The sequence below is a fragment of the Tursiops truncatus genome, chromosome 9, assembly GCF_011762595.2.
Source record: "Tursiops truncatus isolate mTurTru1 chromosome 9, mTurTru1.mat.Y, whole genome shotgun sequence".
Taxonomy (NCBI): domain Eukaryota; kingdom Metazoa; phylum Chordata; class Mammalia; order Artiodactyla; family Delphinidae; genus Tursiops; species Tursiops truncatus.
The window spans coordinates 93,385,010-93,670,291 of record NC_047042.1 but is presented as its reverse complement, the minus strand read 5'-3'; the positions used below and the strand labels follow the sequence as shown (position 1 = coordinate 93,670,291).

The 285,282-nt window shown below is 47.0% G+C and overlaps 6 protein-coding genes, 2 long non-coding RNA genes, 1 pseudogene and 2 gene segments (V, D, J or C); 3 read left to right on the top strand and 8 right to left on the bottom strand.

Annotated features, from left to right (window-relative positions):
* The first annotated feature begins 47,692 nt into the window (after positions 1-47,692).
* Positions 47,693-68,214, top strand: KEL (Kell metallo-endopeptidase (Kell blood group)). Of its 2 annotated transcripts, none has more exons than XR_004528023.2 (18): positions 47,693-47,942; positions 48,162-48,306; positions 48,600-48,776; positions 50,597-50,721; positions 51,022-51,168; positions 54,024-54,083; positions 54,177-54,365; positions 54,598-54,746; positions 56,369-56,498; positions 63,664-63,774; positions 64,889-64,987; positions 65,231-65,308; positions 65,749-65,849; positions 66,011-66,121; positions 66,255-66,322; positions 66,548-66,717; positions 66,848-67,166; positions 67,890-67,940. XR_004528023.2 is itself a non-coding variant. In XM_033862733.2 (18 exons), the coding sequence occupies exons 1-18, from the start codon at positions 47,895-47,897 to the stop codon at positions 68,049-68,051; spliced, it is 2,166 nt and encodes a 721-aa protein (XP_033718624.1). In that variant the 5' UTR covers positions 47,693-47,894; the 3' UTR covers positions 68,052-68,214. The 2 variants fall into 2 exon arrangements, 1 of the variants encoding a protein (XP_033718624.1); XM_033862733.2 differs by having other exon boundaries at positions 67,071-67,166; positions 67,890-68,214.
* On the bottom strand, positions 64,328-69,646 carry LLCFC1 (LLLL and CFNLAS motif containing 1). 2 transcript variants are annotated; one of them, XR_012334130.1, is made up of 3 exons: positions 69,445-69,646; positions 68,658-68,904; positions 64,328-64,470 (listed from the first exon to the last, which is right to left on the bottom strand). XR_012334130.1 is itself a non-coding variant. In XM_004320966.3 (2 exons), exons 1-2 carry the CDS (start codon positions 69,584-69,586, stop codon positions 68,726-68,728), a joined length of 321 nt encoding a protein of 106 aa, XP_004321014.1. In that variant the 5' UTR covers positions 69,587-69,646; the 3' UTR covers positions 68,356-68,725. The 2 variants fall into 2 exon arrangements, 1 of the variants encoding a protein (XP_004321014.1); XM_004320966.3 differs by lacking the exon at positions 64,328-64,470 and having other exon boundaries at positions 68,356-68,904.
* A 3,976-nt stretch (positions 69,647-73,622) lies between these two features.
* Positions 73,623-104,353, top strand: LOC101321095 (transient receptor potential cation channel subfamily V member 5-like). The gene is made up of 18 exons (XM_033862703.2): positions 73,623-73,879; positions 75,869-75,966; positions 76,107-76,229; positions 76,700-76,837; positions 77,126-77,224; positions 77,375-77,550; positions 77,934-78,080; positions 79,971-80,183; positions 91,657-91,743; positions 91,855-91,931; positions 92,180-92,345; positions 92,549-92,615; positions 94,346-94,614; positions 99,057-99,163; positions 99,937-100,270; positions 101,994-102,095; positions 102,657-102,790; positions 104,160-104,353. Exons 1-15 carry the CDS (start codon positions 73,752-73,754, stop codon positions 100,235-100,237), a joined length of 2,196 nt encoding a protein of 731 aa, XP_033718594.1. The 5' UTR covers positions 73,623-73,751; the 3' UTR covers positions 100,238-100,270; positions 101,994-102,095; positions 102,657-102,790; positions 104,160-104,353.
* An 8,022-nt stretch (positions 104,354-112,375) lies between these two features.
* LOC117313632 (uncharacterized) lies at positions 112,376-114,455 on the bottom strand. Its single transcript, XR_004528203.2, has 2 exons — positions 113,129-114,455; positions 112,376-112,557 (listed from the first exon to the last, which is right to left on the bottom strand). It is a non-coding gene; the product is annotated as an uncharacterized lncRNA (long non-coding RNA).
* A 167-nt stretch (positions 114,456-114,622) lies between these two features.
* On the top strand, positions 114,623-128,925 carry LOC117313631 (transient receptor potential cation channel subfamily V member 6-like). 3 transcript variants are annotated; one of them, XM_033863390.2, is made up of 15 exons: positions 114,623-114,751; positions 122,277-122,374; positions 122,536-122,658; positions 123,013-123,150; positions 123,445-123,543; positions 123,698-123,873; positions 124,357-124,503; positions 124,615-124,827; positions 125,125-125,211; positions 125,313-125,389; positions 125,636-125,801; positions 126,159-126,225; positions 126,578-126,846; positions 127,894-128,000; positions 128,307-128,925. In XM_033863390.2, the coding sequence occupies exons 1-15, from the start codon at positions 114,624-114,626 to the stop codon at positions 128,563-128,565; spliced, it is 2,154 nt and encodes a 717-aa protein (XP_033719281.1). In that variant the 5' UTR covers position 114,623; the 3' UTR covers positions 128,566-128,925. The 3 variants fall into 3 exon arrangements, with proteins under 3 accessions (XP_033719281.1, XP_073666126.1, XP_073666127.1); XM_073810025.1 differs by lacking the exon at positions 123,445-123,543; XM_073810026.1 differs by lacking the exons at positions 114,623-114,751; positions 122,277-122,374 and having other exon boundaries at positions 123,018-123,150.
* EPHB6 (EPH receptor B6) lies at positions 124,981-144,468 on the bottom strand. Of its 4 annotated transcripts, none has more exons than XM_033863387.2 (18): positions 144,319-144,468; positions 136,387-136,459; positions 135,911-136,108; positions 135,562-135,626; positions 134,600-135,353; positions 133,796-133,951; positions 133,008-133,346; positions 132,789-132,913; positions 132,444-132,606; positions 132,120-132,234; positions 131,829-131,881; positions 131,528-131,647; positions 131,173-131,420; positions 130,752-130,925; positions 130,123-130,272; positions 129,709-129,914; positions 129,430-129,585; positions 127,325-129,324 (listed from the first exon to the last, which is right to left on the bottom strand). In XM_033863387.2, the coding sequence occupies exons 3-18, from the start codon at positions 136,008-136,010 to the stop codon at positions 129,216-129,218; spliced, it is 3,033 nt and encodes a 1,010-aa protein (XP_033719278.1). In that variant the 5' UTR covers positions 136,011-136,108; positions 136,387-136,459; positions 144,319-144,468; the 3' UTR covers positions 127,325-129,215. The 4 variants fall into 4 exon arrangements, with proteins under 4 accessions (XP_033719280.1, XP_033719278.1, XP_033719279.1 ...); XM_033863388.2 differs by lacking the exon at positions 144,319-144,468 and adding an exon at positions 143,346-143,485 and having other exon boundaries at positions 136,322-136,459; XM_033863386.2 differs by lacking the exon at positions 144,319-144,468 and adding an exon at positions 143,346-143,485.
* An 8,756-nt stretch (positions 144,469-153,224) lies between these two features.
* LOC141279588 (uncharacterized) lies at positions 153,225-164,948 on the bottom strand. The gene is made up of 4 exons (XR_012334129.1): positions 164,515-164,948; positions 163,672-164,219; positions 163,421-163,572; positions 153,225-156,421 (listed from the first exon to the last, which is right to left on the bottom strand). It is a non-coding gene; the product is annotated as an uncharacterized lncRNA (long non-coding RNA).
* A 27,716-nt stretch (positions 164,949-192,664) lies between these two features.
* On the bottom strand, positions 192,665-197,909 carry LOC101339728 (T cell receptor beta constant 1-like; the record flags this gene model as incomplete). The annotated part of the segment is given in 6 exon segments: positions 192,665-192,912; positions 193,192-193,298; positions 193,470-193,487; positions 194,188-194,574; positions 197,558-197,613; positions 197,776-197,909. Coding segments are annotated over 6 exon segments (723 nt in total), but the record flags the coding sequence as incomplete, so codon positions are not given.
* Positions 197,910-200,911: 3,002 nt separating this feature from the next.
* LOC117313628 (T cell receptor beta constant 1-like) lies at positions 200,912-263,016 on the bottom strand. The segment is given in 6 exon segments: positions 200,912-201,164; positions 201,484-201,590; positions 201,762-201,779; positions 202,481-202,867; positions 262,591-262,800; positions 262,929-263,016. Coding segments are annotated over 6 exon segments (792 nt in total).
* Positions 211,712-221,840, bottom strand: PRSS2 (serine protease 2). Its single transcript, XM_033863385.2, is given in 11 exon segments — positions 211,712-213,230; positions 216,183-216,307; positions 216,604-216,742; positions 217,866-218,159; positions 218,439-218,575; positions 218,949-219,044; positions 219,047-219,205; positions 219,555-219,588; positions 220,182-220,280; positions 220,282-220,346; positions 221,315-221,840. Coding segments are annotated over 8 exon segments (783 nt in total). The 5' UTR covers positions 221,355-221,840; the 3' UTR covers positions 211,712-213,230; positions 216,183-216,307; positions 216,604-216,742; positions 217,866-218,006.
* Positions 225,358-229,605, bottom strand: LOC141279611 (uncharacterized; annotated as a pseudogene).
* Positions 263,017-285,282: the final 22,266 nt, after the last annotated feature.

Sequence of the window (285,282 nt, the reverse complement as noted above, 5' to 3'; positions counted from 1 at the left end):
GATCAAGGAAGACCTGATAGTGACTAGATATCAACGTCACTTAAGACCATGAAATGTGTAGAGGGAAAGAGACAGAAGGGGACTTGATGACCCAGTAAAGAGGGAAGTACTTAATATTAGAAAGGATGATTCCATTTAGAACAGAATGAGACTAGACTCGAGGGAGCAAAAGCGGGGCTTGGAGTGAGAAGCCGAGGCTGGGGCTGGTGCAGCTGGGAAGAATTTATGCAGACAATATTCAGCTCAGACAACTAGCTCAGTCGGCTGACAAAAGAAGAGAAAATCCAGGGATCCCATAGGAAAGGTTGAAGAATGTCTCTAAATACCACAGATAGAGCAAAACTGCTTAAGAGTGAAAGTTTTAACAATAAATACCACCGTTACTGAGAACTACCTCCAGACCCCATGCTGGTGATACTGCGTACGTTATTTCTTTTTTTTTTTTTTGTGGTACGCAGGCCCCTCACTGTTGTGGCCTCTCCCGTTGCGGAGCACAGGCTCCGGACGCGCAGGCTCAGCGGCCATGGCTCAGGGGCCCAGCCGCTCCGCGGCACGTGGGATCTTCCCGGACCGGGGCACGAACCCGTGTCCCCTGCATAGGCAGGCGGACTCTCAACCACTGCGCCACCAGGGAAGCCCGCATACGTTATTTCTAATCCTCACAACAACCTTGCTAAAAAAAAAAGTTATTATTACCATTTTACAAATAAAGAGTATGAAACCCACAGAGGTTAAGAAACACAGCTTGTGACAGAAGTTGTGTTTGAACTCAGGTCCAATGCCAAGGCACCGCCACAGTGCTTCCCACCCATCATTATTGCGAGGTGCTCGCAAATGTGTGTGTGCACCAAGCATTGCCAACACGCCGAACAAATAATATGGCTGTTTAATAACTGGAGTGGATGCTCTGATAAATGCCCACCCGCTGAAAAACATTGCTGATTTTGCCTTTTTGTATTGTACGACTTTTCTCAACTAGGGACATTAAAATGATTCACTTTATAACTTTTAGTGTCAAGTAGGGGATTTTCATGATTTTTTTTTTTTTTTTTTTACCATTTCAAAGGGAGTCCTTTTGCATAAGGACTGCATCTGCCTTTCCCAAGCCTGTCATGTCCTGCTTCACGTTAACCCAGGTTGTATGTAATTTGCATGCCAATAACATACACAGAGCAAGCACCCTTGTCAGTGTGCAAAAAGGCGTTGTATTCTTAATACAGATGTGTGACTATGAGGTACATGAGAAACACATTATGGAATGAATGAGAAAGAAAGGCAAATGAGCTCAGTCTGGGATTCTTAACTAGAATCTGATAGTGACCGGAGGTGATATGAGATGTCTTTGGCTTGAGATAGTGTCTGCTTGACTCTAGGTATCTTCATTACATTTATCTCATTTTTCCCAAGTTAATTAACGTTAACAACTTACTGTTGTTACTTCCTACCCTCCAAAGAACGAACCAGAAACTTCAGAGATCAAGATACTAAGAATCGCAGGTGTGTACCTTCTCAGAAATGTGTATACACCCCCACCTAGTGGCATCTCTGAATAATGCATCGGCGGTACTGATCTCTCAGATCTCCCAGGCGATGATCTGCAAAGTGGGTTGGTTCCAGGGATGATATCATAGGGAAAAGCGAGAACCCGTTTCTGGAGTGGGGAAGGGAGGAAAAAAAAAAAAAAAGGAAAATTTTAGGAACAATGTTTTGAAAACTTGAAAATAAAATACTAGATATTTCTGACATAAATTGGATTTTCAGAAATTGAGGGAGACTCATGAGCAGAGAGACTCACTACCTGAGAAGAACGGTTTATTTCCATGAACAGGAAAACACAATGTAACGAGTGTTCTTTCTTTCTTTTTTTTTTTTTTGCGGTACGCGGGCCTCTCACTGTTGTGGCCTCTCCCATTGCGGAGCACAGGCTCCGGACGCGCAGGCTCAGCGGCCATGGCTCACGGGCCCAGCCGCTTCGCGGCACGCGGGATCCTCCCGGACCGGGGCACGAACCCGCGCCCCCCTGCATCGGCAGGCGGACCCCCAACCACCGCGCCAACAGGGAGGCCCCTGTAATGAGTTTTTAAGAGCTGAATTGAACTATGGTCTTAACAAAGTAGAATAACTGAAGGAGGTCCAATACTGTATTGATTCCCTCCAGATGAGCCGAGGAACTGGGGACACATGTTGGTGAAATGGTTACAACTGTAAAACCCAGGGGGCTGTGTCTGGGAAAACCAGATTCTCATATACATATTTAACTGGGTCGATTGGAAACATGTGGGGATTGTGGGGAGTAGACATTAGACGGTTTTTACTGAATATGTTGCCCCATGCTAAGGATGAGGAAAACGGAGTTACAGGGATTCTGAATTACTTGCCCACCCTCTCCTAAGTACTCAAAGGCCAAGGTGGAATTCAAATCCAGGTCTATAATTCCAGATCCTGTTCTCTCCACCACATCGTCTTGCGTTTCTTTGAACCATATGCGTTTAAAATATAATTTTAATGTTTACTTTAAATTGTACTTCTTTGTTGAATTATTGATAAGCTCAAATGGTACAAAGTTCAAAAAGTCTAGAAGTGTAAGAGCAAGTGAAAATCAAATGAAAACAAAAAGGGCAAGTGAAAGCAATCTCTCTCCTACCCCAGCCTTCATTTCTCCCTCCTAAGGCATTCCTCTCTTGCCAGAATCTTGTATATCTTTCCAGAGTATTTTATCCATATGTATAATTAAGAAATGGTAACATCAAAATGACGGAGTCTTCAACATTATAACAAATTTTATGATTAATGCAGAAAGTCACAAGAGGTTAATTAACTTAAGCCTCAAAATTAAAATTCCCTTGCCTGCTCCAATAGACTTTAAAATTCAATCAAAATTAAGTATAGAGAATTTTAAAAAGAAAATGTTAATTCACCATTCATTCGCTTGAATAGTTTTGAGTGACGACTAACGTAAGTCCTTAAAATGATGGTTTAATTTCTCTCTAAAGCTTATATGCATTCCCAAAACGCTCTTGCAGATCTTCCAAATACCCAGAGTCTGTCTCCCTTCCCTTTCTTTTATTAAAAATATTCTTCTTATTCCCAAATCCTTTTCTTGGTTATTAGATTGACCCTTAGCCAATCAAGTTGATTTTGGCGAGTGACACTCTCATCAAAGAGTCTGAAAATGCCAGTTTGGACTTTATTTCTGGATATGTTATGAGTAAGCTAGTTGGTCATTTCTCTAACCAGATGTCTTAATGTTTTCAAAATGCTTTAAAACTCTTTTCCCACATGTTGTTTTGTCAGGATGGGTCCAGTTTTCACATGCAGAGTGAATCAGATCAACTGCACTCCGTTTTACAGTACATTTTTGCAGGCTCTCCCATTTTTAGCCAAGTCACAGCTGAGCTTCCCTTGCAGCTAATTAGTACTTGTTCTCAAATTGGGCAGTTCTAACCCAAGCTAGGAGATGAGATGCAATTTACTTCCCCTCTCCTCTCCTAAAATTAACTAAATGTGAGCATTGCTTTGCTTTTCCCTTTGCACCAGAGTTTGGTTCCATCATAAAGAATCTGACAGAACTCACAGTGTTCCAACCAATCTTGCTGTTCTGATTTGAACAAGAGTGGAATACTTCCTTTCTAAATCTCAGCTCTTTGGTTGCCAAGCAACCATTAATTTATGGTAACCAGCTAATATTTAAAATGATACATGATGATTAAATAGAACAGTATGCTTTTTCATATTCCTGAACGGAGGCAGCACTGGCCGGATGGGAATGAGTATGGTTGGTCTTGCAGAATCAAAACCAAACCATAAGGAATGCTGCTTGAGATTAAAAGGTAATCCTCCTGTCGCTTGCCTCAGCCCTGTAGGTGCGGTCCTAGAGAACACAGCGTATGTGGGGATTATGCAATCCGATGTAACAAAATTGGAGGAGCCCCTGGTACTGGAAGACCCTTGTCCCTCAAGAGGAATGACATGAACTGTGACTAAAATATAGGGCTCCTCCATATATATAGGTGAATAAAATAACACCTCACAGGATCAGAAGTCCAAGACATCTCTTAGGGTAAATGCCTATGGGAGAGAAAGAGGAGGAATCCTGGGATTGGAAAGGCCCTGCCAGCACTTCCACTAACTTGGTTAGGCTGAGTCTTTTAATCCATGCTTTTTAATGTAAGGACGTTTCACAGTGTGTGTAGCTGATGTATTAAATAAGCTAAATTTAATGGAATAGGAAAAGGGAATGGCTTTCTTTTTTTCCAACCTTTGCTTCCAGCAAGTTCCGTCAGATTTCCCCTCCCTTCTTCCGTGTGACATTTAGCGTAGGTCCTGCAATTTTCCAGTCACTTCACTTCTAAAAAGAGCTTCATATTGTTCATAAAGACCCATTATCCAGTGTTAAACCGTGCATCCCAGTCTATGTTAGAACCTCAGTGTTTCATCTGATGTAAACAGTTTCTTCTCCCCTGGTTGTGTCTGACCTGTGCCTTGGAGCCCTGCAGGTGGAAAGCAGGAATGGTTTGCTCTTTCTCTCCTCCTTGCTGGTCTACTTCAATTCTCCATCTCTGCTCTGAGCCTTCTGGTGTCGAGACAGGAAAGAGGAAGTTAGGGGGAAAGGAACTGAAGTCTTTTTACTTGTCTGGAGCTGTTTATTCTTTGCTGAGTTACTATTGCCCTTTGTGGGGCAGGGGTCCAAATGGTATCTTTCTCACTGGGCACGTGTGTGGATTCTTTAGGTATCCTGAAAGGACATCTGCATTTCACATTACTTAATGATCCTCTCTGCTTCCTGCACTGCTTGTTCAACTTACAGCTTCTCTGTGCCAGAGTCTCCTCATGCAAGGAGGTAGCCCTCTTAGACCAGGCACCTTGAAGATATCTCCCACCTTCCATAGGATCTACTTGGCCCCTTTTGCCATATCGATGATAGGAGTGAAGGCTTGTTATCATTGTCATATTTGATGAGGCAAGAGTTCTCCCTGATCTCTCAGACTCTGAGGATAGTTGTTCATTTCTTTTGAAAAACTGTCACCATGCTGCTCTTTGGTGGCACCAGGGCGGGCCCATGGGGTTTTGCATCCAACCAGGCAGTGGGATACATAACAGATCATGCCTGCATCTCTAATCTCTGTGGGGTTTTGTCCTGGAGACTGCCTTTACTTGCCTAGGGCATGTGGGACAGGGTGACTATAGAACTCTACCCTTATGAATTTCTTCCCTCTAGTAACTTCAGTCTTGTCTTTATAGCTTGGATGGATGGTGAAATGAAAGTCAATGGACTGTCATTCCATTTTTCTTTTTGGTCATTCCATTTTTAATAAGTCTTGCCGAATGATATTTGGCATTTCTCCTTTAGATTTTGTGATACTTAACATCTATTTCCAGAGCTTTGGCCTTTGAAACTCTGTGATAATGAAATGTCCATTCAATATGTTATTATGAGGACGATCAGAAAATGAGCAACCTTTCCACAAAAGAAACAAAACTGCAGGACAGTATGATAGCTGCCCACCTTGGAGTCCACTGATTTCGCTCAGATGCCTTTGGTTTACATAGGTTGAAAGGCAGATGGGAAGTTTAGAGTTGGGACAAGGTCTGGGATCAGGAGAATGAAGATATTGAGAGGAAAGCTATGGTAAGGCAGCAGGACGTGTGGCTGGTAGACAGACAGAGGCTACAAAGTTTGGGAAATACTTTATTCCCCATCTCCTGTATTCCCCAGATGCAGGAGAGAAGATGGGGAATAAAGTATTCTTCTACCCTTGCTCTTATCCTTCAAACATGCTCAAGGCTATACACTCTGTGTTAGACTGGGTCCTCCAAGAAGTAGACACCTCACAGGATCAGAAGTCCAAGACATCTCTTAGGGTAAATGCCTATGGGAGAGAAAGAGGAGGAATCCTGGGATTGGAAAGCCAAGAAGAGCCATGAGATTGTCATGCAGGTATGAGTATGTAAAGGAGAGAGAGGGCGGGTGAGAAGATCGGGTGAAAGAGTCTAACACTGCAGCACATTCCCAGCAAAGTTCACCAAGGACTTGAGTTGTTCTAGAGCCTAAGTGGCCATCTGAGCTGTCCTGAATATCCCAGGAACAGACCTGCCTTGGTGTCCCTATCATCCACAGTCATCAGCTGGGAGCAGCAGCCCATGGGAAGCGTGGCCCCAGTGAAGACAAGGGAAGGGTTTCAGAGCACGGTGGCCCATCAGTTACACTTTCGCACTTTGAGACGTGAGAGGTGCATTTGCACGGTCACCTCACACCCTGAACAAAGAATGAATGAGCACCCCAATATTCATTGCAGCACTATTTACAATAACCAGGACATGAAAACAACCTAAATGTTCATCAACGGAGGAATGGATAAAGAAGATGTGGTGCATATATACAATGGAATATTACTCAGCCATAAAAGGAATGAAATTGGGTCAGTTGTAGAGACATGGATGGACCTAGAGACTCATTCAGAATGAAGTAAGTCAGAAAGAGAATAATATCGTATATTAACGCGTATATGTGGAATCTGAAAAAATTGGTGTAGACGACCTTATTTACAAAGCAGAAATAGAGACACAGATGTAGGGAACAAACGTATGGATACATGGGGGAAGGGGGGGGTGACGGTGGGATGAATTGGGAGATTGGGATTGACATACATACACTATTGATACTACGTATAAAATAGATAACTAATGAGAACTTACTGTATAGCACAGGGAACTCTACTCAGTGCTCTGTGGTGACCTAAATGGGAAGGAAATCCAAAAAAGAGGGGATATATGTATACATATAGCTGATTCACTTCGCTGTACAGTAGAAACTAATACAACATTGTAAAGCAACTATACTCCAATAAAGGTTAAAAAAAAAAAGAATGAATGAGTAAATGAGTATACTTTCCTTTTTCTGGCTTAACCAGTAAGTTACTATTCAATCTATTCTTTCCTTCTTGGCCAAGTTTCCTGAAATAGAAGTACACACCCACTGTTATTCCTCTCATACTTTTCATTCATTTCTTCACCCACAGCAAGATGGATCCTGCACTCCACTGCACTGAAACTGCTCCAGCCAAGGCAGTCATTGACTTCCAAACTGCCCTATTTCAAGAGTTGTGTGAGTTTGGAGCTCAGAAATAAATTCAGTCAGGGATGATAGCTGTGGATACAGGAATGTGGGAACAACCAAAAATCTAAGGGAGGAAAGGAGGAGATAAAAATATGAAAGTTTTACAAAAGCAAGGGAAGAAAAGAAGGAGGCAGAGAAGTTAAGGAAAAGGGAATTTTAAAATAACTTTCAGGATATTGAAAAATCTTTTCAGATAGGCAGCCCAGGAAAATGTAGGAACTTCTTGGGGAAAACATTCAAATCTGCCATCTTCTGACTGATTTCAGATTTGTCAGAAGAGGTCAACAAAGACGGTAATATCAGTCTTCACCCTCCTTAGAGGCAAAGTGGTTGGCTAGGAAAGGATGTTTGCCTCTTCACTTAGAGCTTATACAGGTCTTGCATTTAACAGACTACTGTCTTTCTCTGGCCCTCTTCCCAGAGTTTCACAGACGCCTGTGCTCCTGGTGAAAGGATGGATCAGAGGTTACATGTCTCATGAAATGACAGGCCTTCAATTTAAATGTATATACTTCCCCTGTAAGTCAGAGTAAATTAATTAAAGCTTCTGGCATGTTAGCCAATGCAATTAGACAAGAGAAAAAATGCAGGTATAAAATATTAAGGAGAAGACAGAGTTAACCTTAATTTCAAATAATTTGATTGGCTATCTGGAAAACTCAAGAAACTAAAAAACAGTAAGATGACTCAGTGATGTGGCTGGGTACACAATTGATATTCAGAAACAAAATCCTTCACATCCACCAAAAAAAAAAAAAATCCAATTAGAAGACAAGATAAAGGAAAAGGAACTCATTTACAAAAGCAACAATAACAAAGAAATATAACTATTATATAAATTTTATAATTTTTCAAGGTCTACATAAAGAAACTTCAAAATGCTCCTGAGAGACATAAGAAGACTTGAACAAATGGAAAGGTGAACTTAACAATGCAAAAATATCAATTCTCCCCTAAGTTCATCTGTAAGAATTATAAAATTCCAATTAAAAATGACAGCAGTTTTTTAGGGCATCCCTCATGGCACAGTGGTTAAGAATCCGCCTGCCAATACAGGGGACACGGGTTTGAGCCCTGGTCTGGGAAGATCCCACATGCCATGGAGCAGCTAAGCCTGTGCGCCACAACTACTGAGCCTGCGCTCTAGAGCCCACGTGCCGCAACTGCTGAAGTCTGCGCACCTAGAGCCCATGCTCTGCAACGAGAGAAGCCACCGCAACGAGAAGCCCGCACACTGCAATGAAGAGTAGCCCCCGCTCGCCATAACTAGAGAGAGCCTGCATGCAGCAATGAAGACCCAACGCAGCCAAAAATAAATTTTTAAAAAATGACAGCAGTTTTTAAGCTGGACAGCTGATTAAAATTTTTATGCGGTTATATAAGCAAGGAAAAAATAGCCAAAAATATTCAGAAAGAGGAGAATAATGAGGAGGAACTCCACCTGTAGAGCAGAGTATGTAATTATAATTAAAACACTCAACTACCATCATTTGAAAAAGGTGGATTATTCAATATATGGTGACACAACTAGGTGGCCATCTAGGAAAAAAAATTAGTGAAATCCATTCCTGCATATGTTACACCAGGTTGAATTTCAAATGGGTCAAAGGTTTAAATGCAAAAAATAAACCATAAACTGAGCATAAGAAATAAAAGAATGTTTATAGGAATGGACAAGACTTTTCTAAGTGTGACATAAAATGAAGTAAAAAAACAAAAGATTGACAAATCTGACTTATTAAGAATTTTAAAAAATATGGTTAGTACCACTCAAAACAAAGTAAATAGACAATGACAAACCAAGAAGTATATCTACAACTCATATCATAGAAGGTTAATTTGCCTAATATATAAAGAACTCCTACGAATCAATAAGAAAAAAAACAGTAATCTAGTAGAAAAAATAGGCACAAGATAAGAACATGCAAGAAAAACCTCATCTTTACTCATAAAGGTGCAATGCAAATTAAAACTACATTGAGGTACCGTTTCCACGTATTAAATGGGCAAATATCAAAGTTTTATAACACACTGTGGGAATATAGGTAATGTAGAATGAAATAACCTGCATACAGGACAATTTTGTAATATCTGTCAAAGTTAAAAATCTACGCTTGACCTAGCAATTCCTCTTCTAGGAATCGTCATTCACATATTCTGGCATGAGGACATGACGTCTGTATTTGATTATTAAATGCCTCATTGGTTGTAAAAGCAATGATTGAAAACAAATATTGACCAGTAGGGAAACAGTAAAATAAACAACGGCACATCCATATGGTGGAATAATCCGGAGCCACTGAAAAAGGAAAAGAGGGATTCCTCATGTATGGATATGTAATAATCTGCAAGATATGTAGCCAGGCACAGGGCATGTGTTTAATATACTGCCATTTGCACAAAAAAGAAAAATGTGTTTGTATGTATTTGCATATATGTGCTTAAAATACTTCTATACATGTGCACTAGAACATTGATAACATTGGCTGCCTGTGAGGGAGAGGGAGTCAAGGGGTTGGGGACAGATGGGGAGGAAAATGTTTCAAAATATTTTTTGAATTTTGAACCATGTGAATATATTCTACTTCGATGCTTTAATATTTGAATATGGTTATATCTTCCTTTGATATTCTGGCACTTAAAAAATGCTGTGTTTGGGATATTCTAGAGTCCTAGTTCTCTATATGCTAATTTATATGTATAGTAAGATCTTATTCATCCAAAATTTAACTGTAGCATCACTTCTGGCTGCGATCAGGAAATAGCAAAAATAAGCCATCGAGCAGGCAAAATAGTTGTCCAAGTCCACGTACAAAATAAAGTTTAGGCACGTCCCTCACCAGAAATCTGTTAGGATTCCTTCATTCTATTTATTTAACTTATTTCTTGGAGACAGTTCTATCAAGCTTGATCACATGATTTACTCATGCAAAGTAGATAGGAAGGGGCAGGGTCTACTGAACGCACCAAGAGTGTGTCAGCTCACATTCTGAGACGGATGTTGGGAGGAAAAAACTCTACAAAGCCAATCCCAGGATTTAAGACAGCAACATATGGGTTCATTCTGTACAGGAGCAAACCTCAGAGATCCTATCTGTATGACTGTGACCTTCTAATGGTGGTCATGAGGGACCGAATCACATTCAGGTATGCTCAGTAGGATGTGTTGAGACTGGTTTTCATACCTGATGTTTAAATGAAATAGAAAAGCTTTCAATGATAAAGAGTTTAAAACTTAGGCTCTCTGGAAAATAAAATGATAATTTTCAGACCGGTGGTGTTTTGGAGTATATTGTTTAAAATGCCTAACTGAAGATGTCATCAGAATGGCAGAATAACCGGTCAGAGATTCCTTTTTCTAATGAACACAAGAGAATTCCAACACAAAGTCTCAACAAATGAAAACATGGATATCTAAAATTCACAGTGGATAGGCAAAAATGAGTCAAGAACAGTATTCCAGCACAATAAAACAGTTGCATAATGCATGAGAGCCCAGAAGAAATTCTAACTTCTCTGTAATGGAATGACTTCAAAAATCATGAACAAAATGTAAAGAATGGAAATTTGTTAGCAAAGAAATGAGAGGAGTTGTAGCAGTTGTGAAACCAGGGCAGGTTAGAATAAAAGAAGCAGTAACATAATGATTAACTATCATAGGATAATTAAGAATGTTACTTTGACCCAGCTATCCATTTTTAGGAATTGTTCTTCTAGATATACTTAGACATGGGTGCAGAGATATATACACAAGGATTTGTGTACCCTTGTTGGAAACATATGTTTCCTTTGCTTTGAACTAATGAAACTAGAAGGAACTTAACCACTAACTGAAAAGGGACAGGTTAAATAAATTATGTTTTATCTACACAATAAAATTCTGTGTAGTCATTAAACAGGGAATACTGTATGTACTGATGTATAAAATTGAGCACTTTAAAATGAAAAGGCAAGTTGCAGAATATTATGTAAAGCATTATTATGTTAAAAATATTTTCTCTGTGTGTGTGTGTATCCTTGTACTTGTGTGTTAGGATATGAATGGGAAAAAGGCTTAGAAAGATACGTACCACACTGTTATAGCAGTTGATTGGAGATTTGGGAGGGATGGGAACAGGCCAGAAACTTACATTTTATGTTGCACATGGCAATCTTATTTGATTTTTTAAAATTATTTTTTAAGTGTTTAGAAAGAAGAATGTTGTTAACTCTTAAAAGTCCGACTGATGGCATAGATGAAGAAATTAAACCCAAACTGTAATTGGATTAAGATGAAGTAACACACAGTGACTGAGCTTGAGAATGGTATATAATGATTTCTCTTGCGTTTAAAAGGAATTCCTGAATAGGTGGTTTTAAATCAGTAAAAGTTGTTATCATGAATAGGGATTGTTTTGTCTGCCTACAACTCCTCCCTCGTTTTTCTGAGGCAGCACCTCTTTCTCGTGGGAAATACTCCTTTCCCCTTTGCAAACATTTGGCTTAAAGAATATTCAATTTTCTTTCCAACTCCATGCTCCCCACCACAAAATATAGGCCAGAAGGCAGATATCAAACCCCAACTGAACCAATCATATAACCACCACCTCACCCCAATTATAATTGATCATGCAGGTATCTACCTGACTCAGGAAAACCAATCACAGCTCTTTCTCATCATTTTTCAAACTGGACTTGGAGGAGAAGAGTCATTCCTGCTTTGACGGTGGGAATTAAGGGACATGCATCCTTGGAACAGTAACTACCCCTGTGGAGGAGGCCAGGCTGCAGTAGATCATGGAGCCAATATTAGAAAGAAGCTATGAAGAGAGATGGAGAGGAAAGTAATCCAGCTATGACAACTGCCCTGCATTCCTTCTTGCCGTCATGTGGGGAAAAAATTTTCCTTTTTGACTAAGTTGGTTCAAGTTGGGTTTCTGTCTTTCACAACCAAAAACATACTGGCTAATAGAAAAAAAAAAAGATGAACAAACTAATACATTTATTTGCTTCCACCTTCATTTCAATGACAGTGTAAACATACGTGAATCTAAAAAGGAGCTGATTGGGCTTCCCTGGTGGCGCAGTGGTTGAGAGTCCGCCTGCCGATGCGGGGGACACGGGTTCGTGCCCTGGTCCGGGAAGATCCCACATGCCGCGGAGCGGCTGGGGCCGTGAGCATGGCCGCTGAGCCTGCGCGTCTGGAGCCTGTGCTCTGCAACGGGAGAGGCCACAACAGTGCGAGGCCCGCGTACAGCAAAAAAATAAATAAATAAAAAAATAAAATAAATAAAAAGGAGCTGATTAATATTCAAAAGATTACAGATTAGGATAAGTATAACTTTTAGAATCTAAATCATAAAATCCTGGCATAGGGCAGTATTTATAAATTCTTAAAGAATATCTATTACTCCAAGGCCATTTTTCTAGTTGAGTGATCAATCATTTGAGGAAAAAAAGGTAGAATGAATATTCACAGGTTCAAAGACTAGAGAGAGATTTTCTGTCCACGTCTCATCTCTAAATAAATTTAGAAGTTATTTTCAGCAGCTTACTGTGTGAGAAAACCATGTTGAAAGATTTAATTGAAAACTCTGACAACTGCTAGGTGAATATTATGATCAGGATAATGCTGGACTCAAAAGAATATATGAGATCAAAAAACGGAATGAACGAAACACACGTTTAGACACGGCGAAATTAGTGCAAAGCTTCATGTCAGAGAACAGAGTCCAAAGTTCCTGTTTCCGGTGTTTAATATGAATAGAGATAAGAATGTTTTTGTTACTTAACCTTGTAGAATTGAGTTAAATAAAACTATCTTCAACCCATTTTAGAAAATAGTACATATAAATGCTGTCTATGTATAAAAAGGCATAATTGTTAAAGCAAAACAGAATAACAAGTAGGGAATGGAGAAGAACAATTCAGTAGAGTGGATTTCAAACTTAACTACTATTTCTCGAAAAGATAAAATTCACTTCTCAAGAAAAATCTCATTCTATATTTAAAAACAAAGCCAATTTATAAAGTTTAAAAATAGAAGATGAACTAAGACATCACTACTAAATTATGGGGAAAGTATAAATGGCATTTCGATATACTAGAAGACAATGGATACATTATTAATCATAATAGTCACTGTATAACATAATGAAAATGCACAATAAAAAAAGAACACTTAATATTACATTCAGTCGAGGTAGCATTAAAACATATGAATGAAAACTTGTTTATTTTTTAATTTAATTGATTAATTTTTGGCTTCATTGGGTCTTTATTGCTGCACACGGGCTTTCTTTAGTTGTGGCGAGCGGAGTCTACTGTTCGTTGTGGTGCGCGGGCTTCTAGTTGTGGTGAGCGGGGTCTACTGTTCGTTGTGGTGTGCGGGCTTCTCATTGCGGTGGCTTCTCTTGTTGCGGAGCACGGGCTCTAGGCATGCAGGCTTCAGTAGTTGTGGCATGTGGGCTCAGTAGTTGTGGCGCACGGGCTTAGTTACTCCGCGGCATATGGGATCTTCTGGGACCAGGAGATCCTGGACCAGGGATCAAACCTGTGCCCCTGCCTTGGCAGGCAGATTCTTAACCACTGCGCCACCAGGAAAGTCCCTGAAAACTTGTTTAAAATGGAGGAAAGTATGGCAGCTGTCAGAACTCTCCTTGCAGCCCTACAAGTCCATGGACTAATTGAGGAGAGCTCCAGCTGCTGGGCTGTGAAATCCATCCCTGTGGGAGGCTATGCCACCCACAGGCTGCTCCCATGGGATCTAAGGCACACCCATCCCTGGAGACAAGGGATTTCTCTGACTGACACTTCAGCTTGAGGACTCCCCAGTGATTTCCCAAGCCTCCTTAGTCTCTGTGGCACCCACCCTATCTCCTTCTTCCCTTCACTCCAGGTCAGACTTGCATTGTGCTCGATGACTCTCCCAGCCTTCTCTGGCTCCCTCCCCATATTCTCTCCCAGGCATTTCCCTAATAAACATTTGCCTAGTTAATCTGCTTCTCTGCTAACCCAGACTAACCCAGAGAGAGTGACAAAATAATGCATTTGTGGTAAGAGTGTACAGTATCAGGACGAGAGTGACCTCAGCAAGTTCAGGTAGCAGGCATGCTAGAACCTTCACATGTTAGTTGTGGCAAGAGAAGGAAGCGAGGATTAGATTTAACAGTCTAGTGACTTTCCAAGGTGGGTAGATCCCAGGGGCAAACATGGATTTTGGGGAGGCAGAGTTCAGTACTTTGAGAAGGTCCCAAATAGGGCCTCAAATGCAGGACGTGTCAGCACCAGGCAGTAACCAGGGACACATAAGTGTGGTTGGCTCGTCTGTTCATGGAGAGCTGAGGGTTCAGGGAACAGAATCAAGCTTCCCAGGGAACAGCAATGGTTGAGGTGGAGCTGAGATCCAGTCCTAGTGGAGATTACAACCAGAAGTGGATACAGAAGTTCTTTGGCACCAGTCATTGTAGAGGTCACAGTAGGAAAGTGTTGACCCAGGAGGCTCCTCCAGCCACCACAGATCAGCTGTTAAGGAGCACTCATCACACTCATCAAACTCTCGTACTCATAGTACAAAGACCTGTATGTAGTTCTTGTTGGTTAGTATCACCTCAAAGAGTGGTGATTCTTAGGGGTGGGAAAGGCAGGGATGGACAACACCAACATGATAAAATAATAAATGAAAATATTGAAGACTTGGATGATCCAATTATTCAGGCAACTTAAATGCTTATGAAATTAGGTGAGAAAAATGCAAACTATACTTGTATATACTGTCACCCCCCAAAATCATAAACAAGTCATAGAGGTGTTTTTATTTTTTATTATTTATTTATTTATTTTTAAACATCTTTATCGGAGTATAATTGCTTTACAATGTTGTGTTAGTTTCTGCTTTATAACAAAGTGAATCAGCTATACATACATATATGTTCCCATATCTCTTCCCTCTTACGTCTCCCTCCCACCCTCCCGATGCCACCCCTCTAGGTGGTCACAAAGCACTGAGCTGATCTCCCTGTGCTATGCGGCTGCTTCCCACTAGCTATCTATTTTACATTTGGTAGTGTATATATGTCCATGCCACTCTCTCACTTCGTCCCAGCCCACCCCTCCCCTTCCCACTGTCCTCAAGTCCATTCTCTACGTCTGCATCTTTATTCCTGTCCTGCCCCTAGGTTCTTCAGAACTTTTTTTTTTTTAGGTTCCATATATACGTGTTAGCATACGGTATTTGTTTTTCTCTTTCTGACTTACTTCACTCTGTATGACAGACTCTATATAGAGGTGTTTTTAAAATACCAGCCACCAACCTTCTAACAGCAGGAATTCTGCTAACACATTCTGTAACTATAACCCATTTGAAGAAGAAATGAATAATAAAAATATTAACAAGTTGTTTAACTTCTTGGTATATGAAAAATACTTTTTAAAAAATTGGCTTAGGAAAGAAATTAAGAATGCGATAAAAAACTATTTTAAAGTAATAATAAACATAGTTCTGCATATCAAAATGTTTTGGGATGTGGCCAGAACAGTGTTTAGAAGAAAATGTACTCATTTAAATGTCTTTAATAAGAAATTAAAAAAAAAAAGATATTAATGAAAAAACTGCTACATTGCAAAATTCTAGAATAGAACAAAGTATTCATTTAAAGCAAAATAGGAAAATAATGTAAAAGTATAAATGAATAATATGAAAAATAACTGGTATAAATCATTCATAAAATTAAGAGCTGGTTGTTTGAAGAGGAGAAGAAAATTAATAGACCTCCGATAAATGTAATTAAAAAGACATAGAATAATTCTGGTGCATAAACGGATCTGGATAGATATCCATACATCTCCCGTTGCATCTCTTGGATTATCCGCAACATCTGCCAATTAAAAACATCAAAGTACACACACATACACACGCACACACAGATGCAAAATCCCGACGTTCCCCCAGTTGATCTTCTTTGCTGGCTTCTTCTCTTTCTGGCCATCAAATATTAGAGAGGCCCGTGCTCTGACCTCTTAGATTGATGCCTAGGTGATGTCCTCTGGTCTCTTGGCTTTAAAGATAGCCTTTTTTTTTTAGAGTCTACAATGAACATTTTACTTGTTTTATAACATATCCAACTATCCATCCTTCTACCTATGCAACAATCCATTTTCTTTTTGGATGCGTTTCAGAGCAAATTGTAGACATTTGCATAGTTACCCCCTATATTCTTCAGCAAACTTATCATTATAAAGATAGTCTTTTTAAATTCAAACTTCCAGTTTGTTATCTCTATCCTTGAACTTTCCGTTGATCTCTAGATGTTTATATTTAGTTTCCTACTCAACATCTCGACTTCAATGCCTAATAAGATTTCTACATGCACCCACTCACAGCTTGTTTCTCCCTCAGTGTTCTTTCCCTTAGGAAATGACACCATGATTCATCAAGCTATTCAGGTATCAAACTTAGGCATTATGCTTGATACGTCTCTCTCTCTCATCTCATCACACATGGAATCCGTCAACTCGTCTTGTTGGCACTATCTTAGAATACATCTCGATTTCAGCTGCTTCTTACCACCTTCATTGCTATCACTTTAACCCGTATCTTCATCATCTCTTAATCTGGATTTTGCAATGATTCTAACAGCCTCCTGCTTCTTCTGTTCAACACCACCTCCCCCAGGAGACTGGGTGATTCTTTAAAAACTTTCTAGCGTCTTCCCATCACACATAAAGGAAAGTTCAAAGTCTTCCCTCCAGTCGTACAGCTGACTCCTTGACTCCTCTGCTCGAATGCCAGATCACATTATCAAAAATGGAACTTCATCACCACCACCCTCCATCTCTCTCCGCCCCCGTTCCTGTTTTATTTTTCCTCACAGTTACAGCTACCTAAAACAGCTATAGCAGTTATAACTACCTAACACTGCAGCATTTATTTGTGTATCGTTCATGGTCTGCCAGTCTCTCCCTCTGGGTACCAGAACACTGCACATACCCTTGCCCTGCCCCACCTTTATTACTTTTTTTTTTTTAATCTAGAAACAGCAATTTCCCAAAACAGGCAGAAAGGTGGAGTGGAAATCCAGAAGGCAGTGCATGTTCTGAGGCTGTGAGAAGCCCATGTGTCATGGTCAGAGGCAGGTGCAATGAGCACAGTAGTTTCATCGTGCGCTAATGATTAGCGTTTTAATGCAAAATTGAGAAGCTATGACCTCAGTTGAAAACAGGCGTCCTAATGAATACCTGCTAGAAATATAGACAAGGCCTGGAAGTGCTACATGCGATCCATAAATATGAGAATTGGAGTTGAAGGTCCCTGGACTTGGATTTTCTTTCTAGTTGCTGGGTGGTGCTGAGAATGGATACTTTATTTCTCCAAGTGCATCTTAAGGTATCAGCAAAGCATGCTAGCTTTAATCCACCTTTCAGGGAAGAAGCTTATATCAGAGAAAGAATTAAAGAGTTATGACATCAAACTACTCCAGGGACAGTGTATGGAAGTGCTGGGAGAGAAGTTCGGGGATCATCTTGACAGTCTGTGAGCCCTCAAGGAGATTGGCTGCACTTTTAAGTGGATGTCAGGAAGCACGGGAGCAGTAGCCTGGACAGAGGTCACCCACAGACATCCACAGTCAAGTAGGCTCTGGATCATCTCTTTTCAGGAGAACCACAAAGTGTGGTTCTGACCTTATCAAGAATGGTTGGCCATTCCAGGCTCAGTTAACTCACTAGTCTTTTAAATATAGATTGTAAAAATCCAGTAACACTCTTACATTTCAAACATAGCATTGGCACCAAAAGCTAAACTGCTGTACTAAAATCAAGTTACATCCGCCAGTTCTATATTTATGGACCACAGGCTTTAGAAAATGTAGAGGACAATCTGGAAAGCAAAGTAAGAAAATTTCATTTCAGAATAGCATTTGGTTGGGAGACTCCGGTCCCCAAGAAAGAATTGTCCTGGAGACCCCTTACCAAGATAGTCACGCAAGTAGATCTAGAGCATGGTTGGAGGCAAAATACACATTTTATTATTGTCATATGATAAATCTGAAAACCTTTTTTGGTCAGTTAAGAAGGAAAAACCACCTGGGACTAGACTTACAAGAATCTGGTGTTAGGAATGCAAATGATGGGATGAAGATATTTTTCTCTCTCCACTTTTAACTCCATCTCCTGAATATAAGCTCTATTTCCACATAGGCTTCCTGCAGCTCTACAGCTAAATACCTTCTCCTTTACACTAGGCGGACCTGGATGGTAGTAGAAGGAAGAGAACTTCTAACAAACATGAGTCTTGGGTTTCTTAAAACTGGACCAAAATAGGTCCTATGCCCACTCTTGGACCAATCTGTGGCCAGAAGGATGCCTGGCACTGTTTGATTATGACTGAACTAATTACCTTGATGGGGCATTGGAGAGAGAGAGAGAGAGAGAGAGAGAGAGAGAGTGAGTTAGAGTGTGTGTGTGTGTGTGTGTGTGTGTGTGTGTGTGTGTGTGTGTGTGAAATCATTCTGATTGCCTTAGGTCAAACAGTATGGTGGTGGAGTCAATTTCACCTAAACTGCATTTACCCTGGGATACGAGTAGAATAGGTATTGGGGAATTCATTGGGGTTATTACTGGATCCTAGATTTCAAAAGAGTTTTGTCTTTTTTGTGCTTTTTTGGTTTTCAAATTGGCTGTAATGAACATGTATTTTGTAATAAAAAAGAAATAAAAAATAAAATTAGAAATAAAGAGAATCTATAGCAATGGAGAAAATGTTGAAAGTTTAGTCACAGTGAATACAATTGAAAAGGTCAGTGAAATGAATGACTTGTTAATAAAAATACAATATATCAATATTGAATCAAGAAATAAGGAATAAGAAGAACTGAAGGGGACAATGAGAAAGTTATCAAAGAGGCACCCTTCCTTCCTTTACCTCCCCTGTTCACCAGAATTTGAAAATTTTCAAAAAGTAAATAATCCCTTTTGGCAAAACATGGTATTAAAACTGTGGTGGACATTTGCCATGTATGTGCCTGACAAGTATGTTTTGAACACCTTCCTATCTTGGGGGAGTTTCCCATAGTATAAATCCCTCTTTTCCAGGGTAGAACTTGGACCATGCTCTCTCAGACTCTCCTGCAGTCAGGCACAGGCTATGATCTTGACTTTGCCAATCAGAGACACCTGCACCAGATATCGGTTGTAAAGTGAATAATAGGAGAAAGTACGGAGTGAGGATCAACTTTGGGCAAATGTAGTGTCAGAGCTTCTGCTGTCTGTTCCCCAGAATCACTCATGGGGGCCACAGGGTCTGGGCAGCAGGAGGGGTACTTTGGCCAGAGCATGATGTGATTCTAGTGTTTTTGCTGCATAGACTCTGATTCTATCTCTCTGCCTATCTCAGATATCCAAATATCTTTGAATCGATTCCCTTTCTGACTACACTGTCTAAAACAGATTCTGTTGCTTGTAATAAAGAAGCAAACTGTTTATTCTATGGGACAATTTTGGACCTATCTTACAACTTAACAATCATTTTAATGTTAAATTTTATATTTTAAGATACCCGAAGATTCACAATCAGTTGTGTGAAATAATATTGAGAAATCCATGTACCCTTTACTCAGTTTCCCCCAGTGGTAATGTCTTGCAAAACTATAGTACAATTTCACAGTCAAGATATTGACATTGGTGTGACATTGATACAGTCAACATACAGAACACATCCATCACCGCAAGCATCCTTCATGTTCCCCTTTTATAGCTATGCCCACTTCCATTCTACCCCTACCCTCCTTAACCCCTGGCAACCACTAATTTTTTCTTTTCTATAATTTTGGCATGTAAAGTATGTTACATAACTGGAATAATATAGTATATAATCTTTTGGGATTGACTCTTTTTCACTCAGCATAATCCTTTGGAGATCTATCCAGAATGCTGTATGTATTGATAGTTTGTTACTTTTTATTGCTGAGTAGCATTCCATGGTACAGATTAGTTTGTTTCATTATCCACCAATTGAAGGACATCGGAGTTGTTTCCAGTTTGTCTGTTATGAATAAAGCAGCTACAAATATTTGTGTACAGGTTTTGTGTGAGCGTAAGCTTTTATTTCTTTGGGATACATGCCCAGGAGTGCAAGTGGTGTGTCATATAGTAGTTGCATATTTAGTTTTTTAAGAAATTGCCAATTGTTATCTAGAATAGCTATACTATTTTACATTCCCACGAGCAATGTATGAATGATTCAATTTCTCTGCATACTCGCTAGATTTAGGTTGTCACTATATGTTTTAGCCATTCTGATATGTAGTAGTGATAGCTCATTTAAGTTTTAATTTGCATTTCTCAAATGACTGATGATGTTGAACATTTTTCAGTGTGTTTATTTGTCATCTTTGGATCCTCTTTGGAGAAATACCCCTCCATGTCTACTGCCCATTTTCTAATTGGCTTGTTTATTTTTATAATGTTGAGTTTTGAGAGGTTTTTAAATACGTATGTGTATATATATATACACACACACATATGTATTTTTTTAGATGCTAGTCTTTTGCTAGATATGTGGTTTGCAAATATTTTTTCCCAGTCTGTAGGCTGTCTTTTTTTAAATGTTTTTTTAATATAAATTTATTTATTTATGGCTGCATTGGGTCTTCGTTGCTTTGCGTGGGCTTTCTCTAGTTGTGGCGAGCGGGAGCTACTCTTTGTTGAGGTGCCTGGGCTTCTCACTGCAATGGCTTCTCTTGTTTTGGAGCACGGGCTCTAGGCGTGCGGGCTTCAGTAGTTGCAGCGCGTGGGCTCAGTAGTTGTGGCTCGTGGGCTCTAGAGCGCAGGCTCAGTAGTTGTGGCGCACGGGCTTAGTTGCTCTGCGGCATGTGGAATCTTCCCGGGCCAGGGCTCGAACCCATGTCCTCTGAATTGGCAGGCGGATTCTTAACCACTGCACCACCAGGGAAGTCCCTGTAAGCTGTCTTTCCATCGACTTAACAAGGTTTGTTGAACAGCAAAAATTTTAAATTTTGATGAAGTCAAATTCATTAATTCTTCCTTTTATGGACTGTGCTTTTGATCCGAAGGGCTGAGAACCAGGAGTGCCAGTGTCTAAGGGCAGGAGAAGATCGATGTCCCAGCTCGAGCAAAGACAGCAAATTGGCCCTTCCTCCACCTTTGTGTTCTATTTGGGCGCACAGCAGATTAGATGATACCCGCACACTTTGGTGAGGGTAATCTTTATTTCCCTCCAGCTTCATTAAAATATAATTAACATATAACATTGTGTAAGTTTAAAGTGTACAATGTGATGATTTGATATACATATAAAAAAGTGAAATGAGTACCACATAAGGTTAATTAACACAACCCTCACCTCATGTAACTATTTTGTTTTGTAGTAAGAATGTTTAAATCTACTCTCAGCAACTTTCAAGTATATAAATATCGCATTGGTAGCTATAGTCACCGTGCTGTATATTAGATGCCCCACATTTATTCCTATTACAACTGGAAATTTTTACCCTTTGACCAGCATCTCCCCATTTCTCCCACCCCTCGTCACTGGCAACCACCATTCTGATCTCTGTTTCTATTAGTTCAGCTTTTTGTTTAGAATCCACATATAAGTGAAATCATACAGTATTTGTATTTCTTTGACTTACTGCACTTAGCATAATACCATCAAGGTCTGTCCATATTCTCACGAATGGCAGGATTTCCCTATTTTTCATAGCAGTATAGTATTCCATATACATTATACCACATTAATATATATTATATATATAACATATAATTTTATATGTGTGTATATACATATACGTGTGTGTGTATGTACATATATATATATATATCACAGTTTCTTTATCCATTCATCCATTGATGGACATTTATGTTGTTTCCATATCTCGGCTATTGTGAATAGCGCTGCAAAAGGACATTGGGGTGCAGGTATCTCTTTGAGATCCTGATTAACATTTCCTTTGGGTATACACCCAGAAATGGGATTGATAGTTCTATTTTTAATTTTTTGAGGAACCTCCATACTGTTTTCCATAGTGGCTGTACCAATTTGCATTCCCACTAACAGTGTACAAGGGGTCCCTTTTCTTTACATCCTTGCCTCTTGTCCTTTTGGTAACAGCCATTCTAATGGGTGTGAGGTGATATCTCACTGTGGTTTTCATTTTCATTTCCCCAATGCTTACTGATGTAGAGCATCTTCTCATGTACCTGTTGTCCTTTTGTATGAATTCTTTGGGAAAATGTCTATTCCATTCCTCTGCCCATTTTTTAATCAAATTATATATTTCCTTGGTATTAAGCCATATGAGTTCCTTATATATTTGGCATATTAACCCCTATCTGATATATGGCTTGAAAACATTTCACCCATTCTGTAGGTTGTCTTTCCTTTTTTTAAAATAATTAATTAATTAATTAATTTGTTTTTGGCTGCATTGGGTTTTCATTACTGTGCGTGGGCTTTCTCTAGTTGCGACGAGTGGGGACTACTCTTCGTTGTGGTGCACGAGCTTCTCATTGCAGTGGCTTCTTTTGTTGCAGAGCACGGGCTCTAGGCGCCTGGGCTTCAGTAGCTATAGCACGCGGGCTCAGTAGTTGTGGCTCGTGGGCTCTAGAGCACAGGCTCAGTAGCTGTGGCGCATGGGCTTAGTTGCTCCGGGGCATGTGGGATCTTCCCGGACCAGGGCTCGAACCTGTGTCCCCTCATTGGCAGGTGGATTCTTAACCACTGCGCTACCAGGGAAGTCCCTGTTTTTCCATTTTATTGTTTCTGTTGCTGTGCAGAAGCATTTTTGGTCGATACAGTCCCACTTGTTTATTTTTTATTTTGTTGCCTGTGTTTTTGGTGAAATACCCGCAAAATCATTGCCGAGACCAATGTTAAGAAGCTTCTAACCTATATTTTCTTCTGGGAGTTTCACTGTTTCAGGTCATACATTTAAATTTTTAATCCATTTTGAGTTGATTTTTGTGTGTGGTGTGAGATAAGGGTCTAAGTTCATTCTTTTGCATGTGGATATCCCATTTGTTGAAGAGACTATCCTTTCTCCATTATGAATTCTAGGCTCCGTTGTCAACGACCAGTTGACTATATATGTGTGGGTTTATTTCTGTGTTCTCTGTTCTGGCCCATTGGTCTTTATGTCTATCTCTATGCCAGTATCATACTGTTTTTTTTTTTTTTAAGATTTTATTTTGTGAGAGCAGTTTTAGGTTTAGGTTCACAGCAAAATGGAAAGGAAAGTACAGAGATTTCCCATATGTTCCCTGCCCACCACTAGCATAGCCTCCTCCATCCTCAACATCCCCCAGCAGAGGGATATGTTACCACTGATGAGTCTACATGGACACATAATCACCCGAAGTCTGTAGTTTCCAAGGGTTCACTCGTTGTACATTATATGTGTTTGGACAAATGTATAATGACATATATTCGCCAGGGTAGTTTCCCTGTCCCCAAATTCCTCTTTGCTCCACCTCTTAATCCCACCCTCCTCTCCTGAAATCCCTGGCGACCACTGATCTTTTTACCATCTCCATAGTTTTGCCTTTTCCAGAATGTCATATACCTGGAATCATACAGAATGTAGCCTTTTCAGATAGACTTCTCTCACTTAGTAGTATGCATTTAAGGTTTCTCTGTCTTTTTGTGACTTGATAGCTCATTTCTTTTCAGCAGCGAATAATGGTCCATTGACTGGATGTGCCACAGTTTATCTGTTCTCCTGCTGAAGAACATCTTGGTTGCTTCAATGCTTTGGCAATTATGAATAAAGCTGTTATAAATATATGTGTGCAGGTTTTTGTGTGGACATAAGTTTTCAACTCCTTTGAGTAAATACCAAAGAGCACAGTTGCTGGATCATGTAGTAAGAGTACGTTTAGTTTTATAAGAAACTGACAAACTGTCTCCCAGAGGGGCTGCACCATTTTGCATTCCCACCAGCAATGAGTGAGAGTTCCTGCTGCTTCACATCCTCACGAGCATTTGGTGTGGTCAGTGTTCTGGGTTTTGGCAATTCTAATAGGTGTGTATTGGTATCTCAGTGTTGTTTTAATTTGCATTTCCCTAATGACATATGATGTGAAGTATCTTTTCAAATGCTTCTTTCCCATTTGTCTATCTTCTATGGGGAAGTATCTTTTAAGATCTTTGAAACATATTTTAATCAGGTTGTTTGTTTTCTTACTGTTGAGTTGTAAGAGTTCCTTGTGTATTTTGGATAACAGTTCTTTGTTGGATGTGTCTTGCAAATATTTGCTCTCAGTGTTTAGCCTGTCTTTTCATCCCATTGACATCATCTTGTACAGAAAAGAAGTTTTAAATTTTAATGAAGTCAAGTTTATCAATTGTTTCTCTCATGTATCATGCCTTTGATGTTTTACCTAAAAAGTCATTGTAAGGTCATAGCCTAGGTCATCTAGGTTTTCTCCTATGTTATCTTCTAGGAGTTTGCTAGTTTTTATTTGATTTTATTTCATTTTAATTTATTTTATTTTATATTATTATTTTTTAATAGATCTTTATTGGAGTATAATTGCTTCACAATACTGTGTTAGTTTCTGTTGCACAACAAAGCGAATCAGCCATATGCATACACACGTCCCCATATCCCCTCCCTCTTGAGCCTCGCTCCCACCCTCCCCATCGCACCCCTCTAGGTCATCGCAAAGCACCAAACCGATCTCCCTGTGCTATGCTGCTGCTTCCCACCAGCCAACTATTTTACATTCGGTGGTGTATATATGTTGATGCTACTCTCACTTCGCCCTAGCTTTGCCCTCCCACCCCATATTGTCAAGTCCATTCTCTATGCCTACCTCTTTATTCCTGCCCAGCAACTAGGTTCATCAGTACCATTTTTTTTTTTTTTTTAGATTCCATATATATGTGTTAGCATACGGTATTTGTTTTTCTCTTTCTGACTTACTTCACTCTGTATGACAGACTCTAGGTCCATCCACCTCACTACAAATAATTCAATTTCATTTCTTTCTATGGCTGAGTAATATTCCATTGTATATATGTGCCACATCTTTATTCATTCATCTGTCGATGGACATTTAGGTTGCTTCCATGTCCTGGCTATTGTAAATAGAGCTGCAATGAACATTGTGGTACATGCCTCTTTTTGAATTATGGTTTACTCAGGGTACGTGCCCAGTAGTGGGATTGCTCGGTCATAAGGTAGTTCTATTTTTATTTTTTTAAGGAACCTCCATACTGTTTTCCATAGTGGTTGTATCAATTTACATTCCCACCAACAGTGTAGGAGGATTCCCTTTTCACCACACCCTTTCCAGAAATTATTGTTTCTAGCTTTTTTGATAATGGCCATTCTGACTGGTGTGAGGTGATACCTCATTGCAGTTTTGATTTGCATTTCTCTAATAATTAGTGATGTTGAGCATCTTTTCATGTGCCTCTTGGCCATCTGTATGTCTTCCTTGGTGAAATGTCTATTTAGGTCTTTCACCCATGTTTTACCTGGATTGTTTGTTTTTTTGATATTGAGCTCCATGAGCCGTTTGTAAATTTTGGAGATTAATCCTTTGTCAGTTGCTTCATTTGCAAATATGTTCTCCCATTCTGAGGGTTGTCTTTTCATCTTGTTTATGGTTTCCTTTGCTATGCAAGAGCTTTTAAGTTTCATTAGGTCCCATTTGTTTATTTTTGTTTTTATTTCCATTTCTCTGGGAGCTGGGTCAGAAAGGATCTTGCTGTGATTTATGTCGAAGAGTGTTCTTCCTATGTTTTCCTCTAAGAGTTTGATAGTGTCTGGCCTTACATTTAGGTCTCTAATCCATTTTGAGTTTATTTTTGTGTATGGTGATAGGGAGTGTTCTAATTTCATTCTTTTACATGTAGCTGTCCAGTTTTTCCAGCATCACTTATTGAAGAGGCTGTCTTTTCTCTATTGTATGTTCTTGCCTCCTTTGTTGTAAATTAGGTGCCCATATGTATGTGGGTTTATCTCTGGGCATTCTATCCTGTACCATTGATCTATATTTCTTGTTTTGTGCCAGTACTATACTGTCTTGATTACTGTAGCTTTGTGGTATAGTTTGAAGTCAGGGAGCCCGATTCCTCCAACTCCATTTTTCTTTCTCAAGATTGCTTTGGCTATTTGGGGTCGTTTGTGTTTTCATACGAATTGTAAGATTTTTTGTTCTAATTCTGTGAAGAATGCCATTGGTAGTTTGATAGGGATTGCATTGAATTTGTAGATTGCTTTGGGTAGTAGAGTCATTTTCACAATATTCATTCTTCCAATCCAAGAACATGGTATATTTCTCCTTTTTATGTCATCTTTGATTTCTTTCATCAGTGTTTTATAGTTTTCTGAGTACAAGTCTTTCACCTCCTTAGGCAGGTTTATTCCTAGGTATTTTATTCTTTTTGTTGCAATGGTAAATGTGAGTGTTTCCTTAATCTCTCTTTCTGATTTTTCATTGTTGGTGTTTAGGAATGCCAGAGATTTCTGTGCATTAATGTTGTATCCTGCAGCCTTACCAAATTCATTGATTAGTTCTAGTAGTTTACTGGTGGCATCTTTAGGATTTTCTATGTATAGTATTATGTTATTGGAAAACAGTGACAGTTTTACTTCTTCTTTTCCAATTTGTATTCCTTTTTATTTCTTTTTCTTCTCTGCTGTGGCTAGGACTTCCAAAACTTTGTTGAATAAGAGTGGCAAGAGTGGACATCCTTGTCTTGTTCCTGATTCTAGTGGAAATGCTTTCAGTTTTTCACCACTGAGTATGATGCTTGCTGTGTGTTTGTCATATGTGGCCTTTATTATGTTCAGGTAGGTTCCCTGTATTCCTGTTTTCTGGAGAGTTTTTATCATAAGTCGGTGTTGAATTTTGTCAAAAACTTTTTCTGCATCTATTGAGATGATCATATGGTTTTTATTCCCTAATTTGTTAATGTGGTATATCACATTGATTGATTTGCATATATTGAAGAATTCTTGCATCTCTGGGATAAATCCCACTTGATCATGGTGTATGATCCTTTTAATGTGCTGTTGGATTCTGTTTGCTAGTATTTTGTTGAGGATTTTTGCATCTATGTTCATCAGTGATATTGGTCTATAATTTTCTTTTTTTGTGATATCTTTTTCTGGTTTTGATATCAGGGTCATGGTGGCTTTGTAGAATGAATTTGGGAGTTTTTCTCCCTCTGCAATTTTTTGGAAGAGTTTGAGAAGTATCGGTGTTAGCTCTTCTCTAAATGTTTGGTAGAATTCACCTGTGAAGCCATCTGGTCCTGGACTTTTGTTTGTTGGAAGATTTTTCATTACGGTTTCAATTTCATTACTTGTGATAGATCTGTTTATCTTTTCTAATTCTTCCTGGTTCAGTCTTGGAAAATTGTACCTTTCCAAGAATTTGTCAATTTCTTCGTGGTTGTTAATTTTATTGGCATATAGTTGTTTGTAGTAGTCTCTTATAATCCTTGTAATTCTGCAGTGTCCATTGTGATTTCTCCTCTTTCATTTCTAATTTTATTGATTTGCATCCTCTCCCTTTTTTCTTGATGAGTCTGGCTATGGGTTTGTCAATTTTGTTTATCTTCTCAAAGAACCAGCTTTTAGTTTTATTGATCTTTGCTATTGTTTTCTTTGTTTCTATTTCATTTATTTCTGCTCTGATCTTTATGATTTCTTTCTTTCTACTGACTTTAGGTTTTCTTTGTTCTTTTTTCTCTAGTTGTTTTAAGTGTAGGGTTAGATTGTTTATTTGAAATTGTTCTTGTTTCTTGAGGTGAGACTGAATTGCTATAAACTTCCCTCTTAGAACTGATTTTGCTGCATCCCATAGGTTTTGGGTCATTGTGTTTTCGTTGTCATTTGTTTCTATGTATTTTTTAATTTCTTCTTTGATTTCTTCAGTGATCTCTTGGTTATTTAGTAGCACAATGTTTAGCCTCCATGTATTTGTGTTGTTTACAGTTTTTTTCCTGTAATTGATTTCCAGTCTCATAGCATTGTGGTCAGAAAAGATGCTTGATACGATTTCAATTTTCTTAAATTTTCTGAGGCTTGATTTGTCACCCAAGATGTGATCTATCCAGGAGAATGTTCCATGTGCACTTGAGAAGAAAGTGTATTCTTCCACTTTTGGGTGGAATGTTCTATAAATATCAATTAGATCTATCTGGTCTATTGTGTCATTTAAAGCTTGTGTTTCCTTATTTATTTTCTGTTTGGATGATCTGTCCATTGGTGTAAGTGGGGTGCTAAAGTACCCTACTATTATTGTGTTACTGTTGATTTCTCCTTTCATGGTTGTTAGCGTTTGCCTTATGTATTGAGGTATTCCTATGTTGGGTGCGTGAACATTTATAATTGTTATATCTTCTTCTTGGATCGATCCCTTGATAATTATGTAGTGTCCTTCTTTGTCTCTTGTAATTGTCTTTATTTTACAGTCTATTTTGTCTGGTAATAGAATGCTACTCCAGTTTTCTTTTGGCTTCCACTGTCATGGAATATCTTTTTCCATCCCCTCACTTTCAGTCTGTATGTGTCCCTAGGTCTGAAGTTGGTCTCTTGACAGCATATATATGGGTCTTGTTTTTGTATCCATTCAGCCAGTCTATGTCTTTTGTTTGGGGCATTTAATCCATTTACATTCAAGGTTATTATTGATCTGTATGTTCCTGTTACCATTTTCTTAATTGTTTTGGGTTTGTGTTTGTGTGTCTTTTTCTTCTCTTGTGTTTCCCCCTTAGAGAAGTTTCTTTAGCCTTTGTTGTAAAGCTGGTTTGGTGCTGCTGAATTCTCTTAGCTTTTGTTTGTCTGAAAAGCTGTTGACTTCTCCATCAAATCTGAATGAGATCCTTGCTGGGTAGAGTAATCTTGGTTGTAGGTTTTTCTCTTTCATCACTTTAAGCATATCCTGACACTCCCTTCTGGCCTGCAGAGTTTCCACTGAAAAATCAGCTGATAACCTTATGGGGATTCCTTTGTATGTTATTTTTTGTTTTTCCCTTGCTGCTCTTAATATTTTTTCTTTGAATTTAATTTTTGTTAGTTTGATTAATATGTGTCTTGGTGTGTTTTTCCTAGGGTTTATCCTGTATGGGACTCTCTGTGCTTCCTGGACTTGAGTGACTATTTGCTTTCCCACATTAGGGAAGTTTTCCACTATAATCTCTTCAGATATTTTCTCAGACCCTTTCTTTTTCTCTTCTTCTTCTGGGACCCCTATAATTCAAATATTGGTGTGTATACTGTTGCCCCAGAGGTCTCTGAGATTGTCTTCAATTCTTTTCATTCTTTTTTCTTTATTCTGTTTCTCGGCAGTTATTTCCACCATTTTGTCTTCCAGCTCACTTATTCGTTCTTCTGCCTCAGTTATTCTGTTATTGATTCCTTCTAGTGTATTTTTCATTTCAGTTATTGTGTTGTTCATCTCTGTTTGTTTGTTCTTCTAGATCTTTGTTAAACATTTCTTGTATTTTCTCAGTCCATGTTTTTCCATTCTATTTCTGAGATTCTGGATCATCTTTACTATCATTACTCTGAATTTTTTTTCAGGTAGATTGCCTATTTCCTCTTCATATATTTAGTCTTGTAGGTTTTACCTTGCTCCTTCATCTGTAACATATTTTTTTGCAGTCTCATTTTTTTTTTTTTTTTTTTTTACGAGTGGTATTGTTTTCCTGTTTTACTGGTTGTTTGGCATGACGCTTCCAACACTGGAGTTTATAGGCTATTGGGTAGAGCTGGGTCTTGGTGCTGAGATGAGGAATTCTGTGAGACCTCACTCCGATGAATATTCCCTGGGGTCTGAGGTTCTCTGTTAGTCCAGTAGTTCAGATTTGGAGCTCCCACCTCAGGAGTGAACCCTAGGCTCACAACTCAAGATCCCGCAAGCCGCGTGGGGTGGCAGAAAAAGAAAAAGGTAAAAAATAAAATTAGACTACGAAACTAACAGATATGTTAGAAAGAATGTAAAAATAAAAATATAGATGAATCAACAACTGGAAGGTACATCAGTACCACAGTAGTAAAAAAGAGGAGGGAAAAGGAAAAAAAATAAAAATGGTGGCAGGGGGAAGGCCTTGGCTGTGGAGAGTTGGGCCTAAGCAAGGGCGAGGTTTGGGTGGTGGGCGGGGCCAATGCTCAGGACCCAGTAGGATGGAAAAGGCCCTGGGGGCTGTGGAGGGTGGGGCTTAGGCTCAAGGAACAGAAGGGGCCCAGGCATGCCCCCCACCCCGGGTCTCAGAGGGCAGGGGCCCTCACCTCGGAGCCTAGCAGGCTTCCTGGGCTCAAAGGGGTGGGGCAAAGCCCTCTCCTCCTCTCCTGCTCCTCCAGTCTTGGGTCTGAGAGGCCCCCTCTCTGCCTCTCCTGATCTCCCCGGCCTCCCTACTATGCCTCCAAGACCAGTGCAGCCAGAGCCGGGTGGGGAAGGGGAGGCATTGGAGGGCAGGGAACTGGCGTGGGAGTTCAGCAGGCTCCCATGCCCGAGTGGGAGGGGCAATCACCCTCTCTGTTCCTCTCCCACTCCTCCCAGAGGGCCCCTCCCGCCTGCCTCTCCTGATCTCCCCGGCCTCAGGGGCCCCGATCTTGTCTGGCCTCCACTTCTCCTCCCCCCTCGGTCCCCCTGCATCCTACTGGTTCACTCTGGGGTTCCTCCCATTTCCTTGGGGGTCAGAGTCTCCCACCAGCGGCCGGCAGGCGCCCTAGTTGTGGGGAGATACTAACTCCACATCTTCCCACACTGCCATCTTAGTTTTATAGTTTTAAGTTCTATATTTGGGTCTGTGATCAATTTGGGGTTAGCTTTTGTGAAGAGTATAAGGTCTACATCTAGATTTTTTTTTTTTTTGCCTCTGGATATACACTAGTTCCAACACGATTTGTTGAAAAGACTCTCTACTATACAGCACAGGGAACTCTGCTTAATATTCTATAATAACCTAAATGGGAAAAGAATTTGAAAAAGAACAGATACTTGTATACGTATAACTGAATCACTTTGCTGTACACCTGAAACTAACACAACACTGTTAATCAACTATATTCCAATATAAAATAAAAATTAAAAAAAAGAAAAGAGTCTCTTGCTACATTCTGTTGCCTTTGCTCCTTTGTCAAACATCAATTGACTATATTTATGTGAGTCTATTTCTGGGCTGTTTTCTATTCCATTGATTTGTCTATTCTTTCCCCAATATCACATAGTCTTAATTATTGTATCAGTATAGTAAATCTTGAAATTGAATTGTGTCAATCCTCTAACTTTGTTCTTTTCCTTCAATATCGTGTTGGTGAGTCTTTTGCTTCTCCATATAAATTTAAAATCAGTTTGTCAATCCACAAAATAACTTGCTGGAATTTCAATTGAAATTGCACTGAATCTATGGATCAGTTGGAAAGAAATGACATCTTGACAATATTGAGATTTCCTATCCATGAACAATAAATATTTTTCCATTTATTTAGTTTGATTTTGTTCACAAATTTTTGTAGTTTCCCTCATATAGATCTTATATATATTTTGTTCTATTTATACCTAGGTATTTATTGGGGGGGTACTGATGTAAGTGTTATTGTGTTTTTAATTCCAAATTCCACTTGTCCATTGATAGAGTTCGATGCTGGTTTGATTACTGTAGCTTTGTAATATATTTTGAAATCAGGAAGTATGATGCCTCTAGCTTAGTTGTTCTTTCTCAAGATTACTATGGTATTCTGGGTCTTTTGTAGTTCCATATGAAATTTAGGATTGTTTGTTCTATTTCTGTAAAAAATGTCATTGGAATTTTGATAGAGATTGTATCTAATCTGTAGATTGCAGACTATCATGAGAATAGCCATGTTCATTCCAGGGATGCTGTTTCTAGATGAAGAAAAACATCTAATTCTCAAGGTGCTCTTGAGATTTGTATAAGAGAAGATAGAGTTTTCTTCCCAGCTTTGAGTCACCATTGATTATCTGGACCTTGAAGCAGCAGTGCATGTGCCCAGAGTCTTACAAAGACAAATACTCTTAAAATCACTTGTTTGTTTGCAGATCAGTTACCTGACCTCTTCTGCCATGCTCTGTATCATAAGAATCTAAGTTTCCCAAGGCCCCCTCCTCTGTGAATTCTAGGAAAATTCAGCCAAGAGGAAGAGGGTGGAAGTGGAGATAAAGCCAGGGTATTTATCCTTCTCTGTCTGCTTCAGCTGGCCCTGGACAGCTCTGTCTCCTATGGTCCAAGCTTGCTGAGCAGATCCAATATGGCTCCATCTTTGCTGGGTGGCCCCAACTCCAGGTCTCTGGTAACATTCTATCCTTTGTTCCCCCAGCCTTAAGGATTGTAGTAGCTTCTTGATGGTAATTTTGGGGTGGTCTCATTGTCCCCCCACCCGTTCTTCCATCATCTGTGTATCCAATTACATGTATCATATTTCCTCTGTCTGAAATATCTACAGTGGTTTCTGTTTTCCTGGGAGGACTCCAACTCTTAAAGGCTCTCATAAAAATAATGCCACGTTGAACAGTTTGAACAAGGACACCTAGGTCTCTGGGTGAAACAGAAAGCAGTATAGAAATAACATAAGAGATATAAAATCTACTTCCTCTTTTCACATTATGTTAGTGGTTAAGTATAGGGTTGCCCTGTGACACAACCATATGGAAAACCATTCACATTCTAGTCCATGTAATTGGCAGTCCTTAGAGTTGTGCAGTTCACAACATGGTCATCTGTACCTAACAAACTTCGGTGGGTAGATATTGCCCAAAGCTCATTTTTATTGGTTAGTGACATCTAGTTATTTGTAGGACTGGAGTCAACTCTAAGACATAGAAAGAAAGAAAAACAACAACCCACAGTAGCCTAAATAAAACAGTAATTTTCTCACATATAAAAGTCTGTAGGGATGTAGTTCAGGGCTGGTATAGATGCTCATCTCCACAAAGTCCCTAGCCACCTAGACACTGGATTCCTTCTAGCTCACCAATCTGCCATCTCTCAAGTGTGAACCTCATTCTTATTATCCGTGAGACATATGCCTTCCAGACAGCAGAATGGAAGAAAGGGCCAAAAAAAGTAGGGGGAGGGGGCACAGGTAGGCAATGGGAAAATGCCAGATATCCCCTAAGGGAGATTTCAAATAGGTACCACATGGCACTCCTACTTAGATACCTTTGGCCAGAACTTTCAGAAGTGAGGGTTGGGTGGACCTAGGTTTTTCCTTCTCTGGTCTCTGCTTATCTTTATGGGGGAAACAGAGAAACAGTTCCCATAAGTTGATGCTGATGCTCTGGCCTTAAGTCTAGAGCGACTTCTAAGGCCCCCAGAGAAGGAAGAAATAGAGGCTAAATCAGAAACCTAGACTCACAGGCTTTGAGTACTAGATTTTACAGATATGGGACATTAGGTAAAAATCACATAACTAGTTAATGAGAAATGTTGGACTGAAAGCTGGGTCTTCTGATTCCTAGTTCAGTGATCTTTTCATGATATGTCATCTCTTGGGGAAGACTGTTCTTTCTTTTCCCTGTGGCATATTACATAGCTGCAAATTCTTGGCAGTTCCTCTCCTCAGGTGGTGGAGTTTATTTTTCTATTCCTTGAGTCTGGTCTGGCTTTGAGACTTGCATTGATCAAGAGAATATGGCAGAAGTGATGTTGTATGAATTTCAAGCCTAGGCCTCCAGAGATTTTCAGCTTCCACTCTTGCTTTCTTGGAATCCAGTTGCCATTGGAATGAGCCTGAGCTAGCCTCTGGAGGGGCCCCATGAATGAGATGCCCTGGCTAACAATCCCAGCCAACCACCAAACAGGGAGGGAGGCCATCCTGGACTAGGCAGCCCTGAGCTGCCATTTGAAACCAAACATATATAAACGAGTGCAGCTGACTCTCCAACTACCTAATTTGCCAAGCCATAGAATGGAGAGCCAATCCGTTTTTTTTTAAGGCACCAGATTTGGGGGTGGTTTATTATAGAGCAATACTGGTATACTTCCTAACAGGTCAGTCATATTTTTTGTGTTTTTTAAGGGTTTCACAAAGGGAGACCACACAATGTGTTCCATTCTCTTTTTTTCTGTTCTTCCAAATGGGGAAATTACTGTTCACCAATCCTTTATGCAAAACAGAATACTTACTGAACGTTAAACAGGACCAATCCATGCTAAATGTTTTATAACATTAGTATTTTTAAGATAGACTTACTTGAAATAATGCAAAGTATAATTCTCTCAATTTTCACATGATGAGAAAAGTCAAGTTCCTTATCCTTGGTCATGCAGTTAATGCAGTTGGTTTAATAACGGAACTAGACTCAGCAAGGCACGAGCAAAATTGTCTTTATTCTTTCTTACAACTATTCCCACAAAACCTGCTCCAGCAGCTTATTCATCACCACTGGGTGAAATCTTGGGGAAGTCCAGTAGCTTTCCAGTTACTTTAGGTAATAACAGAATCTCCAATCATTTCTAGGTAATAACGAGGGCGGTCTGATCTACCACCAAAACTCTGAATTTTTGTTGCTTTCAAAATTTTTTCCCTTCCCCAGTTTGCACTTGTCTCAGGCTTGACGGCTGCAATAGGAAATGCAGGTCATGGTCAGCATCTCTCCTTCTCCACCGATCTCCTTTCTAACTTGCAACTGCAGTTTTGGTTCCTTCCAGGTTGATGCTTGGGAACGGAGGAGAAGTAAGAGATGGAAAAGGATTCACTTTTAATCTGATTCGGAGCCCTCTAGATGAGGCTGATATCCAAAGTTGTCTGTCTTATGGATTCTGTTATGGGCTCTTCAGAGTTATTCTCACTAGAAACATCTGCCTCAGGACCTCCAAATGGAATTACGCTTCTCCTGGCTTGCCCTTCATAAATTTGCCTTCATTTTTTCTTCCATAGGCATGTGTCCAGCCCCTTCCTTCTGGGTGGCCTCTCTTCCGGTAGGAAGCCCTGCAGCATGAACATTTCACGTCAGCTCCTGGCCAGCTCCTTTCCATGGGATCCACAGAGCACAGATGGTGTACTGAACGCGCGCATCTGTAGCGGTGCATCTTGTGTCTACGGCAGCGTGCTTTGCTGTGCAGGTACCCAGCCACACTCTCTTATCTTTATAATTTTCAGGCATAAGTCATTTGCTACTTCCTGGTATCTCAAGTTCGCCAAATCATTCTCTTGAACCTCCTTATTAGGCTCAAAGTGAGTGGTAAACACGATTCATGGTTAGGTGAGGGAAAGGAAAACCCACACTCTCCCCAAACTCTTTTTAAAGAAGACATTCTCCAGTGTCCTCAACCTCTCAGCAAATTCTTAGCCTTGTCTGATATTCCATCGAGATCTGAGACAAACTAAAAGTAGAAAAACCAGGTTCAGAATCATTTATTCTTTACTGCACAGATGAACTGATACTATTGTATTGCTTTTGGAAACTCTGAAACAATATAAACAAACACATGCAAGTGATGATAGCTATCATTTGTTCTTGGCCTACAATTTGCAAGGCAGTGTACAAAACACGGCTTCCTTTACTAAGTCCTTACGCTAGTCTGTCATAGAAGGTATAATGATTTTGTTTTATAGAAATTAGCGGTACGGGTTCATTAAGAGATTTTCCCCAACATCACATGACTGTATTTGGTAGAACCCAGATTCAAATTAACTCCAGCCTGTCTAGAGCTAAAATGTCTGCTTTATGCTAGATCACATCATTTCTATTGGAAAATATACTGAATATATTTACTGAGGCTATCAGATGAAGAATGGTAGAACCAAGACTGAAAAAGGTGGGTGGAGGAGGTTGGACCACAGGAAAGATGTGGCCCATTGAGATGTCAACCCCACTGATTGCCCTGCTGCTGGGAAGGAAAAAGGGAGAGAAGACCAAAACACTCTGTCTTAATAGTTCCAGGAAAAGGTAGACCTTTGAAAATAAAGGATACAGAAAATTACAATCCAGGAAACGATATTTCTGAGATGATGCTCTATGTGTGTGTATGTGCATGTGTTTAAATAGAAGTAAGCGAATGAATTGAATTTTAGGGGGAAAAAAGGAAAAGAAAGAGTAAATGGAATAGCATCCCAGGTGGAGATATGACTGTGATTCTCAATTCCAAAGCAGAGTAAACTTCCCCTGTTGGGTAACAATACAATTAATCAACAGCTAATGAATGATATGGGTAGCAGATGCTCGAACTTAAGAATCAGGGCATCAGGAAAAAAGGTGTGGTATATATGTACACAATTGGGTATTGCTCAGCCATAAAAAAAGAATGAAATCTTGCCATTTGTGACAATATGGATGGACCTACAGCGTATTATGCTGAGTGAAATAAATTCGATAGAGAAAGACAAATACTGTATGATGTCACCTATATGTGGGATCTAAAAAAAAACAAATGAACAAACATTATGAAACTGAAACAGAGTTATAGATACAGAGAATAAACAGGTGGTTGCCTGAGGGGAGGGGGATGGGAGGAGGAAAAAGATAGGTGAGGGAGATTAAAACGTACAAACTTCCAGTTGCAAAATAAATGAGTCATGCATATGAAATGTACAGTGTGGGGATATAGTCAATAACTATGTAATGTCTTTGCACAGTGACAGATGGGAACTACACTTATCGTGGTGATCATTTTGAAATGTATAGAAATATTGAATCACTATGTTGTAGAACAGGAACTAACATAGTGTTGTAGGTCAATTATGCTTCAAAAAGAAAGTCATTTAAAAAGAGATTGCAGGAGGAGCTTCAAGATGGCAGAAGAGTAAGACACGGAGATCACCTTCCTCCCCACAGATACATCAGAAATACATCTACATGTGGAACAGCTCCTACAGAACACTTACTGAACGCTGGCAGAAGACCTCAGACCTCCCAAAGGGCAAGAAACTCCCCACATACCTGGGTAGGGCAAAAGAAAAAAGAATAAACAGAGACAAAAGAATAGAGACGGGACCTGCACCAGTGGGAGGGAGCTGTGAAGGAGGAAAGGTTTCCACACACTAGAAGCCCCTTCGCGGGCAGAGATGGGGGGTGGCGGAGGGGGAAGCTTTGGAGCCACGGAGGAGAGCACAGCCACAGGGGTGTGGAAGGCAAAGTGGAGACATTCCCGCACAGAGGATCGGTGCTGACCAGCACTCACCAGCCTGAGAGGCTTGTCTGCTCACCCGCCGGGGCAGGCAGTTGCTGGGAGCTGAGACTCGGGCTTCGGTCTTAATCTTAAATGTAAATGGATTAAATGCTCCAACCAAAAGACATAGACTGGCTGAATAGATACAAAAACAAGACCCATATATATGCTATCTACAAGAGATCTACTTCAGACCTAGGGACACATACAGACTGAAAGTGAGGGGAAGGAAAAAGAAATTGCATGCAAATGGAAACCAAAAGAAAGCTGGAGTAGCAATTCTCATCAGACAAAAAAGACTTCAAAATAAAAACTATTACAAGAGACAAAGAAGGACACTACATAATGATCAAGGGATCAATACAAGAAGAATGTATAACAATTTAGATAATTATGCACCCAACATAGGAGCACCTCAGTATAAAAGGCAAATGCTAACAACCATAAAACGGGAGATTAACAGGAACATGATAACAGTGGGGGACTTTAACACCCCACTTTCACAAATGGATAGATTATCCAAAATGAAAATAAATAAGGAAACACAAGCTTTAAATGATACATTAAACAAGATGGACTTAATTGATATTTATAGGACATTCCATCCACAAACAACAGAATACACTTTCTTCTCAAGTGCTCATGGAACATATCTTGGGTAACAAATCAAGCCTTGGTAAATTTGAGAAAATTGAAATCATATCAAGTATCTTTTCTGACCACAACGCTATGACACTAGATATCAATTACAGGAAAATATCTGTAAAAAATACAAACACATGGAAGCTAAACAATACATTACTTAATAACCACGAGATCACTGAAGAAATCCAAGAAGGAATTAAAAAATACATAGAAACAAATGACAGTGAAAACACGACAACCGAAAACCTATGGGATGTGGCAAAAGCAGTTCTAAGCAGGAAGTTTAAAGCAATACAATCCTACCTTAAGAAGCAAGAAACATCTCAAATAAACAAGCTAACCTTACAGCTAAAACAATTAAGAGAAGGAAGAACAAAAAACCCCCAAAGTTAGCAGAAGGAAAGAAATCATAAAGATCAGATCAGAAGTAAATGAAAATGAAATGAAGGAAACAATAGCAAAGATCAATAAAACTAAAAGCTTGTTCTTTGAGATGATAAACAAAATTGATAAACCATTAGCCAGACTCATCAAGAAAAAAAGGGAGAAAACTCAAATCAATAGAATTAGAAATGAAAAAAGGAGAAGTAACAACTGGCACTGCAGAAATACAGAGAATCATGAGAGATTACTACAAGCAACTCTGTGCCAATAAAATGGACAACCTGGAAGAAATGGACAAATTCTTAGGAAAGCACAACCTTCCAAGACTAAACCAGGAAGAAATAGAAAATATGAACAGACCAATCACAAGCACTGAACTTAAAACTGTGATTAAAAATCTTCCAACAAACAAAATCCCAGGACCAGCTGGCTTCACAGGTGAATTCTACCAAACATTTAGAGAAGAGATAACACCTATCCTTCTCAAACTCTTCCAGAATATAGCAGAGGGAGGAACACTCCCAAACTCATTCTACAAGGCCACCATCTCCCTCATACCAAAACCAGACAAAGATGTCACAAAAAAACAAAACTACAGACCAATATCTGTGATGAATTTAGATGCAAAAATCCTCAACATAATACTAGCAAACAAAATCCAACAGCAAATTAAAAGAATCATACACCATGATCAAGTGGGGTTTATCCCAGGAATGCAAGGTTTCTTCAGTATATGCAAATCAATCAATGTGATGCACCATATTAACAAATTGAAGGAGAAAAACCATATGATCATCTCAATAGATGCAGAGAAAGCTTTTGACAAAATTCAGCACCAATTTATGATTAAAAACCCTCCAGAAAGTAGGCATAGAGGGAACTTACCTCAACATAATAAAGGCCATATATGACAAACCCACAGCCAACATCATCCTCAATGGTGAAAAACTGAAACCATTTCCACTAAGATCAGGAAGAAGACAAGGTTGCCCGCTCTCACCACTCTTATTCAACATAGTTTTGGAAGTTTTAGCCATAGCAATCAGAGAAGAAAAAGAAATAAAAGGAATCCAAATCGGAAAAGCAGAAGTAAAGCTGTCACTGTTTGCAGATGACATGATACTATACATAGAGAATCCTAAAGATGCTACCAGAAAACTACTAGAGCTAATCAATGAATTTGGTAAAGTAGCAGGATACAAAATTAATGCACAGAAATCTCTTGCATTCCTATACACAAATAATGAAAAATCTCGAAGTGAAATTAAGAAAACACTCCCATTTACCATTGCAGCAAAAAGAATAAAATACCTAGGAATAAACCTACCTAAGGAGACAAAAGACCTGTATGCAGAAAATTATAAGACACTGATGAAAGAAATCAAAGATGATACAAATAGATGGAGAGATATACCATGTTCTTGGATTGGAAGAATCAACATTGTGAAAATGACTCTACTACCCAAAGCAATCTACAGATTCAATGCAATCCCTATCAAACTACCAATGGCATTTTTCACAGAACTAGAACAAAAAATTTCACAATTTGTATGAAAACACAAAAGACCCCTAATAGCCAAAGCAATCTTGAGAAAGAAAAACAGAGCTGGAGGAATCAGGCTCCTGTACTTCAGACTATACTACAAAGCTACGGTAATGAAGACAGTATGGTACTGGCACGAAACCAGAAATATAAATCAATGGAACAGGATAGAAAGCCCAGAGATAAACCCATGCACATATGGTCACCTTATCTTTGATAAAGGAGGCAAGAATATACAGTGGAGAAAACACAGCCTCTTCAATAAGTGGTGCTGGGAATACTGGACAGCTACATGTAAAAGAAAGAAATTAGAACACTCCCTAACACCATACACAAAAATAAACTCAAAATGGATTAAAGACCTAAATGTAAGGCCAGACACTATCAAACTCTTAGAGAAAGACATAGGCAAAATACTGTATGACATAAATCACAGCAAGATCCTTTTTGACCCACTTCCTAGAGAAATGGAAATAAAAAAAAAAAAACAAATGGGACCTAATGAAACTTAAAAGCTTTTGCACAGCAAAGGAAACCATAAACAAGACCAAAAGACAACCCTCAGAATGGGAGAAAATATTTGCAAATAAAGCAACTGACAAGGGATTAATCTTCAAAATGTACAAGCAGCTCAGGCAGCTCAATATCAAAAAAACAAACAACCCAATCCAAAAATGGGCAGAAGACCTAAATAGACACTTCTCCAAAGGAGAGATACAGATTGCCAACAAGCACATGAAAGAATGCTCAACATCACTAATCATTAGAGAAATGCAAATGAAAACTACACGATATCATCTCACAGCGGTCAGAATGGCCATCATCAAAAAATCTACAAACAGTAAATGCTGGAGAGGGTGTGGAGAAAAGGGAACCCTCGTACACTGTTGGTGGGAATGTAAATTGATACAGCCACTATGGAGAACAGTATGGAGGTTCCTTAAAAAACTAAAAATAGAACTACCATACGACCCAGCAATCCCACTACTGGGCATATACCCTGAGAAAACCATAATTGAAAAAAGTCATGTACCACAATGTTCATTGCAGCTCTACTTACAATAGCCAGGATATGGAAGCAAGCTAATTGTCTATCGACAGATGAATGGATAAGGAAGATGTGGCACATATGTACAATGGAATATTACTCAGCCATAAAAAGAAACGAAATTGAGTTGTTTGCAGTGAGGTGGATAGACCTAGAGTCTGTCATACAGTGTGAAGTAAGTCAGAGGAAAACAAATACCGTATGCTAACACATATATATGGAATCTAAAAAAAAAAAGGTCATGAAGAACCTATGGGCAAGACGGGAATAAAGACGCAGACCTACTAGACAATGGACTTGAGGACATGGGGAGGGGGAAGGGTAAGCTGGGACAAAGTGAGAGAGTGGCATAGACATATATTCACTACCAAATGTAAAATAGATAGCTAGTAGGAGGCAGTCGCTTAGCACAGGGAGATGAGCTTTGTGCTTTGTGACCACCTAGAGGGGTGGGATAGGGAGGGTGGGAGGGAGACGCAAGAGGGAAGAGATATGAGAATATATGTATATGTATAGCTAATTCACTTTGTTATAAAGCAGAAACTAACACACCATTGTAAAGCAATTATACTCCAATAAAGATGTTAAGAAAAAAAAAAAGAGATTGGGTTTGTGGTTACCGGAGGCGGGGGTGGGGGCGTGGGGGAGGGAAAATTGGAGGAAGGCAGTCAAAAGGTGCAAACTTCCAGTTATAAGATAACTAGGGATGTGATGTACAACACGATAAATATGATTAACACGGTTGTATATTACATAAAATGCAGTATTTGAAAGTTGTTGGGAGAATCAATCCTAACAGTTCTCATCACGAGGAAAAATTTTGTTTCCTTATTTCTTTAATTTTGTATCTATATGAGATACAAAATTAAAGAAATAAGATACTGAACTTACTGTGATAATCGTTTCATGATGTATTTCAGTCAAATCATTAGGCCACACACCCTAAACTTGTATAGTGTTGTATGTCAGTTATATCTCAATAAAACTGGAAGAAAAACGAAAACAAAACTGAATCCGGGCATCAGGCCAGGCAAAGGTGATTCTTTGGACATCAAAGAGAACACACACAGCTAGCTGATCGCTATCTATGCAGATTTCCCCAGGCTCTGAAGTTAGATATTCTTTTGTGTTGTCCCAGCCTATCAATAAGTAATGTTGTGGTTGGACCAGCTCTTGTGGTTCTTATTATGATGTAATAATGTTTAGCATCTTTATTGCTAAAGATGGCCTTTAACACTAGCCATCAGGAAGCTCTGAAAAACATAACGTTTTATTACTTACAAGACCTGGAAATTGCACGCACACCCAGGGCCACACAGCAAGGTCGAGGCTAGAGAGAGAGAACGCAAGGCCCTGGGGTTCTGCTTTTATTGGGGTTGAGGGTGAGGACCTAGGGTTTTGTGGCTCGCTCTTTGTTGGTGAATTTAAAACATAAGAGCAGGAATTTAAAGCACGGGAAGAGGAAAAAAACAAGTAGCCCAAATGGTGGGTTACTGAAATCAACCAGGATCTCTAATACAAAGCAGCCTCAGTGGGGGAGGCAGCCTGGCCCTTTATCTATGGCTGGCGATATTTGGCTTTGAAGTGGACGCCTCTTTGAAATGGACACCTAGGCAATCTAAGCTTAAGTCAGGCACCTGCATTACAAAAAAAGAAAAAAAAACGAAAAACCACCTGTCAGGGCTTACCTACGGATACTCTTTTCTGGAGCCTAGTTTCCTTGCCAACCCCTGGCGGCTTCATTCTATCTCTGGTTCTTGAACTCAACACATCTTACCAACGACTTAGCCTTGATTTTGGAGTTTTTCTATTCATGGTTTCCAAAAGACTTCCACCACCTGTAATCCCCATGTATGGTCCACCTGGGGTATTATCCAGCCAGTGTTGGAGATTGAGAATAAACTCTGTGGGGTGGAGCTGGATTATAGGACCTTTCCTGATTCTGCAGGGAATTGAAGTTCCAAGGCATGAGTGTAAGCCAGAATCCTCACAGTGTGTACAAACTTAAATCTGCGTAAAGAAGCTCAGGCGTCAGCTGTGAAGGATGTGTGCTAGGCCTAAAAGAGGGGACAGAGCCGAGAGTCAGCAGGAGAACCAGGAAGAAATTAAGTGGTCAAGTTCAATATTAAATTGGTAAGAGTTTTGGAAAAAATTTTTTCTGCAAAACTAGGGTGGTGTTATGACATTTGCATGAGTGGACAGGCTGGTGTAAAGGTTCATAGATGAGGGGATGCCACATCGCCACATGTCCTGAGATGCCCTGCGGCGCCTGAGGGCAGATGAAACAAAGGCCACCATTTGTGTGACGTAAAGATCTGTGGGATTTCCTCACATAGAAGGCTGAACCATTGGGGTTCCTGCCATTTCTTTTCTGTATAGATTTTTGCTGATCTCACCTAGGGTGCTAATATTTCTGCTACTACACAGGTGAAACAAACCCCTCACACTAGCTGGAGAGCATGTAAGGTTTTCAGTGACGTAGGTGCGATGGTTTGGATTCATTATTTAGCAAATAATCACTACTCTTCCCCTCCTATGAGGAAAGTATTCTTCTCCTGGTCCATTGATGTTGGCTTCGGCCGTGTGATTACCTTTGACCGATGGAACACTGGTAAACATGGTTAAAAACTGAGTCTTAATTACTTGCATGGTTTGGCTTCAGTCTTGCGCTCTGGTGATTCTTTATGGGAAAACATGACTTGCTTAGCTTCTGCCCCTTCAGCCTGGGCCCTGGAAGAAACACACATGCGACAGACCTGCAGGAACCTAATGCCTAGATCCGGGCCCACCCAGATGCAGCCCAAAGCACAAACGAACACAGCTTACATCAGTGGAACAGCTGGCGACACACAGATCTTTGATCGTGAGAATAAATGCTTGTTTTTGCAACCACTGAGTTTTGAGTGATACGTTACGAGGCGTTATTATGGCATTATTTGACGAAGACAGTAGACTTGGCAAGAGTTTATGCAAATTCTTTCTGAGGACACATACATTGAATTGATACCTGTGTCCATTAGAGTCTCTTGCTTCCAGAGTATTGCCCTGGACACCTGTTGGATTGGGAAGAAGAGAGCGGTGGCTTGAAAAAAAATACTAAGAAAAGTAAAGGACAAGTATCCTCCTTTGGAGACGTGTTGATGTACACATTTGAAACTTCAGTCTTTGGGGCATTACTTTCAAGTTTTTGCTGTATTCAATACCAACCGAACTATTGCTGTTAAATATATTTTTGGTTGATTTACTAATTTATTTGAACAGGGATTGTGTATTTTAGTCTTATATCTATAAAAGAAAAAGTATATATGCACATTAAAATATTAAGAGCATTCCATCACTTGCAGCTGAAACTGTTTCCAAAGTCATAAATTATTCTTTCTCAAGCGTGATCCCCACCTGTCAATAGGGCTTCTTTTGAAAGAGCAGTTAGAATGCCCCCAGACTGACCCAGGAATCTCTTTCTTCCTCATCTTGTCAATCCCCAGCATTGCCTGTGACACCAAGGCCTCCTCTGGCTCATTCCGAACCAGGTTTATTGCCCTTAGGAGGTAGCTTCTTAGTTGTTCCCACCAAAATCAAGTGATCTTAGATGTATACACCTGAGAGTACCACCATATGTAGATAAATGGCCCGTTCTTGAGTTTGATACCTTAACCAGCTGTAGATGGTAGCTGATTGTGGACAGACAACAAAGGCCACATCTTCAAAAGGGGAAATTAGATGTTTGAGTGTTTGGAGAATAACAGCCCCCAAGGCAGTCACAGAACAAGGTCAAGCCATGAAAGATAGTTTAAAGAGTTTAGACAAAGGAAGACTAACTAGGAAGAGACTTCCAGAAACTGAATCTTAATGACCAAGAGGTCCAATCGGTAAGGCTGCGGTTCCATTCCAGCTCTGATCGATACTGACTTTATAACTTTGGGTAGGTTTACTGCACTTCCATGTAGCTCAGTTTTCTCCTCTGTAAACTGGGGAAAATAGATCTTATCTCCTTCATAGAATTACCGTGAAGACTGAATGGAAAAATATAGGTAAACGAAGCGTTTATTGTAGTCCCTGCACCACAGGAAGTAGTCAGTAAACATGTTGTTGTAAATATTGCTCTTATTATTTGGACATCATTATGGTATCAGACAGAAGGTCCTGGGATTAGAATGGACTGGACAGAACAGTGAGAGCAACCAGGAGGCAGTGTCTGCGAAGATAAGTATGTGTCTGCTCCCTGAGCCTGGGGTTGATTGTGAGCTGAGGCTGCCTCGGGGCTGCGTGGAGGTGCTTGGTGGGACTGGGAATGGCTGCGGTGGTGGAGATGACGCTGCAGACCAGGACGGGGGAGATAAGGGGCCTCCTACTCCAGAGGCAGCAGCCGGAACAGAGGTTACTCTGCCTTTAGGTGGCAGCAGGGTAGGGAGGCGTGGCCTGGCGGCTGTACCTCCACGGTTGGCTCAGAGCCTAAGCCCAGGCCGGGGGGCTGTTTACAGCTAATGTCCCACAGTGCACTTGTGCCTCAACCTGCCCGTATCCAATCTGAATTGGCCCTGTTATCATTTTCCTAGAGAAACTTCAGCCCAGAGGACTTAGTTGGTGGAAAAGGAGTGGGGAAGGGGAGTGGGTGTGAAGGAAGCTAGAAGTCCATGGGGAGAGGGCTGGACTTTTGGAGAAGGGAATAGAGAAGGTACGATGGATTTGTATCCAAACAGACCGGAAACCTCTAAAATCCTGAATCATCATTTTGCTCTCAGCCCTTAACCAACTGGCATCACTCTTCTCCTGGACATCCAGAAATAAACTCGGAAGCTCATTTGTGGCGGATATACACTGTTATACACCACCCCCCTTCAATCGGTTTCCATGATTTTATTTTCCTCTATAAGTGTTTTCTTTCCATATATTCCCCTCCCTCTGCCCTCACCCTGGGCCAGGCAGCACTTCACCACTCCTGTACCACCGAACCAGCACCGTTTCTCTTGTCTTTTATCTAATCAATCCAGAACCCCAGGACCACACCAGCCTTTTGCAGATATTATTTTCATTATGTCACACTCTTCCTCACATCCTTCAGTCCCTTTTTATTCTAACGTGTGAAGTTGCGCCGTTTCTTCACCGACTGTCATGATGCTTTACTGTATGCCGCCCGTCAGCATAGGAACTTTATTCCTCTTCTCCAGCCGCAGAGCCGTCCTTACCCCATCCTGGCAAGTGCACCATAGCACAGTGCTGATGGGGAAATACTGTCAAGGTATCATTAGTGTGACTATCCTAGTAAGCTCCATTTTGCCTGAGATGGGGAAACAAGGGACAGAGGTGAAATACTTTCTTTCAGAAATGTGCTAAGACCCCAGGTGAGGACTCAGTATGATGTGGGAAAGAGAATTTCTGGCTTAGAATGCAATTCATTCCTACAAGTGTTTATGAAACATCTTAGGTAGGTGTGAAGGAAAAAGGGACATTGTCCCTGCTACCAGAGAGTTTGCAGTCAACAGGGAGATGAAGATACAAGCCATCTGAGTAATAGAACTAGAGGATCAGTCATGCCTCTGTCGACTGAAAAAAAATGCATAACCTACAAGTTGAGAATTATGTTTTATTTAATGGACTTAGTGAGGACTTAAGCCCGGGTTACAGCCTCTCAGCTCTCAGGGACTGTTCCAAAGAGGTAAGGGAGGAGCCAGGATATATAGGAGTTTTACTGCTAATTAAAGAAAACCCAGACATCTCAAGTTAATGAGTTTAGTGCCTTTCCATGTACGGAAGATGCAAGAGTCTGGACTTATAGAAATTATTCCTTTCATATGCACTTTACTATCTAGGGCCAGGATCCTGGTTTTCCCCATCCTGAGTCCTCTCAGCTGCACCATTGGGGCGGCTACAGTAGCTAATGGCTTTATGGCTGTAACATCCTTTGTTTACTAAGATGACAGGCAACATTCTTTGTCCACACTTTATTCTTTGTAGAAGGTATGAGACCGTGTGAGATATTCAAAGGCAAATTCCATCCTCATTTTCCAAACGACAAAACTTACCTGCCTGAGAGTTTAAGTGGCTTGTTCATTGTCACAGGGCTAGTCATTAGCAGATCTCCTGGTTTGTTGGGCTTTTTCATGGACTGCTCTGCCTGCAACCAGCAGGGCCCTGACACACCAGGGAAGACATCAGGCATGCCTGGGAGCAGGGGGAATGGGCGTGGAGCAGGGAGACCTCCCAGGGAAGGTGGCATTTGACCTGAGAATTGAAGGACTCAAGAGGGTTCAATCATAGAAGAAAGGAGAGAAGAAAGAATATTTCAGAAATAAAGCAGCTCTGTGAGCAGAGGCACAGAGCAGGGCCAGAAGACTGCCTGGGGAGTGAAGTCTCCCTCCCTCCGTCTCCTCTGAGAGGCTGAGATAAAGGAGGAGGAGAGGCTGAGGTGTCTCCTGACTGATAAACAGGCTCCACCCAGAGGCCAATAGCTTGTGAGTGGGCACAGGGGCGCCAGGTGGCAGAAGCGCCCTTTCTCCAGGAAAAAGGAACTGGGGTGGGGTAGGAGGGAGGCCGTTTCCTGAATCCCCGTCCTCAGACTCAGCACCTAGAGCAGGACCAGGAAGGATTCTGGGAGCCAGAGAAAAGGCCAGACAGACGGCAAGTCCCCTGGAGAAAGCCATTCCCTTTTGCAGTCAGATGCCTCGGGTGGGAGGTGCGGCTGGATGGTGTGTGAGTGCCCGGCCTGCCCCTGGAGAGGAGGGATGTGTGGCTTGGAGGACAGGACCGGTGAAGGAGAGGGAGGTGACGGGCAAGGGAGGGAGGGAGGTTAGGGATACCTTTAGGGGAGAGGTTCCTTCTGAAGCACTTCTGGGAGCACTGCCCTGGCATGCAGATACACAAGTGTGTGTGTGTGTGTGTGTGTGTGTGTGTGTGTGTGTGTGTGTGTGTGCGTGCGTGCACGTGCGTGTATGGGGGAGTAGGTGGGCAGGGGGAGGTGTCCAAATGGCCTGATATAACTCTCTTTAATGTCCTCCCTTCCTGAACCAGCTTCTCTGTCCTCCCTCCTCCTCATTCAGTTCAGGAGGGTGGAGACGAGTGGGGGAGAGCCATGGGGTCTGAGCCAGCGAGCGGAGCGGGGACCCGCAGGAGACGGGAGGTAAGTGACCTCTGTGACCTGTGCGGGGCAGATTTATGACAACCCTGCCGGCTCCCAGGGGTCCAAAGAGGGCTGGGTTTGGGATAATGAGGGGTGTTATCTCCATACAAAGGGGCCCAACACTAACTGTCCCTTCTTTCTCCTCTCCCCTCCCTTTCCCCACCCCTCCCAATATCCTCTCTCCATCTTGTGGTTTTCACCTCCTGGCTCTCTGCGCAGAGATCTCCAGAAGAGGGGCTGCCCGCTGTACACGGCAGACAGTGGGCGATGGCCAGGCGAGCGCTAATGACAGTCCTGCTTTTCAGTCTAATCCTCGCTGGTTCTCTGCTGCTTTGGGGCTACGTTTTCCAGGGCTGCGGTCCTGGTAAGCGAGATCCTAGGTCTCCCACGACCCACTCAGCCCTCCCTCATTCTTGGACCCCATCCATCCATCCATCATCCTGAGGCTCTGTGTCCATTAACTGACACTCATCCCGACCCTCTGGGGCCCCGGGTTCCCGACCTCTTCCCCCTTGAATCACGCTCCTGGCCGCCAGTCAGACCATTTCCTCCTCACCAGGGCCTCTGTCCCTTTCCCTCACCAGACATTCCTTTGCTTAGCCCCTTGGGGGAGCCCTCATCGCTTTCTCTTTCCCAGCTCTGAGCTTTTCCCCACAGCCCACTGTGAGACGCCTGTGTGTCGGGACCTCCTGAGTCTTTACCTGGCCTCTGGAAACACCAGTGTGGCCCCCTGCACTGATTTCTTTAGCTTTGCCTGTGGAAACACCAACAGGACCACTAGTTCTTTTCAGGCTCTTGCAAAGGAGAACAAGCGCCGACTTCAGAGAATACTGGGTAAGGAAATCAGGGTGGAAGATTCTCTTGCCATGGGTGCCACTGAGCCTAGAATGATCACAACTGTTCCAAGCCTGTGTGCCTGTGGAACACCTGGCTTGCACCATCCTCCATTGGCTCTCAGGGAACTGCTAGGTTTGCTTCTCCATCACCGTACATTTCACCGCAGGTACCACCTCTCTTCCATCTCTTCTTGTCCCTCCTTTCATCTTTTCTTTACCTAATCCCTATCCTCTCTCCTTTCCCATTTATCCACGATTGCTCCATTCTCTCCAAGTTCTCCCTTTCACCAAGTTCCATCTTCTGTGTTACCTCCCTTAAATTTTCAATTTCTACCCGATGCTAGGTGTCTTCCCGCACTGGCATCTCCTCAACGCCTGTTGCACTTTAATCTTTCTCTCCATCACTCTCATTGTCCAGCCCTCAGACCCTTCTTGTCTCCTAACGCGCCCTTGTCAGTGTTATCCTCTCCCTCCCATCGCTTCCCAGACCCCCCTCTTTTCACCATTATCTCCTGTTCTCCCTGAAACCTTGGACCATGGTGTGCAAGTTGAACTGGAAGAAGCTGAACTGGGATGATGGAGATGACTGATTGGAGATGATGGTGGGAGGAAAGAAGTGGCGTAGTGGGTGAGAAGTGATGGAGGGGTCCTTATTGGGTTGTGTGTAAGGGAATGAATATAGATGGGCACAAAAGAGATGCTGGAGGGAGAGGAGGACCAAGTTAAAAAGGCTGGAGGTAAGAAGATTCCTGTAGATGGTGGCTGTGTTGAAAAGAACTGAGAGGAAAACTGTGAGGGAGGAACCAAGGCCACATAGGAAGTAGGAAGTTGGTCCCAGGAAGTTGGTGGATGGTGGCGAGGATTTGGGAGTAAGCATGTAACAAAAGGAATGCATTTCCTGCATATGGGAACCCAGAGAACCTGTTGACGGTATCAATTGGAATCTGGAAGAAATAAATGTATCCCTTTGCCCTCCTTCTTTTGATGGGAAAAAAAGTGGAGGTGGGTATTCCCTGCATGGTAGAGGGGCACGCTTTCACTTACGGTATGGAGATGAAAAGAAAAAATACACTTCGGACAAATTCTGCTGCCCATAATAGAATGAAAGGATGCCAGGGGGACTGAGGGAGAGGTGTTAGATGTTAGAAGGTGGAGGATTCAAATGGGTTTGTGTTTGGGTTATTGTCCTGTGTGTGTTTGTTTGTTTCCTGGGATCAAAGAGAGGGGAGAGTCCAGACTAGGGGAGCCTGCCCCTATTTTTTCTCTTTGCTAAACATTTCCTCATGCACTTTCCTCTCTCCGATCCCTTAGAAGTCCTCTGATTTCCCCAATATTTCTAATTCGTTCATTCATCTCCCTCCTGCCTCTCATTTCTACTTTCTCCTTTTTCCATACTCTACTTATTCCATTTCTTTTTTTCCTCCCGTCTTTTTGTCTTTATTTCCTTTCTCACCTTTCTCCCTTTTTTTTTTTTTTGGCCGCGCTGCTCAGCTTGTGGGAGGTGGGATCTTAGTTCCCCAACCAGGGATGGAACCCGGGCCCTCGGCAGTGAGAGTGTGGAATCCTAACCACTGGCCCGCCAGGGAATTCCCTCACCTCTCCTTTATCCTCCTCGTTGTCTTGTCCGTGCTCCCGTTCCCAGCTCTTTTTCTTCCATCAAGTTGATCCAGCTCATCCCATCTTCCCAGTTTTCCTCATCCCTCTCTTTCTCCCCTTCCCTCCTTATCCCTGGAAGTCTTCCCTTTCCTATAACCTTTCTGTCTCCCACCTTCCTGGCTGGTGCCCCACTCCTTTAATTCTCCCACACTTCCTTTCTAGAAGCCCCAGGTTCCTGGCGCCTGGACTCTGGGGAGGAGAAAGCCTTCCAGTTCTACAGCTCCTGCATGGACACAGGTGCCATTGAGGGTGCAGGGGCTGGTCCCCTCAGACAAGTTATTGAGGAGGTGAGACCCGGGGCATCAACGTTTCTGGATGCATAACACGCAAGACCAACATATGCTCAAGGCTGCCGTTTTTTCCCCCCTAGAGGATGGGTCTCTTTCCTAGGGATTTGGGAGGGAGATGGAAATGGCAATGGCCTGTGGATGTATTAGGACCTTGGGTGAGGGTAGGGAAAGAGGGATAGAGGTGGAGCCCTAAAGGGGTTAAGGGACTCAGAGTAGAGGTCAGGAAGCAGCAATGGTGGTGGTGGGGTTGGTCTCGGAGACTGTCCCTGTGCTGAGCCCTCTCTCTCTCCTTCCCAGCTTGGAGGCTGGCCAATCTCCGGTGATTGGACTCCCTTAGACTTTAACCGAACTCTGAGCCTTCTGATGAGTCAGTATGGTCACTTCCCATTCTTCAGAGCCTATTTGCGACCTCTTCCCACCCCTCCGTACACGCCGGTCATCCAGGTGAGGGAGGCACTGGCAAAAAATGTAGTAAAACCTGGGCCTGACTCACGTTTCCTCGGAGAGGAAAGATGTGCGATCCAGGGAAGAGACTTATCTTTAGGGAAATTATTGATGTGAGAACCAGGGACTTCAGGTGAGATTAGGGAAAGGAGCAGCAGGGCAGTTCTGGGAAGACAGTAGTCTTGGTCTTCCTTGTAGCGTCTGGGATGGTTCCCCTGTCTCTCGTATTGCCCTCCTACGATTTAGCTTTCATTTTCCCCAGAGGGACCTTTCTAAACCAAGAGCTAATTATGCTGTTGTGTCTGTTTAAATGCCTTAAATGGCTCACTAGGTCAGCAGGATCTGGTTCTTAATCCTTAGCCAAGCCTTGCAAGTATGACCCTTACAAACTCCTGCAGCCTTATCTCCTCCTTATACCCCAGGCCATGCTCCCTCGCTTACAGCTCCAAGGACATTCTTCGGTTCCTTGCATACATGGCTTCCTTTGCCTGCAACGCTACGCCTCAGTTCGCACACTCAGCCTGGAAAACTCATACCTATCTTTCAACTTTTGGTCTTGATTACTATCCCTTCCGGGAGATCTTCACTGAAACCCTGGCTGAGATGTAGGTGAACCCCTCTGTTCTCCCATTTCCTGTCATCTCAGCATTTAGCGCTGTGTTGAAGACTGAGCCTCTCGAGAACAGGCCCACGGTTTATTCAGCTCAGGTCTCTGGGACCTAGCACAGGGCCAGGCATCTAGAGGCCCACACCAGGTGTTTGCTGAGCGGGTAAAAAAAATTAAAGCCTTGAACGCATCGGTATTGTGGTAGGCCACGTGACCCTATATATTGGCCCCTACTCTGCAAAATGCCACGAAATTATATGAGGATGAATATACAAGAACTGACAGTGCACATGAGGCATTCTCAAGTTCAGTTCTAAAGGGTGTGCTGAGGGGTTTAACTGGTGTGGCCTTTGGAAATTGGTTAAGACCTGAAATGGTTAAGGAGAAGCTCAAAGGAGGGAGAGTGTGGGCTGAGTCCTGAAGCCTGGTTGATTCGTACAGCTGACGGTGAAGCTAAAGGGCCTTATAAGGGCTGCGGGGAAGTCCTGAGCTAAGGGAGGAGCCTGGAATGGTGTGACACCTCTGTGGGGTCAGCAAGGAGGCTGGTCTGTTGAACAGAGGATTTGCGGGTAGGGGTGGGGTGCAGTGGAAGGTAAAAGTAACGCTGAAGACATGAAGTTGAGACTGATTATTCCTGGCCTACGACACTGGACTGAGGTGATAACTTTTGACATAATAGAAAAAAATGAGTTACAGAGGCCTTTCAAATATGATGGTTGTACATAGAACCCAAGTACAGTCAGCGGTTTTCAAGGTCAACCTAGAGGTGCTAGGCAGCTAGATGAGCCACGTTGATTCTGAACTAAGATGATTGTGGCAGAAATGGAAAGTGAGGCCAGGCATGAGGATGTAGGCAGCTACCTACATCCTCATCCTAGTGGTGATGGATGGTCCATGGTGATTCGACTGGTGACTGACTGAATATCAATAAGAGAAATGGAGAAACTAGACAATGACCCCACAGTGTTGGTTTGGTGTGGATGGGAGGAGGGTGGTTCCCATCACCTTGAGACTGAATGGTCTCTGAGGGGAAATACAGGTAGAGAGAGTGAACTACAGAGGGAGAGCCCCGATGAGGTGGTGCTGGAGAAGAGTAAGAACGGTCAGGAGGTGGGGGTCACACCAGCTCAGCTGAGCCGCAAAGGACAGGGGAGAGACCAGTTCAGGAGGGAGGGGTTATCTTTGATTCCAGAGACTTCTGGGCTTAGAAAATAAGGAATGAAAAGACACCATTGGAACCTTCTAGACATAGCATCAAAATGGTCATGGAGATGGACTCCGATTTTATGGAGTTAGGAGGAAGGTAAGGAGGTTGAAGCAAAGGCATAGATGACTTTTAGTTCTTTAAAGTTTGGACAGAAAATGTGACAAAGGAGTCAAGTGAAAGCTTTATTCAAGAGAGCAGAAAAGTATATAGCTCCAGGTGGGAGTAGGATATTGAAGTCGGAGAAGTAAAACAAAAAACGTGGGAGCAAAGATCTTCGGGATAGAAACAAGGACACACCGATGTCAGAAGTAGGGTGAAGTACGTGAGGGTAGTGGGCTACTTGCCTGGGGTGCAGAATTTAAGAGGGTACCCAAACTCACTAATCAAGATAAATAGTATTTCAATAAATATTTTTTAAAATGTCAAAATCAATGCAAAAATCCATGATGAACAAAATATCAAATCTTTGTTCATCGTGGATTTTCTTTCTTGAAAAAACAATGGATCAAAACTCTATTGCGGACTTTTGGGGAAACGTCTACAATTCAAAAAAAATGATCAGAAATACATTGTGGATTTTTGGGAAAAATACATGATGAACAAAGTTTTGCTATTTTATTCTGTGGGGATTTTTAGCATTCATTTAGATTTTTAAAATTTCAATTAAGATATTATCGATCTTGATTACTGAGTTTTCAGTACCTCTCAAATTTTGCACTTGAGACGGGTATCTCACTCCCTTTACCCTAGACCTGGCCCTGGTACAGACAATGATTCCCTACAGGACATGGGTTATTATGCTTCTCTCTTGCTGAGCTCCCCCAAACTGGTTGAAGTACCTTCTTTGCACATTTGCACGTCTGTACTCTTCCCCCATGTCCCTCGCCCCCCAGTCCCTGGCTTTCTTTGCTCTCTGGCTCCTCCTCTGTGCCCCCTTTAGTCCATCTCCTGGGGCCATCTTCCTGGTAAATGCCCATCTCCCCACACCTGTCCTCTCCTTCCTCCACATTCCCCACTTCTCTCAGTCTCTCTTGTGTCCAGATAGACCAGCCAGAGTTTGATGTTCCCCTCAAGCAAAAGCAGGAGATGAACTATGCCCAGGTAAGATGGCACTGGGGACCAAGGTCCTGACCTCTTGTGCTAGAGAAAGGCAGGGGCCGACGGTGGCTGTGACTGAGGTTGCCTCTCCCCCAGATCCTGCGGGAATACCTGACTTACCTGAATCGCCTGGGAACCTTGCTGGGAGGAGACCCAAACAAGGTGGGAGAACACGCCTCCTTTTCCATCTCCATTAACTCACAGCTGTACCAGTTTCTGAGGCCCCCGGAGCAGCAGCAGGCACAGGGAAAGCTCTTCCAGATGGTCACGATTGACCAACTGCAGGTACCTTGAACCAGGGACTGGATGAAGATGGGCCTGAGGGTCTCGCTCCCAAACTTTCTTGACCTTCTTGTCTTCTTTCTCCTTATTTCCTTAATTCCATTCCATCCCTAACTTTCCTGGCTCCATCCTTTCCCTCAACCCCCCGCCTCCCCACTCCCTTTCCTACCTGAGGGAGGGGATGCCCCCTCTCCTCCTTTCCTGTCCCCCCAAGCCTCCGTATCCCTCCTTTAAGGAAATGGCCCCTGCCATCGATTGGTTGTCCTGCTTGCAAGCGACATTCGCACCAATGTCCCTGAGCCCCTCTCATCCCGTCGCAGTCCATGACCTGGAGTATTTGAAAAACATGTCGCAACTGGTTGAAAAGCAGCTGTCGAAGCACAGGTTTGCCCCACGTGGGAGGGTGATGGAAAGAGGGTCCGAGGACCGGAGGTCTCAGGGACAAAGAAGACTGGAGAATGCAGGCTAGTAAGGGCCTCGCAGAAAGATGGGAGGGATCTGGGGCCATATGGGGGCAGAGAGGGGGTGGGATGGACGGCCCAGGAGGACATGGTGGAAACAGGAAGAGGGGCTCGGGGGGCATGGGGTAGGGAAACACACACGAAATGAGGGATCCAGGTATCTGACAAGACATGGGGTTTGCTGGGAGTAGCACCCAGCCTGTGAAGTAACTCTGAGCTGTGGGAGATGCTCGAAGGCCAGTTGCTGGGGACAGCTGGGCATTTATGTCTTGTCAGCAGCTGAGGGGTGTGGGTGGGAGGAGAAGGTACGTGGGATGAGTAGATGGAGGAGGTGAAGGCTGGGAAGAACCTGGGGGAGAGGCTGTTTCTCATCTGTAGTGAGAGGATTCTGGGGCCCTTGTGGGAACGATCAGGGCGTCGAGGAAGGTGGGAGGAGGGAGGATGAGGCTCTGCGTTGGGCTCACTGCTGTCCCTGATACTGTGTGGCCACCACTTGGAGGCAGTGGCTTCCTTCCAGGGCCTTGGGCTCAAAGCCCATCTTCATAGTAACTCAGTGGCAGCAACGACTAGAAATTCTTTCAGGGAGAAGCAAACAGCCGTTCACGCAGGTGCGATTTGTATCCTATGTAAGGATACAAATCAAACCCGGTGAGAGAGTTGCCAGCCGGGCAGAGAAAGGTCCTGCATCCCAGCTTTGTTGCTCTTAGAAGATGCATCTTAAGATGAGCTGAGGTTTCTTGGTTGTGGAAGTAGCTGAATCTGTTTGGTTGAATCTAAGTCCAGCCTTCATCTAGCCCAGATCCTCCCCCACCCTCGCCCCCGCCGCTGTGACTTGAGAGGTCCTCCTCTTCATCTGGTCCTTTCTTCTATCATTCTCCACCCCAGCCCAACCCACATCAAGAAAAGCTCTTCTTAAAACAGACAAAAGTTTTGAACAGTGGTTGCCAGGGGCTGAAGGGTGGGGAAATAGGGAGAGGTTGGTGAAAGGGTACCAACCTTCAGTTGTAAGGTGAAGAAAGTCTCAGGATCTAATGTACAACATGGTGACTATAGTTGATAACATTTAATTTTGCGTCGCTGTATTCTACTTTGTAGAGATTGTGGTTTTTTACAAGTGAAAGGTTTGGGGCAACCCCGTGTCAAGCAAGTCTGTGGGCACCATTTTTCCAATAGCATTTGCTCACTTCATGTCTCTGGGTCATATCTGGGTGATTCTCGCAACATTTCACCCTTTTTCAGTATTATTTTAATTGTTAAAGTGATCTGTGATCAGTGAACTTTGATGATACTTTAATCGTTTTGGAATTTTTTAGCAATAAAATATTTTTAAACTAGGGTTAAAAAAAAAAGATAGAAAGAAAAGCCCTTCTTTTTTTTATTTTTTGAAAAGTCCTTCTTGACGTGTTCACATGTGAAGCAGTTATTCTCTATTAATACAGAGAAGGGCTTCCCCGAGAGTATCAAGGTGACCTATCCAAGGGGAAGCTTTTCTGGTGTTTTCCCCAGAGCCCGGGGGTATACTGTGGGTCTCTTTTCTCTCCGCAGGGACTTTCTGCAGAGCCACATGATCTTGGGCCTGGTGGGGACCCTTTCTCCAGCCCTGGACAGTAAATTCCAAGAGGCACGTAGATTGCTGAGCCAGAAACTGGGGGAGCTGACAGGGCGACCACCCACGGTGAGGAGGGGCAGGGAGGAATCCTCCCGGATGGGGGGCTAAAGGAGCATCTGTCCTTTGGGGGGATGAACGTGGGCATAGCCCCCTCAGGGAGGGGCATGAAGATAGATGCCCCAGGGTCTGGGCTCTCGTGGAGGCACTCAAGGCTGACACTGAGAGCTGAGGCACCAGGGACCAGACCCTTAGGCACACATCTGGCTACCTCGAGGGCCTTTTGCTGATTGTTAAAGTCTAGATATAAAGCTCTAAAGTGATCAAGGCCTGCTTTTCTTTTGTCATGACCCCTAGACTATTTGCCTGGTTATCCTGAGTGCTGTGATTTGAGGGGCCGGACATACAGCCTAGGGTTCACTGGAGTAAGAGGCAGGGACCTTCCCTTTGTCTCGGTGACTCCAGCGTTCCATGTCCAAAGGTGCTTCACGAGGAGCTCATCTCTGACATCCCGAGGGTTCTGTCGGCCACACCGTGGGCTTCGTGGTGCAGATCCCAACATATCAGAGGAGGGAGCTGTACCAAACGTGCTCTACTAACCAAAGTCTACTCTGTCCATACTCAGTTACTGAGAACTTTGAAATCCTAGGTCGACACATCCAATCCCAAGAGGAGGCGTCTAGAACATAAGATGTCCTCCATCCTCAGGCAAGGCCTCAGGGTAGTCTTGAAAATCACTGGGTTTCTTTTCTTAGTAATTTGTGGACCATTTCTCTGCCTTGGAGAAACTCATGGCTTTGGCAACCTGAAATATCTGTGGAATTCAGAGAAGGGAATTGTAAATGCAGGGACTGGAATGTAGTTATTGCCTATTGAGACTTTCAAACGTGCTGGATAGTTTTCTAAGCCCTTTAGATACATGAGCTGATTTGATCCTCACGACAATTCCATGAGATGGGCAGACCGTCCTGTCCCTGTTTTATTGATGGGTAAATTGAGACCCAAAGGTTAAGGGGCTTGCTCGGGGTAATATACCTAGTAAGTTGTGAGAGCTGGAATTCGAACTCTGGAAGTCTGGCTCCAGAGTCTGTGTGCTTAATCATTGTTAAAAAAAAAAGAAAGAAAGAAAACCCAAAAAACTTTCTAGAATTTTCACTCAGGTAGGCTAGTCCCCAAGAACCTGTGGCTCAGCCTTTCCCTTGACTCAGATGAGACAGAGCCCCAACCCCTCTTAGTTAGGGTTGCTACAAAATCCCTGGCACCAGACAGCCTCCTGGAAATCCCAGAACCATGGCCTGGTGGTGCTTTTTGAAAGGTGTAAGGATGCCAACGTTGAAATTCACACTTAAAAAACTTAGAAGGCTTATGAATTGCTAAAGTCACCACCCTTTATACACATATATATCCTTTATATACATATTATAAACAGCCTTATATATCTAATAGGATATATAATTGTCCTTGGGCTTAAAAGCTGAATCAAACCCTACCAACAAATAGTTCTGTGACTTGGTGAAGCCCTTTCACCTGTCTGGAACAGTACCAGGTATGACACATATTAATAATAAAAGCTGACATACATGGAGTAGTTACTCTGTGTCAGGCATTGCTTATTTTATTTACTATTCCCGGAACCACTCTGAGGTCCTCAGAAAGGACATGTAAGGTTCCCAAGACCACACAGCTCCTAAGTGGAGGAACACACTCCAAAACAGGTCTGTCTGACCCGGGAGGCCATATTTTTAACCACAAACTGTGCAGGATTGAGAAATAGTGGGTGGTAACAAAAAATGCCTTGGCAAATTCTTTCTATAAAGGTCAAGATAGTAAATATTTTTGGCTTTGTGGTCTATGTGATCTGTGTTGCAACCACTCAACTCTGTCCTTGTAACACAAAAGCAGTCATATGCTAAGTAAATGAATGGGCGTCACTGGGTTCTGAGAAAACTCTGGTTTAGATACTCTTGGAATTCCTAAGAGGGAGAGATGAGGGTGGGTTTAAATGATCAGTGGGATATCTGAACGGGAGGTAGGACGGAAGCAGTGTCTAGGGAGAAGAACGGGTTTTCCGGCGGAGAGAGGGATATCGTTTCATTGCAACAAGGCACGGGGCAGGCTGGCTAAGGCTTGGTACAGTGTGACAGATCCTCCTAGTGGCTTTGGCTGAGCAAAGGTGATGGGACTTGCAGGCAAGGCTGTCCTGCTGCTGCTGGAGCCTGGCCTGGGGGGTTTGAGAATCAGCCTGGGAGCCAGCACACCTGGAACAGAGAAAGCAAATAGGATAAGAGTAGGGAGGAAATCAGAGAGGGGAGGAGGGGATTATCCGGAACCTGGTAGGTCACCGTAAGGACCTGGGTTTCTCTCTGCATGTAACAGGGGCCTATAGAGGGATTTATCTGTTTTATGTTTTAAAAGATCATATTCTGAAGGTAAGCAGCAGTGTTTCCTGACGGATGTGTGGTGTGAGAGTGAAAGTGGAGTCAAAGATACCACCAAGGTTTTGGCCTTGATTTGATCAAAATTTGTATTTCTATCCGATGGTTGTTAATTACAGATGTCTAACCATATTCTTCTGAACGAATTCTAATGCCCTTATTCAGAAGGACTGTTAGGTCTCATTATCTGACCATATTTTGTTTGTGACTTTTGAATATATCGTCAATGAACCTGGCTGTTAAGCCAGGTCTTCCTCTTATTAAACGAGAAGCTGAGTTTGGGGAATTAAAAGCAGAACCTCACATTGTTGCCCATTAAATGTGAACTGTTTACACTCAGCCCAACCTCCCAATTTATTCAGGTAATTTTAGCCTTTGTTTCAATGATCTGTTATTTCTGCCTTAGGTCATTCATAGTTTTATTTATTGCATCTTCATCTAGATTACTGGTAAAATTCTGCAGAGGGAAGAGTATTGGGTCAGGTTATTGAAGACCTAGCGTAGAGTCGTCAGTTCCTTTATGCACCAAATGTTAATTGAGCCCCTATTATATGCCAGACACTTCTCTAGGCCCTTGGGAATCTTCATGACCAAAATAGACAAAAATCCCTCAAACACTTATATTCTAATGGAGGCAGAATGACAGTAAGCTGAATAAAACATATTGGATGGTATTAAGTGTCATGAAAAAATAAAACAGGAAAGGGAGAGAGGCATACTAGGTGAGGACGTGCTACAATGTCCAGTGGGGTGGTCGGGGAAGCTCGTACTAACTTGGAGTCAGTAATCACTGATGTTCCCTTGTGGACCAGTCAGTCAGAATCCACTCAAGTCACACTGTCATTTAACGTGGATTTCTCCATCGATTTCACAAAGATGTAAGTTTTGGTTTTACCAACTGCTATCTTGAAATCAAAATCATGCCAACAGAGTGGGGTAGAACTTTAGAATTTACAGAGCACGTTCCACGTAGTGTTTCCCCTGCTCTCCCAAGTAGCTTTGTGAGGAAAGCGGAACAGGAAGGCAGAACAGGCATTAGGCTCATTTTTATAGCTGGCGTAACTGAAGTATGAGGGTTTAAGTTAATAATCCACAGTTAGTAAATACTGAATTCTCTGTACAGAGGGAGCACTGCGGTGGTCCTTGAGGCTGAATCTGGCCCATAGGTGTGTGTTGTTGGCCTTTGAAGCTTTTTATAAACTGTTAGGTGATGGCACAGCAAGACTCAGAGTTCCAGCCTTTTTTGTTGTTGTCAGTGTGAAGCTCTGGCAACACGGAGCTAGCCGTCTCCAGGGGCGACAAATGACTGGGACCGAGTGATGCAGCCAGCAGGGCTGCGTCCCTCTCTCCGGTTTGCCGTACCCCTTCTTGTCCCGGGGTTCTGACGTTGGACTGCTGCTCTCACTTAGGTTACCTCATGGCCCCTGTTTGAGTTTGTGACTCCAGATCTGCTGTTTATCCTAATTTAATGATCCTTTAAAAGTGATGACATTTCAAAAGGATTTTGATATGATTCGTCCTCAGTGGTGCTATGCTGGCCCTCAGGAGTTACACATTATTTTCCAAGTGTCCAAAAATAGTCGGTTTAATGATTCATTCTAGAATTTTGTTTAGAAATTAACATTAAGGATTCCTGACTCACCTGTAATCTCTAAAATCTACCTTCCCCTTACTGAAAATTGTGCAAAAATTTGCTTCTCTCCAGACTCTTGGAATTTTTCCTGATTTTTATCAAGTCTATCATTACTCATCGTTCTAAGCTTGTATCTGCAACTTTTTTTCTTTCTTTTTTAAAAGATTTTTTTCTTCAAGTATAGTTGATTTAGAGTGTTGTGTTAACTTCTGCTGTGCAGCAAAGCGATTCAGTTATACATATATACCCATTCTTTTTCATATCCTTTTCCATTATGGTTTATCACAGGGTTTGTTGTGTTTTTTTTTAATTTATTTATTTATTTATTTATTTTTGGCTGTGTTGGGTCTTCGTTTCTGTGCGAGGGCTTTCTCTAGTTGCGGCGAGCGGGGACCACTCTTCATCGTGGTGTGCGGGCCTCTCACTATCGCGGCCTCTCCCGTTGCGGAGCACAGCCTCCAGAAGCGCAGGCTCAGTGGTTGTGGCTCACGGGCCCAGTTGCTCCGCGGCATGTGGGATCCTCCCAGACCAGGGCTCGAACCCGTGTCCCCTGCATTGGCAGGCAGATTCTCAACCACTGCGCCACCAGGGAAGCCCCTATCACAGGGTTTTGAATATAGTTCCCTGCGCTCTACAGTAGGACCTTGTTGTTTATCCATCCTGTATATAATAGTTTGCATCTGCTAATCCCACACTCCCACTCCATCCCTCCCACATTCCCACTCCCGCAACATTTTTCTGTTCCTTAAAATTAATCTTTTGAGCCTCATTATCCTGGGTTTGAAGTATCTCTTCTATCCTTTATATTTTAGCAATGATTTTTTTTCTTTTTCTCTGTTTTCAATCAATGTGGTATACTCCATCACTCCACGTCTTGAGAGACAGCTCAGATACTCATAACCCCCAGCAGATGAATATACAACCTGCCAACCTCCACCCCCGAGACTTACGTTCATTTATAGATTCTGGAAGTTGTTTTCCCGCACATAGAACATATGACTCAGCACAAGTGTGACCAAAAGGATCCCAGAGTGGCATAGGGTGAGCAGTGGGTGGTCCGAGGTGGTGTCCACACTCTCCAGGAACCAGGTCAGGGCCTGCCGTGGCCTGGGCTATGGGCAACAGCATGGAACAGGCAAAGGATTTGGAGAGAAGGGCAGGCACCAGCCAAAGGGATCAGGAAACAACTCGAGAACCAGGAGGTATAGAAAGGGCAGGCAGGTCCACACTACCAAGCTCCAGGCTGATGTGTTTGCTCCTGTCCTGGGTGCAGCCCTCCACCCCCGGCAGCAGTCTGATGAAAGGCAGCCTCAGAGCCGAGCTTGTCATCGGGGGCCTGCAGCACCTGCACTGGACCCAGGCGTTGCTATCAGACCGAGGTTGCCTTTCTATTTGTATTTCACATTTGTGAGTTTCAGAGCTCCAAGTAATACACTCTGCAAAGTGTCTGAGTCCCTTCTCCTCAACAGGAGAAGGTTCTTAAAAGGTCTCATGGTGAGGGGACAGACAAGAACGCACAGATGTGGGCAACCGGGTCTGGAGCAACCTCCAAAATGATGAACATTCTAATAGGCCCAGGAGTGTCTTCGATGACAGAAGTGCTGGCCTTCCTTTCTCTTTCCTCATTTGTCGGAAGCCCCATAAACTCTCTCCAGCCTTAGGACCGGAATGCGGGGTGGCAGCCTAACTGCCTGACCTGCCAGGACGTCTGGGGGAATAAATAAGTTACAGGAATGAAGTCTTATGACTTCAGCCCACTCAGCCCAAATTAGCATGTTAGCCGGTTTTTCCTAAGTCGCAGCTCAGCTTTCCCTTAGGCCAGCTTCCTGAATTTGTTTCTCACCTGCCCTGCGTCATCTCTGGGCCTACGCTTGGTCGTCTCTTCAAAGCCATCCACCCCAACATCTCTCTTTTATGTTTCTTAGTCTTCCCATCCTGCTGTTAACACATTATTTGACCAGGGGATTTTTGCAGAAACTAACGCTTGTGGCAGTCATATGTCTCTGGTCAAACGTGTTAAAAAACACCCCAGTTGCCAAGGCCCTCTTTGAGTTTTTATTTTTTAATAAATTTATTTATTTATTTTTGGCCACGTGGGGTCTTCGTTGCTGCATGCGGGCTTTCTCTAGTTGCGGTGAGCGGGGGCTACTCTTCGTTGTGGTGTGCGGGCTTCTCGTCGCTGGGGCTTCTCTTGTTGCGGAGCACGGGCTCTAGGTGCGCGGGCTTCAGTAGTTGCGGCACGTGGACTCGGTAGTTGTGGCTCGCGGGCTCTAGAGCACAGGCTCAGTAGTTGTGGTGCACAGGCTTAGTTGCTCCGTGGCATGTGGGATCTTCCCGGACCAGGGCTCGAACCTGTGTCCCCTGCATTGGCAGGCGGATTCTTAACCACTGCGCCACCAGGGAAGTCCCCTCTTTTGATTTTTTGTCTAACCGTTTCTCTGCCTTTGAAGTTGAAGACGTCCATCCTCTCATCCTATATCCTTTTCCCTGATTTGGCAGAAAGTGTCTTAGTGCTCTGAATTCGTATATTTAGTCTTTTCTTTTTTCCTCTTCTCCCACCAAACAATATGGTATCTAAAACCCAATTTTACTCTGATAACTTCCTTCTTTATAAGACAAGGTCTTACCGTATGATCCTCAATAACCATTTGGAGAGTGGGGTAGGAAGGCAGGAGGCAGGGAGACTCTTCCTTCTTCAATTTCTCTTTTAAGTAAAGAAGCTTGGGAGGATGGGAGTCTCCGCCGGGCTCTGTGCGTGGTGGGTGGGGACAGGGTGGCAGGCGTGGTGGGTGGGGACAGGGTGGCAGGCAGACCTGCTAAAGTGAGAGGGTTGGCTCTAGTCCTGTCCTTCCCAGGAGCCTTTCAATCATCCAGAAGGATGCCTCCCAGTGGCCTGGCTTTCAAATTCAATAGGCAATAAACAAGGATAGTTTGCCCAACCCAGGCTCATGAGACTAATCCTGGAGGAGATGTGAGCCCCTCTTTGCTAAGCAGCATGACCCCATGTGTGTCACCAAAAGGGGTTATAGAGTAAAGGGAGACAAACCCAGAAAGTCCAGCAAAGAGAGCATGCTCTGGGGGTGAAGGTCTAGGTGAGACTGGCCTGGGAAAGTGGATGAGGAAGACGCCTTGGCGGGAGCCATTCATTCCAGCTTTGTCTCTGTAGCCCGCCCACCCTCGCTGGATGACGTGTGTGGAGAAGACGGCAGCCTTCTTCAAGCCTACGCTGGCAGCCTTGTTTGTCCGTGAGGCCTTCGGCCCCAGCACCCGAAGTGCTGTACGTGAGGGCCCTTCCCCAGCCCACGTCCTTCCGCCCCTTCCCCGCCAACCCATCCTCTCCTAGTTCTAGCGACTTTGCTCTTCTCGATGGTCTCTGTGGTCAGAGAACCAGCCAGTTAGAGAGAGAACCCAGAGAGGGACACGCTGCATCCCTAGGGTCTGCACAGTTTAGCTCTGAGACACAAAGTCCGCACAACACACACTGACCTGGACAGGTCACCCAGCTTTCCTGCTCATGTGTTTCTTCAACCATAAAATGAGAAAATTGAACTGCATGACCTCTAAGCCTACCCCTTGTTTACCTGTGATTTTTTTTTAACAACACGTGAAATGACATCAGAATGGAATGCTATCATCTTCAGAAGCGCTAATAAATAACTACTGAACACTTTTCAGTGCCTACCATGTGCCTGATACTCTTATAAGCACTTTGCACCAACTACTTTAATTCCTACTATTATTATAATTTTAAAGCAGAGAGAACTGAAGCACAGAGGGGTTAAGAAACTTGCCCAAGATCACACAGCTACCAAATAGCAGAGTTAGGATTTGAACTCAGGCTCCCAGTGTCGTCATCCATTTTCCTCCATCAAGAAAGGAAATGCACACGGTGGTAGATGGCCGAGAAGGCAGTCAGTACACAGTCGGGGTGTGAAGCTGGGCAGGCTTCAGCTCGTTGCGAAGCTGAGGAGCCCTGGAAGTTGGAGAGAGGAAATGCAGGCTGTAAGAAACAGGGTGTGAGGACGAGGGCCCTCGAGAGCAGAGAAGGGGATGGTGGTCCACCTCCTCCCGCCACTTTCTGAGAGGATTGCCCGGCCGAGAGAAAGGACAGTGTCACGGAAAGGAGCTGTCTACCCCGTCAAGGGTCAGGAGTGACCAGTTCCCACCTTCCCCTTCTGTGCTTGGTACCTCCTCCACATCCCCACAGCTCTCCGTAGCCTGAGTTTTTGGTCACCTAGTAGGTAGCACTTCGCACTTTCTCTGTCTGAGACCGTCCTCCTTCTGGCAGCCCCTCAGGGTCGAGGCCCCTTCCTAGAGGCCCAGTGGGCAGGGCCCAGCACTGAGGCTGAGTTTGATCCTGTTTCTTTCTCCCTGCCCCGTCCTGCCCACAGGCCATGGAATTATTCACTGCGATCAAGGATGCCCTCATCGCTCGCTTCCAGATGCTTCCTTGGATGGATGAAGAGACCCGGGCAAAGGTCCAGGACAAGGTAAGGCCAGGAGAAGGAGACAGTGTGGGAACGTGTAGTAGGTGTGAACTGAGTGTTGGATCAAGAGATCACAGGGCCTGGAGGAGCGTGCTCAAGGCCAAGGGCACAAGTATAAACACCAATATGCCGCACACACATCCTGGGGGCAGTACCAGAGGAAGGGACAGGGCAGTGAGCAGGAGAGATTCCTTCTGATAAGACTTGGGACAGCTAGGTTCCTTCCACCTTTGTGTCTCTTCCCAGGTCACCCAGCTGCAGGTGAAGATGGGGGCCCCGGAATGGGCCTTGAAGCCAGACCCAGCCAGACAAGAATACAACGATGTGGGTTCCTGCCCTCGCCATTTACTCTTTAACCCTCAACTTCTTCACCCACCCCGATCCACCAGAGTGGCAGACAGTCATTTCCCCTAGTTGATCCTGAGAAACCCTTCCCTGCCCTGGTGCTGCTGGGGCCTGATGGGCGGATAGCCACACTCTGGATCTTGCCAACAGAAGAGTAGAACCTTTGCAGGTCACGTTGAGCGTGTGTGCACACTCGCACCCATGCATTCGTGTGACTTGCCTGAGTATTTGTGTGCTGGTACGTGTGAAGCCCGTTTGTACCACGCAGGCACTGGTGTCATGGCGCTGGTTTTCCACGATTCCGGGGAGGTCCGCGCATCGGGGCTTAGCTGTCTGGGTTCAGATGTCCGCGTCAGGGTATGTCAGTGTACATCTACATTTGTCTCCGTGTATTCGAGTTGCCTCCTGCCTCCTCCCAGATACGACTTGGACCCAGCTTCCTGCAGTCCTTCCTGAGCTGTGTCCGATCCCGCCGAGCTAGAATCATCCGGAGTTTCCTGCAGCCTTTCCCCAACCACAGGTACGAGGGCGAGGGAGACACAGACACCGCATCCCAAAGATAGCCGTCCAAAATGAGCAGGAAAGAAAGCCAGAGGCTCAGGGGAACAGGAACAGTGACAGTATGCGGGAACGACGGCACGTAAATGATAGAGCTGGTATTCATATGTACTCTTTCCACAGGTGGCAGGTGCTCCCCTGGGGCGTAAATGCCTACTATTCAATACCTGACCATGTGGTGGTCTTCCCAGCCGGACTCCTCCAACCCCCGTTTTTCCACCCTGGCTACCCCAGGTATGGGCCATTCTAAGTTTCCCAAGAGCAATGGACCCATGTTATGATGAATGATGGATGCGACTTATGGTTGGAGAATTGGGGCCAAAAACTTGGAAGGATTCTGAGGGTAAGACAAGCCCTTGCCCCCTAGAGCTGTGAACTTTGGCGCCGCCGGCAGCGTTATGGCCCATGAGCTGCTGCACATCTTCTACCAGCTCCGTGAGTAACAGCGGGCCATTGGGAGATGGGGCCATCGGGAACCCAGGTTGAAGGCCCCAAAGGCATCCTAGAGGGGGAGAAGGGAAGCTGTGCGAGGGCTCCGGGGTGGGGTCAGTTCTGAAGCCTTTGCAGTGCTCCTGGGAGCCAGCCCAGTTTGTGGTACCCCCGTGTCTTCACCCCTGCATCATGCCTCACCGTTTCATTCCCTTGCCCCATTTTCAACAGTATTCCCTGGGGGCTGCCCAGCCTGTGACACCCATGCCCTACAGGGGGCGCTAGTGTGCCTGGAGCGCCACTATGCTGCCTTTCCATTACCCAACGGGACCTTCTTCAATGGCTCCCGCACATTCCTGGAGGATGCTGCAGACACGGGGGGACTGGCCATTGCACTGCAGGTAACTCACATCCCAAGGGCTGCGATCTATTTTTACCAGCAGAATAGAGAGCCTGTCCCCAGTTTTTCCTTCCACCATCCCTCAGGCAAACATAGCAAAACGTTCTGCCCTTCACATCCCCACTGAACAGGTGGCAACTTGAGGACCCCCTCCGACTCCATAGAGCCCTCTTTTCTAGATCCATAGCTCTCACGGCAAGTACCTTTTCTCCTGGCTCAGAGCAGTGTGTCGGTGCAGAACTTGGAAAGAAGGACCGTGAACTGGGTTTGGATATTGCGTGTAGGGCATCAGATTTCCAGATGGCCACGGGTCTAGAGCCTGAGGGCGACTCTCCATCCCACTCCCATATCCAGGCATACAACAAGAGGCTATTACGGTACCGTGGGGAGACCACCCTGCCCAACCTGAACCTCAGCCCCTGGCAGCTCTTCTTCCGAAGCTATGCCCAGGTAGGCAGCCGACACCTCCCACCAGGGCTTAGTCCATGTCAGATAAATGCCCTATCGTTAACACTCAGATATTGTTAAGCATCTTCCCCCCAATGCCACCAAGCCTCTGCTGCACAAATCCCCAATGTCATCCTTTCACACGTGTCCCCTTGGGACCATCCCTTCATCCTGCTATAAATTCTTCTACCGAATTCAGCAGTGCCTTCAGAAAACGGAAAACGACTGTATTCCCAAATCCCTCCTTGAGATGAGCCCAACTTTTATCTTCTCTCATTTCTTCTGGAGACACAGATCCCTTCAAAAGGAGCCTTAACAGACTACCTATAGACCACGTTCCTCCTCGGAGACCTCGCCACGCAGTGGGGTCCCCCCGTGACATAACCCCCGCACAGTGTTCTTACAGCAGATCCCTCAGCAGATAGTGCCCCCAATTCCTCAGGATACTTAGAGATCCGCACAGTGTTCTTACAGCAGACCCACCTCTAGGGCACTTGCAAATGGTATGATTGCACAGACCAGCCCTCCCCAGATACCCACTGCCCGATTAAATGACCCACAAATGGCAAATACCTTCCTTCCTCCATGTGGCCCTCAGAGCATTGCTATCCCTGCTTTTATCTTTGCTGTCCCTAGTTACCACCTGGTCACCAGGTCTGCCGTGTCCTGCTGACCCTGATACCCTGCTTTTCTCCTTACCCTGTATGGACCTCTCTTTCTCCCCAGGTGATGTGTAGGGACCCCAGCACCCAGGATCCTCAGGACACTCACAGCCCTCCTACCCTTCGAATCCACGGGCCCCTAAGCAACAGCCCAGCCTTCGCCAGACACTTCCACTGTCCCCACGGCACCCTCATGCACCCCTCCAGCCGCTGCCAGCTCTGGTAACCCAGCTGGCTCCCAAAGAGACCTCAGTACAGGTGTATCAGCATCTCCCTGCCCCATCCCTGGAATCAGGACAATACCTCCTCTCCCCTTCTGTTCCAAAAATAAAAGCCGGCCCTTGGCTTCTGCCTGTCTCTTAAGAACACTTTCCTGCTATGTCCGATGCCTAGAAGTCAGAAAAAATCAGAGGAGAAACCGCCAAGCAGAGTTCCAAGGACGTGAGACAAGGAAAGAACCAGTGAATGAGCTAAAGGTCGGTGGAAACCGGTTAGAGACAAGATTAAGCTGCCCCCACTTGTTTCCAGGATTTGATTGTTATTACTCTCATTGTTGCTGCCTCCCTACCCCTAATCTGTTGTCCTGAGCAAAGCCAGGAGAGGCTGGGGGAGAGAGAAGGGCAGGGGTCCGGTGTGTCCGCTCTTGGAGATGGCCCTCAGAGGGTGGGGGGGAGGGTGGGCAGGGGCCGTGGGCCGCTGAGAGGTCAGCACGGGGTCTCTCTGATGCTGCGTCCCGAGGGGGAGGGTCATGGGCAAGAGCCAGGAAGCCGCATGTACGTCACCCTCGGGAGGAGCGCTCCGGACCCCCACGGGGAGGCGGTCAGTAAGCTACCGTGAAGCGGAGGCAGATGTCCAGGTCCTCATCCAGGAATCAGGCCACCGCCTCCGCCTCCAGGTCCCTCATAGGAAAACCACGGTGCCGGCCAGGTTCAAGCAGAAGGCGAGGTGGAACAGGTGGCCACGGCTTGCCACCGCCTCTGACATCTGCTCGTCCTCTTGCTGGGTCATGTCGACTGCCTGCCACAGCTCGCCCACCGAGGAGGCCACAAAGTGCTCTGCAAACTGCTCTCCATCTTGGTCTGAAACAGGGGACGGGGGACAGCGTGAAAGGACTGTTTCTGATGCCCCCCCTGCCCCCCGCCCCTGGCCCGCCTTGGAAAGAGGAAGGCATTGGGGAACCTGGGAGCCCAACCGCCCACACCCTTGTTCTTGACCACAGAGGCGATGCTCCATCTGGGGGGTCTCTTCTGGTCTGTGTGTGGCCATAGCCCCAGCTCAAGGGCACGCACTCCCCTCTGCCAATTCACACTGCCTCCTCCAAGGTGTTACCTCGTCTGGGGAGTGAGGGACCAACGTGGAGGAGGGTGAACTTCCAAGACCCTCTTCCCGTATTCACAGGGTCCCACGCACATCCGCTGGCCCCGGCACACCCTGAGTACGGCCCTGGTGAGGAACTGCGGCTCTAGGCCCTTTACAGGACACTCACACTGCAGTAGTAGGGCCTGGGGTGACCGCCCGTAACCCAAACCTATCTCAGCTTTCCCTCTGGCCTGACCAGTGATCTGACTCCAAAGAGATCTGGTCCCCGGCTTCAGGCATCGTCCCCCTACTTCACCTACCTGTAGAGGGTGTTTTCTCTTTCTGACTCCTCTCGTCCAGGCCTGGGCTCCCTTTCTGAGGCGTCACCCCCTTGACCCACAGCAGCAGGAGGATGGATGCCAGGAATGCTGCCCTGCAGAGCTGGGAGCCCAGGGAAGTCATGGGCCTTCCCTAGTCCCCAGTGCCCGGCAGGACCCTCTCCTCCCTCCCCTGTCCGTTGTCCCGGCGCTTACCCCTTCCCAGCACCGTTTTCTCCCCTTCCCTTCCATAGGACCTCTGATGTCATGAGCTCTGTGACATCACAGTCGTGGGCCTGACCCTCATCCCGTCCTCTTGGAGAGTTCCGTTGGCAGGCAAGAGCGTGGAGAGTGGCTAGCAGGGGGCAACTGAGGCTTCCAGGATGACCACGGTGGGCCATTCTGTGCAGAGCCACAGCAATGACTTAAGAGTTTGTGGAGTCCTTTCATGTCCATTATATCATTAGATCCACATAGTAACCAGGACTCAAAGTCACGGTATTGCCAAACCCATTATATAGATGAGGAAACTGAGGTTCACAAAAGAAATGATTCGCCCACTGACTGAAGATCACACAGATAATAAGGTGCAGAGCAGGGCTCTTGGCCGATTCTTTAGATTCTAAATATCACACCTTCCCACTCCTCTGTACAGCCTTTCTCAAAGGAAAGCGACTTGCATAAACTGAGACCCAGACCGGATGTCGAAATGGGGATCTTCAAGTCCTGGGCTGTGCATGAAACTCAGCTCCGTCAGAAATGAAGGAGGGGGAGGGCGTGGGTGGAGGAGGGGATGGGTACCTGCTCTGGGTGTGAGAGAGACAGAGAGCAGAGTGCCTTGGACCCAAGTGGAAACCTTTCTCTCACTCATCGTCCTCTCCCGGACTTCCCTCTATCCTAGCCATTGCCCTCTTGTACTGGTAGACTGAACACCATCTTCCCTCATTCCACATCCTCCTGTACTCAGACACAGAGGAAAAGTTGTTAGAGACCCAGTGTCTAAACTCCATCTCTAAAGGGTGGGAGGAGTTACAGTCTTCAGAGAAAAATCAGTGTGGCAGACAGAGGCAAGGATCCCAAGTAACGGATCTCAAGAGACCTGCTTTCACGTCCCAGTGCCTGCCCCTGCCCATGACCCTGGTGAGCACAGACCTGTTGGTAATGGACTGTGGCTTACATCTGCTTCCTGGAGCAGAGAGATGGGGAGGCAGGATGAAGCCCCACCCTGAAAAACCAGAGACAGATACTGGCCATGAGCGACAGGAGGGGGTGCCAGGACAGGTGGGAGGGGGGTCTTAGACACGCTGGAACTATCACCACCAGCTCACACCGCTCCTGGCGTCCACGTACCCTGCACCTGAAGGAACCGCCACGTGCAGGGGTGAGGATGTGCGCAGAAACACGTACCCTTCCTGAAAGAGGGGATCGCAGAAATGGAAGGGCCCGTGGAGCTTCCCTCCCACGGATGCTGCCCACACCGTCAGACGGGCTTATCGGGAGACTGTCCCAGACAGCCGACACGGCCTGCTGTTTACTTCCTGGCGATCCAAGCCAGGTGACAGGGTGATTGGGGAGCGGTACAGGAGGTCACTTGATGATGGGAGAGGCAGGATTCAAGTAAGCAGGTGACCCTGTTCACCTGTCCCTTGCACTCATTGACCTGCAGGTTCAGGAAATGATGCTTGAATGGAAAAAAATCACTAACAACCTCCTGGCTATTTGGGGGAGGAGCCTCTTGGTTCAAGGCTAAATGAGAAGCCATCTCCGGCTCTGTGAGTTTGCCTGGGGAGGGTAGTTGGGCGTCGGGGTGTCTTACGAGGGCGGCTGGAGAGGAAAGAACCGGGTGGCACCACTACCACTGCCCCCATTCCCTCACCACCCGCCTGCCTGATGCCCTGTGCTGAGGAGATAAATCCTTGTAGGAAACCAGGGACCCCCTTCCCATTTTTTTCTTATTACAAAAGTATGTTAAAAAATTCTGAAAAACGAAAAAAGGCAAATAATTCCACCATCCAATGACAATTCCTCTTCATGTTTTAAAGGATGGTATTCAAATTCTTCCCCTACGTGGCTGTGGGCAGGTGGGGTGGGAGGGTATGACCTAAACATTGAATTCTGGGTTTATATGTTTTCCTCCTTCTCATCCCATCAGAAAAAGAGATCTGGCTCCCTTGGCACGAAGGGTCTCTGGGATAAGACAGGGAAGTCGGGGCGCTGGACCAGCTCTTACACACTCGTGCTAGACCCCGAGGCATCATCTCTACCTGAGGGAGAGAGCTTGTAGGACTCCTTGCCTGCAGAAAGCTGCCGGAGAATGAGGACGGATGAGAGGAGAGAAGGGAGAAGAGGGTGGCGATGCAGGACGTGACAAAGGGTATGGGGGGACGGGGAGGGAAGCCAGAGGACAGAAGAGGAGAGAACTCCTTAAAGATGAGGAAGGCCATTTCTGAATCTCAATCCTACCAGGTAGGACAGGAGGAACGGCTTGGTCCCCTTCAGGCAGCTTGTTCCTGCCCCTCTCGTTGGAGAGGACAGTGCAGGCAAAGGAGCGCAAGTGGGAGGGGGAGACCCAGAGGTGGAGGCCCACGCATGGAGGGGGCCCCCCTTTCCTCCTCCGGGACCCGAGGACCATGCCCTTGGTGGCCAGCCCTGCACACCTGCTCTGTGCGGCTCTGACCAGGCCCTCCCGCCTCCACTCCCTCCAGGACTAGCATTAGGGCTTGAGTGTTTCCCGGGCAGGTGTTCCTTTCCTCTGCCGGCCTCTTATCAGCACATCTACACCCCCAGCTCACCCTTATCGCTCCCTCCATCTCCTTAGACTGCAAGTCCCAAGGCTTCAGAGGTCATTGCAATCCCACACTACTCCAACCCCCAGCAAAGCAGAAAATGTCCCACAAGGTGACCCCTCCCCCTTCCCAGCCGGCATCTCCCCCCTTCCTGAGGGAGAGCGTGCTTCCTCGTCTCGGGCACCTCATTTCTTATTTTCCTTTCAATTTTCATCCCTCTCCAAAGGTAATTTTGTCCATCCTTCAGTCTCTAGAGACGCGCTCTCTTTCTTACAGCAAAAGAAAGGAGAGGTCCCTGTTCCTGAAGACCTCCGAGGTGGAGGGTCCCCAGCCTGTCTCCACCCAAGCCTCTCATCTTGATAGGCAGAAGGCTCCCAAGAGGCCACGAGGTCTGACGGGTGATTTGGACCTAAGGTTCCACCTTGCACGCCAGCTCCAGCTTTGCCACCAGCCGTGGGTATCACACGCACATCTCCCTGCTCTGTCTTCTCACTTAGGAAACAGAGAACCTTCAGCCTGTTCCCAGGTACCTCGCAGATCTACTGAATGACTGCAATTCAATAACGTGGATATACCTCTTGGGAAACAACAGGAAGAAAAGTGGAAACTGTCGTACCATAAAATAATTGAACACTGTCTTGTCTTTATACGCATACTCCTCCTGTTGACTTACTCCCGGAGAGAGTCCCAAGATTTCCTCCAAGTTCCTGCTGTTCCGCCTCTGCGGGGATGCAGGGCTCTCTGGGGTCTCCTCTGACTGGAAGGGAGGAGCTGGGAGGGAAGAGGGGTCACTGGGCTGAGCCAGGAAACCTCCTTTGAGGCAGGGCTGCAGGGCTGCAGGGTAGAGGGCAGAGGTGACCACAGCTCAGACAAGCAGGTCTGGGGGCTTTTGAGCTCATCTATGGAAGAAGAATCAACTGTCCTTGAGCTGTTATGATTGTGCTTTACAGACACTTCCATGAGAGCACGTAAGTGTTACCCGATTTTCCAGATTAGAAGGTTAGAAGACTGAGGCTCACCTAACTGCTTTGCAAGGACTCAGAGCCAGCATCCAAACCTGGACCTGCCTGATTGTGGGGCTGGAGGGCTTTGCTTCTGTACTCTCTTGCGCCCAAGGTAATTGCTCACCTGGCTCGTGGGACCCACCTTTAGGCTCCCAGTCCAGATTCCTGGGCCACACCCCTCTCCTGTCCCGGTCTCAGCCGCCCTAGCCCACTGATAGGAACAAAGTCCTTCCCCCTCCCCTCCCAGCTCTGGGGCAGGCTCTGTGCCCCAGGGCTCTCTCTCTAGAAAGAGCTCCTCCCCTCCAGGTAAAGCCTCTCTCTCTCCCGGCAGGGCCCCCAGTCCCCTCAGTGCACGTGCACACGTCCCCACAGCCCACAGCGCACACAGGGCACCCTGGAGATACCCCCACTCTCCATCCCAGCCCCTGCCTGCTCGCCCCCACTCCAGCTGCTGCTGAGTCCTAGACCCGCTCCCTTGAACCACATCCCCGTAACTTGCCGGTGCCCGAAAGGAGAAAACATGGGGCCCCCTCCACCCAAGGCCAGGGGACTCTGGATCCAACTCCAGAAACTTCTGACCTCCTGGCTGGCGGGACAGCAAGACTGGGACCAGTATCTGGACGAGGCCTACATGCTGCAACAGAAGAGGTAGGCTGCCCCTCCTCTCCCTGAGCCTCAAACCCTCTGCCCACTTGGGTCTGTCTCCCCGCCAGGGCACTCCAGAGTTCAGTGCCAGGCACCGGGATGGGCCCAGCGCACCTGTCACCAAAGCCCGGCTCCTCTGTCAGTGCCAGCGGGGTGTGTGGCACTGGGCCACAGGCAAGAGGGGGCGGAATGATGCCAGGGCTCTCGCCTGGTGGAGAAGGGGAGCGGGGGACCTAGAGGGACCAGGCAGGAGAAACCAGGAGGTAGGCAGGTGGGTGCGGACTGGTGGGGAGCAGGCTGCTGGGGAAGCGCCGAGATCCTGTGGGTTTTCGGACACTTGTTGGTTGAAGAGAGAGTGCGGAATTACTGCTAACGGGAAGGAGAGGTGATGACATGCGAACAGGGGAGGAGAGCTCTGGTCTGTGTAACACCTGGAGCTGGCCAGCTACCGGGGAAACCCAGGTGACACTGGGGAGGCCCAGAGGGGACTCATAGAGTCCATCCATCTTTTACTGAGTCTCCTGGGTGCAGGGCTGTGCTAGGTCCCGTGGAGACAGATCGAATAAGGCCTGGGCCTGTTCCTAGAGCAGTTCAGGCAGGACTGGTGCCCCGAGGGCCAGAGCATTTCATGGCCAGCCCTGAGGTCCAGATTCTGGACGACCGGCCGGGGCAGGGACCCATCCTGAAGGCAGGCCTCTGCCACGGGGTGTTCGGGGGACTCGTCTCTCGTCGGAGAGTCACTGTTAGCAGATCTGGGGGCAGCCAGGGCTGGACTCACGGGCAGTGGCTTCTCCAGGCCAGAGGCCTGAGCACCAAGGCTGTGAGCAGAGCTCTCAGCACAGGGGTGGACTCTGCAGTCCTGGCCCTGGTCGCTCTGAGCTGGACGCGCTCACACAGAGGGTCTAGGTGAGATGGTGGAGGGAGCTGGCCCTCACTCTGCCGGATCCCCCTGGAGAGCGCTTCCCCGAGGGGCAGAGCTGAGCTCTACCTTGAAATCAAAACTTCTCCTTCCAATAAAAACCTTCTTTCCCCTGGCTCCTGGGACCATTGGAAGAGAGGAACTGGGGGCTGGGGGACATCACAGGAACCACCGGTCAGTCTGTTTTCCTGCCCTTCACCTCTCCCCGCCCGACCCTCTACCTACCATCCTGTGTTCACCTTCAGAGCCAACACGTACTGGCCCAGCAGGAATCACCTTCAGCTTTATCTCTTGTTTGGCTCACCCAGGTGGGGGAGAAACAGAGATTAACCGACAGAGGTACCGCAGGATGGATATCTCCACAGGCTCCTCCCACCCACCCCGAGATGCACATGCTCAGAGAAGCTCACAGCTGCGCCCTTCCTCGGTTACAAGCAGCGTGTTTAGATGCTTGAGTCTAAGGGTAACCGTAGGAGGGATAGATCCTTCACAGCCCACCTCAAAATTTTCTCTCCCTCCCGCAGCAGGAGTGTGCATCCAAACAGCCCCCAGGAGAGTCAGAGCTTCGGCAGCTCCCAAGCCTCCTAGCTCTAAGAGCTGGCCTGTCTCTCAGCCCCCTTCTGGTCTCTCAAGCTCCCCTTGGCTAAAGAGAGCTGCTCCAGCAGGCCTGGGAGCAGGGATGAAATCGGGCAGAAATTCCCTTTCCCCCACCTGCTCTAGATCCCCAAGTTCCCAAAACGTTTACTCAGCTTAGACGGACTTGGCCAGGCCCACCAGGACCACTCCTTCCGTGGCCCGAGCCCTCCTCCCTCAGGCATGCCACCCCTCTTTCAGCTGAGCCACGAGGCCCCCCACGTGGGAAGAAGTGGCACGATGTGACCACACGGGGACCCGGAGACAGGCTCTTGCCCCAGGCTGACCCTCAGCTAGAGTCCAGGAAGCAACGCTGCAATGGGTCACTGCACACGTTGTGGGACCCGTGTCTGTCCTAGGCACACACTGTCTCTGTTCCTCTCTGCCCTTGACCTCTCTGCCATTCTGTCTCTTCCTGACTCTTGTTCTTCCTCTCCCAGGATTCGAGAGTCTCCTCTGCTTCGGGCAGCCAAGGACAACGACCTGTGTGTCCTGAGGGAACTTCTGCTGGACCGAACCTGTGACTTTCGGCAACGAGGTGGGATGAGAGTTTGATGTGATGGCGATGGGGCAGAAGCCCCTGCCCCACCCCTACCCAGGGCTCTGAGGGCTCCTGCAAAGGGGCCTTGGAGCGTGTCTCTGGGAAGTGTTTGATGCTCGTGTTTCCCTCCACTCTAGGAGCCCTGGGGGAGACGGCGCTGCACGTGGCGGCCCTCTATGACAACCTAGAGGCCGCCATGGTGCTGATGGAGGCCGTCCCGGAGCTGGTCAAGGAGCCCACCATCTGTGAGCCGTTTGTAGGTGAGGAGCCCGAATGGGTTTTCAAGGTGGACACAGGTAGGAGAAAGTCTGAAGTCATCTCTTAAAATGAGCCTCAGAGAGTAGGCCGGGGAAGGAGTGATGGAGGTTCAGGAAGGTCTCCCTTGAGTTGGAAGGAAGGCAAAGGTCCTGGTCTTGGCTTTGGGTATCCGTGACCTTCTTGAGCCATTTATTATTTCCCTTCCTCTCCTTTCATGTTCCCTGAAGGACAGAACTCTCTTTCTTTCATAGCAGCACAGTGATTACCTTTATTTGCCACCCCCAGTAGTCGAGGGGGGGACAGCTAAGTGAACTGCTGGAGGGATGACTTGCTCTCAGTCTCACACCACTCTGCTGAGTCGCGGGCAGAAATCCATGCAAGGATCTGTCAGGGATCTCCTGTAAGCCAGGTGGATGCTGTGTCTCTGAGAGAACCGGGAACAGACCCCGTGACTGAGGGCTCTCTTGTCCAGGTCAGACGGCACTGCACATAGCCGTCATGAACCAGAACGTGAACTTGGTGAAAGCCCTGCTCGCCCACGGGGCCAGCGTCTCTGCAAGGGCGGTAGGCTCAGCCTTCTGCCTCAGTCCCCACAACCTCCTCTACTTTGGTGAGAGCCAGGGCCAGGGCTGGGAGGGTGGGGAGGGGGCCAAGAGCAAAGGGAGGGCAGGCTGTGGGGGCTCCATGCCGGGGGAAGCTGGGAGGGGTCCGCCCTCCTCAGGCTGAAGGTCAGAGCCAGCCCCCCGACGCAGGGCCCCCTGCACCGTCCCCGCCTCTGGTTCTGCTGACAAGCGTCCCCAGGCCCAGAGCTGAGACTTGGGGAGGGAGAGGCAGTCCCCTGGAGAGACTGCCCATCCCAGCCTGCACCCTCAAGCCACGGGGCCCTCTGCACCCCCAGGGGAGCACCCTTTGTCCTTTGCGGCCTGCATGGGCAGCGAGGAGACCGTGAGGCTGCTCATTGAGCACGGCGCTGACATCCGGGCCCAGGACTCCCTGGGTGAGAGCCGGGCTGGAGGGGGAGCTGGGTTGCAGAGGAGGGGCCGGGACAGCCCTCAGGTCCACCGGGCGCGGGTTGGGGGTGGGGGTCATGGGGAGCATCAGGGACTCTAGTCCCGGTGGCCATGTGACAGCCCGTGTCCTCCCCCAGGAAACACAGTGTTGCACATCCTCGTCCTCCAGCCCAGCAAAACCTTTGCCTGCCAGATGTACAGCCTGCTGCTGTCCTACGACGGGCGCGGGGACCACCTGCAGTCCCTGGACCTCGTGCCCAATCACCAGGGCCTCACCCCCTTCAAGCTGGCTGGAGTGGAGGGCAACACCACGGTGAGGGACCCGCCCCCAATCCCCCCTTGTCCTTCTCATGACCCGTTTTCCAAAACTCTCCAGAGGGTGGTGGTCCCTCACCTCCCAACACCGTCATAAAATCCTCGGCCTCAGAAGTTCCTGACTCAGGAGGATTCGAGAATCTTACTTGAGAGGATCTGCTGCGGGAACCCAGAGTTCTCCTCCCCTCGCCTGTTCTCTTCTTTCAGATCTTCCTAGGGTTTGTGGGAAGGAAAGGGAGCCAAAAAATTAAAAGGTTCATGTCAACAGAGCCTTGTCAGTTCTCACCTGTCCATCAGTCCCACGGAGTAAGCGACCATGCTGTTGCCCTCGACGTGCTCCTTATACGCTGACCCCCCCACCTCACCCCTCTGTCCACACAGATGTTCCAGCACCTGATGCAGAAGCGGAAGCACATCCAGTGGATGTGCGGGCCGCTGACCTCCACCCTCTACGACCTCACGGAGATCGACTCCTGGGGAGAGGACGTGTCATTTCTAGAGCTTGTGGTCTCCTCCAAGAAGCGAGAGGTATGGAGCTGTCGGGTGTCGGTGCAGAGCCTGTCCGTTTGCTGAGATCCTGGGCTCCAGACACTTCCCTGCCCTGTAATAGATGGAGATGAGGACGGACTCCTGGGACCTTTGGGGGGAAATGCCAATCGACACCCCTTTCCTAACTCCACTCTCCCTCTGCTTAGCTCTGGTTCCTTCCACTTACCTTTCTCATACTAACGTCGCATATGAGGAACTCTCCAAATGGAAATTGCTTCCTATCATTCATTCATTCATTCATCCTTTCGGCATATTGAGCTTCTTGCTGTGTCCCAGCCACTGTACCAGGAATTAAGAATACAGAAATAAATAAAACACAGTTCCTTTCAATCACCTTTGTCAGTTGCCCATCCCCGTCCTCAGTCATTGTAATAGGGTACCACATAGAGCATCATAAGGGTCTGTACTATGCACAGTGGCAGCAGAACGGAGGTTGGTTTATCTTGGCTTGGACAGACCAGAGAAGATGTCACAGAGGATGTGCTTGAGCTGGGGCTTCATGGAGGAGTTGGGAATCACCAGGAAGATGAAGAAAAAGAGAGCTTTCCAGAGAGGGAAAATGGGTCATGCAGACAGTACTGGATTGAGTGATATGAGGGAAAGGAAAGTTTGTTGAAGACTTATGGGGGGGAGAAAATCGTTTGTGTTTTCTGGAACCTCCACGATGGTGGCAAAATGTAGTTCCCCTTGTGTATCTGCCGCCTGACAACTTCCTAGGAACCCTTCTAGAGCCCAACTCAGGTGATCACTGGTACTACTGAGCAGAGGAAAAGGTGAGTGGCTGGTTGGTATGAACTTCCTCAGGGCAGGATTTCTTAGGAATTGGAACCCCAGTCCGTCTGGTGGGTTGTGTCACCACAAATCCTCGGTCTCTGATTCCAGCTGGTTCTCAATGTTCTGCTACAGGTTTTATTCTTGTCTTGGTCAGCTATTCTATTCCCTCAAAATTCCTTTCTAGCCCCTTCTGTATCCCTCAGTGCCTTCACCTTCAGTTCTATGAGGAGACCCAGATTCGTTCATTATGATGCAAATAGAGGCTCTCTGGCTGGAGCTTCTTCAGCTTCCTGCCTTGTCCTGCCCAACAGATCTGGAAACGGCCCACTGTCTCTCTCCTTCCCTCTAGGCTCCATGGAAAAGGTATTCTTCCTGCTAGTGAATACTCCCGCCAGCTACGCTCTGACTTTGCCTTCTCCTACTTTCTCAGATGTGTCGCGCTGTCCATCATCCTCTCTCAGAGCATCTGTAACATCTCACTGCCTACTTACGTCCGAGCACTAGCCCACCTGGCTGAGATTATGGCCACTCCCCACTCTTTGTGTCCTCTCTTGCTCCTCTCGGGTCCACAATACTTGTAGAGCAAATCTGACTGCCTCCTTGCTTGAACCTTGCAATTGCTTTCCGTTGCATTCAGAAAACAAAGTCCAGCTCCTTACTTTGGCATTCACGAGGTACCGTGATCTGGCCCTTAGCTGCTTCACCCGTGATAACCCCTGCCCACCCCTCCAACAGGTTCTGCCTTGTCCCCAGCCACACCTCATCTGTCAATGTCTTCTCGCACCTTCCTGCCTTGGCACCTGCCGCTCCTTTACGGAATGGCCTTGCCTGACTGTCCCTTCACTCAACCATTTACGGCTCATCCTTCAGAGCCTCTGTGGTGCTCTAGGTCCTGGTGTTTACTTCTGTCATGGTTTATCTCCAGCGCTACCATGAGGCCTAGCATACAGTAGAAGCTGACTGGTTGTCCGTAAAAGAAATGACAGACGAACTGAATGCGTGGTCATGACCCTGCCCATCTGGGACCCAGTGGGAAACCCAGCGCTGCGTCTCGCTACGGTGGTCACCCCCAACTGCACTCTTCTTCCATGGCAGGCTCGCCAGATCCTGGAACAGACCCCAGTGAAACAGCTGGTGAGCTTCAAGTGGAGGAAGTATGGGCGGCCATACTTCTGCATCGTGGGGGCCCTGTACGTGCTCTATATGATCTGTTTCACCATGTGCTGCATCCATCGCCCTCTCAAGCCCTGTAGTGGCAACCGCACAAACTCCCGAGACATCACCATCCTCCAGCAGAGGCTGCTCCAGGTGACTCTTCTCAAGAGGGGATGAAGGGAGCTGGTAGCGTGGGGTGATGGCGCTGGAAACCAGGAAAGATACCACTCACCTGGCTGTGACGGGGGCAGGTTCCTGATCACCCAGGCAGAAATGAGGAGGGAGAGAAGGGGACCAGAGTGGGGGCTCGATGAGTCAGAGTGGGCTTGTCCAGGGAGCGATGGCTTTCTTGTGAACTTTGAAAGAATGCTTGGGACTAAAAGCGTCATACTTTTGTAAAATGCCTTGTCCTTTACAAAGAGGACCAGACGTTTGTAAATGTGACCTTCAGCAGAAACCGTGCTGTTGTAAAGGGAAGAAAACTGTGCTCCAGGTCCATGTCTAAGTCTGTTTCTGGTCTGTTAGGGCAACACAGGCATCTTTCTGGCCTGCATTCTCTTCTGACCACCGTCAGTAGGAGCACACTGGCAACGATGTTATCAGCTGTCTGGCCACCTGTCAGGTGTGCTGCAGAAGGATGCCTGGACTGGGTAGCAGGTGGAAGTACATAGTCTCTAAGGTCCCCTCTGCTCTTGTGGGCTTGCCATTCTGTGGGTCACCCTCAGAGACCTGGGGTGAGGATGACTGAGTAGAGGTGTGGAGTAGATGTCAGGCTCTGCTGTTGGAGAGCAAACCCCTTGGCATGACAGAAAGAGCGGACTCTTGTGCATACTTCTGGGCATATACATTCAGCACTGGGTTCGTTTAACAGGTAACCGAAATTCTTGTCCTAGTGACTGAAAATAGCTGAAAGAGAGTGAAGGCATGTGGGCAGAAAGCAAAAGACAGAGGAGGAAGAATTTTGCCAGGCGAGTAAGAGCTTGATGAGTGGAGACTTAGGCCCAATGCAGGATGGGCCAGCCACCGGTATAGCTCAACCTGGACTTGGAAGAGGGGTAGTGTGGGATAGTTAAGGAGCAAAGAACCTGAGTCAAGTTAGACCAAAGAGAGTGGATGCACAGAGAGAGAACAGGGCGAAGAGCCTCACTGAATCCTCCAGTAGGTCGAGACACTCCATGCTTCTGCAATTTCCTCTCGGTAGGTATACAGGGTGCTGTCGTATCCAGAGCCTCTGTCTCTCACAAAGCAGGGTTCGCTGCCTGGAGAAGACAGGCCTGAGTCGGGTGGGGCTGCCTTGTTAGAGGCGGGCAGAGGCGTGCTCGGGGGAGGTTGTGTTCCATGCATCTCAAACTAGACGTGAAGGTTGTCCCTGGTGTGGAGACCACACAACAGGAAATAAGGACATTTAGGAGGTGGCCAGCTGAGACAGGCGAGTGACTAGCAACGGAGGGGATGGGTAAACATGGGGGTGGCTGGACTTTTCCAGCCTTCTTGGTTCTATTTCCTCAGATGCATTCTTTTCCACCCTTCCTTTGTTTCAAACTTACTTGGGGGATTTTCTGGATCTAGAATGTAGATAGCCTTCTAGCCTAAGGGCTGGGTGACGCTGAGCAACTGATTACCACTGAGTCTTCTTCCTGTGTGTCTCTTTCTCTTTGGGGCAGGACTAATTATGTACAGACCTGTTCCTTTGACCCAGATAGTCTAAATTATTATTAGGACATCCCTCCCCTTGCCTCAGGACTAGGTGAAGCATAATTACAGCTAAGTGCACGAACTTTCCTTCTGTTTGCTCTCCTGTTCCTTCCTTGTCCCCTTTGGCATTTTTACCCTTTTGCCTTCCACTTCGATTAAAGCCACTTTGGCCCAAAGAGAAGACTCCTGACTTTCAAATATTCTTTTCTTGCTGGGGGAGTGGACTTAAGAATGCTGCCCTAAGAGGTTTGAATAGCAAAGAACATCAGTGAAGGTCTGTGTCTTTTGACGTTACCCCTTGAGCCTTGGTCCTGAGTTGATGGAACCCCTGAGCTTCTCTTATTCAGTCGGAAGTCAGTCGGGATGAGATCGGGGGCTCCCAAACACATCACCGCGACTTGAAAGATTCTGCTTTCGTGACGTACCACGTTTGTTAAATAATGGGAAATTCTTTTTTTCTACATTTTTATTACTTGAAAGTCTTAGAAAAATGAAAATGTACCAGTCCAGGGTCTTGGCTTGATGAATGCAATTGTCGCCACATTAATTAGCCCATGAAGCTTTTTCTTAGTTAAATGAATACTTTTATATCCCATTATATTAATAAATCTGGACATATGGAACTCTCGGTCACTGTAGGATTTCCTCTTTGGGTCTCGTGAGATCTAGAAAAGTCGCCGGGCTCCATGAGAGTAGCCCAGAACACCATCTCAAGACAGTTGAAATGAAAGAAAATACTCCTTTATTTATATGAGGTGGCACGAGGTACACGAAAGCAGACATACATGAGGGTAAAGTCAGCTTGTCTCTGTGCAGTTTGGAGATAATCTCAGCGTCTTCATTCTAAGATGCCTCATTGTTCAGCCATAAGAGTGGTGCTTTTCAGGGTTTCCCAAGAACTGTATAATTACTTAGAGTTCATTTTCTGTCTCCATTCAGTGTCTGCTCGGTTTAGGCAAGACACCGTGCACTGTGGTCCTGGCTCTCTTAGGTTTCCAGGTGAGCAGAAAGTTCAAAGTCTGGGATTAAGCAGCGTAGGTTTGAGTCCTAACTCTGAAACCAAATAGCTGTGTGACCTTGGGCAGATCCTATCTCTTGCTAGATCAGTAGTTTTTAACCAAGGCTACACATTAGAAACATGGGAGGCTGGTAAAAGTACGGGTTGCTAAGCTGCCCCACACCTGACAGATTAGAAAGACTGAAGCTGAGGTCCAGGCAATGGTACTTTGAAGAAATTCTTTGAGTGATTCTCATTCTTAGCTCGGACTGAGAGCTTCTACTCAGCTTTCCAGTGTGAAGTCGATCCCTCTGAGCATTTAGAGCCCTGATTTGCTGTTCAGCAAGAGGGCGTTGATCTCCCATCATCAGATTTCCTTTTGTGTCTTGAAGATTTCCTTTATCTCTCCGCTGCCCTTTTCCCAAAATCGCTTTGCTAATTCATTCACTACACAAGTAATCACCAAGAGCCTAGTGGGGCCTGAACATGCTGTAGGTGTTGGAAATTCAACCTGGTCTGAGCAAAACGCAAGTAACCTCTGCCCTTTTGGAGCTTACAGACTGGTTGACATTAATTAAATGAATAGATAATTGCAACCTGTGATGGTTACAATGCACATGCTTTTTTCCTATGATGAGAAAACAGACAGGGTGCTGAGAGAGCTTATAACAGGGGCCTGGGCACTCTGGGAGGTCAGAGAAGGCTCCCCTGAGGAAGGTAACTGAGCTGAGATGTGGGTATGAATTAAAGGTGGAAAGTGAGTTCTAGGCAGAGAGGATGCATATACAAAGGCCCTGAGGCAGGAAGACCCTTGCCAGTGTCTAGGAACTGACGGAAGATTGGCTAGGGTAGAGGGAGCTGGGGCAGGGGCCTCCAGATGAGACGGTCCTGGCAGATCTTTCCCCAAACTTTCCCAAATCATACAGGACCTTGCAGGCCCTACTGAGGATTTTACTCTTTACCCTAAAGGTAGTGAAAGGCTCAGAAAGATTTTAAACAGGGGAGATGCTTGATAACACTTTTGTTTCAGAAGAATGTCTCTGTAGGGTGGAAGACAGGTTTGAGGGGGCCAGGGAAGATGTGGGGAGACCAGTTAAGAGACTATTACAGTTCAGCAAGCAAAGATAATGGTAGATTGGGCTCAGGATGTGATGGGGGGACGGAGAGAAGGGGTTGGCATCAGGGGACTTAACAAAGGTAAGATCATCACTACTGCACAGTGGATGGGATGTAGCTAGGGAGAGGACGTGGCAGGAGTGACTCACGGGTTCCATTTATTTTAAATCCTCCTCTACCTGTCACGGTCAGTGGGTTTGCTTTTTCTACACATCACAATTCCTCATACGCTCTCGACAGTCCAAGGCACTACAGCTATTTGAAAACCCAGTTGATCTCCAACTCTCTACTGCTTTACTCAGGGGTCCTAAGCAACTCACTCTGGAACAAGCACGGCAAAGTAAAGACAAGACAGAGGTGAGGAGAAGCAGGGAGCCTGGTAGATAAAAATAACATCTACTGGGTGTTCGTTTTGCACACTTGATGTGCACTTCCCAGTGCCTCTGAGATCTTATTAAAATGCAGATTCTAAGAATAAGGCTGGCGTGGGCCCTGAGATTCTGCATTTCTGACTCACGGCTGGGTGATGCTGACATTGTGATTCTGTGGACCACATTTCAGATGACAAAGCATTACACCATTTGATCCTCATAGATACCTTAGTAAGTAAATACAATTATTATTACCATTTTAAAGATGGGGACTCTGAGGTCAAGAGAGGTTTAGTACTTCGGTAAAGACACTCAGCTAGTAAGGGCAGCGCTGAGGTAGGGGTTCTGGTCTGCGTAACCTCAGAACCTTTAATACGAAGCCAGGCATTTCTCCCTCCAGAGCGATGTGCTCAGTTCCAGGCTTCTTCTTTGGAGGATTCACTGCGTGAGGAACTCATGTCTCCAGGCTTTGAGAGCTAGCCAGGGCCTGGCACACTCACCTGTACCTGGGCACACCTGATAGTTCCCTGCCAAGATAAGGAATGCTGACGAGCAGGGGTGGGGATCCGGATCTGGGATTGTCTCCAACCTCTAGCTCCTGAGCTACTGTCTGGGCTCTAGTTCTGACACTAGGCCACGGTTTTGATGTGATTAACTTTTTGGTGGTTAGGGTGCGTCCTTCTTCTGTGGGAATGGGTAAAGACTCCTCAGGAACGAGCAGACCTTTCCCAAGTTCATCTTCCTGAGACAACACAGGGGCTAGGACATGGAATAAGCCCTTGGAAAGTAGACTTAGATGGAAACCAGGAGGTCTTGCTCTCTTTTGGGCCCAGTGGTTCTCAAGTGGGGGTATGTAGCCAGAAGCATTTACATCTAAAAAAGGAGATGCTGGGTCCCTGCTCCAAACGAATTGAATTAGAGTCCTCAGGGTTGGCATGGACACCTGTGTTGTAACAAAGCTTCCAGCTGATTCTGATGGGTGGCCTGGTTAGGAGCCCCTGCACGGTTTAGAGGATGAGAGTAACTCTTCATGAGGAACCAGCAGGTCTCTTTCTGGGAGCTTAATTCCTCTGTAAGAATCTTGGGGAAAAAAGAGGGTCCAGGATGGGGTTTGACAATTGTTTCCGGTGCGTTCCCCCTTCCTCGTGGTTACACTTGCTTCCCACCCTTCCCCACAGTGGTACCCAGGCTCAGCTAGGCCCACCCCTCTCTGGACATTTCCTTCAAGACAGTTGGTAAGTGAAAACACTCTCTTTTGGCCAATTCTCAGCAAAGTAGGACCTGTCATCCTCCGCAGGGGATCTGGCTGTGGACAGCTCTTAAAATCCTGAGCCATGTAAAGAGGTAAAGGATTCCAGTCATTGTTGAATGACATTTATTTATTTATTTTTGCGGTACTCGGGCCTCTCACTGTTGTGGCCTCTCCCGTTGCGGAGCACAGGCTCCTGACGCGCAGGCTCAGCGGCCACGGCTCACGGGCCCAGGCGCTCTGCGGCATCTTCCCAGACCGGGGCACGAACCGGCGTCCCCTGCATCGGCAGGCAGACTCTCAACCACTGCGCCACCAGGGAAGCCCTGACATTTATTTTTTAAAGGGGCTGAGGGGAGTATTTTCTCAATGCATTATTAGCTGAGCCTGCTTAGGCAACCTTGAGCTAGGAATCTGGAAATTCCAGACAAGCCCACTTCATTGTCATCCTTTCCGCCATTTGCCTCCTGGCTCCCACCTCCTGATTCCCTTTTACCTCCCTTCTGCAACTCTTAGATCATGCTCAGCGTGCACCTGTCTGTTCACCTGCTCCCTCGTCTCCTTCCTTCTTTCCTTTCTTATGAATGCAGCATCTGCTGTGTGTGCATTGTGGACAAAAAAAGAAGTTAGAGGTCCCTGCTCTCAGGAAGCTCTAAGATTCCTGGTGAGACATGGAATGTCCAGACGACTGCAGTGTGCCGGGGAAGGGCTGTAACCAGAGACCGGCACCGTGATCCTGCAGGGGAGACACCTGACCTGGCCTTGGAGGGGCAGGAAAGGAGACCCAGGAGGAATGCTGTGACCTGGGTCTTGGGGTTGAGGGTGAACCAGAAAAATGTGGTGGAGGCAGGCATTCTAAGAAAAGGTCACGGTCCACACGAAGACCTGACTTAACAACAGTAATTCAACGTGGCCAGAGCTCACACAGAGCACGGGGACCTAGGGCAGGAGCCAGACCAGCAAGGGTTCTGTACGTCATGCCCAGTAGTCTGAGTCTTATTTTTTATTCTTATCTCACAATGCACACTTCTAAGTAAAAGAACACATGTGCAACCAGCAAGGGTTCTGTACATCACGCTTGGTAGTCTGAGTCTTATCTTTTATTCCTATCTCACTATGAGCACTTCGGAGTAAAAGAATACACGCCCCTGATTTAAAAATCAAAGGGCAGGGCAGGTATAATGAGTATCAAGAGTGCGCTGGCTCGCTGGCTCGCCGGCCTCACCCGTGCCTTGCTTCCTCAAGGCAACCAGTGTTTACATCTTTTAAGTTCTCCACCCCTGTTGTCACCTCTGCACTGCTGAATAATGCACTTCTCTCTGTATTCATTAATTACATTTAGACATCAGCTATCGAATTTCTACTCTGATAAGGATTTAGAGAATACCCATCACTCCCATCTCCCCCTCATGTTTATTCCAAAGACATGGTGGAACTAGGGAAGGCATTAAACAGAGAAGTCATGGGGTGATATTTGCATTTGAGAAAGGTTAGTCCAAAAGCAAGGTGAGGGGGGATTGGATGCAGGGCGCTATGAGTTTGCATTAAGGCAGTGGTGCGATGGATTGAGGGCCAGGGCAGCATTTGAAAGAACTGGGAGGCTAAATGAACGGGACCTTGAAAATGAGTGTCTCTGTTCATTCACTTTGTTAAATATACCCTTGATCACGAAACCTTTTCATAAGAACCACAAATCTAGAAAGCTGCAGATCAGTCTCTCCCTGTAGACGGGAAATCTTGAATACAATCCCCAAAGAATAAACTTCTAAAAAATTCAAAGAAAAACTCATTACCGCTTTGAGTTTAGGGTTTAATTCTAGAGGGGCAAGGGTGGTTGATGAAGAGGGCATTCTTATTATCAGTTCAACAGACATTAGAAAGTCATTTGTTAAAATTCAATACCCCTGTCCATTTTAATTTTATTAATTTTATTTTTTTACTATTTTATTTATTTATTTGGCTGCATTGGGTCTTTGTTTCTGTGCACGGGCTTTCTCTAGTTGCGGCGAGCGGGGGCTACTCTTTGTTGCGGTGCATGGGCTTCTCATCACCGTGGCTTCTCGTTGCAGAGCACGGGCTCTAGGCGTGCGGGCTTCCGTAGTTGTAGCACTCTGGTTCAGTAGTTGTGGCTCGCAGGCTTTAGAGTGCAGGCTCAGTAGTTGTGGCGCACGGGCTTAGTTGCTCTGCGGCATGTGGGATCTTCCCGGACCAGGGCTCGAACCCATGTCCCCTGCATTGGCAGGCGGATTCTTAACCGCTGCACCACCAGGGAAGCCTGCCCCTGTCCATTTTTAAAACACTAAACTCTTTCTCAACTTTGAAAAGAGTATCTATTCCAAATGAGAGCCAACCTTACATATGAGTGTGAACCGCTAGAATTCCCCTTGAAATCAAAGAAAAGAAAAATGTTTTAAAAGCCCACTACTATCATTATTTTTTCAGCTTTAATGAGGTGTAATTGACAAAAGAAATTGTAAGATGTTTAAAGCGTTCATCGCAGTGATTTGATACACGTATAAATTGTGGAGGGATTCCTATCTAGTTAATTAACACATCCATCACCTCACATATATACCTTTTTTGTTTTTGGTGAGAATAAGTTCTGCTCTCTTAGCAAATTTCAATTGTATAATACCGTGTAATTAACTATAGTCACCTTGTTTTACCATTAGCTCCTCAGACCTTAGTCGTCTTATAGGTGAAATTTTGTACCCTTTTACCAATCTCTCCTTATTTTGTCCACACCCCCATGCCCTGGCAACCACTTTTCTACCCTCTTTTTCTAGAGTTTGCCTTTTTTTTGTTTTGTTTTGATTCCACATGGAAGTGATACCATGAGGTATTTGTCTTAATCTGTTGGGCTTGTTTCACTTAGCATAATGCCCTCAAGCTCCATCCGTATTGTTCCAAATGACAGGATTTCCTCTTTTCTCATGGCTGAATAATATTCCGTTTTATATATATGTGTGTGTATATATATGTATATCACATCTTCTTTATCCATAATCCATTGACGAACACTTAGGTTGTTCCCATATCTTTGCTACTGTGACTAATGTTACAACTTACATGGGAATGCAGGTGTCTCTTCCAGATTCTGTTTTCATTTCCTTTGGCTGTATACCCAGAAGTGGAATTGCTGGATCATGTGGTAGTCCCATTTTTAATTTTTTGCGGAACCTCTATTCTGTTTTCTGTAGTGGGTGCACCAATTTACATTCCCACCAGTAGTGTACAGTGATTCCTTTTTCTCTACACCCTTGCCAACACTTGTTATTTCTTGTCTTTTTGATTATAGCCATCCTAATAGGTCTGAGATGATATCTCACTGTGGTTTTGATTTGCGTTTCCCTGATGATTAGTGACATTAAGTACCTTTTCCGTACCTGTCAGCCATTTGTATGTCTTCTTTGGAAAAATGTCTATATTCAGGTCCTCTGCCCATTTTTGAATCGGATTGTTTGGGGGTTTTTGCTGCTGAATTGTATGAACTACCATTATTTTCACTGCAACTTTTGCACATGTATATTACCTTTTGTTTTCCAGAGAGCAATTAAAAAAAAATAAAACCATACTAAAGGGTCTGTGTCTTGGAGAGCAGCAAGGAAGGGGGCTCGCAAGAGACTGTGGCGCTCGGCATTTTGCTTTTAAATAGAGGACCTTTGGGGACAGAGTGGCAGAGGCAGCTAGCTACTTTAGGGCAGTCAGAGCCCAGGTGGAGCAGAGGCAAAAACCTGGGGTCTCTGGACACCTCTGTTACTCACTGGTGAACTTGAGCAGGGCAACTCCTACTCGCAAAGGAACACGTTGAACAAACAAAGGGGTGCTGGTGAGGGGCAGCCCCAGAAGGAGATTACGGTAACCAAAACTGTCCCCAATATTCTCCATTAGGATTTTGCCTTTTCGTCTCCTGAGGGAGAAAGCTGATGCCACTCTCTCGCTTTCCTCTAGGGGGCACTGTGGTTCCCACAACTCTCCTGGCCAACTAGTGCAGTCCTTTTCTTCTTAGTTGAAACAAGGAAAAAGGTTGGTAGCAGTTTTCCAGACGTATGCAACCAAGGTCCAAAGCTTTTTTAAAGTTTAAAAATTTTGTACAGACACATATATGGCACAGATGCCGTTATTTTATTTCTATATTTAATGTTATTTTGTTCCTATAGTTAATGAACTTATTATTTATACTACTACCTGATTCTCAAAAGGAGTTGGCCTGTTTTACAATGAAAGACGATGCTCTAGGAACATTAAGATCACCAGACCCATGATCTGAATTTTAGGATGGAGGAGAGGGGATGCAAAGATAGTTGTTTGAGCTGGGGATAAAAAAAAAAGAGAGAGAGAGAGAGAGAACACTGAGCTTCCTTGGAAGCAAGGCAAAAGGGAAACGTCCCACTATATGATAAAATAAAATGTGCCACTTTCTCAAGAGAGATAAACGTCAGAGAAGTTTACAGAACATCAGTTCTTTAAACAACAACAACAAAGGAATTGATATCTAGTCACAGGTTGTTAGATCATATTGTTTACTAGATACGTAGTCACCCACTCCTTTTCTGGTCTTCCCTGGTCCCATACGATCTACCTGAAACATTTCCACCACCTGTTGGTAAGTCTGGTCCTGTTCTTCCCTAAAGACTATATCCTTGGCTTCTTCTGAGCTGACACACACCCTCTGAGAGGCCACAGGATGCTTCGTGGGTGCCTTCTTTATACCATAGATCACCTCCCGCTACATAGCATCTCTTCCTGTTTCAAGAGCTATGCCTCTCACTGGACCAGGGTGTACACTGCTGAAGTAGCCTGCAGAAGGATGCCGAGCGGATCCAGTTTATCGGCAGGACAGAGATGATGAGCATTTCTCATGCTTAATGAGGGATCACGTCCTTCCCAGCTTAGATCATCCTCAGGGACTCTCAACTCCTGTCTTCGGTGCACAATTCAGAGATGTGACCGTGGAGAATAGAGTTCCCAAAAGTCTAAGGGGTACTCGAATGGGTTGAAATTGTTTGTATAGTTTCACGTGAGAATTACGTATATATGAGCACAGTTTTCTGGAAAGAGGATCTGTGGTCTTTATGATATTCTCAGATGGGCTCATAACTTCAAAAAAGTTAAGGAGCATTATTGTAGAATTCTATTGCTGTTTCTGGGTAATATTGCAAGCCTTTTCCTGTGAAGTAACATGTGCAGAGGAGGGTGGTTTTTATTCCATCTTGACCTTAGGACTGTACCTTCTACTCCTACTGTCCCAGATAAGGCAGGGCCCTTCCTCAGAACTGAAATCCATATATTGTCTTTAACCCTTTGCTATATTGCCCAATCATAATAAGACCACAATGAATATATCTATGGCGCTCTGTGGTTTATAAAATACATCCAAATACATCTCATTTGGTCTTCACGATAACCCTGGGAGGTAAGCATTATAGTTTCCCTTTTACAGATGAGAAACCCCAAGCTCAGGGAGTTTAGTGACTGATTCAAGGTTTCACTGGAGCTAACAGGTGCTGGGTCCATACGGGAACCTGAATTCTGTGATGTGTTTATATTCTACTTGCTGGCAACCGCAACGAGATTGGAAAAGCTGGCCTTTCAGCATAGCTGAAATCAGCCCAAACCACTAACACCTCTTCCTGTTGGTTTAGCCTTCTTAACTTGATGCAGGGAAATGTGACCTCAGCCCCTCAGGACACACATCATCATAAATAACTGCTCACAACATACATATAAGAGGTGCCTTCCTAGGCGGTTCCTCAAGTTGTTAGCATATGGAACATATGCATATGAAGCCTTGGTTACTTGATGCCCTGGTCACAGACTGAGCCACAATGGCAGGGCGGGTGTTGATGGTGTTGGTAAGGGGAGCTTTTCTTCACCTTGGGTAGAGTTGAGCTGCGTTAGACCACTTACTCAAAAGGACTTGACTCTCAGACCATCAGAAAGCACTTCTTTTTTTTTTTTTTTTTTTTTTTTTTTTTTTTGCGGTACGCGGGCCTCTCACTTTGTGGCCTCTCCCGTTGCGGAGGGACGCGCAGGCTCAGCGGCCACGGCTCACGGGCCCAGCCGCTCCGCGGCATGTGGGAGCTTCCTGGACCGTGGCACGAACCCGTGTCCCCTGAATCGGCAGACGGACCCTCAACCACTGCGCCGCCAGGGCAGCCCCAGAAAGCACTTCTTATCCTGAATTTCTCACCACAGGAGGCCTATGTGACTCAGCAGGATAAAATCCGGCTGGCGGGGGAGCTGATGACGGTCTTCGGGGCTGTGATCATCCTGTTCCTAGAGGTGAGGTGCAGCTGTGCTCAGGCGGAGGCCACCCACCTGAGGCCTCAGACTGAACTGAAGTCTATATCGATCATTGTTTTGTTTTGTTTTGTTTTCCTGGCCTTTTCCCAGATCCCGGATATCTTCAGGGTTGGTTTCTCTCCCTATTTTGGACAGACTGTCCTCGGGGGGCCGTTCCATGTCATCACGTGAGTGTCCTTCCTTCCAGCCCCCTGCCTTCCCTTGCCAGAAATGTCCCAGGTCTCCCAGTCCCTCTCTGGGACCCTCACTTCCAGGGATTTTTCTCTAGTGGGCTTGTGTGTGTGATGGTGTATGTGTTTAGGTATGAAGACTGAGCCTGAGTGTTTGGGTCCCATGTAAGTCAGTGCCATGCTGAAGGGGACCTAGCGTATTTCCAGCCCTCCTCTCACTTCCCCCCTCTCTGCTCTCCCCCCAGCATCACCTATGCCTCGCTGGTGCTGGTGACCATGGTGATGCGGCTTTCCAACACCAACGGGGAGGTGGTGCCTATGTCGTTCGCCCTGGTGCTGGGCTGGTGCAGTGTTATGTACTTTGCTCGAGGATTCCAGATGCTGGGTCCCTTCACCATCATGATCCAGAAGGTCAGTGCTTTCCCCAGAGTTTCCTCTGGCTTCAGACATTGGACGTTTCCCAGACAGAGGGAGGGAGTGGGAGCAAAAAGGAAAATGCTGCTCGGAGTGGACGTGGTGGAACTCCGGTGACTTCCAGTCTATCAGCAGTAGCTGCAGAGAGGCAGGTGGAGAAAGGATCCCTCCACCCTCCCTCCCCTCTCTGTTTTCTGTAGATGATTTTCGGAGACCTGTTGCGTTTCTGCTGGCTGATGGCTGTGGTTATTGTGGGATTTGCCTCAGGTAAGAGCATCACTCTCTCCTCCATCAGATCATCGGATTCAGTTCTCCAGAAAGTTCTCTCTTACTCTTGCTCTCAGTTATTTCTCCTTTGCAATCCCTTTTTCTTTTTTCCCCCTGGTGGAAGGTGAATCAAAAAACACACTCGCACTCTTTGGATCTGGGTCACTCAGGTTGGCCTAGAGAGCAGACTCATGGGCTCTGAATTTCTGGGCCAGTAGCATTCATGTTGACTAACTGCCCTGCAAGATCTTTAAAGGAGAGATAGAAAAAGGGCTTTGGAGAGAGAAGAATATTAAACAAGAAAGACTGGCCAGTCGTGAAAGGTGCCGTAGGCAAAAAGTCTGGTATTTAACTCTACTATGTTTACACTTCAGAAGAAGAAACGAAAAGCATTCACTAACACGTACGGTGCCCTTTTTTCCCCTATGTGTGGTCAGAGTTGAAAGAAAAGAAAGGAATTTGAAAAAGGAGGTACAGAAAAAGGGTTTGGAGATTGTGAAGAATGAGAAAGGAAAGCAGAAGAGCTGTGAAGAGAGGCTGGGAGAAGAATGCCCAGTGGGGACCCAGTCACGGACCAAGACACAGGGGGAGGGTGCCAGAGAGAGGAGGAGAGGAAACATCCGGAACAGAGCAGACGGAGCAGAGGGAGGGAGAGCACAAACGAATGAGTGGAAGACAGTTCTTAGGGAAAGGAAGGAAGAGGAAGGAAGAACAAAAGGCAGCAAGGCTCACCCAGTCCTCCATGTCTGCAGCTGAACCTCCAGAAGGCAGGTGGATGCACCTGAGGACACGTGAAGACCTACAACCCTAAGGACAATGACTTTCAGTACAGAGGACGCCATGCCTGTCCTAGGCATTCCCCTGCTTCATGGGGGTTCCCACGAAACAGTACACTGAAAAACTACACCAAGATCTGAACTCTGAGAGGGTCAAACTTTGATAGGCTCCCTGTTTGGAGGGTTTCTCATGCACCCTTCCTCCCCACCCTCTACTCCACCTGCAGCTACACTTATGCACAATGAGCAACTATAACAGAGTCGTTTTCTGTAGATCTCCTAAACCATCTCTTCTTCGTTGTTGCAAAGCCATGCTTTGTCATAGACCCTAGTTCTGCTCTTGGGGTCACCTTATTTATAGTTCCATTCCCCACACAGAGATGGGTCTTTTAGAGGTTCTGACGCTGTAGTGAGTTTCCAGGATGCCCAGTGCCATCCAGTAGGCTACACACTGAGCAGGGAAAACTTTTTTATGATGGTCCAAGCTCACCCAGGAAATCTCAGAGTAATGGGTGGTTATCTAGAGGATACTGAGATTGTTTTTAAAGGTGCTTTTCTTTTAGCCCTTTCATGTGCTCAGTTCTTTAAAATTGTTGGAGATTCCATGCATTCTTGTAACAACTTGCCTTTTAAATATTTGGTTCTAAAATGTAAAACCCAGTTAGGTGACATATACTATACTGATAGATCGATCAAGAGATAGATATTTGCTAAATTCTGAGTATTACTGGTATGATAAACTTGGTCATAGGACATCTGAGGGTTAGCCAGGTCCACAGGGAAAATGGGACTTATATGTGTAATTCTACATTTATGTGCCTGTGTGCATATATGTGCTTGTGTGTAAATGTATGGAGATATATACTGGAGGTAGAATGAATGCTGACCAGGCCTGTGCTTATTGTGATAACTCCCCATTTCCTGATCTCCATGCCCTCTTTGTGGGCGGAGCAGCGTTCTTTATCATTTTCCAGACAGAGGACCCATCCAACCTGGGGCAATTCTATGACTATCCCATGGCGCTGTTCAGCACCTTTGAGCTTTTCCTCACCATCATCGACGGGCCTGCCAACTACGACGTGAACTTGCCCTACATGTTCAGCATCATCTACTTTGCCTTTGCCATCATCGCCACACTGCTCATGCTCAACCTGTTCGTTGCCATGATGGGCGACACACACTGGCGGGTGGCCCATGAACAGGACGAGCTCTGGAGGGCCCAGGTGAGTTCATTAGGGTTAGTCTTTTTTTTTTTTTTTAATTTTATTGGAGTATAGTTGATTTACGATGTTGTATCAGCTTCAGGTGTACAGCATATCGAATCAGTTATACTTGTATATCCACTCTTTTTTAGATTCTTTTCCCATATAGGCCATTACAGAGTATCGAGTAGAGTTCCCTGTGCTATACAGTAGGTCCTTATTAGTTATCTATTTTATATATAGTAGTGTATTTATGTCAATCCCATACTTACAATTTATCCCTCCCCCCCCCGTCCCCTGGTAACCATAAGTTTGTTTTCTACATCTGTAACTCTATTTCTGTTTTGTAGATAAGTTCATTTGTACCCTTTTTTTAGATTCCACATATAAGTGATATCATATGATATTTGTCTTTCTGTGTCTGACTTACTTCACTCAGTATGACAATCTCTAGGTCCATCCATGTTGCTGCAAATGCCATTATTTTGTTCTTTTTATGGCTGAGTAATATTCCATTGTATATATGTACCACATCTTCTTTATCCATTCCTCTGTTGATGGACATTGAGGTTGCTTCCATGGCCTGGCTATTGTTATCGGTGTTAGTCTTTCTAAGGGGCAGGGGATGGAGAGAAAACTCAAAGTGGAATATGCCACGGTAGATGACTCTTAGGAGAGTCACGGAACAACCCCGTGGGGCTGTCACCTCAACAGAGGTACTTTTGGATAGATGGAGGGGACTTTTAGCCAAAAGTCTTTTTCTATCTAAAAGAGTGTAGGATGGTAGGATAGGGTCAGGATCAACACCCAAGAGCACAGACGAAGGGTAGATGCAGGAGCCAACCTTGAATCCAGTGGGAACTAGAAACTGTTTTGTTCTTATATGTTCTGGTTTTTAACTTGGACCTTATCTTCTGTTTGCTTCTATAACTGTTTCTCCATAATCTTTTCCTTATATCATCATAGGCTCATAAACTCTTAGAGTTGGAAGTGCCTTTAGTGGTCCCCTAGTTGAGCTCCTACCCAACATATACTCTTTTATTGGTCAGAGGATCATTCAGTATCTTCTTTAATGCCGATGAGAATCTTATTATCATGTGGATTTGGGTAGAGGTTGGAAGGAGAGAGCTTTTTTATATTTCAAAAGTTTTTGTTATTAGAAAATTCCATATTGCATTGAGCTGAAACCTATCTTTCTGTAATTCCACTCTTTGGCCCAAGTTTTTTCTTCTTGTATAATGCAGAATACACTCTCCCATAGGAGCACCATTCAGATATTTGAAGACAGTCATCATGTATGCCCTCAGACTTTCCATTCATTAGCAGTAATTTTTTAGAGCCTGTTTTGTGTTGGAAAATGTCTAGGATCTGGGGACGCAGGCATGATGATGTAGTCTGTGCCCTCATGGAGCTCACCATCTGGCTGGGCAGACAAACATTAAATGAATGACTTCACAGAAAACTGTACAATTAGAATAGCAAACGTGTCATAGAGACGTGAAGATGCTAAAAACAGGAGGCAACAGAGGAGTTTGACTGGAAAGTTAGGAAATGCTTTCCTGATGGAGTGACATTTAAGATGAGCCCCTAAACATGGGTAATAATTAGTCAATTAAGAAGAATGAGGGGAAGGGATGGAGGTTAGGATTTGCATCCATTGGGACTCTTGGCTACGGGGACAGAAAACCAAACTCAAATAGACTTAAAAAAAATTGGGCAGTGGGAAGAGGGTGTGTTGAGCCTCATAACTGGAAAGTTTAAGGAATTAAATCAGCTTTAGACATGGCTGGCCAGAGTCTGGATCTCCATTTTATACTTCAGCTTCTGTTCTCTCTTTTGTCCTCTTTTAAGTCAGTCTCTTGCATCATGTTGGTGAGAGAGCTTAGAGAAGCTCTAAACTTACAAAGGAATGAGCAGGTGCACTGTGTTCCAAATTCCAAGGGCCCATTCTTATTGTATTCTGTGTGCCTACAGATAAAAGCTGTATCTGTAGCTTTTAAAAGAGCATCTTCTCCCCCTGCCGCCCGAACCCATCTCATTGCAACAAGTTTGATCATAGGCGCAGGTGGTGGTGGTGGTGGTGGAGTTTGGGGGAGAACAGACTAATTAACCAGGGCTGTGTGAAGTCCAGTCTACTCTAACTGATGGACTCAGAGTAGAGAAGGAGTGATTCTCTAAATGAAAACTGGGTTCTCTTACCAGAAGGTGGCGGGGGGTGCTGAATGATGGCACAAGAAGAACAATAAATATCCTTTTCAAGATAAAGAAAAAGCGCTGTGCAGGGAAAGGGAATAGAATGATTGAAAATCCTGAGGTTGGGGACTTGCCTGGTGGCACAGTGGTTAGGAATCGTCCTGCCAATGCAGGGGACGCGGGTTCGAGCCCTGGTCCGAGAAGATCCCACATGCCGCGGAGCAACTAAGCCCGTGCGCCACAACTACTGAGCCTGTGCTTTAGAGCCCGCGAGCCACAACTACTGAGCCCGCGTGCCCAGAGCCCGTGCTCCACAACAAGAGAAGCCACCGCAATGAGAAGCCCACGCACCGCAACAAAGGGTAGCCCCCGCTCGCCGCAACTAGAGAAAGCCCGCGCGCAGCAACGAAGACCCAATGCAGCCAAAAATAAATAAATTAATTAAATAAATTCCTATATTAAAAATAAAGAAGTCATATCTTTAAAAAAGAAAAGAAAAGAGAAAATCCTGAGGTTGGAGGGAACTCAGCGCAGCTAAGAAACAGAGAGAAGGCCAAGAGAAGTGTGGAGTACCGAGAAAGATGGGGCGGAAGAAGACAAAGTGGAGAATTGAGCTGCTTTAAGGATTCCTAGTTCTTTCAATTAATCAAGTTTCCTGAGCCCAGTCCATCCTGACTGACCCTCTGTTCAGACCTCCTATATCCTGGGCCTTTCAAAGCTAGAATGGTCCTGATATGATTGGAGGAATGCAGCATGAAGAGGGGTCATGCCTGTCCTTGCTTTGGACACTATACTATAAATAGCACCTAAAATGGCGGCAGGTCTTTTGGAAAATATGCAATGGGTTCTTACTAGGCTTATGGTCAACTAGAACCCCCGCATCTTTGTTACATGACTGACTTAGCTAAGTTCCTTTATCTTTTTTCCTGTACTTAACACAGACATTTTAGTCTTTTTTTAAAAAATTTTTATTGGAGTATAGTTGATTTACAATGTTGTCAGCTTCAGATGTACAGCAAAGTGAATCAGCTATACATATACATATATCCGTCCTTTTTCTTTTTAGATTCTTTTCCCATATAGGCCATTCCAGAGCATTGAGTAGAGTTCCCTGTGCTATACGGCAGGTTCTTATTAGTCATCTATTTTTATACACAGTAGTGTGTATATGTCAATCCCAATCTCCCTCCCTGCCTTATCCGCTTATCCCCACAAGTTTGTTTTCTACATCCATGACTCTACTTCTGTTATGTAAATAAGTTCATTTGTACCCCTTTTTTTAGATTCCACTTATGAGCGATATCATGTGATATTTGTCTTTCTCTGTCTGACTTACTTCACTCAGTATGACAATCTCTTGGTCCATCCATGTTGCTGCAAATGGCCTTATTTTGTTCTTTTTTATGCCTGAGTAATATTCCATTGTATATATGTACCACATCTTCTTTATCCATTCCTCTGTTGACGGGCATTTAGGTTGCTTCCATGTCCTGGCTTTTGTAAATAGTGCTGCAATGAACATCGGGGTGCATGTGTCTTTTCGAATGATACTTTAGTCTTATACATAAATGTAGGACCTTACATTTGATTTACTTAAATTTCATGTTAGTGGTCTTTGACCAGCATTCCAGTCTGGTGAGATCATTTTTATATTGCTTTGTCATCTTGTATATTACGTATCCCTCCCAGTTTTGTGTCTCAGACATATTTGATAAGCTTGTCTTCTATGTTTCACCTAGGTAATTAATGAGGGCTGGGCAAAGGACAGAACATGTGACATGCCACTAGAATTTTCCCTGCCCAGTTTGGAGTCATTCACGTACCCTTTTCCTTCTTAGCATGTGGGTATTTATTGAATTTGCTGCAAATTCCCTGAACATCAGCAGCAGCATTTCATCCCCACGATCATAGAGATTCTGTTTAATCATATTATTTAAATCAAGATAATTGGTTTATGGCTTTCATATGAAAAAGGAAATGAGATTAGTTTGGAGTGACTGATTTTCCAAGAATCTGAATAGTAAAGCAGGGGTCACTGTTTTATTCAAAGCACTCATAAAATATCCTCTGCTTTGATAGCGGGTGATGAGTAAGGCAGGTAGCGTGGTACCTCCCACAGGCTAGGGGATGGGTAGGTGGCTGTCACCTCCACTGATCTCTGGTGTCCTCATCCCACAGGTTCCTTTTGGTTCCCTCTGTCAGTAGCCTCAGGGTTCTCTGAAGCTCATGGCTCTTTCTGAGTTCTTCCTCTATCTCTTGGTTCCTCCTAGGTCGTGGCCACCACGGTGATGCTGGAGAGGAAGATGCCTCGCACCCTGTGGCCTCGCTCCGGCATCTGTGGGTACAAGTACGGGCTGGGGGACCGCTGGTTCCTGCGGTGAGTGACAATGTAGACGTGTGAACTGTCAACCAGTGTGAGGCCGTGGGAACAAGGGTGACCGGTTCCACATTTATGACCCTCCTCTCCATTCTTGAGATCCCAAATTGGACCCAAAGGAGGTGTCATCACTCCGTAAAGCGAGACTGCGTTAGCCTGTTTGGGGGAGGCGGGTGGAGCTGAAGTGGAGGGGTGCAAAGAATGCTGGGAGCTGATGCCAGGCTATGAGTACATAAGGGCAGTAATGTGAATGGCTAAGAATATGAGTCCGTGCTCGAATGTGGGCATGGGTTACCCAACTTGGTCTAGTCTTGCTTCCACCTGACGCCCACTTCTAGTACCTTCTTGAAGCTTCCAGTCTAGCCTTGAAACTAACCTGCTCCTTCGTACTCTACCTTCATCTCCTGACCTGGCTCTCCTCTCTCATTTATTTCCTGAATGGCATCTTCTCATCCTGACGACACGCTTATCTTTTAATTGGCTCTTTCTCTTTCATACTCACCCACATTCCCCCCACCATCACATGCCCGCACAAGCCCTACTACCCTCCAGATCCTGAATGCACAGCCTTTCGGGTCTCTCTCCTAGTTATCCTCCATCTCCCTCTGCTTCCCTTCATTTGATCCTAGAGGGTCTTCTGGCTTCAACGCTGCTAACTTCCTCCCCCTTTCCTCTCACTCCTGTTTCCCGGCTGTGCCCCGCTCACTTCTGCTTCTCCCCATGGCCCATCTCTCCCCAGCTCAGCTGAGTCCTCTCCCCTTTCCCCTCCTCAGAGTGGAGACCAACCAAGACCAGAATGCTTTGCGAGTACGTCGCTATGTGGAAGCCTTCAAGGGCTCAGACAAGGAGGAAGAACATGAGCATCTTTCTGAGAAACAGTCCTCTGTGGTTGAAAGTGGGATTCTCGCCAGGGCCTCCCTGGCCCTCCCGACTCCCTCCCTGTCCCGGACCACATCTCGAAACAGCAGCAGTCACCGAGGCTGGGAGATCATTCGTCGCAACACCCTGGGACACTTGAATCTGGGACTGGACCTTGGGGAGGGGGATGGAGAGGAAAGTGTCTATCACATATGATTAGGACCCCTGTTACTCTCCTCCCGACTCCAGGTAGGCCTGGGGTGGGGGGCGGGCAGAGAGAGAGACACTGCCTATGCAAGCATCTGACTGACCTTCATGCCCATTAATCCTGGGAGGGTGGACAGAATAATTCTTAAAGGCCATCCATGCCTTGCCCTTCACATCAGCATCTAGGGATGAGCAAAGGGCCCCACATATCTTCTGTCTTCCTGGAAGTCCCACATCTTGGGAAAAGGGGGTATCTTTTCAAGCAGAGTTAGACTTGGCAACTGAAGACATGAGGTAGGGGCGCTAGGCCAATGACTGGGTCATCTTCCTTTCCACCCCATGAGGGCCTAGATTGTAAGCTGTGAATCCTCCCTGGTTCCACAGGGCTTCATGTGGGAAGAGCCAGGCATGGCATTGAGGTTGTAGCCTCTCGCCTCTTCTCGTACCCCGTAGGACTCTCTCCCCACCTACCAACCAAACCCCAACGAGAAAACTGCAAGAAAAAAGGCTCTTTATCCTTCCTTTATTTTAAAAAAATGCACTGTGATATACATAACATAAAATTTCCTATTTTAACTATTTTTAGGTGCGCCATTCAGTGGCACTAAGTACATCCACATTGTTGGGCAACCATCACCACTGTTCATCCAGGGAGTTTTTTAAACTGAAACTCTTGTACCCATTAAACATTAACACCCCATTATCCCCTCCCCATGGTGCCTGAGAACCAATATTCTGCTTTCTGTCTATGAAGTTAACTACTCTAGTTACCTTGTATATAAGTGGAATCCTCCAATATTCGTCCTACTGTACCTGGCTTATTTGATGTAGCATAATGTTTTCAAGATTCATCCATGCTGTAGCGTGAGTCAGAATTTCATTCCTTTTAAAGGTCAAATAACATTTCATTGTATGTATATTCCACGTTGTGTTTGTCCATTCATCCACTGATGGACGATTGGGTTGCTTCCACCTTTGGCTGTTGTAATGCTGCTATGAACATCGGTATACAATTATCTGTTCAAGTTCCTGCTTTCAGTTTCTTTGGGTATATGACTAGAAGCAGATGGCTAGATCTTATGGCAAGTCTACGTTTAATTTTTTTGAGGAGCTGCCATACTGTTTCCCACAGCAGTTGTACTGTTGTATGTTTCCTCAGGCAAGGCACAGGGTTCCGGTTTCTCCACATCTTCACCAACACGTTACTTTCTGTTTCTTTGATAATAACCATCCTTTTGGTTAGGAAGTGGTATCTCATTGTGGTTTTAATTTGCATTTCCCTGGCGACTAACAACATTGAACATCTTTTCATGTGCCTATTGGCCATTTGCGTATCTTCTTTCTTGGAGAAATGTCTATTGTCCTTTGCCCATTTTTGAATTGTTTTGGGGGTTTTTTGGTTGTTATTTTTGGGTTGTCTTATCCTTGTTTTTTGAGACTTGGAGTCTGAAGTGTTTGTATCTCATTTGCATCCTGGTATGTTTTTAAATATGTGAGGTAAATTATTCCTTTCCATGCTTGGATGGCCCCATCATTTGTTTTACGAGACCATCCCTGGCCTGTGCCTCTGGTTGTCTGTCAGCAGCTGTTCATCCTTGCCTCTGGAGGTAACAGGCTCCCAACCATGTTTCCTGCAACAGCCATCCCCCACCCCCATCTCGTTTGTCCCTGTGCTGACCTGTGGGGTAGACAGCAATAATAGAGCCTGGGCCAACGCGTTCCAGGAAGGAAATTGGAAACTAGGTGTCCAGGGTATCCATTACAGCCTCGCTTTGGCCTCCAGCCCTTCTTGTCCCAGCCCTGTCATCACCCTGACCACAATGCCGTAACAACTCTTAAGAGGACTGCGGTCTGGAACAGCAAAAAGGTAAGTGGGATTTGCAACACCACAGACAGGTTCATCCAGACACTCATGCAAGGCACAAATGAGTGCAGAACGGTGAGGGATCACACACACACAGGCACACACACGCATGCACGCACACACTCAACACACGCACACACACGTGCGCACACACACACGCGCACACTCACATACACGCGCACACATACACACGCACACACAGACGCACACATACATATGCGCACACATACGCGCACACACATACACACACACACACATACGCACACACACAGGTTGTATGGTTTCTAAGCGTGCTCAGCATGACTCCTCTGATCTTCTTTCACAGTGGAAATTCTCCTTCTCCTGTATAAAGCTAAACTCCCATCTGTGCTCCAGACGCAGTTTTCTTTCTGCTCTTCAGGCAGCTCTGTCTGTCACTGTGTCCTGTAACTCCTCTCATTCTCGTGTCTTCAGCCTCTCTCTCGCTCCCCTAGCGATGCTAGTCAGCAAATAACCATGCTCTGCTCTTTCCCACCTGCAAAGACATTGTAATCGCCCTCCCTCAACTCCCGTTTCTCGTTTCAGGTCCTGCCCTATCTTTTTACTCCCTCTTCGGGGCCAAACTTCTTAAGAGAAGAGTCTATTGTCTGCTGACCTCACACTGAGTCCTCACCGCATTGTGATCTGACCTTGCCTCTCCGGCTAGCGATCTCGTCAAGGTAATCTACCTGTAGCTAACCCCACTGAGCAATCCGAGTCCTGCGCAAACTCTGTAGCGTTCAGATGTTAGTGGACCACTCACCCCTTCCCAGCACATGCCTAGTGCCACGTACGCCTCCTACTTTGCCTGCTTCTCTCCTATCCAGCCCTTAAATATTTTTGGTCCACAAGGCTCTCTGTTTTCCTCACCACCTGGGAAGTTCCAGCTGCCTCCGTAGATGGTATTGACACACACACGTTCATGATTCCTGACTTCATACCTTCACTTTAGATCTGTCTCCTGAGCTCCAGGCATGAACAGCTTGGATGCCGATCTATTAGACAACTCTACCTGGATAGTCTACAGACACCTGGAACTCAGCATGTCCCAAACTGAGCAGCTTTTCTTCCTCACCAAACCCACTCCTCCACCAGTGTTTCCAACCAAACAAGTAGGCAAGATTGCCTGAGCTCAAATCTTAGCTGTCCTCAACACACCTGTCTCAACCCTCATATGCAGTTAATCTCAAGTCTCATAGATTCTATAAAACATCTCCCTTGAAAAAGAATAACTTTTGAGCGGATGATACACCACATGGTACAAAATTCAAAGAGCACACAAGATACACAGAGAAAAAAGCATTCCTACCTCTGTTCCAGCCCCTCATGTACCCTCGCCAGGGACTCTCACAAACAAAAGTTTGTTATCTATTCTTCTAAAAATACTCTATGCATATCTGAGCATACCTATGTATATATTCCTCTAAAAACACATATAATATAGTACAATGTATTAGAAAAACACTTCTTGCTTTTTTCATTTAATATGCTTTGAAGACTGTTTCATTTGTCTCTACCTCTCCAGACCCTATCGCTGTTCTTCCAGAACGAGCACCCATCATGTCCCACCTTAAGTCCAGGAGTGGGTTCCTCTCTGTGCTGTCTGCATGCAGTCTTGGTTTTCTCCAATCTATCAGTCACACTAGAGCCACATTGATCTTTGTAAGATGCAACTCCTGCCTCAACCTGTGATTGACTGGAAGCCCTTCCATGAGCTGACATCCGGCAACCTCTCCTGGCCTTCTGTTTCACCAAGATGAATTTTTCATTCCTCCTCCATTTTCCTTCCTTTTGGCCTTCACAGTTTCTGGACCTTTCTACCTCTCTGCACCATCCTCCCTTCCATCTTTGTAACTTCCATTGATCCTATTAGTCTCAGCTTAACAATCGTATATCGTGTTTGTGTGTGTTTTGGGGGGTGGGGGGCCCTGACCCATAGGCTAGGTTGGAGTCTGCCTCTTCTGTTTCCAGGCCACCCATAATTTCTTCTTCTTATACACCCTGCACTTTATTGTACTTACTTGTTTAAATGTCTGTTTTCCTTAACAGACTGTAAGCTCCACAAAGGAGAATGTGATGCCCATCTTATTCATCTTTGTGTTCCCAGTGCTTGGCGTGATTCCTGGTACAATGCAGTGGGTAATAAATATTCATTAACCGAATCTATGAATGATTGACCTGTTTTTATTCTAATTCTCCTACTGGACATAGTTCAGATTGTTTTCCATTTGTCAAAGGTGGTTAGAAAAAATTACCAGCCTTTGTGTAGGGTTGTAATAATTACAGACATAATAGGGGTGGAAACACATTGCAAAGGATAAAAAACAATGCAAACATCAGTAATCGTTGGGAAATTTTCTCAGCTTATATATACTTCCGTGTGTGCAAGAGACAGAAAGAGAGACAGAGAAAAAGAGAAAGCGAGTAGGGGGAAGGGAGAGCTTGTGGAATATTATGAAGAAGGAAAAAAAGAGGGAAGGATCCCAGCAGCAGAGCTCACGAAACCGGCCGGCACGTGGTACCCGCTGAAAGATGCACTCAAGGCAACCTACAAGATTCTACATCTGCCCACAGGAGCCCAAGTGAGAAATGAAAGAAAGACACCCAGGCATCGCTGTGCGGCACGACAGATGCAGTAAGTGAACTGGGCGCTGAAGTGTTAAGCTGATAGATGTTTTTGTCCCAGTGACTACAGGGTGGCTGCCACGCTCATTGGATGGGGCTGCAGAGACTGGGACACGCAAACAGAGTAACAGAAATACTGCGGTTCCTGCACCTGGAAGTCTTCAGGTACCCCCAACGCTTACCATTCTCCCCTGTCTGCCCCTTCCCTGGTTTCTTCAGAATAGAGAAGCAGAACATTCTGGTTCCCATGCACCTCACCAGCCAGAGGCAAGGAGCTGATGAGAGGTTGTGTTCTTACAGGTATCTCTGGACTTTAAAAATGGGTCACCTCCCAGCTACTTGCAAAGTGTTTGACGGACAAGGTTCTGAGTTCTGGTGACAGTGGTGGTACAGCCTCTGGAGAAGAGCTCTGCCTGCAGCCAAGGGAAGGAAGGGCAGGGCCAGTGTCGTCCCCCCACCCCCACCCCCCCAACCCCCCCCAACCCCCCTCCCCCGGTGCTGGCTGGAGAAAGGCCAGCTGAGGTCTGGGGCGCTGCAGCTGAGGGAGGGAGAGAGGCTAAGTGGAGGCCGGGAGCCTCTGGGGGCCCCGAGAGCACAGACGGGGCGGCACATGGGGGCTGGCAAGGCCCCTCCAGCAGCCGAGATCACTCGATGAAAACAGAGAAAGTGCCCTGACTTTGACGTAGGAGCCAGGATCACTGACTTCTCTGGGTTGGGCCCACCTGTTTCTTAAGGCTAATGAGGAAAAAATGAGAAATATGCCAGGAGAGAAACTACTCTGACACACAGAGTGGTGTCACACCGACAGGGAGGTTGGATCAAAGGGCCCCTCTCTCCGCCCTGGGAGGGCAGCCAGGCGGGAGCCACCTGGGTGGGACTGGACACACCTGTTTCCCATCGCCTGCATTGCTTCTTTGTCGGTCGTGGCATTGAGGAGGTGGCAGTTACGGCCACGGGGCCAGAGCGGGGACTGTGCCAGGCCAGGCTGCGACCAGGGGGTCCCCACTCACCTGTGCGGTAGCAGGCGTCTGTGGGAGGGGTCCGCCGTGTGAGCACAGGTGCCAGTGGTTTGCTTTGCTTCCTCCGGCGGGTTGCTTGCCGGACTCCTTCCCGATAAAGCTGTGGGGTCGACTGAGGGGGGCTGGCACAGTTTCCCGCGGACACCATCGCTGCCACCCTCCCCGCTGCCACAACCTCCGAATTCATTGGCCAGGGGCTGCCTTGGGTGCTGCGCTAACGTGAGGGCCACTCCGCTGCCCTCTGCCAACTTCTTCATCCCCAGGAGCAGCTCCACTGGACAGCCAGGGCCCTTCGGGGGTGATGGGTACAGGTCAAAACCCAGCGTCCACTTCCTGCTCTGCGACGGGATTAGCTGATGACTTCTGACTTGTCTACCTGCTGTGACTGTGATCATGAAACAGCAGCACACACAGGAAAGCACGCGAGCTGCCAGCATTTCAGTGACGGAAAGACGTGTCATTGCAATACCTTTGCCTTCTCCTACTTTTCCTCTTTCAGGCCTTCGCCACTCATCTCTCTCCGGGCCAGGCCTTCAGATTCAGAGATAAGAAGGTAAGGGAGACAGACAGATAGATCAGACTCTGGCTCCATGAAGGTCACTGACCTCTGACCCAGGCCTTGGAGACTGTCTCCTGCCCCTGGGTCAGAGCATGTTACCCCACATGGCTGGCTAGTCTCTCCTCCCAGGGGTCCTCAGGTCCCAGCCCGCCCCAGCCTCACGGGTCTAGAGGAAACATCTGCCAATTCTTCCTCCTTTTTCCGGAAGCCTCCACTTCTCATCTCCTCTCTCCCTCTGCGAGTAACCTGGTAGGCAAGAAGGGGACGGCTCTCAGGCCCCATGGCTTCGGGCTTCCGTCAGTGATCACACCCCACCCCACCCCGGAGTCCCAGGCCAGCCAGGAGTGGGGGCTCAGGACCAGCAGCTGGGATGGAGAGAGTGACTGCAGGCACGGGGCCTCTGCTGCACGCAGGCCGCACCCTCCCTCCATCCCAACTGCTGGTCCCTGCCCCCCTTCCGCAGGCCCATTCCCCTTTCAGGGGCAGAAGCCATTCTCTCTGTGTGTGGCTGGGGATTGAGGTACACCGCCCCCGTACACGTGATCCCTTGCCACCTTCCCTAGTTCCTCTGTCACCTCTGGGCCCCTCCCTTAGCCTTTGGGGCCTAGGAAAGGACAGGCACCCACCAAATATTGGGTTGGCCAAAGAGTTCGTTTGGGTGTCCTGTAAGGTGTTATGGAAGAACCCAAACGAACTTTTTGGCCAGACCAGTAGCTTGCAATTTCCTCGGTACAGATCACTCTCTATAAAACACAGTTCAACGTATGCTCTGTGCCAGGTTCTCAGACGGGGAGAGAGAAGAACACGGTGTGATTTGGCTTCTTCCTCTGAGGCTCTGCAAGTAAGAGGCGGAAGACAGCCAGGTCAAGGGACAGCGTTAATGTGGTGCAGCATAGAGGCTATTACTGTGCGTTTGCCACGGGCCAGGCGCCTGCCGCACCTGCCTCATCTGAGTCCCGTAACAGGCCCGCACGTTAGCTACAGACAGTTACTAAAGCCCAGAGAGGGTGAGTTCCTTGCCGAAGGTCAGGTGTGTACGACTGCTCATTTCGTAGATGGGAAACTGAGGCTCAGAGCGGGGGACCTTAACTGTGCAAGATCGCTCAGCTAGTAATTAGCAGAGTTTGAATCCAGAGGTATCAGGTACCATGAGATTCAGGGCCCAGAGACAAGACACCTCTGACATCTGAAAGTTACTTCCTGGATGTGTTCAATTTCAAACACTCCCGCCCAAGCAAAGATGACAAAGCAAATGACTCAGTCATTCATAAGACACTGTTCGGTATAGAGAATGTTTAATGTTCTTTATCTTCTTTAATCCTAACAAGAACCCTACAGAATAAATCCTGCAGCAGGATTATTATCTGCGTTTTACAGGCAAGCAGGCTGATTCTCAGAGAGATTCTGTGATTGAGGTCGCAGAGCTTACCACGGCAGAGCAGGACACCAACCCATGGCTTCTGGGCTCCTGGAGAGACCTAGCCCCATGATGGTTCCCTCGCCCATCTGTATGGACAGATGGAAAATCTAGACCTGGTGGGTAGAGGGCTACCCTCTGCACCAAGTCTGCAGCAAGAAGAACTGCAGGGACGTCTTAGCTCGATATTACAGGCACTCATGTACCTCTGACAGTAAACATTTTAGTCCATCCATCTGCCACCTTCGATGATGGGCACAGCCTTGGCCGCAGAATCACACACCGGCACCTCCAACGTACACTCCAGCGGACAGCCGAGGGTTCTGAGGTTTCCTGCACTCTGGTCCGTGCACAGAGATTTTAGGCCTAGCCCCAACCGCATACCGGTTTCTGGACTTCCCTGTAGCTTGGGTACACATCAAAGTCAGGTCTTGGAGTTGGGAGTCAGCATGTCCTGGAGAAGGGGGAGGGGTCAGGGAAGGGAGCCAGTGGCCTGAGAACTGCCCCTAGGGCAGAGCCTGTGGATGCTGGACTGATCCCTCCTGGCCTGTGAGCCAATCTTATCAGGAGCTCACTGCATACCCCGCCAGGGCCCCCATGCAGGTCCCAGCGCACCTGTGCAGAAGCAGAGCCCGCGGCCACACCCCAGGTGCACGGGGGTCTTACACCCGGGAGGGCACTGGGTCCCGGAAGCCTAGGCAGTGGAGCAGGGGAGTGAGAGAAGCTGCAGAATGGCTAAGGTCGCTTTCTCTGTTTCCTTGTGCTTGCCGTTGCGGTGGCTGACCGGGGACCTGCCTACGTGGGGCCGGAACTGATCAGGAGCCAGCTATCTGGAGAACGTAGCGTTTGGCTTCTGTCCCTCCGTTGTTCCCAGCCCGGACGCCACCTCACGGCCCCCTGGTCTGGCCTCTCGCCCCTCGTCTCAGCCTCCCACCAACGCCGTCCCCCTCAGGTATCTGCCTTAGAATCTGCCCAGCCCCTCGAGCCCCAGCCTGGCACTGCCCCGCAGTCCAAGGGGAGACCCACCCCCTCTGCCGGCTGCCTCCCCGTCGAGGGCTGAGGAGAAGGCAGAGAGCTCCCCTCAGGCCAGGTCTGCCTCTTGGGGGGGGTCTTCAGGCGGTGGCCCCCAGCGCACCCCCCACCCCTGGGCCGCTCTGACCCCGCTCCCCGACGCTCAGACCCAGCGCGCCTGCCTCCTGCTCCCACTGTCCCTCCCCACCTTCAGCTACTGCCCCTGCTTGCATAACAGGTCTGGCACTTCGCTTGGTTTTTATGACAGACGTGGTGGAGTGTTTGGGTGAGCGCCTGGGCTAAATAAATAGAATCTGAGTATTCTTATCATCACCCCGTTTGCTGTTTCACTGAGATTGTTTGCGGGGGGAGAGAAAGAGACTAAAAAGTACAGGTGGGGACAAACTGGGGGGAGATTGCCAATAAAACCTGCCACTGCAGGGCTGCTAGAAAGGCTGTGGTTTGCACACCTGCTTTTGGAAAGGGGTTTTCCTTTGGGCTTGGGGTTTTTAGTTGTTGTTGTTTTGTCTTGTTTTTGAATTTTTGTTGGAGTAGAGCTGATTTACACTGTTGTGTTAGTTTCTGCTGTACAGCAAAGTGAGTCAGTTATACATATACATATATCCACTCTTGTTTAGATTCTTTTCCCATATAGGTCATTACAGAGTGTTGAGTGGACTTCCCTGTGCTATACAGTAGGTCCTTATTAGTTATCTATTTCGTGTATAGTACTGTGTATATGTCAGTGCCAATCTCCCATGGGCTTGGATTTTTAATAGCAGTGGTCCGATTCGAGATAATGGCTAGATCCTGTCTCTTGAACACCAAACCGTGGGTGTTTCCCTGAGGCTTAGTGGCCTCAAGACCCCCTCCCCACACGCCCCAAGCCCAGTGTCCAGGGACATTGCCCAGAGCGGAGTGGAGTCGAGGGGAGAGCCAGCCACACTTGCCTGGTCCCCAGCTCTGGCTGGCTGTCCGGAGCCCTGGGGGTCCCCATAGCGGGGGAGCTTCACCCTCTCCCCGCTCAGGACCTGCCACGTCTAAGGCTAGAGGATGATTAGAAGCCATGTGTGCCCGTGTTCTCCCTCCCTCCCCTCTCTCCTCTCTGCTGGGTGGAGCATCTGCCCCTGTGATTCAGAGTCAGACAGATCTCACCTGAGGGATAAGAGCCCTTTCTGATACGGGGTCCCTTCGGACCTCCATCCTCTCTGCATGTGGAAGCTGAGGGGGGCCGCCTGGGGGAGCAGAGAGTGTTGAAAGGAACAGGAAATCTTAAAACTTAAGCGTCCTTATTTTTGCAGATCAGGACACTAAAAGGTGATGGGGCCGAGGTCCCACCGTGATTTCTGGCGAAGATGGAGCTGGAACGCAGCTGTTCTGATTACGCATCAGTTGCTCCCTCTATGCCTCTTCCAGAAGCCAGGCTCCCTTGGGCACATTTGGAAATTCCTTTGGGAGCTGTGCACGCTTCAGCAACTGCATTCCTGGTTGACTTCCGCGTCTGCAAGCAGAGTGCCTCTGATCAGGTAAGGTGGGTCAAACGCCCATCGAGGGAGACGGCAGAGCAGAGGGGTCTGGCTGTGGAAGGGAGAGGCCTTGGGGTCTGACCAGGAAGAGAGGGAGGAAAAAGGCTCTCTAGGAAGCCTGGCCAGCAGGACCAGAGGCTCTGCCCTGGGAAGGCTCTGGACACCCTTCTGCGCCCTGCCGTGTCTCCAGAGGGGCTACGCTGGGACTACGAGTCCTGACCCCAGCCTGCAGAGACCTGGAGAGAGAGTTAGGGTCGGGTCAGAACTCCGCGGGGCTCCCTCTAAAACGTCAAGCCTCTCACAAACCAGGGGAGCCAGTACCTGCTTCTCCCCAAACCAGCACCCACCCCCTTCCCTGTCACCTCCTGGATGGCTGATTTAGGAAACAAGATGTTCATAATCATTGAGGGGTGGGAGGAGGTTGGAAACCAAGTGAGAGCTCTCAAGGCTGATCAGTCTTTCTGCAGAGGTGGGGAGGGAGGGGGAGAACTGACCGGCGGTGGAGAGAAATAGACCGGGGGGAGCGGGGGATGCTCACATCGATATGGCCATCTGTGCCCTTTTGGCACCTTGTGCAACGGGGTAGAGGTCTAGGAGGGCCAATGCCTGTGAATTTTAAAATCTACAGACAATTACAAGGATGCTAGGAAACAGACACATGCAAACACAACCAACCCTTCTAAAACATTGCTGTGACATATTGATTCAGTTGACATAAAACATGCCCCGCGGAAACATGTGTCAGGTAACGTGCACGTACGTATCTGGGGAGGCAGGAGTAGCTGCAAGGCCTTCCCCAGCTCTCTTCAAGAAAGCGGAGAGTCAGCAGCTGCTACACAACGTCCCCCATGGTGCGAGCGGCTCAAGGATGAGGATGGAGAGGTTGTAAGAAAGGGGGGCAAAGGGATGGAGCTACAGTTAGCAATTGGAATGAAAAGAGGGGATCGGGGACGAAGGTCACGTAGCGGGGAAAAGTGCACGAGGCCTCTGCCACAATTCAGACCTCCGGACCTGTGCAGGCCGAGGTGACCGTGTGTACACGTGCAACCCCACGTGACTCATGTTTCTTCAGAATCAGGATGTTTGAGTTGAAAAGGACCTTGGAGGGTTTTTAGCACAAACTACCATCCAGGCGGCCAGAAATCCAGCTCTAGAGCCCGGCTTACCTGGCTCCCGGGAATTTAGACACGGAAGCAGAACACCATCCTGGCTGAGCCCCTGGGCGGAGCTTGTGACGTGCGTGTGTGACGTGCGTGTGTGCGTGCGTGTGTGTGTGTGTTCACCCGCCGACCTGTCATCTGCTGCCGTGCAGGCTTTCTGAGCTGGCACACAAGGGCTTGTGAACCCAGTGACTGGACCAAACTCCAGGCTGAGTGAGAGGTGGCTTTAACCTCATTGCCCCAGCCTGGCTCCATCCTTGCAGCCTCTTGGCCTGCCCAGACAGCGCTGCACTTGACAACCCAGCTAAGGAGAGACCCCGCAAGAGGACGCAGGGAGCAGGGATGGGGGGACACAGTAAGCCGGACAGGGAAACAAACACAGGGGTGGAGGTCAAGAGAAAGAAACCCAGGGTTCCACAGAGAGCACTCAGAGTCATGGCCACAGACACACACACCCCATAGCACACACACATGCACACACACCCCACACTCCATCACAGACACCAAGGGAACAGATACAATTGCAGAGAGACAGAAGCAGTGAGAGGAAAAACAGGGAAACACAGAAAGACGTGGAACAAACCCAGAGGGACAAAACCAGAAAAAAATTATATGTAAACACTTTTGGGCCCTAAATCCGTTGTTCTCAAGGGAGAGTACTTTGCTCCCTGGGGGACCTCAGGCAATGCCTAAAGCCACTTTTGATAGTCACAGCTGAGCGGAGGGGCAGGGGTGCTGCTGTCACCTGGTGAGCGGCGGCTAAACATCCTGCGATGTGCAGGACCGCCCCACGCTACAGAATTACTTGTTCCAAAGTATCAGTCTGGAGACTTCCCCGGCGGTCCAGTGGGTAAGACTCCACGCTCCCAATGCAGGGGGCCCGGGTTCGATCCCTGGTCGGGGAACTAGATCCCGCGTGCCGCAAGTAAGACCTGGCACAGCCAAATAAACAAGCGAACAGATAGATATTAAAAACAAACAAGCTAGATCAGCTGTGCCCAGGTGGAGGAACCATGCCCCCAAGGGAGAACTCAGCATCCGGCAGTTCCGATGCTCCCAGTCGGGGCTGGGCTGCAGCCCTCCACACCCATTTTGAGTCTGTTTTCGATTTCCCATCTGCCCTGGTGACCCTGCAAAGGTGGAGAGAGGTGAGAGAGGAAAGGAAAGCTGGCAGTGGCCGCCGGGTCCTCCTGGAGGTCCCCTCCCTGCCATGAGGAATACCGCAGGGCCTTATCCTGAATGGGGGTCTTTGCCTGGAGCCCAGCAGGACAGAGAAGGTGGGTGGGTCGGCAGGCAGACACACGCCAGCTTAATGGGCACAAAGGTCCTGGGTTCAAGGTTTGGGTTCCAGCGTCTTCCCCCCACCCAGCCTGAACCCACTGACCCCTGGGTGGGTGCGGAAAGCAGCTAATCTATGGCACTGTTTGCTCAGGCTCCGTGGCCTGGGCTTGGGCCCAACAGCAGGAACAGAAGTGCTGCTGTCTCTTCAGATTTGAGGGTGGCCCTCCTCCCCCCGCCCACAGAGACACCCCACCCCTGCACCTAAGCTTCCCTTCCCCCGTCCACACAGTGCACGGGCGCACACACAGGCACAGACCACACACACGCGCGCGCACACTCCTTGCTGTACCCTCCAGCTCTCTGAATCAGAGACGGGTAGGAAAAAACACGCTCTGAAGCCTGCGAGTGACCCACACATACCTGTCACTCTCCAGGCCCAGGCCATCGGGTCCCTGGCTCGCGCGTGGGCTGGGCAGAAGCCAGGGCCTCCATTTCTTTCCAGGGGGAAGAGGGATCTTCTTAGGCCTCCCAGCTTGCTCTCATCAGAGTCCTGTGCTGTGGGACCAGGATGGGCTGTGCATCCTGTCATCACTCTTCAGTATGACTGTGCAGGTCCCTTCTTTCCGGAACGCTCTTTGCCAGTTGGAATGAGGGAATGCGGTAGGGCAGAAAGATGGGGGTTTAGGCATCAGGGGAGGGGCTGAATCTGGCCTTTGCTCCAATTGGCTCTATGACGTTGGGTGACGGCTCTATGACCTTTACCACCGCGAGCTTCATTGTTTTTCTTCCATTGGAAAAATGCTGATAATAATACCTGCCTCACAGGTTCGATGTGAGTTGACGTGGGAAGACTTAGTTAAGGGTCCGGCAGGCAGTGCTGGGTGAATAAACGCTGTCTGCACTGCAGGTTGCCAGAGAAAACATTTGCAATATTTGGGGCGTATTTATACTAAAAAGTTCTTTGTTGTTTATCTGAAATTCAAATTGAATCGAGTGTCCTGTATGTTAGTAGGCAGCCCACTCCTTATATGTTGTGTTGGGGACAGTCTCTAGAATTCCGGAGTAGGGGTCCGCGAACTCTGTCCAGGAGGCCACATCCTGCCCACAGCGTCATTTTTTTGCCCTAATTCGTGAGCTCAGAATGGATTTTACGTCCTTTAAGGGCTATAAAAACAAAGAGGAATGTGTGTCAGATTCCGTATGCCTGTATGCAGCTTGCAAGACCTAGAATATTCACTGTCTGGCCCTTTACAGGACAAGTTGGTGAGGGGAGTGAGAGTTTTCAGTATTTATGTCCCTATGCTGGGCCAGGCGAGAGATTAAGCAAAGCTACGTCTCCAGGACGGGAGGCCCAAAGACCCTGTGAGGAAGGTGTGTTCACTGGGGACCGCGGGCCCCTCAAACCCAGTGCCCTGCCTGATTCCCTCATCCTCCCTCACTGACTCAAGTCTCTCAGGCTAGACTGACCTGTCCAGGCCTATCTATAAAAGGTCACCGGGTGTCCCAAAGTCCAAGGAGGCCCCTCCGTTCTCTCAGCAGGCCTCCCCTCCCTGCACTGGCTGGGGGCAGTGGGAGTGACCCAGGTGGAGAGGGAGTTTAGCCAGGCCCCTCACAGCAGGCAGACCTGGTGGCCTGTCTCTTTAAATCTCAGGTAATTTGGGAGGAGTGAGGGAGTGTCTGCAGGGCTTCTGCTACTCCCAGGAGGAGCTCCTGCCGGAGAAGCCCCAGTGGCGGGAGACCCAGCTCTGTAACTCGGAGGCCTCTGTATCCGGCTGGTGCACCTGGGAGGCCCTAGACGGGACCTCTAGGGGAGAAGGCGGGCCGGCCCTAGGGGCTGCTGATGTGGCCCCAGGGCTGAGTCCAGGCGGGCTCTGGCCTTGGCCCCAGGCCCCCGAAGGAGCCGGCCCTACACTCCATGGGGTTGCCGCTGCCCAGGGAGAAGGGGCACATTCTCTGCCTGTGGAGAAAGTTCCGTAGGTGGTTCCAGAGACAGGAGTCATGGGCTCAGAGGCGAGACGAGCAGAACCTGCTCCAGCAGAAGAGGTAAGCCTCAAAGGGATCCTCCTACACCCCCAGACTTGCCCCTCCCCCCATCCCTCTTCTCCCCCCCATCCCTCTTTCCCCCCCCCACCCCCGGCCCCAAGCCCTTTTTGGCACCTCTGTCTGGGCAGACTTCCTCCAGGCCTGACTCCTTGGGAGCATTTGGTCTCAGGGGTCTTGGCCTGTGGGGCTAGCTCCCCAGGACGCCAGGTGGAAGGGGAGGGGGCTGGCAGGGGTGACACAGGTGTTTGCTAGGTGTTGACACAGGTGTTTACGATCCAATCAATTAGGGAAGCCTCTCGTGAGTACTTCCCGGAAGGCCAGGCACCTTGCTGGGCCTGGGAAGGATTATGGCATCATAGACCTGCAGCCTGGAGGTGCTGTATCTCTCTACCCCCTGCCCCTAGAACAGTCTCTCGGACAGAAACACATAGCACGTATATGTACACATGTGGGAATGAATGAATGAATGAATGAATGAATGAATGGAGCAGAGAGGGAACTGCAGGTACTAGTAACCACAAAAGAAGACAGAATTTGCTAATCATCATTCCTCTGCATTTAGTGCGTCAGCCGTTGACCCAGGCCCTTCTCTGGGTCAGACTCTTGGGGCAGGTAGAGGGGGGTTGGTATGGAGACAGCAAAGCTGGGACCCAGCCCTGAAATTTATTACCCTCTGCTGGGGGAGAGGGGCATGGGTAACGGGCCAAATTCCAGATGTGCTCAGAGCTCACTGTCAAATGCAGGTTGAGGAATTTGAGAGGCTCTAGAGTTGGAGCCCGAAGGAAATCTCACTTGTCACTTCCAGCCCCTGGAAACTGCCCTAAACTCATCGGACGGTCCTCCCCACTCCATGGCAGCCTAGAGTTGGGAACTGGAGAGGAGGGGCAGCGAGAAAGCTTGAGGCCGTGCCAGTGTGTGGTGTCTTCTGCAGAGTCTCTGTGCTCTCCCCACCCGGGGGCTGGCAGGCTAGAAGGAAGTCCTCCTCTTGGGACTTCCCTGGGCTCCTGAGAAGACAGATATTATGTCTATTTAAAGGGGAAGGTCCAAAGTGTTTGTGTCTGGGAGTCTTTCTCCACCTCCAAGTGCAGGGGTCTGCCTGAGCCTGATGGGGAGGCTGGGGGCTATCTGGAGGCCCTGCGGTTTTCTTTCTTTTGCTCAAGGATTCAGGGTTGGAGATGTGCCCCTTTTTTGAGTTTTGGCTTCCCAGCTCTCACACCAGCTGCCCACCTCTCTCCCCCCAGGCCTGGGAGAGTGGGGGCTGAGCACATGTTTGGCGGATGACATCTTGAGGCAACAGAATGGTATTGTTGTCGGAGACCGGGCCATCACCGGTTCCATTCATCCCTTTCCCACTCTCGGGACCTCGGGGCCTGGGGGAGCCCGGCGGGAGCCCACAAAGGCCTGGGGGCTTGGAAGTGGTGGCAGAGGCTCCCTGTGTGCCTATGTGGGGCAAAGACAGAGTGAAGGACCCGGGCGGAGCCCGCGGCTGCTTTCCTTGTCTTTTCTGCCCCTGTTCCTTAGGGACTTCTGGTGGGCTTTCCTCTGGCAGGCCTGGGCTAGGAAGGCCTGATGTCACCACTGGGAGGGATTCTCCCCCTTTCCTGATCTCCCGTCTGATTCCACAGTTTTTTGACCCCCGCCCCCCCTTCCCGGACACCAGGATCCTGGTATATTGATTCCCCTCTGGGTGGATACTGCCCAGAAGGACCTGAAAGTGCCAGGAAGGGGAGTGTCGAAGGCTGTACCATCAGCCAGCCTAAGGGAAGATTTGTGGGCAGCTAGACACACGTGAGCTGCCCATGTGAGTGAGGACAGCGCGGCCAGGTGAGAAGGGCCTGTTACCATCCCCCCACCCCCTGGGAATGAGGCAGACCCAGAGTGAGCAGAGGGGGGCTCTGGGTGGGGTTGGGGGTGGAGCATGGTCCAGCGAGAAGGGAGCCATTCAGGTCTCTCCAGGAATATGGGGAACCCAGCATCCCTCTTTCTCTGGTAGACTCTTGGGTCTTCGTCGCCGCTCCGTCTGCTTAAATGGACATCGTTGGGATCCAGGTGGAACCGTCACTTTCTCTCATTCCCTCTGCATCATCTCTCTCAGCTTTGCATCGTCGTATCTCCTGAGACGCAATGTACTAGACACGGAGTGTAAAACTCTCAGCTAGGTTTGCAGAAATGAACATGACACATTCTCTGCCCTCAAGAAGCTCACGTTCTCATGGGCAAAACGCACCAGTAGGTATCGACTTGGGTTAACATTGAGCTTAGCGAGTGTTCTAAGAAGGCTGTGAACAAGCATCATGGGACCCTTGAGGAGGACAGTGCAGGCTCTGATTTTGGTTGGTGTGGGGTGTGCTGAGCAGCTTCCAGGGTCTGTCTACCTAACCTGACCCTCCCCCGACCCCCTCGCTGGCATGGTCACCCTCCCACTAGTTGGCAAAAGGCAGGGAATGCTGGGGGTTCTTTTCTGTTTAGATAGATCCCTGTATTATCTGTGAACTGGCGTGTCTGTCAGAAGTAAGTGCTGGGACGCTGCAGCATGTTAGGACTCTCTGCCTCAGCAGGGAGCGTGCACCTACCACATGCAGGACGCGGTTTTGGCAACTAGAAAGGCGGCCAAATCTGGAATTAGCCACTTTCCCGAGCTTCGGCTTCTTCATCCCGTCACCCAGAACCTGAGCTGGAGGGAGGTCGCCCCAAGTGGCCAGGGCACGCCTCCTCCCCACTCAGGGTTGCTCTTTGCTTCACCTGTGGTCACTGCACCAGCTGCTCCCCCAACTCACCCGCACCGCCAGCAGAATTGGGAAGAGCCATAAAACTAGAAGAACCACATAATTGAGTGGTGAGAGCCTGAGGCTAGGTTGCCGGCCAAGCGTTCTGCCTTAAACTCTGTTTGATCTTCTGGCAAGGATTTGGCATGGCTGCCTCGGTTTCCTTTGCGTAAAAATGAGAGAATGATTCAGCCTGTGTCACGGGGCTGTAAAGAGCAAACGGGATAGTAAGTAAGATGCTGCTTTGGAAGCTAAAAAGCACATTTAACCCATGGCACTGTTGTGATTAAAAAGGACATAAAGGGGCTTCCCTGGTGGCGCAGTGGTTGAGAGTCCGCCTGCCGATGCAGGGGACGTGGGTTCGTGCCCCGGTCCGGGAGGATCCCACATGCCGCAGAGCGGCTGGGCCCGTGAGCCATGGCCGCTGAGCCTGCGCGTCCGGAGCCTGTGCTCCGCAGCGGGAGAGGCCACAACGGTGAGAGGCTCGCGTACCGCAAAAAAAAAAAAGACATAAGGAAAGTCAAAAGGCAAGTCCCAGTGACGGCAGGAGTTAGAGGGGTTGTGAGCTTCCGCCCATCAGAGCTGGATCCACCCAGGGAACCAGAGTCAGGGCTTCTAGATGGTGTGACCCTCCCCTGCCCAGCTGGCACGCTTCTCCAGGAGGGGCTGGTGGAGAAACCAGTGGGACCCACACATGTGGCTCCTGTGCCCCCCGTACCTGCTCTGACCCCTCTTCGGATCCTGATTAACACAGAGAATAGGGACAGAGAAATGGCCATCGGGAGTCCCAGCGCTGCCTCTGACTTGTTTGGACAAATCACCTCGGGACTTCAGGCTTCTTTCTCCATCGATTACATGAACAGATTAGACTAGGTTTCTAAGGACTTTCTAGCTCGAAAATGCAGATTTGAATTCTTCTCTAGACACTCTTGATCCTGCCTTGTTTCCCAGCAACCAAATACAAAACTTCATTCGTGCCTACGGCACCCACGTGTGCAGGTCCACATGTGAGTGCACACACAGACGTGTACATATCCACAAGAATGGAGGCAGAGAGGACGGACTGAGGGGACAGAGAGAAAAGGCGAGTGGCAGATCCTTGGGGCCCAGAGGGAGCCCTGAGGGAAGATCAATGATTTATTTACTCTATAGAAGGTGTGCTAGGTTTTATGCCAGAAATCCTATAGTAGCATTTCTACCAGTCCATTACTGAACCATACCGTTCAATTTTATAACTGTCAAGCAAAATAAGACATTCTAAATTCCAGAAACACCTTTCATATCATTATAATTTCAGATCTGCTCTCTAATTTCTTTTATTAAGTCTTTTATTAAATACTTAATCAGTGGGTGCTTGAAAGGCTTCACCTTTTGTTTCTTAGTTGAGTATTTAATAATTTATAAGAAAACACACAGAGGGAATTTCTTACTCTATTTAATGTGAAAAATACTTTCCTAAAAAGGTTATGAATAATTATACCTCAAGGTCAGGGTTTCGCTACCTTGGCACTTTTGACGTGTTGGGCAGATGATTTTCTGTTACGGGAGCTTGCCTTGTGTAAGAATCTTAGCAGCATCCCCGCCCTCTGCCCGCTAGATGCCAGTAGCACCCCTCCCTGCAGTCATGACAACCAAAGATGTCTCCAGACATTGCCCAGTTCCTTGGGAGGCGGCAGGGGACCACCGCTGGTTAAGGACCACTGCTCTAAATCACTGTTTGTAAGTAAGAGATTCTGGTAGTAGTGTTAAGCATTCTACTAAATAAAGTGAAACTCTCCCCTGGGAGGGAGGGAGTATAATTTAACCGTTAAAATCAGAAGACATTTTGGCAATATCGCCTCTTCTTCCTGCCGTAGGGAGGTGTCTGGTGAAGATGTGTAGATTTTGCTCCAGATCTAAACGTCTGTGCTGGGTTGCTTTGGAAGAAGCTAATTTCCCAGGGACAAGAATCTTTGGATGCGTCCGCTCTTGTGCCTTTCTTATGGGGCACAAGGGTAGGCAGGTGGTTGGAGTGGGGCGGGATCTGCCTTATTGCCAAGAATGCGAGCAAGGGCTTTCTCGGCTGCCCCCTTGTGGCCCTGTGATGCTATTGCAAATCATGCCTCTGCCTGCTTCCCTGGGAACCATTCAGACACCACTGCCCTCTGTTTTTGCTGGATTCTGGAGTTTGCCACCCAAAGGAGGCCGGGTCTCCATAAACCTGGTTGGGGTTCCCAGATAAAATACAAGACAGAGTTGAATTTGAATTTCAGATAAACAACAAATAAGTTGTTAGTATATGTGTGGCCCACATATTGCATGAGACATACTTATATTAAAAACTTATTTTCTGTGTATCTAAAATTCAGCTCTAACCGAGCATCCTCGTGTTTTTACTTGGTAAATCTGGCAAGCCCCATTCGAACAATATCTCCCTGCCCTTCCCAGGCCAGTAGGGCAGTCAGCAGAGGCCAGAAACAGAACGCGTATGGACTGGAGGTTTGGGAGAGACATTTATGGGCATCAGAGGTGTGTCAGGACCAAGGGGGACATCTTTGGGGCTGCCACTGACTAGCCTCCTCCCTCACGTCTTAGGAAGCAGGGAGGAGACTCTGCGCTTGGGTCAGAAGCCCCCTTGGACTTATTCCTAGCTTTGCCATTAACCTTCAGTCAAAATGGGGCACGAAACTAGAAGCTAATTGGAGGGGGGCAGAGAAAGTTTACAAAGATGAGAAAGTGGCTGATCTCTGACCTCAAGGGCCCCTAGTGTAGAGGAAGAGACAGATGCTAATCACAGAACACAGTGAAAATGCTAAAATGAAAGTAAGGCCAGAGGAGAGGGTGGAAAACTTCCTGCTGTGTGGGGGGGTGTGTGTGTCTGTGTGTGTGTGTGGCTTTGGGCAAATTGTTGGGAAAGGTAGTGGTGATGGTAGTGCTGATGGGGGTGGGGGGGTGGAAGGTGTAACAAACTTGTTTTGCAGCTGTGTGCGCATGCCAAGCATACTATTTTTTACTTAGATTATACGTTTGCCTAAGGTTGGCTTAGGGGGCGGCCTGATGGAGATAATGAGGAAGGACAGTAAAGCCAAACCACCTTCTGGCATTGCTACAATTCACTCCTTCTACAGGTAGTGGCAATGAGTGTCTGCCGTACGCTGGGCATATTCCCAGGCACGGCGAGCACGGAACAGAGTGATTAGGGCGGGTGGGGGATTAGAGTCCAGGTGGAAGGAGAGTTGAGTTATAGCACAGGAATGGGGAGGATGGTGTGCCCTGGGGTGGCGAGGCTGAAATGCCGGGTGGAGGGCCAATGAGAGGAAGAGAGCATGGAAAAGGAGTTGCACAAAGGCTCCAGAGGATTTCTGAGATTCTTCTCCTGGGTGTTTAAGGAGCCATCAGACTTCTGTGAACTGTGGCTGCATCTGCCGTTTAGAGAGAGTATCTTGGTGGCATCCCGAAGAATGGATTGAGGAAAACAGGGGTGCAGGGAAAGAGGATATTTTGCTAATCCTGGCCTAGAGAATGAGGACGTGCATCAGCAGGAATGAGAGGGCAGGGACTGAACGGAGAGGGATGTTGAATTGGCAGGTGGCTGCCTGCGTGGCCTGACGCGGGGAGCTGGGGCCAGCATTCAGGGAGGTGGACGTGTCGTGCTCTTTCCTCCTCTCCTGAGCACCCGCTCACCCCCAGCTCGTGGAGTCGATTTCCTGCTACTATGGGTTCTTCGGTGTATGAGCTCCTGTTCACATAACTGGCCATCTGTGGGTAAATAACATTATTTCATTCACTCCCGTAGAAAGACCAAGTAGTTCTGGGCCAGGAGAGAAAATTAAATAAAAGGGACCCCGTGTGTCTTAGTTGGGCTAAGTTTTGATATTACAAAAGGTTTTTTAGTTCGTTGTAGGTGTAAGACTGGAAAGTCAAAGAAGATGATTCTTTGCCTAAAACAAGTGAGAAGCAGATAGAAAGTAGGGAGAGACTGTAATGTGATGTCGGGGCCAAAAGGAAAAAAAGGACCCACGGTTGCTTCTCGATTGACCCCCAGATATGCCGTTGTAGGAAGGAAAGTGCCAGAATCAAAGGGCTTTGCCGAGGTCTAAAGAGGCGAGCATCCAGGGCTGAGAGTCCGCCTGCCGACGCGAGGGACGCGGGTTCGTGCCCCGGTGCGGGAGGATCCCACATGCCGCGGAGCGGCTGGGCCCATGAGCCATGGCCGCTGCGCCTGCGCGTCCGGAGCCTGTGCTCCGCAACGGGAGAGGCCGCAACAGTGAGAGGCCCGCGTACCGCAAAAAAAAAAAAAAAGCGAGCATCACACAACAGGAGGAAAATCTGCCAGCTTCTACGTGTCAGCCTCCTCCGCAAATATGAGGAAGGAATTCCTTGTACCCTTAGTCCATGAAAACAAAGCTTATCTTGGAGAGTAATCGCAAGGCTTTGAGTGAAGCTCAAACAGGGTCCCTCCAGAGGTCAATAGGTCAGGAGGTGAATGAGCATTTTAACTGAAACTCCTCCCTCTATAAGCCAGGTGCACAGATCACACACACACCCTGGTCACAGCACCCAGGGGAAAGGAAGGCAGTTCCTGACATTCTCCCACGCAAGCTAAAGGGGGAAGAAGTTGCTTTGGGTTAACTAACGGGTCAGAGAAAGAGAGATCAGGCGGCGCTTCCCCCCCTCCCCCGACGGCCCCACCTCTCTGGATGAGGACCCTTGGAATTCGTTGCCACCGAGGGGTATGACAGACCTGGCTCCACAAGCGGACCTGCTCCCCTCCCTTGTAGGATCTGGGAGTCTCCTCTCCTCACAGCTGCCAAAGAGAACGATATCCAGGCTCTCGTCAAGCTGCTCAAATATGAAGCCTGCGATGTCCACCAGAAAGGTACGGCGCCTCTCCCCCCGGGTCAGCCCTGTGCACGCGCTCGCCCTCCACCAGCCTCCTGCCAGTACAGCCCCGGGACCTTCTGCTGTGGGCCCCCAGGTCTCTCCAGTCCCCATTCCCCTGCTCCAGCAAAGCCATGTGACTCTTTCTGTCAACGTCAGGAGCCCTGGGGGAGACGGCGCTGCACGTGGCGGCCCTCTATGACCACCTGGAGGCCGCCATCGTGCTGATGGAGGCCGCCCCGGAGCTGGTCGACGAGCCCATTACCTCTGAGCTGTATGAAGGTGAGAGGCCAAGGGGCTCAGGGCGGAGGGAGGAGCGACCAGCTCACTGTTTCAGGGCAGTCCTGGTGGTGGATAATTTGGGGAAACCAAGAGGGAACGTGAGCCCCCCTCCTCTGTACCCCCCTCTTCATGTCCCTTCTTCCTCAGCATCCTCAGTGCAGCTCATTCGAGCACCACCCCGAGATGGAAAGGCCTAGAGTGGGAAGAGGCAGGCGGCAGCTGGGTCCCCTGGGAACCCCCACCCCATCCTGCCCGCTAAAGGCTGCCCTGGTGAAGAGGACCCTGTGGAGATTCGGGAGGGACCCCCTGCAGGATCCTGGAGACACACCCCATGACAAGAGCTCTCTTGTCCAGGTCAGACGGCACTGCACATGGCCATCATGAACCAGAATGTGAACTTGGTGAAAGCCCTGCTCGCCCACGGGGCCAGCGTCTCTGCAAGGGCGGTAGGCTCAGCCTTCTGCCTCAGTCCCCACAACCTCCTCTACTTTGGTGAGAGCCAGAGCCAGGGCCAGGGCTGGGAGGGTGGGGAGGGGGCCAAGAGCAAAGGGAGGGCAGGCTGCGGGGGCTCCATGCCGGGGGAAGCTGGGAGGGTTCCGCCCTCCTCAGGCTGAAGGTCAGAGCCAGCCCCCCGACGCAGGGCCCCCTGCACCGTCCCCGCCTCTGGTTCTGCTGACAAGCGTCCCCAGGCCCAGAGCTGAGACGTGGGGAGGGAGAGGCAGTCCCCTGGAGAGACTGCCCATCCCAGCCTGCACCCTCAAGCCACGGGGCCCTCTGCACCCCCAGGGGAGCACCCTTTGTCCTTTGCGGCCTGCATGGGCAGCGAGGAGACCGTGAGGCTGCTCATTGAGCACGGCGCTGACATCCGGGCCCAGGACTCCCTGGGTGAGAGCCGGGCTGGAGGGGGAGCTGAGCTGGGTGGCAGAGGAGGGGCCGGGACAGCCCTCAGGTCCACCCGGGCGCGGGTTGGGGGGGGGTCATGGGGAGCATCAGGGACTCTAGTCCCGGTGGCCATGTGACAGCCCGTGTCCTCCCCCAGGAAACACAGTGTTGCACATCCTCGTTCTGCAGCCCAGCAAAACCTTTGCCTGCCAGATGTACAACCTGCTGCTGTCCTACGACGGGCACCGGGACCACCTGCAGTCCCTGGACCTCGTGCCCAATCACCAGGGCCTCACCCCCTTCAAGCTGGCTGGAGTGGAGGGCAACACCACGGTGAGGGACCCGCCCCCAGTCCCCCCGTGTTCTTCTCCTGACCTTCATCTTACGTTTCTGGCCCTTTGAGGAAATAGGTCTGTCACCAGTTATCCCTGATGCTGAGGTCCCGTTTTCAGCTTCAGTTGGAATTTCTTCCGCAGCCCCTGTCTCTCTTGCCCACTTTCTCTCCCCTGAGTTGTTGGGGACTTACAGGGTCTAGATCCCACCCTGGAGTGGTCTGAAATGCCCACGTCCTCTTGTCCTTCCAGCCCACAAGCAGCAGCCCTGCATCCTCTCACCTCTTGTTTCCAAGCTCTAGAGGGAGTTACGGGGGAAGAGGAGGAACTCGGAGCCTGGCATGAAGATGGGTTCTTTTGCCCGCAAGGCTGTGGTCTTTGAGTAAACAGCGAGCACCCTTTCAGGGGTGCTGTGCTCTGGGCAAGCTTCCCAGCCACACCCTGTGACCGTCCCCTTTGCTTGCTCCTGCACCCCCAACCTTAGATGTTCCAGCACCTGATGCAGAAGCGGAAGCACATCCAGTGGACGTGCGGGCCGCTGACCTCCACTCTCTACGACCTCACAGAGATCGACTCCTCAGGGGAGGAGCAGTCCCTGCTGGAGCTGATCGTCACCTCCAAGAAGCGGGAGGTGCGCGGTACGGGGAGGGGGGAGGAGGGGGTGTGGTCTTCAGGGTAGGGAGCAGCGGGGGAGGGGAGTCAGGGTCTCCGAGCTGCTCGCTCTCCTCTTGTTCTGCTGCAGGCTCGCCAGATCCTGGACCAGACGCCAGTGAAGGAGCTGGTGAACCTCAAGTGGAAGAGATATGGGTGGCCATACTTCTGCGTGCTGGCTGCCATATACCTGCTGTACCTGGTCTGCTTTACCACGTGCTGTGTCTACCGCCCCCTCAATCCCAGGACCCACAACCAAACTGACCCCCGGGACAATACCGTCCTACAGCAGAAGCTACTTCAGGTGACACCCTAGGAGGAGCGGAGCTTCAGGCGGGATCCAGCTCTCTGCCCTTTCTTCCACGTGAATCACGTTCCCGTCTTACCACCCACGTTTCTCCCTTGCTTAAGTCTCAAATACACAGGCACAAATTCAAAATACATGCACACAGAAACATACCGATGCTCTAAGAGCAGAGTTTGAGAGCGCCAACCTTAACAGGTTAAAAAGACTGGTTTGTGACCCTAGACAAGGACGCTGACTTGTACCCAGGGGCAGGCTGGGAAGCCCCGAGTCCTCTGACCACGTCTCTCCCCTCAGGAGGCCTATGTGACCCCCGAGGATCACCTCCGACTGGTGGGGGAGCTGGTGTCCGTCTTCGGAGCTGTGATCATTCTGCTCATAGAGGTGTGTGGTGGTCGGGATCCGGGGGTGAGGCTGTCTGCCGTGGGGATCCAGCCCGAGCCTCAGTCTCCAAGGGCCTTCGTGTCTTCCTGGTCTCTCTCCAGATTCCAGACATCTTCCGCGTGGGGGTCACTCGCTTCTTTGGACAGACCATCCTTGGAGGACCGTTCCACGTGCTCTTGTGAGCCTCCTTCCTCTCACCCCCGTCCCTTTCCTCACCAAGGCTGTAGTTTTACTCCCCGGATCCCTAACCTCTGGAGAACGCCAGTTCCAGAGGCCCCTCTCTGATGTGTGTGTGACCCTGTGTATCGAGCTTACAGAGGTTGAACCTGAGTGTGTGGGCACCATTTCCATCACCCCCTTGCTCTTGGACCCCCAGGGTCATCCCAGTCTCGCTCTCATCACCCCCCCTCTGCTCTCCCCCCAGCATCACCTATGCCTGCATGGTGCTGGTAACCATGGTGATGAGGCTCACCAACACCAACGGGGAGGTGGTACCCATGTCCTTCGCCCTGGTGCTGGGCTGGTGCAACGTCATGTACTTTGCCCGAGGATTCCAGATGCTGGGCCCCTTCACCGTCATGATCCAGAAGGTCTGTGCTGCCTCCTGAGCTTTCTAGAGAAAGGTCCTAGAGCAGGGGCTGCAAACATTTCTGTAAAGGGTCAGACAACAGAGGTCTCAGGCTCGGAGAGCCACATATAATCTGTTCGATTTTCTTTTTTCTCTTCCTCCTTTAAAATGTTTTTCAATCCTTCAAACATGTAAAATTCTTGTTCAAGGGCCAACCGCAACTGACCAAGTAGATGTGGCCAGCAGGCCAGTTTGCCAACCCTATGGGAGAGGGGTGGAGCTGTTAGACGTCTCAGGGTTAGACCTCTTAGAGGCTGGGAGGGGCATTTGCTCAAGGGATTGATGCGCAGCTGTCCTCCCTTCCCTCCCCTCCGTCTAGATGATTTTTGGCGATCTGATGAGGTTCTGCTGGCTGATGGCTGTGGTCATCCTGGGCTTTGCCTCAGGTACGTCGTCTCCGATGGGAGCCCTGGGCTGGAGGAAACTAGATAGCACAGAATACCTCTGGATAGACTTGGTGGGGGGCGGGGGAGGGGGAGGTGGGAAGGCAGGCAGAGGTAAGAGGAGGCCGTAGGATCTAAGGATGGGCTGTCCCTCAGGAGTGTTAGGGGGCGGTGGCTCTCGGGATCAGGAGGGTGAGCCCTATGGAAACTAAGGGAATGAAAGAACCCAAAGCGCGGAGTGAGGCAGGGCTGGGATGGTGGTGGTGGAGAGGAAGGGAAAACAGCACTGAAATGGGCAGCAAAGAGCTGGCTACGGTTTATTCACATGTAACTCTCACCCCCTGGGGTGGAGCAGCCTTCTTTATCATCTTCCAGACAGAGGACCCTAACGAGCTGGGCCATTTCTACAGTTACCCCATGGCGCTGTTCAGCACCTTCGAGCTGTTCCTCACCATCATTGATGGCCCTGCCAACTACACCGTGGATCTGCCCTTCATGTACAGCGTCACCTACGCTGCCTTCGCCATCATTGCCGCCCTTCTCATGCTCAACCTCCTCATCGCTATGATGGGTGACACTCACTGGCGCGTGGCCCACGAGCGGGACGAGCTCTGGAGGGCCCAGGTGAGCGCCCCCTGGTGGCTGGGAGGGTTAGTGCAAGTCATTCCCTTCCTGCTAAGGACGGGGGGTGGGGGGGGGCCAAACTCAGAGGCCGGATATTTTGACCCCCCCAACATAGGTTTGGACGGTTAGCGCACAGTACAGATTATGCAAAGTGCACAGAACTGGATTAGCAATACGACTGAGCAATACTGGAATAGCTGAAAAGAATTCCTCACCATTTTCTCAAAAAGTCAAATCTGTCTTTTCTAGAATCATCAAGAAATGACGCTTAGTAGTGGCTACTACAGCATTCAGTAAATTTTGTTATTGAATAAAAAAGCTGGAGTATCACATCTTTCTGGCAATAGTTAAGTCTTCAAAATCTGACCCAGAAAAATTGGACCTGTTAAAAGTAATGCCACACAAACTCCCTATATAGCAGAAACTATCTTCAGTCAGGTAATTGTGATGGGGACAAAAGAACGAATTGGATCAAATCATCATTTAAAAATACAAAATAATTTATCTCAACAAAAATAATTTCAGCAAAATAAATGGAAGTCCCTCAAATTGGATGGCATCTAACTGTGTTGTGTAGAAAATGGAGTTAAAAAAAAGCGTAAGCTGGCTAAACAGGGTTTGCTGATGAAAATATTTTTTTCCATGCGAATGTATTGATATGAGATTTCTCTGCAAGATGTTTGTGTTTCTAAGTGGCCTTTACACCTGTAGGGCCAAAATATTCTGCAGCCCTGCAGACCCTTTCTCTTTGCTCTGCCCTCCTTCCTGTCTCCTTGGAGCAAGGTCTCCCCACCTGCTGCAGGACCAGCCCGGCCCGGATGTCAGGTCACGGGTGAAGTGCTGTAGGGCTCAAGGCCCATCCACTCTCGCCCGCAGAAGAGAGCTGACAAAGCTGCCACTGCCGTCCCCACCTCAGGGGTGTTGGCACCTCTGGGAAACCATGAGTTTCCCAGATGTTGCTCAACTGTTTTCCCTCTGCCTGGCGTCCTCTCCTCTCCTGGTCTGCACCCAGCCTCTGATTTCGTCCTCTTTTGTCCCCACACGCAGGTCGTGGCCACCACAGTGATGCTGGAAAAGAAGCTGCCTCGCTGCCTGTGGCCTCGCTCCGGGATCTGCGGGCGCAAGTTCGGGCTGGGGGACCGTTGGTTCCTGCGGTGAGTGACAGCGGGGGCTGGCGTCCCTCTGCTCAACCTCCTGCCCCCAGGGACCCTGTGCAGGCCTGTGTGCTCCCTAGGCTTCAGGCCTCGCTGGGAGAAAGGGGCCTGCTAGGTTCCTGGGCCCTGAAAGCATCCCCAGAGCTGCTGGACTCAACTCTGTGCTGCTTCCCGAGGCCTGGCACCCCCTGTGCCCACTCGGGCTGCAGACAAGGGAAAAGGGCACCAGCAGTAGGGTTGGGCGGGGCCAGGAGACAAGGGCTGGTCCAAGGTCAGCCTCTCCAACTCTTCCTTCCCCGCCGCCAGGGTGGAAGACAGACAGGATCTCAACCGGCAGCGCGTCCGGCGCTATGCGCAGGCCTTCTGCAACGCAGGCTCCGAAGATGACATGGAAGGACGGGGGCTGGGTGGCCCCCACCTGTCCCTTCCTGCCCCCTCAGTGTCTCGAAGTACTTCCCGCAGCAGCACGAACTGGGAGAGGCTGCGGGAAGCGACCCGGAGAGAGCGGAGGGGGACGATGACCATGGCTCTGGAGGACGGGCAGTGCTGGGAGTACCAGATCTGAGTGTCTCCGCCCACACTGGTGCCCAGCAGCATCAAGAAGCAAAGCCTAGACCTCTCATCTGCCAGGTCCAGAGGGTAGAACACAATAAAGGGAAACCAAGGAGCAGGCCCACGCCTCATGGGAAGCACAGGGCCCAGCGCGAATAAGGACCCAGCTTCAACCACCCTGGCGGCTGCACTCTCTGAGCCAAGCACTTTAAGAAAGGCTTGCTGCCTCGGGCACTGGTCTCCACCCCGGTGTCACAGCTGCAGACAGTGGAGGAGGCTGGGGAAAGGTGTAATGAGGGAATGGGTACCGCCTGGTGGGGAAGCCACCTCCTACCTTCCAATAAAGTCCTTCCTGCTGTCCTTGTGCACCCTCCTCTGCGGTGTGGTCTTCCTGGCCCTGCCTCTCTGCTCCAAGGCCTTCCCACCCCTTCCCTGCAGACCGAGGCCTCACCACACCTCCAACTTGCAAAAATCCCTTCTTTCCCTTTAATGTGGGGGAGGGCGGTGGAGGGGCAGAGGACCAGGGAGTGAGGCGTCCCCAGGCTCGGGGTTAGCGTGGCAGGCGGGCGCTTCTCACGGTGGCCACATCTCCCATGTCCTCCTTGGACCTGCGTCCAGGACTGGGCCACGGGCATTCTCAGTTCACAGCTCTCTGCCCGGGGCTCAGACCTCCACAGAGCCCGGCGGCCTCAGGTGCTGCTGTAGGAGCTGGATGTGGTGTAGCAGCTTCTTCTGGTGGCCGGCCAGGGTGATGCCCAGGGTTGGCAGGTCTCTGGTGGGGAAGGAGTGGATTAAATCGGGGCCAGTGTCTCCAAGATCCCAGGCACCACCCCTGCCCTGGGGCCTGGGCTCCCCTCCCCCACTTCTCCCTGCTTACTCCAGGCTGAGCTGAGCCACGTCACTGAAGGTGTGGAGGCCAGACTGGGAGAAGCTGTCCTGGTAGCACTCCAGGCCGATGGCCGAGAGCCAGGCCTGGGGGGAGTCCAGAGAGGGAAAGTCCAGGGCCACGGGGTTCAGAAGGGCCTGGGAAGGTCTGAGGGGGAGGGGCAGGCAGGTCAATGTCCCCTCTTCATCCTAGGCCCCTTCACCTCAGTTTTCTTTTTGGTTTGCCTCATCCCTCCTTGGCTTTCCCACGCTTTAGTCCCAAGCTCCAGACCTGTCCCTGGGGCTCCCGCCGGAGTGCTCTGCTCCCTGCAGAGTGTCTGGCTTGCGGATCATCTTGTCAAACGCAGCCACCAGCTGGTCAAAGTGAGGTCGCTGGGTACGATCCTTCTGCCAAGTGTCCAGCATAAGCAGGTGTAGTCCAGGCGGACAGCCTGGAGGCGGGGGCAGCCGGAACTCCTGCTCTATTGCATTTAGTACCTGGGGGTTAGAGGAAGCACATGGTGCTCGGAGGCTATCGCTAGTGGAAAGGAATGTATTGTCAGGTAACCATGAGGTTGGAAAGGAACTTAAAAGATATGGAAAATGAGAGCCACGAATGGAGGGCTTCGAATGTGTGAGTCTGTGAAGGCTGGTGGGCTGGAGGGATAGCGGTGGGGAATCGGCAGTGTCTAGGTCAAGAGCTCACCTCCTGGTCACGCATGTCCCAGTAGGGCCGTTCTCCGTAACTCATCACTTCCCACATCACTATCCCAAAGCTCCAGACGTCGCTGGATGTTGTATGTTTCCCGTGTGCAATGACCTCTGGGGCTGCCCAGCGAAGCATACAGCTTGGGCCCTGAGGGGTGGGGTTGAAAGTAACAACAGCAATAATCAGAGCGGTGGTCCTAGCTATTGATCAGCTACTACCTGCTCAGATATGCGTCAGGGGTTTCACATCAAGCCTCTCGTTTAATCCCACAACAACCCTGGAGCATAGACGCCGTTATCTTCATTTTGCAGATGCAAAGCCTGAAGCATCCAGAAGTACAAACTTGCGCAAAGTCACAGAGCTCGAGGGTGGCGTGTTCACGACCTGTACCCAGCGGCTCTGACACTAGTCAGCGTTAGGGAAGGGCAGGAGGTGGTTCTAGGACTCCCACCCTCCCAGTCCCCTTTCTTCCCCAGTGTCCTCAGTCCCTGAAATCCCTCCATCCCACAGGTGAGCTCTGCCCCTTCAGACACTAAGATACACCACCTGAGGCATCCACCGCCGCAGTTCCAGCTCAGCCTCCGGCGCCCCCTGAGGGATGCGGGGCCCCAAGGCTGTGCTCTCACCTGAGGACTGTGGCCAAGACGAGCCACTTTGCACACTAGGTGGCTGTTCACCAGCACACTGTGGGCAGAGAGTGCACGGTGGACGAAGGCGAAGCTGGACAGGTAGTGCATGGCGGCGGCCACGCCCCGCTGCATGGCCACCAGCTGCAGGCTGCTGAACTGGCCCTCCCGCTGCTGTGGGATGGGGGGGCAGAGGTCAGCCAAGGGGTGGGGGACCTCGGCACATCACGCAGAGACACTGGCACCAAAAGGCAAAGGGACCTGGGGATCAGCGAACGGTCTGGGAATGAAGGACGGAGACCCTGGAGGTGGGGCAGCAGGGAGTGAACGCATAGACAGGGCTCTGCCTCCCGGACAGTTGAGAACTGCCCACCTTCCCGGCCCGAGCCGCCCCCCACACCTTGCCACCAGCCTGACTGACCCTCAGGAAGCTGTCCAGGGGGCCCAGCTCCATGAGCTCCGTCACCACCATGAGGGGCCGGCTCTTGGTGACCACGCCCTCCAGCCGCAGGATGTTGGGGTGCTGAAACTGGCCCAGCACTGCGGCCTGGCCTAGGAAGGCCATCTGCAGGCTCTCGGCGCCTCCGCTCCACAGGGCCTGGATGGCCACGGCCTGCTCCCGCCGTCCCCGGGGCTGCAGGCGGCCCCGGCGCACCTCCCCGAAGGAGCCTGGGAGAGCAGGTGTAGGCTGGGGGGTCTCCAGGCAGGACTCAGTGTCCTGCCCTGTTTAGGAGGGACCCTGCTGGGACCCCTTCCGTGCCCTCCCTCTGCCATACCTGCTCCAATGACCTCCTCGATCTTCATGTACGTGGGATCGACCTCCCGTGCGAATTCTCGGATGGCCTGGCAGGGGTCCTCGTAGGTGGAGGGGTCGACGTAGTACTTCACCCCTAGCCCTGCAGGCACACGGGGTCCATTACGAGGACGTGTGCAGGCGGGCGGCCCACGCACCCCAGGCACACTCTCTCACTGCCGAAGACGGTGCCCAGGAGCTGCCCTCAACCCTGGGGGGCCCAGCCTTGCCTGGTGCCCTCCCGGCCCCCACCCCATCCCATCCCATCCCAGCCACACCCACACCTGGGCTGCTGTACTGCTGCAGCTGCTCCGTGTAGCCAGTTCCACGCCGCTTCCTGGGGGACAAACCAGAGTCATGCAATCACACTCCCTCTCCCGTTTCCTCCCCAGTCTGCCCACGAAGGCCAAGGTCCTGCCAAGGATCAGTGGCTCAAAGGAGCTGGGCCCCAGGGCGGGGGCTGGGTGGTGGCGGAGGACACTCGTGGGCGCTTCTGCAGGGAACCTCGGGGCCATCAGGGCTTGGGACCGAGCTTTGGAGAGTACAGTGCTGGGCCATGGCGGGGAGAGACTCACCTCTGGAAGACGAGAGCCAGCACGGTGATGGCCGCCAGCAGGAGGAAGGCCAGCGCCCCCAGGATGGACCCAACCACCAAGGATAGTCTCTCAGGAAGCTGGGCGGACAGCTCACCTGGAGAACCAGCCACCCAGAGTCACAGGTGTGAGAGATCTCACACACCGCCCCACAAGCACCCACTTCCCCACACAGCCCCGAAGGTCGGTGGGCAGCCACTCTCCCGGCCTGGAGGGTTTGGGGTGAAGGTTCAAGGCCTGGATGGTTCCTGGACCCCTCCTCACTATGCCTTGGGCCGCCCCCGCCCCGTCCAGACCTCCTCTCACCTTGAGGCAGCGTCTGGAAGTAGACCTTGCCCCCGTACGGGCCGTGGCCTGCGGCCGTCCGTGCCCGCACCTGGAAGCCATAGATGTGGCCAGGGCTCAGCTGGGTCACGGTGGCCGTGTTGGTCTCGCTGGTCAGGATGAAGGAGTGGGATTCATCTTCTGCCTGGGGGTGACAGCCGCTCACTCCCTGCCAGCTGTGGGGGCCCCTCGCCCCCTGCTCCTACCCACGCCCCTCGCAGCCCCTGCGGCAGGGCTCCGAGGCGCCTCCCGTCTCCCCACCTCCAGCCCCGCTGCGGAGCACTTCCGGCTCCCACCATCCCCGCCGGGCGCCCCTCTGCTCCCCACCTGGTCATAGTAGCGGAGCTGATAGTCCAGGATGTTCCCGTTGGTCTGGTCGGGCTGTGGCCAGGACACAGTGATGCTGCTGGAGGCCCGGCTCACCTGGTGCACAGCAGGGACTGCGGAGGGAACTGGAGTGGGGGGTTAGCGGCGGCCTCCAGGGTCGGGAGAGCGGGAGAGGGTTCTAGGGAGGTGACTGGCAGCTCAGGGGAGGGCGAGGCTCACCTGCGTAGCTGGTGCTGACATTGATGGCTGCAGCCTGGGGAGGGTCGGGGCTGAGCTCCGACACCCCGTTGACGGCCTGCACCTCCAAGATGTAGGGCACGTGTGCCCGGAGCCCCCCAACGAGCACGCGGCTCTCAGTCAGGCCCCTCTGGCGGGGGTCGAAATGCACCTCATCCCTGCAGCGGCGACAAGCGCCCTTGCCGCCCGCTCCACACTCCTTGCACACGACGTTGAAGAGCAGGTCCCCGCGTCCCCCCAGCTCCTGAGGCAGGCGCCAGTGCAGCATGAGCGCAGAGCCCTGCACCTCAAACCACAGCTCCTGAGGGGCCGACGGGGGCGCTGGGGAGGGCGTGTGCAGGGCAGGGAAGGGCCCGGAAGACGGGAGTCGTGGGGCGGGGGTGATTGGGGAAGGAAGGAGGCAGGGGAGGGAGGACGGCCCGGAGGGAGGAGACAGAAAGCAGGGGAAAGCAGAGAAGGCAGATGGGGCGAGAGAGGAAGGAGGTGGGCGAGGTGGGGGAAGGAGGCGGGGAAGGAGGCGGGGAAGAAAAGCAAGGACACAGGAGAAAGAAGTCACTGCAAATGCAAACCAGCTGCCCCTCGTTGCCCTCCAGGCTCAACCCCAGCTGCCCCGTGTTGCCCTCCAGGCTCAACCCCAGCTGCCCCTTGTTGCCCTCCAGGCTCAACCCCAGCTGCCCCGTGTTGCCCTCCAGGCTCTCCCTCTCCTGGTCCCACTCCCATCCCACGCCCATCCCTGGGGCCGGGGTCGGGGGAGGAGTGGGGGAACTCACCAGTGCAGGGGGCCTCTGGGGGGTCGGAGCTGGCCCGGTAGAAGCCCTCCAGGCAGGGGCACGCAGGGGCCGCAGGGTCAGGGGCGAGGCTGCGGGCAGGGCACGGTGAGCAGGGGGCATTCCCAGCCGAGGCCTTGTAGGACCCCCTGGGGCAGGCTGAGGGGCAGAGGAGGGTAGAGGCCTCAGGCCCCCCCGTCCATCCCCTCCTGAGCCCCCCACACCCGCACACAGCCATCCTCCCAGCCTTCCGAGATCTATCTCCCCGTCACCCTCTCTCCCCTCTCTCCCTCCCTCAGCCAGACGTTACTTCTGCCTTTTTGCTGGCACGGGATCACGTTTCCATTGACGGAAAAAGTGAGGTGTGGTCGGGGCTACAGCAGAGCAAGCGCCAGATGCAGCCGCCTGGCTCGACCGCATATCCTCCCTCTGCCGCAGAATCATCCTTTACAGCTGTATCCACGGCCTTCTACCTGCCTCCTGGTCACCTGGCCCTGGGGTGAACCACCCCCAGCTAGCTGGCAAATGCGGACAAAGGACCCCATTCCAAGACAGCCTAGGAGCTTAAGTCCTTTCATCTCCATCCCTTCTTAGGCCTGCAGCCGTAGGACCCCCAGCAATCGCTGTGGAAGGCTCAGATGGGCTGCTGAGAGCAAGGCTGTGCGCTTTAGGAAATAAATCTGGAGAAAACAGGCGTCCTTTCCTAAGATAACTTATTCCGGGCCTTCTGGGGACAAAATGAAGTGTGGGCTCGTTCAGGAGAGGATCCCAAAGGTGGGGGGCGAGTGCAAGGGCGCGGGGTCTCACCTTGGCAGGCCTTGTCTCCGCGAGCCGGCTCGTGCCCGGGCTGGCAGCGGCAGCCCCCGACGGCTACCATCCACTTGCCCTCCCCGTTACAGTGCAGCCTGGGAGGGCTGCCTCCTGCCTGGGCCCCTCCTCCATCCTCCTCGGGCTCTGCGTGCGCCACACAGGTGCCCACGGCCGCCACCAGGGAGGCCCCCCCGGCCCCACTGGCCTGCGTCTCAGGAAAGGTGGCGAAGGCGCGGACCATGGAGGGGCAGGCGTAGGAGAAGAGCCTGACCGCCACGAGGGCCAGGCAGGCCCCGGTGTCCTGGAAGGCCACGTAGAAGCCCCGCTGGGTCAAGGGCCCGAAGCTCCGCTCCTTAACGTTCAGCTGGAGCCCCGCCCGCTGCCCCGCCCCGCGCGGGCCGACCGCCCACGCTGAGGAGGCGGGGAAACTCTCATCCGCCGCGATCGTGTCCACCTTGGTCCAGCGTTTGAGGTGCCAGGAGGAGATGCTGTCGGAGCTGTCGGGCTCCTCGGCCTGGCGGTAGTAAAGCGTGAAGGTCTCCCGGCAGGTGCCCCCCGCCACGCCCAGGCTGGAGCAGGCCCGCACGGAGAAGTGCAGCCGGATGTGCGCTCTCTGGGCCCCTCGCCGCTCCACAAAGTGTGTCTGTAGCCAGTTGTCCTGCCCGGGGCCGGGAGGGGCCCCGGCCACGTGGCATGCCTCGAAGGTCCGAGTCAGGCGTTGCTGGTCATCCAGAACACTCACTTCGTCCCACTGCAGGGAGGACCACAAAGGGCATTAGCTGCTCCAGGCTGGAAAGGCGCAGGGAGGCGGGGGCATATCCCTCCAGGTGAAACTTAGCATTAATGACATGCAAAGCAGCTGAGGATACCCGGAAGTCCTGCTCCTCTGGCGGGCAGGCATCTTGTCAACACGATGGGGGGGGGGGGCGTTGGGTTCACAATGAAAGTGTGACACTCACCCCACCTGGTGGGTAGGTGAGCCAGCCAATCTCAGATGTCTCTCCAGTGGTGTCCAGCAATACCTCTGCCCAGTGATAAGAAGGGGCACGCGGTTAGCAGGCCTTCAGCCAGCAGGTCTCACCCCACCCCATTCCCATTAGGAAAAAGAGAACTGCCCGGCTCCTTGAATTCACTAAGGAGCACAGCTGTCTGTCGGGAGCCTTTCTCTGAAACCCGCCCCCTTCCCTTCCCCCTTCAGGTGTCTTCATCCTTTCCTGCCTCTTCTGAATCTTTCCCACTTCCCATCAGTGCTGGCTCTCCCCTGGCAGGTCGGGGTGGGGGGGTTCTCCCGTCTCCCCTCCCCCTTACCTTCCAGAGCCAGGACTGAGGATACCAGCACCAGGACCCACAGGCCACACAGCATGCCCGCCGCCCTGCTCCCTGACGGGGCAGCCCGCTCAGCAGCCATGAGGCATCTTCAGGGCTCCCACCATTGCTCTGGCCGCCACCCCGCTCCCAGGTGGGGCTGCTGCTTCGTAGACTGGGGTCTGCAGCCAAGCTGGCTTCCTAGGGAGACACAAAGGACCAGAGGAGGCCGGTGGGAGGGAATCGCATCGCTTCAGAGCTGGCCCTGGGTCTCCCCCTGTAGCCCGCAAAGTGCCCCGGCACCAAGCATGGGTGAGGGCCGGCAGGAGGCTGACTCTCTCCTGACCTGTGTCAAGTCCACCATCTTAGAGGACCATGTGCCCGGTCACCCACTCCGCTCCACAGGTGACCCACCTCTGAGCATCTGTTTCTCGTGGCCCTCCCTTTTAGAGCACCGGGTAGTTCTGGGCCAGTCTTACCCCTTTGCTTCTGGAAGGAGCTCTTCAAGTTCTTTCTCTTCATGTATTCTCCTCCCTTCCTCCTACGGCCACCCTGCATAGAAAATCAGAAGATTCTTCTCATTAAAAGCAGGCGAGTTAGAAGCTACTCCTTCCCTGGGGACACACGGTTCCCCCTGCCCAACACCTCCCAACCCCCATCAGACTCGGATACTCTAGACATTTCAGAGAGGCAGTGAAGCGAGAGGGACTGAAGAAGGAGAGCTGAGGGGTATGACGGGAGGGAGGGTGTGAGAGCAGATGCAGAAAAGAACATAGGTGGAAAGATTCCATCTGATAAAGGAGCCAGGACAGAGAAGGGATAGAGCTATGTAGGTCTGGCATACCTACATTTTATGAACCAAGGTCCTCTCTCCACAAGGGGCACATTTTTCCTCTGGCTTTCGGAAAACTAAATGTATGCCTCACGTACATGAAAAGACAGACGCTCCCTAGTTTGCTCACAGCGAAAGGGAGGCATGTTGAAACAACAGTGCAATGCCATTTTGTTCTATGAGATTAACAATGCCTGGGTGGGGAAGGTATGAGAAACAGGCTCTCTCGCGTTCATTGCGCATACAGGCTCAGGTTGGTGTATCCTCTTAGAAGGACAGTTGGTGCTGTCTATCCAGCAGCTTCACTTCTAAGAATCTGTCCTTCAGGTATCGTCTACTTGGATCCTTTTGCACAGATGTTCGAACAAGAATATTTACTGCAGCCTTGCTTGTAAGGGAAAAGACTGTAAAGTAACTGTTCAGCAATAGGAAGATGGTTAAAAAGCTATGGCATAATCTTCAGAAGGAATAAGGGCTAGTGTTTATACACTGATATGAAAATAATTTCCAAGTGAAAGTACATAGTCCGTTGCAGAGCCATATACGGTATGCTCCCGACTGATGGGTAACTTAAGAAGGACCTGCATATACATATGTACGTAAGGATCTTTAAGAAAGGTAGACAAAACCTGGGAAGAAGGGGAGAGGGAGAGGATGGGGGCTAGTGCAAGGGACACTTACATATCCCCTTAAATTTTTATATATTAAAAATCTTGCATACATATTATTTTTCAATGAAATCATTAAAATTTCATTCAAATCCATAAATAATAACTGTTTAATAAAATGAATCAAAATAGTGTTCATGCTCTCCAAATGATTTCACGCTTTTATGTAAAACATTCCCGAGCCTTAAGAAGCGCAGCGCTGCGGCTCACAAGCACGTGCCCAGGAGCCCTGGCTGCCTCCAGGGTCACGGTGAAGACGAGCAGGCTCAGACCTTTCTTTGCTGGTTGGTCTAGGGTTAGTGGTGAGCTACGTCTCTCCTTGTGACTGAGTCTCAAAAGTCTGTGAGTTGCGTGGACAGTAGACGTCATTTATTTCTCTTGAGAAGAAAACAAGAGGCATGCTTCTCAAAAGACACGAGTTTGAGAGTAAAAAAAAAAAGTCAATCGGAAGTTGGGACCTAAAAATTACACATTTCACACTGAAGCTGAAACTAAGCAATTAAACTGTATTTAATTTTGATAAATATGAGAATCATGATTTGATTTCTGTTCATCTAATTTTTTCAGTGTAGGCTGGCTATGCTGTAAGCTGAAGCCATCAGCGTTATCTCCAGGTGGTTTTCATGAAAAGACACCATTTCTGCATCTGCAAGGGCAGACATGGATGTCTGCCAAGTAGCCACTGAAATTTACCTTTCATGCCTCTAGAACCCTATATGAGAAACAGAGAGTTCAATTTATAGCCTACGGAGGCAAGGAAGGAGCATTTGCCAAATCTTCACGTTGTATATCTTACACAATTGTAAGTTGTAACCTTACACAATATTATATGTCAATTGTATCTCAGTAAAGCTGGGGGGAAAAAGAAGCATTTCCATAGGGCAAATTATTCCTAAGAAACAGAGGTTCTTTGCAAATCCTGTCCCAAATGCTACTAGAATCATTCACATATAAAATAAATGTTTCAAGAAGAACCAGGAGATGGGAAAATAAAAAGCACTGTCCCATCATCAACGGCTGTTTAAAGACTACCCTAAAGTAATTCATGTTGTAGACATACACCCCGCCCCAACTCTCAGTGACTTAATTTGGAGGCATGCTTGACACACCAGGCAGACCAGATTCTGTCTGAAGAAACTTATTTATAACCTTCGGTCTTCTGGATCCGAACCAAAAAGAGGTCCTCATCAAACAGCAGAAGTACACTTCTGGGTACTTGAAGGTCCTCAACCATTTCTCTGACAAATGGTCACAGAGTCTTTAGGAAGGCTGTTATCAAGAACTGAAAATGCCAGCAGAACGTCTTTAAACAATGAAGGCTATAACACCATTTGCCCAGCAGACAGTCTTTAAAATAGCCTCTTTCAGTTAGAACATGGATGGATTCTGGAATCTGTACAAAGAAGAAACTATAAGTACCATGTCTTCTTAAACTTATAACTAGACAAATCATCATGGAGAAGGAATAATGAACACTTTGGAATAGCCCAGTGAATTGTTTTTGAGAGACAGCAAAACATGAGAGAAAAGGATGCCCTGCAGATCATATCAGCTGTGCAGTATGGAACAGTCTAGAAGATGAATGGCCAAGCATTTGCTTTGAGGACCCACAATACAAGTAACACGGTGGCTTGTGGCTACAATAGGGCGTGTGCGCATAGCCTTAGTATGCATCTTGATGACAACATGAAGCTAGCCTCTCTCCAGAAGATCCAGAGAAGAGCAGAAGCAATGATAAAACACGCTAAATCCATTCAGTTTCTGTCGTCAAAAGGAATCAGGAAGAAAAGAATAAAGTGGAGACATCACATGTAGATTGCCACAAGTCATTTTTTGAAATTTTACAAAGAACAAAGACATTCATTAAAAAGAAATGGTTGAGGACCTTCAAGTACCCAGAAGTGTACTTTTGCTGTTTGATGAGGACCTCTTTTAGATCCAGATCCAGAAGACTGAAGGTTAAAAATAAGTTTCCTCAGAAAAAAACTGTTGCTGAGTGAGACTAGGAAGTTAGGTCAGTTCTTACGTATCAAACAAAGTAGATAAGTCCAAGTCTTTTATTTTTTAATGTATAAAAAGAAACTGAGTGTACCTCTATGGTAAGGATAAAAATAAGGATAGAGGGAACTTTATTAAGACACGGAAGAAATTTTTGTCAACTAATTCCTGCCACTGCAGATTCTTTTGAAACAAGATTCAAAGGCAGAAATATAAGTGACAACACGCAGCTCCATCCCATGCCTAGAATACGAAACAAGCAGGACTCAGAACCTGATTTTCAAAGGTGCCTTCAACTGAGGCTGAGGACGAGGAGATCTTTCCGCGTTTGGTCCAGGAGTGCGCCCTGGGAGCAGCCAATCACATCCCTGCTGCCACACAGACAGAGACAGGCCTCCGTAAGGCCAGGCCCCTCACCCTCTTCCCTGTGGCCTGCTTGAGATTCCTCTATCTCCTCCAGCTCATGAAAGGAATCGGTCACGGTTTAGAAATCCTCTAACCCTTGAAAAAGCAGAAAACTGATCTCCATCAGGAAAACATTCACATTTCAGATGTGTATTGGTTTTAAAAACATAAAACACCAGGAGCAGCAGAAATGTGGATGTAAAATGATAGCTCAGAAAATGAGACTGATGAGACAAAGTTTCTTGTGATAAAAATTGCATTCTATGACCAGATTGTTTTTTTTCTCAGTTCCTCTTCTGGTTATACCATTTTATATCTTTTTGATACAGTAGGGACACGAGAGCCACAAGCCTGCTACATTTCTTTAGTTTACAAAAACATGACAGTTTCATAGGCATCAGGATTACATTTTGTTTTCACAAAATGGCAAAGATTAAAGATGTGTAGAATTTTAGCTTCTAAATCATAGCTTATGAGTTCTGTTGTCTATAAAAGTGAAAGATTTAAAAATAAATGAGTAAATCTGTAAGAATTTAAAAAGTTTACTGCGCTCAAATTAAAATGCTAAATATGATAATTTATGAACAAACCAAGCTGACTTAAATATAATTTATGCACCTCGATCCATAAAGCGAATTTTTAAAAATTAAATAATCTAAGCCCAGTGAGCTTGGACGAAGGTTATGGCAAAAGATATATTGGGCCAGTAAAATTGGTTACTGTAGGAGCATGGGGGAGCAGTTATTAACTGTCTCTTATACATACTTGAATTGTTTTTCTTGTTACAATGAGCATATCTTATTTTTATAATGAAAATCTCATAATTAGAATCTAGACAAAAAAGGAAAATATTTATAAAACTTAGACTAGTATAGCATGTTTACAATTTATCCTCCCTGCCCTGTGCCCTCTAAGTTTCAAAACATGTAGAAATTTTCATCTGTAAGAAGAAAGCAGAGAGGGAGAGGCAGCAGGACCTGGCAATGAATGAGTGAAATAATGTCAACAATAAAAGCAAAATAACTTCTATCCCTGGATAGCCTTTAAGCTTATCTCCCAAGAAGTTCAAACTGTCCCACTGATCATGCCATGCTTTTCTTACAGGATGTCACGCATCCTGTAAGCAAAGGCCTGCAACTTCAAAGAGAAAGAGGGGGACCGAGAGGTCTATACACTCGGAACGCACATGGGGCATCACCGCAAAGTGAGCCCCGACAGGGAAGCAGAGCAGCCTGCAAGGGCCAGCAGGGCGAGGGAAGGTCCCAAGGGCAAAGAGGCCAATGGTTTTAAGTGGTTGGTGTGTCTCACACCTGTTAGCTGCAGGGTCAGCGTGGGAGGGGTCAGCACCACAGGCCCTGTCGTCTGTCCTGTTCTGCAGCTGTTAAATGCCCAGGAAATTCCAGTATAATCCTTGCTCAGCTTAATGCTGCTGCCTCTACCCCTTAATCTCTACCTTGGTCTCGGTAGGTCTCTTTGAGATCTGGCCACCCGCCCTGAAAAGGATCCCAGAGGCCTTTAAGGAGGCATCCAGAGCAGACAGTGAGAGGTAGCTTTCCTCCGGCGCTTCTAGCCCCTGCTGCCCTGGCTGGAGAAGCCAACGTGCGGATTGGCTAGGACACACTGGCTAGCACACTGTCCCAGCAGAGGACGGTGCTATGTCCCTGGAGGCCTCCAGCCCCGAAGAATGTCCCCCAGAGCACGCAGAGGCAGACAAATGTGCCTCCCACTCCCCGGCTGGCTGTGGAGCTGGGGGAGGCTTTTAAGATGCAGGCGGTGTCTGGGTCTAGCCAGACAGCCACTTAGAACGAGCCACTCTGGCTGTGCATGATGGGGGGACATGCATGGTCCTGGTAAAGGGCCTCAGGGAGGGTGTTGGAGCAGTTGCTGCATATACAGGAGAGATGAGTAAGTGGAACATTGTGGAAGAAAGCCCATGAGTGCCAGGACCGGTGCCCGTGAGAGCAAGTGTGAGAATGTGTAAGGGAGAGTGTATATAAGGTGACATGGGAGGGGAGCAGGAGAGTATGCGCTGGGTGTGTGTGTGTGTGTGTGTGTGTGTGTGTGTGTGGCAGCAGGCACATCCCTGCACATCCCCAGTGGTCCTCACGCTGCTGGCATATGCCCATGAGCCCTTCCCCCTCACCCTGGGTCTGTCCCTACTCCACCCCTAGTTGTCAACCTCTCTCTGCCCCGGGAGTTGTTCCTGTGGAAACACCTGGGCTGGGAGAGGAAGGTACGCAGGGAAGTAGAGAAAGGGAAACCTCAGGGTCAAAGCCCCCCAAACCCAAGCATCTCCATTCCACCTGGTGGGGACACAAGGCCAAGGGCCCAGCTCTGGAGATGGTGATCCGCTGGGAGAGCATCTGGCCCTGCCCGGAGGAGGGATGGTCCTGCCGGTCCTCTGCTCAGCCCATCACTGCCTGTTGCTCCCTGGCATTCTGATGACAGAGAGGCCCTTGCCTCCCATCTTCTCGTGCCCTGAAGGAACCGACAGACTCTAAAGGAGTCCTCTTCCCCAGGTCACTAGGCAGGTACGTACATAGGAGCCCGCACCCTAATCTTCCTGCAATAAAAAATGTGCATTGCCCTGAAAGAGCCAAGCGGCCCCTCTGAACAGCACCTGGCAAGTCTCAGAGCCCCAGTGCCCATCACTTGGGCAGTTTCCCTGGACTGCCAGCTTCCCACAGCTCCTTTCCCACTAAACGGGCATCTCTCCTTCTAGAGCCTGAGTCAAGTTCCCTGGGCGGGCGCAGGGCCCGGGGTTAACTGACTGGGAACAGGCCCAGCCACTTCTCTCCCTGGGCACTGCCAGGGACATTACAACATCGGCTATGCTGGGCCCCTGCCAGCTCCCCCAGGGATGGGAGGAGAGAGGGGGCCAGACAGCCAAGACTGGTGGGTTGGGGTGTCGGGCAGGCAGGGCCACGCACCCACATGTAAAGCGAGCGGGTGGAGCTGGGGCAGCAGCAAGCAATAGACTTTGGCTGTAATTTGGGCGTCAGGGCTGCGGACCATGGAACCAAGCCTTCCCTCCACTCCAGGGCTTCTGGGTGGTGATGGGGCCGCGGGAGCAGGATAGGCTGTGGGGAGCTGAGGGCAGGTGTGCGATCCACCTCCTTGCCCCTCCCAGCTCCGCCGGGATTGGAGACATGCCCCTGGAGTCGGAGGGGTGGGCAATCCCCTTCATGAGGCTGGGAGCCCGGCCTCTTCCAGGACCCCTAGATCAGGAACCCCTATATCCGAGCCAACCGAGTGTCTCTGGAAACACCGTGGGGGATCGCAGCAGCAGGCTTATCGGGGTGTCACTGACGGCTCGTTACAGGCGGGGGTGGGGTGGGAGCCAGGCTGGCCGGGTCCGCACCCCTCCCGAAGCCCGCTCTCGCTTTGGGGACGGAGACTCAGCACTCCCCCACGAGGACCCCCGGCTCTGCAGAGGCCCTGTCTGGAGGGCCCCTTTACTTCTGCAAACCCGAATTCCTGTCCCCAGGCACGCAGGCCCCCGGCCCCCCACGCCGCCTGCGACCCCCGGGCTCACCTTCGCGCCGGCCGCAGGCTCAGCAGGTCTGCACCCCTCGAGGCCCCGCGCTGGAGCCGGGGCTCCGGGCGCTCACCGGGGCCGCCCGCCTCTCCGCTCGGGTGCAGGGACCAACCTTCTCCGCGGCGCGGGTCCGCGCGGCGGCAGGGGCTGCTCCGGAGGCGGGGCGCCGGGGACCGTGAGGGGCCCGCGTCGCGCTCGCCGGCGCCGCGCTGGGTCGCGGGTCCCGCCGCCCGCTGCTCTGCTCCCGAGCGGCGGCCGAAGCGAGCGCAGCCCGGCCCGCCCCCTCCGCGTCCCTCCCCGCCCGGCCCGCCCCCTCTCCGGCCCCTTCGGCCGCCCTCCCTCTCCCCTCTTCCGGGGAACCCAGCCCGCCCTCTCGGCCTCGGCGGCGAGTACGCGGCGCCCGCTCCGCGGCCCCGGCGCGCGGGGCTCGCCCGGGGCCTGCCCGTCCGCCGGGCCAGGGGACGTGGGCGCGGAGGATGGCGTGCGGGCCGGGCTGGGGGAGGCGGCCCGCCGGGCGGCCGGGAGCTCCGTTTAAAGCCCCCGGGGCGGGTGCGGGCTCCGGCGCTTGGAGAGCTGCGCCACTGGTACCCAGGGCAGGGCAGGGGCACCCGCGCCCCCTCGCCTCCCCTGCTTTTCTGCTTCAACTCCAGGAACTAAACCCGCTGTTTTAGTTCCCACTCAGATTTGAACTAAGGTGGGCGTGAGCTGAGAAAAAGAGAAAAGAAGGAGAAGGGGGTGGAGGGAAAGACAAACTGAGAATTTAGAGGGTGCGGAGGTGGGCTGGGGGTGGATAGGCAGTCAGGGTACGAAAGGGGCTCGGATCTAGCCTTCAGCTGTGCTCCGCGTTGGAGACGCTGGATCTTGCTCAGCTGGGGCTTCTGACTCCACCCGCCCTCCCTCCCTCCTCTCCGAAGGGCAGGGAAGCCTGGGTCTCAAAGGGGAAGCCCCGAGGTCGGTGCCAGGAACTTACACTGCCGGGCAAGTCGCTGGACCTCTGGGAGCCTCTTGCCTCGCCCGCTCCCCAGAGAGAAATTCCCCACACGGATGAGAGGCGGTGGAAGGTACTCGCAGCGGGTGCCTGGAAGGGTTGAGGAACGGAGGGGGCGCCGCGAGGAAAAAAGGTTTCTGCCCACCCGTAGCCTCCTCTCAAACCCGGGACAGGATTGGGGTTCTATTGTTCCGGTCCTAACAGCACTGAGCTGAGGCCTTGCTGCGAAGTGTTGCTACCACCTGCTGGCTCTTTCAAAGAACACAAGTATCGGGGGAGTCTGGCTTATTCCCTGACCCCCAGCTCCCCATATTACCCTGTCCCACATCCTTCTACGTTCTTCATTTATTCCCGACACCTTTATTAAAGTACTAGCTGCAAATGGGCTGGTCAAAACTGGTACTTAAGGAGCATTCAGAAATCCTGGAAAATTGTGAAAGAGGTCTATGAGCCAACAAGCACAATAAACAGAACAATGAAACTCATTAGCAGAAACAGGCTTTAATGAATTGGCTGAATGAGTGATATAAAGACAGACAAAGGCGACTGAACTAGTCCCCACTGGGCAAGGGGCTTGTTTACTCTCAATATCTGAGTCAATTAATAAGCCTAATGCTGTTGAGGGATTCTGCGTTTGGACATCCAAATAATAAGTCCACTCACATTGGTGAGTTTATCTGTTTCTTCTCTTTGCTCTGAAACTCAGTGGTAGAGAATTGCCTTCATTTCCAAATCAGTTCTCCCCAAGACCTTGAAAGACTTTTGTGGAGAAACCTGGCTTTATATGCAATATTATATAACTCATGATCCTAGATATAGTAATAATTTGATTGTCAGAAAGCTATGGGTATATTGGAAACTTTTTAAAAAAGCGTATGATTAAACTATGTTAAAAATAAAAGTATCAATCAAACCAAAACATAGAAGTAACTTTATAAAACCCAGAAGTTCTAATAGAAATTTGCAATTCATCATATATTGACATTATAGCAAAAAAAATCTCTATTCCTTTCTATTGTCTGACATAGCTCATTTTTTATACCACCCATTAGGTGCCTATAATATGAAATTAAGTTTTTGTTGTCTGAGGCTTATGTAATTAGTTTTTCTTCGTTAATATTTGAGAGGGATCTGGTCTTCAAAGAAAGCTCCCTTGTACCCTGGAGGCAAAGAGGTTTAAATTTGTGATGACAATTTGCCCTGTATCGTAATCTCCTATGTTATCAAACTAAATTTTAACAGCAGGTGGATAGCACAGAATGCATTGTTAAGTGATGCTGCCATCTGCAGCTATTAGAAAACAAAGTAATAAGATCCTTCTTAAAGTTGGACATAAATCCTTTCTAAAATTTGTTCAGTGCCTGGCACACATTAGGTGCTTAGAAGTGTTTTAGAATAAGTGAATAAAAAATCATAGTATTTAAATTTGCTCTGTGCTGAAGGGCAGGACCTAACAAAGTCTGTAGCTCACAGAAGTCATTATGTTGGGACACAACCATCTACAATGTAAATTTGGAGCCAAAGAGAGTGGCATGGACATATATACACTACCAAACGTAAAATAGAGAGCTAGTGGGAAGCAGCCGCATAGCACAGGGAGATCAGCTCAGTGCTTTGTGACCACCTAGAGGGGTGGGATAGGGAGGATGGGAGGGAGGGAGATGCAAGAAGGAAGAGATATGGGAACATATGTATATGTATAACTGATTCACTTTGTTATAAAGCAGAAACTAACACACCATTGTAAAGCAATTATACTCCAATAAAGATGTTAAAAAAAAAAAGATCCTGAGTAGAAAACTCCAGGTGATTTGAGATGGCTTTTTAACTGGTTCTGGTTTTCTTTTGTTTTGTTTTTCTGTTTTTGCCTCCTTCTTGGGTTTTTCTCTCTCCAACATCTGTCACTCCCCAAGGATGTGCAATTTTCTTCTTTTTTATTTCCCTTTAGAATGGCTAATGCAAGCTAATGTTATTATAAACAAAGAGCTTTATAAGTAATTTCAGTGATAAGAATTCTAGTAAAAAGCAAAAAAGCAACTTGCTGAGCCCCCAGATCTCTTATTCCAAGACATGAGTTATAGCTCCAGATGCACAAGCTCACAGGGTCCCTGGCATGTCCCTGAACTGTCTCCAGGCTCCGTGGCCTCTAGGGGCAGTCTTCCCAAAAGCTGGAGTGTGGTCTCCAAACATTTTGGCCTATAAAAGTGTCAAATGCCCAATTTTTTTTTTTTCTGTTTAGAAACTTCTAGAGTAAACCTACAGGACTGGTTTGTTTGAAAGACAAACCTAGTTTGCAACTGATTTGTACACCAGTGGTGACTGATAACCCGAATGCTCATTGGATGTGAGTGATCTTCAAAGTTTACCCAACAGAGTCTCACACTTTTGTATTACTTTAACCGAACGATAATAAAAAGACATTCAGAGGTATTAGTGCACAGAGAGAAAGAGAAAGGCTCTTCTCTCCTGATAGGATGTTTAATCAGTTAGAGATTGATGTCAGCTGTATGTAAGGGCCAACTCGAGGAATTCAGGGATGCTGTGGCAGCCCCAGGTCAACAAGACTTAGGTTTCTGCCCCTCCACCTCTAGCGTGAAGCCTTGTTCTCAGGTTGTCGGCCCATCAGCCAGGGCTCCAATTATAAGGTCTATTAGTTTCAGTCAAGAAATAGAAGATGGGCACAGGATACAGGGCATAGTTTCAGCAGAGTTAAGACTCTTTGAAGATCCTTCCTGGGGACTTTACCCAGTGACTTCTCCTTGTATGTTATTGGCCAGAGAATACACGTGCACCAAATAAAATTAAAGATCTGTTAGTGAGAGAGGAGAAGGGAAAGAATGTTAGACAAGCAACCAGCAGCCTCCGCCGCAAAAGAGCTGAGATGATCACAATTACCTACTTTTCCCTCAATCTATGAAGACGGAGGCTTTTCATAAGACATCCTTGCAGCCCAGCCCTCCAGGCCATCATCTTTAATACATATTTTTAAAGTTCAAAGATGATTCCTAGGAAGTTAATGGAGTGAATGGAATGCTAGGTGCCTCCTTTTACTAGAATAATTATGACACCATCTCAATAGAAAAATCCTCTGCAGTTACTCATATAAACCAGAAGAGTTGAAAACATTCCAGATTTTAATAAAAGTTTGGGCAATATCCACGTGCGGGACAGGGTTGACAAGTGTGCCACACCACTCTGCCCCTTCCCTTTGTCTATGCTGTGTCTTCTCCCTTTGGATCCAGACAGGGTGCGATGATCTACAACATGGAGCAGATGATCCCATGGTCCGCTCTCCCAGTCACATGCAGTCTTGTCCTCTAGCTCTGATCCCAGACCGTGTTCTCTGAAAACATCCACATTCCCCCCCGCCCCCGCACCAAAAAATAGGAAGGGTGACCTGCATTGCTGCACGCTCTGCCACTAGCTCTAGATGTGGCTGGAGCATTTCCTCGTTCTCAGGCTGCTGGATGTTCCCTTGTCTTAGACAATAGTTCTCCCTCTCCATTCATATGGGATTCTGGAGTCTATCCCATCAGACCTTTAATCACCAGTAACAAAAGGAGCAAGTCGGTATTAATAATTAGTAAACGACAACAAAACTTGAGATCTTTTAAAAATCTGAGGCCAAGTGAAAAAGGAGTAATGATGTAAGAGTTTAAAGAAAAGGTTTTCACTTTATATTCTTAGTGAGTTAAAAGCAGATACGGAAACTATTTTTAAAGGTTGGGATGAAAAGGGAGTGTGAAAAAAAAAAAAGAAAAGCACAATAGCCAAAATAAAATCTCAGTCATGCAGAAAGAAAAAAATTGACTTAAGACTCCAGGAAAAACAAACCAGTGAAATATAACATGAACCTGGGAAGACATTCCATGTGAGACGTAAATAGATTATTTTTTAAATAACAGAGAAGATAAAACATCTGAAAAATACAAAAGGGGAATTCTAACCTTAAAATGACAGTAATATCAGAATGAGAAGACAGATTAAAAACACAAGAGAGGGCTTCCCTGGTGGCGCAGTGGTTGAGAGTCCGCCTGCCGATGCAGGGGACACAGGTTCGTGCCTCGGTCCGCGAAGATCCCACATGCCACGGAGCGGCTAGGCCCGTGAGCCATGGCCGCTGAGCCTGCACGTCCAGAGCCTGTGCTCCGCAACGGGAGAGGCCACAGCAGTGAGAGGCCCGCGTACTGCAAAAAAAAAAAAAAAAAAAAAAAAAACACACACACAAGAGAAGAAAAATAAAAAATTAACGAAATTTATTTCAGTATCTGGCACAGGCTAAATACTATTTTTTTAATAAATTAATTCATTTTATTTTTGCCTGCGTTGGGTCTTCGTTGCTGTGCGCGGGCTTTTCTCTGGTTGTGGCGAGCAGGGGCTACTCTTCATTGCAGTGTGCGGGCTTCTCATTGCGGTGTCTTCACTTGTTGTGGAGCATGGGCTCTAGGTGTGCGGGCTTCAGTATTTATAGCACGTGGGCTCATTTATTGTGTCTCTCAGGCTCTAGAGCACAGGCTCAGTAGCTGCTCTGCAGCATGTGGGATTTTCCTGGACCAGGGCTCGAACACGTGTCCTCTGCACTGGCAGGCAGATTCTTAACCACTGCACTGCCAGGGACATCCACATGCTAAGTACTTAATGAATATTTATTACATGGTTGAATTAACTTTAAAAAAAACTCATGAAACTGACAATTTAGCAAAACTGAGGCAGAAATCAATACCAAGATATATTCTGGTAAAAGTTTTCCAGTGAGTACCTTATAAATTTATACACACACACACAGTTCATTTTTAACAAAGAGTCCAAGTCAAGATGTGTTCATATTTCTTTTCTGGGGCATTGATTAATGAGAAGGTCCATAGCTGTAGAATAATACCTTCAGAGTGCTCAGAAGAAAAGGATAAAACACAATTGATCAGCTTCTAAAAAGCCATTCCCAACTCTTCTCGTTAGCTACCTGAAATGTTGAGGCTGAGAAGCTTAAATAATTGCCCTCCTAGTCTTTCTTACAGTTAGGAGCGGATACCCAAACCTAATTCTGCTTCATGAAAAGGAAATAGAATTCTGCTTGGGGCACTTCTGAGAAAGCTTTTGGATTTCTGATAAAAGGGCACAGATTTGGCTGATGTGGCCCTTTCTTGTCTGTCTTGCTTTGAAATCATCCCTTGGACATTGTACTGGTTTCCTACCAAATGCCACAAAAAACTTAGCAGCTAAAAACAACACAAAGGTATTATTTTACAGTTCTGGAGGTCAGAAGTCTGAAATAGGTCTAGCTGGGCTAAAAAAAAAAGAAAAAAAAATCAAGACGTAAGCAGGTCTGTGTTCCCTCTGGAGGCACTGTTTCCTTGACGTCTCTAGTGCAACGTCCAGAGGCCACTACATTCCTTAACTCATGAATTTCTCTATCTTTAAAGCCAGCAATGTTGGGCTGAGTTCTTCTCACTGACTCTCTTCTCTCTCCCTTTTCTACTTATAATCACTTGTGTGATTATATTGGATCCACCCAGATAATCCAGGATAATTCTCTCCATCTCCAGGTTAGGTAATTAGCAACCTTAATTCTATATGCAATCTTAATTCCCCACTGCCATGTGCACTCATATAATAGATTTCAAGGATTAGGATGTGGATATCTTTGGGGACCATTATTCTGGTACCACAGACACGGTGGCTGGAGCTGCAGCAGCCATACTGGCAGCTGAGCCAAAGCCAGCAACCACATATACTGCTTGTTATATGGGAAAAAAAACCCCAAACCTGTAATTGTGATTTTTGTTACCTGCAGCTTCATACTTCTCTATTGAATATAGACTTAAATACCATATTCCCAGCTCAGGACCTATTCTTTTCAAGAGGCAAGATAAGGTCATTCTCAGATCTGCAAATTCTTGGAACATTTACTACTCAAGTCTGTTTTCCAGCAAGACACACTGCAAAAGTACTCTGAACAATTAAGAGATGAATAAGCAACTTCATTCTTCATTATGAAAGCTGTGATTGAGAAAAAGTGGTTATAATCACAGAAACTAAAGTTGTAGGATAAATAAAATACAAAACAAAATGCAAACCTGCAAATCACTAGGCAATAAAAAGAGGAACATTAAGTAATTGAGAGTAATTATGGGAACAAAAGTAAAATATTCGATGTAAATATAAAAGAAAGTTTCTTTGAAAGGAGATTTTAAACTCCCGATTAGTATAATCCAAAGTATGAAAGGGAAATAGCAAAGATGGGGATGTCATCAGGGTTAACTTCCTTGACATCATCAAAGGAAGTCCATCGTTACTGTTGGCATAATTAGGTAAAAAGACTTCTAAATAGATAATCATGTAAGATTATCTTTAAAATAGGGTGTTAACCTTACAAACCATAGATAAAAGATAAAAGTAAATGGATATAGTTCATTCATGCAAAGGCAAAATATACAAAAGATAACAAGGAAGCATTAAAATGTGGAAAACATAATTAAAGTGACAGATGTCAAACCAAGTACACTGTCCTAATAAGCATAATATTCTAGAACGATTTCCATGGTAAGTCAGTGGAATAAGTATGTTGTGAGATTTCTTCAGGTAGCAAGTAACAAAAAGTCTCTTTCACATTTTGTAATATACTTAAATAATGAATTGTTGTCTTTTGCATTTCTGGAAATATTTCTATAAATGAGATGGTATTAGGGGGGCACTTGACCCTTTAATTTCTCAAATAAAAATGGAACCATCAGTAACAGTACAAAATAATACTGTTAAAATTAAAGATATAGTTTTGAAATATTTAAACCATGGAGTTTAAATACACTCTCTCTGTCTCTCTGTCTCTCTCTCTCTCTCTCTCTCACACACACACACCCAGGGAAGGAGAACATTGCTATCCTTCCCACTGCCCACCTCTCCTCTTCTACCCCTCTCTTTCCCTGCACCTTCACAGCCCAAGGAGAGATGCGAAAAGATGCTAATTTGTTTGCAAAATTGATTAGGCTCTTACAAGCAGTAATTTCAAAAGCTTCATCTGAGTCTTTGTGTAGCTAAAGCAGCAATCATGAAAAAGGGTAAAGTTTAGAACTGAACTCACTTTTTATTTATTATAAACCCAACAGGATGCAGTGTGAAAGGGGGAAATGATTAAAAAAAATCATGGGATAGTCACATTCAAATTCAACAAAAATATAGGCTTAAAGACTTTAACCACTTTAAATGAAAACATGAAATTGTTTATTTCCATGTTGGAAAATAGAGTACATTTCTTAACTGGATTATGTTTATTCATCTCATTCAAAATAGATGAATGAAGTAGAGACATTTGACAGATAATGCAGAATGTTAAATAAAACTAGTGGAAATTACAGAAATTTCCCATGTTAACGCTCATAAAATCCCTACAACAGGGGCTTCCCTGGTGGCGCACTGGTTGAGAGTCCGCCTGCCGATGCAGGGGATGCGGGTTCGTGCCCCGGTCTGGGAAGATCCCACATGCCGCGGAGCGGCTGGGCCCGTGAGCCATGGCCGCTGAGCCAGTGCGTCCGGAGCCTGTGCTCCACAACGCGATAGGCCACAACAGTGAGAGGCCTGCGTACCGCAAAAAAAAACAAAAAAACAAACCAAAAAAAACCCTACAACAACACTAACTGCCCCTTTCTTCCCTCCAACAAATTTTTTAATTGCCTAGAAGGAGCTTTTCTAACACTGCTGTTCAGAATAATGTAATTACTAATTTTATTATAGGCAAGGTGGGCTTTACTAATTGTTAGATAATTAGGTTTTTTTCTTCTTATAATTTTGTCCTGTACTTTTTATGAGAATTAATGTTTTGTCTTCTGAGTTGTGCTTTTCTGAATCACCACTCCCTGTCGGATACTAGAAGGAAAAAAAGTGGCATATTTATTTATCACTTTGGTTACAAGATGAAGAAGGAGAGTAGATTTAGTGCTACCCTGTATTATCCTGCTGGAGACTCCCCCAGAGTAAAGTAAATAACTCAAAGTATCCCCCCGAAGAGATGTTAGAAAACCAGATTACTTTAATGCAGTATGTGTAAGAGGAATAGAAAAACGAGATATCAATGCTACATTCCTTGAAAAGAAAGGCAATACTTACTGTTGCTCAAACTAATCGTTCTACTTAGCGGGATTTTTCTCTCTTTTGTCATCTAGGTAACTCCTATTTATTCTTAAAAATCTCAGCTGAAAGCCCAGAAATAAACGCTCACATATATGGTCAATTGATTTTTGAGGAGTGCGCTAAGATCCTTGAAAGAGGAAAGGACAATCTGTTCAACAAATGGCACTGGGAAAACTGGCCAAAGACTGAAGTTGGACCCTTACCTTACATTATATATGAAAATTAAAATGAATCAAAGAACTAAACTTAAGAGCTAAAACTATAAAACTCTTAGAAGAAAACATTGGGGAAAATCTTTGTGACTTTGGATTTGGTAACGATTTCATGGACATGACACCAAAAGCCAGGCTCACACACACAAAGATAAATTGGACTGCATCAAAATTAAGAACTTTTGTATGTCAAGGCATAATATCAAGAAACCAAAATGATAATGTAAAGAATGGAAGAAAATATTTGCAGATTAAATATCTGGTATGCGTTTAATATCCAGAATATGTAAAGGACTCCTAAGACTCAACAACAAAAAAACCCCAACAGCCCAATTCAAAAATGGGCAAAGGACTTGAATAGACATTTATCCAAAGAATATATACAAATGTCCAATAAGCACGTGAAAAGACACTCAACATCATTCATCATCAGGAAAATGCAAATCAGAATCACGAGATACCACTTAATATTCACTAAGATGGCTATAATTTAAAAAATGGAAAATAAGTGTTGGTGAGGATGTGGAGAAATTGGACCTCTTGTGTACCTGCTGGTGGGAATGTAAAATGATGCAGCAGCAGCTATGGAAAACAGTTTGGCGGTTTTCTAAAAAGTTACACGTAGAACTACCACACGACCCAGCAATTTCATTCCTATGTATATACACAAAAGGATTGAGGGCTTCCCTGGTGGCGCAGTGGTTGAGAGTCCGCCTGCCGATGCAGGGGACACGGGTTCGTGACCCGGTCCGAGAGGATCCCACATGCCGCGGAGCGGCTGGGTCCACAGGCTCCGCAACGGGAGAGGCCACAACAGTGAGAGGCCCGCGTACCGCAAAAAAAAAAAAAAAAAAAAAAAAAAGGATTGAAAGCAGGAACTAGAACAGATGTTCACAGCAGCATTATTCACAATAGCCAAAAGGTAGGAACAAGCCAAGTGAACAGATGAACAGATAAACAAAAGGCAGTATATGCATATGATGAAATATTATTCACCCAGAAAAGGGAATGACACTGTGACATATGCTACCAGGATGGACCTTGAAAATACTACGCTTAGGGAAATAAGCCAGATATAGAAGGACAAATATTGTACAATTCCAGTTTTATGAGGTATCTAGAGGCGGCAAATCCACAGAGACAGAAAACAGAATAAAGGCTGGCAGGGGCTGGGAGGGAGGGAGGAAGAATTATTGCTTAATAGGTACAGATTTTTGTTGGGGAAGATGAAAACTTTTGGATATAGATAGTGCCGATGGTTACACAGCATGGTGAATGTATTTAATGCCACTGAATTGTGGTTAAAATGATAAATGTGAAGTTATGTATATTTTATAACAATAAAAGAATCTCAGCTCACAGATGGCTGTTTCAGGGAAAACTTCTGAAATCCTATTATACTCACAGAAGACTATGCTTTCTCTTTCATCACTTTTATCCTACTTTGTAAATATGTATTTATTTGTGTAGTTTTTGAGGAATGTCTTTCTCTTCTCCAGGACTGTGTGATCCATAATGATTTCCATGTCAGGTTTGCTAACTTATCTCCCAGCAGTGTCTAGCCCATTGAACTAATTTGGTATAAACGTTTTTATTGAATTAATTTTTCCAGTATTAAGGAAGGAAACTAAAATACAATCTTGAGTACCACATGCATCGCAATTACCTAAACCTTTCCTAGCCATGACATTTACAGAGCTGACTAATTTTAATAGGTCATTTAAAAATATAATTTAGCAAATGTGGCATGACTATGCCACACACAAATGCAGAGAAAGAAGTCTAATTATTCTATTGTTACATCACATAATTATCCATGATCAAATTGTTGTCGAAGGGATAATTATTCCTAATGGTCTCCAAGAGCCATCATTTTCTTTAACCGGAATTTGGTAGGGATTAAGTGATTCGGAAGGGACACAGCAGCACATTCTGATTTTAGGTGATTCATCTGAAGACTGATAATCATGGTAAGCAAACAAAGTTTCCTCTGAGAATCTACATGTCTTGTAACAGTCTTCAAATAAATTAACAGAGTGAGAAATATGATGGACTTACATGCCTAATAATTGGCAATACATTTTCTTGCAATTATTAATAGTTCAAGGGATGAACAACAAAAAAGTGAGGTTTGCTCCTGTTTTTACTTTTCTTTTCTCATTTGACTAGAAAGTTTAAGATTTTAGAATAGCTTCTTTGGTGAATGATTTAGATTCTGAATACCTGGCAGAATATTGACAAAATGTATTCTGTGAGCGTATTTAAAAACCAATTCTCCTAGTCAAAAGCGTTTTCTTCTTTTAGTAGTAATGATAGCGGTGGTGAGGCTGGTAGATTCAGCGCTACTTACAATGGGCAATTTCTCTAGTTCACGTTAACTATATTGAAGTTATTTTACTATGTGCCTATTCCTTCCTAATCTGCTTTGTTATTAATAAGTGTATTCTCCAGTCGTGTAGCTTAGTCTATCTTTCCAAATAGAAACAAGTTCATGTCTTTGTAAATAAATGATTAAGACTGTTTTTGTTGGGACTCCGATAAGTTTGTGTATGCTTCTGATGTGTCTTTCTCTGTGATCTAGGGTTTTTCCATCTGTTAAATGCCATTGAATAGTTTCCAAAAAAGGCTGCTAAGAAATTGGTTGGCAGACAACAACATTCAAGCAGTAGAAGTTAGTATAACATGACAGAGAATGTTTGGGTTTTTTTTCTTCTTAGCAGCTGGTTTGAAAATCCTCCTTAGGGAAAGCTGTTCTGTTGTGCTGTGTTTGGAGGAAACGTATTGCTAAGCTCTCTGGGGTAAGAGCAATTGCAACACGCCATGCTCAAATACAGCAGGTTGCTCCCAAGCTGCCCCCTATATCCAGGGCTTAAATCAGGTGGGCTGTCACTGCTGTCACTTTTTTTTTCTTTTTGGCTATTATCTGCACATGTAAATTTGAGTATAGAGACATGGGCAGGGCTGAATTGCTTTACATAATAAAGGGGTGAGTGTTTAGGGGTTTGTATTTAATTATTTTTAAAATAGCAATTAGATGTCAATTTCAGGATACGAAAGGAAAAAAGAGAGCTGTAGAAGGAAATCATGCTTTCTTCTCAATAAATTGTACTGGTCAAAGATGCAGCTGTCAGCAACACTACTTCCTGTCTCTGGCTTCATCATGGAGGGTGGGGTGGGTCATGACAACAGGGGTGTTGGTGGTGGCCTCACAGCTGGATCTCCACAGGCTCCTATTCTACCAAAAGGAGGGTACATCATGGTCATAAATGTTACTCTGCCTCGGGCAGGACACTTATGTTTGTTTCCCAGGAGTCTTATGGGAAAATCCATTAAGGATTTAAAAAAAATTTTTTGGGCTGCTCCACGGGCATGTAGGATCTTAGTTCCCTGACCAGGGATTGAACCAGTGCCCCCTGCATTGGAAGCGCGGAGTCTTAACCACTGGACCACCAGGGAAGTCCCAACGATTATTTTTGTCTTATTTAAAATGTTAAAGGATAACTTTCTTTCTAATCTACTAATGAAGCAAAATTGTAAGCAAACCAGATCCCTGAAGAAACTATTGGCGGATGAGGGCGTGTATCTTTAATAAAAGGCTGCAAAGAACCTGAGTTACCGTTCTTTAGATCACGGTCATAGGCTGTTAGTACCTGTGTTCCTTTTTGTAAAATGTAAAAATCACCATAGAGCTTTGCCTGGCGGGCCAGTTGAAGATTTTCATGTGCACTCTGAGATAGAAGGAGAAGAATCTGGGGAAATAAAAAAGACACGGTAACGCCGAAGGGAGAGAATTCAGCGGGGAGGAGTCGGGTGATGAGTTCCGCCTCAACATCTGCAACTAGATGTAACCTGTGTCACCTCCTGGTCAAGAAGCTTAATAGGCAGATGTACTTCATCTATGATCTCTTTTCTTTTTACTGACTTGATATAAATGAGTAGAAGGGTCTTGGAAATCACACTTTTTAAAAGGCAGATGAGAAAAATAACAACTCCACGGTCTCTGAAATATTCCTTCGAGAGGTGATTGCCATCAACCAGGAATACCCATTTAGGACTTTAATGGGTATTAGAGTTTGCTTGTTACAGCCATGAAGGTTACCCTGGTATCCTCTGGTGGTTTATGAAATCAGAGGTTGTTCATGTGGATGCAACAGTCCAAGGATCAGAGAAGGCAGCTATCTGATTTTTAGCAGACAGAACAGTGGTTTGAGTGGGACATACCTGAAAACTAACATGTGAGCCACTGTTCCAGGGTTCTTCCCATTATGTGTATGTCGCAGGGAAGGCAGGAAAAGAAAGCATTGAATAACCCAAAACATGGCTGCCTCGGTCCTTGCTTCCACCGCTGGTCATGAAGTCTAAATGAACAGTCATTGCACCCTTCTTATACGCACCCCATCCTGCACCAGATTCCACTTTCCCTTTACCCTCCACCAGCATCTCAGCAAGACAGAGTTCTTTTTTGGTTGGATGAATCACACCTTCATTCCCAGAGGATCTGAGCCTGGGGGGTCCTGGCTTCACTGGGATGCTGCAGTTTTCATTATCTAGGAATACTGGACAGAGGAACACTACAAGGCATCCCAGGGGATGCTCTGGGTTCTAGGCATAGCCTTGCTCGACACCATTATGCAACAGCTCCCAGACTTCCCTTCGGTCATAGGGATCATTCACTCAAGTTAACATAGGGACAACTTTATGAATATATGTCAAAAACATGTACCCTTTATTGCTAAACTTTTCCCCACATGCTTTTTATCTTTTTTATGTGTTTGATTTTTTTTGGGGGGGGGTCTAATTTTTGCAGCTTTTCTCCTGAAATTTTCATTTAAGTAATAGTTTTTTACTTCCAGTGACTCTCTCGTTGATTTTTTCATTTTATCCTTTTGTTAATCAGTGAATACAACATATCCTCAAACTTTTCTGAAAAGAGAAAAGAGACTTAAAATTCAGTTAAGGTCCCTGTCTTTGCCCTTGATGGAAGAAATGTTCACATATTAAGGTACGGGGAAGTCATTCTGGCTTACACATAATTTGGCTTGAACATCATGCTAACTAAAACAGCCTGTCTTATGGCCTGTCAAACATACATCGTATATCTGCTTTAACCATTAAAGGAAAGAGTGTCGCTCATCCAGTTATGCAGAGCGTTAAGTTGCAGTTCACTGCAGTCACCCACGACAGTGTGCCTTGAGGGGCATTCAGGCTGGGAAGAACAGAACGGAGCGTCTATTATTTGGATTTACAGGCTCTGGCTCCTACAAAGTTAAGATGTATATCTAAGGAAGAATCTCAGTGACCTCCGATTCTTGCATCTTCCCATACAAAGCAAAACACTAAAATCATTAACTTGAGACCTTTGTGATCATCAGTAATCTTTCACAGAGATGTATGCTTGACTACGGGTATTTCCCAGCTGAAAGAATTCAAGTGTATACTGGCTCTTCTCCTACCTCTTTGGAACCGTCCCCTCAAAGCTACTGAGAGGCTGTTTCCCAGACTATAGTCCTCAGTTTAGACTGAATAAAACTCTCTTTTATTCTTATTATAGATTGTTTATTTGTGTCAACAGCCTGAACTATCTCTGTTTCCTCTGGAGTCAATATTCCGTTTTATTTGGTCTTTTCCTTTATATTACTACATAAGGAAGAGTAATTAATAATACCTGTTATAACAATCCCCCAATTCTTAGTGCTTTAACCCTGCAGAAGTTGTGTGTTCTTTGTTTGTCTTGTTTAGTTTTCTCTTCACCTAAAGGCCAGTGCGTATCTTTCTGGCCAGGAGGCTCACCTGTACAGCTATTCTATGAGGGGTGACCCTGAGATCCAGGACATGGCTAACCAAAGCTTCTCACCGTTGCCACAACAGGTGAGGTGGAAGAGCACATGTGGGAGATCCCGCGTTTGGGGCCAAGCCTGGAAACGGCATATGTTTCTGTTCACATTCCACTATTCAGAACTAGCTGTCTGGCTGCATCTAGATGCAAGGGGTGTGTGAAATGTAATTTTCCTGGACTCCCAAGAGGTTACTAAAATGGTTTGATGAATCTGTAGCATTGTCTTTGCCACAGCTGTTTTTCTTGAAAAACCAAATGTCTACTGATACTCAGTGGTCCAATCATGTTCATGAAATAAACATAAATTGCCTATAACTGACTACATTTCCTCTGATAGTGTGGCCTCTCTCCTGTATGAGAAGACTGCACACGCTCTGTGTGGGTGTGGTGTGTGGACTGCCAGGCTTTAAGGTAAGCGAGCTGGCAACCTCTTCTAGAAGCCATTGCCCCTCGTAGGTTGACAGTTTAATTCTTCTGAAAGGTATTTTTCCAGCTTCACGTTATAGACATTTTCCTTAAACACATTCATACGTGCAGAGGTCAGAAAGGAGAGGCTCTGACTCAGCAGGCATTGAACATGTAGTTCTTAAACCCATTGTCTTGCATTAAGTTCTTTCTCACGCTCTGACTACATGCCTGTGGGTGTAAGGAACTCTGTCCACAGCTGCTGTAGCCCTGCCTCAGCTGCTGCTTTCTCCTTGAGCGGTGCTGAGCCGTGTCTCTACTCACTCTCATTCATATATCAATTTGGCTGGAGCCATCTTTGATCTTTCAGAAACTCATAAAATCTTGCTTTGCTAGTATTTTCCTTCCAGTGTTCAGCAATCATACTAATTTCTTCACTTTTATGCTCTTTACCAAAACTTATATTTCAATAGTTTGTTGCCTTTTTTGGGGGGACCAAAGGGAGATAAATGATTTTCTTCAAACTATCATCTTGAACTAAAAGCTCTGTGTTTTTCACTTTGCAATAAATGATTTTTCCATGCCTATATAACTATTTTCTGTATCATTAAATAGTCTCCTAAAACAAGTTATGATATGTGAAAAATATTTCATTTTATAGAATACTTTATAGTATACAGGGATACTTCCTGTGAATTGTATCCCTCCCCTTTGAAGTCCCAAACAACTTTCTCTGGTCGAATATTTAACTTATTTCAGTATTGTTTTTGACAATTATAAATAACCCTGCAATTGACATTCCTGTACCTGGGATGTTAAATGTCTGATGATTTTCTTAGATCAAATTCCTTGAAGTGGACTCACTGACCCAAAGATCTTTTGCTTTTTGATGACTTTATGTATGTATACCAAATTGCCCTACTGAAATACCATACTGTCTTATAAGCCCATCAGCAGTAGGTCTTATCATTTAAAAAAATATTTGCCAATTTATTTTTACCGCTAGCACTTACTAACTGGGTGCCTTCATTTCCTCAACTGTAAGATATGGTCTAGGTATTAGAGTCTTGTAAAGGTTAAACATATACTTCATACATGCCTATCACAATCTAAATATGCAGTAAATTTTGTTTAAAAAATAATGAATTATTAAGAAAATAAAAGAATCAGCTGCCTGCCTCTCAAAATCCTTATGAGGATTAAATGAGATAATATACGTAAAAATACACAGAAGTCACTGAGGGGGAGTGGATAATGTGACCCCCCAATATGCCACTTTGCCACGTGGATTGTTTTGGGCTGATGACAATCAAGGTCTAACAGACTCAGGAAGAGGTGTTTTGGTTTGTTTGTTTGACACCTCCCTTAAATGCCTAAAAGCATTTAGATAGAGGGCCTCTACCAGGAAGACAGCTAATACCAGAGATAACTTTTTATATCAGAAAGACTTAGCTGCAGGGCATGGCAAACATCTGCTCTTCCCATCTTCCTGTGAATTGTATCCCTCCCCTTGGAAGTCCCCAAACCCCTCCCCCCTTCACCTTTGCTCAGGATGGCATATAAACCTCAGTTGCCTTAATGTCTTAGAGCCTCTTACCTTTGGGGTTCCTGTATGTATGAAATTTATTTTTCTTTCTCCTGTGAATCTGTCTAATGCCAGTTTAATTGCTGGACCAGCCAAAGAACCGAGAATAGAAGAAGGGAAAAGATTTCCTCCCCTTCACGGTATACATGGAGTATTTAAATGGTAAGTATTATTGTTCTCTCTCCTTCTAATCCAGGCCTCTCGAATGCAAGGGTAATCTAAATCCCCAGGCCCTAGCTAGGACACAGGGAAAACAAGCGCATCACGTGGAGAGCTTTGGGCAGGTGGTCTGATTGACCCATTACTGAAGATGATCAAAGAGACCAACAGAGGATTGGCCTTGGGGAATTTATTTCCCCTGGCCCAAGCATTCAGATTTCCTTTTAATTACAGACTTATTGGAACATCTGTGTGTGAGCAATTTATCCACAAGACTGACATCATCTGCTCCCTGTACACCACCCCTGTGGCTAAGTGATTTTCTGCTCAGCCCCATTCCCACCGAGTCTTTATATGAATACAACCCAGGTACGGAGAGGACACATTTCTGGTTCCCTCAAGAGCTCTGGGGGTTTTGATAACAAGTTGGCAGGAAGGAAGGGACAGAGCTTTGAAAAAAATAAAGAAGAAAGACCGAGCTTAATAAACATTGTGGGTATTTAAAGGGATAACCATGAATATGGAAAGGTGAATATTACAATTATTAGAAAGTTAGGTCCAATATATACACTACCAAACGTAAGGTAGATAGCTAGTGGGAAGCAGCCGCATAGCACAGGGAGATCAGCTCGGTGCTTTGTGACCGCCTGGAGGGGTGGGATAGGGAGGGTGGGAGGGAGGGAGATGCAAGAGGGAAGAGATACGGGAACATATGTATATGTATAACTGATTCACTTAGTTATAAAGCAGAAACTAACACACCATTGTAAAGCAATTATACTCCAATAAAGATGTAAAAATAAATAAATAAATAAATAAAATAAAATCACCCCCAGAAAAAAAAAGAAAGAAAGTTAGGTCCAGAAATTATAGGACAAAGAGAACTTGGGTTGAACAAGTGAAACGATTGTCCAGAGGTGCCTCTGCCTTGACTCTTTCTATAGATTTAGGATCTTTGGGATGAAATGCTGGCTACACAGAATATTTTATATTAGGAGCCTTGTTTTCTTCTCCCTCTGTTCTTTTCCCTCTGTTCTTCCTGTGCTGGAGTACACCCTCATCTGTTAAAAGCAGCCATTGTTTCACATCAACGTTCAGCTCTATAACACATTTGATTATGAATAATTGTCACTAGACCCACTCAAGCAGTCCTTGTGTCCTACATCTGTGCCCTGAAATCAACTCTGAGCACGGTCCATGTGTTGTCTTACGAAGTCAGTGAGCGAGGCAAGTGTCTAAAACAAGGATGTCCTGTCTGAGTCTATATCAATCAGGTTATGCATTCTTCTGCTGGTAAGAGATGTTAAATAATCATGGCTTTAAAAACACCCAGTCTTTAAAAATTTGCATAAAAGGAGCCCAGAGTGAGGCAGTCTAGAGCTGGTAAAAAGGCTTTGAGGTGATTTTGGGCAAGACAGAATTTTCTCTTTCACATAAAAGCATGAATGTAAGTAGTGCAGGGCGGTTGTAGACGCTGCATGGTGATCTAGGACCCAGAAGGACTTTTGGCTTTGTACTTCCTAGGGTACTGATAACCCAGGATTGAGTGAAAGACATCCCGCTGAGGTACCAGGAAGCAGAACAGAGGAAGGGAGAAAGAATGGACACACTGATTTCCTTTCAGGACTTTTAGTGAAAGCCACACACAGCACTGGACCTTACATAACATGGCTTCTCTCTTGGGTGTGCGTGTGTGTGTTTTCCATATGGTGACACAGCCTTCTACTGTAGGGCTTGCCTCAGCTACTTCACCAAGGACCTGAGGGATGGTTTGGAGGAGAACTGGAGGAGGGAGACCCTATCACTAATATCTTACTGATTGCTTTATTCAGCCATTAGCAGGACCACACCTCACCTTAACTTCTTACTTTTCAAAATCCTTAGGGAAGGACGGAGCTTTACTTCTCCAAAGACCACACCCTAGCAATGCAGGAATGCCTAGGTTACTCTAAACGTTCACTTTGCTTCCATCAGGCATTGGGTCATATCAAATGTCCTATTTATGTCTTTATGGGTAGAGAGGTATTACAAGTAAATATACTTCCAATACAGACAGATATTTTAATGAGTAAGGCTTCACAGACATACTCAGATACAATGCCCATTGTTTTTTTTACCACTGTGATCAAATGAAGTAATGACATCTTTAGGAGACTTCTAGCTTAAGGAAAAAAAAAAAGTGGAGGAAGGTTCTTTATCAAAGTGCATATCCCTAGGCCCTTTCTGAGCCCTGAGTAGATCTGCTACTGACTGCGTCTTATGCCTCATTAAATCAGCTGGTAGTCCTCAGACAATGTTCCTAGAAATTTTGTTTTTTTCCTTGGTGTAACCTTCACTGTATGTTTTTTCCTAAATTCCACATACGCACATAGTGGATATCTTCTATCTAGATTTGTGTGTGTGTATATATATGTGTATATGTGTGTTTGCTTGTCTTGTTTTATTATAACCAGCTCTTCAAGCAATTTGTTTCTCTTGCTATGTTCTTAGAATCTTGTTTTATTTCTAGAATCATAGACTCTACAATCATTCAAAGAGTAGGCGTGTATGCACTTAATAACATTTTTTGAATGAACTGCATTTGCAGAGATATAAGGTCATCGTATCCAATCTTTCATCCACTGGCTGTAGGAGGTTCTGAGGGTATCTCCTGACCATCCAGCCTAGCGGGGAGCATGTTATCTACAACAACGTCCGGCACAGAGTACGCACTCAATAACGTTTGTTACAATTATCATTATCTTTGTACTTGATTAAACTTACCTTGGAAATCTTTTCTTTCTCATATTCCTTGATCCCGTCACAACTTTTCCTGTGAGCATATCTGGCTTTGCTTAGAGGCCCTTGTTTCGCAGAATCACCTGGGAATCCTGAAATTCTCAGTTTCTGTGAAATCCCCATTGTCTTTCAAATATCTGAAATGTATATGTTAACAGAAAACCCAATTTTGTGGTTCTTTTGTCTCCTCAACACTCTTGTGAAGAGGAAAATTTAAAAGAAATTTCATCTCTTGCCTCCGATCCTAGCGTTTTCTTGTTTCTCTCTCCGTGGGGGAAGCAACATCAACCACTCGCATTGCCATGGTTCTTCACCACCACGACGAGCTTCGGGAGACAGACTGCCTGGCTGGGTCTCTTGTCTCAACTACTTGCTAATCTTGTGACCGTGGGCAGAATCATCAAACTCATCTGTGCCTGGGCTTATCTGCAGAGAGGGGGCTGATAACTGCAGCATAGGGTGTTTGTCAGGATCAAGCTGTTTCAACACTATGAACAGCACGCAAGGAAGAGTAAGCACTGATGGATATTAGGGAGGGAGAAATGCATACCTCTCTGCACAGCAGCGACGTGAATCTGCTGCCCTCACTCTATGCTGGGGATTAACGTAGTACAGACAGTGAAACACAGGAGCTTTGCAGTCGGTCAGCTTTGCAGTAGGTGGAGCCCAGGTGTCGCCGGTGTGGTGTGAGCTGGGGCACGTGACTTAGTCCCTCCAAGCCTCAGTGCCCTCATTTGTTAACTGGGACAAATCCCAACCACCTGTCAGGATGGTGGAGCTATACCTTAAGGGTGATAAGATGTGAAAACAACTTGATTACACCTGGACACAGCAAATCTCAAAATACGTTATCCGTTAGAAAAAAGAAATTGCCCATTCCTTATATCTCTTTAGTCCACTAATTTTTAAAACTTGTTTGGGGAATTTCTTTATCATTTATTTTCAACTGGCACATGAATTTTACTGTTATTTTTATAAGACACTTTTTAAAGTGACTCTTTACTTTCCTGAAACTTTTCCAAACGGCTTGTCTCAACTTCCCTCAGTAAAAGATAACACGGTTATAATCTAGTACATACCTTTGAACACAGCAAGATTCTAAAGGGAGATCTCAATGAAGTTTTCTCACATCCTCTCACATCCACTGCTCTTTGTAATGTCATCAAAAATAGAGATATGGGAACATATGTATACGTATAACTGATTCACTTTGTTATAAAGCAGAAACTAACACACCATTGTAAAGCAATTATACCCCAATAAAGATGTTAAAAAAAATAAAAAAACATACCTGACCGGTCAAATAATTGTTGCTACTAATATGACTCATTACAAGTCTTGCATTTGGAATCTTAGGGTGTGTGTGTGAAAGAAAGCGTGTGTGTGCGTGGTCTCTCCCCTCCTGAACTTGATTTTCCCGCTTTGAGACACCTTGCTCCAGGAATGACGGCAAGGAGACACCCTGGTTCTCATTATGACTTTCCCTGAATGGCTCTGCTTTTCGCTCCCTTCCCCAACTGTCTCCGTATCCCAATGAACCACACCCAGAGCTCAGGGCAGCACCCTTTCTCCTTGGCTGCTTTGACTTCGTTCTTATTAGCCATCCCGCTGGTAGCACCCAGTCTCATCCGCGATGTGTTCATATTATGCAGTTGGTGTCTGCTCTGTTGCACATACTGTTTTTTTCCCTTAACGTTTTTCTAGATTCACAGCTTTGCCTATCGAGTCCTCCTCTTTCAATACTGTTCCTCCTACTTTTCTCTCCCACTGAGAGCTCCCCCAAACCAGCATTATAAGAGGTAGGGGGTGGGTGGGACTGACCTTACTTTGGGCCATTTCTACCACCCTTCCTCTGCTCCTCATTATTTTAAGTCTTTCCCTTTTATGTCCACAGCCCTCCTGAAATCTATAGCTTAGCAACCTCTGCTGACCCATTTGAACATCCAAAGATGATTCAGTAACTGATTCATGTCCTGGCATTCATTAATGAGCACAGTCTATCTGTTGAGTGACCCCCCAAGAGCTTAGACCTCACACCACTTGGGCCAAACACTGAGTGTCTTCATCTTACCAGACAGTTCTTTCTCAACATGTTTTCTGTCAGCATTTCCATGTTCCACGTATTCCTCTCCCTCTCCTGGATCGTTCACTCACGCCATTCCTTCTCTGACTTTCACGTATTTATCCCTCACTGGGCATCCAGACTTCCTGTCAACCTGAAGTACTCAGGCACCTTTTTTGATGTTCTCAATAGGTTATTTATTATGACCTGAAGAAAAAAAAGATGGAGTTTGAGCCTAATGACTGTAATTCACTTAGTTACCTGCTCAAAAGTTTAGTGAGAGTTGGGCTCCTTCAGTTGTACTCAATACACATCACACAAATACATCTACCTCAAAAATACAACACTGACGATCAAACGAAGGCTTTCTCGACACTTCCCTCTCCTGCTTTATTTTCCCACAAATAACCATTATTATCAATCCGGTGTGCGTTTTTCCAGCCCTTTTTCTCTCTATACATTTGAATCTCTTATCAAAATACGCTACACGCATGTCTAGTAGGTACCCGGTTACAACTGGTTGGATGAATGCACATGTAGATGTGTGTGTGTGTGTGTACACGAATCAACTGCTTTGCACATGGGACTGTCAATGTGTTTTGATATAAGTCGTATTGCTTCATACATATTATTTGGCAGCCTTCTTTTTTTACTTAACAGCGTATCTTGGGAATATTTCCACCACATATTGCTCTATTTTGTTCAGCAATACTGCTGCATAGCATAGTATGTTATAGATATTTATTTGTCCATTACTATACTGATGGGTATTTACGTTTTTCCTATAGTTTGCCATTTATAAACAATGCTATCACATAAATCCTGACAGAATTTTCTGCCTACTTGTACATATATTTTTATGGAATTGTTTCTTTGAATTGTTGAGTAACATGTTATGTGCATTTTTAATAAACGTTGCCAAATGGCCTTCCACAAAGACTGAGCTTACCTTCCAGCTGTGCGGGAGAGTCTGTATTTCCCCACATACTCCCCAGCGTCGGATATTATCGATTCTTTTAAGTTTGCCAATCTGATGGGTGAAATGGTGTTTTACTTAAAAAAATTCACGTTTCACTGAACTTTAGTTAGATTAAGCATTTTTCATTATGTTTATTGGCCTTCTTCACTGCAAATCTATCCTTTAGACATTTCTAATTCTTTTTCTCCTGGTTTAGAGGAAGAGATCCCCCTCTCTTCGTGCCCCAGGATTAATTTCCTCAGGCTTCCCTTGTTTCTCAATTAACTTCTCTCTTTAGCATCTTCAATTTTCCCGTCTTCACAGATTTACTCCTCTTGGCTTTCAAACATAATCACATACATTATCTTGGGATAAGACTTTATTCAACTGTATCGTTCTCTTGAACTCTTGCCTTGTTCTCTGCACCCCTGTGCTCGACAGATGAATGCTTCACATCTGCTCCTCTAATCAATGATACCAGTGAGTTCACTCAGTCCTAATTTGGTTGACCTTGTTATGTCCTTTTAAATCCCATTGCCATCTCTCTCTCTCTCTTTTTTTAATTTATCTTACTTGGTTGTGCCGGGTCTTAGTTATGACAGGCGGGTTACTTTAGTTGCAGCTTGCAGGCTCCTTAGTTGCAGCAGGCGGGCTCCTGAGTTGTGGCAGGCAGCCTCCTTAGTTGTGGCAGGCAGGTTCCTTAGTTGAGGCTAGCTGGCTCCTTAATTGTGGCAGGTGGGCTCCTTTAGTTGCCGCTCGTGGGCTTCTTAGCTGCAGCTAGCTGGCTCCTTTGTTGTGGCAGGCGGGCTGCTTTAGTTGTGGCTCATGGGCTCCTTAGTTGCAGCATGCGAACTCTTAGTTGCAGCATGCATATGGGATCTAGTTCCCTGACCAGGGATCGAACGCGGGCCCCCTGCATTGGAAGCGCGGAGTCTTATCCGCTGCGCCACCAGGGAAGTCCCCACCATCTCTTTTTGGTCAGCATCTTCTCTTAGCTGCCAAGACACCTTCCCAGTTTTCTTCTTACCTCTAGGATTACCTTCTTTCTTTCTCAAGCATTTTTTCCTTCTTTGCCAAAAAGCATCAATTTTTAGCCTTTCCTGTTTTTGGACCTTTGTGCTTTGCCTTCACCTGTTACTTTAGAAATCTTACCCATTCCCAAAATTTTAACTGTTATCTCCATGTAACTAACTCTCAAATCACTATCACTAATCCTGATGTCTCATTAAAAACCCAGTCTTTCACTTGTGCTTTTCCCCTTGAATTGGACCACTGTAACTTCAAGATCAGAGCGCTAGGGCTTCCCTGGTGGTGCAGTGGTTGAGAGTCCGCCTGCCGATGCAGGGGACACGGGTTCGTGCCCCGGTCCGCGAAGGTCCCACATGCCGCGGAGCAGCTGGGCCCGTGAGCCATGGCTGCTGGGCCTGCGCATCCGGAGCCTGTGTTCCACAACGGGAGAGGCCACAAGAGCGAGAGGCCCGCAGATCAGAGCACTGAATTACACTTATTATTCCCCTCTCTCCCAAACCAATCGTTGCGATTTTACCAATTTTTATAGGTAACAAGAGAAAGAAAAGATTATTTTCTAAGTAGCAGAATTCTCCCTCAGTGGAGATTTGTTTTGTCTACTAGATACTTTGATGAGTTCCTTCCGGTGAAGGGGGCTAGGTGAGAGGGTAACATCTGAAAGGATCAAGCTTACATAAAAAGTGGTGGTCATGAAATTAATTTCCAAATGGGGCTGATCTGCTATTACACTTTTGTTTGCTGGATATTCTCTCAAGAGCTGAATTGTTTGGGACGATTCAGGATGGAACAACTCAGGATGGGAGTGGCTGTGGAAAGAAAGGGAAGGGAAAAGGCAGCTAGCGTCCAGAATGGAAATTTGGCCAAAGAACAGACGTGCTTAGGAAGGATTTCATGAAGCTTTCCACTTGGTGTAGAATGACAGATTGACAATATTTTCCCTTCAGCACCCTAAAGATGTCGCTCTGCTGTCTTCTCACTTGTACTATTTTCATCAAGAAATCTTTTGTCTTCCTTGCTTTGTTCCACTGTATAAAATATGTCGTTATTGTCTGGCTGCTTTTAAGATCTTCTAACAATAGTTTTGAGCAATTTGATTGTGGTATTCTTTGGTGTGTGTGTGTGTGTGTTTGTGTGTGTTTCTTGTCCTTGTCAGACTTCTTGGATTTGTGGATTTAGAATTTTATCAAATTTGGAAATTTTTCAGTCACGACTTCTTCATTTTTTTTTCTTTCTTCTCATCTCTTTCCTCTTCTTCTGGGACCCCAATTACATTAGGACACTTGAAGTTGTCCTATAACTCTGGATGGTCTATTTACTTTTCAAAAACTCTTTCATCTCAGCTTGTTTTTAATGCTTTACCTTCAAGTTCATTAATATTTTCTTCTGCATTGTCTAATCTGCCATCAATCTCAGACAATGTATTTTTTTCATCTCAGACATTATAGTTTTCCTCTCTAGAAGTTTGATTTGAGGCTTTAAAAAGTATCTTCTATGTCTCTACTTAACATGTTCAATCTTTCCTCTAGCGTCTTGGACATATGGGACACAGTTATAACAACCATTTTTATATCTTTATCTTCTAATTCTAGTATCTGTGTCAGTTCTGGGTTAGTTTTGATTAATTCATTATTCTTCTCATTATGAATTATATTTTTCTGCTTCCTTGCATGCCTGGTAATTTTTTATTGCATGCTGCACATTGAATTTTACTTTTGTGTTGGAATTTTTATATTCCTATACATATTCTTGAGCTCTGTTTTAGAACTCTGTTTTAGAAGTTACTTGGACGCAATCTGATTTTTTTTATTGTCTGGCTTTAAATATTTGTTTGGTGGGTCGAGAGCAGCATGGAGTCTAGGGTTAATTATTTTCCACTCCTAAGTCAAAACACTTATAAGTTCTCTACCCGATGCCGCATGAATTTTAAGTGTTTTTAGTCTGGCTGGTGAGTATATACAATATTCCTGGCCCAAAGTGAAATTCAGGTTCTGATTTTTTTAATCCTTTTGGGTAGTTATTTTCCCAGCTTCAGATAGTTTCCTCACATCTATGCTCTGATCAGTGCTCTGCTAAATACTAGAGGTGGACCCTCTGGAGAGGGTCTAATTTTTTTTAATTGGATGTCAGATATTTGAATTTTATGTTGCTACATTCTGGGATATTTGTACCTCTTTGAAAAATTCTGAACTTCGTTTTGCGACACAGTTAACTTCTATGGAAACAATTTGATATTTCCAAGTCTTGCTTTGAAGCTTTGTATGTTGTGTCTAGAATAGCCTTTAGTCTAAAGTTAACTTGCCTCCACTACTGAGGCAATACTCTTCTGAGAATTCTACTCAATGCTCTCAACTCTTGCTGGCGGAAACGTCATCTATTTCAAGCCCTATGTGAGCTCTGGGATGGTTCTGCTGATCGTTTCCAGTAGCATTTCCCTACCTGAAAGTAGTTTCCTTATATGCGTGTACTTATCAGAACAGCTAAGGAATCACTAAGAGCCTCTGCAGATTCTAGGGCTCTTTTTCTTTGCAGCTTTCCTCTCACTGCCCTGGAATTTTAGCCACTTTGGCCTCTTTAAACTCCGAACTTGAGTCTTCTCAACTCAGAGAGACAGAAAGGTTCTATTTTTCACCACTGCTACCTGAAATATTTCCCAAGATAGTAAGCTGGGGCCATCACAGGGTCGCCTCATTTGTTTCACTTCTCTCAGGGATCCTTGTCTTGTGCCACCTGTTGTCCAATTTCTAAAAACTATTATTTCATATATTTTGGATATTTAGTTGTTTTGAGTTGGAGGATAAGTCCAATCCCTGTTACCTTATCATAAATTCCTTCCATATATTGATATTTAAGCTTTAGGGAATTTTATTGTAACCGATCTTCTTGCATTATTTTCCACTCCCCCTAAACTAATCTTTCTCTGTTCTTCACTTATGTCCTGTACTTTTAGCCTCTGTACCTTCGCTTAATCCATTCCTCCCTTCCTGATTTTTGCTCTCTCATCTTTCTCAGCCTAAAACTCTATGCCAAACTCAGAATCTGTCTCTTACATGAAAGTTACACTGATCATCGTAACTAGAAGTAATCTCTTTCTTGACCAAAGTTTTTTTTTTTAATTAATTAATTAATTTATTTATTTTTGGCTGCATTGCATCTTTGCTGCTGCGTGCGGGCTTTCTCTAGCTGCGGCGAGCGGGGTCTGCTCTTCATTGTGGTGCACGGGCTCTAGAACAAAGGCTCAGTAGTTGTGGTGCACGGGCCTAGTTGCTCTGCGGCATGTGGGATCTTCCTGGACCAGGGCTTGAACCCGTGTCCCCTGCATTGGCAGGCGGATTCTTAACCACTGCGCCACCAGGGAAGTCCATTGACCAAAGTGTTTGGGCTCATCCTGCTTGGGTTTTGCCAAGCTTCTTGGTCTGTAGGTTGATATTAGTTTTCAAATCTGAACACTTTGGCTATTATGTTGAAAACTTTTTTTTCCTGCCGCCTCACCTCTTCTCTGTGTCAAAGATTCCAGTTATGTTAGGCTGCTTGATACTGTTCAAGAGGTTGCTAAGACTTTTTGCTTTTGTTCAGCCTTCTGCTACTCCCTTTTTTCTTTTTTTCTATTGTCCTGGTTTTATGTGTACTTTTCTCCTACAGTATCTGATCTAATGTTAAGCTTATGCAGGAACTGTTTCATTTCATATATTTTATTTGTGCTAAAAGTTCTATTTAATTCTTTTTAAAGTCTCTGTTTCTCTCCTCATGTTGTGTTTTCCTTTAAATCTTTGAACATATTTATGATAGCTATTTTAAAGTCTTACCTAACTTATCATTGCGTGACATTTCTGGGTCAGTTTCTGTTGACTGATGCTGCCACTGAGTGTGGTCACACTTTCCAGCTTCTTAGTATACCCAGTACTTTTTAACTGAATACTCGACATTATTGTAAGGCCAACTGGCCCGAGGCAGGCAATCAGACTCACAGGTTGAAACTGACCTGGAGACTTTCCGGACCACCCAGTTCCAGAAACTGACCTGGGGACTTTCCACCCGGTCCAGCCTTTCCGCCTTTCGAGGGTCGGGACTAACGGTCCGAAGACTGATGCAACCGGCACCGGATATTGCCAGGATACCCGAAGAGACCACCAAATAAGGAATAACCTGCGCCCTCCCGGATTAACCACACCCCTTTCCCTTCTTCCCCTATAAATTCTGCTCAAACCCTCGCCCGGGCGCGACTTCTGTGGCTCCTTTTTCTCGGACCGCCCGGGAGCGTTCCCAAATAAAGCTTGTTTAAGCTCTCCCCCTTTCTTGGTGCCGTTCCTTACATTTGGTGCCGAAACCCGGGAGGGGTACCAAGCCCCGTGGGTTACCGCGCGGGCCGCTCCTCCCCTCGCCCAGGAGACAACCAGGGAACCTCTACTCATCCACCCTATCCGGCAGAAAACGGGGTAAGTCCCCCTCCCTTGTTCCCTCCGACCCCCAGAGTCCCTGCCCACCGGACTCCCTGTCCTTAATCGCGGCCGCGTCAGGGACTCCTCCGTCCTCTCTCCGGGCCTCGGGCAACTGTTGAGACGTCCCAATCGCCTGACCGCCCTCCGACCTGACGTGAATTGGAGACGGAGACCAGGGACGCCTCTCTCTCTCCATTCACTCGGGGACAGACTGGGGGTCATGGGAACCTCACAATCGAAACCAGATCCTAAGACGCCCCTGGGGTGTCTCCTAGCCAATTTTACAGCCCTCGGTTTCTCCCAAGATCTCCGTCGCCGACGGCTCATATTCTATTCCACTGTGGCCTGGCCACAGTATCCTCTAGACAATCAATCCAAATGGCCTCCTGAAGGGACTTTCGATTTTAACATCCTCCGTGATCTAGATAATTACTGCCGCAGGACGGGCAAATGGTCCGAGGTCGCCTATGTCCAGGCCTTCTGGTATTTACGCTCCCGTCCTTCCCTCTGCGTCGATTGTTCCACTTCCCAGATCCTTCTTGCCAAACAGACATCTCCTACATCCAAGCCCCTAACTTCCTTTGACGATGACCCCTCTCCACTAGCCGACCCACCCGAATCTCTCGCCTCTCCCTGCTCCAGAACTCCTCTCCAACCTCCACCCTACCCTGAAGCGGTCCCTCTTCCTCCGGAACCCGCCCCGGCCCCTCCAACCGCTCCCCCGCCTCCCTCAACGGTTTCTCCTCCCACGCCCCTTGCTTCACCAATTAGTGCACATACACGCTCTCACGACTCCCAAGATCCAAATCTCCTCTACCCTCTGAGGGAGGTAGCAGGAGCGGAAGGATTAGTTAGAGTTCATGTTCCCTTTTCCCTCCAAGATCTCTCTCAAATAGAAAAGCGATTAGGCTCCTTTTCTGCCGACTCTTCCCGCTACATCAAAGAATTTCGCTACCTCTCTCAAGCTTACGATCTAACCTGGCACGATATCTTTGTGATCCTATCTTCTACTCTAACCCCTTACGAGAGGGAAAGAATTCAAACTGCTGCCCGAAACCATGCAGATCAGGTTCACCTTACCGACAACTCCATGCCTGTCGGAGCGACTGCCGTACCCGGCACCGATCCAGGCTGGACTTATCAAGATGGCCGTCGTAAACGCGACCTCATGATCCAATGCCTCCTGGCTGGCATGCAGGCTGCCGCTCATAAGGTAGTCAATTTTGAAAAACTAAAAGAGATAACCCAAGAACCTAACGAAAATCCAGCTATCTTTCTCAATCGCCTTACAGAGGCCTTAACTCTCTACACCCGGCTGGATCCCGACACCCCGGCAGGGGCAGCGGTCCTAGCCACCCATTTTATCACCCAATCAGCCCCGGACATCCGAAAGAAATTAAAACAGGCAGAAGACAGCCCTCAGACCCCTATTCGAGATCTGGTAAAAATGGCCTTTAAAGTCTACAATGGCCGTGAGGATGTGGCAGAATCCAGCCGACAGGCTCGGATGCACCAGAAGGTGGCCCTCCAAACCCAAGCTCTTGTAGCCGCCCTGAGGCCGGCCATCTCCCATGGACCATCCACGGGGTCCGCAAAAGGCAACCCCGCCAGGGGCCTGCTTCAAATGCGGAAAAGAAGGCCACTGGGCTCGCCAGTGTCCCAATCCCCGACCTCCTTCTAAGCCTGGAAGAGTGAGTGCCCTACGACTGGCCCGCCCTCAGCGTCTCCACGCGGGAGGCAGGCCGACCCAACGGCATTACCACTCGAACTGCTGGGATTGGCTGACGACTGACGGCGCCCGGACTCGAAGACCCCCATCACCCTCGCCGAGCCCAGGGTAACGCTACAGGGAGCGGGTAAGTCCATCTCATTTCTGGTGGACACGGGGGCTACCTACTCGGTCCTGCCTACCTATTCCGGGCCAGTTTCTCCTTCCCAGATCTCAGTCATGGGTATTGATGGCAAACCATCCTTCCCACTCCAGACCGGTCCACTCCCATGTCATATCGAAGGACTCCTTCTTAGTCAGACCATCCTGCCCAGTTCCCTTGCTAGGCCGAGATGTCCTTTCCACTTAGGGGCCTCCCTCCAGCTGGTTAGACTTGACCCTAAGGTCCCCTCCTCCCAACTCCTGCTTCCTCTTCTCGGCCTGTCTCTAGAACCCTCCCCCTCCTATTCCCCTCTTCCAATCACAGCGAACCCAGTCAATCCCCAAGTTTGGGATACTTCTAAGCCCGTAATAGCAACACACCATTCCCCCATCCTCATCCGCCTAAAGGACCCCTCCAAATTTCCATCAAGGCCCCAATTTCCCATCTCTGAGACTAACCTTAGGGGCCTACAACCTATTATCACCAGACTCCTAAACCAGGGACTCCTTATCCCCACTGACTCTCCCTGCAACACCCCCATCCTGCCTGTCCACAAGGCCTCTGGGGATTATCGCCTGGTCCAGGACCTCCGACTAATCAATGAGGCCATAATTCCTCTCCACCCAGTAGTACCAAACCCATACACCTTGCTCTCCCATATCCCCCATCCACAGCCCACTTTACGGTTCTGGATTTCAAAGATGCCTTTTTCACTATCCTCCTACATCCCGACTCCTATTTCCTCTTTGCCTTTACCTGGACGGAGCCGGATACTCATACGTCCAGTCAGCTCACCGGGACAGTTCTTCCCCAGGGCTTTTGCGACAGTCCTCGCCTCTTCGGTCAGGCGCTGGCACGGGACCTCACTTCCTGCTCCCTTACCCCCGGCACACTCCTTCAATATGTAGATGACCTCTGCCTTTGTAGCCCGTCTCTCAGCCTCTCAAGACAACATACTGCAGATCTCCTCAATTACCTTGGCCCTCGCGGTTATCGGGTCTCCCCAGCCAAGGCTCAGTTATCTGTATCTTCTGTAACCTCCCTGGGGCTCCACCTTACCTCTACCACAAAAGGTCTGACAGCCGACCGCACCCGGATTATCCGTGAACTCCAGCCTCCGGAAACAGCGGAACAAATTCTCTCCTTTCTGGGCCTCGTAGGATTTTTCCGGCACTGGATCCCTAACTTTGCTCTCCTCACTAAACCGTTATATCTAGCTGCTAAAGAAACCCCTCAAGGACCCCTCACCTCTCCTTCCGCCGTTCGACAGGCCTTTCTCACCCTCCGTAATGCTCTGATATCTTCTCCTCCCTTTTCTCTGCCCAAACCAAACAGACCTTTTCACCTTTTTGTGGATGAACGGGCCGGAATAGCCACTGGACTCCTTGCCCAGCCTGTAGGGCCTTCCTACCGCCCCGTGGCTTACCTCTCCAAACAGCTAGACCCAACTTTTCGGGGATGGCAATCATGCCTTCGGGCCCTAGCAGCTGCCGAACTGACCAAACAAACACTCAAACTGACTCTGGCCCACCCACTAACCGTGTTTTCCTCCCACCGGCTGGCCGACCTCCTAGGCCGCAAGTCTCTCTCCCTCCTGGGCCCCTCCCGCATCCAGGAGTTCCACCTGCTGTTAATTGAAAACCCTGCTATCTCCCTCGACCTCCCCCCCCCCCAAACCCGGCCTCCCTCTTGCCTATCTCCGACACCGGGACCTCCCCTTCCCACTCCTGCCCCCAAGTTGTAGAGGCCCTCAGCCCGCCGAGAGAGAGACTCTTTGACACCCCTCTTTCAAAACCGGACCGCACCCTCTTCATAGCATGCTTGCTCCCTGTTTTCTTAGGGTCCATTGCAGACGCATGGAGGAAGTCTCTCGGGTGGCCACATACCAAATGCTCCTCGGTCCTTACAACTTGCTTCCTACAGAACCCCCCAGTGGTCTCCCTTAAGCCTCGGACCTCTGGTCACCCGACTCCCCATTCAACGCCCCCATTCAGCAAGAAGTAGCCAGAGATCAGAACGCCGCCCCATTACACCAGAGATGTCGGGATGTAAGGCCAACTGGCCCGAGGCAGGGGAACGCAATCAGACTCACAGGTTGAAACTGACCTGGAGACTTTCCGGACCACCCAGTTCCAGAAACTGACCTGGAGACTTTCCGGACCACCCAGTTACAGGAACTGACCTGGGGACTTTCCACCCGGCCCAGCCTTCCCGCCTTTCGAGGGGCGGGACTAATGGTCCCAAGACTGATGCAACCGGCACCGGCTATTGCCACGATACCCAAAGAGACCACCAAATAAGGAATAACCTGCGCCCTCCCGGATTCACCACACCCCTTTCCCTTCTTCCCCTATAAATTCTGCCCAAACCCTCGCCCGGGCGTGACTTCTCTGGCCCCTTTCTGTTGGGCCAGGGGCCCGGGAGCGTTCCCAAATAAAGCCTGTTTAAGCTCTCCCCCGTTTCTTGGTGCCGTTCCTTACAATTTTGAATGTTTTAGTTTTTATTGTCTGGATCTTGTTTTCTTCGTTCAAACAGTGTGGAGCCTCATTCTAGCAGGCCGTGAATTTACTTGCAGATCAGCTTGTCTGCTTGTTCATTTCAAGGGTTTTTCTAAGCTTTGTTAGGTTTAAGGTAGAGTAGGACTAGTTGAATCCTACTCTACGGGCTCTCTGGGGTCTCAACTGAATGCACTGGGAATTCAAAAACATCTATTCTGGGGCTTCCTTGGTGGCACAGTGGTTAAGAATCTGCCTACCAATGCAAGGGACACAGGTTCGAGCCGTGGCCCGGGAAGATCCCACATGCCGCAGAGCAACAAAGTCCGTGCGCAACATCTACTGAGCCTGCGCTCTAGAGCCTGCAAGCCACAACTACTGAGTCCACGAGCCACAACTACTGAAGCCTGTGCGCCTAGAACCCGTGCTCCGCAACAAGAGAAGCCACCACAATGAGAAGCCTGCGCACCGCAGCAGAGTAGCCCCCGCTCACCACAACTAGAGGAAGACCAAGCACAGCAATGAAGACCCAACGCAGCCAAAAATAAATAAATAAATTTAAAAAAAGGAAAAAAACAACATCTATTCTGCTTGGACACAGCTTGAACATCTCTCAGCCTTGTGCAAGCTCTAGTAATTCCTCACCCTGTATTTCACCAGTAGTTAATTCCCCAGGAGTTATTCTTTGCCTGGCCTCATGGAGTTTCACCCTAGTCACACACAGCTTAGTATTCAGCCAAAGACTCAAGGAGCCCCTTCTGTAGATTTCTGGGGCTCTTTTCCTCCTCTCTGAGCTGTCTCCTCAGCTCAGTAGGATTTCAAGATTTGCTGTGCTCTGTCTGGGTTCCTTCTCCTGGCAAAGCAGCCCAAAAAGTACCAGGCAGAAAACTGGAATGACTACAGAGCTTACTTCATTTGTTTCCCTGTCTTATACATCACAGTCTTGTACTTGCTATCGTCTAATATCAGAAAACAATTGTCTCATGTATATTACCCGGTTTTCTAGTTCTTTATAGTTGGAGGGTATAATGGGTTGAATTGTGTCCTCCTCAGAAAAGATATATTGAAGTCCTAACCCCCAGTACTTCAGAATGTGAACTTATTTGGGAGTAGATTCATTGCAGATGGGATTAGTTAAGATGAAGTCATACTGGCAGAGTGGGGGCTGCCTGAGTACTAAGTACTGTAGTGTCCTTACAAGAAGACAGGCATGTGAAGACAGACACACACGGGGAGAACACCGTGTGATGATGAAAGCAGAGACTGGAGTCATGCAGCTACAAACCAAGGAAGGCCAAAGATTGCCGGCAAACCACCAGCAGCTAGGAACAGGCAAGAAAGGATTCCCCTCCAGATTTCAGAGGGAGCACGGCGCTGCTGTCACCTTAGTTTTGGACTTCCGGACTCCAAAAGCTGTGAGACAGTAAATTTCTGTTTTTTCAAGCCACATGGTTTGTGGTACTTTGTTACAGCAGCTCAAGGAAACTAATACAGAGGACTAGGTGGATACCTGTTTCTCCATCACAACTGGAAGCAGAAGTTTCCAAACTCTTTTAACCTTTCCTATCTGGATGACGTTCCACCCCTTACTTTCCTCAACAGATAATAGTTTCTGGAAGACAAGTATCACAGCTTATTTATTTCTGCATTTTCCACAGCACCTATTTAACCTTGAATTTAATATGCATTGGGTATGAAATTTATGGCTTCAAACATGGGTGGGTAAAATAATTTTATTTTCTATAATGAAAATAACTTTATATCTAAGTCCCCTTTCCTTTGGGTACATGTGGTTGACTCAGGATTTTCTCAGGCAGTTCGTGGTTTTCCTCTTACCCCTTTCCTCCTGATGGTATCTAAGTTCTGGGGAGCTTACCAAGTATCAAGGCATCATCGGAGGGTACTTCAGTCCTTGTATATCTTTTCTTCAGAATTCTCATTCATACAGGTGTTCAGCATCTGGCCCCACTGATAACTGCTGCCTTTTTAGTGTGTGTCTGTTCTTCAGTCCCTGTTGATCATGCAGGATGCTCTATAGATTCCATGTCTCAACAGGGAGGCCTCTTCGGGCTTGATTTCTTCTCTCAGTTCATCTGTTTTCACATGAATGAGAAAGCGGCTTCTGGTTATCCTGCGTTCCCTGGGGATTCTTGGAGACTACCTTGGGTCCCTCTGTCAAGAAACATTTGAGAGCCATGTACTGGTTTCCGTTGCTGCTGTAATGAATCGCTCCAAACATAGTGGCTTGAGACAGCGCACACACGTATTATCTTACAGTTCTATATAGTTCGGAAGCTTGACACAGGTTTCACTGAGCTAAAATCAAGGTGTCAGCTGGGCTGTGTACCTTTCTGGAGGTTCTTGGAGAGGATCCCTTGCTTTGCCTTATGCAGCTTCTAGAGACCATCTGCATTCCTTGGCTTATGGCCCCTTTTATCTTCAAAGCCAGAAACATAGCCTCTCTCTCTCTCTCTCTCTTTTTTTTTTTTTTTGATCTTTATTTATTTAGGCTGTGCTAGGTCTTAGTTGTGGCATGCATGCGGGATCTAGTTCCCCAACCAGGGATCAAACCTGGGCCCCCTGCATTGGGAGTGCAGAGTCTTACCCACTGGACCACCAGGGAAGTCCCTAGCCTCTCTGACTCTGCTTGCATCGCTTCATCTCTTTCTCTCACTCTTTTCTACTTTCCTCTTCCACGTTTAAGGATGCCTGTGATTACATTGGGCACACCTGGATAATCCAAGATAATCCCCCTATTTTAAGCTCAGTTGATTAGAAACCTTAATTCCAACTTCAACGTGAATTCCACTTCACTATGTAACCCAACGTATCCACAGGTTCTGGGGAATAGGATGTCGACATCTTTTGGAGGCGTTATCCTCTTACCACAAGCCGTTTCTACTTATGGATCGCTGGTGTGGCAAATAGGTCCCAGGGTCTTGTTCTCCCCACCCTGGAAATTAGCACAATTCTCTGCCCTCCGAACTTCTGAGCTTCCGATTCTGCCCTCCCCGCCTCTCCCCCATCTCTTTCTTTGATCAAGATGTAGCCAGGCAGGGGCAGGATGTGGAGATGACAGAGATTGGGGAGATGTAGGAACACCTCCTTGGGTGACTCTCCTCTCTTCCCCTCAGCCCACGTAATTTTTAACTCTTCTGCAGAGGAGTTTCTTCCAAAGTATCTTCCAAATCTGTCGTTTAGGGACGGATTTCAGTTTTTAAATTAAGGAGAAAAGAGTTAAATGTATTGCCATTCTCTTCACGTACAGAGCTTTATCCTGTCAGTAGTGAATCATTAAGAATTCAGTGTGGGGAGAGAAACCCAACATGGTAACCAAAGGATTTGAGGGAGGGTTGCCAGAGAGAACACCCACCTAAGAAAGTGTCCAGGAAGGGCAAGGAGAGAGCTGCCATAGTTCAACTTGGGCGTCAGCTCAGCTTCTGTGGCTGACACCTCCTCACAGGGGCCAGAGATATGGCTCCTCCCTCTTGGAGATCTGCTGCCACAGAGTAGAGGGACCATATCCACATTTCAATATATGAATGACTTGAATAACTTGAATGAATAAGCAATATTGCAGGTGGGAGTGGAGAACGAGGAGATGTTTTTCCATGGCATCAGCCATATGGAAGGAGCTCCAAGCTAGTGAGTTGTGACAATGATTAGGGAGGCAGGAGCCAGCTGGCTACGCTCCTCTGAATGTCTCTTCGCTCTCCAATCTGCTGTGCTATCTCAAGGGAAGAAGGTCACATTGCTTTCTATGCTTGGCAGCCAAGGCAGCCCATGAGTTACATCAGCTCTCGTGGGCTCTGCAGGACCCACACAGCTTTTGCTGGAGTGAGAGCCTGCCAGCCGAATGAGGGCATGACGTGTTCTCATCAAAAGTAAGGACAAGTCCCTCCTCCCGGTATCTGCTGCCGCTCTCTGTCTACCCTCCTTCCACCCGCATCCCCACTCAGGACTAACTCAATAAAAATTCCAGGAGCAAAGATGAAGGACAGAAAGGGAAAGAAAAGGAGACAAGAGGCCGTGTGTGTGCATGTGGGCACATACCCATCTTGGGTTCAACCCCTCCAATCTGACGAGCATAGAGGCATATTGGGTCCTATTAAGAGGTTTATAAAAACTGAGATTGAACAACTGTAGTTGGCTCTAGCTGTTTTTCATCATATGTTCTAAGTGTTCATGGAACCCACACTGTGCTTACCACTTGATTTATCATCACTTAAGTCAATAACATAAAAGGACTCATTAAATTTGGACAGGATCAAAAACCAAAACCACTCTCCCACAAAATACCCACAAAAACCAAAACCCTCTCCCACAAATACAGTGCCTTCAAATGCAAACCAAACACACGTGCTGCAGCCGAAACTCTATTAGAAGCAAGAACCCCAACGTGAACTTTGAACTGTGTTACTGCAGCAACAGCAACAATAACATCTCTTACATCACTAGCCGCTGATGAGATGGGAAAGCATCACAGATGCCTGATTTGCGTCAGGCTTGTTCTCCCTGTTAGGCCACTTCTACGGCTCCTTTTCCCAGGGACTCACCTTAAACTACCTCACCACGTCCAGCCCAAACTGAGTAATTGTTTGGAAAATGAATCCATCAGAGGACAGGCCTGGCAAAGGCAAAGAGAAGTGGAGGTTCCAAGGGACCCAATGGCTGTCCTCCAGGCATCTCGGGGTCCTATGTCTCATTTCAATAGAATGAGGTTATACCAGCTGCCTAGCAGATTCTCACCCTTAGCTCCTATGAATTGGTGGCTTGGCAATGCTTTTTGTGTCTCCGTCATCCTCCAGCTCCACCCTCCATCCCATCCCATGGTACATCTCCCACTCTTGACCGCAAGCACTGGGGGTACCCAAAACAGCCAACACTTGTAAGAGTGCATGCAGTGCACCAGGCGAAATGCATCTTCAACCATTTGTAGGTACAGTAAGTCCCTTACATATGGATGAGTTTCGTTCCAAGAGCACGTTCATAAGTCCAATAAAGTTAGCCCAGGTGCCCAACTAACACAATCGGCTATATAGTACTGTACTGTAATAGGTTTATAATACCTTTCACCCAAATAATACATTAAAAAAACACAAAAAGTAAAGAAAATATTTTAAATCTTACAGTACAGTCCCTTGAAAAGTACAGTAGTACAGTACAACAGCTGGCATCCAGGGGCTGGCATCGAGCGAACAGGAGAGAAGAGTTACTGACTGGAGGAGGGAGAGGAGGTGGGAGATGGTAGAGCTGAAGGATCATCAGCAAAGGAGACGGAGGGCAAGCTGCAATTCCACTCACGCCTGACGTTGGTGGAACGCATGTTCGAATCTTTGAAAGTGCACAATTTGAAGGTTCGTATGTAGGGGACTTACTGTATGACAATCCTTCTTTTCATTTTACAGATGAGAACGTTGAGGATGACAGTTCACTGAGGGTTCCTAAGAAGCAGAGCTGTGATTAGAACCCATATCTATTTGATTCCAAGGCCTCAATTTTTCTCTACCCCATGTTGCACTTAAAGGATAAATTAGATCCAGTGAGGCCGTTAGAGGCTCATGGAGCACAGAGGCCGACTTTGATTAGTTTAGTAGTTGGTTCTGCCTGTCTAGGTCTCAAATCCTGTCTGCCGGCGATGAAGAGGATGCGTCAGAGCCCTTGGCTGGCTGTCAGAGCAGCTTCTTTCCCTCAGAGCTGAGCTTTTTTTGCTTTGAATACACTGAAGACCTAAATCTCTGGACCTTGATCTGCTTTTATCTCCTTATAGGACAGGTGACATGTCCTATAGCTGGTTTCCAGCTTCAGACAGACTAAAATCCCTTACCATCATCCTGCCAGTATCAGTTTCTCTGACTGTCTCCTGGGGGAGCCAGAGAGTCACCTCTTGTTTACAGGTTAATGAGACATGAAATAGATTTACGTACCAGGACTTCAGAGGGATTTCAATACAGATAACTAGTGCAGGGTAAAGCTGGTTCCCAGGGAGGACAGGATGATTCATCACACACTTAAGAAAAGACAAGCCTCATTTCCTCCCCAGTTTGAGGAGATACACGCTCTATTTTGTGATCTCTGAGTGGGAGGGGCCTGGCCATCTCTGGGCCCAGAGGAGGTGTCTGCCACACTAGCTGAACTGAAGGCGGGCTGGAGCTATGCCCTGCTGTCTCCTTGCTCTTCTCCTGGGCACTTTCTTAGGTGGGTCCTCCTCTCAAAACCTCACCCTCACCACAACTCTCTGAATCTGGAGTCTCAGCTACTGGTTTGACTCTCTTTGGTACATTCCTTCAATGGTCTGCAATGAATACGGGAGTTTAATCTTAGTGGCTGGTGCGCTGCGTCTTGGTTTCCTCAATCCCCAGGAAGGAGTTTGGTCTCCCGTTGCCCATTGACCCTCTGCACCCTTGGCCTTCCCAGTCTACTCCCCTCAATGGCTCCCATGTGCCTGAGTCATGGAAGGGCCTGAGCCATCCCTCTCTCAGGAGGGAAGGTGAGCTGGGCTGGGGTTCTTCCCTCTAAATGACCTTTTATGCTTCCCGCAGGTGTCAGAGCTCAGACCATCCATCAATGGCCACTTATCAGGGTGCAGCCTGCAGGCAGCCCGCTCTCCCTGGAGTGTACTGTGAAGGGGACATCAACCCCCAGCCTGTACTGGTACCGGCAGGAGGCAGGAGGGGCCCTCCAGCTGCTCTACTACTCCATCAGTAGTGACCAGATAGATGCTGAGAAACCCCAGAACTTCGAAGCCTCCAGGCCCCGGGAAGACCTGTTCATCCTGAGTTCTAAGAAACTTCTGCCTAGTAACTCTGGCTTCTACCTCTGCGCCTGGAATCTCACACTGAGCTGGGTAGGGCAGACATCTGTGCAAAAACCTCCCCCCCTCCCCAGTCCTCACCACCTGCTCCAGGAGCCCTCATTCAGGGACTGGGCAGAGCATGTTTGTCACTGGGTTTCTGACTGTCAGCCGATGTGAGGGCAACTGAGTCAAGCCAGATATTCCAAAAGACCTTCCCTACATTCTTAGGGAGAACAAAAATGTATGCGTGTAGAACCTGTGAATCGCGTATGCAGGGTCCAGTTCCCGATGTGTGGATGTCTAGTCCTAGGCTCTCATACTCCAGTCCTCAAAGGGTGCTATACCTTGCCCAACACCCTATTCTCTCACGTTCCCGTGGGTCTGCACTGAGGACTGAGGTTGTGCATATGCTGATGAGGGGGCAGGATGCACCCGCAGTGATATGTGACATGACGGAGGACTGGTGAGCAAATGTGAGGCTGCCAACTAGGGTTATTTAATTAGTTAATTTTCATCACCTGGAAAGTCTCGTATCCTTGCTCTTTCTGAAGAGACTAGACGTCTTTTGGAGGCTTGGATGAGGCTTTGATCCGGGGAAGGGGCAAGGTGTTAATTCAAAGGGGCTACAAGTGTGGCTCTGTTAGTATCAGAAACGCGCACTTAGGGATGTTGAGTATTGTTTCGGGTTTTAGATTTTTTTTTAGTCCTGTTCTACTGTGTCTCATCCCTCGCCTTATGGCAAAGAAGGGAGCAGAGAAGCAGATGGTGATGAAAGAGATACAAGAGACAGGATATGTAATGGCAAAACCCTAAAAAAGAGAAATTACTTGGATGGAAATGAAGGAGAGGCAAAGCTTATGAGGATGGCTGGAAAGAGATACCACGGTTACCTTGGCAACTGAGCATCTTCCTCGTCCTTCAGCCCCTCATCCCTCCCTCTTCCTCCTCATTCCTAAAAAGATTTTCTTGTCTAATGTCCCTTCTGTTCCACGAGGGGGCACAAGAAGTCTTAAAATACTCTGTTCCTGGCATCATTTCATTTAGGACAATTCAGACATTTGTTTACTTTCAGAATCATTTAATCTGCAGCACAAAATCTGAGACAGAGACACAAAGCGATCAAGACAGTATTGAATAATGCCCAAGGGTCCTTGTTGCACTTTAAGGTCTACCTTGTATTAAGCAGCTATACGTGCTGGACACTCTGAGCCATCACAAGGATTAAAAAGAAAAGTGAAATACACTCAAGACGGTGCTGGGCATGGTCACAACATGGCTTAATCAAGGCGCTTGGGGTTTGAGATTCACAGATACACACTACTACATATAAAAAGGATAAACAACAAGGTCCTACTATAGAGCTCAGGGAACTATATTCAATATTCTGTAAATATGAAAAAGGATACGTATATATATGTATACCTGAATCACTTTGCTGTATACCAGAAACTAACACAACACTGTAAACCAATTATACTTCAATAAAAAGAATAAAAAATAGAAATTGCAGGAAAAAATCAAGGCACTTGGTTTGTTTTCTTATTTTTCCGTGTGCGAAGATTTAAATTTACTAAGTCGATCAGCAATGCTAAAACTATGGAAATAAAGATGCATTTGCAACTCAACTTTTGTTCACATTTAGTAGTAAACAGCATCTTAAGCTAATGTTTGGATGTTAGCTGGTTATTGAATATAAGTGGAAACAGATCTCTCCCTGAAACAGTCAGGTTATTTTTAGTTAATAGATTTTAATATTTAGAACAGTTTTAGATGAGTATAAAAATTGAGCAGATAATAAAGTTCTCATATATGTCCCTTTCCTCCCCAGCCTACCCTATTATTAACATCTTACATGGGTGTGGTATGTTTATTATTGAACCAATATTAATATATTATTATTAACTAAAGTCCATGGTTTACATTAAAATTTACTCATTGCGTTGTACATTTCTGTGGTATTTGACAAATGTATGATGTCTTGTATTAACCATTACAGTGTCATGCAGAATAGTTTCACTGCCTTACAAATGCCCTGGGCTTCACCTACTAATTTCTCTCCTCTTTCCCTGCAAACCCTGGTAACCACTGATCTTTTATTGTCTCTATATTTTTAAGGCACTTGGTTTTTGAGTTTAAATTTACTACTCTAATGACCTTGGGCTAATTATCCAATCTCTCTAGAACTCATTTTCCTCACCTGTGAAACCTTTCTTATTGGATCATTAAATGTGTTAAATTAGATGGTATTTATGTTATAAAGCCCTATTACAGGGTCTAATTTTCAACAGATATTATTTTCCTCTCCAAGTTTACAAGATATTTGGATTACAACTTATCCAAAAGAAAGACTTGTTTTTTAAAAATAATTAAATTTAAATTCTGTAGTAATTATTTAAAAATGCCAAGTGTACTTCGATGGCAAACCCATGAAACTTGTACCCTACATTCTGCTTGTTCAGATATTAATCTTTTCTGTTGGGGATTTATGCAGTCCCAGAATCCTTCTTAACAGAGGTGTTTTCCAGGGACTCATGACTATTCAAGAGAAGTTGGTAGGAGAGTTAAAACAGAGTTTTCATTCCTGTAAGAAATTCAGAAAAGTTCTAGAAAACTTCAGAAGGAGATAGAATTTTAACGATGTTGAGTTTGGGGGAGGCTAGTATTTAGATAAGAAAAATGACATTCCCAGTAGGAGAGTCAGTTTGAATAGAAATGTGGAGATCTCCATCAATATTGAAAGTTCCAGAAAAGCAGTGAGAAAACAGTCCTGATCATTGCACAAGGCAATAGAGACAGGAGGGCGTTAATAGGTAAGGGGAGGCTAGCTAAGGCAAGGCTTGAAAGCCATCTAAATTCATCAAAACAAGTTGCTATCCGCCATGATATCTACCCTATTCATGAATAAGAATCCTATTCCCCTAACTGCTTCCATAGCGTCTGGGGATCAGAAATCTACAATCATCGTCGTCTCAGGAGACAAAGGAAACCAGCTCAGGAGGGTAGATATGCTCAGAAATGTTACCTCTTGCCAGGAAGCCATCAGTCTCACTCGCCCCTTTGGAGAGGCGAGGCTGTCTCTTTTCCAGGAGACCTTCCAAGACCCTGTTCTTGGCTCTGACTTCGTAGATGTGCCCAGACAATTCTTCCCATACATGTCATTCCCTGGCCACTGGAAGATCTGGGGCTTCACGTCTGGATTGAGCTACTCACGGGATTTATAGGGAGAGACTCTGGGGCCTCTAGGCAGCTTGAGGAAGGTGGGGAATGCCCAGGTGGGGAAGCTGGCAATATTAAAGTTGGGTGACTTCACAGTTGTGTCCAGGGTTATACACTTTGAGCTGAGGATATACTATGGCCCTTTGAGCTGCTGCAAAGCAGATTTGCCCCGTTACCTGTCCTGTGGTTTCCTGTTCCCTCCTTGGAGGGGTTTATTCTAGCTGTGTGCTTTTCTATTCTCTCTGCACTGTGTGCTCCCTCCACTCCTTGCCCAGGTGAGATAGACCTTGCCCATCACACAGACTTCACGGGCCTTAGTGGTGGGGATGATGCTTAGAGAAACCCAGTCACTACAGCACGCAGACACCAGCTTGGAGATCCAGCGACTGTCCGTTTCTCAGTCTGCTGACGATCTAGGGCTCCCTTTCCTGTGACTCATTAGTACCCACTCATTAGATGAGTGGAAGGAAGTGGGAGGCTATGTATGTGTCGAGGTTGGGGGGAGGGTGCTTAGAGGCAGATGGGGGAGGGATTTTCCTGAATGACGTGGGGCCAGAAGGGACCCCAGTGGGGTCACAGCAGTTATCGCAGCTGTTCTGCATTCTTCACCGTCCCCAAGGTACTCCCTGCAGCCTCTGAGCTTGGGTGTAACCTCCAGCACGTGTGGGAGTTGTGTTGGGGGCTGGGTGGTCTGTACGTTTAGCTGAGGTGCCTGGATCCCCCTCCAGAGACCTTTGCCTCTCCCTCTGTAGTTCTCTTTCCACTGCCAGGGTGCTCACTGGAGGCCCAGGTAGAAAGGACAGCATGGGAAGAAGTTGGGACAGGATGTGGTGAGCTTGGTGTTCACGGAACTCAGAAGATGGGGGGGGGCAGGAGGGACTTTCACAGGCGCCCCAGAGGCAGGACCTGGTAAATGTCAAACCACATCCTGTTGTGAGTCCCCGAGATGGTGCAGCGGCAGGTGCGTTGCTGTTGCTACTTGCGCTGATGTTACTTAGAGATAAAGAGCCTGACAGCCAGCACTGGGTTCAGGCACCCCATCTCTTCCCCAGCTGTCTTCTAAAAGACCCCAACCCGCTGCTCTTTACTTCCTGGATTCAAGGCCATTCTCCTTTCAACACTATTTTCCCCTCGTCATTCAAGGCCCTGGCCCTCTTTCCAGGTGCCAGCCTCCAGGTGCCTCTTGTGAACTGTGGGATTCCGGGGTCAGCACTGACCCCCTTACACTACAGACAGCCTCTGAGACTATGTCACAGGTGGGACTGGTTTGTGTCTGGGAAGAGCTTAGATTCCCCGAGCTACCTTCTGCATGGTGATCTGGGGCCTGCAGACTTTGGGTCACTGGATCTGAAGAGCAGAGCCTGACGATTCCTTAGAGATCACTTGACCCAGTCTCTTCACTTCGCAGAGGAGGAGATAGCAGCCCAGAGAAGAAAATTGTTCCGAGCTATGCAGCTGTGGACAGAGGAGGACCAGAAGCCAATGTCCTGTGTTTTAGCAGCTCCTGGATCTCAGGCAAAGCTTAGGGGAACGTGGGCTGTATGTTGAGTGGTGATCTTGCTGTGAACTTTATGAACCACTTATAGAGAAATAACTAAGACACAATGATCAGATCCGAGATGGCCTGAGGATGGGAGGTAACTATGATGAACCACAGAGTTAGAATTCTGGAGAAACTAGAGAGTTGGAGAGATGAGCTGAACAAACATGATAATATTAAACAAGTACTCCCTGCCACCCCCCCACCCCCGCAAAGAGAGGAAACCAACTGTCTGAACACAGGAAGGGGACTATGGGCTCACAAGCAGTGCATGTGGAGAAGACCCAGGGTTTGAGTCGAAAGTGAGCTCTGTGAGTCAATAGGATGATGTGGGTCCAGACACTGAAGAGTTGCCCTGATGGGATCAAAGCAGAAAGTATCGAGAACAGGATGCGAAGCTCCCTCTTCCCCTCTGTAGGTCAGAAGAGCACACTTTTAGAAAAGTAGGAGGATTAAAAACAAATGTAGAGGCTTCCCTGGTGGTGCAGTGGTTAAGAATCCGCCTGCCAATGCAGGGGACACGGGTTCGAGCCCTGGTCCGGGAAGATCCCACATGCCGTGGAGCAATGAAGTTCGTGCGCCACAACTACTGAGCCTGCGCTCTAGAGCCCGTGAGCCACAACTACTGAGCCCGCGCGCCTAGAGCCTGTGCTCCGCAACAAGAGAAGCCACCGCAATGAGAAGCCCACGCACCGCAACGAAGAGCAGACCCTGCTCGCCGCAACTAGAAAAGGCCTCGCGGAGCAACGAAGACCCAACGTGGCCAAAAATAAATAAATAAATTTATTAAAAACAAAAAACAAATGTAAACGTTTCAAAAGAGAGTGGCTGGGCTTTGGAGAGTAGGAGTGCTCAAAACTGTCCCGTATGAGACAAAAATTGAGAGAACTGTAAACGTTTAGCTTGAAAAATAAATCTTTAGCAATAATTATCATAACAGCAGCTAGTAGTTACTGACACTGTGATCACAGCTTTATATGTTGTGTGGACTAAATAAGACAAAACCACCTTACGAAGTCGGGGTTGTGATTGAGCCCATTTTGTAGGCAGGAAAGCCGAGTCTCAGAGGTGGTCACTTACCGAAGATCACAGAGCTGATAAGGGCAGATCTAAGGCTTGAAACTATGTCCCTTTGGCTTTAAAGTCCATGTTCTTTGTTGGCATAATGGTCTCATCTATCTACTGCGTACTTTTTCCATTTTGCAAACTCAAGCTTTTAAAGGTTCTGCTTGTTCTGTCTCTCATAGATTTGTGGACTCCACTAGAGGTGGGCATGCTAGCTGTCTTAAGAAGGACTCTCACAGGCATATAATCATGACCAATGCTCAGCACTGCAGTGAGATTTATGGAAACCTAAAGAGGACAAATTTCTTCATAGCACTGTCCAGTGACGAAGTGGCCTACCTAGACAGGTGGAGAGTTCTCTGTCCCAGGACAGATCAAGGATAACTGGGGGGATTCAAGACTCTGAAATGCCTGCTTCTTTACCACCCAGAGTGTCTGTGGGCCCAATATCCAGTCAAAGTCAAGACCCATGGTGGGAGGGAGGGTAAAAGGGCTGAGCTGTAACCACTGGAGTGGCCTAGAATGTGGGCAGCTGGGGTCACGCCCAGGACCGCCATCAAGTCACTATTATAAAACCCACTTCCTTATGTCAGCGAATCTGGTCAGGATGTGGCAGGGGATGCAACCACAGGAAACTCCGGCATGCAATCTTTCTGTCAAGACCACCCTTACACTCACAGAGGACAGCTGAGATAAGTTAGAGCTAAGTTAGACAAAACTTCTGTGAAAATAGGCACAGTTGTTGGCTCCCTTTCAGCTCTATTTGCTCATGTGCAGATCTAACCACTCATCCATTTCCCCAAGAAGCCCTCCGAGGAGTCCAGGTGCAACAATAGATGGAGATGGAGGAGAAAAGACATGCAGCTGGGACCTTGGGGGCGGGTTGGGGTGGTGAGCAGAGACTGTGTCATTTGCTGCAGACAATAAATCCCCAGGAGAGCCAGAGACTGTGGTGTGCTAAGAACCCAGGGATTTCAGACCCACAAGCAGCAAAGGAGGAGAAAGTACTCAGGATGCGAGGGGAGGATATCCAACCTTAGACTGAGGCAGGAAATGCTTTATTTTGGGGGCCAGGAGCGGGTGTATGACATCTCACATTATGGGGTCTCAAGGCCCAGAGATCAGCTTTCTGGAAACTATGGGAGTCCGCCACAAGTAATGAGAATGAACTGTAGTTACAATTGTTGCCCAGGCTGTGTTGCCCTTCAATTGCTACAGGGCAATTTCCATGGACATGGAAAAAGGGAACTTGGTGATGGAAGTTTAAGAAGAGGTCAGTGGGGTTGCAGATGACAGCTTCATCCATAGGTTAGTGCAATGCTAAGAACTGACCTGGGGTCTTTAGCCATTTCTTGACTTACATCAGCATCTCCTAATCCCTAAACGTAATACACCGAGGTGTGAGTGTGTTTTCCTCGTACACATATAGCTTCCAGAGAGGTCTCAAGTACCAATCTTCCATTCCCACACCCATCCCTAAGCAGGTCAGCCTCAGGAGGCTCTTCCTGTATGGGACCACTGGGGCTGTGTGTCACACACACTGTGAGGGGCTGAAGTTGGGCAGGCTCCCCTTCTCTGGGTCACTAGGGAGGAAGCAAAACAGGGAAATGGCTCAGGGCAGGAAACGCGAGTGTTTCCAATGGATCTGCTTTTAGCGCCCCAAAGATGGCAGCCACCAAGCCCGCAGACCCTCCTCTCCCGCCTGCACCCCGACCCTCCTCACAGCTCTGCTTGCACAAACCCTTGGCTCCAACACTCCCTGCTTGGCCCGCTCCTTCTGTTCCAGGCCTCATTCCCTCTGAGGCATTTGCTTGTCTCTTGAGCTGCTTATCTCCCTGTCCCGCCCTTGTGAGGAACCGCCACACATGTCTAAAGAATGGGAGGGGTTGCTTTTGTGGGTGCTGGTCTAGAGTCTAAACTCAGTCTCCTCTGTCTGGGGATTCTTTAGTCATTACCAAAACAAATACACAACAGCAGCAACAAGGAAAAACACTACAGTTTGAGAAATCTTGAGATGCTCATGACTGATGGGAAATTATGGGCACGTGATAAGTTTCCCAGGCCATCCCTCCCCTGGGCCATGTCCTTTCCTGGCCTGTGTGAGCTGGGTCCAGAGAACTCCTCGTCTCCCACTCCTGATACGCAGTGTAGTGGGATGAATAATGTCACCCCAAATTCACGCCCACCCAGAACCTCAGACCGTGACCTAATTTGGAAATAAGATCTTTGCAGATATTATTTAAGAATCTTGGGATGAGATCCTTCTGAATTTAGGGTGTGCCCCAAATCCAACGACTTGGGTCTTGGTAAGAGAAAGGAGAAGGAAGCTTACACACAGATACAGGGAGGAAGGAGACCTGAAGACAGAAATAGAAGGTTGGGGTGATGCCACCATGAGCCAAGGAGGCCAGGAGCCACCAGAAATGGGAAGAAGCAAGGAAGGCTTCTTCCTGAGAACTTTGGAAGTGACCGTGGCCCTGCCAACACCTTGATTTTGACTTTTGCCCCCCAGAACCGTGAGAGAATACATTTCTATTGCTTTAAACCATCAAGTCTTTGTTACAGCACCCTGGGGAACAAATATACTCAGGAATCCAGGTGTCTGTTGCTACAGGTCCTGGCCCACACTTTGGGAGCAGCTGCTCTAAGGTCACCCAGCAATCTTGTGAGCAATCACTTCTCGGTCACGACTTGGGAAAAACTTCCTGAACTGCCGTCTTCAGAACAAGGTGCCACAGTTTCACAGCTTACCAGTCATTTGATCTATGAACTGTGGTTTCTTCACCTATGAAGTTGGGAGAAAAACACCTGCTTCTGGGATCATTGTGGGGATTGGCTGGGACAACACATGTGCCAGCCCGAATCCTGGAACAAAGCAGGCTATAAGGACTCCACTTTCCCCACCCTCTCCCAGCTTTCAGAACTGCTTTCTCACCCCCAGTGTTCTGCCTCAACTAACTTACCCAGAGCCTCTCTCGTCTGTCTGTCTTCTGTCCCGATGGCATTCCTCTCCTCCCTGGGTGCAGTGTTCTACCACAGTGATTGTAACCTGCAGTAGCATTTACCCCAGTAAGGGAACGGTCTCCACCCAAGTGGGTGCACTCCACACACTACATTTGGGGTGACCTGGTCTCCACTCCATCAAGTGAAGGAGCCTGTTGGAAGAGACACTCAGGTGCAGTACCCCAGCCCCCAATGGACCCTGCTCCCCTTCGCCATTCCTCCTCAAGGCCTGACCCTATGTGTCCCACCTCCGTGAAATCTTCAGGTTTCACACCTCAGTGTTTTCAACTCTATGCCTTCTTTAGGATTCTAACTCACGCAAAGTAGAACTAAATCTTATGCCCAAATTCTGAAAGCAGACAAGATGGAAGTGTTAAGAACCAACACAGATAAACTCTAAATGCGTAAGGAGTGAAACTCGAATCTGGAATTGAGAAATGATCAGACATTCTAACCTACAGGTCGCCCTGTCCTCCGTCCAGCGCTGAGCTGGGGGTTACGGTTCGCCTCCATTCATCCTTATGCCATCAACATGCAGGTTTTCCAGAGTCCAGCTCCTTGCCCTTCAAACTAACCCTACCAAATGGGGCCCAGAATACCCAGGTGTGGACCATGGGGTCCATCCTCCATCAGGATGAACAGGAGGAATCGACATTGGTCAGAGAGGAGGGTGCATCACTCTGTATGCCTGAGGGGTGGTGATTTCCCTAAATCAGAGGTAGAACAGGGAAGGGCAAACTCCATAGACACTCCTGGGACACAGTCAAGCCCACCATGACACTTTTATTACTTTAATCAATTTCAGATTCAGTGGGGAGGAGCTCAGTCTGCAGGGAAGCTGAGAGAAGGGACAGACATCCAAGTAGGAAGGAGATAAAAGAAGGTGGAGAGAGAGAAACCCTTGAGGAACACAGACTGGAAACATGTTAAGGAACATCCAAGGAGAGGATGAAGAATGACTCAGGATGCACTTTTGGAGCTGGTCTCAGGAATCTTTTTTCTTAACCTGAGGAAAAGAGGACATTGTCAGGGTGCCAGGGGTCACCGAACAGTACGAGTGGGTCAGAGGAAGCTGACTCTAGGGCTTGATTTCGGGTAGAGCTAGTTGATTCTCCCCATCCTCTAAAGCTACATTCTAGATGACCTCGATGTTGTCCCCTGTCTGGCAGCCCCACTATAACTCCATTGAGGTGCCAGGACATGACTCTGAGACCCCCTCAGTTACCCTTCATGACATTTCACCCTCTCCCTTCAATCACCTGTCCCATCCTGCCCTCGTCCTTACCATGGCCATCAGCACCAGGGCGCTGACCAGCACAGCATACAGGGTGGCCTTCCCCAGCAGGATCTCATAGAGGATGGTGGCAGACAGGACCCCTTGCTGGTAGGACGCTGTTGGCAGGAAGGGAGAGCAGGTAGGCACCTGTGAGCAGGGATCTCCGGTCTCCTTGCCCACGCACCACCCACCCTTCCATGCCCCACCAGGGTTCATGGGGTTTGCATTCTCTGGTTCCAGAGCAAAGACCATGGGAGATGGAGACAAAGGAGCAGGGGGCCACTTACCCGAGGTGAGGCCACAGTCTGAAAGAAAAAAGGGGGAGGGAAATGGATGAGAGAGTCCAGCTTCAAAAGCAGATTCAAAACTAAGCCAGCCTTCCTCAGCCCAACAGCTGGCAAGGTGCTAACTCTTGCCAACAACCACGTGAGCTTGGAAGTGGATCCTCTCCAGTTGAGCCTTCAGAGAAGACTCCAGCTGTGGCTGACACCCGACTGCAGCCTCCTGAGGAAGACGAGCCAGCTCAGTTATGCGCACATTCCTGACCCATCAAAACTCTACAATAACAAATGTGTGGGATTTTGAGCTGCTTCCAAAAGAACCAAGAAAAACAAAAAACTAAGCCAGACTTGTGTCAGCACAGACTCCCAGGCTCAGGGCAGCCTCTGGTCAGAGTCCCAGCAGCGCCTTCCTTCTGTTTTGGCGATGTGGCCACAGCATCCTCGAAGGTCATGGAACATGGCAGCAGTGAAGGGGATGAGGACCCACTGCTCAGACCCTGAGCTGTGCAGGCGCGTAGGGAGGGGGACCTTTCAGCACAGCTGAGTTGGGCTGACCATCTGGCATGTGGGGGAGGAAGTAGCCCGAGGTGCCCTGTCCTCCCTCACGGGGGGCTTCCCACACCCTCCCGTTTATTCTGCACCTAGTCTCTCTGCTCTCCTCCCTGGACCTCCCCCTCTGTCTGCTCTGCCTCCCTCCCTGCCGAACCCTCCCGGAGCGGCTCACCTGCTCGGCCCCGGACCTCGGCACTGATGGTCTGGGTGACGGGTTTGGGCCTGTCCTGCTTCCACTCGTCCTCGTCCGAGAGCCCGTGGAACCAGGCTTGGCAGCGGAAGAGGTTGCGAGGGTTGTACCAGAAGCTGGCGGAGACCCTCAGCCGGCTGCTCAGACAGTAGCTGGAGTCGTTACGGCTGGGGTCCTCCTTGTGTGGCTGAGGGTCCGTGCTGACCCCCGTCTCGACCTGCTTCCCGTTCACCCACCAGCTCAGCTCCACGTGGTCGGGGTAGAAGCCCGTGGCCAGGCACACGAGCGTGGCCTTCTGGGTCCGGGAGATCTCTGCTGCTGACGGCTCGAACACAGCCACCTTGGGTGGGGTCACCTTGCTCAGGTCGTCTGGAAGGGAGAGGGGGTTGGGAGCACGGGTGCCCGGAGGGCCGGCTGTGCGTGTGAGTTGGGGGCTCAGGGAAGGGGGCCACGGTGTCATCGTAAAAGGAAATCACGTGGTAGTAGGTCCTGGTTGGTTGTTTGGGGGTCACCACCCGCTCCTCTGTGACTGTGCTCCCTCGGCCTGCCTGGCCTTTGTATTGACCCTACGACAGCCCTGTCTCCTGTGTCCCCAGCCCCTAAGGTGGCCTTACAAATGGCACTGCCCAACATTCTGCGTAATGTCTCTTCTTTCCCCTTATTTGATTTCTTATCCATCAAGAAAAGCTCACCTGTCTTTTTCTCCCCATAATATGTAGTAGTTATTTAAATAGAGCAGTGGATTGGAGGCAGAAGAACGGAATTCAAAGCTTGGAACTGACTCTGCCCACCAACATGACTTTAGACAGTCTCTCATTGTCTCTGCATCATTTTTCCTGACTGTGAAGGGAGAATCCCAACACCGACTGTCCAGCGCGGGGGTGGAGATGAAATGATACAAGGGTTCAGAAAGCCCCTGCCCTCAGCTGGGTTCCTTGTATGTGAGTCTCAGGGGTCGAGGAGTAAAGGGGATTTGGGGCTAAGGGGGTCATTTGGGGGTGGGGTTTTCTTCAGATGACTGTATACAGGTGGCATATTGGGGGGCACCACGTGAGGACAGCCTTTTGTATTAGGGTGCGCTCATGAGAATGGGAGGTTTTCTTTCTTTCTGCTGCTTCAGCGGGTCATCCTAGCCATTCCTCTGCCTCCAGGTACCCCCGAGTTTCCTCAGCTCAGGCAGATAGCCATCCCCCTGTGTTTCAAATGCAGGCATCTTCAACCTTCTTTGTCCCTTTGATTCCACGTGTTCTACTTCACCCTACCAGCAAGCTTCCTCAATAGGCATGAGATCATCAGAGCAACTTCTGCTCTCAGCTGTCTTGCTGCAACTAAGCCCCTGGTGCGTGGCGTCCTCGAGGGCTCCAGGTGAAGGCGGTCCAGTTAATGCCCCTGCGGCCTTTCCATCTGGCTGGCTCACTGCTTCTCGGCCCTCCTACATCCCTGTTATTCTGCTCTTTGCTTTTTATCGATTGTTTTGTTTGTTTCTGAGCAATTCTGTTAAAAGGAAGACAACTCACTCTAAAGAGATCTAGTTTAGGCTGGAAGATGGAGAAAATGTTCTTCTAACCGACTCTTCACATTTCCCTGGATGTGACCTGACTAGCGGGCTGGCTTCTTGGGTGTGTGACCTGTGCACACAGATTCATTTTTCCGAGGTACTGGATCATTAAGGGGCCAGGGCTTGGGACCCAGATTTACCTGGTTCTGAGGTCTCCTGCTTTTCTCCACCCTGGCTGATTACAGAAACCCAGCTTTCCTCTGGGAACAAACACTTCAGCTGATCCTCATTGGCTCCATCTTAATTCGCCTAACTGCAAGCACCCTTGCTGTTGTCAAATCATCCAGGTAAATATACTGGTATTGAGGGTTTCTTCCCCTCTGGAAGCTCAATACTCCCACAGCAGGTGAACTTTAAGGTCCTTTTCCAGCACAAAGAGCCTAAGATCCTCCAGGGAATGTTCCTCAGCTCACAAGCAAAGTATCTGCATTTTCATGTATGTCCTGCCCCACCTGGCTGTTTAACCTAGAAGATGTGGTGTGAGGAGGGAGATTTCCAGCTAGGGGATGAGGGGGGTACGTTTGGTGAGTAAATCCACCCAGTGGCCCAGGTTCCCATCTAGCCCCCGTGTGCTGTACACACAGCCTGGCCCTCAGGGGTCTGGGGCTTAGGAAGAGAGGAAGAGGTTTTAAAGCTAATTTCAAATCTAAACTTCTAAACAGTAAATCAACAAACCCCGCTGATTTTCTCTCCCTCATGCCTCGTGTTTCTCTCTCTCACTCTCTGTTCCACACTCTTGTTTGTCATCCTTTTTCTCCTGTGTTCAGTGGAAGCCTCCACCTGCACCTCCCAGGAGCCGGCTGTGCAGGGGGCCGCATCCTGCGCTCATCCCTGCTTGTTTCTGCCCCTCGGGCTCATTCTCCCCTTTGCATCAGCTACACCCTCCTGCCCTTCCCCCAGCCCAGATTGCCCTCCTCGGTCTTTTTCTCCAATCAAGCAGCTCTCAGAGTCCCAGTAAATCCTCTTTCTCCAATGCTCACCCTGTCCCTAAATATCTCAGAAACAAAGAGACCAAAGCCCCCCTTTCCCTCTGTCTAAATTCCCGTCCCGGGATTATCCCTACCCAAAACCCTCCCCACCCAATATTCCCCACCTCCCTTGCAGAGTTGACCCCCAGATGGACAAATGGACACGCGCCCCAGCTCCAGCCCGCAGCACCCATCTCTTGGGACCCCCCAGGAGCCGGGCTGGAAGGAGGGGAGGCATCCAAATCTTACCTATGACCGTAAGCCTGGTGCCTGGGCCAAAATACTGCTCATAGGAGCACAGTGAGAAGCCCCGCACTCAAACCCCCGCAGCTCCAGGCCGCTCCCGGGTCCCAGCGCCCCGCTTCAGTGCTGCGAGGGGACCAGGTGCCCGCGGCCGCCCCGCCCCGCGCTCGCCGCCTTCCATCCCGCCCCGCCGTCGCTGCCGGGCCCGCGGACACTCACCCACCACGGTCAGCCGGCTGCCGGCCCCGAAGGGCAGGGCGGCGCCTGTAAAGCACAGCCCCGGGGCTCCCCACCCAAACCGAGGCGCGCCGCCCGAGCTCACCTAGCACCAGGAGCCGCGTGCCCGGCCCGAAAACCGGGGGAGAGTCACGGCCCCCCAGCGCCGCGCAAAAACCCGCCGCGCGTCCCGCCCCGTCCCCGGCGGCAGCGTCCCCGCTCACCTAGCACCGACAGCCGGGTGCCCGCGCCGAAGTACTGAGTTTCAGTGCTCACAGCTTCTGGGCTCAGCACAAAAAGGGGTCCCGCGGCCCTGCTGGCGTCCTGAACGCCCCGCTCCGCTAACGCCCCAGGGCACCCCGCTCACCTAGCACAGTCAGCCGGGTGCCCTCGCCGAAGAACAGAGGGTCGTTGCTCACAGCCCTGAGGCCCAGGACAAAAACCGCCGCTGCGCTCTCCTGATGTCCCAAACTCAGCCCAGGTCCCCACCGACCCCGAGCACAGCCCCAAATGGAGATGGGCAGCAGCCCACCTCTCTCCAGCCCGCCCGAACGAGCGCTCAGGGACCCCAGCTGCCCTCCTTACCCAGCACAGTCAGCTTGGAACCATTGCCAAAATACAGCTCGGTGTTCACACAGCCCTGGGAACTCAGGCACAAACTTAGCCTTCCCTGAGAGCAGCCCAGGAGGGTCCAGCGTCCACTCCCCAAAAGCCAGGATTCAGGAGGTCATCCAGGCTGGGCAGCCCATCCTCCCTCCCCCCTGGAGCAACCTTCTTACTTAGCACAGTGAGCCTGGTCCCTGGCCCGAAGTGCAGCTCATTGTAGGAGCACAGTGGGAAGGGGCTACCAAGAATTCCTCCTTCTTCCCCTCCTCCCCTGGCACAGACTGGGACCACCCTCCTTCTCCCTGGCTTCTCTCTTCCCACCTCTCTTCAGAACTAGCTGGACACAGAAATCTGGGCCCTGCCTGAGGTCATCCCCCATTTGCAGACAATGAGCTTGGCTTGGGGATTTACCGTGGTTGTGAAATTGGAAGGGGTATTTGTGATGGAGATTTTGCTGGACTGGGAAGTGTTCCAGGCTAGACCCGCCTCTTACTACTTCCGTGACCTGCAACCTCCCTGGCCTTCGTTTCTGCAACTGAAAAATGGGGTCATATCTTCCCCACAGCGTTGTTGCGAGTGCTTAACAAATTACACACCTGCAAGTACTTTGTCAAAAGGCAAGGTTTGTGAAAAGCACAGAATCATGACTCCACTTTGTGGCTTGATTCTTCGCTTTCCTGGAAGCTGAGTGTGGAGCAGGGAGGGGCAGAGGTGATCACGGAGTCCGTATCCCTGCGAGATCACATCAGGGACCCGCTCAGGAGATCTCTCCCAGCTACTCTCCCCATGCAGGAGCCTCACCCGGGCAGTTGGAGCTATTTTCTGAGGCTGGGCTTTTTGTAAAAGCCCTTCCTCTAACTGAATCATCGTGCCCCCCCGAAGTCCCCACAATGTTACACTATGAAACAAAAATGTCCTCTCCTATTGTCCCCCTCCCCTAACGACTGTGCGGAGGCAGGAAGTGCAGGTGGCAGAGCTTGGTCTGATTGAGTGGGGTGGGAAAAAAACCTGAGTAATCGAAAGTGGGGAGGGGCTTGGGGAATGTTAGGGTGCTAGTGGAGGGGGAAGGGGACAGAGAGGCCCCTCCTGGAACCTACGCCACCCTGAGGAGATCTCCTATGTCATCAGGGCTCCCCTCTGGGACTCACTGTGCCCACCTGCACAGACTGGCATTTATAGTGAGGCACGTGGGAGGAGCATCCCTAGAGCAGGGGATGGCAACTCAGGGCAGGAGGACACACAGCCTGGAAAGCTCTGCGATTCCCCATTGCTTCCTGAATAGGGTCCGAGCTCCTTTCCCTTCATTAGTCCACAGACACGAAATGCACATCTACTATATGCCAGGCCTCACGCTGGTTGCAAGGACAGAGTCCACTCTCAAAGCAGGAAGCCCCAACCTGCCTTTTCAGCCTTGTGACTTCCATCTTGGACCTCGCAGACCCGCTGAGCAGAAGTACCTGACCCTGTAGTTTCATATCCTCTTCATACATCCGACTATCACGACCTCTCTCCCACATGGCTGAGACCGGTTCTTCCTTTGAAGAACTGCCACCGTCTCAGACTCTCCCCTGATGGTCCCCGTCAGAAACCTCTTGCTAGCCTCTGCCTGCATTGTCGGAGACAGATCACCTTGCTATTGCAAGCATCACCGTGTGTGTTAACTTTCTATTCATGAATTATCCCCCTATGAGCAGGGAAGCTTCTTGGGGACTGTGACCTGGATATCTTTGTTTTCTTGAAGGTTACTAGCAAATGTTGCGATGATATGTGCTTAACGAGTAGGTGCCTCTGCTCATGCATGCATGTAGACATACGTGTTTGTGCATGTGTGTTGGTATAGGTGCAGACACCCATGTTAGAATGCACGCAGAGTTCCAGTAGTGGGAGGAGGCTGTGTGCTGCAGGCCTGTGTGGGGGGTACAGATGGCTGTTCCAGGCAGCCCTTAGGGTGGTATCTGCTCCTGCATTGGGTCACTTTGGGCAAACTCATTGATTCATTCATTTCTTTAAAGAGAATTTATTGGGTTAGTACACTGAACCAAGGTACTGTGCCACATCGCAAGGGTACTGTAATACCACACAACCTGGTCCTCAAGGAGCGGACCTTCTAGTGGGGGTGCCAGACAAGGAAAGAGGTAGTTTCCATCAACTGTGGTCAGTGGCAGGAAGGAGATGCACACAGGGTACTGTGATAGCAAAATGCAGGGAGAATTTCATCCATTTGCATGGAGTAAGGGGCAAAGATCCTCCAGAGGCGGCTGCTTGCTGGGGAAGACGGCACCGTTGAATCCGCAAGGATGGGTGGGAGCGCACATGAGTCATTCCAGGTAGAGGAGTGCAAGATGGCCTGAGCGCCAGTGACTCGGGGGTTCAGGGTGACGGGAGTGAGGGTGAGTGTGGATAAAGTGGTGGAGGACAAAGGTGGGTCTTTTATGCCATCCTGCGGACTTTGGGTTACATCACCATGGTGACAATGAGACAGTAAAGAGCTTTGGAAGGATTTCTAGAAATACCAACAGGGCTGATCCTTGGTTTTAGGGAAACTGATTTTGTATCCTCTCAGGACTGATCAGGGCCATATTCACACACATTTAATTCACTAGAGTGAAATTTATATCCAGCTTCGTAACTTAAACTGGAAGGTACATCTGATAATGAGAATAGATAGTAATTTCTCTTCTTCTCACCTGGAATCACTCCTTGGTGATGGAGAAAGCTGAGTAGCGCCCTCAGGGAGACAGTGGAGAGAGCGTGGGTGACGCACATGACACCCAGCTTTGGTGGCCGTGGGGACATGACCACTCAGCAAGTGGACACAGCTCTTCCTCAGAGCACCTTTGTCCAGGTAGGACAGAAATTTCCTATAGACAGCATCACACCTTTTTCTAGGTTGTTCCAGAGTAAGCCTCTCTCTTCACCAATCACACCCTTTCACGTGTACTTGAGTTTTGCCGGCAGTGTGGAGTAGTACCACCCACAGGCTGGGTCCCTTGACCCTCCTACCTGAGGGGCCTGCACTTTCTTGAATGCCTCTTGTTTCCACCCTGGCTGGAGTCACATGGGACTTCAGAGATGGACGGAGGAGATATCTAGGCACTCACAAGGCAGACTCAAGCCAGATCAGGCCATTTTTATTGGTTGAATCCGTTCAGGCCCGCCAGGGTCCCCCTTGGGCTAGGGAGATTTTGGTCATGAGTGTTTGGGGGGCATGCACACAGGGGTAGATACTGGGGTGCGTAGAGAGACGAGAGCAGCTCTTCTGAAGCACTGGGTAGGAATGGAAAAAGCAGAATTCACATCAGGGCCATAACAGGCTGGAAGCTCCTGGCTCCACCTCTAAGCTGGCTTCAGGAATCCTTTCTCTTGACCTGAAGAAGAGAAAGTTTGGGGGTTACCAGGAGCCAGCAGTGCTGGGGACTGAGAGGACGTAGGGTTTCCCACTGACAAGACAAATAGCAGGGTTCCCCTAACATCCATCATGTTTTCAGGTGACCCCAGTTTCTCCTTCACAGCATGGTACTTGCATTATGATCCCAGATATAAGTGTCTTCTGAGGCATGTGGGTGACTCCCCCCTTTCCTCTCTGCCCATTCTGGTCCCGGCAGGGTCTCTGTGTTCTTGGGTGTCAGTTGCTGTGTTTCAAGTGTCACCTCCAACCAGCCGGCCCCATCCTGCCTTCGTCCTTACCATGGCCATCAGCACCAGGGCGCTGACCAGCACAGCATACAGGGTGGCCTTCCCCAGCAGGATCTCATAGAGGATGGTGGCAGACAGGACCCCTTGCTGGTAGGACGCTGTTGGCAGGAAGGGAGAGCAGGTAGGTACCTGTGAGCAGGGATCTCCGGTCTCCTTGCCCACGCACCACCCACCCTTCCATGCCCCACCAGGGTTCATGGGGTTTGCATTCTCTGGTTCCAGAGCAAAGACCATGGGAGATGGAGACAAAGGAGCAGGGGGCCACTTACCCGAGGTGAGGCCACAGTCTGAAAGAAAAAAGGGGGAGGGAAATGGATGAGAGAGTCCAGCTTCAAAAGCAGATTCAAAACTAAGCCAGCCTTCCTCAGCCCAACAGCTGGCAAGGTGCTAACTCTTGCCAACAACCACGTGAGCTTGGAAGTGGATCCTCTCCAGTTGAGCCTTCAGAGAAGACTCCAGCTGTGGCTGACACCCGACTGCAGCCTCCTGAGGAAGACGAGCCAGCTCAGTTATGCGCACATTCCTGACCCATCAAAACTCTACAATAACAAATGTGTGGGATTTTGAGCTGCTTCCAAAAGAACCAAGAAAAACAAAAAACGAAGCCAGACTTGTAGTCAGCACAGACTCCCAGGCTCAGGGCAGCCTCTGGTCAGAGTCCCAGCAGCGCCTTCCTTCTGTTTTGGCGATGTGGCCACAGCATCCTCGAAGGTCATGGAACATGGCAGCAGTGAAGGGGATGAGGACCCACTGCTCAGACCCTGAGCTGTGCAGGCGCGTAGGGAGGGGGACCTTTCAGCACAGCTGAGTTGGGCTGACGATCTCGGATGTGGGGGAGGAAGTAGCCCGAGGTGCCCTGTCCTCCCTCACGGGGGGCTTCCCACACCCTCCCGTTTATTCTGCACCTAGTCTCTCTGCTCTCCTCCCTGGACCTCCCCCTCTGTCTGCTCTGCCTCCCTCCCTGCCGAACCCTCCCGAAGCCGCTCACCTGCTCGGCCCCGGACCTCGGCACTGATGGTCTGGGTGACGGGTTTGGGCCTGTCCTGCTTCCACTCGTCCTCGTCCGAGAGCCCGTGGAACCAGGCTTGGCAGCGGAAGAGGTTGCGAGGGTTGTACCAGAAGCTGGCGGAGACCCTCAGCCGGCTGCTCAGACAGTAGCTGGAGTCGTTGCGGCTGGGGTCCTCCTTGTGGGGCTGAGGGTCCGTGCTGACCCCCGTCTCGACCTGCTTCCCGTTCACCCACCAGCTCAGCTCCACGTGGTCGGGGTAGAAGCCCGTGGCCAGGCACACGAGCGTGGCCTTCTGGGTCCGGGAGATCTCTGCTGCTGACGGCTCGAACACAGCCACCTTGGGTGGGGTCACCTTGCTCAGGTCGTCTGGAAGGGAGAGGGGGTTGGGAGCACGGGTGCCCGGAGGGCCGGCTGTGCGTGTGAGTTGGGGGCTCAGGGAAGGGGGCCACGGGGTCATCGTAAAAGGAAATCACGTGGTAGTAGGTCCTGGTTGGTTGTTTGGGGGTCACCACCCGCTCCTCTGTGACTGTGCTCCCTCGGCCTGCCTGGCCTTTGTATTGACCCTACGACAGCCCTGTCTCCTGTGTCCCCAGCCCCTAAGGTGGCCTTACAAATGGCACTGCCCAACATTCTGCGCAATGTCTCTTCTTTCCCCTTATTTGATTTCTTATCCATCAAGAAAAGCTCACCTGTCTTTTTCTCCCCATAATATGTAGTAGTTATTTAAATAGAGCAGTGGATTGGAGGCAGAAGAACGGAATCCAAAGCTTGGAACTGACTCTGCCCACCAACATGACTTCAGACAGTCTCTCATTGTCTCTGCATCATTTTTCCTGCCTGTGAAGGGAGAATCCCAACACCGACTGTGCAGCGCCGGGCTGGAGATGAAATGATACAAGGGTTCAGAAAGCCCCTGCCCTCAGCTGGGTTCCTTGTATGTGAGTCTCAGGGGTCGAGGAGTAAAGGGGATTTGGGGCTAAGGGGGTCATTTGGGGGTGGGGTTTTCTTCAGATGACAGGATACAGATGGCATATTGGGGGGCACCACGTGAGGACAGCCTTTTGTATTAGGGTGCACTCATGAGAATGGGAGGTTTTCTTTCTTTCTGCTGCTTCAGCAGGTCATCCTAGCCATTCCTCTGCCTCCAGGTACCCCCGAGTTTCCTCAGCTCAGGCAGATAGCCATCCCCCTGTGTTTCAAATGCAGGCATCTTCAACCTTCTTTGTCCCTTTGATTCCACGTGTTCTACTTCACCCTACCAGCAAGCTTCCTCAATAGGCATGAGATCATCAGAGCAACTTCTGCTCTCAGCTGTCTTGCTGCAACTAAGCCCCTGGTGCGTGGCGTCCTCGAGGGCTCCAGGTGAAGGCGGTCCAGTTAATGCCCCTGCGGCCTTTCCATCTGGCTGGCTCACTGCTTCTCGGCCCTCCTACATCCCTGTTATTCTGCTCTTTGCTTTTTATCGATTGTTTTGTTTGTTTCTGAGCAATTCTGTTAAAAGGAAGACATCTCACTCTAAAAGAGATCTAGTTTAGGCTGGAAGATGGAGAAAATGTTCTTCTAACCGACTCTTCACATTTCCCTGGATGTGACCTGACTAGCGGGCTGGCTTCCTGGGTGTATGACCTGTGCAGTCACAGAGGACCCCACACTTAGAAGGGCCCCTTGTTGACTTAATGTGCTGCTGTCACCATTTTGAAATTCTAAGTAATTTTTAGCAAAAGCCCTGGGTGTTTCCTTTGCAGTGGTTCTGCTGCCCAAGAGGTCTGCTGCCCCACCCTGCATTTCCCACCGTGCTGATTACTCACTCCTCTGTCCCTAGGTCTTTACTGGCCGCCCAGGTAATCTCCTAACTTCTCTCTGCTGTGCAGCTCTATCAGGCTTTCTGCCCCCAGCCTGGTTATTCACTCTCGCCTCAAAGCCCCTGACCCTGGGGTTCAACCAGCCCTCCAAGGGCACTATGGAATCTACTCCTCTGACCTCCTCACCCAGCAAACTCTCAGCCCCTATTGGAAAAAGTAAAGATGCCTTCTGAGCCACATGCGATGGTCCCCATGATGGTGACGTGATGGACAGAATGATCGGAAGCCAGACCGTCCTTACACCCTGAAGCGCTGACTACATGCCTCCTCCATGATGAGGGCAAAGCCAGTTCTCCCTCCGTGTTTGCGAGTCCCTGTGGGGTGCGGGTCGGCTTGCCCACGTAGGTGCACGTGTGTGTCCTGGTGAGCTTCTGTTGTGTGTGCTTGGAGGTGGGCTGAACTAGCCTCAGGCAGAATTCTGAAGTTTATGGGTCCTGTTCCCAGCCTTCCTGCCCATTAGCCACATGCCGAACCTGCCCCTCCCTTGGCACTGGGCTCCCCTCCCTTGCCAGTGGCCACCTAGCGGAAGGGTAGGGAGGGGACCACTGGATTACAAGAGGTTTCCTGGATACTCTCCATGTAGCTACTCCTGTAAGTCTCACATCAGATTTAGCAGTAGGTATTGTTGATGACCTTGTATAGAAGAGAGGATGTTCCCACAGATTCACTTGACCAAGGTCACCAGATCATTAAAGGGCCAGGGCTTGGGACCTAGATTTACCTGGTTGTAAGGTCTCCTGCTTTTCTCCACCCTGGCTGATCACAGGAACCCAGCTTCCCCTCCAGGAACAAACACTTCAGCTGAGCCTCATTGGCTCCATCTTAATGAACCTAACTACAAACACGTTTGCTGTTGTCAAATAAGCCGGTAAATATACCAGTTTTGAGGGTTCTTCCCCCTGAAGCCTCAGTGCTCCCATCACCAGGTGACCTTTAAGGTCCTTTTCCAGCACAAAGAGCCTAAGATCCTCCAGGGAATGTTCCTCAGCTCACAAGCAAAGTATCTGCATTTTAATGTATGTCCTGCCCCACCTGGCTGTTTAACCTAGAAGACATGGTGTGAGGAGGGAGATTTCCAGCTAGGGGATGAGGGGGGTACGTTTGGTGAGTAAATCCACCCAGTGGCCCAGGTTCCCATCTAGCCCCCGTGTGCTGTACACACAGCCTGGCCCTCAGGGGTCTGGGGCTTAGGAAGAGAGGAAAAGGTTTTAAAGCTAATTTCAAATCTAAACTTCTAAACGGCAAATCAACAAACCCCGCTGACTTTGATTCTCTCCCTCATGCCTCGTGTTTCTCTCTCTCACTCTCTGTTCCACACTCTTGTTTGTCATCCTTTTTCTCCTGTGTTCAGTGGAAGCCTCCACCTGCACCTCCCAGGAGCCGGCTGTGCAGGGGGCCGCATCCTGCGCTCATCCCTGCTTGTTTCTGCCCCTCGGGCTCATTCTCCCCTTTGCATCAGCTACACCCCCTCCTGCCCTTCCCCCAGCCCAGACTGCCCTCCTCGGTCTTTTTCTCCAATCAAGCAGCTCTCAGAGTCCCAATAAATCTTCTCTTTCTCCAATGCTCACCCTGTCCCTAAATATCTCAGAAACAGAGACCAAAGCACCCCCCCCACCCAACCCTTGCCCTCTGTTTCTGTTCCAGAACCAGGAGTACCCCATCCCAGGCCCCTCATCCCTTGCAGAACTGACCCCACAGACGGACAACTGGCAACACAGCCCAGCTGCAGCCCTCCCCACCCATCTCCGGGGACACGGTGGGCTGCGAATGGAAGGCAGGCAGACAGCCAAATCTCACCTGTGACCGTGAGCCTGGTGCCTGGGCCGAAATACCGCTCATTGGAGCACAGAGTCCCAGTCCAGCACGCAAACCCCTCAGCGCCCAGCCACTCGCCCTCCGGGTCCCAGCGCCCGGCTCCAGCGCAGGGAGGGGACCAGGTGCCCGGGTCCGACCTTCCAACCCGCCCCGCCGCCGCTGCCGGGCCCGCGGACACTCACCCACCACGGTCAGGGGCTGCCGGCCCCGAAGGGCAGGGCGGCGCCTGTAAAGCACAGCCCCGGGGCTCCCCACCCAAACCGAGGCGCGCCGCCCGAGCTCACCTAGCACCAGGAGCCGCGTGCCCGGCCCGAAGTACAGGGGCTGAGTCACGGCCCCCCAGCGCCGCGCAAAAACCCGCCGCGCGTCCCGCCGCGTCCCCGGCGGCAGCGTCCCCGCTCACCTAGCACCAGGAGCCGCGTGCCCGGCCCGAAGTACTGAGTGTCAGTGCTCACAGCTTCAGGGCTCAGCACAAAAAGGGGTCCCGCGGCCCTGCTGGCGTCCTGAACGCCCCTTTCCGCTCCTAACGCCCCAGGGCACCCCGCTCACCTAGCACAGTCAGCCGGGTGCCCCCGCCGAAGTACTGAGTGTTTTGGCTCACAGCCCTGAGGCCCAGGACAAAAACTGCCGCTGCGCTCTCCTGATGTCCGGGACTCAGCCCAAGTCCCCACCGACCCTGAGCACAGCCCCAAATGAAGATGGGCAGCAGCCCACCTCTCTCCAGCCCGCCCGAGCGAGCGCTCAGGGACCCCAGCTGCCCTCCTGACCCAGCACAGTCAGCTTGGAACCATCCCCAGAATACAGCTGTGTGGTATCCACGCAGCCTTGGGACCCAGGAGCAAAGTTTGCCTTCTCAGACAGCAGCCTAGGAGGGTCCAGCGCGCACGCCCCCAAAGCTAGGGTTCAAGGGGTCATCCAGCCTGGGCAGCCCATCCTCCCTCCCCCCTGGAGCAACCTCCTTACTTAGCACAGTGAGCCTGGTCCCTGGCCCGAAGTACTGCTCACTGTAGGAGCACAGTGAGAAGGGGCTACCAAGAATTCCTCCCTCTTCCCCTCCTCCCCTGGCACAGACTGGGGCCACCCTCCTTCTCCCTGGCTTCTCTCTTCCCACCTCTCTTCAGAACTAGCTGGACACAGAAATCTGGGCCCTGCCTGAGGTCATCCCCCATTTGCAGACAATGAGCTTGGCTTGGGGATTTACCGTGGTTGTGAAATTGGAAGGGGTATTTGTGATGGAGATTTTGCTGGATGGGGAAGTGTTCCAGGCTAGACCCCGCCTCTTACTACTTCTGTGACCTGCAACCTCCCTGGCCTTCATTTCTGCAACTGAAAAATGGGGTCATATCTTCCCCACAGCGCTGTTGTGAGTGCTTAACAAATTACACACCTGCAAGTGCTTTGTCAAAGGGCAAGTTTTGTGAGAAGTTTTATGATTATCCCTCTTTAACGTTTTGATGCTCCACGTTCCTGGGAAGCTTAGTGTGGAGCAGGGAGAGGCAGGGGTGATTCGTTTGGGCGTCCCCATCCGCATTCCCTGCTGTTAGTCTCCCTCATCCTTGCCCCTTCTCTCTCCCCTCAACGGGCACTCGCTACTGACTGCCTCCCACGAGTCCCTAAGGTGGCATTATACCCTGATTTTCTTGGCCGTGTTTGAAAAGCCCTGTAGGATTAGCCATCGAATGAGTATATCTATTTTCTTCCTAGTTTAAATCCCTCTTTGGTGCATGGCTAACTTTTCAGACTTAGAAGCAATTACAGTAGAGTTGAAATAAGCCTGGATTTTGAGGCAGAGGATTCCTACTAGCAGCATGATCCTGAGAACTAAACTGACTTTTTCCAATGATCATTTTCCTGCTTTTTGCAGGGTGTACGTGCTTATCTGTTTGAGTGACAGCACCTATGAATTAGAATTAGACATTCTTCCCCAGAAGAGATACTTTTCCCGTTGCATCTGACATATTCTTTTCCCTATACTCTACCCAACTCACCTTTTGTTTTGATTTTCATGCAACCTGCTTTCATGCAACCTGCTGGAGCCCCCGTGCCTCTGGCTATTGTCCTATCTGATGTTCCACACCAACTGCTACACCAGGGCGCTCCAGGTGTCGAGGATGGCTGGAATCCCATGAAAGGAAATGTTCATGGGTTGAACCCTTTCTTATTTCCAATGCCCAGCAAACCTCTCTCCCCGCTTTTGAATCCTAGCTCCAGCCACGTTTTATATTCATAAAAGCAGCAAAAGCTTGGAAACGAACAAATCCCAAAGTCCGAGGACCAGTTCGTCAGAGGGTTCATATGATAAAGTCCCAGGCCCTTTGACATGCCTGACAGAAGGGAGAGAATCTCTGGAATTGTCGGAAGGCAGGCCCTCACGTGAAGACATGGAGGAATGGGAAAAAAACACGTCTACCTTTCAAGCACCCTCCTTGTTGCCAGAAGGTACTGTGCCCTCTGTTTGGCTCTGTTCTAGGAATGAGCAGAAGTATGGCAAACCCAGATGTCTCCACTTTATCCAAGTTTGGGAAATGTTTCTAATGGCAAAATTGAGACACAGGTTTGGAAAAAGGCATACTCTGTGACACAGTGAGGATAAACAACAAGAATGAAAAGGATGGCTACAAGAGGGTAAATCCTTTACAAAGGATTTTCACGTGATTTAGTCCCTTAGAGTTTCAGGACCCCAAGAGACGACCATTGTCATCTCTGTTTTATACATCTCAGAGGGCCTGAGACAGTTTAGGTCACTTTGCAAATTGCGTGAGCCCCTCCTTCCCCAGAACCCAGGCATTTTGAATCTCCGTGATTTGTACTTTCCAATTTCCATGACACTCCCTGGCACGTGCTTCCCTCTGCAGGACAAAGCCTGCCGCAGCCAACCAGTCTGGTAGAACCTCTGTGGCCCGCTGCTCTGGCCGTGTCTATAACTCCAGCCCAGGCCCATCTCACCCTCGCCCTGCTTCTCCCACCTGCCTGCTTCCTCCAGAGGGTGGTGATGGTGTGTTAGCGTTTCACGATGGGCCTCTGACTCGCTGATCTCAGCACAGATCCTGAGGTTTGAGAGCACGGGGCCTCAACCTGCTTCTCTTCTTTCTGCCTTGGCTGTTACTAAGATGGTGTAAGTTTCCAGTTGTAACAGCTTATTCTGACCTACCTCCTCTGACCCCCAGCAAGCACAATGTTCCCCAGGGCCACCCCTGCAAGCTCACATGATGCCGTGACACGGACCTCGGCCTTCAGGGCTCAGGAGTCCCCCTCAAGCCCTCTCAGTCTCACCAAGCTGCTCCCCTATGGCCTCCTGGGTCCTTAAACCACCTCAGGAAGACACACATGGATCTTGGAGACAGAGAAGGACTCAAGGAAGGCGAGGACAGCGCTCTGAGCTGGAGGGAGGTGTTGGGGGTGGATTTTAACATAGAAGACGGAGCTGTTCCCCAAAACGGGGTCACCAGTGCAGGATCAGAGTTAGAAGGAGGGGGGGAAATGGAAAAGATCAGATGAGAAGGGGAAAGTAAAGCAGCACACCCGCTAAATCGGGAGAGAGGAGGGGAGTCTTGGAGAACAACGAGAAGGAGAACGAGAAAACACAAAGCCAGGAGACGAAGCACAGAAGCACAGCTCCTCTGAGCCCTCGGCCGACACAGCGGAGCGAGCTGGAGATGCTCCGGAAGGAAAGGGCAGCTCTGGCCCCCGCCTTCCACCTCCCTCCCTGTCTGATACCTGTCACGGTGAGCCTGGTGCCGGTCCCAAAGTGGAGGGGCGAATTATAGGAACACAGCTGCAGGAGGCTGTAGGAAAACCCCCCAGAGGTCTCCAGCCAGAGCGCTAGTCTTAGCTCCTTGAGGGCAGAGATGGCCACCTTTCCTTGCCTGGATTCACGGCTCAGGACCAAAGGGATCCCACTAGGAGAAAGGCCTAAGCACACTCTGGGGAAAGAGGGAAAAGAGGAAGAGACTTAGGAGGGGCCGATCCACGCACAGAAGAAGGAGGAATGGACCACCGACAGAAGAGTAAGGAAGCAGTTTATGGGCCGAAGACTTAGAGGACAAACAGGAATCGACCAAGCCTCATCTAAAGCGGCGGCAGACGCAGCTCCCCGGAAGCCCCACAGGGACCAGGGTTTACTCAACCCTCTCCCACCGGGGCTGGACGGAGAGGTAGACACTCCGGGTCCAAGGGACAGTGGCCCCCGTCTCCCAGCTCTTATGTCTTCCCCAGGACAGGGAGTCAAGTCCCACCTCCAAAGTGCTGCCCCCGGTTGCCCCACAGTATAACACGGGCGTGGCAAACCCCAGAGCGGCCGGTATGGGGCCCTTCTTTCCAGAAACGAGCTTCTCCCCAGAACTTCTGGGGGTCCTAGCACCTTCTCCACTCACCCACACTCTCCGCCTTTTCTCTGCTGTGTTCTCAGTCCCTGCCTTCTCTAAAGGGAACTTCTAGAACTCCAGCCTTACAATACATCATTCCCAGGGAAGACCTTTACTTACCCAGCCCAGAAAGCTTCGTTCCGCTGCCGAAATACAGGCTTTCATTAGTCGCAGAACACGAAAGCCCGGTAGGGAAACTGTGCCTGCGCCTCCCACTCTTTCCCCACGCCTCTGCCGGTCCACCTACAGCTCTCCTGTCCCCTTCCTTGGCGGAATTTTAACCCCCGGAGGTGGAACTGGTGACAACTGTACAACCCGAAAAGCTGCGGTCAGAGGACCAGTTTGGCCCCCTGTGAGACTTCTCACCCCCCTCTCCTGTGTCCGTCTCCTTTCTACGCGAGGGAGAGAAACGGCAGGACTGACGGATCCAAGGCCAGACGCCCTCCCATCTACCGTGGCCATGATGGGCACCCTCCAAGGAGACGGAAGATGGACTCGGAGACCCCTTTCCAGCTGAGACTCCTTGCCTCTCGGTAGGGAGACCCAGGCTTGGCACAGCGAGCCTATGAAACTATTGGAGATGGAGGCTGTCCACCTCATCAAGATAAGAATTCATCAAGACGAGAATTCAGATTTTTCTGATAAAAACACACTTTAACCTAGGCACCCCTATCGGAGGCTCCACCTGGACCCTGCCCCTCCCTGTAGGTTCCCAGCCCTCCAGCCCTGACTAGCTTACCTATGACAGTGAGCCGGCTTCCTTCCCCAAAATAGTAGGTGTCTGCAAAGCACAGCCTCCCAGATTCACTTCAAAACCTCTCCTTGTCTGCTGGGATTCTGGGAGAGGTTAGGGTGTTCATGGCTGCCTTCCCTCCCAGAGCCACCAGCCCCCTTCAAACACTCTGCATACCATTCCAGAACTTTCCAGGGCCCCAAGACCCAGGAGCTGGGTCATCCCTTCCTTCCCACATTCCCCGAGAGAGTGCTCCCTCGTGGTACCCACCTGGACACCCTGGCCTTACCTACAACAGTCAGCTTGGTCCCTGGGCCGAAGGTATAGTCATAGCACATCAGAATACAGCCGCCTTACAATGCACACTTGGGACCCGCCTTCCCCTACAAGGGGCCAGGATAGGCCTGGATTATGTCTTACCTACGACCGTGAGCCTGGTGCCTTCTCCGAAGAAGACGTCAGTGTTTGCACAGTGACGCGGAGTAAGGAGGAAAGCAAACGCGAGGAGTGCAGAGAGGAGGGGATTTTGGTTGGTGCCTGGTGGACTCTGGGACTAGGAATCCCCTCCTGTGCTCTAAAGATATTGTACAGAAGAATGTTTTCGACTTTTGACTCTTGGGGCCACGGAGCATGGGCAGAGTCCATCCAGAGAGCCCTGTGCCCTGGTTTTTGATTCTTCCTGAGGGTCCATCAGAAGGATGTGGGCCTGGCGAGGAGGGCAGGGTCCCAGAGACCGTGACTGTCCCCGGAGGGCTGGGTAGTGCTGGCTTCTTCCTTCATAGAACGGTCACCTCCCATGTACCTTCCCATTGACCTTGTCCTTGGGTGGGGGGAGGAGGAGGGTGGGATAAAGGGGTCTCTCTGAGGCCTTCACCCATGAGGCCACAGAGGCATCTTCTTATGTCTGGCCTTTCTGCCTGCAAGCTTCAGCTCTGATCCAGGCCTGTGCTTCTCCATGGCCTGGGCTTGACAGGTGGACGGGAGGAAGGTGGCGACATTCTGACCCAAACCACCCTTGGGCCTGTGACCCGGGAGAAGAATGGAAGGACGGTGGGAATTGGGACAGGCAGAAAGGTTTTTGTAAAGGATTCCCGTAGGGTTGAATCACTGTGGCCCCCCTGTCCTCACAACGTTACAGCTTTATACAAAAACGGCTCCTCCCATGCGTCTGCCCCTCCAAGTCGGAGTCTGGGAGAAACCACCAGAGCAGCTGCCCCTGTGAGGGCACTGGAGGGCGAGGCGGTGACATCACCGCCCCAGGTGCAAGTGGTGGGGAGGACGGACCAGGCCAGGGGGCTCCCTCCTTGTGCTCATGCCCTTTCTTCAGGACCTTCTTAGCCCCTCAGAGCCGTGTGTCTTTGCATCAGGGGCTGCTTTCCCTGGTATCTGCCCCTCTGCAAGCTGGCGTCATAGTAGCAGCCCCTTTCTATCTCGGGACTGCTCCGATGCTGGCCACACCGGAGGTCACACCTTTCAGCACTCAGTACCCAGACTCTGCCCCGTTGGCCCAATTCTGAACCTCCAGGGTGGTCTGAAGGAGAATTGGCCACAAGCTACATAGAGGTAGGGCTTTCCCAGGGGTAGATAAAGTGATAGCTGAGAGCTGTATTTCTAACCAGTGTGAGGTGAGGGGGGACCACGTGTGTCATCAGCTGCTGCACTTCTCACTGTGGACTTTAGACATTCGAGTTCAGTGGAGGGCACTGGGGGAACCAGGTGTGGAGAACTGAATGAATACAGCCTCAGGGACGTTCAAATACAATCACACGGCCAAGTGATCACGGTCAAGGTCTTCTCCCTCTTTTCCCTGAAGGGCAGGAACATTTTAAGTTTTTGGTAGATATTTTATTCTCCCTGCACGAGATGACCTTGAAATTGAGCCTCCAGCTGAGTGGTCTGCATCTCCTCTCACTACATGGTGCTTCCTTTCGTTGCCTTTTAAACTATGACAACATCTAGAAGAAAAAAGGACACTCGATCACGTAATGATAACACGCTTACAGGGCGAAACAGACGCAGAATCAAAAGATAAATGACAGTATGGGGAAAGCATTAGTGATTCTCGTCATGAGGGCTGATCTCCCCATGACGATGAACTCCTAGAAATCAATTAGAAAATAACCCAGAGCCCAATAAAAATGGCAAAGAACAGAGGTTCCGGAAAAAAAAGATCCAAATGGTGCTTAACCATAGGAAAAAGAAAACTTGCAATGATAAATACAAAGTAAAACTGCATTGAAATGTCACTTTTCTCCAATATGATTGACAAATTGAATTATGGAAGACCATTCTATTGGCTAGTTTCTGGCGAAATATGTCCTTTTACACACTGATTGCCGGTGGGTGCGAAATAATACAACTCTTCATGGGAGCAATTTGGAAATATCTATAAAAATTACAAATGTGCTTACCTTTTCACCTAGAAATCCCACCTTTGACAGTTTATCCTGTAATTACTCTTGCATACAAATAAAAAAAAGTGTGTAAAGTATTTGCATTATTTGGAATAGCAAAGAGATTGGGAAAAAATTCAAGTGCCCATTAGTAAGGGATTGGGTAAATTATGAAACATTCACACAGAATATTATTCAATGCTAAAGAAGAATGAAAATGTTTCATACTGCCGTGGAAAGCTTTCTAAGATATAATGTTAACTGGATAAAAACAAGCTGTAGAATAAGGCTCCTGTATGCTACCTTTGTCTAACAAAGTAAGAATAATACTTATTATTAAAATACGAATTATACTTCTGTTTGTTTGATGCTGCGTGAAGAAACAATGGAAGGATACAAAAGCGATGGATAAAATGATTACCTGTTAAGAATGAGTGGATCGCTGATTCACTTTGTTATAAAGCAGAAACTAACACACCATTGTAAAGCAATTATACTCCAATGAAGACGTTAAGAAAAAAAAAAGAATGAGTGGAGGACACAGAGTATAAGGAAAATTAACATTTCTCAGTGTCAACTTTATTGTGTTGAGCCATACATAGCTATTTTATTTTAAATAGATAACATAGCTATTATCTATTTTCTTTTAAAGTAAAACTTAATAAAATTTAAAAAGAAAAAAACAGCAAAATACTGCTTTAAGCGATATTTTAAAATCTGCCACTAGAGAAAAAAGATACTTGTTTTATTTACAAACTCGTTTCTTCCAAAGAAGACCAGTTTATACAAGAAGCTGTTGTACTGTCTTGAATTTGCTCAGTGAGTCTCCAATCACCGAGGAGGCTCATGAAAAATACATATTTCTGAGTAGTCCCCAGGATACTCTGAGCTCAAAATCTCTAGGTTTATTAATTTGCATTTAAATAAACAATTAAGCACAAAATGACCCTGGGTGTTTCCACTTCTGCACCAGTCCTGGGATCCACTGCTGGTCCTTGAGAAGGGCAGCTGTCAGCTGGAAGCACAGCAGAGCGCTGTCTGGTGGTGCGAGAGCTGGCCGCAACTGGCAGGGCTCTTAGAATTTAGGGAAAAAGGGGAGACAGTCTGTATTTAACTCAGGAATAGTGACAGGTCTCACAGTAGCCCAATACAAGGTCATCAATTGCTTTTATCAGTCGGAAGGTGGCAAGGCCTCTTCCTTGTTCCCTTTCCACATTGAGGAACTTTCATCAATGTACTGATTTACTTTGATCTAGTTCCATATAGTATTTTCCTTATTAACCCTTTTTGCGTCACTAATTTACCCCCTAAGTAAGCGTTTCCTTTTGACCATCTAGCTGGGGACTCTCAACCCGACTTGGACTTACAGAGAATACCACCCTGTCTTGGTTTCACAACTACTTTTTATCCTGATGGGGTTTGTCCCAGATCTTTGCCACCGTGTCACACACTGTTAGTAGCCCAAGTGCCCGCGAAGCTTTTATTTGGGGGGTGGGGTGGGGTGAAAGGAGTTTAGACCGGTCAGGCAGGTGCCGAGCGAGGTCATTCATCATCTTGGGCAGCAGGGGGAAGCCTTTCCTTATTTTTTGTTAGACTTAAGCGGCTGCACTGTCAGCGTGGCCACCTGAGGGGGCGAGAAGAATGTGGGTAGTGATCAGGGGATCCGAGGGGAAGCTGGTTAGTTACCTGTGTGCCTTTCTCAAGCTGTGTGTTGGGATGTAGGGAGGAGATACGCAAAGAACACCTACGTGTAATTTTTGAAAACTTTCAAGTACGTTAATTGACCCATTTGAACCCAAACTTTGTCTCCTAATTTCCCCAGATGAAACTGAAATCTGAAGAGGCTAAAGGGTGCGGGATGTGAGGAGACAGGGCTGGGACCAGCACCCAGGCTTCCTCACTTAAGTTCCGGGGGCTCCGCTGGGCACTGTACCTGAGCCGCTGAGGCCCCGCTCCTCCGGCAAGCTCATCTCCTGTAGCCAGACTGCGGGGCTCCCACCCACGCCCTCTCCTTACATCTGTGGACCTTGGGCAAGTTACTGAAGCTTTTTAAACTCCAGTCTCCTTATCTGTAAAGTGGGAATGATGATGATGATAAATAAAATAACATCTCCCTTATGGAGCTCTTGTGAGACATAAATAATACACGTAAAGTTTTATCACGATGCCTGCCTATAGTTAGTGGAGACGTCCATGACTGGTGTTTTCACAGAGAGTACTGGTCTAGGGGTCTCTCTACCACACTGGTTCCCAAGCTCTGGCATCCCTCAGGATGACTTGGAAGTCTTGTTAAAAGCAAGCTGCTGGGCTCCATCTTAGAATTTCTGACTCAGTAGGTCAGGGGTCGGGCCTAGCAATGTGCATTTCTCCTAAATTCCCACGTGATTCTGGTGCTGCTGGTCGAGGGACCACACTCTGAGAACCAGTCTTCTGTAAGGCTCTTCCTTTCTTCAGTACATTTGCCTCCACTCCTAGCTCATCGTTCATTCATTCATCCGATCGTGGGGTGCCTACCTTAGTCCAGCTGTTGTTTAATCAGTAGGATTCCCAGGACGAGTAAGGCGAGATTTCTTCCGGAAAAGCTCATGGTTGAAGGCCAAGGTAGATACATCCATATACATTCAGCAGCATGAGAAGAACTGTGATAGAAGAAAGCACGGAAGAGAAGGAAAAATCCTTACTCAGACCAGAGGGTCCACAGAGGGTCAAAGACTTTTCTGAAGAGGGTGAAGGGGTGGGTGGGAAGGGCATCAAACCAGATGGACCAGTAGTGTCTAGAGCTAGAGGTCAGAGGTCCATGTTTGTTGGAGGAAACCCCCAGGACTTCTGAGCATTGGAGCACAGCAGGGGAGGGGAGGGGTGAGGAGACCAAGGCTGGAAACATAGGTAGGGGCAGAGCAGGAAGAACCCTACATCTCCACGATGAGGAACTTACCTTCTACTTTGAAAATGTGAGAGATCAGGAAAGGTATTAACCAGGAATCAGATAACGGGCCGGACCTCTCTAAGCGCAGGGTTAGAAGGCGGGCAGGAGACCAGCATCCCTCAGGAAGTGCTGTGAGGCAGGGGATGAGCTGGAGAGACGGTGAACAGCAGAGCTGGTGGACCATAGATGCGGCTGGAGAGCCCATGAGATGGGGTAGGGGAAGCAGGGGCTGGGCTTTGGGACCAGGCAAATAGGGATTCAAAATTCCAGATCTGGGCTTCCCTGGTAGTGCAGTGGTTGAGAATCTGCCTGCTAATGCAGGGCACACGGGTTCGAGCCCTGGTCTGGGAAGATCCCATATGCCGCGGAGTGACTGGGCCCGTGAGCCACAAGTACTGAGCCTGCGCGTCCAGAGCCTGTGCTCCGCAACGGGAGAGGCCGCGACAGTGAGAGGCCCGTGCACCGCGATGAAGAGTGGCCCCCGCTTGCCACAACTAGAGAAAGCCCTCGCACAGAAACGAAGACCTAACACAACCAAAAAAGTAAATAAATAAACAAATGTGGGGTTTAAAAAAAAAAAGAAAGAAAAGAATTAAAAATTAATCAATACAATCATAAATAGCATGTAGGTCAAATAATTAAGCATAATTAAAATTAGAAAAAAACCCCCTCCAGATCTGCCACTTGCTGGATGAGGGATGTGGGTAAATTAATAACCTTCTCTGAACCTCTGTTTCCTTGTCTGTACTGCTGGAATAATAACCACCCCAGAGGGGAGAGGGAACCAAATCTGAAAGTGCCCATAAAGTACTCAGTATGGTATATTCGTGTCAGTACCATCACGTGGGGAGAACAAAAGGCAGGTTTCTCAGGAGCCTGAGGGATGGAGACCAGGGAGCTCTTGTCTTCCTCAGACACATGAGATGGTCGTTGGGAAATAGGGGCCCATGGGATCACCTGCTGCCAGGAGAGAACATAAGCTGGGGCTTGGAGGGGACTCAGAAGAGGCCAAGGTGATTGGCACAGGTGCTTCCCTAGGTGTGGGTAGCGGTGAGACGAAGTATGGGATCTTACAGACCATGCCGACGTGTGCACATATCAGCACTGCACTCAAGACCCAGAGAAGCACGAAGGCCGATGCAGCCTTTCCGAAATGGATTTTCCTCTAGAAAACCTCCCCCCGATTGTGATTTTCTGGATCCCTTCTCTTTACATGCTGCTATACCAGTGTGCCGTGGAAGACAGTTTGGGAAGTGGGGCGCTCTGCTCACCTGTAAGGGGTACAGCCCTGTCTGACCTCAGATGGGAGGAGATGTTTCCCGGAGTGAAGGGGCCGGAGGGAGCAGGTACAGACCTGGGCAGTTAGAGAAGAGTCACTTTATTAGCATAAGGATGGCAGAGGGGCGGGGGCTTTAGCTGTTGGCAGCGATGGTCTGCTGAATCCAGTCCACATAGTTGCAGACCTTGGTGTAGACCCCAGGCTTGCCCTTCTGGGCACAGCCAGAGCCCCAGGAAACAATGCCCTGGAGCTCTCCGTTGCAGGCCACAGGGCCACCAGAGTCACCCTGGGGAGGAAGCGGTGGGACAAGGTTTATAAAGAGAGAAGAAGGGACCCAGAGCCACACACAGTCTGAACCTTACGAGACCCCATTCCTGTCGGCTCTGTGGTTCCACATCTCTCCACAGTGTGAAGAGATGCCACGCACACTAGCCTCCCTTGTTTCTCCACGGGACCACTGCCCAGGGACCTCCTCTACCAGCCCCACAGCCCCGGGCAATCAAATCCCGTTCCCAGGGGGCCTGTGTGTCTGGGCAGGGGTCTCAGAGTGGTAGGGTCAAGTCACCTGGCACGAATCACTGCCTCCCTCGAGGAAGCCGGCGCAGACCATGCTGTCAGTGATCTGTCCAGGGTACGACGCTTCACACTCGGCCTGACTCAGCAGTGGGGTGTCCAGGCACTGCAGCAGCTCGGGGTAGTTGACTTTGAGGGGCAGGAAGAGATCAAGGAAAGGAAAATGTGGGTCAGGCCAGGACGGGATGGCAATCCAGTGCTGAACCCTGAGGGCGGCCAGGAGAGGCCTCCAAGGAGTGATGGGTTTCGACTCCCAGAAAGCTCACTGCAGACCCCTCCCTAGAGGTGCTAATAGCAAGGACTACATCTGTCCTGTCTTTTGATTCTCGGGTTCAACTCCTTGACACTTTGCATCTCTCTGGTACCCAGCAGAGAGCCCTTTGTGTAGTAGGCACTTGACGTGAATTTGCAGACTGGAAGCAAAGGGGTCCCAGCTCAGGGGATGCTCAGTTCTGGGCAATGTGGGTAGGTTGGAGGGTGAAGTCGTGAGGGTCCCACTCACCTCCAGAGCTCAGGGTGTTGCCCCAGCCAGAGATGAGGCACTGGGTGCCAGCGGGCGCACAGGCGCTGGGCAGAGCTAAGGTGGGCACCGGGCTTCAATGAACGCAGGCGAGGAGAGTTTGATCAGCAAGATGTCCCTGTTCAGAGTCCAGCTGCTGGAGCTGGGGTGGCGGACGATCTTGGCCGCGTCGACGAACTGCTCACAGCCCTCCAGGACGTCGATGTTGCACTCTTCCAGCCTCACCTGGAGGCGGCCATTGCGGGCAAAGCACAGTAAAGGCCTTTTGCCCACATCCCTGCGCCCCCCGGCGTTTTCCCTGCTCGCAGGTGGTGGTGTGGGAATGTCACAGGGCAGTAGAGGGGCAGTGGGGCAGGGAGGCCGTGAAGGGGTCCTGGGGGGGAGGGGATGCTCCTCTATTTGCTTTTCCAGCCGCCTTCCCCACGCCTCTCATGCATTCAGGGCCGTGGGTGCAACCAAGCCACTCCGAGTTCCCCGGGCATCCTTCATCCTCTGCCACCTTGCGAACTACACGCGGTGACTTCTACCCCCTCCGTTCTCGCTCTGCTAAGTACCATCGTCCCGTAGGAGCTAATCCAGCGCTTCTCAAAGTGCAGCCCCTGGACTGCAGCCTCAGCCTCAGCTGGGAACGCATTCTCAGTTCCCACCCCAGACCTACTGCATCAGAAACCCTGGGGGTGGGACCCAGCAATCTGTGTTTTAACAGGCCCTCCGGGTGATTCTTACGTGCACTCAGGTTTGAAAGCCCTTGGTCTTGACAGTGATTCTCAGCTCTGCCCAGAGAGTAGATCTGCCAGAGGCAGTTATAAACTCACCAATACTCAGACTCTCTTCCTAAAAATTCTGAGTCAAATAGGAACTGTTTTTATTGTTTTTGTTTTTTTTTAACATATCTCAGGTGGTTTTAACCTGTAGCCAACTGGCAAAGGTTACTCGGTGTGAGGTCCTTGCCTGCTTTTCAAGCTGGCCATTCCTACCGCAAAATGGTCCGTCCCTGCTTTTATGACCCGCAGCCCTTGCTGTTTGATCTATTGATTTGGGGTGTCAGCGGCTTCCTATCAGGTGCCCCATTTTACCCGCAGCTCCTGCGAGTCAGCTGCCATCGTCAACTTCTTCTCTTCCCCATCATCGTTCCCAACTTCAGCAACCCCTACACAGACCCCAGCTCCTCCAGAGGGCCCTGGGCGGTGGGCTTTGTAGCCAGGGGCCCAGCACTTACGACTTGTAGCAGTGAGCCGCGGACACCACCCACTGGTCACTGATGAGGGAGCCCCCGCAGAAGTGGTAACCGGAGTTCAGGGACACCTGGTAGGGGAATGGAATGCGCTGCACAGGTGTAGCCCCCTATGATCTTGTCATCATCGTCCGTGGGAAAAGCAACTTGAGACAGGAAGGGAGAAGCCAATTCAACAGGAGGGTTGGGGTTGGAGCCCAGAGCCCTGCGGCTGGACCTTGCTAATTAGGATTCCTGAAGGAGCACAGTGGTGAGAGGGAGGCCGCGGGGGAGCATCCCCCGCTTGTCTCACAGAGGTAGTTCTCCCGAGTTGCTCTGTGTGCCTGCAGGGCACAGAGCTAGGGACCCTGCAGGGGCTCGGGCCCAGACCTCCCCTGGGGCCAAGGACAAGAAACCCCCTCACAGTGCATTCAGTGCGATAGGGTCGGAATGGGGTCCTCTCACCCACCGAATGCTTCTTTCTCTCTCTTACTCATCACCAGTCTACTCCCCACTGCAGTTTCAGCCCCGGCTTGTCATGATGGGACGGCCTAAGTAGGAAGATCTGACGGCGAAGCCCTGGCTGTAGCCAGCTCCTCCCGTAGCTCACATCTGCGCAGTGAGGCTGGGGACCCACTGCGCAGGACAAAGGTAGTTATGGTTATTGGCCAATAGAACAGTGATTTGCAGCTGTGGCTTTACATCCGGGCATCTGAAAACTACCTGGGAGGCTTAAAAGGTCAATGCATGGGCCACACCCCAGGCCAATTAATAGGACTGGAATGAGTCATCGTTCCACCTCCCCAGGTGCATCCGAGGTTAGGAACAGCTGCCGTGGAGCTATCCTAGAGCCTCAAGTCCTGGCTCATTTCACAAACCGTCCCCACCTGGTCTCCCTTTCGCGCCTCTCCCAACAAAGCCCCGAAACTGATGGATGAGGGAGATGGGAGTGGAGTCCGGCAGAAGGTGAGAGAATGAGGCTTAAAGAGACCCCCAGAGTGGGAAGGAGGGGTGCTGGACAGGGAAGGTGGGATCTCAGCGCGCAGGTAGAACAGGAAAGGTAGCAGGAATGGTGGAGCATGTATCTCTGCAAGGACAGGGGCGAATGGGGCGCAAAGCAACGCATGGGACTCACCAGCAGCTCCCACAAAGGCAACGATCAGCAGTGGATTCATGGTGGAGAAGTGTAGTTGAGTGGCTGGCGGAGAGCCTTTATACCTCCCGAGGAGAGCGCGTGTGTAGGTGAGGGTGGAGGGTCACCACCCCCCAGCCCCGTACAAACGCACCTGCAGCTTTCCTTTTCCTGGAGTCTCGCTTGGTGCTCTGTGGTTCTGACTCTGTCTGAAAGGGAACCCCCAACTGCTTGGGCTTTTCTGTGTCTAAAGCCTTAAGACTAGCCTTCTCCTGATGCTTTGCGCTCCCCCTTAGAATCAACTATCACACCCGCAATACAGTATGAGGGGAGTTTTGGTCAAAGTATCAGGAGTCACCTTACAGGCAGAGAAAATAGATATAGGTGGAAACCATTACCTCATACTCTAGGCTCAGATGTGTAGGTTGGATTCCAGTCCACATTTGCCCAAATTCAATTTGAATAAGACTCTGCAGCACCTGGCACTCTTCATTCTGAATTTTGGATTCCTTTGTCTATTTCTCTAAGACGTTCTCCTAGGACTTACCTGGTGGCGCAGTGGTTAAGAATCCGCCTGCCAATGCAGGGGACACGGGTCCGAGCCCTGGTCCGGGAAGATCCTACATGCCTCAGGGCAACTAAGCCCGTGCGCCACAACTACTGAGCCTGCACTCTAGAGCCCGCGAGCCACAACTACTGAAGCCCACGCACCTAGAGCCCATGCTCCACAGCAAGAGAAGCCACCGCAATGAGAAGCCCGCCCACCGCAATGAAGAGTAGCCCTTGCTCGCCGCAACCAGAGGAAGCCCGGGCGCAGCAACGAAGACCCAACGCAGACAAAAATAAATAAATTAATTAATTAAAAAAAAAAGACATTCTCTTGGTTGATTTTTAGCTCTTGGCCCATCAAGCCACTGGCTTTTCATTATGATAATGCTGGATGGTTTCTGTGCGCTTTACTATACCAAGTGGGTGTGAGTCTTTCACGGACCCTTTTCACTTTATTGTCACAACCACCTATGGGGTTGCCATTTTATAGATGACAAGATGAGCTTTATAGAGGTGACGTAACTTTCTCAAGGTCACAGAGCCAGTAAGCTGTAGAGGTGGGATTTAGCATGGCAGGCCAACCCCAGAGCCTGTAAACTCTACCACGGAACGTTTGGCTCCCCTTCCCTTTATTTGATCCTCACACAACCTCATGACTTGGGCAACAGATACCATTTTCTCCTTTTTACCAATGAAAACTCTAAAGCTAAGTGGTTAAGTGACTTCTCCAGGGTCACCCAGCTAAGGAATCCATGAATGACACCAGAACCTTTCCCTGTGGAAGCTAAGTTCATTCCCACCATGTTGCTACATAGTGGAGTCTTTCAGATCTCCTACTGGTCTGAAAAGTAGATTTTTGTCAGATTCCAAATCGTTAGTCTCTCTTTAAAAAATACGTCCCTCCCCCAGCCCCCCAGCTCAGGTATTTCTCCTCAGCTCTTAGTCAACTCCTCCTTGGCCCCCCAGGGTCCTTTACCAGCTCCAATCAGATTGTCAAATTCTCTGCTGTCTTTCCTCCAAACTCCCAACTCCTTCCCGCCTCCATTATTTTTTCTAAACTAGGTATTTTGCCCATTGTGCAATTTCTCTTTGTCCGCTAAGAACTATTTTCTTGAATGGCGCAGCCTGGGAATCACTGAATCTGGGTAGTGAAGGGGTGGTCTGTGTGATCCAAACACACTGAAGGGTGAGACAGAGGCTAGAGGCACACACTGGGCATAGGCTGGTTGGCTGCATGGAGTAGTCTGCTGCTCCTCCCCAGCCCTCTCCTGCTTCCCACCTTGAAGCAAGGAAGATGGGTACGTCTACTTGCACATTTTGTCTAGTCTTCAGGCTGATACAGAGGGGTGAATGGGGGAGTCTCTAGCAATTGAAGCTTTTTATCTGAAGACAGATTGGTTCCTATACTATAATGGTCTTTTTGTCCACATTGCAGTCATTCCTTGTCTCATCCCTGGGCTTATTAATGCTGCTTAAGTGACTCCAGAGTCTACTGACGAGTACTCAGAGGAGAGCCAGTAAGGAGTCTGGGAGGAATACCCACGTGGCTGTTATTGTAGCAGCCGTGACTTGTACCACGATACGCAGAGTTTAATACATGACAGGTGTATTTACTTTTCTAAATCATATTAGATCCAGACTGAGCCCCGCAAGTCAAGTTCAGTGGTAAGCCCAGTCCACTGAGCTCCCTCCACTGATTTAGCTTTTAAACACTCTAGACTCTGTTGTCCATTTGGAAGGCAGCCAACTGGTCAGCCCACTTCCTATAGGCCGACCTGTCCAGGAGGATCTTCAAAAGGCTCCCAAGTCTCAGAACTGAGTGCTCAGTCCACACAGGAACCAACACAGCTCCAAACTGAGGACCGTCCAAGTTCAGGGCCACTGTGTTTGAGCAGGTTCTGGGCTCGCCTCTCTAGAACCCACCATAGCTGTTCCCTTTCCCAGCCTGGGCGGGGTGGGGTGGTGGAGTAGAGGGAGCTGGCACACGTTTTGGGGCCACCATTCTCCTCAAGCAGAAAGGTGAAAAGCCTCTGTCCCCCTCCCTGTTAGAACAATCTAGTTCATTTTTAATGGCCTTACATTGCCTGAACTCAAATGATTTTTGTACAGTGTTTCTCCAGGGAAGTCCACATGGCTTGGCAAATTTTTCTCTTTTCTGCTGAATCATATTTATTTACTTAATGTATTAGTTTGCTAGGGCTGCCATAACAAAATACCACAGAAATCTATTTTCTCACAGTTCTGGGAGCTAGAAGTCCACGATCAAGGTGTTCATAAAAGAAACTTTCACATACTGAGGTATGGAGAAGTCATTCTGGCTTATACATGAGTTAATTTGAATTTTATGCTAACTAAAACAGCCTGTTTGTTGCCCATCAGACATATACTGTACATCTGCTTTAATTATTAAAGAAAAGGGCACATTGACTGGAAGTAAAAACGTCTATGTTAAAACATAAAATGCCTCTTTTCCTGGGACACCAGTGCTGATACTCCTTCGATGATAAGACTCCTTCTCAGGGACCAAGGACATACTGACTCACTGTACGTGTTGATCTGTTTTGTTTTAAACCTTGAAGGAATGTATCCCTGACTTGTTTAATGTTCTTTGTTCTGACAAGATATAAAACTGGGTTGAAAACCATGCTTCTCTGGAGCAGTTCCTCAGAGTTATCTGAGAGGCTGTCTTCTGGGCTATAGTTCTCAGTTTGGCTCAAATAAAACTTGTTTCTATTCCTATTACAGATTGTTTATGGATTATTTTCGTCGACCGTGTCAACAGGGTTGTTTTCTACTGAGGCTTCTCTCTCCTTGGCTTGCAGATGACCTTCTTCTAACTGTGTTCTCATGTAGCCTTTCCTCTGTGGGCACGTCCCTGGTGTCTCTCCTTTTATGACCTAATCTTTTCTGATAAGGACACCAGCCAGGTCCACTCTAATGGCCTCACTTAAATTAGTTCTTTAAAGATCCTATCTCCAAATACAGTTACATTCTGAGGGACTGGGGGATAGGACTGCAGCATATGAATTTTGGAGGAACACAGTTCAGTCCATAACACTAAGTTAATATTTACTGAATTCCTGTGATGTTCCTGTAATTTCTCTAAGCGTTATGGAAACAGCAATGAAGAAGACACAAAAGGTCCTTGCTTTCATGGCATCTCTGTGTATTTATGTGTGTTCGTGTCCACACATATGTAAGGAGGTATAGCTATGAGAGGCAGACAGTAAATTAAAAATGTATATATACATATATATGTATATATACATATAAAATGTGTATATAATGCCTACAGTTGACCTTTGAACAACATGGGGTTTGAAATGCACTGGTCTGCTTATACATGGATTTTTTTTTACAATGAATACTATAATATTACATGATCTGAGGTTGGTTGAGTGCACAGGTGTGGAACTTCGGATACAGAGGGCCACCTGTAAAGTTATACATGGATTTTCAACTGTGCAGAGAGTTAGTGCCCTTAATCCGCACCTTGTTCAAGGATCAACTGTATATTTAATCAGACTATGGTGATTAGATGTTATTAAAATAGGATAAAGTGATAATAAATGTGAGTAACTGGTGGCTGGGTCCACAAGTGCTATATTAGGTAAGAAGTTCGGGAAAGCTGTACTTTGGGGAGATAGTATTTGAGTTGAGAACCTAATAAGAAGATGCCAGCCCTGTGAAGGTGGGGTAAGCAGGGCTTTCATCATTCCCTGCTGAGACTATAACAGAAATAAATTGACACAACCACTGCTTTTTATATTAAATTACCCTATCATCTAGCATGTAGATATTTACCTTGCTATTAATTTTAATTGTAAAAGCTGACATTTAAAGCATGGTTTAAAGGATCAATTTAAAGGATCAATACACCGAAATATTCTTATAAGTTAATGTCAAGTATATTTTTTGACATGAAATATTGTTGGCTTAAGAGAATAAATGATAAAATACATACGATCTAATTTTATTTAAATGGGTGATTTTAATTTTCCTCAGTTTAATAAACTGTGTATTTCACAAAAAAATGCATTAATTTTGTTATTAAAATAGCTAAAATAAAGAGAAACCATTATAATAATAAATAAAATTTTCCCAGAGAGGGCAATACCTGACCTTGAGGATGGAATTGTTAATGGTAAAATTTCATGTATTACAGTGAGAAATACATTTAACTAGTAACTAAATTGTGTGTTTTGTCTCTACCAGGCACAGTGTGATGTGGTTTACATGGAAGACTTCATCTCATTCTTATAAAAATCCTCACGCCTTTCTTTTTTGGCATCATTATTATCCTTATTTTATATATAACAATATTATATATATGCATATGAAATTGTGTAACCTGTCAAGGTTACACCTGGTGATAAAGCAGTGGAGTCAAGTTCTAAGCTCAGGTCTGCCTGGGAACAGAAATCAAGCCCCTAACCACAGCGTTTTACTGCTCCTTAGGAGAAAAGTCTGCCATTGTACAGGAAGATGCTCACAGCCCAAGGCTTATTTGTAGGTGAATTTGCCCATTTCCTAGGGAGCAGGGGACAGGAAGGTAAACCAGCACTTCTGATCCATCTGATCAAATGGGTGCACATGTGGATCCCTGTGACCAGGAGAATCAGCATGTGTAGAAACCGGGTAAGACCCACGGGAACTTGTACAGGACTAGGACCGTGAAGGGAATCGCTTCTTCATAAAGCCAGGATGCGGGAAAAGCTACACATAGTGAAAGGGCGAACTAAAGAAAATAACCCCCCAGGCAACTGACAAGGACTATTATTTTTCTTGGTCTTGGCTTTGGGTGGAGGATTAAAAACAGCTTCCTCAGGCTTCCCTGGTGGCACAGTGGTTGAGAGTCCGCCTGCCGATGCAGGGGACGTGGGTTCGTGCCCCGGTCCGGGAAGATCCCACATGCCGCGGAGTGGCTGGGCCTGTGAGCCATGGCCGCTGAGCCTGCGCGTCCGGAGCCTGTGCTCTGCAACGGGAGAGGCCACAGCAGTGAGAGGCCCGCGTATGCAAAAAAAAAAAAAAAAAAAAAAACAGCTTCCTCTGAATATTCATGGCCACTGAGTAGTCAGCCCTTTGGGGTTTGGCACAGACAGTGTACGGCCAAGAAGATGGACGCTGAGAATTATAAAAGAAAACATCAGGTCTGCTGCACCCCAATTGCTTGACAGAGGCAAAAATAAATATTTCCTGGAAAGCCCACCTTTACTCCAGGATTTAGGGAATTCCCAAAGATAAATTTTATAATATCAAATTACACAATGCACAGGGAAATAAGTCACCCTGAGTGAGAGGCAGCAGAAACCACAAGAAAACCAGGTGCGTAAAGTCATCAGATGTTGGCACGAACAGGTAATTCCAAGTATAAGTTTGATAGCCTTAAAGAAATAAAATAACTGAAAAATACAGGACGAGTAAGATTTTTCAGAAATGACTGCTTATATTTGTAGAAAGACCCAAGTAGATTGCCTGGAAATGAAAATATATTTTAAATTAAAAAGTCAATTGAAAAAAAAAAAGTCAGTTGAAAGGTGAAATGGCTTAACGGAGTTGAGGTGTGAATTAGTAAATAGGACAGAGAGTCTAAAGGAATTACCCCTAACACAGCACAGGGAAGCAAAAAGAGGGAAAATGTGAATGAATGGCTAGAATCTAGTTGATACTGGGAAAGTTGAACACAGGCTAGATCTATTCTTCAGGACTGAGGTTCTGGCCCTTGCGAAGATTTTCCTTTACCACTACCTTTCAGAACCATACTTATGTTAAACTGTAATGATCATTCCAGAATAAAATGCAACCCTACCCAGAAAACAGCCCCATAGTTTTTCAGCTGCAAATAGGGAATTCCCACAAAACCTTGCGTACGGATTGAGGGTAAGGTGGGTGTGGAATAGGAGTGTGGACCATGAAACTGGGACTTGCTCTTGAAATCAAATTGTACCTCCTTCCAGCCGTGCTTGAATCTTGTCTTAATTACACATTTTCCACTGAGTAACAGAATACTCTGTGGTGTTCAACTTCACAGTTTTGCAAATCAGCTAACACCCAGTTCTGAATGCCGTGATAAGGCATTTAGCAAACAGCCAGGAGCAGCTTTTCAAAGGAAGAATAGTTGTTGCCAGGTAGAAGACAGACAGGATGGCTTTACACCAAAACTCTTTGCATCTGCCTGTGATTCTCTTACTGGGGAATGCCACGAGCTCTACAGAGCAGCCCATCTGCCATGGGCACTTCAAGAATAACTGAGCTACTCGGTCTATGGCCCGGGTGGCTGGGAAGCTTACATCATCGCCTCATTCTGCTACAGAACTCTGTCTTGCACTGGCCCAGCCTTACAGATGACACAGTAAATGGACCAGAGTAGCACACCCAACTGTAGTATATGTTAACTCCGAAATCCAGAAAGTCCCATGAAGCATTGCACCTCTTTCTCCACGGCAGATGATGTAAGATGCAGCAGCTCGCCCCTCACTTTGGAGGACATTCCAACATATCTCACACCTCTGGACTCCTCAGACGCTCACCAAATCGGCAGGTCCCTGAATTTTTGCAGATCTGCATTGGTCTGGCATGCGTATGTCGTACCAAGGTATCTAGAATGCTTTACAATTTCCATTCACCAAGAACAATCGGCATAATGCCATCAGTGTACTGGACCAGTATGATATCAAGATGGCTAAGGGCCTTCTAAACTATATCGATAGAGAACAGGCTAAATATAGACTTGAGATAAAATACTTAAAGGGTACTTCTGAGTGTGCCACTTGAAGGCAAATTGTATCTGATTGTCTTTACTGACTATTTCTAAACATTCCTCTGGAAGAAATTTTATCCTCACCCTCCAGTAGCTACTCTTCCTGTCTGTGGATGGGGCCCTCCGGCGGATCCTGCCAATTCTCTCCCCATCCCAGCCTACCCATTCACACCCATCCCCACCCACCGGTACACAGGCAGCTGCATCTGCCCAAGAGCTGCGGTTTCCCCCCTCCAGCCTGCTTCCCAGGGTTCTCAGGCTCACCTGGATGGAGCCGGGTAGGAGGTTGCAGGGGTTCTTGCTGGGACCTTTGATCTGTGCCCAGCACGTGTCTCCAGCGCTGCAGAAGTAAAGAGCTGCTATCCTCGGGGCTCACATTGTTCACAGTCAGAGTTGAGAACGGCAGGTTTGGGCGGCGAATGGGAAACTTGTGCTTGGTGAGCCCACTCTCATAAGTGGCCTCAGAGCCCTGATTCACAGTTGCCATCAGCACCAAGCTCTGTCCTGGAAACTGACGGTACCAGTACATGAAGGTGAGCTGGCCATCGACCTATAACACTGGATCATCACGGAGGTCCCGCATTCACAGGTGTCCCTGCTTGGCTTTTGAGATAGGAGAGCACCAAACACAGAGCCTAGTTCCAGAGAGACAGAAAAACCCATGAGGGCTGACAAGCTTGTCCCCAGGCAGGAAGGTCTTTTACTATTTGCTCCAATACCACCTTGGCCCCCAAAGAAACCTGTAGCACTGCCTGCACTTTGGTTTTGTTCTGCCAACTGTTATTATGTCAGGATCCTCTAATCCAACATCTCCCCCATCCTCTGACTGGTGGCCTCGGACACGCTACTCCTCTCCCCAACATCCACATTTACCCCAAACTTCCCCCCAGTATAAGGCCATACCTAATCCCAGGAGAAGTGGCAGAAGAGTCAATATCTTTAGGTGATGGCCTCGCCTCTTCCCAGAGAAAAGGCACTAAGACATCAAATTCAAGTTCATCTTCTGTCACCACTGTGTAGCTCATCCCTACTGGCTCTCTCTTCCCTTCTTGTCATAGGCAGTCGAGTTTCTGCAGAATATGGAGACTTGTCTGCCCCCTAGTGGAGATGTGTGGCTCTTCACTTAGTTTGGATCTTCATTCACAAGTCTCTCAGCCTGCAATTGCAGTCTATCCACCACGCATCCACCACCTCCCCATCCATCACTACTGAGCACCACGTATGTGCTACTCCTTGGGTGTAAAGCAAGACTAGGTATGCAATATGGACCTTAGATAACTAAAGGTAAAATTTTAGAATATTAGGGAAACATAATTCAGAATATCGACTGTCTGCTGAGTCTTTATTTTGGTTGTCCCAAATTGAACGTATTCTTCCTTCCCTGATACATACTCCAGTAAACTGGCTCGTACTGCTGAATACATTCCTCTTAATAAGTGGTACATGTATATACATGGAATATTAGTCATAAAAAGGAACGAAATAGTGCCATTTGCAGAGACATGGATGGACCTAGAGACTGTCATACAGAGTAAAGTAAGTCAGAAAGAGAAAAATAAATATTGTATAATATCGCTTATATGTGGAATCTAGAAAAATGATACAGATGAACTTATTTGCAAAGCAGAAATAGAGACACAGATGTAGAGAACAAACACCAAGAGGGGGAGGCGGGGTGGGATGAACTGGGAGACTGGGACTGACATACACACACTACTATGTATAAAATAGATGACTACTGAGAACCTACTGTATAGCACAGAGAACTCTACTCAATGTTCTGTGGTGACCTAAATGGGAAGGAAGTCCAAAAAAGAGGGGATATATTTATACACATAACTGATTTGCTTTGCTGCACAGCAGAAACTAACATAACATTGTAAAGCAACTATACTCCAATAAAAATTAGTTAAAAAATAAATGGTATCCCCACTCATCTTGTTGTCTAGGCTCAGAAATTCATCTTTTTTTTAAATTTTAAATTAATTTTTGGCTGCATTGGGTCTTCGTTGCAGAGCACGCAGACTTTCTCTAGTTGTGGCGAGCGGGGGCTACTCATCGTTGCGGTGCGCGGTCTTCTCATTGCAGTGGCTTCTCTTGTTGCGGAGCACGGGCTCTAGACACATGGGCTTCAGTAGTTGTGGCATGCGGGCTCAGTAGTTGTGGTTCGCGGGCTCTAGAGCGCCGGCTCAGTAGTTGTGGAGCATGGGTTTCGTTGCTCCACGGCATGTGGGATCTTCCCGGACCAGGGCTCGAACCCGTGTCCCCTGCACTGGCAGGTGGATTCTTCACCACTGTGCCACCAGGGAAGTCCCCAGAAATTCATCTTTATTGCCTCTTTTCTTCTCAGGTCTCTCACAATTAATTCACAACTCATATGCGTTGTATCTCTATTTGTCATATCTCTGCCTCATTTTGGTCATCAATGGTTATTTGTAATACAGTTTCTTCTATTCTAATTCAGCTCATTATGGACTATGGGACAGAACACCCCTCTGTAAAATATGACAACAGTGCTATGGTCCTTTTTCATCATCCAGTTGATTTCCTCTGTCATGTAGCTTCCTGAAACAGTTTAATACTTGCATAAAAACTGAGCTAATGTTTTTGAGCACTTACTCTGTGCTTTATAGGAGTTATTTCAGTCTGTGAATTAGGCGACTTAGGCATTTTTACAGATTAAGAAAGTTTACAGATTAAGAAAGTTTACAGATTAGACACGAAGACTTTATATAACCTAAACAAGTTCACACAATCTGAGATTAAGTGACAGAGGCCCGACTCAAATCCATGTCGATGTGACACCAAAGCTCAGAAGCTAACAAGGGTGCTATTAGGGATTGCCTCACGTTTGCCGTTGCTTGTGCCTTAGTAGAGCAGAAGCCGGTGGATGACTGAGAACCATAGGCCTAAATACCCTAAAGGAAGCGAGGAACCTCTAGAAAGAAATGTTTGCAAAACTAACTTATCTCTTTGATTCTGAGATGCCATCTATTAAAAGATGTACTGTTAAAAACATAATTGTTATTTTTAAGTGGTTGTTAATTCTATTGCATTAGCAATGAACATTGAATATAGGATTTGCCAATATTTTAGAAAAATAAAATTGTGAAAAACAATTTACCTTATAATAGAGGAAATGTGGTATATTAGGGATAACAATATTCCAGTAACCCTTTTCTATGGTGTGTGTGTATAGCCCCTACATCTATGGGAGATGCTAGAGACAGTGGTTCAAAATAAACCCTACATAGGAATAAAGACGCAGATGTAGAGAATGGACTTGAGGACACGGGGAGGGGAAAGGGTAAGCTGGGACCAAGTGAGAGAGTGGCATGGACATATATACGCTACCAAATGTAAAATAGATAACTAGTGGGAAGCTGCTGCCTAGCACAGGGAGATCAGCTCGGTGCTTTGTGTCCACCTAGAGGGGTGGGATAGGGAGGGTGGGTGGGAGGGAGACGCAAGAGGGAGGGGATATGGGGAGATACGCATACGTATAGCTGATTCACTTTGTTATACAGCAGAAACTAACACACCCTTGTAAAGCAATTATACTCCAATAAAGTTGTTAAAAAAAAAAACCCAAAAAACAAAATAAACCTTACAAAGTAGTATCCTGGTAAAAAGTATAGAATAATCCAATTTTTCTTGACATGAAACATTAAGTACATTAAAATCTCTTGGTCAAATACACCAAACTTTCTTCCAAAATAAACCCAAATCTTTTTCTATTTTAGCAATCCTAAATTCTTCTGAAAATTGCCTAATTACTTACTGTGATGGCATAAGCAAGAGTCTAAGACCGAAGAAAGCACAGACTCCCTGTGCCATTTCCCTGAGGTAATGGCATTCTGCTCAGGGTCCGGGGATCAGCACAGACGTGGGCGGTCTTCTCACTGTTGAGAAGCCTGAACAAAAGCCTCCAGCAGGTTTTCGGACCCTGGGGTGTGGGAGAAGGGTGTGAAGGGGGCGCGAGGAGTGGAGAAGTACTGGGCACTGAGTCAGAATGGGGAAGTGTCCCAGGGTTCCCCCACCTCCTCCCACGAGGAGGCCGTGGCAAAGGGGCCTGAGAAAGCCCTCTACCCAAAGCCCAAGGCCTCAGATAAAGAGACCTAGGAATGCAGTTTCAGGGCTAGGAACGCAAATGTTATGAAAAAATGACCAGCCCGGGGGTCTGAGTCCTTGAATACAGCTCCCTTCAAAGACAGCAGTGCGCTGGCTGTGGACCTGCAGGTAGGTGTATGTTTAGCTTCGTAACCAAAACCAAGCGAAGGGAGAGATGTTGGAAGAAGCAGGCGCACTGCAGATCAGCACAGATGTGGAGAGGAACTGGGTCTGGGAATAGCGCTCTCTCTACCAGAGGCTCAGTTGAGGTGATGGCAGCTGTAATGGGGAAGGACCCAGGTAGCTCTGGAAACTCACAGGCTCATACCTGTTCTGTTCTCTTGCAGTTGATTTTCTGAGTCTGGACAATGTTTGCTGCTAGAAGGATAGTAGATGCTTCATTCTTCAAAATAAACAGATATTTTCTCCAGTTGATTGTGAGTAGGGATATAACCTAATTTTTTTTGGTGGGGGGAGTTAAAAACAAAGGTTTATTTCTTGTTCATCTCCACCACAGGCTGTCTGGGGGCTCTGCCCTAGGTCTCCTCATTCAGGAACGTAGGCTGAAGCAGAAGTCACCATCTCAAGCACTCACTCGCCTCCCAAGCAGAACTGAAGATAGGTCTGGAGGCCTCACATAGGCTGTTAAAGTTTCTGGCCTGGCAGTGACACATGTCACTTCTGCTTACTAATCACTCACTGCAACTTCTCATGCCCCACCCCCTGCCCAACCTCCAGGAACCAGGGGTACAATTCCATCGTGTGCCAGGAAGGTGGGCCCCAGAAATACTTGGTGAACAGCATTAATGATTATTAAAGTCACTCATACAATATACATCTCCTCAGTCTTCTTCCTAGGACGATGCTGATAACTTTGATTAGTTATCTATCTCTCTCCCATGCTGCCCATTAAGTTAGGCAAATCTGACTCTATTTCCTGTTCTAGGAATAGACCTGGATGCACTTAAGTCCATCAAAATCATCTTAACCTGGTTGTAATTGGTTCAGGAAGGAACATGAGACATAATTCAGGTCAATGAGATGCTATGAGAGGTTGCAGGGTCTTTGGGGAAAGTTTTTCTCATTCTTCCAGGACAGACAGCTTCTGGGAGTAACTCCCTTTTTCTCCCTGCATGTGAGGACGAAAGCAAGAATGTCCCAAGCATTGCAACTTCAGATACAATTCTTACCATCTAATTCTTACCATCTCCTGCATCATAGTTTATTCCTTCCCTGATCAGAATTTTTCAATAAAACATTACTGACCATTCAGAGAACCTGGAGAAAGATGTATTTTTATCAGAGTTTTCCTCTTTATAGATTGAATGAACAGAATTCAAATCCCACAAACTTTCTCTGGAATCAGCACATGGACAATAACATTCACCTCAACAAAGGGTTTAGAATGTGTGAGTACCCTCAATCAAGAGCAAAGACGTAGAGATCAAACGTATAGATACCAAGGGGGCAGGGGCCTGGTGGGAGGAATTGGGAGATTGGGATTGATACATACATACACTATTGATACTACGTATAACATAGATAACTAATGAGAACCTACTGTACAGCACAGGGAACTCTACTCAGTGCTCTGTGGTGACCTAAATGGGAAGGAAATCCAAAAAAGAGGGGATATAGGTATACGTATAGCTGATTCACTTTGCTGTACAGCAGAAACTAACACAACATTGTAAAGCAACTATACTCCAATAAAAATTAATTTTTTAAAAAGAGCAAAGATACTGAGCAGAGTAGCAAATGTATAGTAAGAGGGAAAAAGATGGAAAGGAAAGGAGAGGAGAGGGGAGGGGAGGAGAGGGGAGGGGAGGGGAGGGGAGGGGAGGGGAGGGGAGGGGAGGGGAGGGGAGGAAAGGAAAGGTTGATTTTAAAATGTTAGGGGAGGGCTTCCCTGGTGGCGCAGTGGTTGAGAGTCCGCCTGCCGATGCAGGGGACGCGGGTTCGTGCCCCGGTCCCGGAAGATCCCACATGCCGCGGAGTGGCTGGGCCCGTGAGCCATGGCCGCTGAGGCTGCGCGTCCGGAGCCTGTGCTCCGCAACGGGAGAGGCCGCAACAGTGAGAGGCCCACACACCAAAAAAAAAAAAAAAAAGGCGGGGCTTCCTCAGCGTGATTCTGAGAGAGGACTCCTCCTCCTGGCTGGAGTCTCATGAATTTAGGTTGGAAACAACATGTAAGATTGGTCAGGTTCACTTCAGAATGGCCCCTGACTTGGAAAGGAGTGGTGAGTGGGGCTTAAAATATACCCTGTGCTGTCCTGGCCAAGACACGCGGCTATGGGCTCAGTTCTTCCTAACTGTCCACCTTTCTTCTAATGGGCACACGTGCTGTAAGAGCAGCACAGCTCAGCCCTGACTTAGGGTCACCCCCTCTTGCATCTGCCCTTTTTGTGCACAGAGGGTGTGGCCGTGCCGTGCTGTGGATTCACTGCTAGCGCAGAGGTGCACAGACATCTGGCTGGCGCTGGCCGACCCCAGGGTCAGAGGGATACCCTCCTTCTTTTTCCTGGAGACACTCGACCCATCGGGCACATCTCCTTTCTCAACACTGTCAACACTAACTGAGAAATGGAGCAGCTGCAGCCCCAGAACTGGGTCTTGTCGATACCAGAACATTCTCTCGTGATCCATATTCTGTATCCATTCTATCACCACTTTCTCTCCCATTCTTTTGACCAGCTAGCTTGGCGTCTGGGTTACTTTTGCATGCATGAGGCCTGTGAAAGAGGGATGGAGGAGGTGAAAAAAGAGGCCACCAGGAAGCCTGATGAGGGGGAAACCTTATATCCAGGGTCTAGAAATAATAGGACAGGGGTTTGCCACCAACTCTCTGGACTCAGCTACTCCCAGGAAGCAAAACGCACGGAGGAGCCTGATTCCCATGGCAGGTTCGAGGCAAGAATGGGTCCTCTCTCAGGCCCAGGCTATAGGCAGATTGGCTGTGACGTCACTGTCCCGCCCACACTCATGACCCCTCAGCCACCCTCTAGATTCTAGAGAGTTTGGAGGCGCTAAAGTGAAAGCCAGCCCTTTTCTTCATGGGAGTGTTTGTGTGTGTGTGTGTGTGTGTGTGTGTGTAGAAAAAAGTTAACGTTGTCTGTCTGATCTGTAGAAGGACCTGCTTACAAGGTAGGCCCTTGCCTTAATCTGGGAACTTGGATTTCGGGAGTGTTGCACCACTTGGTAAGTGGTGGGTGTGGTTCATTTCACCTAGAGTGCTTGCACAAACGATGTAGTTGATGCTGAACACTGCTTTGAGTCTGGCATTTGGTATGCGCCAGGCAGGCAGTGCCTATGTGATGAGCTGTTATTAGTTTGCTAGGGCTGCCGTAATCATGTCCCATAGAATGGGTGACTTAAACAACAGAAATTTATTTTCTCATTATTCTAGAAGCTAGAAGTTCAAGGTGTTGGCAGGGTTAGTTTCTAATGAGGCCTCTCTCTTTGGATGAGAGAGGTGACTGTCTTCTCCCCCCTGTCTTCACATTGTCTTCCCTCTGTGCGTGTGTCTGTGTCCTAATTTTCTCTTCTTATAAGGACACCAGTCGTATTGGGAAAGGGCCCATCCCAATGAGCTCATTTAACGTGAATTACCACTTTAAAGACCTTATCTCCAAATATAGTCACATTCTGAGGTACTGAGGGCTAGGACTTCATCATAGGAATTTTCAGGAGACACAATTCAGTCTATAATACCAGCCTCCCAAAATATCTGGGATGCTGAGTCTCTAACAGGCTTCTCTGGGCAGAAACATTGCACACGGGTTGCTGTATTTTCATTGCTGGGATGAAAGTGTGCAGCTTCCTGGGATGCAGAGGGCATATGGATGTCTCGCATGGATTCCTCCGAACTCTGCCTGTGTCTTCTTTTTCTTTTTTTCTTTAAATTAATTAGTTAATTTTTGGCTGCCTTGGGTCTTCATTGCTGTGCGAGGGCTTTCTCTAGTTGCGGCGAGCGGGGGCTACTCTTCTTTGCGGTGCGCAGGCTTCTCATTGTGGCGGCTTCTCTTGTTGCAGAGCATGGGCTCTAGGCGCGCGGGCTCAGTAGTTGTGGTGCACAGGCTTAGTCGCTCCGTGGCATGTGGGATCTTCCTAGACCAGGGCTCGAACCCATGTGCCCTGCATTGCCAGGCGGATTCTTAACCACTGCGCCACCAGGGAAGTCCTGCCTGTGTCTTCTTCCTCTTATGCTCTAGCTAAGTATCCTTACAAGGTCTGTGTAATAATCTTAGCCATGAGCACAACCATATGCCGAGTCCCATGTGTCCTCTTGTGAGTCTCTGAAGGTGAATCTCCAAAGTGGGGATTTTTTTTTTCCTGATTAGGAATACTTTACTGTTTCTCTCTCTCAACATATATTTCCTTCACAGCACGTTTAGTTTTTCATACAATATTATTTAATAACAGTAATTATTATAAGGAGTGTATTGGTTTCAGATTTTGGACCTAGACTGCCTGGGTTTCAAACCTGGTTCTTTGACTTATTTGTAGCTGCAGGCAAATTCTGGGCCTCGGCATCCTTATATGTAAAATGGGACTAATAAAAATACCAACCTCCCAGGGTTATGGTAAGAAAGCAACAAGTTGATACATAGAAATTGGTTATAACCATGCATGTCTCAATAAATGTAGCCATTAAAAGCATTGACTGTTATCCCTACTACCATTATCTGCTGAAAACTAATTTTGTCTCAGACACTACATTAAAATTCTTCACTGATAAAGGATTTCTCTTACTCAGCAGCCTTATGTAAGTCTTTGTCTGTTTAGATTGACCTTCCAAAATATTTCTGCAGGAATTGTTTTCAATGAAATCTAATCTATAAAACTAAAACTACACTTAACATGCCTTCTTTAGCCTCCATGGATGTTAAACTTTCGTTCATTACCAAATATCCTACATCATCTCTATTGATTTTTTTCTCTAAGCTGCATGATACCTTTGTAACAGTCACCTTACACAAATGCATCAGGCTCTGCTTACCTGCTAGGAAGGAAAAGCTACAAACTCCAGGGAAATTCTAACACTAACCATCAATTTCCTTCCCCTGAATTCCTGATGAAATCCCTTAACCAGAAGTGGTCAGAAGAAGTATGTCTGACTTTGTGTTCTGATTCAAGTTCTATCTTCCTGTTAGGCTGCTCTTTGCTTTTGAAATGATTGATTTTAGCATTTAGGAGATTTTTATCAGGCTGCTAATAGCTCCCAGCTATCCCCAGGACATCTGTGCATCCAGGTTGGCGTCTTGCATTGCAGAGTATCGTAACAGAGAAGAACAAACCTGACTCCATTTTGGATCTATTCCTTTAGCGCTAACCTTTGTGCTCTGTTGCCTGTGCTTAGTCATGCTGACTCTGCACTTTTGTAGAGAATGTTGCCTAGAACCTGAAATATACATGATAGCCCATTCTCAAGGCTCTGCCTCCCAGGCTTGACCTTTAAAGGTATAACAGTTTTCATTCACATAGAGATACAAAGTTGCAGAACAGAGAATAACATTTATCTTGTTGGAGGTTTACAGGAACACTGTGACCCCGCTGAGTTGGACAACAGCAAGAGCAAAGGATTATGGCATCCCTGCTGGGGCCTGGCCAGCATCAAGAAGTCTGCAACAACGAGCAATATCCCCTCCCCCTCCCCGTTTAGTAAAAGAAGCCTGAGTTTTAACTTGGGTAAGACGGTTCCTCCCATCTTCTTGGTCTGCTGGCTTTCCAAATAAAGTCACTATGCTTTGCCCCAACACTTTTTCTCCTGATTTATTGGCCTGTCGTGTGGTGAGCAGTGCGAGCTTGGACTCAGTAACGATAGGAGGAATGTGTATATAATTTTGGTAGTATTAAGGAATTAGAAATAATTTTGTTAGGTAAGGTAATATTATGGTAAGATAAGAAAAGGTCATTTTTTTAGAGCTTACTAAAATCTGCAGTAAAATATTACGATGTCTGGAAATTGCACCAAAATACATCAACTAAAAATGCCGGGAATAGAAGAAGGAAGGGTGGCAAAATGTTCATTATTGAATCTGGGTACTAGGACTCATTTTATTATTCTCTCTGCTTTTGCGATAGAAATTTTCCTAATAAAACCTTGAAAATATTATACCAAGAGAAACATGGAAAGTACAAATTATTTTTATGCAATGCTTTACCACAACATTAACTTATATTAATGCCAAAATGTCAAGATTACAAAAGACAGGACAGACTGGGGAGCATTCCAGATTAAAGAGTAAAGGGACATAAAAACTAAGCAGAAGACGTAATTTTGGATTGGACCATGGACCAGAATCTTTCCCCCTTTTTGCTATAAAGGACATTATTTGGACAATTGCCAAATATAAATAAAGTAAAACATACTGACATAAAAAATAATCAATTACAAGTTGTTCTGTTTTTATTATCACCATGTGCCAGAAATTCTAAACAACTTTGGTGATAAATGACCCCTTACGTGCTTTGTCCTTCCGTGACTGGTTTTTTTCACTTAGTATGTCAGACCCTGAGCAGCAGAAAGAAGAATCTTTACAGGGGCTGCGGGGAGCAGGGAATGGGGAGTTGCTGTTCTACAGGTGTACATTTTCAGTTGTGCAAGATAATTAAGTTCTAGAAATCTGCTGTACAACATTGTGCCTGTGGTCAACAATACCAAATTGTACACATAAAAATTTGTTAAAAGAGATCATGTTAAGTGTCATCACCAAAAAAACCAAAACAAAAACCCAACCCAAATAATAGTAACAACAAAAAACAACTCACCAGGTGATGTTGGTGCATGTTCAGAACACTCATCATGACAAAAGGGTCAGATGCGGACGCCGCTATGAGGATTGTATGTCCCAAAATTTTATTTGTAGTTACTCCTCTTCCCTCATCTATTAAAATTTTCTAATGGCATATAAATTGTTGAAAAATTGCCTGTGTACAACACAAATCAATTATAATCATACAATGGCTTCTACCTTTTTTTTTTTTTTTTTCCGGTACGCAGGCCTCTCACCCATCGCGGAGCACAGGCTCCGGACGCGCAGGCTCAGCGGCCAAGGCTCACGGGCTCAGCCGCTCCGCGGCACGTGGGATCTTCCCGGACCGGGGCACGAACCCGTGTCCCCTGCATTGGCATAGCAGGCGGACCCTCAACCACTGTGCCACCAGGGAAGCCCGACTTCTATGGTTTTTTGCAATTATATAAAATCATACAATCATGAAGATTCAGATTAAATTCCTTACATTTGACACTACTGTAAAGATCTGATACCTAATCCAACAGCCAAAACCCTGCTTTAAACAAGACTATTGACCCAGTTACTCAACACAGAAACCCTTTGAACATGTTTTACTGCATTATTTACTTATACAAAGGGTTTCAACTCAATACATCATTCTTATTTCTATTAGAATGTGTTTTCCTTTTTATTTTTTTACAAGATAGTGAAATCTGTAAATATGCAATGTAATCAACATGTTTAAATGAAAGGCATTAGGCTAAGATTAAAATTCTTCCCTGGCGCATAGAGGTAAAATAAGAATTTTTCTTCATTAAAAAAGAAAAAAAACTCCTTCCATAAAAATCTTTCATTGGTCTAAGCGAGAAACGATTTCCATGTTTATATATGTATGTTTTGTATAAACACACACATATGTATATGTGTGTGTGCACACGCATATAATTTCTCTCTTAACAAGCACTGTTTCTCCACAGAAGTTGATTTGGAGAATTCCTAGTTACGCAGCTTCCCCAGTCACACCCTGGCTGTTTCAAGAGTTAAGGTCCTTGAAGTTTGGGATCATTCATGCTCCTTTCAGGCACAGGTTCTGCCCCAGCCCCTCAGTACTATATATTTCTCTATTTAAACATTAAATTAAAATATGCCTAATTTTTGTCAAGATGAAGAAACAAACAAAATTTTTTTAAACAAAAAATTTTTTAAAACAAAAATTTTTTTAAACAAACAAAACAAAATTTTGTTTTGTTTTTTAAACAAACAAACAAATTTTTTTAAACAAATTTTTTTAAACAAAAAATTTAATGTTTAAATTTTTTTATTTAAACATTAAAATATGCCTAATTTTTGTCAAGATGAAGAAATAAACTTGTCACTTCTGTCATACTCTATGCGCAATTTAAGATTATGTTTAAAATTTTAAACAGTGAGACAATATTTATTGTGAAGTGTAAGATTTTTGTTTGATAAATACAAGTTTGGGTTCATACATGGGCTATTTCATTGAATCTGAGTAAGATTTTTAACATTGAAATGCATTAATACATTCTTATTTTGTAATTGTTGATTTTTTTTTAAATCTAAAGAACAAATCAAGAATATGCTGATTTTTAGTGATTATTACGTGACTGTTAATGAAAATAACATTGTCGTATAGGGGAGGGGGGAGGGTGATGCTAAAATATTATTTGCTCTGGCAGACAAATAGACTAGATAACGCCATGGCAGGAGGGAAAGGATTCTGGGCCTTTCTCTTACTTGTTGTGAAGGAGAGAAATTCCAAACTGAAAGATACTCAGGAAGAGATTACCTTCACAGCGTCCCTTTGTCACAAGCTCTTTCTTGTCTTCACGGCAGCAGTTTGGTGGCAGAGGGTCAACGTGCCTGCGCTAAGCCCAGTGACCCCAGCAGCTCATGTGAAGGGCCTCTCTCCAGGAGAACTCCCCTCCTACCCCTGGTCACCACGCCTCCTCTCTGGGGCTGGAGATGACTGGATTCGAAGACTAGAAAATTCTATGCCTGAGCCTGGGATGGTGAGGCTTTACTGAAATCGGTAAGTCTAGAGAAGAAATGGGCAGCATGAAAAGCTTATCTCTTAGAGACTTTACTCATCGGCCTTGTTATCTAAGCAGCTTCTATAAAGGGTTCTTGGCTGGAAAGAGAGATAAGGAGGACATCTTCTGATTAGAATTCTGGAAGGCGTCATAGAGTCCTTGCATTGATACTTATTGAACTCTGGCTATATGCCAGGCACTGGGAGTACAGCTATGGACCACAGAGGCACAGAGGTCCACACCTCCCAGAGCTTCCATTCAATTCATCAACCCTTATATCACACACAATGGGGAGATTTACATCAAACAAGAACTTACTTCACTAAGACTATTGCAAAACTATGATGCGTAAAAGGCGTGTTGTGTTCAGGAAATGACCAGAGACCTCCTGGGGAACCTGGGAAGCGGTCATGAGATCCAGAGAAGAGCATGAGTTTGCAGGTTGACCTAGTGGAGGAAACGTGATGGGCAATCGGAGGTTACCTTGGTAGACAGGTGATGAAATGCACTTATCAAATAACCCCGTATAAGGTGTTGAGTCCTGAAGAAGTGAAATCCAAGGGCCAAGACCTGAAGTTGGAAAGGCAGTTTGTTTGGAAATGGAGTAGAACAGGACACTCAAATGCTGTTTTGGAAGAGGGTGGGAGAGGGGAACAGGGAAATGCAATGGGCTGGACAGCCTGGGCGGCCCTGGGGAGAGTTCTTGAAGACCAAGTGTGTCAGCTAGAAAGATGCGCTCTGCAGCAGGTGGTGTGAGGGGAGCTGGATTGATGTCAGGCTACTTCTGTAAAGGGCCTGGGTGGAGGGAGCCTATTGAAACAGCAGAAGAGAAGAAAGGAAAAGAGGATGGTGACAGCTCACCCACAGGTGCTGTCCTTTGTGTAACTTGCGGATGGACTCCTACTGACTGGGGCCCTGGAGCTGGAAATGTCTCCCCGGTGGGGGTGGAGAAAGGCTTCCGCGAGCTTCTGCAGGCGGTAGCTTCCCCTGGTAGGGGCAAGGCCCAGGAAAGCCGAGCCACCTTCCTGCTGTGACAACCCTTCTGTGCAGAGAGGAAGCGGCTGTGCAGGGTTGTGGGTTAACCGCTGGCAGAAGTGTCTGAGAAGGGCTGGACATCTTCAGGTTGGGAGAAATGCTCAGCCTTATTTTAAAAGACACATATGTCTTAGAGACTCCCATTGTTGGTACTCCTTGCACCAAGTGAGCAATAGATGAGCTGTAGCCCCATTCCTGGCTCTCATCTGGATATTACATATAAGTCACAGTACATATTTTTGTCACACCACCATCACCTTCTTTCCTGACCCTGAAACCTGATAAGCTGGGATTTTCCTGGCATCAGCATTCATGGACATTGTGGATAAAGAAAGATGGTACCTGGAGAGAGAGCTCAGGAGAGAGCTGATGTACAACCACCAGAGACAGGCTTAATGTAAGGGTCTGGCAAACCAAGCTCAAGGACATTCTACCTGTGCCCATGGATCACCTATTCCAAGGAGACAAAGAGCTACACTGCAGAGAAGGCCCAGTGCTCATGGAAGGGGAGTTCATGGTGGGGTGTCCGTGTTAGCTCTGGCATTAGTGAAAAAAGACCTGGGTACTAGGGAGTCAGTCGGTGATATCTTGTCTGCCAGTTGCCCCTTCTGAAGACCAGAAGGCATGCCCATTTTCTCCATCACACTGAATGAGATTTTCACGTACAACTGGTCAACTTGGATTGAAAAGAAGCTGGTGGCCTCTGTCTGCGCAGGTTCATAGTGGTGTATTCTTATCTTTCGTCTCTTCTTAAATCTCTACACACATTATTATTTCAGCATCACAAATTTTCATTAATGTATGGCGGCTGAATTTTCTAATTATTTCCATAGTCTGGGTCCTTAGGATGGTTCTTCATCATCCCTACTGTCTCCCTAAACTCCTCCTCAAAATTGCTTTTACCAATTTACCCAAATGTGCAAGTTTACTTTCATCCCACTGACTCTCCTGTTACAAAGATTTCCATCTTCAATGATTTCCCCTTAGTGAGGGGCTTGCCAAAGTTCCCCTCACCCTGAGCGCGCACTGGGGGTACCTGTCCCTCTGCAGTTCGATAATTAGGTCAATTATTAGGACTATGATGTAGAAGAAGGGAAATGACTGTAAAGCCCACACCCCTTTTCTCTTTCTTTCTTCAGATCCACACCACCATTCTGCTCATGCATTTTGCTGTGCACCATTTGTGCTCTCTTTTTACCATCCTTTTATTTAGTCCAAACACTGAGATGCCTTTGTTCTCCCAGCTTAACCCAGGTCTATAATATGTTTTCTGTTTAATATTTTCATCTTTTACTCTTATAAATTTCCTTTCACTTTTTCTACATGTTTCTAAGAACATACCTCATGTCTATTTCCTGCACTTGAGGAACTTTTTGGTAATCCCAGACAAAGAAACTGGGAGAAAACTGTGGCTTTTCCATCTGAGAGTAGAGAGACCTGGATTCTGGATGTCTAGGGAAAACCTAACATTTCATATGTGTGTGTGTGTCCATGTAACTGTGTGTCATTCTATGTGTGTGTATATTCCTCTTTTTAATTTATTTTTTTATTTTTGCATGCAATTTGGGTATATTTAGTTTTAATCATTTTGCTTTTTTTTCTCAAATATGAAGTACATTAAAACTCAGTTATATACAGGAACCAGTTTTTAAGGATTGCTGTGAAACTGTGCTCCCTGACTGTTCTTCAAAACTCCTTGGTTAGTCACATGAAAAACTGGATGAATTGGTTTTCATCAAGACTGGCACAGGGATTACATTTGTAGAATGTGGTGAATTGAGTGTGAAGTACCAGTGGAGATTTCAAGTGACATTACCATGTAGAAAGTTGCATAAATTGGGCTGAAGCTCAGATTAGATATCTGACTAGAATACTGAATTTGATGTTATTAGAACAGAGAGTTTCATTAAAGTGATGAACTTGAATGATGTTGCTCAGGGAAAGTGTATAAAGTAATAAGAAGAGAGAAAAGGATGGAATACTGGAGAAAACCATTTTTAATGGAAGAATATAGAAGTGGTTGTCTACCAAGGACATTGACAATGAGTGAACCAAAAATTAAGATGGAAACAAATCATGAATAGTGTTTTTAGTCTGTTTGGCTGCTATAACAAAATACTACAGACTGGGTAGCTTATAAACAACAGAAACTATTTCCCACAGTTCTGGATGTTGGAAGTCTGAGATCAGGGTGCCTGCATTATTGGTGGGGGCTCTTTTCTGGTTGTAGACTTCTTGTTGTAACCTCACTTGGTGGAAGGGGCTATGGAGCTCACTGGGGTCTCTTTTATAAGGGCACTAATTCCATTCATGAGAGCTCCGCCCTTATAACCTAATCATCACCCAAAGGCCCAACCTCCTAATATCATCACATCTGCAATTAGAATTTCAACATAACTTTGTTGGTGGTGGGGGGCATAAATATCCAGGCCATAGCATGTTTTAACTCTAAAAATTCACCAAATTTTGTAGATATTTCTTTAGCATGTGTGAAATTGACTGAGGTAGAAGTTAGGCGCTGGAAAAAGATTCCATAAAGAAGACTGAGACTGGATTCCTCTTATAGAGAGCAATTTAAAACCAGAACTCTCCTGGTCCTAGGAAACAAAGAGCGGAGTAACCTGGTGCCTAGGGCAGGTCTAAGTCAAGAATAAGGGTATCCCAGCTCTAAGCTCTGAAATAACGGAGGGAACTAGGTTTGTGGATTCTTCATAAGTATGAAGGAGTCTGTCGGCATCATTGTCTCAGAGGCTCTCATGGGATGGGAGTCACCTGTGATGACTTCCAGGAACTAAGAATAAGTTATTGGATGTAGACTCTGTTTCACAGGGAACAGTCTTGGTCTTATAACCTCCAATGACATATTTGATTGAATTAGTATAATTCTATTTATATTGAGAATATGATAAAAGTTATAATGGAAACCCAGCTTGGACCTAAGGAGCAGCAACTTTTGTAGTTCAGAAATGTCTGGGTAAGTATTTCAAAAAGGAGAGGATGGTCCCCTGGAAGTCTCTGTGTATGACAGCATGCGATGCTCCCAGGAGAGACCTCACCTTGAAGTAAGGGTGGGGATGGGGGCGTGGCAGGGTAGACTGACCCAGTCATACAACCGTAGTTCTTGGAAAGATGAGCAGATTCTAAGCTCAGCTGGGTTTTTATTGCCAGAATTTGTGTCTTGGATGAGGTCCTCTGCATTCCCTTGTTCCAGGTTATAATTACTATATTAGCGGTTGGTAAGGAATGTATGTAATTGAATGAACCTTTACGCTAAAATCTCAGTAAGTCATTGGGGGTCAAGACACAGACCTGCAGTCATGCCCCTCTAACACCAGCAAGGAAAAGGTTGAGCCTTCCTCTTGTACTTCATCGATAGAGGCGCCACTCTGCAGGGAACTATACCTGGGAGTGATGACGGAACTCACTGGGAGCAATAATAGGGTCTGCTGCATTGCATAGCTTGGCAGCTGGAATGGTACAGAGTAGAAGCTTCTGCCATGGCTGGCAGGTATTTTAGGGCCCAGCAGAAAAAGAAAAGAATCCCATGGATACAGTGGTACCTGAGAGAGGCGACAACCTTGTCAGGAGGACATATAGCACACAGTAAACAGGGGCTGGAGTAGAGGAAGAATAAAACTCTGCTAGAGTACATGATTTATCTTGTTTACATACCCATGTGAAAACCCCTGGCATCCCCCCAGAGTATGTGTGGGAGAGGACTTTGCAGGGAGCTTAGACCCTGCACTAGTAGGAGGGGTATTGGGAAGCTGATCTAAGAGAAGACTGATTCCTTCATTCACTTAACACGACTCTCTTCAAGCACTCTGGTAAATATGGAGATTAAAAAAAGTAACCAGTATAGGCACGGTCCCTGCTCTCATTAACTTCAACATTTATTCACATAAATTTTAAATAACAAACAATCAAGTGTCCCTGAGGACAGAAGCTCAGGCTGTCTTAAGAGCACATAGCAGAAGAACTATCCCAGTCAGGGGTTCAAGGAAATCTTCGTGGAGGAAGTGACTTCTGAATTGGTATGCGGAGAAATCATCAGTTAGGGATCCGGCTAGAGAGGGAGAGGAAGAGTGCTCTAGGGAGAGTAAACATCATTGGTGAAGACCCAGGAGTGCGTCATTGTAGATTATATTTGGGGACCTGAGGGAGGTGGACTCTGTCTGCTAGAATGGAAAGCAGTTGTGGTAACTGAAGGAAAGAGGACACTCCCGTTAGGAAGGTAGACAGGTGCAAAGACTGCATCTTGGAGGGTGTTGGGAGGCATGTGAAGTACCACAAACTCGAGACTTTAGCTAAGTTAATGAGAAACACTGATGGGTTTTAAGCTCCGGAGTGGTTTGTGGGTGGGGGCAGGTAGCAAACTGGAAGCTGGTTAAGGAATCCAGGTGAGAGACAACATTTTCTGGATCACAGTGTTGTCAGTGAGGCTAAATTAGTAAAATTTGCAAGGAATTTAATACTGAGAAGTCTGCAGGGGATGGATGGATTGGGTGTGGAAGGAGAGAATCTGAGAAACGGTGAGGACGACTCCTACATCTTTGGCTCGGGCATTTGGGTGGATGGCAGACCATTTGCAGAGATGAGAAAAATGGGAGATATCAGATTTAGTAAACAAGTCCGATGTGCTACTCCTCCAGGTGACAAAACCTCCAGGAAGAGGACCCGGAAGGTGGGATGAAATTTTGTTGAGGGATTGGATTGAAAATGAAATCTTCAGTTTGGGCAACGATGGCGCTCAGTAAGGAGGAAGGATTGCAGTGTGTGTAAAATTCCTTTTCTAGGAATTTACCTTTACTCATGGTGCTAGCCTTAACACAGGTAGCTTGTCCTGCCTGCGCTTTGAAAAGCTCACTGTTACCAGAAGTGAGAGGAGGACACATTGCAGAGGGGCTGCCTTGCCCGGAGTCCACAGAGTTGGAGAGTCAGGGAAGGACTCCTGTGGGCACTGATGGCGGGGGAAGTTTGTCTTCTTGGTTGGGTGGGGCCTCCGGAGGGAGGGGCCTCCGGAGGGAGGAGCCTCCCTGCTCCTGTGGCTGCCCTTTTTGTGCGGAGAGCAGCTGACTGTGCCGTGCTGTGGGTAAACTGCTGGCACAGAGGTACAAAGAGGTCTGGTTGGTGCTGGCCGATGCCAGGGTCAGGGGGAAATCTGGCTTCTTTTCTCGAGAGACAATGTATCCATTGGGGACATCTCCCTTTTCAACCAAGTCAATATTCCTTGAAAAATAGATCAGCCTTAGACCCAGCCCTGGGTCTTGTCGATACCAGTACATAGCATTGTGTTGCATATTCTGAGAACAAGTCAATGTCACCCGCTTTCTCGTCTCTGTGATCTGGTGTCTCGGGCTCTGGGTCACATCGGCTTCCAGGGGGTCTGTAGGAGAAGGAGACAGAACTAGAGACAGCTGAGGAGTCGCCTTGCGCTGCAGCTTCTAGGAAAGGGCTTGAGCTAAGACCTGAAAGCTATGGCCAAGGCATGCCCATGAGTTCTACGACTCACCTGCTCCCAGGAGACAAAGCAGGACACAGCCCAGGAGCCGGGGGGCCCATGGCAGCATCGCTCTGCCAGCCCTGGGGGCCCTAGCTGGTTTCTGTGATGTCTCTCTCCCTCTCTGCCGCTACTCGATCCTCATTTTCAGGGGAGAAGCCACTCCCCCTTCCTTAGAAGGCTGAAGGGTAACACAGGGGATCAGTCGTGGCCAATGGGGGCTGGCAAGCTTGTGATCACTGTCATTTTCCTTGTCCTCCTTTGAGGCTGCTGGTTTCTATGCATTTGACAATGTCTTCTTATTAGCACACTCTTGTCAAAGTTGAAAAATAGTTCTGTATTTTGGATCTTTATGATGAAAATTGGTATATTTGATTATCACTTAGAAATGCGAGAACATGAAACTCATGCTATCATCAAAACAACACTTTTTTTACTTTAGAAGTCCTCATTTCTACTCTGTAGAAAAAAAAATCCAAGATATATTCATATCTTTGCCTCTCCACGGATATATTTTTTTAGCCACTACCTTTTAAAAGAGTCTCATGTGTAAAAACTTAGCCAGATCCACATCATGGGTTATTTTATTAGTTTGTATCCAGTTCATGAACCTAGACTCAGGGCCGTTCTCCTTAGCAGATTAAATTTAGTAGCAGGTATGAGTAGCTGCTTTCCTCAAGGCTGGTGTTGGATGTATCCTTCTTCCTTCTCTTCTCTCTCCTCTTAAAGGGGCCGTGAAAGGCAGAGGAGAGATCTGCCTTCTTCAATAACCTCTTACTTTCACCAGCCAACTCAGTTTCTTTGCTGATTGTGGGGTGTGCTTTGCTGTCTTGTGCTCTCCAGATGGGGCTCCCCACGGAAGGGTTCTGTCGCTGGAGATTCCACTGTAGCCGGGCTGTCTTTTCTGCTCCGGATCTAAGTCACAGGGAGCTCTGCCTGTAGCTGGGGTGTCACCGCATCTTCTTAGCTCCTCCAGCCACTCACATATTGCTTCTTTTCTGGGTCATGATGTCTTTCCTGCATTGAGGTGACGTTCCAGGTGTTGCTGAAAGTATTTCCCCCCTTGAACTTTTCTTGAGCTTTGTTGGAACCAAAGTATTCTTGGGGGTGTGGGGAGGAAGAGAGGGAAGGACACTGTCCCATCCTCCTAATTGCTTCAGCCACAGCTAGAGCTTCGCAAAGCTGTATTTTGCCGAATTTTGCTGAATCATTATCATCTCCAGGCAAGAAGTGGGTCCTCATCCCAGTTCTTGGGCTGCCCTCAAACCTCAGAGACGGTTTTCTGCCCCCAACCCCTTTCATGATGGAGGTTCAGGTCCAGCACTCCCTATTCCATACAAATAAGGGAGATGCAGTTTGCTATCATGACATTAACTCTGCTCTAAGGAGGAGTGTTCTTTCTTTTTATATTTCTGTGCCATTCCCTTTCGGAAAAGACTGTGGGAGCAAACTTGGCTCTATTTCAGTCCTAGGCAAGCCCTCCATATCCTAGCTATGGGTACAAGTGTTCAAGAAAAAAATTAAGCAGGTTTAATTCTCAAGAACCTGCCTCAAGTGAATAACTTTGTATTATTCAGTTAACCTGTCATCCCAAATTGCATCTTTCGAAATCTTTCACAGTTTACCCACATCCACAAAGCTAAACTCACTGTTTATACTCCTGCCCATTGGATTTTCCAAGGTTCCACGGTACTTCCAATGTCATCGAGGTGGACAATTACAACTCAAAGATTTATAGTTTATCCCAAGTACTTTCCATATTAGATTAACCAAAGATTTAGGAGGCAGCTGCTTCTATATTCCTAACCCCCCCACGAGCTAATTCACTCTCCTCAGACCCAAGCTTCTCCCCGCATCCCCGTCCTGTTGGCTGTGAGGCTGCTCTGGTCTCTTCTTTCTTTCTCAACATCAACCAAGACACCAAAGTGATACTGTTGACCTGAGTCCCTGATATCCTTGTACTAGGAGCCACTTCCTGTATCTTCCCCACCCTTCCTTCCTGGAACCTTTCCTCTGACCTCTCCTTCCCAAGGCCACCACATGCAAGAGTCTGGGGAACTTCACTTCCCCAATGTGGACCAGGCTCCTGTGTCCCTAACAAAAGCACTGGGAAGAAAACAGAATCCTCTAGATGTCCAGGAGCTCTGAAATGTCCCCTCCATCTTTCGCACTTCAGTGTAATGCCTTTCACTCTACACTGTCCATCCCTTTATGTCTTTCCCTGTGCCTACTTGCTCTCAGCCTCTCCTCTGAGGCATTACTCAGTGAATCTGCTGCATCTCTTATCATCCTTCCTGGTGAGAGTCTCTTGACAATAATAATTATGCCTGCCTCTACCCAATTAAGGAAACATTCCTTTAAAATCCCTGCAAGTAGAATACACTGGTCCCTTTAAATATGTAACAATATTTTCTCTATGGGTGACCCTGAGCACAGATAACAGACTACAGAATTTTCACCACCCTTCAGATCCTATTTTATTTCTGCTCAGGCCATTTTTGGTTCTGAGGAAGTCACTTTACCCTGTATATTTTTCTATACTATATGATTAACTTTTCAAAAACCTTGAGAGAAATAGCTGTATATTGAGTTTTCTTTTAATTGGTGATACAGTATTCAATTTTATCAAACCTCTTATCAGTGTCTGAAATGCGTTTATATTAAGGAATATGTTAGTGCCCTCTAGTGGAATAACACTGCAATAGGCAGAGTAATGGCTCTTTAAAGATGTTCAAGTCTTAATCCCTGCATTCTGTGAATGTTTAGATAGCAAAAGGGAGTTAAGGTTGTGCATGCAATTAAGGTTGCTAATCAGGTGGCCTTGAGCAGTAACTTAGATTATCCAGGTGGGCTTAATCGAATCACATGGGTCCTTAATAGCAGAGAACATTACCCAGCTATGTTTATAGGGAGACTTGAGTATGGAAGAGTCAGAGAGGCCGAATGCTACTGACTTTGAAACTAGAGGAAGGGAGTCATAATGTAAGGAGAGCCTTCAGAAAGGAACAGAGACTCGCCAATGTACTGATTTTAGCCAGGTGAGACCTGCATTGGACTTCTGACCTCCAGAATTATAAGGTAATAAATTTGTGTTGCCTTAAGCCATTAAGTGTGTGGTAACTTGTTATAGAAGCAACAGAAAACAATCACCAACACTACAAATTTGTGGCACAATGTGATAAAAAAAAAAGCATTTAAGATGGTAAAAGCAAGGAAACCATAAACAAAACAAAAAGACAACTTATGGACTGGGAGAAAACATTTGCAAATGATGCAACTGACAAGGGATTAGTTTCCAAAAATATACAAACAGCACATACAATTCACTATCAAAAAACCCAACTCAATCAAAAAATGGGCAGAAGACCTACATAGACATTTCTCCAAAGAAGACATACAGATGGCCAACAAACACATGAAAGGATGCTCAGCATCACTAATCATTAGAGAAATGCAAATCAAAACTACCATGAGGTATCACCTCACACCAGTCAGAATGACCATCATCAAAACTCTACAAATAATAAATGCTGGAGAGGGTGTGGAGAAAAGGGAACCCTCTTGCACTGTTGGTGGGAATGTAAATTGGTACAGACACTATGGAGAAAAGTATGATGGTTCCTTAAAAAACTACAAATAGAGCTACCATATGATCCAGCAATCCCACTCCTGGGCATATATCCAGAGAAAACCATAATTCAAAAAACTACACGCACCTCAATGTTCATTGTAGCACTATTTACAATAGCCAAGACATGGAAGCAACCTAAATGTCCATCAACAGAGGAATGGATAAAGATGTGGTACATATATACAGTGGAATATTACTCAGCCATAAAAAGAATGAAATAATGCCGTTTGCAGCAACATGAGTGGACCTAGAGATTATCATACTAAGTGAAATAAGTAGACAGAGAAAGACAAATACCATATGATATCACTTACATGTGGAATCCAAAAAAATGATACAAATGAACTTATTTACAAAACAGAAACAGACTCATAGACATAGAGAACAAACTTCTGGTTACCAAAGGGGAAGGGGAGGGGGAGGGATAAATTAAGAGTTTGGGATTAACAGATACATACTACTATATATAAAATAAACTACCAGGTCCTACTGTGTAGCACAGGGAACTATAGTCAATATCTTGTAATAAACTAGAATGGAAGGGAATCTGAAAATATATATAACTGAATCACTTTTTTGTACACCTGAAATTAACACAACATTGTAAATCAACTATACTTCAATTAAAAGTCAAAGATGGGAAAAGCAGAGGAAAGGATGATAACCAGCGGGCAGGGCTCTGGGCGGTCTTGTGTGGGTGAGGGGAGCTCACGAGGGCAAGGTCCCTGCACACCTTGGGTCTGCTGTTTTTGCGCAGGAGATGTGGCTGCGTTGATAAACTGCTGGTGCACAGGGACTCGGATGTCCGTGGAAGATTCAAGGACCAAGGGGAGATCATTCTTTTCTTCCTTCCTTTCTCACTCTCTCCCAGTCTCCGTCTCCCTGTCCTTCTTTCCCTCTGGGTTCCTGAGTGTGTTTGTGTGGTGGCCTTACAGGGGAATGAAGCTGGAAAGTGGATGAACTTCTCTGATATTCTCAGTAACAAGGAAAAATTCCAACCTCCTGCTATTTGCAGGGTGACTCCCTGTGTTACAACCCCCTTGCCTTCCTCTGCAGAGCACCCCGGTGGCTCTGCGCTCCTTAGCAGAGGCCATGCGCACTGTGCCGGCCACCGACTGTCAGACCAAAGGAAGGAATTCTTCCCGGGAGAACAGTCCCCCCACTGGGGCTAGCAATGACTGTGGGGCTCCCAGCTGGAACATTCCGACCCTAACCCTGTGGAGATGAGGTATTTGCAGAAATGGGGTATGTCAAGAGCAGAAACTGGTAGCATCTGCCTTTAAAAATGCATCGTCTGGTTCAAACTCCCATCCTTAGCCCTTTGCCTCCTAGGCTACTTGCACAGCGGCTTTCTTCATCAGCCGCCTCCTTGCAGCTGCTTGGAAGTAGGGCTCTGTATTAGTTTTCTATTCCTGCTGTAACAACTTATCCAAACTTAGGGGCTTCAAACAACACGGATGAACTATCTTACCATAGGTTAGAAGTTCGACACGGGTCTCATTAGGTTGAAATCAAAGCGTGCAGGGCTGTTGCCTTTCTGGGAGCTCTAGGGGAGAACTTCTCCGTTTTTTATTAACTCCTAGAGCCCACTCACGTCCTTTGGCCCCGTTCCTCCATCTTCAGAGCCAGCAACAGTGGATGAAATCCTCAGATCACGCTGACGTCAGCCGCTTTTAAGGACGCATGAATTTAATTGGGCCCACCTGGATAATCCAGGTGGCTCTTCCTATCTTGAGGTCAACTGATTAGCAGATTTAGTTGCATCTACAAACCTCAGTCTCTTTTTTCATGCAACGTATTCACAGGTTCCAAGGACTAGGACATGGACGTTGGTTGGGGGGGTGTCATTATTCTGCCTATCAGGGACCCTTAGCCAGATAAAGGAAGGTAAGGCCAGAAACTGGTTAAACTTAAGAAATATAATTTTTTCAGGAGAGTAGAGGAAGAAAGTGCAGGAACAAATCATTGTAGACATTGCTGAATCATTTATCCATTCTTTAAAGGACATATGATGAATAGTGGTTATGCGTCCGTTGCTGTTTTAGACTACGGGAATACAGACATGAACATAAAAGACATATTGATTATGTTTGATCATTCATTGAACTTGTATGTCATGCCCCAAGGAAGCTACTGGGGAAGGAATGAAGGAAAGACAAGTCTTTTTACCATAAAGATTTTATAGCTCAATACACAATGGAATATTACTCAGCCATAAAAAGAAACGAAATTGAGTTATTTGTAGTGAGGTGAATGGACCTAGAGTCTGTCATACAGAGTGAAGTAAGTCAGAAAGAGAAAAACAAATACCATATTGCTAACACATATATATGGAATCTAAAAAAAAAAAAGAAAAATGGTTCTGATGAACCTAGGGGCAGGACAGGAATAAAGACGTAGATGTAGAGAATGGACTTGAGGACACGGGGAGGGGGAAGAGTAGGCTGGGATGAAGTGCGAGAGTGACATGGACATATATACACTACCAAATGTAAAATAGACAGCTAGTGGGAAGCAGCCGCATAGCACAGGGAGATCAGCTCCGTGCTTTGTGTCCACCTAGAGGGGTGGGGTAGGGAGGGTGGGAGGGAGACGCAAGAGGGAGGGGATATGGGGATATATGCATATACACATATATATACATATATATCATGTCCCGGGTAAAGGAGCAAGAGAAATTTAGTACAATTCTGTTTTCAATCTTATGCATGTAAATAACTCATACTTTCTTCTTCACCAAATCAGGAAACCAGAAGGGTAGCTTCAGAGGCAAAGATGACATGTTGTGTTTAACCTGCAGGGTGAAGTGTTCAGTTCGTGTCCTGAATGGATTTAAGTTCAAATTAGGCATCAGGGTGGAGAGTACAGGTCTAGGATTCATTAATTACCAGGTGGGATTCTTGCGCCCCAGTCCCCATCTTGGAATAATGGATAGCAACTACCTTACAGAGATGAAAACAAGCAGGACCCTATGGGGCCTTCCCAGGAGAGACCCCCCTAACCCCTGCCCATGGCCTCTGCCTGCCTCTTGTTTATAGAAAAACTTAGCCTCCTAGGCCTTCTCCGAGTTCCAAAGAATAAATTTGGTCAGAGAAGTAAGAATATGCAGAAGCAAAGGAAAAGAGTGAAACAAGACAAAATAATAATATTGATAGTTTAGCCATTAAACAACGTCAAGGATTTTAGTTCCTCCCAAAGGGCTATAGATAGTATTCCGAGCTGCTTTGAGCTGCTTTACAGAGACTGAAACTCCCTTCAGGGGGAAGATATTATCTGTTTGCTGCCCACAAGCACGTAGACCCCAGACTGGTTGGAACCAGAAGGTTGATGCCGTTGACTCCCAATTACCTCACCACCAACCAATCAGAAGGATGTCCATGAGCTGATGTGATGTCCACAACCCCCCTCCCTCACACCGTCTTTAAAAATCTTTCCCTGAAAGCCATCGGGAGTTCAGGCCTTTAAGCACTAGCTACCTGGCCTCCTTGCTTGGCACCTGCAATAAATGCTGCCCTTTCCTTCAACACAACCTGATGTCAGTATATTGACTTTAACTGCATGAGGGCAAGTGGACCCAAGTCTGGTTTGGTAACAGAGCAGGAAACAGAAGAGACTAATATTATTTTAAGAATTCTTCTCTCTCTTTAAGAAAGTACCTTTTTTCTCCTCCTCTTATTTTTTTTTATCACTTTCTCCATGTACGGCAGCAGGTGGCAAGCCAGTTCTGCTTCACTCATTAATATTTGTTACCCTGACATGATCCCTGTTGTCTCATTGTGGAAGGGTAGGTCAATTCACAAGAAAAACAATTTGCTTCCCAAGATTAGAACAGTGCCCAGATTATCCCAAATTTCTTCTCCAGGAAATTTTCACAAATTTGCTGATAACAACAATATCACATTATATATTATAATATCATCATATAAACTGGACCTTAATATGTGTTGTTTTTCTGAGGCCTTGAAGTTGTTGGTTTTCTGACTCATTTGAATTTCAAAAGATTGTGCTTTCTCCCCCAATAATTAATCAACTGGTAATAAACTATTTCCATGTTAGGTTACTCAGAATTCATAAGGACAAAGCTAATTATATACTGCTTTCCCTCTGCAACTAATTTTATTCTCTTTGGAAAAGTTCTCTCAAGCCTCACTGCATCCTTTGACTGCTGTTCTGTCTCATTTTTTTTTTTTTATCCGTTTTCTCAACTCAGGGACTAAAACAATTTTGTTCCTCATCCCAAAGAATTTTTCTTTTGTGTGTGTGTGGTACGCAGGCCTCTCACTGTTGTGGCCTCTCCCGTTGTGGAGCACAGGCTCTGGACGCGCAGGCTCAGCGGCCATGGCTCACGGGCCCAGCCGCTCCGCGGCATGTGGGATCCTCCCGGACCGGGGCACGAACCCGTGACCCCTGCATCGGCAGGCGGACTCTCAACCACTGTGTCACCAGGGAAGCCCCAGAAGCAAAGATTTTGATTACAATAGGAAGGGTGTTAGAGGGACAAGAATGGGAACAGGGAAGTAAAGAATAGTAAAGTTAGGGCAGGGCTTCAGTGCAGGCTTTTGAAAAAAACTTGTAGTTGGGGTCAGGAATCTTGAGGACAGCATCCCCTCACTCTTTGGTTTGCCCCTCTTTTTGTGCAGAGAGGAAGCAGCCTTGCAGCACTGTGGATTCGCTGCTGGCACAGAGGTACACAGATGTCTGGCTGGTGCTGGCAGACTTCAGGGTCAGGGGGAAATATTCCAACTCATTTCGAGAGACACGATACCCCTCAGGGACATCTCCTTTCTCAGTGGTGTTGGTACCAGTTGAGTAATAGATCAGCCGCAGTCCAAATCCTGGGTCTTGGCGGTACCAGTACATTGAATAATGATTCTGTTTTTGTGAACACTGTAGAGTTAATTCCTTTCCTGTCTTCGAGATCTTGTGTCTTGGGAACTGTGTGACTACAGCATCCTTGAGGTCTGTGAGAGATAAAGCAGGGATCACATAAAGACAGGAGGAAACATTTTGTAGTTGGAGCCTGGGAAGCCAGTGGCAGGGGTTCCTTACCTGTGCCCAGGACTCACCTACTCTGAGGAGAAAAAGGACAAAACAGCAGAGAAGCCTGTTGCTCATGGCAGCGTCAGATGAAGAATGCTGTCTGCTCCTGGGATGAATTTAATCTCTGAAACCAACAGGTTTCATCTACTTCCTGGCCAGAGACCACACCCTCCTACCCCACTGCTTCAGAAAGGAACGAAAAGCCTCTTAGACTTGACGGGATGTGATAGTTTCATTTATCCGGGCCACATAATTGTTTATGCTGTTCTCTTGAAGAATTAGCATGACCGTTGTTTCCCTTTATGAATTTTCTAATTTTTCTTATACAATATATCCTTTTTGACATGGTGGGTTTGCATCTTTTGAATTTTTACTAGGCTATTATGGTAAATTGAACAGTCTTCCATGGACCCCTGAGTGTTTTCTCTGAACACTTTTAGAACTCTTCCATTTTGCCCTTATGCCCAACCTCGAATTCCACTCTAGAAGCGCTCTAATCTCTTTAGCCAGCCTAATGTTATTCACTTACATGAATGCTGAACAATCTCTACATGCTTCCCATATAGTCCTATGTCCTCTCTTTTCCTTTAGGCTAATTCTTAAGGGAGTGAAAAAGTGTGGTGAAGGGAATGGAGCAACACAATGTATACAAATTTAGGAAAATCTTGTAGGTGTTTAGAGAGGATTTTCATGTGGTGTAGTAACTCATCTTACCAGAGGTTCCACCAGTTAAAACTGGGTGTGGACAAATGCTGATGTAAGGACTTCCAGCAGCCTTCTCCCTCCTGAGTGATCTAGTAACTGCTCTGAATAAAGGAGCACTTTGGGAACAAAAGCATTTTAGGGAAATTGTGGGATGTTAGTCGCCACAGATGAACTGAAGCTCAAATGTCATTGATGTGGCTCTGTGCTGTTTAACATTATTTCTAGGAAGTTTTTTTTTTTTAATTCTAGTTCTCCTGAGGATGTGGCAGTGAATTGCTGTGGATAAACTGCGAGCACAGAAGTGTGACGATGTCTCCAAGGCCAGGAATAAACCCTCCTTCCTCTGGGAGACACTGCGCTCATCGGGGAAACTTTTCCGGTGCTGTCAGCAGCAAGTGAAAACTGGATCAGCTGTAGCCCCAATGTTGGGTCTTGGTCATACCAGAACATTCTGAAAGACATTCCGAAAAGGCTTCCCCCTCTGTTCTTCTCTAGATATCTAGGTTCTGCATTATGCTAACATCCAGGCGACCTGTGGGAGAAGGATGCAGAAGTTACAAGCAGTGTCCACCAGGAGGCCCAACATTTGAGCCATGAACAAAAACAAAAACAAAAAACCCTGTGCTGGAGCCTAGAAATCCCAGAATCTGACTTTTCCTTGTGCTCCAAGGTCTCATCCATTTCCAGAAGACAAAAAGGCCATTCCCCACAGAAGCCCGACACTCACCGTGGGATGGGAGAAGGAACAGGTCTTTTTCCAACTGTAGACAGCCTATTGGCTGTTTGCCTGTGATGTCACTGTCTCTGCCCACACGCAGAGCTCCACATCTACAGAGATGGAATCTTTTCTTCCCTTCACAGAGCACCACCAGACATTGGACTTTCCTGATCAATTCAGATTAGGAAAAACAATTGCTCTTTGGGGTTAATACATGCTATTCCTTTGCGTTCTTTCTGACTCAGACTTCTTTCTTCATCCATGACATTTCTTAATAACTACCGTTGCCACGAGGTTAGTCGATAGCATGGAAGGTTCTAGAGAGAGACTGCCTGGATTTGAATACTGGTTCTGTCACCTACTGTCATCCTGAGCAAGTAAATGAACTGTTTGGGCCTCAATTTTACTATCTGTAATTTGCGCTAATAAAAGTATGTACCTTATAGTGTTGCTGTGGGGATTAAATAAGTTTATATGTTAAGTGGTTACAACAATGCCTAGTATACAGTGAAGTCACTTGAGGTTGGGGTATGGGATGGGAAAAGTGAGCGGGCTACTCTCTGCTGGTTATAAAGAGAACCAATTCCAAATTGAAAGTCCCTCAGGGGGTTACTTCCTGTGCCCCTTTGTCACACCTTCTTTCTTTCCTCTCAATAGTACCATGAAGTTGATTCCTGCCACTATGATGGCCCACTCAGTGTCAGGGAGGGGACTCTCCCTGGAGAGTAGCTCCCAGTGGAGCCCAGGGATCACTGTGGAGTCCCCTGATGGAAGATTCTATCCCTGAACCTGTGGAGGTGTGACATTTACAGAAATGGGCCAATTCTGGAGTTATCTGTACTTCAAACTGGAGTCACCAGAATAACAATATTGTTTTTATTTCCATGCTTCTTTTTCAGCCTTTTCCACAGCGGTCTCTTCATCAGCCTCCCATTTTAAGCTGCTTTGCAACAGGGCCTTTGTTTATCTGGGAAGGAGGATGAGACCTGAGACATGAGAGATTTTGAGCAAATAAATAATTTGGGTGGGTGAATAGACGATAGTGGGGCACAAATTCAGGGTCAATTCCATAAAGCATATTTGAATCTTTCATTTATTTAATGAATAAATATTTATTGAGGGGGCTTCCCTGGTGGCACAGTGGTTGAGAGTCTGCCTGCCGATGCAGGGGACACGGGTTCGTGTCCCAGTCCGGGAAGATCCCACATGCCGCAGAGCGGCTGGGCCCGTGAGCCATGGCCGCTGAGCCTGCGCGTCCGGAACCTGTGCTCCGCAACGGGAGAGGCCACAACAGTGAGAGGCCCGCGTACCGCAAAAAAAAAAAAAAAAAAAAAAAAAAAAAAGTGGGGGGGAGGACGGGAGGGAGGGAAGAAGAGAGGAAAGGAAAATAGACTCAAATATGTCTCAAGTAGCTCTTCAGGATTTTCTTCCAAGTAACATGTTTTCTGAGTTCCAGTGCGTGTGTATTTAAGTCCTCTACACCCCTTGACCTATAAGTCCTTTTAAGCAGAATTATATAAGAAGACTGGAAAATGAGAGAGGCTGCTTTTACTGGATGAAAAATGTATAGAGATGTATGTAACAGTTATCTCTGATGATTCCTGTATCCTCAAATGTTGACATGTAGAAATTCTCAGCAGAATTTCTGAGAATGCCGCTCCGCGGCATGTGGGATCTTCCCAGACCGGGGCACGAACCCGTGTCGCCATCGGCAGGCGGACTCTCCACCACTGCGCCACAGGGAAACCCCCGTCCTCCCTTTCTTCTATCTTTTCTTCACTAAGTGAAACATTGTACTCAGTCTAGGGATATATAATTGGAGGGACATCACTCTCAAATGAAAGAATATGGAATCTTGGGAAGAATGAGAAGGAATTATGAAAGAATACACTAACTATAGTAGTTTGGGGATGAATAGGAGCTAAGTCTTCTCTGTCTGTAGGAGTCAGAAGAGCCTTTAAGCTGACCTCTGAGCTCAGAATGAAGGGACGCTCAAGAGTGAGCCAGGCGGGCAAGCAGTGGTCACCCATTTCAGGTAGGGGAGAGAGCGCTGGCGAAGGTACAGCTGTGCAGTGTGGCTTGGTCCGTTCAGGGAAATACAAAACGCTCAGTAGAGCTGGATCCTCAAGTGCTCGAGTGGCTTTGGAAGACCTGGATATATTTCTAGACAGAGACGTGTCTGTGAAGGGCTTTGTGTGCCAGGCTCAATCAGGCTGGTAGGAATGTCCGGGTCAGAAGAAAGTGGATGCAGTAAGAGGCTGGTGGAGCAGTGAGAAGGGCGTTGCCTCTCTTCTAGGTAACAGGTAATGAGGGCCTGCGTGACATAGAAGCAACGAGGAAGGAAAGGAGCAGCTCAACCAGATAAACTTGTATATCAGAGACTGTGTCTCTCCCTTTAGGCATGAAGGACGTTTCCCCCCATTGCTAGGAGTGCCGCTGGCTGACGGCCCTCCTTGTGAATTATCTCGGCTAAAGAGGCACCTCTTCCCCCAAGGGCATATGCCCTTTCTCAGGGCCACCATGTCCAATGACACGGCTGCGGTAAAGTGGGCATAAGACCTGGCCCCCTCACCTCAACTTCGGATGATGGTAAGGGCCACCCCAGCTTCCCAGCTCCCTGTGGACTCAGCTTAGGCCTTTGTTGAGGCTGCAAGACAGACCCACGTCCCCTCTTTCTCTTCCGACTTCCTTCTTTTCCCTTGTATCCATGTGGATCATAAGGGCACTTTCTAATAACCCTTCTGTACACTAATGTCCCCTGCACAGACCATTTTCCAGGAAAGCAGATCTATGACAATGTGCAATATAGAAGTAATAGATTTATAAATGGATTTCATGTGAGGACTAATGGAAAAGAGGAACTTACAACCATCATTCAGGTCATTGAGATGGAAACACAGTATATGGGCCAGAATGGATGCAGGTGGGGGTGGCGAGGCAATAAATTCAGCAATAAATCCCTTGAGTTTGAATTGTGGAGCATAGAGCTGGAAGTGTCCAGCAGAAGCCTGAATTTACCAGTTAGAACTAATGAAAGAAATTGTCATGATCCTGGATGGGAAGGTTAAGGAAGAATATTTATACTGAGGAAAAAAAGAAGGCAGAAGAAAAGTCTAGGGAAATCTACTAAAAATGTCTAGTAGACAAGTAAATGGAACAGTTATCAGCTCATGAGGGAAGAATTATTGTTACAGATGAGACTGCTGATAAGGTGTGCATAGAAACCCCGGCAACAAAACTCCACAGAAAATGGATTTTTTAAAGGGATAGCAGATGAGATAGAACTCATGAAGGAGACAGGAAAAAAAGAAGTGACTTTTTTCCAATTAGAACAGGTAGAAAATGAAAGACATTGGGTTCTTTGTATCTGAACTGTCACCAGGTCCTGTGGATTCTTCTGTGGAAATTATCGAGGTTTATGAGTTAAGAAGACAAAGCACATGAGGAAGGCTTCAACCTGATTCTCAGGCCGACTTTTGCACCATGCTTGCAGCCCTTGATTAAGTATTTTTGTGTCTAGAGTTCACTGGCTCCTAGGAGGACCCTCCCTGCAGGGCAGTCAGGGTTATTTCCCAATGCCTTGAGAGAAAAGGGAATCTCCAAGCTCCTAGCTTTGGTTCTATGCTGGACAGCAGGCAAATGTTTTGGAGTTCAGTATATCCAGAACATGAAGCAAGTCTATCTGTTCCTGCAGGTTAAGATTGATCTCGGTAGAGATCCAAGTGTCGGGCTGTAGATGTAAGATAACTTTTATAGATCACAGCCTCTTGTACTTGAATTTCACCTTCTGAGTCAGATTTCATGGTGATTAAATTTACTTAGAATGAAGTTTTAGAAAACAAGGTAGTTTGTTTTTGGTATAAAGGCAACCAACTACAGAGCTAAACAGTAGAACTTGGAAGGACTGGGACGGGAGGGGGCTGGCAGGATAAAGGTGACATCAGCAGGAACAGAATGGATGGGGATGTTGCAAGGCGGGTGGAGACAGAGGCCAAAGGACCATTAAAAGCCACACTGTGGATGCGCTAATAAGAAATGCTTTTACTGCAAATCATGATGGTGTTCCCAGATGCTCAGGTTCCTTCTCCTGGGAGGACAATATTGGGCTAGCCCCACTAGAATAGATAAAGAGGGTCAGTAGGCAGGGGAGGTAGGTTCAGTCTAGCTTGTGGTTTCGGAGTCATCCCATGGCCTGGGGACACTGACCCAAGGTGGCCCTAAGTTCAGACTGAGGCTCACACAGCATAGAACGACCTCGAAGGATCCCACATCCCACATCTAGGAAGACTCTGTGCCCTTATGAGCAAAGGTGCCTGTCTTTCTGTGTAGAGAGCAGGTGGCCAGGAAGCACTGTGCAAATACTGCTGGCACAGAAGTAAAGGGCTGTCTGGTTGGGGGTGGCGGGCTCTAGGAAGAGGGAGAACTTCGCCTTCTCCTTACGAGAGACTCTGTACCCATCGGAGACATCTCCTTTGTTAATATCATCGACACCGTGGGAGTAGTAGATCTGCCGGAGCCCCAGTCCTGGGTCTTGTCGGTACCAGTACATAGACTCATGACCCTTAGTCTGAGAACATTCCAGTACAGTGCTCTTTCCTGTGTTTGCTATCCTATTCCTTGGAGTCTGGGTAATACCAACATCCATGGAGCCTGTGAAGAAACAAGACAAAAACTGGAGACAGAACCTAGGAAGGGTCCTTGCCACAGTCTTCAGGGAGAAGCTTTGGCCACGACCTGGAAAATTTAAAGCAGAGATTCCCCATGTTTCCTAAACTCACCTGTTCCCAGGAGACAAAAGACCACACAGCAGAGGAGCATGGAGCCCATGGTGACGAGAGGCAGGAAGAAGATGGTCTTAGCTTTGAGTGTTGGGGGAACAGGACACGGAAATAGGAAATTGCAAGGATTCAGTCAGTGATGTCATTGTCCCTCCCAACTTAGTGGGTTTTGGAGAAAGATGCAGCCACACCCCTTCCCACCACATCCCCCAAGGGTCTAACCTGTTTCACTCCCTTACTCCTTAGGCGGGTGGTGCTTTAGCTTAGTGTATATCCACCAGCAGATGCTGAAACCCTTACTCCCTCCTCTTTTCCTGCTGCTTCTCTGCCATCTATCAGAGAGAAGTCTCTCTCCCTCTTCTCAGACCTTATCCACTTCAGTCATTCAAGGAAGCGTCATCCTCCCAATTGGCTAGGCCACAGGGAAAATTCAGAACCCTCTCAAATAAAAGGAGTCCAGTCTCATTGGAAGGTTGTGACACTGTCACATGTCTATTTTTTCTGCACTTATTTATTTATTTTTCTAACTCAGGTCTAGATAAGCTATGCAATTTGAGATTTTTTTAAAAAAAATTTTTTTTAAATTTGCACTGCAAAATTTGAGATTTTTTTTAAAAGAAGGGCAACACTATAACTTTGTTCCAAATTGACACTGTTCTTTAATGGCTGCTGCCTTTTTGGTCAATGTTTTCAAGATGCAGATCTTTACTGAAAGCATTGGCTCACTGCAGGAAGATAGTCATTTAATTGTGTGTATGGATTTCAAAGAAATATTAACACCTTCACTCATATCTTGAATTAACTGTAAGTGGTTCCTTAAAGACAGGTAATTTTAGCATAACATAAATTGTTCCTGATTTTAGGAGGAAAGTGTTCGGTATTTCAAGGCAACAAATTACAAATAATAACACAGTTAAACAACAACGGCATGAAACCCTTTGTGATGTAATAAGCAAACATTGTTTGCCACTTGTGCTTGTCCTGGCTCCACCCCAATCAATGCTGCTACACCTCACATTGGGAAAGCCTTTTTAAAAATATTTTTCCTTTTGATTATGAAAATTTCTAACATACTCCAAGTAGATATAATCGTATAATGGGCTTCCATGTTCCCACATTACCTGGCTTCAGTAATTACCAACTCATGGCCTCTCTCGTTTATCCCCACTTGGCTTCTCTCTCTCCTGTGTTATTTTGCAGAGTTCCTGATTTATTTAGGAGCACCCAAGCGCATTTTCAGCCAGTGCATCCTTCCATATGATCTAGTCCAGTGTTCTCTCCCTTCTCTCTCTTTCTGGTAGAGGTCTCCATTAATCATACCAATAGAAGGGTGAATTTATTCCAGTAAATTGCTTATCCTGGGGTTCAGTGAACACAAACAGGGTAATTAAAATAAAGATCATCATTTGGGGTTTGTCCTTAATGGTAAAATATAACTGCACTCATTTGCAATTCTTGAATGTACCGTTTTGCTGCCCCCTGCTGTAGGCAGCGATTTGAGCAGAAGAGAGATTTGAGAGCTGAATATAACCTATTATTGGGGGGGTCACAACAGTTGAGAGAACAGAGGACTCAGGTCCAGTGGAGTCCTACAGGAGCAGTTTGGAGATGCATGGCAAGGAGAGAAGAAGCAGAAATCATCTGGGAGCAGAATCTATGCCTGAGGAGGAATGAGAGACTATTATCAGAGGAATGAATGGAAGAGACACCTGTTGGATGGGAATGGAGTTGAAAAAGACACTATTTCTGGGCAACCAAGAGGGTCCTTGATGGCATGGACCAATATTCCCCCTACTCTGGGTAGCTCGTATGGCTCTCCAGTCTTATTTATAACCCACTTTTCCTCTGACTTATCTTCAGACCTCTCAGAGCACAGACCTCTCATTCTCACCCACACGCCGAGCTCTTTGCCAGCTGTGTGCTGTGTATTCATGGATGTGATCCTCAGGACGCTGAAAACGCTCTTATTTGTGAACTACTGATCTGTATAACGAACATCCTCTGGCACAAAGGATGCCAAAGGAGAAATGACTTTTTACTACTGGTTACTGCTTTCTGTGTCATAAGAAATTTTTGCCTCCCTTCAACTCACAAAGGTGTTTTCCTCTAGGAAGATTTGTAGTTTAGCCTTTACACTTAGGCCTATCACCCACCTCAAATTGATTTTTATGATATGAGGTATCAGTAAAGTTCATTTCCTTCCATGTGCTCATCCATTTGTTTCGACTTTATTTGTTGAGAAAATTGCTACCTTAATGCATTGACATTTTCAATCCATAAACAGATATCTTTCCATCTTTAATATTTTCTTTAGTTTCCCTTTGTGACATTTTGTAGTTTTTCATTGAACATCATTTGCTAAATTTATTTGTTATTGACACTATCGTATATGGAATTGTTTCCTGAACGTTATTTTTCAGTTGTTTGCAACTAGTATAAAGACACTTGATTTTTGAATATTGACCTTGTCTCTTTCTAAATTCACTAATTATTTCTAGTTGTGGTTCATTGATTCCTATATAAATAATCATGTAAGCTGATAATTTCACCTCTTCCTTAACAATATTTAGGACTTTTATTTCATTTTTTTTGGCCCTATGATACTGGTAAAGACCTCCGGTATAATGTTGAGGAAAAGTAGTGAGAGAAACATCATGCCTTGTTCCCTATTATAGGAGGAAAGTGTCCAATATTCACCATTAAATAGCATGTGAGTCATAAATTTTTCGCTGATAATCTCTACCAGATTGAAAAAGCTCTCTTCTATTACCAGTTTGCTGTGAGTGTTCGTTTTGAAAGAGTACTGGATTTTGTCAAATGTTTTCTCAGCATCTATTGAGATGGTCAAATGATTATTCTTCATTATTTTGCTCATATGATGACCTACATTGATGTTTGAATGCCAACCCATTGTTTCTCTTGCCATAAATCCGCTTGGTCACGATGCATTACCACTATCTATATATAAACACAGACACACATGCCTACATACATATACACAGATTCTTTTGGATTGGGTTTGTTAATATATTGGGAAGCATTTTTCTCATCTGTGGTCATAAAGGATAGTCTATAAGATCTTTGTCAGATTTTGGCATTAGGGTTTTGCTGGCTTTATATAATGAGTTATGAAGTGCTTCTTCCTCTTTTGTCTTCTAAAAAAAAGTAGGTAAAGTTGACATTGTTTTTTTCCTTAAATGTTTGATAGAATTCACCAGTAAAGGACTCTGGATTTGTAGTTCCTTTGAGGGAATGTTTTTGATAAAGAATTCAATTTCCTACATATCAGATTCTTCATATTTCTAATTCCATGTTGAGTCAGTTTGGTAAATTGTGTTTTTCAAATAATCTAAGTTGTAGAATTTTTTGGCATATACTTATTTATGATATTCTACCACTTTAATGTCTGTTGTGTCCATATTTTCCTTTTTCATCATTGATATGGTAATTTATGTTTTCTTCCTTTTTGTCTTGATTGTTATGGGCTAAACACTTTTATCAGTTGATCAAATTATTATCGTATTTTCCTCTAAATTCATGAACATATTTTTATAATGGCTCCTAAAAATCCTTGTCTGAAGTTTCCAACATCTGTGTTATTTAGGGTTGGTTTCTATCGCCAGTTGTTTTCTATGTACAACTCATATTTTCCCATTTATTCCCATGTCTAATACTTTTTTTACTGCATGATTCAAATTGCAGATGCTACCTTTTGAGAGTCTAGATTTTCTTTGGCCTTTATTTAACAAGTGCTGCGATATTTTTCTCTAAAAGGCAGTTTATTGGCAGATCAGGCAGATCCCTTTGAGGTTTGTTGAGCTTTGTTGGGGCAGTTCTAGAGTGGCTCTCACTCTAGGACTTGGGTAGCCCTTCTCCCGAGGTGTGACCCCCACCAGGGGTGCCAGGTGTTTTCCCAGGGTGTCAGCGAGGTGTCTCCACTCTGGCTGCTCAGAATTCGTGTCTCCCACGACTGTGTGATGCCAGCATCTCCGTTTTTCTCACAGCTCCCCAGCAACTCCTCTCTGCCAGGACATGGGGAAGGGGGGCGTCCTCTGTTATGCACCTGCTGTTACCATTTGACCGAAGAATAAAGGGGACTCCATGCAATGTTGGGAGCTCTGTTTCTGCCCAGCTCCCTTCTCTACAGCAGCTGACCCTGCAGTATCAGCAGCTTCCACGGCCCCGAGCTCTGGTCTCTGTCTCCCCGACTCGGTCAGATCACTATGCTCTGCCTGGTCTCCACGTCCTTGTGCGTCAGCCGAGAAACTGTACTAAGCAGAGACTTGTATGTTTCCTCTTCTCAGGAATGACAGCCCTCTACTGCCTGCTGTCTAATGTCTGAAAACTGTTGCTTTAAAACTTTTGTCAGGTTTTGTAGTGGCTTAAGGATGTATAAGTAAGTAACAAGTATCCATTTTGACCCAAAGCCAAATTCCCAACTTATCTTTATTATACTTATGGAATTACTATAATGCTTACTGCGTTTTTAAAGTTCTTGATCTCTGTTGTCAAACTGACACCATTACAAGGAGTTTATAAATGTAACCCTCTGGCTGGGCTCCTGATCAAACTGGATAACGTAAGTCATTTTTAAAGTGTTCTTAAACACTTTTTCGCAAACATTTTTCCAGATTTACGTGAAGCTTTTTCTATTTATAGTTTCTTTTTTTAAATAAATTTATTTATTTATTTTTTGGCTGCATTGGGTCTTCGTTGCTGCGTGCGGGCTTTCTCTAGCTGTGTGCAGCGGGGGCTACCCTTCGTTGCAGTGCACGGGCTTCTCATCGCGATGGCTTGTTTTGTTGTGGAGCATGGGCTCTAGGCGCACGGGCTTCAGTAGTTGTGGCACGTGGGCTCAGTAGTTGTGACTCGCAGGCTCTAGAGCGCAGGCTCAGGAGTTGTGGCGCACGAGCTTAGTTGCTCTGCAGCATGTGGGATCTTCCTGGACCAGGGCTCGAACCCATGTCCCCTGCACTGGCAGGTGGATTCTTAACCACTGCGCCACCAGGGAAGCCCCTCTCGTGAGTTCTTGATTAAGAATTCTGGGAGTGCAAGGAAGGGACGTTTTTCATAGTTTTAGATAAAGGCTATATTGGGAGCTGCAGGGCTGGAGCGGGTTTGTGCACAGGTGGGTTGTGGCCGTGCTCCACTGTGACGCTACCGGAACAGAGGTACAAGGCTGTTTGGTTGGTGTGAGCCGCCTTCACAGTGAGAGGAAACAGCCCCTTCTCCTCTCGAGAGACACTGTAGCCTTCAGATATGTCTCCTCTCTGAACATCCTTTACAACCGCGGAGTAGTAAATCAGCTTCAGACCCTGCCCTGGGTCCTGCCGGTACCAGTACATGGAGTTGTAGGTCAGATTCTGTTTACACTCCAGGGTCACATTCCGTCCAGCCTGAGCGAGCAGGAATCTCACTTGGTAGACTTCAGCATCCATGGGTCCTGTGGGGTAGAGACACAAACGTCCAGAAGAGAGCCTAACACTGTCGTGAGAAGAGGGTGCTGGAGTGGGGATCTGCACCTACAGGGTCGGAATTTACTGTCTGGGTGTTGGGCTCACCTGCTCCCAGAAGACAAAGGGCCACGTAGCAGAAGGCCCAGCTACCCATGGCAAGGACTAGGTATTTGTAAAGCTCCAGACATAGACTCTGAGAGAGGCCAAGGGGAGGGGCTGGCAGCTAGGGCTCCCCCTGGCTCAATATACAGAATTGGTAATTGCTATAAGGTGACTGACTGTCGCAGCTGATTTCGCACATGGGGAACAAAGGCTAAGAGAGATCAAGACACCTGCATCTTCTCTTCTGCTTAACAGAGCTCTTTATAGCCCTTCTAAATGGACAAGTGCCCACATGGTGAGGATACTGAATCCCCCATTTCCCGGTCAAAGTCACGCTCAGAATGCCATGTGCCTGTGCACTCATTGTGATGAAAACTAGGAAAGGAAATGCCCACAATTTTCAGAATCTATTGCCTGTCTATCAACTGCTCTGTTTCCCACCAAACTCCCAACACAAGAAGAGGTTCAGATGTTGTTTTATAAAATAGAGCCAATTCTCTCTGTCCTCTGTATTTATTATAATTGGTACAGTAGAGATGGTATAGTGGCTACTCCAGCAATTTAGCAATTACAAAGGGCCCTAAACCCACCCTCCCCTTAGGGAGGTGGATTAGAGCAGGGATTTGGGAGACAGCCTCGGCTTGAGTTCTGACCCTGCCGAGTAGCAGCTGTGTAACCCTGGGCAAGTCTCTTAATCTCCCTTTGATTTGGTTTTCTCATCTGTAAAATGGGTATAATGAGTATCTACTTCAAAAGTTATTGTGAGGGCTTCCCTGATGGCGCAGTGGTTGAGAGTCCGCCTGCCGATGCGGGGGACACGGGTTCGTGCCCCGGTCCGGGAAGATCCCACGTGCCGCGGAGCGGCTAGGCCCGTGAGCCATGGCCGCTGAGCCTGCGCGTCCGGAGCCTGTGCTCCGCGACGGGAGAGGCCACAGCAGTGAGAGGCCCGCGTACCGCAAAAAAAGAAAAAGTTATTGTGAATATTATATAAATATAGAATTTAGAACAGTTTTTAACACAGAAAAAGCACAATATTTGTGTTTGCTATTATTACTTTCTGGATCTGTTATTTAATCCAGAGGATTTAGGAAGTTAATACTATGTCAAGGGAATTCAGATATTTACTGACATAGGCTTGTGTAAGCTGACAAAGCTATCATTCCCCAGCACTGAACTGAAACTTATTCAATGAGCTGTGATGTTCATTGCATAACATCATTTCTTCTCAAGAATCTTAGATAAATAAAAATACAATCATAGATGATTTCTTATCACCTGTTGTTATGTTGGTAGATAAATGTTTTATTTTTATTTCTGGGGTCATCTGTAATAAAAGACACTTTTATGATGAAACTTGGTTGGAGTTTGGTGGCTCAGACACTGTTGCTTCCACTTTCTGGAAGAAAGGTGTGTGTGTGTGTGTGTGTGTGTGTGTGTGTGTGTGTGTGAGAGAGAGAGAGAGAGAGAGAGAGAGGGAGAGAGAGAGAGGAAATGATGTAATGAGTGAGAATGAGAATCATTAGAAAGTGCAGCCCTGGTGTAGAACTCTGAGAAAGAATGCTGGCTGACAGGTTGCTTCCAACCATGCTAATGGTTCTTATCGGTTCTTTATCCCCGGTCCCACTTAATGAACTCTAGCTCATCTTTAGGATGTCATCGTAGACATGACATTCTCTAAGGAAACTGCTCTGTGACTCCCTTAGGTCTCCCTGCGTCATAAAAAGTAGCAACTGGGTTCATATAATACCCTGCCCGTGTGCTGAGATAAGGGCCGAGACACCAGATCCCAACAGGTATTATTTTTCCCATGAGTTTGAAACTTTAACAGAGCCACAGAGACAGAAGGTAGTGGTTGCTGAGGCCTTTTATGCCTGTCTTTTAGAAAGAAGACTTAGGAGCTCCTATGCCTTAAGGACATGGGAAGAGAAGTTCCTTCTCACTAAACTGCAGTTGATTCTCACGTCCCTCTGAGCTCAACCAGCATCCATCCAACCAAGTCCTTTTAATACGTAAGTTATTGTTTTAAGCAGAACTTGTTAGATTTTTGCTCCTTTTATCCATTTTTCACAGCTTTATTGAAGTATAATTGATGTACCAAAAACTGTATATATTTAATGTATACAGTTTAATGAGCTTGGAGATAGAATACACCAATGAAACCATTACTAAAATCAAAGTAATAGGCGTATCTATCACCTCCAAAAGTTTCCTTGTGTCCCTTTGTTTCATTTTATTGTCTTTTCTGGTAAGAACACTTCACGTGAGATCTACTCTCTTAAACTATTAAGCGCATAATACACTATTGTTAACATTGTTAATATAGGCACAATATCAGATGTAGTATGTCCTAGAGTAGATCTCTAGAATTAAACTTGCATAACTGAAATTTTATATCAATTTAATATCTCTCCATTTACCCCTTCCAGTTGACCTTGGCAGCCACCAAATGGCAACATTTCATTCTTTTTTATGGCTGTGTAGTATTCCACTATATGTATATACCACATCTTCTTATATCCGTTCATCTATTGATGGCCATGTAGGTTGCTTCCATATCTTAGGTATTGTAAATAGTGCTGCTATGAACATGGGGGTGTATGTATCTTTTCAAAGTAGTGTTTTCATTTTCTTCAGATATGTACCCAGAAGTGGGTTTGCTGGATCATATGGAAGCTCTATTTTTAGTTTTTTGAGGAACCTCCTTACTGTTTTCCACAGAGACTGCACAAATTCACATTCCCAACAAAAGGGTACTAGGGTTCTCTTTTCTCCACATCCTTGCCAACATATGTTATTTGTGGTCTTTTTTATGATAGCCATTCTGACAATCATGAGGTGATATCCCACTGTGGGTTTTGATTTCCATTTCTCTGATGAGCAATGATGAGCATCTCTTCCATGCCCATTGACATCTGTATGTCTTTTATGGAAAATTGTCTCTTCAGTCTTCTGCTTGTTTTTTAATTGGGTTGTTGTGTTTTTCATATTGAGTTGCTTGAACTGTTTAGATATATTGGATAGTAATGCTTTATTGGTTATATAGCTTGCAAATATTTTCTCCTGTTCAGCAGGTTGTCTTTTTGTTTGGTCAGTGGTTTCCTTTGCTGTTCAAAGCTTTTAAGCTTTGTTGAGCTTTGTTATTCAGTTGAGACATCAGTTGAGAAATGTGAAGACTAAAATGAAGTAGGCTAATGTGAAGCCTTGGCAAAAAACATTTTAATACATAAATTCCTTATGAGTATTAAAACGTGCATTCATAATACAGTTCTTAAAATAATTTTAGGAAACACTAAGGAAAAATTCAACAAAATATGTGCAGGACATCATGTTCGATAAAAAAAAATACAAAGCCATGCTGAGAGAAGTTAAAAAGAGCTCAGTAAAATAGCATGTGGGGATGTTTGGGGAGGGGGAGATATTCTGTGTCTTGATTGTCATGTGGTTACATGGGTGTAAAAACTTGTCAAGGTGTTTTGAAATATATACTTAAAATGGGTGCACTTTATTGTGGGTATGTGATGCCTCAAAATTGCTTTAAAAACTTTCATGATAATAAGTGGTGCTGGGAAACCTGGACAGCTACATGTAAAAGAATGAAATTAGAACACTCCCTAACACTATACACAAAAATAACCTCAAAATGGATTCGAGATCTAAATGTAAGGCCAGACACTATAAAACTCTTAGAGGAAAACATAGGCAGAACACTCTATGACATAAATCACAGCAAGATCCTTTTTGACCCACCTCCTAGAGAAATGGAAATAAAAACAAAAATAAACCAATGGGACCTAATGAAACTTCAAAGCTTTTGCACAGCAAAGGAAAACATAAACAAGATGAAAAGACAACCCTCAGAATGGGAGAAAATATTTGCAAATGAAGCAACAGACAAAGGATTAATCTCCAAAATTTACAAGCAGCTCATGCAGCTCAATATCAAGAAAACAAACAACCCAATCCAAAAATGGGCAGAAGACCTAAATAGACATTTCTCCAAAGAAGATATACAGACTGGCAACAAACACATGAAAGGATGCTCAACATCATTCATCATTAGAGAAATGCAAATCAAAACTACAATGAGATATCATCTCACACCAGTCAGAATGGCCATCATCAAAAAATCTAGAAACAATAAGTGCTGGAGAGGGTGTGGAGAAAAGGGAACACTCTTGCACTGCTGGTGGGAATGTAAATTGATACAGCCACTATGGAGAACAGTATGGAGGTTCCTTAAAAAATTACAAGTAGAACTACCATATGACCCAGCAATCCCACTACTGGGCATATACCCTGAGAAATCCATAATTCAAAAAAAGTCATGTACCAAAATGTTCATTGCTACTTTATTTACAATAGCCAGGACATGGAAGGAACCTAAGTGTCCATCATCGGATGAATGGATAAAGAAGATGTGGCACATATATACAATGGAATATTACTCAGCCATAAAACGAAACGAAATTGAGTTATTTGTAGTGAGGTGGATGGACCTAGAGTCTGTCATACAGAGTGAAGTAAGTCAGAAAGAGAAAAGCAAATACCATACACTAACACATATATATGGAATCTAAGGAAAAAAAAAAGGTCATGAAGAACCTAGGGGTAAGATGGGAATAAAGACACAGAGCTACTAGAGAATGGACTTGAGGATATGGGGAGGGGGAGGGGGAGGCTGTGATAAAGTGAGAGTGGCATGGACATATATACACTACCAAACGTAAGGTAGATAGCTAGTGGGAAGCAGCTGCATAGCACAGGGAGATCAGCTCGGTGCTTTGTGACCACCTAGAGGGGTGGGATAGGGAGGGTGGGAGGGAGATGCAAGAGGGAGGAGATATGGGGATATATGTATATGTATAGTTGATTCACTTTGTTATACAGCAGAAACTAACACACCATTGTAAAGCAATTATACTCCAATAAAGATGTTTTTAAAAAAACAGTCCAACAGTTCACGAACTGTTTCCAAATGTTCCACAACCAGGACTCAGTTTGAATTTTGCCAGTGTATTAGGTTAAAATGGTGTCTCACCGTAGTTTGTTTGCGGTTTTAGGATTGCTAAGGGGGTGGATACGTTGTATATTTGTAGGCCACTAGTGCTTTTCTGTACACTGCTTGATTAGCTGTCATTTATTTGTAACAGTTCTTTGTATATTCTGGATACCAAACTTTGTCATTTATATATCTTGCTAATATCTTTTCAATTTGTTGCTTGTGTTTTTACTCTTTGTAATTGTTTTTGTTGATATTCCTAATTTAGTAGAGTCTATCATTCCTTTTTGGGAGGATATGCATTCTTCAATTCTTTATAAGCAATGTTCCCATAGCTCAAGTTCATAAAAATGTACTGTCATATTATTTACAAAATAGTTAATAATTTAAATGTTGCATTTAAGCATTTAATCGTTTTAGAATTTATTTTTGCGTATGCTGTGAGAAAGAGTTTAATTTTTCCTTCTGTGGATACCACTTGTCCCAGAAGAACTTGCTGTGTAGTGCATTATTCCCCTACATACATGCAATGATAGCTCTACCATATATTAATTGCCTATATATGCATGGTGCTATTTTAAACCTATGATTTTTCATTTATTTATGCCTTTTTAATTATCCTAATATAATTAAAATATTATTGATAATAATTAAAATAATTGATAATAGTTAAAATAATTTGATGATTAGACGGGGAAATCACGCCACTTTGTACTTCTTTAATATTATCTTGAGTATTCTTTCCTCTTTCTCCACTTAAATTTCTGATTACTTTTGTCAAATTTCATGAAAATATCTTGTGATTTTGCTTAGTGCTGCATTGAATACGTAGGTGATAGTGCAGTATTGGAAAGCTTTTAGTATTAGTTTCACTTATTCATGATAATGCCATATGACTTCACTTATTTCACATTTAAAATGCCTTCCTCTGAAATTTAATAAGTTTCTTAATTGCTTATCTTCTAATAGATTTGCGTGTTTTTTTGTATTTTATATTTTATGTTACTATTTGTAAATGATCTCTCTTTAAAAATCTATTTTTCAACTGTTTGTTGCTAGTATATGGAAATAAACTGACTTTATTTTAATTTTAGTTAACTTACTAAATGTTGTTATAAGTAATGCAATGCTTCTTTAGATTCCTTTGTGTCTTCTAAACTTGCCATCTGTCTATAATCACTTTTTTCCCCTTCTTTTCTCATTCTCACCCTTTTTTCTTGTTCTACGGGCTGGGAATTCAGCACAACGTGGAATAGAAATGGAGGTGGCATTCATTTACTTACCAATTACGTATGACTAGGACAACTACAGGTACTGGATATGTGGTACATGCTATGGTCGTTACAAAGTGGAAGATTAGATCCCATTTTAAGGACGTATTAGCATCCCAGGATATCTGCAAATCATTCTCGCAACTGTTACTGAACGAGGTTCATTTTGCCCTAAGCCAGGGAGCCAAAATGTTGAGACTCTGATGTTTGCAACAAAGAAAGGGTTTATTCTCAAGGCAGCCAAGCAAGAGGATGGGAGAAAAGACCTCAAATCCACCTCCCAAAAGGCAAGGGGCACTGGGTATTTATAGGGTCATGGATGAAGAAGCCGGATGGTCTGACGTATGGGGAGCATGGGGCACTCGGGAAGCTTGGGGAAAGGTTATTGGGAAAAGATGCGCAACCATCTTTCTGCACAGGTGTAACTAAGCTGAAGCCTCATGTTCATAACAGAAGTGCTTACCAGGATCTGAGCATGGAGTCTTTGGTCCTCTGAGGTCAAAACGTCACCAAGCAGACGCTTGTGCAGGCCTAGAAGGAGGGTCGCTGCTTCTCACCAGTCTTAACAAGTTCAGCTCAAACTAGACACAGCTGACTCTGGGCCCAGCTGAACTACCTGAAGTTTCCTGGAAAATAACTCAGGCAAACATCTTATTTAGGCTACGTGCCCCTTGGAGGCAAGTCTTAAAACAACCTTAATTAATGAAGGCAGGTGCAATGGATTTGACTAATCATTACCCACAGTTCCAAACCACTACCTAAAGGGTCTCACCTGAGTTCCCTCAAGTATCTAACAAGTCTTGTCAGATGAAGGAAGGTCTGCGCCTGCCCTTTATGCGCAGAGGTGTTTTACAGAAAGACCCACATCACCCCCTAGTGGTCAAAGGGGCACATTTCTCACATGCCCTCTGGTCTCTCAGCGCCTGCACCCCCTTCGTGGTGAGTGGGGAGTTGCTGGTTCCACACTGCGCAGCCAGGGCCACCAAGTATCAGAGCAGAACTAGGAAACACGCGGCCATCGATGTGGTGACCTGCTGGGGTACTGCAGAGTTTTACTAGTACTTAGTTGCGCAAGTAGTCACTAATCCCACTGATTGGTGTTGTTGATCAGTATAATTGACCTTAACCTCTTGCAGCCACATTCAAGGTGAGTGGGTTCCTCAGGTCTCTGTCCTAAGTTCTCTGCTCTTTTCTTTGTATATTCTATCATCAAGGGACCATATACACTTTCATTCTTCCAATTATGGAAATTGTCCTGAATTTTTACCTTCATCCAGGTCCTTTTTTTTTGAGTCCCTGACTTATGCATACAACTGCTTTCTGCATATTTCTGGTCAGATTTCTGTCTCAAAGGCACCCCAAATGTGAAGTGAATCATGACCTTCTTTCCACTGGGTCCTCCTAACCATCTGGCTGGTGGTCACAACCATCCCCCCTATATATTGCCTCTTGTGTCTAATCAATTACCCCATCCTTTGATTTTATTTCCTATGTTTTAAATCTCTCATTTCCCCATATTTTAGCACCACCGTCATTGTCCTATCGCTTCATTATCGCCTGGCTGGGCAATGGTATTGGCTGACTCTATTCTCTGCTTCATCCTTTCCACACTGCCCATTGTTGTGGAATGCCAGAATAATTCAAATAACAAAACAAAATGACAAATAACAAAATAATTCAAAACAAAACAAAACAGTGCACACACACAGCAAGAACAGCAAACAGCAATTACTACAGAAGTCAAATACTTAAAACCTCAATGGCAGGGCAAGGAGTATATGAGAACTCTCTGTATCTTCTGCTCAGTTTTGCTGTGAACCTGAAACTGTTCTAAACAATTGTCTGTAAGAAAACCTCAATGGCTCCTACTCAATTTTATGTTAAATTCCACATCATACATGTTGAGGTTCCTCAGTAATAACTTAGACAAAAATCTTTCTAAGGATGTTTTCAAACATCTTTTGCCCCCTGTGTAATGAGGAGAAAGTAATGTTTCTGGTAAAAGGACACACAAATCTTGGTGTAAAGCATATAAGAATAATTTTTAGTGTTTTCGCTCATACCTTTCCCAAAGGGAGGATAAATTGATCGTCACCAGCAGTCAATTAGTCAATAGTCCATTTGTGTTAAAAAAACAAAAGCATCTTAATTGATTTTTTAAAAATGGAACCAGGGAGAGAATTACAGATAAAAAAACCAGTAAGATATTTCGACACTATTTGAAATTGACTCTTGATCACTCAAAGGTGTCTAATTGCTTTGCTTTCCGTGTTGCAGAATGGAAACCCAGGGAAGCAGCCAATCAAATGATCACCTTCAGACACCTAATGCATATTATATACTGCAGCAATTGTGTTGAGAGTCTTGTAAACCAGTGGCAGAAATTATTTTTGTGAGATGTTGCATTTCAATGCCAGTTGACTCACAACCTTGCCAATCTCTTATGTGTAAAGTAGGGTATTGAGTAAGAAATGGACATTCAGAATGGTGATCTCCAAGGATATGGAAGACTTAAAGGCTCTTGACTCCCTCAAAGCCTCTGAAATTCTCTCCATGGCCTCTCTATTACTGGAGAACACTGTGCCTCTGTTGTGTGTGTGTGTGTGCGCGTGTGTGTGTGTTGGGGGGAGGGGGAGATAAGAGTCTATCTCTTACTCCATCCGTCATGGGCTCTCAGAGGCTAACTTGGTTTCAAATACAACATAGCCCAGAGAGTAGAATATAGACTCAGAGCACGAAGACAAAGCATTACACTTAAAAAACTTCCCACTTGTATCCCGAAAAATTTGGAGGTAATGTAGGATTTTATTTTCATGGTCCTATTTCAAGGAGGACAGGACACAAATTTGGACTGGATTATATTCAGTACTACTATAACAGTAGTAGTACTACTACTATCATCTTCAGAATATACCATACTCCCCTAAAATAACACATGTGAGCAGCAGGCTGACCTTGATAGTCAGCTGGATTGGAAAAGGTAAGTTCGGACGCAGCATCCATCCATGCTAACTGACACTGGAATATGATCCTCTTACGCTTAATGTAGAGGAAGGAAATAAATGACAGCTTGAGATAGAGATGTTATCACTTTAACTATGTTTCATGCCAGAGCATAAAATGCTCTTATCTGTTCCTTGCTGTTGGTGAAGGAAGCAGTGAGATATTTAAAAAATATTTTACTAGCTCTCTAGGCTGGAAATGCTGACACAGCAGGGGGCTGCTACTAAAATAGGTCCCTGGTTTCAGTGGAAATGAACAAAGTCTGAGGGCAGGTGACTGAACTTATGTGGGGTATTTAATCACAGTAACAAATGGACATGGTCATCATGTAGATATAAAGTGGCAGCAGGTCCATTGCTGAGTTGGTTCCCATTTTTTCTGTTCAGTTCCACCTGGTCAGGGACAAGGTCTTATCTTCATGTCTTCATTTTCACACTTGGTGTCTAAGCATCAGCTCCCTGGTTCTCACTATATAATGTCCTTCATCCTGCTCTTTCACAAACTGTAATCCCTTCAGTTATTTCTTTTATTTTTCTCTCCTTTTTGGTCTCATATACATAGGATTTGATTAGTCTTAACCCTTGGCTCATAACACACAGGCATTGTTTATTGATGCATGTTATTTATTTATTTAAAAAAATAGTGGGAGGGGCTTCCCTGGTGGCGCAGTGGTTGGGAGTCCGCCTGCCGATGCAGGGGACACGTGTTCGTGTCCTGGTCCGGGAAGATCCCACATGCCGCGGAGCGGCTGGGCCCGTGAGGCATGGCCATTGAGCCTGCGTGTCCGGAGCCTGTGCTCCACAACGGGAGAGGCCACAGCAGTGAGAGGCCCGCGTACCGCCAAAGAAAAAAAAAAAAAAAAAAATATATATATATATATATATATAGTGAGTAATTATGAAACATCTGCCCCACTCATCCAATGGTATGCAAGGTAGACCTTGACAATATTTAAATATTTAAACTATGTGGTTTACCCCCATCTCATCTCCTGCCACTCCTCATCCAAGTTCCACATTAAACATCATCCTGAACTTGGGTCATCACCCTCGCTTGCCACTGTGTGTTGGTAAATGTTTGACAACCAGCTCTCTGGAGGAAAATACAACAAGCCCCGATTTGTGGTGTCTGCTGATTACTGTGGTGTAAACATCCCTACTATGGCTGATTTCAAGCTATTAGCATGACGTCACTGACATTAAAGTTGGGAAAGATGTGTACAATGGGCCCTCGTGAGCTGTAAAATCCAGCTCCAGCAACAGCTGTTTCTTGCTTTACTTTTAATGTAATCTTTTTCTAATATATTTGAGGTTGTGAAAATTATTTTCTTGATTCAGTTGTTTTTAGCTTTATAAAAACTGTGTCATGCTTTACAAAACCTTACCAGGGTTAGTTTTTGTAGTTGGTATTATATTGCTAAGATTACCTATAACATGGCTCATCCCTGTAGTGCATTCATTTTGATGGACGTATGTAGTTTTCCACCACATGAATATACCACAGTTTATTCATTCACTCTCTTGTCAATGCATAGGTGCCTTGGTTGCAGGTTTTGCTATTGTGAACAGTGCTGCTGAGAACAGATTTTTATTTATGTCTTCTGCATGATAAGCACATGCAGAAGCTTCCTTGATGTAGTGGATTTGTTGGGTCATGGAATAAAGGAATGACCAACTATATGAGTTAATGCCAGTGTTTCCAAATTGTTTGCATCACTTATGCTCACAGCAGTAATCCTGTGGACCAGACCCCCTCTAACAGTTTATATTTCTCAGATATTTTCTCTCTCTTTCTGCATACACACGATCACAGCTGACTCAGTCAGAGAGGCTGTGGTTTTTCTCTCTCCACACCTCCTTCCATGGGGCTCCATGGCTTTGGTGGGGTGGGGGGTGGGAGCTGTTACAAAGGTTCTTGTTTTGGTCTCTGATCTCTGCCCAGCGCTGTGTCTCTGACACCACAGAAGTAGAGGCTGCTGTCGGCAGGACGCACATTTGTCACCATCAGAGATGAAAATGTGGTGTTTGGGTGGCTGGCGGGGTACTTGGCCTTGGTATAACCTTGTTCGTATGTGGCATCAGAGCCCACATTAGAAGTGGCCATCAGCACGAGGCCCTGTTTGGGGAACTGATGATACCAATACACAGTTGTGGCTTGAAGTGTCCCTGGATGGCACTGGATGGTCACAGACGCTCCACTCTTACAGATAGCCCTGCTGGGATGTTGAGAGATGACAGCACTGAGCCCAGAGCCTGCTGAGACAGAGGTCAAGGAGATGAGAGGCCAGCAGGACAGACAGACATGACCACAGGCAGAAAAATCACAGCCACGCTCGCTCACCTTTCTCTCAGCTCCCAGAGAATCCTGTTTGTTTTGTGAAATCTTCCTATCCCAATCCCCCGTCTCCCCTGACTGCTGACTTCTCACCTCACCCTTTACAGCTCCAGAGGGCATGGATGTTCCCTCTCATTTTGATCAGTGTAAAAACCCACAACCTCTGGCTGTCACTTCACTCATGCCAACACACACGCACACTTGCCCAAACTACTCAGATAATAAGGCCCGTACTGGGTCCCAGAAGCAGCAGAAACACCAACATCTTCAGGACCCAGCCTCGCACCACACGTCTCCGAAGAGAGGTAGGACCTTGCTCTTCAATCTTCCTTTTTCCACCCCTAGAAGGAGGGACGACTGTTTATGTAATCCTAAAGATGCTCAAATCTGCCTCCTGGTGGCCATCATTGCCAATGATGCAGGATCCATCCAGAGAGCGCTAGCTGCAGTGAGGGCTTGGAACTCTCATCATGTCACGTTTTAGTGCTTTAAATACTATTCAAGGGGTAAGTATCTCTTTTCCATCTCTGTTTCTCAGTATTTTGGTGCTAGTGTGAATATGTGGGAGAATATATGGGAGAAGAAAGCCAAAGTTAACACAAAATTCAAGAAGGAACCCGAATAAAATGCCTGGCGCCAAGGCTTGTACGTAATGGTCAGGGACTCCCCACGTGTTCCCCAAAATTGCTTGTCCCAAGAGACACAGGGTCACGCCGAGGAGACTGGGACTCTTAAATGCTTCCAAGAATGATTTAAAAATATGTTTCATACAGCCTTTTTAGCTGTATGCAGTGGGAGGGTTAGTCTGAATAATATGGGCTGTCAATCTTTTCTAGAAACAGAACTATGTGATTAAATAAATATTTGTGACAAAATGAAGTTCCAAGAATTAACACACTTGCCTCCTAATTTGATAGACTGGTGGCAGACCACAAAAGGAGAAAAGATACACAAAATGTAAAGACCATTTGCAAAATAATACTGATCACCGGTCTGCTTATTAGTCATGCAAACATTTCTCTGAAGCCTGACCCTTCCAAGTGCCAAGCCTACATTTACAAGAGCCTGGTAGGTATTTCTACGCACACATCCAAGGAAGGCCCACTAGAACTAGAAGCCCAGTTTTGTTTAATAACGTTGCTCCACCCATTTTCCCAAATTTTCTCCTATTGCCATATTCCGGGGAGGAGGTGGTGAGCATCTTTTCCCTATCTTATCTCGCGATTTTCTCCTGCCGTAGTTCCCTGAGCCTGTATCACTATGCTGGTGTTTTTCCATCTGGTGGTGAAATCCTACTCACATTCGAGTTTCAGTTCACATTTTGCCTTTCCTTTGAAGCCCTTCCTGATGTCAACAGACAGAACTGACTGTGTTATTTCCTACACGCCACTAATACCTCTGATGAAAGCACACATTCTATGATGCTTGATTACAGTATTTTTCTACACATTTCTCTCCCCACTAGACTTTTATTATCTTTCTGAAGGAAGGGACCATTTTCTGTTCATTTTTTGTTTTCCAGTATTTGGTAAAAAAAAAAAAAAAAAAAAATCTGTGTTGTGAAATTACCCTCTCCTCTCTCTCTGATGTAGGTAGATATAGATAAATAGGTTCATGTAATTTTAAAAATCAACTTAGTGGATCGCTGAATTGTGATGGTGCCAGTTCCACAGCGTGCGCTGCTGCAGCAGCTGCTGTGGCTGCCCGGTTGAGGAGGAAGGAAGGGGGCTGACCAGGGTACTAAAGACAGAAAAGCCCCGCCACCTGGTGGGGAAGCGGGGCTTGGGCCGCATTTATGTGAGAGAGGAGGTGGCTTTGCTTCACTGTGTCTGTATTAGTGGCACAGAGACAGAGAGCCGTCTGGTTCTTTGGTGTCGATGTCAAGGTGAGAGGAAACAGTGACTTCTTCTCCCAGGAGGCGCTGCATCCTTCAGCTATGTCTCCTTTCTGAACATCCTTTACAATTTGAGAGTAGTAGATCAGTCTCAGCCCTTGTCCTGGGTCCTGTCGGTACCAGTACATGGCGTCGTGACCAAACTCCTGTTCACATTTCAGGGTCACATCTCGTCCTTCCACTTGGAACAGGTATTTTCGGGTCTGAGTGACCCTGCCATCCACAGTGCCTATGGAAGAAAGGAGTGGCTCTGGGAACACGGCCCAAGAGGGTGTCTAATGCTGCTGCCACGAGGGAAAGGCTTAGCTCTGGAGCTCAGCCCCTTTGGGACAGAAACTTGCTTCCTGAACCCAGGACTCACCTGCTCCGAGGAGACAAAGGGCCACACAGCAGATCACCTGGTTGCCCATAGTGGAAAGGGGGTCTCCTTGTAGCTCTGAGCACAGACAAATGAGGAAAGAAACTTAGCTCTGGGGCTCCCCCTGTCTTAATGGGTGGAATCTGTCATAAGGCCAGAAACGATAGTTGGATAGAATCCTGGAGATATTCAAGACAGTCTCCCTAATATTGCTGATGAGGAGATTAAGAACAGAGATCTGAATCACTTGCACCCCCCTTGTGCCTCTCTCCCCAGAACTCTGCATTTTGTCTGGTCCGGATGGGTGGTATCACCACATTTCCAGGCCAGAGCCTGGAAATGATTGGCCCATGGGTTTTCACCTTCCTCGTTATGGTAATGTTTGCTTACTATGGGAGCATAGTAGGTGCTCTGGTCACACAAGAATGCAGTTTATTTTTAATCCCATCGCTGCCATAGTTACTGCTCCAGATCTGTAGCAGAGGAGGAACAGAACGAACACCAGGTTGAAACTGCCTCCCTTACTCTTTAGCCCCTGTATTCTATTACTTTAGCCCTGCACATCAAGAGTTAAACATTAGAGAAATGTTGCTTGTGCCCAAATAGCTCATTAAGTTCCCTCAAGAAAGTCCCCATCCCACAGTCCCAGGTTCATTATGGCTATTACTTGTAGATAAGTTTGCTTTCAGCCTAGAAACCTCGCGAATAAGCAGAGATAAGAGTGGTAAAGTAAAAATAACTGCTAACAATTTGAAGTTGTTTTGTTTTTTTTTTTGAAAGAAGGAGCATGATTTTATTGAAATGTTTTTAGTGCAGTGTTGGAAGATCTTCGAATCCTATATTCTAAACCAATACAAGCATTGCAAATGACGTAGTTCCTCAATCTATTTGACGTCATACCTACCAAAGGAAAGCTATACTACGAACCTCTTTAAGTTGGTTAATGTAACTTAAGTTGGAAACTGAGCAACTCTGGTATATTCATATTTCTCTGGCTCCCCTTTTCTGCTAGATGTACGCCAAGTCAACCGCCATGCAGCAGAGTCAGACAGGACCAATATATTTGGTGGTTTCACTGAAACGTTTCCGCATAAGCATCAAGGAACGCACAAGTTCTGGGATTAAGCTGCTCTCAAGGCTTAATCATCTTTTTTGAACCAGACCATCAAATAGTTAAGGGCTACATGGCCGCTGCCCAGGGCTACGTCTAGTCTATTTAGTTGACAGACGTACCAGAGTTTTGCAGAAGCCTCGTGATGCAGCCTTGTGAACAAGCAGAAGAACAAAGAAATGTTATGCTTCCCTTGAAGGCCAGGTGGCTCCAGGAAGTCTGCTATCTGCCTTTACCCTTTATCATTAAACCCTCCGGCTTCCCCTTTTTCCTTAGCATAAAAGCAGCCTGAATTCTACTGCAAAATTTAGGACATTAGTCTACCATCTTGTCGTCTTGCTGGCTTTCCGAATAAAGTCGCTATTCTTGCCCCAATATCTTGTCTCTTGACTTACTGGCCTGTGGTGCGTGGGGCAGTAAGAGCTTGGACTTGGTAACAAAACTTGACAAGCCGGCCAGGAATCTTGCTGCTCGTGGCCAGCTGGCCCTGCTTGTCAGGGCCCTAGCAGCAGCCAGGACCTCTTGTCCTGGGGATCCTCCTTCAAAAGTCCTCAGAGTAGCATAAGCTGCCCTAGCGCTTAGCAGCTGGAGCCAACACTTGACATTTGGGAGTCAGCAGTCTCAATGCAGTACGGCAAGTCACTTCAGTGTGTACAACCAAAAACTCCCTTCCCCTCCACCCCGGGCTTTTCCTGTCTGGAATAAGCCCATTTGTTTTGCATTTGTGTGGGGCACCCTGTTGAAGAGGTAAATAGTTGTTAGACGCTACCTGATTTGTGAACCAGTTCATTTGTTTCTCTAGATGCTAGCATTTGGTTTTGGGAGCACCACTTGTGCTTTGTTTTTCTTGCCTTTCTGTTTTTTAAAAGATGGGAAACATTTCATCCATCTCTAAAGAAAACTCACTGGTCGCATTTGGAAAAATTGTCTGATTATAGCTGTGAACCTATGACAGAAACAGATGACGTTTTATTGCAGAAATGTCTGGCCACATTATTCATTGGCATCTGAGGAACGGTGGCGTCTGAATGGTTCTCTGAATGATTATACAATCTTGCAGTTAGAGTTATTCTGTGAAAGAGCGGGGGAAATGATGAGATTCCTTACATGCAAGCATTTACGAAGTTACATCAGGAAGAGAAAAAGTCAGACAGTTGCTACCTTATGGTACAAGGGTCTGAAAAGAAACCCAAGAGAAAATCTGTTCTACCGGAGGACAAGGAAGGGAATGAGAGTGAGGAGATATTGCTGCAAACCTTAAATCCTCCTCTGGCCATGCTGGCTGTCCCTGCATCTGCTCTAACCATCCTCATGCAACTGATGTCCATCCCTTCCATTGCCTCCTGTTTCTATACCCCAGCTCCTGACACTGAGGTGCGGGAAGTCCCTTCTTATAGGATCAATTGGAAAATCTTGTGTTGGTTCCTAGGGCACAACGACATGGTCTGGTATCGTCATTTAAGACCCAACTGGGCACTCAGTTTAGACCCGGAGCCACCTCCAGGGCAGGGCAATTTCCCATTATCCTGTAGGAAGCTTCAATGAGAATGGCCAGCCAACTGGGTATTTAAGGATGAACAGTCCATTTTCAACCTCAGATTTGTTTAACTGGAAGGACTGAAACCCTCCATATAGAAAGGATCCTTTTCAAATGACAGAATTGTTCACTTCCATTTTCACTACCGACCAGCTTTCACAGGCAGACATTTGTGTTCCCAACATGATGCTTACCGGCGATGAGAAGATGGTGGTCACGGATAAAGCTAGCGAGGTAGCACACCAGCTCCACCTAGTGGACCCAAATGGTACACCCAAAACCCACTCGG

Bases quoted from the DNA above. Each gene is read 5' to 3' on its own strand.
- LOC117313631 (XM_033863390.2), top strand. From the start codon at position 114,624: ATGGGGTTGCCGCTGCCCAGGGAGAAGGGGCACATTCTCTGCCTGTGG. The intron at 114,752-122,276 runs GTAAGCCTCAAA...CCTCCCTTGTAG, and splicing joins AACCTGCTCCAGCAGAAGAG to GATCTGGGAGTCTCCTCTCC. The intron at 122,659-123,012 runs GTGAGAGGCCAA...TCTCTTGTCCAG, and splicing joins TACCTCTGAGCTGTATGAAG to GTCAGACGGCACTGCACATG.
- KEL (XM_033862733.2), top strand. From the start codon at position 47,895: ATGGGGTCTGAGCCAGCGAGCGGAGCGGGGACCCGCAGGAGACGGGAG. The intron at 51,169-54,023 runs GTGAGGGAGGCA...TCTTGTGTCCAG, and splicing joins CGTACACGCCGGTCATCCAG to ATAGACCAGCCAGAGTTTGA. The intron at 66,718-67,070 runs GTAACTCACATC...TCCCATATCCAG, and splicing joins GACTGGCCATTGCACTGCAG to GCATACAACAAGAGGCTATT.
- LLCFC1 (XM_004320966.3), bottom strand. From the start codon at position 69,586: ATGACTTCCCTGGGCTCCCAGCTCTGCAGGGCAGCATTCCTGGCATCC. The intron at 68,905-69,444 runs GTAGGTGAAGTA...CCCCTGTTTCAG, and splicing joins AGAGAAAACACCCTCTACAG to ACCAAGATGGAGAGCAGTTT.
- EPHB6 (XM_033863387.2), bottom strand. From the start codon at position 136,010: ATGGCTGCTGAGCGGGCTGCCCCGTCAGGGAGCAGGGCGGCGGGCATG. The intron at 133,347-133,795 runs GTGAGTTCCCCC...CGCCCTCCCCAG, and splicing joins CCCAGAGGCCCCCTGCACTG to CGCCCCCGTCGGCCCCTCAG. The intron at 129,915-130,122 runs GTGAGCTCTTGA...TCTAACCCCCAG, and splicing joins GGGACATGCGTGACCAGGAG to GTACTAAATGCAATAGAGCA.
- LOC101321095 (XM_033862703.2), top strand. From the start codon at position 73,752: ATGGGGCCCCCTCCACCCAAGGCCAGGGGACTCTGGATCCAACTCCAG. The intron at 94,615-99,056 runs GTGAGTTCATTA...GGTTCCTCCTAG, and splicing joins ACGAGCTCTGGAGGGCCCAG to GTCGTGGCCACCACGGTGAT. The intron at 99,164-99,936 runs GTGAGTGACAAT...TCCCCTCCTCAG, and splicing joins GGGGACCGCTGGTTCCTGCG to AGTGGAGACCAACCAAGACC.